We start from the raw sequence: 288358 nt of genomic DNA, 5'->3' as shown, positions 1-288358 counted from the left end.
ATCTACAGAGAAGCAGCTGGGAATCAGCAATGTTGTGGCTGAGTGTCCCTATCATTTAATGTGTACGGCAAATCTGTCATCAAATTGCTGTTTGGAAAAATTAATAGCATTCATGGCCAGGTAAAGAAAATAGTCAACGTTAGCAATTTTGTTAACACATTCAGGAAACAGACTAGCTACTGGCAGGCTAAATAAATGTGTGCCACACATGACCTTCAAAATCATTGATCTTAAAGGTTATAAACAGTACCCAACTGACCCATTGGTCTGTGTCCTCGGATTAAGAGATCCTGCCACGGAAAGTCCCCTTTGTAGTGCATTGCTGCCAATAAGGAAGATGACTTTAAAATATATATACTGAACCAGGTTATATGTGATCATTAATCACCAACTCTCCCCAGGACTACCATCATAAATACTGCATCTGCATAAAATTCCCTGCTGAAATTACCTTGCCATCTTTTCAGCCTTCTATGAAAAAGCAGACACATTTGGAGGAAAGAGGAAATAAAAAGGCACAGAGAAAGGAAACAAAGAAGAGGAAATAGACTGCCTTTAAAATTTTAAATTATTTAAATTAAATTTTTAAAATCATTTTAAATTTTATTCAAAGTTATTTAAAATTGCTTTTAAATGTGTTAGCATTTTGTCTCATAGCACTGTTTGATGGTCATATTAAATATAATACTTTAACTTTCTTATATTTTAGTATTTCTCTGTTACCAAGTATGTCTTCACAGAGCAATTCTGTGGCACTGGAAACCTATACAAAATTAAATACAGGGGTCTGGGAAAGGGCCCTGAAGTTGAAGCTTTATTAATATCATGATAAATTTACTCTGGTCCACCAGCATCATATTTGGGGATGTAAATGATATTTCTTTCCTCCTGTTTATTGTTTTAAAAATGACATCAAGTCATATAGGTGAATACAATTCCAATAATATAGAATTGCAAAAATAAAAATTGGAAGGTCTTCTTCATTGCCCATTACATAACTCTCCAGAGGTTATTCCTTTCAGCATTTAGCATGTGAAATGTACCCATTTTTAAGTAGTGCTTTCAAATAGTTACTTAAAATTTATTTTCATTCTAGTGATATATATATATATATATATATACACATACATATATATATTTCAAATGTTCACATAAGTATATATATGCTGTCAACTCTTGATATCAAAGACTGTAGCTTCAGTTTCTGGGTTCCCAGGGTTCTTCCCTTATTTATCTTCTCCTTTAAGTGTGCACTTGATTTGGGGAAGTTAGGTCTAGTAATATCACTTGACAGTGGTAAAATTAGCAACTCAGGCGTAAGAGCTGGGTTTGAATCCCTGCAGAGAAATTTAATAATTATGTGACTTAATTATTAACAATTAATACTACGTAACTGTTTTGAAATCTCCTTAACTACTTAACAGTCTTTCAGTTCTCCATCTCCAAAATCAGTATAATAATAATAAACAGCGAATGGGGTTGTTGCAAGGATTAAATGAGATGCAACATGCACACAGCTCAGCATAGTCCTGGAACATCACATATGCAATAAATATGAAAAACCATCACATCAACTTCAAAGTCATCATTACCATTACCAGCTTCATTTTCATCACCGCTGAGTAGCTAAAGAAAGGGAGGTTATAAAAAATTAAATATGATTTCCACTACTTATTAGTAATGATAGATAATAAATAGTAATAGTAAAGATAGATGTGTTTTGGTGGAACAGTCTGAAATTACTGTCTACAGTGAAATTTAGGGGGCCCTGTGGAAAACTATCTTCCACATAACCTCCAACTACACCAACTTGTGTGCTGTCCAAAGGTTACGGAACAGAGAGGCTCATAGACCAAATGATCCCATTGCTTATTAAATCAATTGAAAACATACAGGAAGAAAAAGGGGAAGAAATAAGGTATTAATAATTGGGGTAGTATGTAAATGGCATGGAAAGACCACCCTACCTGAATCCCGGTATGAATATTCCCATGTGCTCACTCTGCACCACATCAGCCATCCCTGTGGAGCTGCCCAGAGCTCTGAGCTGGCGGTTCAGGAGATGGGAGATGCCTGGAGCCAACACACACTTGCGCTTTCGAAAAGACACAGGGCAAGTCCATCTGGCCAATAACTGTAACTTGCCAATTAGCCTGATGAGCAACTATAATGTATCTGTATTTCTCAGGCAGAGGACACATGGGGCCAGAATAAGTACCACTCATGGGTGGTTGATTTAAGGCCTCATTAGCATGAATTGTCTCCTTGGTCCCTCCATCCCTTCCTATACATCTGCAGATATATAGGCTCTACTTACTTTAATCTACATCCAACATATCTCCCAAGTGACTTTCTCCTTTACTTCTTTTATCTGACAACTTGTCTTGTCTTGTTTTGAAAATCCTTACATCATAGAGAAAACATTCATTATTCAGGGTTTATACTCGTGGTGACAGAGCAGAGTTGTTGTAACCCTGCTTTCAAACCAGTTCACTTGGATTCAAATTCCAGTCCATTGCTTACCAGCTGTGTACAAGTGGGTAAGTTACTTAATCTTTCTGTGCTTCAGTCTCCTTCTCTGCAAAATGTGGATGATGATGACACTAATAGTACCTGCCTGATAACGCTGTGGTGCTGATTAAATGAGTTATTCAACTAACGTCATCAGAACAGTGTCTGGCACCTAGTAAGGACTCAGTATGTATCAGCTCTTATGACGTTTAGCTCTTTGGACAGTGTGTTCTGGGCTGGAAGCCTGACCTTAGGGGACCGGGGGGAGGAGACGGCAGTGTGTTTACAGAGAGAGAAAATCAGTCCTTCCATTTACAGAGTGCTTGCAACTTACAAAGAACGTTAAATAATCATTTTAAGATTTCAAAACAAATCTGTGAAGCCCGTACAATGACTTCTATTTTACAGATCAAGACCTTGAAGTTCAGGGGATGAAATGGCTTACTCAGAGACACACATGTATTAGGTATCAGGTCATGGCTTGAAACCACATCATCCTACTCTGCTTTCACCATTCTCTGTCTCAATATAGCTGCTGTACCCAAGGAGGTGGAAATAATCTCCCCTGCCTGAAAAAAGAAGGGCCTCCCTTCCCAACACCTCCTTCCTCCATACACAAAGACTAATACATGAAAACTCTTTATACGATCAGAGGAAAGATTTAAACATTGTTTCTCTCCAACTCATAGCATAGCGATTAATTTACATTATTGCAGAAATGCTGTGCAACTGATCATCTAATGCCGTGCAACTGATCATCTCCCATCCTGGGGTAAAATGTTAGTAGTTGAGACAGTTTGGGAGGTTAGAAGGGTAGAGAGGATGGATCCAGAAAGGATGGGCTGATTTTAACATTTGGCCTAGAATTGCTATAAGTGATTTTATATACAACAGAGACATAAATAAATTTGCCTTTTTTCTAGGCATAATCTATGGTACCGCGTGTTGTCATATTTAATACTTTAGTGTAATTCAATCTCTTTATTCAAAAAATAGTTTAATGATGTAAACAAAATATAGGCACAAAGGAGAAAAGATTCATTTATCTCCTTAACCCACTCGCACGAATATAAGCGTAAGTCTGGGGAAACCCTCACGAGTTCACCTGTCTCTCCTCTTGCCCTCTGAGGAGGCATTGTATTGAGTCAATTGTCAGCAAGTGCAATTAGTGGGAAAAATACATTAAGATGAAGAAATGCTGAGCAGGTAAAAGAAAACCAAGTGGAAGAAAGTAAGTGACTGTTGACAGAGGACAGAATTATATTCACACACACAAACACACACACACACACACACACACACACACACACACACACACACACTCTACACACACAGCAAAGCAAAATTAAACCAGCTGCCAAACTGTGCCTCCAACCTCTCATATTTGACCCACTTGGAAAGTATCCCCATGTCAGAAGGATTCTCTTTTCTCTTCTTACAGAATGCATTCTTTCAAATGCCGTGGTGAATTCAAGGATTATTTATTTTCAAATTTCAAATAGTCCAAGATACTCTGACAAAAGTATCAGTTGGTCTCCTGTGCCATCCAGGCCCCAGTCATAATCAACTCTTTGTATGAGGAGGTGAGATGGGATTACTTCTCAGGAATTTGAAGGTCTTTACAATTAAATCAGTTATATAAAAAGAAAAAAAAAAAACACACATTGTAATGTGTAGAAGACTGCCCCGCTCTTTTTAAAGTCACAAAGATACTCCTGAGGGTGCTTTGAGGAACAATCCATCATCCCCAGAGGGCCACAGTTGTGGGAAGGATGAGTCCAGGTGAGGCCAGGACTGGCTGAAGGTGCCCAGGCCCCATTCCTGGGGCTTGTGACAGGACAAGAATGCAGGAACCTTGTCATCAGCTTTTCTCAGTGTCCAGGAACTACCTGTCCTTCAAATACTTTCAGCACTCTTCCCTGTTCCTGAATTCCCGAGCGAACGTTGCCATATCCTCTCTTCTGTCAACACAGGTAAACCTCTAATGCCTCTAATGTAAAATAATTGTGATTTTTTTAGTGGTTTATTTTACAGTATTATATATGGGTCCCAGTTAGGGTTCAATCAGAGAAGCAGAACCAGTAGGAGACAGACATTAAGAGATTTCTTGCAAGGAACTGGCTTATGCAATTGCAGGGTCTAGCGAGGCAAGTCTGAAATCCATAGCGCATGCCGTCAGGATAGGTAGGCTAGAACTCTTAGGCATGAGTAGGAGCTGAAGTTCCACAGAAGAAATTTCTTTTTCTTCAGGGAAGCTGCAGTTCTGCTTTTAAAGCTCTCAACTGATGGAACTGGGCCATCCATAATATCTAGGAGTATCTCTCCCTTACTCAACTGGTTATGGGCTTCAATGGTATCCACCAAGGACCTTCTCAGCAACGCATACATTAGTGAAACATTGCATAACTGGCAACTGTAGCTTAGCGAGGTTGTCACAACAAAAAGACCATCACAAAATGTATGTTCCAGGCACTATCCTAAGGATTTCATACACCACTTCATTTATTAGCCTCACAACAACCTGATGAGGAAACGGAGATACAGAGTAATGGAGTAAATTGTTCAAGATGATGTCACAAATAAATACTGGAACAGCATTCCAGCTCAGGTGGTCTGGTTCCAGAGACCATGCTTCCACCATGACTTTGCTGATTTTCTTTGGATTCAGCCTTTCCAGATGCCTTTAACAATATTTTCTAGAATGTTGAATGTTATTTGGTCAAGGGAAAATTGCTTTTCCTATCAAATGTCTCTTATCACACTCCAGAATACATTCCAATTTCTCTGCTTGCGATGATGTTTCTGAGAATTAGTGCTGTAATTACCCTCATAATTAATAACAAAACATATATTTTAATTTCTCTATCTAGTGCCAAGTACTTTTGTTTAACCCTCATTGAGAACAACTGTATTTATAATCTATTTTATAGGTGGAACAAGAAAGTTTCAGTCAATTCAAAGGTACTCCTAAGCTGACAGACTTAGTGGAAGAGGTAGAAGTGTTACTTCAGGTATTCAAGAAGGAGCTGTTCAATTGACCTACGAACCAGACAAAGTTTCTGATTGCTGCTTCGAAATGGGAGTGAGCAATGGAAACAATAACAGTTTAGAAAGAAAAAGCATAAAAAGTTCCAGATAGTTTCCAAATAGTCTGGAAATTACTGGGGAATTTAATCCTTTTATATAGGAATTTTCTTCCATGAGTAATTGCTGAGAAGAAGAAAAATCCTTCATTTGTGTCAAGACTCTGTGGTGGTTGAAGAAAATGTTGACGGCCACACTTGGCATGTTTTTCCAAGCTGTCAAGGGCGTGAGGAGACAGGCTGTCCTCGCCCGTCCCGCTGACCTTCACAAGCCCGTAAGGTAAAGACCTGAGCAGGCAGGTGTGAGCACTCCTGAATATGTTTACCAACCGGAGAGAACTGCTTTTACGATACTGCCAAGTTGACTTCTGTTAAAAATTCTAGCAACATCCCAGCTGTCCCGACCCTGGGGTGCACACACAACTAAGGAGGCTTGTTTGTGAGATGTCACCCCCCAGCCTGTCGCCTAGAAGACCTGTCACCTCCTCCATCCCCCATTCAGTCCTTACTAAGGAAGATTTCATTCTCCGGATTGCTACTTTAGGAGATTGAAGGATAAAATAAAACTGCCACAGGGAAGGTACAGGTATATTACTTACAAAATTTCTACCAGTAAATCGCCTCTGTTTTGCTTGCTTTTCATTACTTCTTTCAAAATTATTTAAAATTATTAAATATGTGAAATACATATATATAAAGTAAGAGGTATCTATGCACCTGCCACTGAGATTAAACAGATACCAGCATACTTTGTCTTATCTGCCTTAGATTGTTTAAAAGATATCAAACATTATAAAATTAGCTGAAAATTTACACCATACCACTTCCTATTCCTTGTTGCATAGATGTAACTATAATATTATCTTGAAGTTGCTGCATATCCTCCACCCATATTTCTGTGCTCTCACATTACCTACCTTTCAGTCTGTCAATCTATTTATCCATCTATCATCTCCCCACATGATTTTGAGTCTTTTACGTTATACACATTTGGCATCTTCTTATACATATCTTTTTGCAACTAGCTTTTTTTATTCAATGTCATGTTTTTGAGATTTATAGATGATAATAGTTATAGATCTCATTCTATTACTTTTTTTTCTTTAGGCTTTTTTTTTTTTTTTTTTTTTTTTTTTTTACGCGGACCTCTCACTGTTGTGGCCTCTCCCGTTGCGGAGCACAGGCTCCAGACGCACAGGCTCAGCGGCCATGGCTCACGGGCCCAGTGGCTCCGTGGCACGTGGGATCCTCCCGGACCGAGGCACGAACCCGTGTCCCCTACATCGGCAGGTGGACTCTCAACCACTGCGCCACCAGGGAAGCCCTAGGCTTTTTTATTATTATTTGTATGTTTGTGATTACAAACAGCAGTACAATAACCATCATTATATGACTCCCTGTGAGCATGTATTAGTGTGTCAAGAGGGAGAACATCTAGTGGTAGAATGATCGAGTTATTTGGCATGTGTATCTTGAACTATTTTAACATGGACAAATTGCTATCCAAAGCAGAAAACTGAGACCTGGACATGGAAATAGAAAAAGGCAGAGCCAAGTTTCCAACTCTGACTGGTCTGGCTTCAAAGCCCATTCTTTGCCCCCAACATTCTTGGTCCCAGTTTTTTAACCTATACATTGAAGAGTCATAACTTATACTCGGTGTTGCTAACAACCTTCAGAGCTTCAAACCAGCAGATGAGAATGGAAAGGTCTCCAAAAAAGAAACATCTTTCCTTCTCTGCACGATGCAAAACAGTCAGGAAGAGGAAGCTCTTCTCATGCTTCACTCATGTGTCTGCAACTGAACTTTAAGTCTCTCTCCCCTTGTTTGATTCTTGAAAATAGCTTAATACCACTCTCAGTGTAATTTCCCACCATTCTGCATGGAAGCCATAAGGCCTTACAGTAAGCATTAAATCACATGTCACTTGAAGACAAATGGAGACACAAGAAACAAAGGAGAGAGCCTTGTGTGAAAGGGAGAGAGTACATATATCAGAAAGAGCACTGAAGTATGACTTCTTAAATTAAAGGGGACTCATATTTTACATCAGGAAGGTTTAAATTTGAGCAAGATGTACCTTGCATTCTCTCTCATTCTCACCATGCTCAATCAGGCACACCTTAAGTCCCTAAACTAGGAAAGAGCCCGGTACTTGGGCTTCTGGAAGCTTTGCTAGAAGTTGGTCCAAAGGATGCATTAAGCCATACAGGGAATAAAGGATCACAGCTTGTAGAATCTCTGTCCCTGCTATCCTCTCATACCCTAAGATGATGGACACTCCTGTGACTGACATCCTCTAGGTCTGTAGACCCTCCACCTCTGAAATCTGCTGCTCGTTAATTCTGAATTAGGGAGATGCAGAGACATTTGGGCAACAGAGAGTACTTTGGAGGCTGTGTTGTAGGATATTTAGCAAGAAAAGGAGTGAGAATCCAGACAGTATAGATATAGAAAAAGATGTAGTAGGTATATTAGGCTAGTTATAGTGCAACACCTGCTGCTTTAACAGATACTCGATGACTTAACAAAAGAGGAAGTTGATTATTTTCTCACGTTTAGGCCAAAATAAGTATTCCAGAATAGCAGATCACCTTGCATGTGGCTATGTAGAGATCCAGGCACTATCTGCTTTGTGGATCCACCCTCTTTCAGGTCCTTGAGGTTCTTGGAATTCTGCCAGCACATGGGGAAAGAGGAGAGAGGAATGTGTGCAGGTACTCATCACTTCCATTCACATCCTCTTCACTATCGATTAGTCACATGGCAACACCTAACTGCAGCGGATGTTGAGAAATGTTATCTATTATGTACCCCAGAAGAAGACAAAGGGGTTTGGGGATTTATGTCCATAGTCTCTGCCACAGTGATCTCATAAAAGGGAAGAGAACCTATAGTCTGAGATGGTCTTGTTTAGAAGTTAGATCGAATGCTTGCTAGTTACACAAACTGACTCCCGTCAGTCAGAATTCAATGACGCAAGTATAGAAAAGGTGCCACTGTGGCTCACAGATGAATTCTAGCTCTGGGCCAGGTGTTTAATTAAAATGTTACTGCTTTTCATGCCTGGAAAATGCATTCCAGTCTCAGATTCCACAGTGTTAATTCCCAATGTCTTTGCATGCCGGCTCCTCCTCAGTATTCAAGTCTCAGTTTAAATGCAATAAGCTCAAAGAGGCCTTCGCTCACATTGTTTCCTAAAAGTTTTCACTACCACCCAAACTCCAATATGGTACCCTACTTGACTTTCTTCATAAAACTTATCTGGATATGAAATTATTGTATCTGTGACATAGTTATTTTCTTCCTTTCCCACTAGGATACAATCGTCATGAAAATCATGGGCCCTCTCTCTTTTATAAACTATCATTGGCATTTCCTCAATAAATGAATGTTAAATGAATTAACAAAATACATTCTTTTCTCTATAAAACTAGGAAAATTCCATTTAATACGGGTATATAAGAAAGCAGAAAGTTACAAATATCATTATAGTCATTCCCCCTCTTAAAAGTATCAATGGTATAGCACTTTACCAATACTTTAAAAAATGTTTTGGAGAGGGCAGACAGCAGAAGCAAGAAGAACTACAATCCTGCAGAAGCAAGAAGAACTACAATCACATTCACAGAAAGATAGACAAGATGAAAAGGCAGACAGCTATGTACCAGATGAAGGAACAAGATAAAACCACAGAAAAACAATCAAATGAAGTGGAGAAAGGCAACCTCCAGAAAAAGAATTCAGAATAATGATAGTGAAGATGATCCAGGACCTTGGAAAAAGAATGGAGGCAAAGATCGAGAAGATGCAAGAAATGTTTAACAAAGACATAGAAGAATTAAAGAACAAACAAACAGAGGTGAACAATACAATAACTGAAATGAAAACTACACTAGAAGGAATCAATAGCAGAATAACTGACGCAGAAGAACGGATAAGTGACCTGGAAGACAGAATGGTGGAATTCACTGCTGTGGAACAGAATAAAGAAAAAAGAATGAAAAGAAATGAAGACAGCCTAAGAGACCTCTGGGACAACATTAAACCCAACAACATTCGCATTATAGGGGTCCCAGAAGGAGAAGAGAGAGAGAAAGAACCAGATAAAATATCTGAAGAAATTATAGTCAAAAACTTCCCTAACATGGGAAAGGAAATAGCCACCCAAGTCCAGGAAGCGCAGAGAGTCCCAGGCAGGATAAACCCAAGGAGAAACATGCCGAGACACATAGTAATCAAACTGGCAAAAATTAAAGGCAAAGAAAAATTATTGAAAGCAGCAAGGGAAAAATGACAAATAACATACAAGGGAACTCCCATAAGGTTAACAGCTGATTTCTCAGCAGAAACTCTACAAGCCAGAAGGGAGTGGAATGATATACTTAAAGTGATGAAAGAGAAGAACCTACAACCAAGATTACTCTACCTGGCAAGGATCTCATTCAGATTCAATGGAGAAATCAAAAGCTTGACAGACAAGCAAAAGCTAAGACAATTCAGCACCACCAAACCAGCTCTACAACAAATGCTAAAGGAAATTCTCTAACTGGGAAACACAAGAGAAGAAAATGACCTACAAAAACAAACCCAAAACAATTAAGAAAATGGTAATAGGAACATACATATGAATAATTACCTTAAACGTGAATGGATTAAATGCTCCAACAAAAAGACACAGGCTTGCTGAATGGATACAAAAACAAGAACCATCTATATGCTGTCTACAAGAGACCCACTTCAGACCTAGGAACACATACAGACTGAAAGTGAGGGGATGGAAAAACATATTCCATGCAAATGGAAATCAAAAGAAAGCTGGAGTAGCGATACTCATATTAGATAAAACAGACTTTAAAATAATGTTACAAGAGACAAGGAAGGACACTACATAATGATCAGGGGATCAATCCAAGAAGAAGATAAAGCAATTATAAATACATATGCACCCAACATAGGAGCACCTCAATACATAAGGCAACAGCTATAAAACAGCTGCTAACAGCTATAAAAGAGGAAATTGACAGTAACACAATAATAGTGGGGCACTTTAACATCTCACTTACACCAATGGACAGATCATCCAAAATGAAAATAAATAAGGAAAAAGAAGCTTTAAATGACATAACAGACCAGATAGATTTAATTGATATTTATAGGACATTCCATACAAAAACAGCAGATTACACTTTCTTCTCAAGTGCACATGGCACATTCTCCAGGATACATCATTTCTTGGGTCACAAATCAAGCCTCAGTAAATTTAAGGAAATTGAAATCATATCAAGCATCTTTTCTGACCACAATGCTTAAGATTAGAAATCAATAGCAGGGAAAAAAACGTAAAAAACACAAACACATGGAGGCTAAACAATATGTTACTAAATAACTAAGAGATCAGTGAAGAAATCAAAGAGGATATCAAAATATAGCTAGAGACAAATGACAATGAAAACATGACGATCCAAAACCTATTGGATACAGCAAAAGCAGTTCTAAGAGAGACGTTTATAGCTATACAAGCCTACCTCAAGAAACAAGAAAAATGTCAAATAAACAATCTAAACTTACACCTAAAGAAACTACAGAAAAAAGAACAAGCAAAACTCAAAGTTAGTAGAAGGAAAGAAATCATAAAGATCAGAGAAGAAATAAATGAAATAGAAACAAAGAAAACAATAGCAAAGATCAATAAAACTAAAAGCTGGTTCTTTGAGAAGATAAACAAAATTGATAAACCATTAGCCAGACTCATCAAGGAAAAGAGGGACAGGACTAAAATCAATAAAATTAGAAATGAATAGGAGAAGTTACAACAGACACTGAAGAAATAAAAAGCATCCTAAGAGACTACTACAAGAAACTCTATGTCAATAAAATGAACAACCTGGAAGAAATGGAAAAATTCTTAGAAATGCACAACCTTCCAAGACTGAACCAGGAAGAAATAGAAATTATGAACAGACCAACCACAAGTAATGAAATTGAAACTGTGATTAAAAATCTTCCAACAAACAAAAGTCCAGGACCAGATGGCTTCACAAGCGAATTCTATCAAACATTTAGAGAAGAGCTAACACCCATCCTTCTCAAACTCTTCCAAAATATTGTGGAGAAAGGAACACTCCCAAACTCATTCTATGAGGCAGGCCACCATCACCATGATACCAAAACCAGACAAATATACTACAAAAAAAGAAAATTACAGACCAATATCACTGATGAATAGGGATGCAAAAATCCTCAACAAAATACTAGCAAACAGAATCCAACAATACATTCAAAGGATCATACACCATGATCAAGTGGGATTTATCCCAGGAATGCAAGGATTCTTTAATATGTGCAAATCTATGAATGTGATACACTATATTAACAAATTGAAGAATACAAACCATATGATCATCTCAATAGACGCAGAAAAAGCTTTTGAAAAAATTCAACACCAATTTATGATAAAAACTCTCCAGAAAGTGGGCATAGAGGGAACCTACCTCAACATAATAAAGGCCATATACGACAAACCCAGAGCAAACATCATTCTCAACGGTGAAAAAGTGAAAGCATTTCCTCTAAGATCATGAACAAGACAAGGGATGTCCACTCTCACCACTACTATTCAACATAGTTTTGGAAGTCCTAGCCACGGCAATCAGAGAAGAAAAAGAAATAAAAGGAATACAAAAAAAAAAAAAAAAAGGGAAAACAAATACAAATACAAAAAAGGAAAAGAAGAAAAGTAAACCTGTCACAGTTTGCAGATGACATGATACTATACATAGAGAATCCTAAAGATGCTATCAGAAAAATACTAGAGCTAATCAATGAATTTGGTAAAGTAGCAGGATACAAAATTAATGCACAGAAATCTCTGGCATTCCTATACACTAATGATGAAAAATCTGAAAGAGAAATTAAGGAAACACTCCCATTTACCATTTCAACAAAAAGAATAAAATACCTAGGAATAAACCTACCTAAGGAGACAAAAGACCTGTATGCAGAAAACTATAAGACACTGATGAAAGAAATTAAAGATGATATCAACAGATGGAGAGATATACCATGTTCTTGGATTGGAAGAATCAATAATGTGAAAATGACTATACTACCCAAAGCAATCTACAGATTCAATGCAATCCCTAGCAAATTACCAATGGCAGTTTTTACGGAACTAGAACAAAAAATCTTAAAATTTGTATGGAGACACAAAAGATCCCGAATAGCCAAAGCAATCTTGAGGGAAAAAAACAGAGCTGGAGGTATCAGACTCCCTGACTTCAGACTATACTACAAAGCTACAGTAGTCAAGACAATATGGTACTGGCACAAAAACAGAAACAAAGATCAATGGAACAAGATAGAAAGCCCAGAGATAAACCCACGCACCTGTGGTCAACTAATCTATGACAAAGGAGGCAAGGATATACAATGGAGAAAAGACAGCCTCTTCAATAAGTGGTACTGGGAAAACTGGACAGCTACATGTAAAAGAATGAAATTAGAACACTCCCTGACACCATACACAAAAATAAACTCAAAATGGATTAGAGACCTAAATGTAAGAATGGACACTATAAAACTCTTAGAGAAAAACATAGGAAGAACACTCTTTGACATAAATCACAGCAAGATTCTTTTTGACCCACCTCCTAGAGTAATGGAAATAAAAGCAAAAATAAACAAATGGGGCCTAATGAAACTTAAAAGCTTTTGCACAGCAAAGGAAACCACAAACAAGATGAAAAGACAACCCTCAGAATGGGAGAAAATATTTGCAAATGAATCAACGGACAAAGGATTAATCTCCAAAATATATAAACAGCTCATGCAGCTCAATATTAAAAAAAGAAACAACTCAATTCAAAAATGGGCATAAGACCTAAACAGATATTTCTCCAAAGAAGACATACAGATGGCCAAGAAGCACATGAAAAGCTGCTCAACATCACTAATTATCAGAGAAATGCAAATCAAAACTACAAAGAGGTATCACCTCCCACCAGTTAGAATGGGCATCATCAGAAAATCTACAAACAACAAATGCTGGAGGGGTGTGGAGAAGAGAACCCTCTTGCACTGTTGGTGGGAATGTAAATTGATACAGCCACTATGGAGAACAGTATGGAGGTTCCTTAAAAAAGTAAAAATAGAATCACCATATGACCCAGCAATCCCACTACTGGGCTTATACCCAGAGAAAACCATAATTCAAAAAGACACATGCACCCCAATGTTCATTGCAGCACTATTTACAATAGCCAGGTCATGGAAGCAACCTAAATGCCCATTGACAGATGAATGGATAAAGAAGATGTGGTACATATATACAATGGAATATTACTCAGCCATAAGAAGGAAAGAAATTGGGTCATTTGTTGAGACGTGGATGGATCTAGAGACTGTCATACGGAGTGAAGTAAGTCAGAAAGAGAGAAACAAATATCGTATATTAATGCATATATGTGGAACCTAGAAAAATGGTACAGATGAACTGGCTTGCAGGGCAGAAATTGAGACACAGATGTAGAGAACAAACGTATGGATACCAAGTGGGGAAAGTGGCGGGGTGGTGGGTGTGGGGGTGCGATGAATTAGGCGATTGGGATTGACATGTATACACTTATGTGTATAAAATTGATGACTAATAAGAACCTGCAGTATAAAAAAGTAAATAAAATAAAATTTAAAGAGATTTTTTTTCCATTTAATGGTGTCACCATTATCCATTCCATTCTAGAGCAATTCAAAGAGAGTCCCTGAGAGTTGTCTATGTCTCATATGTTGAGTTCAGAAAAGTGACACATGTACAAACAATTGAAGAACATACCCAAAAAGGTTATGCTATGGGTAATATAGGGTAACTGTAGTGAAGTTAAAAAAATATGGAATATGTAAATCAACTATACTTCAGTAAAAAACAAATTTAAAAATATGGAATAAAACACACAGAGTTTGTTCTTTCAGAATTAGGTCCATAACCACCAAGCATGTCAATATCCATTCTATTAGTCCCAAATCTGTAAATAATAATAATATTACAATCTTTATTGTTAAGACTGATGTGACATTTTTACCAAAAAAGAAAAAAAAAATTAAGGGAGAACATTGTACATATGTGGCAATCAACAAACATAATTGGCAATAAAAATTTCAGATCTGAATAATCAAAAGATCATTATATGTTTAACTTAAGAAATAAATAGATTGTATTGATGGATTTGTAGACAGAACTCTAGGATTTGCAAAACAAAAACAGAAGCTCTAGTGTATGTAGTCTAGAACAAGTTTAGCCCATTTCCTTTGAGTGATGTACAATTGAAAGCTATAGAATCTCCTCTTTCTTTATGATATTTAGGCACCTAAAATAATTTATATTTCATCTAATGAACAGAGGGACTGTGTAAATAGATAATTTCTTATATTTGCGTCCAACACCAAGATTGAGTGCCCCCTCTCTCTCTTTCCCTCTTGTTCTCACTCTCAGAATACTTGTAAATTCAATAAATGCCTACCACGGGCTTTATACTATCACTTTATTTACATTTTTTCTGCTGTTACCAGCTTACTCATCATCCCCAATAGTATTGGCAGGTGGAGGATCTAAAGTGTATTTTGGGTGGCAGCTCCTTTACACTGTGGGACAACCATTTCATCAGCTCAGATGACTGAGTTCAAGATGATCAATGGTATGTTGCTAGGGATTCTCATCCACACACTTGAGCCCCACCATTTCCACAGACACCAAATGCAGCACGTTCTCCTGGCTTATCACTGGGTTTCCTCTCCCAGTGGACTGTCCCAGCAGCACAGCTACAGCTGTGCTTTTCAAAGTCAAGCACGGAATTCAGGTTCCACTCTCCTGCCAATTCAATGCCTCATTGATTTTCCTTTATTGTTTCCAAATATATTGTGCAGATAAATGAGTGGTGAATGGGATTTTTAAAGTTTGTATAAGGATTTACTGAAGATAAAAAAAAAAAATAAAAGTTTGGGTATTCATACATTGCTTATCTATCCTCTTTGGAAGCCAGTGGGAAACCATCCAAGAAGAGTTTTATATTCTTGCCAACATTTCCTGTTCTAACTTTGGGGAAAATAGCATTGGTCTTACTTCAATACTTACATGTTTACAATCCTAGTCATAGTCAAAAACTGTTTTAATAAGCAATTCTGAGAAACAAACAGGTAAATCAAACTCAATTTGGAATTTTGAAAAACTTGTGTTCTGGACTATAATTATACATATTCTCCATTTTGTCCAGAATGGTCTATATGACCAAAGTGAACAGAGTGAGATTGAAAGTAATGGTTCAGAAGTTGTAAATCTTGGTTTACAGTGATTTTGTTTTATAAATCTTGGTGATTCCTTTGTTTCCTTGGTTCTCTCATTGGCAAACTTTACATATTATAGCTAACAGGATTCTCAAAAAAAAAAAAAATAGTTTAGTGCTTTGAAAATATAAAAGAACAATAGAAAATTGGTGGTAGTTCATGACTTCCTCTGGGATCATACAGAAAGATCCCAAGGGGTTCACATTATAAACATATAGTATCTGTAAGAGGGCCATAATCTGCATGAGTCAAATTCCTTCATTTGTCCAAGATGGCAGGAGTGCTGCTTCTACAGGAGAAGTCTGAGTGAGGTCCTGGAGTGTGGCTGGAGCAGAGAGGTAGGGGAGCAGATTGTCCAGGAGGCAAGAAAGGTGGACATTGTGGGCTTGACCAGGAAAGCCACATTCCACTGCATCCTGGCTCTCACCACACGCAGTGGTGTGCTTTACTGATTTCTGAAAGCTGTTTGTTTTTCAGAGACATTATGGACTGATTGTTAAAAACAGCTGTCAAAAATTGAATTATGTGAACTTGCAATTAAATAAATTATATATATATGTATATATATATATATATATATTTTGTGTGTGTGTGTGTGTGTGTGTGTGTGTGTGTGTGTGTGGCATGTGGGCCTCTCACTGTTGCGGCCTCTCCCGTTGCAGAGCACAGGCTCCGAACGCGCAGGCTCAGCGGCCATGGCTCACAGGCCCAGCCGCTGCACGGCATGTGGGATCTTCCCGGACCGGGGCACGAACCCGTGTCCCCTGCATCGGCAAGCGGACCCTCAACCACTGCACCACCAGGGAAGCCCTAAATAAATTATATTTTTAAACAGAGGTAATAAATACTCAAAACGCATTTAAAAAAATTCCTAAGTGCCTACATTGACCAAGTAATGACTTAGCATAAAAAAAAAATTAGGTCTATTATATCAAAAAATAGGTCTATATTATCTTTATGGAAACTTCTCAGAGCTTTTTACTCCTTACTCTCCTAGATTCTGCTGACCGTGTAATAATACTCAGGAATGTCTTCCTCAAACCCTGTATTATTATACCATTCACTTGATCACACACCTATAGGGAGTCCTTCAGTATGTATAGTATCAAAGTTTAACACTTAAAGGTTCAATACCAGCAGCATTCCTTTTTGCTTATACCTAATGACATGATTTTATATATAATGGTTGGTTATGATTCCCAAAATTTAGCCACGTGTGATTTTCATAAGATTTTCCCAAAGGTCAACTGGGTATCATTTATTGGTTGATTCCTCCATAAAAAATGTGCTGGCATTTACTAATCACATAAAATCATGTCGAGCTAAGCCTTGGACATATACATCTCTGAATAAATATAAAAATGCTTTATATAGTCTGCGTAAGCTAATATAATAGGTAGCTATAATAGTTCCCATTTATTGAGTCCTTACTCTATAAAAGACATGGAGCTAAACATCTGTAAGCATAACTTCATTTTATTCTTACAATAACCCTAAGAGGCAAGACCATTATTATTCCTGTTTTAAAGATGAGTAAAGTAAGACTGAGAATGGTTAGGTGCCTTGCCCTAAGTTGCAGAACCTATAAGAGAAAGGGTGGGGACTCAAGCTCAGGCTCTCGTTTCCAGACACCATTTCCGCCTGATCTATCACCAACATCCCTCACTATGCAAAGCTGGGGTTTTTTGATTTTTAAAGAAAAATGTTGATTATCCATATACGTTTATTATTTTAAACTGTCATGCATGACTTCAAAGGAAAAACAGTTTATTCCATTGTATACATGTGCCACATCTTCTTTATCCATTCATCTGTCGATGGGCATTTAGGTTGCTTCCAGGTCCTGGCTATTGTAAATAGTGCTTCAGTGAACACTGGGGTGTATGTGTCTTTTTGAATTATGGTTTTCTCAGGGTATATGCCCAGTAGTGGGATTGCTGAGTCATATGGTAATTCTATTTTTAGTTTTTTAAGGACTCCATACTGTTCTCCATAGTGGCTGTATCAATTTACATTCCCACCAACAGTGCAGGAGGGTTCCCTTTTCACCATACTCTTTCCAGCATTTATTGTTTCTAGATTTTTTGATGATGGCCATTCTGACTGATGTGAGGTGATACCTCATTGTAGTTCTGATTTGCATTTCTCTAATAATTAGTGATGTTAAGCATATTACTCAGCCATAAAAAGAAATGAAATTGAGTTATTTGTAGTGAGGTGGATGGACCTAGAGTCTGTCATAAAGAGTGAAGTAAGTCAAAAGAGAAAAACAAATACTGTACACTAATGCATATATATGGAATCTAAAAAAAAGAAAATGGTACTGATGAACTGGTGGCAGGGCAGGATTAAAGATGTAGACATAGAGAATGGACTTGAGGACATGGGGGGGAGAGGTAAGCTGGGGAGAAGTGAGAGTAGCATCGACATATATACACTACCAAATGTAAAATAGATAGCTAGCGGGAAGCAGCAGCATAGCACAGGGAGATCAGGTCGGTGCTTTGTGACCACCTAGAGGGGTGGGATAGGGAGCGTGGGAGGGCGGCTCAAGAGAGAGGGGATATGGGGACATGTGTATGCATATGGCTGATTCACTTTGTTGTACAACAGAAACTAACATAGCATTGTGAAGCAATTATACTCCAATAAAGATGTATTAAAAACAAAGAAGAACAGTTTAAACTGACTATATTCTCACATACCAGTATGTCAGGAGAACTCTGGTTAAAATTTTTAAGGAAACACTTTAACATACTGAAAAAGGTAAGCATATACACATGTAGAAGGGGAATACCAAGCAACAATTCACTCTTATTTTACTCTAGCAAATGTCACAGGAAAATATCAACTTATTCTCAGATAATAAAGTCTGGTGTATCAAAGCACTGGAAAAAATGAAAATTATAAAGAAGTCAAAATTTGCAAAACAAACAAGAAATAACTGCTCAAACAACTAAATTATATAGGAGACCATATAATTTACAGGAGACCTTATAATTTGACCATAATGTCAAAGACCTGTTTATTATGTTTATCTAACAGCAACTTGAAATTATTAGATCCAAAATACATTTCTGAGAAAAAAATACAGCTTCTAAAAGAAGATTTTGAGAACACATGAAGGCGATATTTCCTGCTATGCTATGGTCTGCAAAATACCAAACCCAATGCCAGAAGCAAATAATACACTTTTTTTTAAAGAAGGCAAGAATGTCTTCTCTTTTTTATATAAATTATTTTATTTTATTTATTTTTGGCTGCGTTGGGTCTTCATTGCTGCACGTGGGCTTTCTCTAGGTGTTGCGAGCAGGGGCTACTCTTCGTTGTGGTGCGCGGGCTTCTCATTGCAGTGGCTTCTCTCGTTGTGGAGCACGGGCTCTAGGCATGTGGGCTTCAGTAGTTGTGGCACACAGGCTCAGTAGTTGTGGCTCGCGGGCTCTAGAGCACAGGCTCAGTAGTTGTGGTGCACGGACTTAGCTGCTCCACGGCATGTGGGATCTTCCTGGACCAAGGCTCGAACCCATGTCCCCTGCATTGGCAGGCGGATTCTTAACCACTGTGCCACCAGGGAAGTCCTACACTTTTAAAAATTAAACAACAATGGGTTTTCCAGCAAAACTGAATTCTTCCTAAAGAATCATTTTGAATTATTTTGCTAAAGTTTGAAATTCTATTCTGTTCCTCATAGAATACCTATTTTCAAAAAATGGCTCAATGGTGAGATGGATAAATGATGAGGATGGTATTTTTTATATAATGCAAGGTGTACCCCACACATCAGGCACCTACCACATGGAGAAAAAGCATGCTATGTCATTAATGATCAAGACAGAGTGCTACCAAGAAGGCAGTCATCATTTTATGGGTTCAACTGCAGCGTATCCTCCAGAGTGTCAAAATATTTAAGATTTGTGTCACAGGTAAAAGTAGATGATATCCCAAACTTCAGAAAAAGCACAAGAATGGGGGAACAAAATCAGTTGCTTTTATCGGATTACCCTCTCTGTTGAATTGAAGGGTCACAATATTCTTGTGTCTATACAGAATAAGCTTCCATTTCCTCTGTTTTGTAAATAAATACCCTATTAATTGCAGAGAATCACAAAACATAGAACGAAATATTTCAAACTGGAACCAACAAGAAAGAGAAAAACAAAGCTATGGCAGATTAAACACTTTGAAATCTGGAGTGTGGTGTTTTTCCTTCTCTGTCAGAATACACACATATGTATGTAAAGTCCTGTGATATTTTACTGTTTCTTTCCCTATAATGCATGCCCCATTCCTGTAATTTATGATACACAGCAATTGCTTCATCAGTTGCATTTCCTTTCAAACGGAAGCTAAACTTGTGAAGGAGGGTTCCTATCCTCACTTTAAATATTGTAAGAATAATTAATGCCTAAACAACAGATGCAAAAAATATAAAGGTGTTATGAGTTATGAGTACAGGAGTGTATATGTTTTAGTAATTGGCGATCTTTGGTCACATAAAAGATCTATGTTCTTATAAACAGGAGCTCCACTACAAAGCACCCTAATTCAAGGTTATAAGGAAAACCTATTTAAGAAAAAAAAAAAAAAATGATGACTTACCGATGGTAAATCGTAAAGAAATTCTCCAAGAGAATTCCAAGATTTCCAAGGAAAGAGAATTTCCAAGGAAAAAGTTGTATCTTCCAGTGGAACCAAGGAAACTGGAAAATTGGTTGTAACTATACATACTGAGGACAAGAGAATTTTGTTCCTTACACCAAGAGCCTGCAATCAGAACTCTACTTTTGTTTAAGTAGCAGCAGGGGTACAACCCAGGAAAGGACACCAGCAGCTAGAGTTATCTGAGGAGATGGTCCACGGGCTTCAGAGCAGGATCAAGAGAAAATGAAAGCCCATTCTAGAAAAGGGGTTGTCAAGGACCAGGCAGACGGTCCAAAGGAAGTGCCAAACTAAAGAGGTTGAGCAAAAAAGGCAGAAGCCAGTCTCAAGGCAACACGATGCCAACCAAAGATATCAGAGTAAATCTACCAGGTGCAGAACAGGACAGCTCACCTCGTGGCATTTGCAGGATGCTTTTAACCTCATGCCTGGGTGGGAGGAAGAAGATATTAAGGTCACTGATCTGGCTGGTTCAACATGATGATCACATCATCTGATCTTTTCCTTTGGCTTATATATGGGGAAAAACGGAAAAATAAAAATAAAAGCTGTGTGTGAATGTGTGTGTGCTAACACACAGATACACATTTGCAACCATAGTTAAAGTAACAGCCCAGAGGGACATAACCACAAGCCCTGCCAGGGCAGGGTCTGTGGTGTGTCTTTTGTTTTTTAATCTTTCTATTTCCAGCAACTAACACATTTTATGTATTACAATGAATATTTGTTTAATGACTGAATGAGGAAGAACTTTTGCTTCATCTATGACACTGTGCTTTGAAGTTCTACTTATCAGGAATGAACAGCTGTACTCAAATACTTTGATCCCAAAATAATAAAATTAATAACCATATTTTATCAGAAAGTTGTCACTATCTTTTTAACCTTAAATCTGCTTTTAATCAAAAAATAAATAAAGGGCTTCCCTGGTGGCGCAGTGGTTGAGAGTCCGCCTGCCGATGCGGGGAACACGGGTTCATGCCCCAGTCCAGGAAGATCCCACATGCCGTGGAGCGGCTGGGCCCGTGAGCCATGGCCGCTGAGCCTGCGCGTCCGGAGCCTGTGCTCCGCAACGGGAGAGGCCACAACAGTGAGAGGCCCGCGTACCGCAAAAAAATAAATAAATAAATAAATAAACATCTCTAAGCAAGTTACCCTGTGGGAAGGGGGAGGCAGGGGGATGAGAGGGCCTTCTGGGGTACCACAGATGTTCCACATCCTGATCTGAGAGGGGGTTACATGGGAACATACTTAAGTACAATTCGTCATATTGTACACCTAAGATCTGTGCCCTTGCCTGTGTGTAAGTTATAGCTCCAACAACGACACTGTGTAAGCCAAATAAAATGTGTCTTGAGGCCACATATGGGGAAAAACCTGCTTTTATTAAAAAAAAAAAATGTACTGCAGAAGTAATTTGGCCTAGCTAAAAGAGCACTGCAGAGGTAGATTCCTTAAAAGGCATCTGGGGATGGGAGGCAGAAGAAGGCCTTTGGTCCTGAAGCCTTCCTTGCCTTCTCATCCTATAATAGGCAATTTGCAAAAGAGCCATTAGTACATTTCTTGAATCCTCACCGATGTAACACAAGTTTGTCACATTCTTACAAACTCATCTCCTTGGGGTTTACCCATATCTTTTCTTCACTATCTGAAGGGCAGAATTTCAGAGAGATAATTTTGCTGTGGTTGAACACAAAAGGACCAGGCCTGGCTGTTAGGAAGTCTGGCCCTCTGCAATCATTTATCAGCTTCAGTCCTCGTTGCCTGTTTATTTTTTGTTAGCCTGCTTCCCAAAGCATTGGAGATTCTCAGCATGATCTTGAACCAGGGTCCTGAGGGCTAACACATAACTCCAAGTTTGTGGGAGAGAACTCAGTGCTGTTCCTGTGACCCAACAGGCCTGGGGCCAAAACCCTGTTTATCATCTTCCACTCCCATGCAGAGAAATAGGCAATAACTTATCTAGCATTCAAATGAGTCACATAACACCAGCAGCAAAAAAAGTTATCATTTTTTAGTTTACTTGTGTAGCATTAAGAAAAAAGTTAAATAAACAAATACAGATTATTTTTATAATGAAGGCAATCTTCTTAGACTAATAGCCAGAGAAGAGCTATGATTGTTATATGTCTAAAATTCCCAAATGGCGAAATATAATTAAAGTTAGAACTGTTGAACAAATAAACCTGTTAAACACATAATATTACCAGGCAAAATAGCTATGTGTTTATCACTTTGCCACTGTAATTATGTTCACTGCAACTCTTCATGCATATATTAATATTTTGCTAACATTATAAAGGCTAAAACATAAATTGCAGAGCACTGAATAGCTTCAACCAGAAAGAGCACGGTAAAAAATGTTTGTTATTAAAAAACAAAAATAGGGCTTCCCTGATGGCGCACTGGTTGAGAATCTGCCTGCCAATGCAGGGGACACGGGTTCGAGCTCTGGTCTGGGAAGATCCCACATGCCGCGGAGCAACTAGGCCCGTGAGCCACAACTACTGAGCCTGCACGTCTGGAGCCTGTGCTCCCCAACAAGAGAGGCCGCGACAGTGAGCGGCCCCAGCTCACCACAACTAGAGAAAGCACTCGCACAGAAACGAAGACCCAACACAGCCAAAAATAAATAAAAAAATTTTTTAAAGTCTTTAAAAAACAAAAATAAAAAAGACCTTTGGATTTAATGTTATTATTTACTAACTGATTATTGCTTTACTGAGAAGAGTCTTCTAATGACATGCATATTGGTCTCAAATGAATAATAGGTATGTTCCTCCGCGTGAGCATCTGGTTAGAAAATAACCAGATAAAATTATCTACCACAGGTCTCTTTGAGTATGAAGCACAGAAACTGTTCAGTTTAACCTGAAAAAGGAAATGAACCTAGGTTGCTATTCCCATGTAAATGGAAGACAAATATTTTTAAGTAATTTTAACTAATTTCCAAAGTTTATGGATAAACTGTAATTGGATAAATGTGGGTTAGAGTGGGTGTGTTAGTTATTAGGAGCCAGGAAAGGTCAGGAGGTTAATTCCCTTGGGGTGAAACTCTGTATCCAAAAATAAGCAAGAAGAGACTTTGAAATGATTTCTGAAGGCTTGACAAAATCAGTGCCAAAGACTGCATGGGAAAAGAAAAAATAAAAATTACTTGTAATGAATAGCAAAAGAACGAGGAGGAGAAGGTAGAGGAAGAGGGAGGGGAGAAAAAGGAGAAAGGAAACGAAATACCTATAAGTACAGAACACATAATGAACCTTTATTGCCTGGGTTAATAAAATACTATTGATACCACTGATAAGTAGCAGGGATTGGAAAATTTTAATAAAAATCATAAGCCTTCAACAACAACAGTAGTGACAATAGAAACCTTCCCCCTTGAAAACTTCCTAATGTTAATTGATTTACTTAAATTTAGATGTAACTAATTTCCATAAATTAATGTTTACCATTAGAAATATGGAGAGTCTAGCAACAGATACAGCACTGCCAACAAATCCACCAAAGGAATATGATGGTTCACAATCTTCATTATGATTACTATCTAACCATAATAATAACCAACTTTTGGAGGGACATTTTTCACCACAATGCCTACATTTTATTTTGAAATTCTTTAAGAGAATTAAATATCTTGTAAAGTAAAAATTAATGTGTCTTTGCATATGATCAAGCAAGTCATCATAATTTTTTTTTTCAAATTTCCTTCAGTCCTTCTAAAATAAATGTCATGAAATGACAATTTAAGTCAGTCACGGTACCTATTTTGTCCATGACATGATGACTACAAATGCAATTTTGTCCATGACATGATGACTACAAGTCCAATTTAATGGCCATTGTGCTTGTGGTTTTAGAGTGTGAGGTTCCATTTCCTCACACTTGGATTTTAATCAAATCACGCATTCAAGTCTGGTTACTAAACCCCTACCGATTTTTAGCAACTCCAATTACTCCCATTAAAACTTAAATCATTTAGGACATCCCGCAACCAGTTAATTTATATAGGAGCAGGGTAGGTTGCAAATCTGGATGATCTCAAAATGGAAACTATCAGATCGCAATTGGTCCCCACACATCTGCACACATCCATGACACAGATGTGATCTCTCTTTAAACAACAGCAGCAATGGTTCATCATTTGCTCAAGCCCTGGATAAAGATGGAGATCTTTTGTATGAGCTGAAAGGGTCCTGACTACCATCCTAGCCTCATGCCCTGCCCCCTCCCTCCACCACTCACATCGTGTGGCAGCAATCCCACGCTGGTTTGAATTCCCAAATATTAAACACTACTTTACCCTGAGCATTTGTACATCCCTCTCTTTTAGTGGAGTTATGCTTCCCCACGTCTTCAACTTGCCATCTCCTGCATCTTTTCCTTTAAGCCTCATTTGAAATATCACCTCATCCAGGAAGTCTTCTTGGGTGATGAAAGCCCATGTAAGATGACTTTGTTGGGGTTTTCGAAGGGTATTCTTTGGTTTGCTGTGTCTCTCTTATGGGATTATAAACTATTTCAAGATAGGACCTGTTACTAATCTTCAAAACCCCAGTGCCTGTCATAGTATCTTGACACATGGTTGGAAGCACTAACTCAAGCCAGGTGAATAAACAGATGAGACAACAAAAGCAAAAACAGAGAAGAGGAAAAAGGAAGGGCAAAAGGAAAAGCAATGACTGTTCTGTAAGTGTAAAACCACTCTATACTGGCACACACATGCAGCCCTTTATATTTTTTTCCAAACTCTCTTACACATCTTGCCCATGGGGTACACAGGAGATCTCCTTCAGGACCACACGAGGAAGCCGTGACTCAGAAAGACTCTAAAGAGCTGCCTAAACGCAAGCAGGTTAATTACCGGGTTAGAACTAAGCCCTGTAACACTGAGTCGCAGTCGCCTTTCAGTACCTTGCCCTGTGCTGTGTGCTCCAGAAAAGACACATCACGAGGAAGGGGTAATAGCGAAGAGTCTCCCCAGAACAATTCTGTAGACCCAAAACCTTTCATTGAATAAATATAGAGAGAAAAACATCTCTTTCTGGTTTAAGCACCCTTAAACTCAGAATAAAACTAGACAACCTTGCTGAATTAGTTGGGCGGCAGGGTGTGTGTGTCAGTTTTTAGGGAAGAGGAGGGGGAGATACACAAGCCGTGGTTGCCGTAGCCGGGATTCCACGTGGCGATTTCACATAAGAGTAGTATTGCGTGACAGCTGTACTGAGCTTGTGGAATTCCCTGTGGAGTTCTAGGGTGCAAAGACCGGCCCCCAGAATAGGTTTAAATTTATCAGCAAAGAATGAGTTCAGGCATGGAACAAAAATCCTGGCCAGGTCACTTGGCTGCTGTTAACAGAGAGGTCCTGTAAAACTCAGGCTGTCATTGAAAAGATGTGGTTTGAAGTCTTTCCGAGGCATTGGCAGTTTCTAATGAACCACGTCCACAGAGGTACAGATAGAAAGGCCTGTGAGGTCATCCGGTGCAGAAAGCCTCAAGTATTTTCAGTTACTCTTTAAGCCTAAAACTGAAACTTCCAGCTCCCTTGAACATGGTACTAAAGCTCAGTTACCTGGTGACCACCTTCTTCTTTCTGCAGGAAATACCTGGGAACAGAAAGTCTCTTCTCATTTTAGAAGAATGGATTTCTTCTCTTGTTTATTTGAAAAAAAAAAATCTGTTTTCCACTTATTTTGGAGAAAAGACCCAGGTGGGCTATGGGGCCACCTGATGCTGAGGGAGCTCCATCAACTTGAACGGTACTGCGTGATGTGCACAAACTCCCAGAATCGACCTTGGATGTTAGAATCAACCTTACCTGTGACCAAATCCATGTTTGTTCCCTAAAGACCACAAGAAATTTTTGCTGTAAGATGCTCCCTGAGATTCTGCCTCCAATGAGTAGCTATTATAACATTGGTCATCCTGTCTTAGTTTCCCGGATCCCCAAAATCTCATCCTTCAACCCACATATGACATTTTATAGCCTATGCTATCTATCGGGGCTTTGATGTAAATAAGCCTGAAGTATTTACTGAAAATCATTCTGAGAGGCACTGGAGGGAGCAGGTAAATAAATACAGGCAACTGTGAGAAACAGAGCTCTCATGGTGCCAAGAAAAATTCTGGGAGACCTTATCAGAAAAAAAGGAAACCAGAATTGTTTTGGTGTTGCTGTGTTTAGGCCTATAAATACTTTATCACCTGACTGCAAACCTACCTTGAAATTTGATCAGCATCAATTCCAGCCAAGAATAGTGTCTTAACAGGCTGTTATATCAAATATTAACATTATTTTACTATCTTTAGGGATGCAGAATTATCATTCTTCAGAATATGAATTACAAATAGTTGAACCATGTTATTCCTTAATCTTTTTTCTAAATAAAATTTATTAAATGAAATCCATGTTGTTTTGTTCCTCTACATAGCCACAATGCTCCAATAGTCAAAATAATTCCCCACCGACTCGCTCGTTTCCAAGGTCCTAACATTAAACACTGCAAGTAGAGAGTTACCCTGGCAAAATGCTGTTAGCTATTTGGAGACTATATGCTGGATAAATCTTGCAAATAAGTGAATAAATAATATATGAATGCCCTGGGCCCTTCTTTCACCAGATTTATACAGCACAAACGTGACAGAGAGGACTGACAGGAACTTTAACATATGTAAATACCTAAATTGGATAATTCAGGCACAAAAATATATTGTAGCTTGCTGCTCATTATTTCAATGTATATTTTATGCATTTCCAGTGTATGAGTTAATATATTTCTTGGCTTCTACATTCTCCTCTCTTCTATGATACCCTGTCTTTAAAGTACTGCACAAAATACAAGAAAGCATTAATCTATAAAGCTTAACTCCTGTGTTTGTTTATATCAACCACCCCAAAGCAGAGTTCCTCCTCCTAATGAGGTGTTTTCTAACAGCATGATAGAGTATTTTTAAATCAGCTTTGACAAGCTTATTCTGAGACTGACTTCTCCCAAATGCATGATTGCCTGTATCCACACACACCGCAGACACCACTGTGAGGTCTGGGTGGAATTCTTTACGTTTCTTCTTATTTGATATCAATGACCTGAGCTGTTGAAAATGTTCCTTCAGCTCACGGAGGGGAGTTATTGCTGATTTCCTTGGTTGGTGGGCTCTATTTTCTCACTTAATGTGAAGGGATGAGAGACAAAGCCTTATTGTTTAGCTCTACAATGGTTGCTTTTCCAGCCACTTTGATGCATTCTGTTTGGAGAAAGGATTCTGGAAATCATTTCTTGCTATGTTTATAACTTGCTTTCTATTTCAGGGTTTTGTGTTTTTTTTTTTTTTATTCAGTGCAGCTTTAGAATATATGCCCTCACTCCTCATTTTCCTACGTCAAGTGTAAAAACCTCCATCTTGGTGATTGGACCAATTTCTCCTCCACGCGGGCAATCAACCAGGGGTCACGTTTATGATCACGTGGCAAGCATTTGACCAATAAAAATCATGGAACTTAACCAGTCACTTGGGTCTGAGGAGTTTGTGCAGTTCTCACAAGACCTTTGGGCTCTAATTCACCTGATTCTTTCTGCCTTCTTTTCTATGGCAAGGGATGATTTGTTTTAGTTATTTCAACTTCTCTGGAAATCACAGAGGTAATAGGATTGCCATTACTCCTCCCTCAGAGGGGTCCAGGTGGAGAGTAAGTCACTGAATGTGTTTGGGAGAAAAAGCCTTCAGTAGGATGCTTTCTAGTAAGAGTTAGGTTCTGAAGATTGGTCTAGAGTATATTTTGAAAACTCTTCTTTGGATAGTTTATTTATCAATTTTTATTTTGCTTCTGACTCTCCCCCTGATGATCATTCAGCTTCCTCTTCTGTTCCTCAGTTTCCCCTCTACATCCTGGACTACATCCCTGTCCCACATATCTTTAGAGGAGTCGGGGATTTAGGTAGTCAATGGAAAATATAGAAGAGTTTTTCTATCCAAAAATATTACACACATTTATTTTCTTAGAGTCACTCCTACAACTACCTCTGCAGCAAACAATGTATGGGTTTCTACAGGAACAAGTGAAATCAGGGCTGCTCCATGAAATGAGGAGTTGTATAAGGAAGAAATATTGAAACAAAGAACGTGGAAGGAATCGTGTGGTAAATGTGCCAATGATGAAATGCATAAGCAATTCCACAGGTGAAGAGCAGTGAAGCAGAAATGGTGGTTTTGTGTTTATAACTGTGTTTCATATTTAATAGAATCAAAATAACATAGTGGCTCTATTCCTTGCCTGAGGCTCACAGCTTCAATTCATCAGAGATATAGGTCAGTTGCACGAAAGAAGATGAGAATGAGATGGTGGGGGTAGAGGATGGGAAAGACAGAGGAGATACCAAAGGCCCAAATGAACAGGATCCAAAGTGGGTGGGTCACTGGGGGCAGGTGTTAACAGTAGCTTATTTGAAATACCTCACTTGTGCCCAGTGCCACTCAGGTGGGCTTTTGAGATTCCAATCACCAGTTAGATCAACCTGTTGTTTTCCCCTTTATCCTCATACTTTGCTTCCTGCTTTACTTGTAGCTATTGAGTGTGCATTCTGTGTTGATTAATTATGTTTATGTACAAGGCTGCAAAGGCCTGTCAGAATTCCATTTAAGTTGCTTGTCATCAGCTCGTCAACACCTGGCAGGTTTGTTCTTCTATCCTCCAGTGTGATACAGGCAGATCTGTGATGCAGGAAGGCAGGCTCCATGTCAGTAACCAGGACCCAAGGTAAACCCACGGGTGTCACTGCGGTGTGATTTGCAGGGAGCAGGGTAGGGAAAGGAGAATGTCAATTAAGTGCAATACAACTACGCGGTGTGTAGTATTCCTAGCGTGGTTTACAATTCCCAGGGCTTTTAGACTGTGAATAATTGACACTCCTGTAAGGTGGATCACTGTAATTGTCCCCATTTCACTGAGGAGGAAATTGTCTTGCACTCCAGAAATGCTCATTTACGCTCTGTGTATCTTTGCTACGTACCCAGGTACTTCCCAGGGGTGCTGTGAGGATCAATTACTAATTATCCAGAAGAGCTCTTATGCTCTGATGGGATCCTCTGGAATGTAGGCATCTGTGAAACAGTGAGGACACCTTTTTCATGTTTTCTGTACCAACTGGCATTGGGCCAGGCACCTTTGGTCATCTAATCAACACTGTGAACTAAATGGAGGAAAGAAAGAGATGACCGGAAAGAGAAAGGTGCAAGAGAGAGGATGCTTCATCCAGCCACGGTTCAGGCGTCAAGACTGCCCCAGGAAGAAACGAACCTCACGGAATCCTCCCATTAAAAGGATAAAAAAAAACAGAGAATGTTAGAAAATTTTAGAATTGGAAAGGTCTTTATGTCTATCAGGTACTAAACCAAGGATAATACAGATTTGGTACAACAGCTACATAAACATGAACTAGGAAGACTACAGTGTAATATCTAATGAAGACAATTCAAATGACTCAAAGGAGGCATATGACTAGGAAAAGCTGATGTACTCGGATGCTCTGAGTTAATTAGGGAAGAATTTCAAGAGAAGGGTTTTGACCAAAGTTCCAAAAAGAAGTGATAACGGACCAAAGGACACCTTCTGACTCTGTCGGCTGATAGCATGGCGGTTATGAGCATGTGTTTTAGAGCCAGTATGTGGGACTGGCATAACCATGTGACTCTGGGTAGCGACTTAATTCCTCTGAGTCTCAGTTTTTCTCATTGGTAAAATGGGATGAATAATAGGATGCGCCCAATGAAGATTTGGGAGAGATTAAATGAGGTGATACCTGTCAAAAAGTGAGACGAGTGAATGACATATACTAAATCATCAATACATCCACTGCTTTATTGTTGCTGCGACTTTGCTTTGCTCCTGGCATGAAGTACATGCTTAAAGAGTGTTTACTGAATGAGTGATAAACTAACCTTTTCTGTAGGATTTCCCTGCGTTGGTGTAATAGTGTTGGAGAGTGAACAACAGAAATATGAATTTTAGAGAGGTGCTGGTATCCTATGATGAAAGACAAAAAAAAACATCAAAAGGCCAACAATTCCCACATACTACACAGCACTTTGCTTTTTGTAAGACCGTTATCTTCTGCATTTGTTTCCCAATGGTCGGCTTTCTTTAAAGTATCTTCTGTTCCTCATGCTCCATTGGTTCTGCCACCACTGCAACTTGGCTTCTACCCCTTTTCTCACCACTGTGCTCACCAAGGTCCTCAGTGCTGCCTCCATGGCTTGATTCAACACCTGCTCTTCACCCCTCCCCTTCCTTGACTAGCGGGCTACATTTGACACCTGGTTGGCCCCTTTCAAGAAGTGAATTTGCTCTCTCTCTGTGCCCTTTACGACATGACCTATTCCTGTGTTTTGCTCTGTGTTTCTGATTGCTCCTTCTCAGACCCCTTGTTGTTGACCACTGATATTATTAGTAACAAGGACTCTGCCTGTCCCTTGCTCTCCTAATCCACCCGGCAGAGGAAGCCCTGGACGCTTCAACCTCGTGCCCTGCCAGTCCTCCGCTCCCACTTGTGGTCTGAACTTCTCTGCTTCCCTGACTTGCCCCGAGGTCATTGCCTCTGTGCTTCCCAATGTATCCTACTCTCTGCTGGAATGCCCTCCACCCTCCCACTGGTCTTACTCCTGGCCATCCTTTAGGTGTCAGCTTAGATGTCGACTTCAGGGTGGACTTCTCTGATCTTTACACAATTGGGTCCTCTTGCGTGAACTTCCTCCATCAGAATACTCAGCCTATTTTCTTTTAATTACTCATAAATGCCTATATTCCCTGTGGAGTCCCCACTGGTGGTGTGGTGCTGCTTGTTCCATGCAAAGGTGCAGCACAGAAGAGGTGAACAGGCAGAGAAATCTCTCCTGCACTCTGTGATCCCTGGAGTGGGATAGCTCTGCCCAGAGGCTGTGCCTTTGTCTAATTTGCACAAACAGAACTTTTAGGCCAGCAGAAGCCCAATTCTCTATTAACTGGTAAGTTTAATGAAAGAAAACTGTGTCTGTGTTGTTCACCACTGAATTCTCAGCTGCTATCACAGTGCCTGGTATCTCTCAACTAATAATTGTTACATAAATCAATTCGACCTATTCCTATGTTCTAAAATTGCACTGTACTCTAGGACTCTTGTCCCTCACCTACATTATTACTATCGACCACTAGAAATGTGGCTTCAGAGGTTGAGACTTAACAAGAAAAAATGCAGCCTGTCTTGTTAATAATTTTGTATTGATGACAAAGTGAACTGACATTTTAGATCTATTTGTTAAGTAAAATGTACAATTAAGATGAGTGTCACCTGTTTCTTTACTCTTTCTTTTGTGAGTGGCTACCAGAGAATTTGCATTTGCAGCTCACAACGGCTTTCTGTTGGACACCACAATTCCAGACTTTTTTTCTGAGATGTTTTTCTATATCCAAGCACTCATTGGGCATCTCCAGCTGATGCCCCACAGACACTTTCAACTCAACAAAACTGAATTCATCACATTTTCCAGTAACTGACACCTCCTTGTCACGTGTTAATGGCCACAACTCACCCAGTCACCAAAGCCTGAACACTGGCATATTCCACAAGTCAGTTCTTTCCATAAAATGACTCCCTTCCTCCAGTTTTACCTTTTTCTCATTTACTCTTCACAATTCCATGAAAATGGCAGCTAGACTCTCCAGCGTGAATCCCGTAATGACTCTCCATCAGCATTACGTAAGAGACCCTTTTAGGTAAAGTATCTATAAAACGACCTTTCATTACAGTCAGATCAGTGCCTTCCTCTCCACTTTCTGCTCTGTTTTCTCACCAATCCCCCCTGCTTAATGCTAATAAAAATAGCCACTTACTGAGAATGTTCCAAAAACATAGCCTTACAATATCTAATCGTTCTCATTTTACAGATGAAGAAATGGAGCAAGGCGGTTACATAATTTGCCCCGCGTTTCACCTAAACAAGTGACAGGTCTGGTACTGGAACCTAGACCATCTGATGGTGGAATCCATCCGGCCTCTTAGCCAACGTGCTCGATTTCACTTCCATGGTAATGAAGTCATTTCTATTCTCTGAATGCATCGAGATTTCTCACACTTTTTTTTTTTTTACATCTTTATTGGAGTATCATTGCTTTACAATGGTGTGTTAGTTTCTGCTTTATAACAAAAGTGAATCAGTTATACATATACATATGTTCCCATATCTCTTCCCTCTTGCATCTCCCTCCCTCCCACCCTCCCTATCTCACCCCTCTAGGTGGTCACAAAGCACCGAGCTGTGGCACCTGTGCTATGCGGCTGCTTCCCACTAGCTATCTACCTTACGTTTGGTAGTGTATATATATGTCCATGCCTCTCTCTCGCTTTGTCACAGCTTACCCTTCCCCCTCCCCATATCCTCCAGTCCATTCTCTAGTAGGTCTGTGTCTTTATTCCTGTCTTACCCCTAGGTTCTTCATGACATTTTTTTTTTCTTAAATTCCATATACATGTGTTAGCATACGGTATTTGTCTTTCTCTTTCTGACTTACTTCACTCTGTATGACAGACTTTTGTATGTTTACAAATATTGTTCCGCATTCTGGGGAACTTCTACCACTATTTCATCCCCTTATTCACTGTATCAATTCTTTGACAGCCTATAAAACATGCTCCCAAAGACAGTTGTATGGAAAGTTATCAGACCTTACCAGGAAGGTTCAGTAGGATAATGTGTTTTTCTTTCTCACTTTTCGAGCCTCAAGCACAGTGCTTGTCATATTGTTGGTTCCCAGTGTATGTCTATGGGATTTGGGACTGCAGGGTTGGCGTGGAGAGAACAGCACTTCTGAACAGGACAACCGTGGCTAGGAGGTCCTGAGATTGCTGACTGAGTTGACACTAAATTCTTGAGATGTCCAATTCTAATTTGAGAAACACAGTTCATCCTAGTCAATCTCTTAGTGTGGAGGTTTTCATTTATGGAACATTTTTGACAAAGAGTCACAGAATTCCAGAACCATTTTGGAGCTGAGACAGTTTAATAGCCAAAGCCCTAACTGCACAAAGTAAGCTGAGGCTACAATGATTAACTAACTCATCCACAATGATACTGCCAGTTAATAATAGAGACTGTGCTTGAATCTGAGTCTCCTGCCTTCCAGTGCACAGCTCCCGGCTCCTTCTTATAGACATACATAGAAGATGATTGTACACACACACACACACACACACACACACACACACACCCCCCTTCACTGCTAATGAACTGATTCAATAAATGCAAGTGTTAGAAGGCAGACACAAAAGGCCACCTACTACATGATTCTGTTTTTATGACATGTCCGGAATGGGCATATCCATAAAGACAGAAAGCAGGTTAGTGAATGCCAAGAGCTGGTGAGAGGGGCGTTTGGGGAGGGGAGGGACTGCTAATGTTCTGAAAGTGACAGTTGCACAACATTATGAATATAGTAAGAGCCACTCAGTTGTAACTACTTCAAAGGGTGAATATGCTACATGTGTTACAGTTCAATAAATAAGAATTTTTTTAAAAAAAGAAAAAAAATAAACGTAAATGGTTCCTTACCTACAGCCTGGGTTTATCTGTGGGAATAATTAGGGCTAATAGAAATTCAGTGATTTTTTTAATAGAAGAGCTCCTTACTTGCTTCTAAACTTTACAAAGAGATGCACTATATTTTTTCCTAGAACAGGGAAAATTTACTCAGTCAACACTTTTCAAACCAAACAGTCAATGCAAAGAAATCATGTTTATTCGGTTTTGCTGACTTATTTTTCCCAATTTTCACTACTCCTATAACTATCACCATAATAGAAGCTAACATTTTTGTAATAATTATTCTTCACTATGATTTCTGCAAAATGTTTTACATGCCTTACTGCATTCAATCCATACAACAACCCTATGAGGTAGATCACTTTTACAATGTCTCATTTTACATTTAAGGACACTGAAGGCCAATGAGATTTAATAAATTCCACAGGGTCACAGAACTTTTCAATGGCAGAAACTGCAGTCGTATTTAAAGTAAACCTGACACCAAAGCTTATGCGCTTAACCACTAATCTAATCCATGTGTCTTTAACATTGTACTTATTTTTTACTTAGAAAGATAGAATCACAGAAAAGACCTAGGAATTATATTAGATTCTGGTTGGTCCCTAGAAGTTATTTGATAGAAACACAAAGTAAAATTCTGGAAAATAAGTGAATCAACCTCTCCTGGACTTAAGAGTTCTTAAATTTTTCCATATTTTTCTGTATCACACAATCACGTGCTTCTCATATTCATCAATATTTATTAAGTATAACCGACTCTCATGAATTCTTTCATCCATATATACTGCCATACCATACAAACACATGCATACACATATATGTATATTAGTATCTAGTCTATGTATCTCCAATGATACAGACCCTTGGAATAACAACCAGCCTGTCAAAACATACTAAAAGGACTACGGTTTGGAGAGAATTACAATATCATTACCATTGACATGGGTAGAATAGATGAGTGTCCCTTAACTACTGCCTGTCAGGGCCTACTCCTATCTTAGCACCCAGTTTAAATAGTACTCAGCCAGCTGCCTGTGGATTTAGCCAACATTGCTTGTTAATGCAAAAGTCTGATTGCCCAGATGGTTATTTCTAGGCTCTTCATCAAAAATAGTAACTGAGTGTGGGTCTAAAGCATATCTACCCTGCATATAGGCTGGGATCTTCTTGCTTCATAGATGTCTCCTCTGTGCAGACTGGACATGTAGATAGTGGCTATTTTGATAAGTCCCATCAGAGACAGAAACAGGAAAACAGAAGAAAATGAGTAGCAATCATTCAAATCTGTGAAAATCCCTATAATGCATTATTCCCTGTATCTTTGACTGTGTTCCTTCTTTTGTTGCTGTTATTATTGTACATAGAGTATTCACTCTATCTGTGAACTTCCTTGAGCAAGTGTTTTACTCTCCTTTATATACACCATAGTCGCCAGCACAGTGGCTTTGCCCTTAAAAAGCAGAATGAAGACAGGGTAAATTAAAGGAGCCACAGAACAAACAGACCAAACAAACCTCAAGTGCTTCTAGAAAGTACAATGGGAGAAGTTCTAGTTTTGAGATTTGGTTACCCCTTTGCCTGCCCCCAGGAGAAGAAATACTAGTATATTGTGGAAAATCAGATCCTCAGGACAATGCTTCTGAGCAATTCAACTGTGACAAGAAATAGAACAATCCTCAAAATGTCATCCAAGCAACTTTAATTAACAATTCTGAATCTCTTTTATTAGAATTAAAACTAGAGACTGTGAAGACCTTGGGTACCATCTCTGTCCTGGCATGGCTTGGATTTCTGGGGAGTCACTCTTGATAACACCCCTGGAAAGACAGAATCCCATTGCCTTGTAGGAAAGCCTCTCTTCCTATAAACTACATTAATTCAGGCCTTCATCAGCCCTTCCTGGTTCTGTTTCAATAAACAAACACAGGAATAAACAGTTTTGAGCTTGCTTTGTTTATTCTAGCTCTTCCCTCAACTAGCTACTTTTTCTAATGTTGCCACTACCATAAGCAGAGAATTTTTACAGGGTAAAATTGTTCATTTCCATCTCAGCATTTTTCTTACATTTGGAATGACTTGGCTCAGCTACTCTGACCTTGAAATGCAGCCCTCCATCCCACCAAGAAATCAGCAGGAGCTGTAAGGTGGAGAACACGAAGTTTCCATTTCTTTGCAAATCCATTTTTACATGGTAAAGGCTATGCTCCTTCCAAAGGCAAAGGGACAGCCTATCATCCAAAAGAATGATAGATAAGGATTAGGTTTAATACTGGAAAACATTTAGAAGCTGAAAGAAAGACTGCATTCATGAAAGAAATAAAAGGGACTATTCTTTGGCAAAACATAAAACAGCATCTGTTGAAACAACTCAAGTTCTGCGCTGCTTTTCATGGCATCTTTTGTTGCCCAAGGATGGCAGCTTCTCTCAAGCCTTTGAGGACATGAAATGATGACAGATAAAGGTCCCATGCCAAGAAGCAAGAAAAAAAATTCACATTTTGATGTGCAACTACTTGATTCTCAGCCATCTAGAAATACAGAGAGGAGGCTGTCAATTGCATTTAATGAACTGCTTTGGTAGCACTGGGTGGTTAATTTCCAGATTTCTCCTGCTCTACCACACAGGGGACAGCACATTACCTGAGCTTTCTGGCTTTAAATAGAAGATAAACCCCATATGTGTAATCTATTCCAGGTGTATCTATTTCTTTCGCTCTGTACCCCACTGACATTCTGGTGTGATACATTAGCTTTTTCTGTGTGAAGTATTCATAATAACATAGCCCAGAAAATTCCCATTCAACTCATTTATTTATAGCAACAACTGATTTCTGTCAGCATTTTTAACATATGATTTTTTGGTGTAAGATAGGGAAAACAAAAACACAATCTTGGTCATGCCTTAAACTAAAGAACTAAAAAACTGAGGTCATCTACCACTTGTAAACGATTAGCAAAGCTTTTAATAAACACAACTGACTGTAAGTATCATTGAAAACAGAGTGAACTCTTTATATGGTCATGGTCATTTTCATCTGTATAGAAAAATGTGAACATAAAATACAGAAATGATTTAATATTTCACATGTATTCACAAAACTTCTCGAAATAGCCGACTAAAGAACTAGTAACATTTTATTTTCTTTACATATGAGGTAGCTAATAGATACCAGCCATGCCAAGGGAAAAAAAATTGACTTTGTTTTACAGCAAGCAGATTTTATGGCTTTTTCTTTTGATGTCTGAACCATGAAATATGCCAGAGGTACTCTGTTGCTGTTTACAGTACCTATGTACACTCTTAATGAGTTGCCAATTTTTACTTCCTTTAAATTTTAAAGAACCCTGATAGTAAAACATTTATCTACAAATTAAAAAAATTCCCTTAAACATGCTCTGCGTTTCCAAAGAGGCAAAGCCCAGTGGTTTTCATCATTAAATGCTGGTTCCAAGAATCTCCCTTTTGTCTAACACTGTAGTTCAGCTTGTTCATAATAGATTACAGGTTGAGAGACATGATATTTAATTTAAACCATGATTGTCAAAGGAGAATTTGGCTTCAGTTCTTTTAAAGATGGATGTTAAAAACAAGATAACAGGCCTACAAGGGAGTCACTTATGCTAAGTGCCACATCACCAAACCAAGACTTAACTACATTTTCAGCTCTCCCAGAAACGGTCTCTTAACCAATCAATAAGGAGTCACCTGATCAACATCAGGTAATCTGCCTGATATGCTCCTGCCACCCACCAGAAATCACGAATCTACTTTTATGCCCAGTACAACTTTCTTGTTCCTGCTCCCTTCTGCCTATAAAAGTCTTTCATTTCACACAGCTCCTTGGAGCTTCTTTCTATCTGCTAAGTTGAATGGATCATTGAATAAAGCCAATAAGATTTTTTAAATTTACTTAGTTGAATTTTGGTTTTTGTTTTTAACATGGATAATCTAAAAGAAGGAGTCTAGATTCTTAATCCTGAGACCTTAGTGATGACGGTATTAATTTTAATTTCATTTTGGAATCTCTGGTACAATACGGGAGATGAAAAGATTTACTCAGTAGGTAAATCTTTGTGGAGACTTGTCCTGGTAGAAGGAGGTTACGTTTGTTCACCTGACCCAAAGGCAGCGGTTGAGTAACAAGACGCTGCAGCAGATGCATCGGGTCTCATAGGCTGATAGTTGTCCCCACATCTCACTTCCATGATGCAGTGGAGTGCTGTTACCCAGCTCGAGGTCAGTTACTCTTGAAAACTGTTGAATGTTGTTACTGAGGTAGAAATTAGTGGTAGTTGGAGAGGGTGATGCTGATACAATGACAGTCTGGGATAGGATTTGGAAAAGAAAGCCACAGAATCAACTCAAACCCAAATTTAGCCTCCTAAGTATGTGAGCAGACTGTGGGTGCTTGAAGCAGAACTCAATCCCCACATGCTGTAAGCCCTGGACATCCATGGAAGCCCCTACAGCTGCATCTAGGGTTAAGGAAGGCATTTGCCTTCCTTTCTTGGTGATTTTTCTCCATTTCTAAAGGGGAAAAAGAGAAGCAAAAAGTATCACCTACTTTTTCCCTTCACCGCTAAGCAAGAATATGGTCTTAACTTAAGCAAATCCGTTTTCCCTACTCTAGAAGAAAGAATGAAAGTTCTTTGTTGTTCTACCCAGTAAAGCCTAATTTGACTCTGAATCAGGGACCATTTTTGCTAATTACTCGTCTGAAACACAGATCAATTAAAGTGAAAGTTTTACTAGTTGGTTAAAGGTCTTCTTTCACGCCTGTTTCCTGGAGCTTTATGTAAATGTTCAGGATAATTTTTATCATTAAACTCTTGAAGGATTCTAATAGATAGTCTCTTTAGGCATGGTTGTCCAGAAACTTCCTTTTCTGTATGGGTGGCCTACTGAATATGTTCAATATTTAAAAATTCATTGGCGTTCAATGCTGAGATTTACTTACATCAAGACTGAAAGATCGATAAATTTGGAAGGTCAAGGAAACCAGCTGGGTCCTGCATGAAAACGCATCAGGACCTTGAACAAGCCTCTACAGGGCTCATCAATACAATAAAAACATGGATGACATCTACCTTTTCTTGGCCCATGGAATGGCCATTGAATAGTTCTTCCCAATATGTTCCATTTTATATAAGTACTTGTTCTCTATTTAAGAAAAAATTACTGAAAAATGAATAAAATATAAAAGAAAAGGAAAATCATATAGATATCTCTGTAAATAATAAGAGTCAATCAGAGTGGGAAAAAATATCATCTCTATTTACAAAACAGAAACAGACCCACAGACATAGAAAACAAACTTATGGTTATCAAAGGGGAAAGGGGGGAGGGGAGGGATAAATTAGGAGGTTGAGATTAACATATGCACACTCCTATATATAAAATAGATAACCAACAAGCACCTACTGTATATCACAAGGAACTATACTCAATATTTTGTAATAGCCTATAAGGGAAAAGAATCTGAAAAAGAATACATAAATATCTCTATCTATCTATATACACATATATATATATCTGAATCATTTCTCTGTACACCTGAAACTAACACAACACTGTAAATCAACTATACTTCAATTTAATAAAAAGAACTGCTGGATAATGTTAAAGAAAAAACAAAAAACAGTAAGGCCCTTGGCCTGAACTAAACTGTATTAATATTTATTGAATATTTTGTGCCATGTACTTTACATACTTTACCTCAGTTAGTATTCCTAACAATTCTGTCAGGTAAATATTATTCTAAATTTGAGACATAAGAATCAGGGATTCAGAAAATGTAAGAAACTAACCTTGGCAGTTGCTAAGTGGTAAAGCAAGAATTTGAGCCCAGGTATCTAATTCCAGAACCTATATTCTCTTCCCCCTACAATGCTGGCTTCCATTCAATGAGTGAGCAAATACTTTGCACAACTAATTCAACAAAACTGTGTTTCTCTGATTCTTTCTCTGATTCAAGGTGATTTCTTAATAGGTTTTCACCAGATGTCCATGTTCAGAAAGCCATGGGCAAAGCTAACCTCATATTCAGTACATATAAATATTCAAGGTCAGGGGGCAAGTTTGCCTCCATCTCCACTTCTCCCTCAGGATAAAGTCTCAGATCAGTTTCTTGGACATGAAATACCTGCCTGACCTGGAAAACTTGTTGTTAAAGGAAATGAGTCTATTGAGGACCCAAGTTGCCTCAGTCTTGGCCTTTGAGTGAGGGTCAGAGCAACGCTGTGGTGGATTATTTCATCAAGTTATTCTGTTAAAGTTACATGGAACTTCAGGAAACGTCAAAAAGCCTAGAAACAGAAATGTGTGTCCTAATCCTCTCAAACAATGGCATTAACCAAAGCAAAAACGGCTTTGAAAGAAGAAAGAATCAACTGTTTAGCCTTCTCATGTCCTAACAGTTCATAACACAAAGGGCGTATTCACAGTGGAAAGATACTGTCTTTCTTTCAAAATAGAAGACACCGTATTTTAAGATATTTTATAGAATTCTTTCCTCACAGGACTCTGTAAGCATTACCGGTTCAAGAACAAAATCAAAGTTTCCATTCATGAGACTGATTCACCATGTATTTTAGGAATTCTAATTGAATATTTGTACCATGGGCTCTGGCCTAAAGAAGGAATATACGTCTTCATTTTTCCCGTTTGCTATATGACAGACAGCAGAGGTTCACCTTTCAATCTGTGAAACAATGATTTCTTTACAAATCTGAAATCTGAATATCTCTTCACTGCAACAGTTGCATTTGACCCATAATTTTTCTCCAGTCATTATCTTCCAAAGAATTTTTCCTAGTCCATTATCCTCCGAGTTCTCAGCCATATCCAAAAGCTGCTACAATTTAAACTTTTATCTCCTGCTCTTCATGGACTTACTGTTTCATCATATCTCCCTTACTTTTCCATCGGTGAAATCTAAAATGAGTTCAGAATCATAAGTATGTAAATAACAACCTAATGCTCTGTATCATGGTATAATTTTATTTAGAGAAACTAAAATATTTGAAAGTGAGTTCTTCAAATTTTAACTGACAACAATTGGCTTACTATAAGCAATAGAGAAAATTTTAACTATTAGAACAAATGATACAGAAGAATGGAAATTTTTGGACAGATCCTTTCTGTATTGAAAAATCTGTCACCCTACTAGATAGGAAACGATGCAATTTCAACACCAGATCAATAATTGCTTCAATGTGGTCCTCTGTGGAGACTTTTGGGATTTTGTGACAGTGCTGATTGGAGTGGAATGCAATTCTATTTAGATTTCTTCTTTGATTAGTAAAACTATTTTTAAAATATTATATTATGTACCTAACTGAGAATCATAAAATGATTATTTTGTAAGGAAGTTTCAAGATAATGAAATATATGCATGTGTCTCACTTTGACTGGTCTCATTAGTTCAGGGTCTTTGGATAGAAGCTACTCTGTATGTCAGCTTCAAAGATGATACCCTATCAGAACAGAATGGTCCTGTATATCTAACTCCAAATATTCAGGTAGGCAAAACTTTTTCCAAAAGTATGCTTCACATTGAGATTTATGTATTGTGTTCTAATGTCTGGTAGAGTTCCTTACTATTTTTTGGCTATATCTATAACTTACACGTAAAACAAACTCCACTATTGCCTCTTCATTTTGACCATCCTGACAATTGATGTGGTTTGCTGTGTGATGGATTTGGCTTCAGCAATTGCTACTTATTGACCAAAGAAATGGATCAAGCTTCTGTTGTGTCCCAACTCATTGACAGAGTACAGTTAATGTCTACTTTGGAGCACAATTTTGCCTTAATTATATAATATTGTATTTTAGTAAATGAAAAATGGGCTATTTCTATAAACTCAAACCTAGAACTAATTTCAAAGAAAAAAATTCAGAAGAGAGAAGCTTCAGAATAGTGTCTAAAAATGTGGAATAAATGCACCCTTATCAAAGAAAGAAAGAGAAAGTAAAAGTTTCCTTGATTTCAAATGCATTTATTCACCCTATGTTGTTACGGTTTTCTCTAAGTAAATGTATATATTTGAAGTCATTCTTTAGCATGAGCTATCTTTAGGAACATTCTTTTGAGACTGGGTAACAAACCCTCCTAGAGCTGCCAAAGAAAGATGCCAAGGAAAGAAGAGGACTCCTTGCCTCCAAATGTGGAGGGAGATCCTAGAGTCCCCTTGGCAACTGAGAAACAGAACACTGCTATTGTATGTGGCTCTTTGGCAGCTGGCCACTGCCCTTTTATCCACGCCAAGGCACGTCCAAATACAGAAGAGCCCAGACTTCGTTCCTCTGCTCTATTGGGGTAATAATTAAACATTTCAGTTAGAAACCTCTTCATTCTAGCAGAAAAGTTCAGTTTGAATGATCATGGCAATGACAAGTTTTCTTGGAAAGGGTAGAGCAGGCATACACAAGCACACACACACATTCACGCTTATTTACTGTTTTCTCTTTTTTCCAAAATATTTACCATGCTGGGGACAAAAACTTTCTCTTCCTCGCTCTCAAAATAAATTTTTATTTGTTTTGTGCTTTCTTTCAAAATGCCGGTTTGAAATTTTTCAACTACTCTTTTGAAACAATAAAAGCTAGTTACTCTCTTTAAATCACAACATTTACTGAAAAGGCTCTGTATATGACAGATTTGGACCCTAAAAAGGAAAAGTTACTTCAAAAGCTGAGTGTAAATAGAAGGCAATTGGTAAGCATCCCCTGTAAAATGAAAAGACCCCATGCCTATTTGACCTTGGGAAAACTAAAGGACCTAAAGCCCCATAATAGGAGCAGGTTAGAAACACTCCTCCTATCTGTGCACTTGCATTTCAAACACAGCAAAGCAAACCAGCCAAATGAATATTAACAGGCAACACATTTAAACGTATTATAAGAATTATAAATATCTAATATCTTATTGGCTATTCCCACCTAAACAGTGTTCTCAGTTGTGTAAGAGTAGCATCTTTACTAATTTAATCAACATCTCCATACCTGCAGATTCTTTAAGAAAAGAGTCCAAGTAGGTGAGGTAAACAGAACAAATTATTAGACTGTTAATGTACATTACAAAACAATAGGTGGGAAACTTTATGTGTTTTTCTTAAGCCAAAGATAGATGCCTAGAGATACTTGCATATATATCTAATTCTTTCTTTCCATTTATCTATCTGTCTGCCTGTCGGTCTATCCATCTCAATAAATCTGATGCTCAATTCACCTTGTGTGCATTGTACACCATATTGTAGCTTCCTGGGTGTTGGACTACTTGAAAGTATCATTTGCCTTTATATTTTTAATTTATATTTTATTCATGGATATTTAAAATACATGAATTATATCAATAGCAATGCTAGGAAGGAATTATCTAGTTCTTTTATTTCATGTTACTTTTATTTTTTTTACCGGAGTAAAATTGCTTTACAATGTTGTGTTAATTTCTGCTGTACAATGAAGTGAATCAGCTATATGTATACCTATATACCCTCCTTCTTGGACCTCCCTCCCCCTTTCCCCCTCCATCTAGGTCATCATAGAGCACCAAGCTGAGCTCCCTGTGCTATACAGCAGGTTCCCGCTATCTATTTTACACATGGTAGTGTATTTATGTCAAATCTAATCTCCCAATTCGTCCCACCTCCTCTTCCCCCCCACCCCACATGTAAACATGTCTGTTCTCTAAGTCTACATCTCTATTATCGCCCTACAGATAGGTTCATCTGTACCATTTTTCTAGATTCCACATATATGCGTTAATATACAATATTTGTTTTTCTCTTCCTGGCTTACTTCACTCTGTATGACAGAATCTAGGTCCATCCACATCTCTACAAATGACCCAATTTTGTTCCTTTTTATGGCTGAGTAATATTCCATTGTATATATGTATCACATCTTCTTTACCCATTCATCTATCATTGGACATTTAGGTTGTTTCCGTGTCCTGGCTATTGTAAATAGTGCTGCAATGAATATTGGGGTACATGTGTCCTTTTGAATTATGGGCTTCTCAGGGTATATGCCCAGTAGTGGGACTGCTGGTTCATATGGTAGTTCCATTTTCAGTTTCTTAAGGAACCTCCATACTGTTCTCCATAGGGGCTGTATCAATTTACATTCCCAGCAGCAGTGCAAGAGGGTTCCCTTTTCTCCACACCCTCTCCAGCATTTATTGTTCGTTGATTTTTTGATGATGGCCATTCTGACCAGTGTGAGGTGATACCTCATTGTAGTTTTGATTTGTATTTCTCTAACAATTAGTGATATTGAGCATCTTTTCATGTGCCTCTTGGCCATCTGTATGTCTTCTTTGGTGAAATGTCTAGTTAGGTCTTCCACCCATTTTTTAATTGGGTTGTTTGTTTTTTTTTTTTGATATTGAGCTGCATGAGCTGCTTGTAAATTTTGGAGATTAATCCTCTGTCCATTGCTTCTTTTGCAAATATTTTCTCCCATTCTGAGGGATGTCTTTTTGTCTTGTTTATGGTTTCCTTTGCTGTGCAAAAGCTTCTACGTTTAATTAGGTCTCATTTATTTTTTTTATTTTATTTTCATTACTCTAGGAGGTGGGGCAAAAAAGATCTTGCTGTGGTTTACGTCAATGAGTGTTTTTCCTATGTTTTCCTCTAAGAGTTTTATAGTGTCCAGTCTTACATTTAGGTCTTTAATCCATTTGGTGTTTATTTTTGTGTATGGTGTAGGTAGTGTTCTAATTTCATTGTTTTACATATAGCTGTCCAGTTTTCCCAGCACCACTTATTGAAGAGGCTGTCTTTTCTCCATTGTATATTCTTGCCTCCTTTATCAAAGATAAGGTGACCACATGTGTGTGGGTTTTTCTCTGGGCTTTCTATCCTGTTCCATTGATCTATATTTCTGTTTTTGCACCAATACCATATTGTCTTGATTACTGTAGCTTTGTAGTATAGTTTGAACTTGGGTAACTTGTTTCCTCCAGCTCCATTTTTCTTTCTCAAGATTGCTTTGGCTATTCGGGATCTTTTGTGTTTCCATATGAATTGTAAAATTTTTTGTTCTAATTCTGTGAAGAATGCCATTGGTAATTTGATAGGGATTGCATTGAATCTGTAGATTGCTTTGAGTAGTATAGTCATTTTCACAATATTGATTCTTCCAATCCAAGGACATGGTATATTTCTCCATCTTTTTATGTCATCTTTGATTTCTTTCATCAGCGTCTTATAGTTTTCTAAGTACAAGTCTTTTGCCTCCTTAGGTAGTTTTATTCCTAGGTAGTTTATTCTTTTTTTGTGATGGTAAATGGGCTTGTTTCCTTGACTTCTCTGATTTTTTTGTTTTTAGTGTATAGGAATGCCAGAGACTTCTGTGCATTAATTTTGTATCCTGCAACCTTACCAAATTCATTGATTAGTTCTAGTAGTTTTCTGGTGGCATCTTCAGGATTTTCTAGGTATAGTATCTGTCATCTGCAAGCAGTGACAGTTTTACTTCTTTTCCAATTTGTATTTATTTTATTTCTTTTTCTTCTCTGATTGCCACGGCTAGGACTTCCAAAACTATGTTGAATAAGAGTGGCGAGAGTGGACATCCTTGTCTTTTTCCTGATCTTAGTGGAAATGTTTTCAGTTTTTCACCATTGAGTATGATGTTTGCTGTGGGTTTGTTACATATGGCCTTTACTATGTTGAGGTAGGTTCCCTCTTTGCCCATTTTCTGGAGAGTTTTTACGATAAATGGGTGTTCTTTTATTTTAAATTACAGATAAGCAATACACTGAATTGCTAAAGCTCAAATTCAGATAATATTAGATGAAAAGGGGTTAAAACACACAACATAACAAAAGATTAATTTGGCAGCAGATTTATTCATAGCAACACTTCCCAAAGTTTGGTTAAAGGACCCCTGGGGTTCCAAACTAAGACCCTTTAAAGGGTCCATGAGGTCAGAACTAATTTCATAATAAACTAAGATGATATTTTCCTATTTCATTCTCACTCTCTCGCAAGTGTCCAGTGGAGTTTTCCAGAGAGTAAATGAAGTGTGAGATCATAACGGACTGAATAGAGAAGCAAATCTAAAAATCCAGCTGTCTTCTATTGAACCAGACAATAAAAAAATATTTAAAAATACAAAACAATGCCACTCATCATTTTTTGTGTTGAAAGAGATAATTATTTTTCCTAAGAACATGCATTTATGTCAACATGTAATGGTATTACTATTGTTATTTTTAAATGAGTTAATAAATACTGAAATGTTTCTCTATTTTAACTTCTAATTCAAATATCGACAGATATAACCCATAGTCACAGAAGCTTTTGGGGGTATTCTCAATAATTTTTAAGCACATAAATGGGTCCTAAGACCAAAACATTTGAGTTTACTATTTTAGAGCTTTGGTTTCTCAATTTATTTTTAGAGCCTCAGTTACTAATTTTACCAGAATCAAAATTAGGGTGACAATTGCTTTTATAAAAGTCTCCACAATTACTCTCTGACAAGATTAGATTCATATGTCTTATATCATTTGCTAATCAACAAAATACAGCCAATAGAATAATTGTATATATAACATCTAATATGATTCATTCAACCTCTTCCATTCCTGGCCAGGCACTTACCCTGGACCTTGCTTTGCATTTGATGCTAATATAGTAGGAGGGACATTGCTTGCTGTATATTATGCATCTGATAAATATTTGCTGACTTGATTTAAATTAAGGCTGCTTCATCACTGAAGTTTATTTGACTAAATTGTTAAGGTTATTTCTTGCTTTTTTTTATAATGCCATAATGGTCAGCAAAACTACACTGGCAGGCATTGGTGCAGTGGTTAACAGAGGACTTTCCAAAGCCACCCTGACTGGGCTTAAATCCTGGATCTAATGCTTATTCCCATGTATGAATAAGCCTTTAACCTTCTGTGCCTAAATGTCCTCACCTGAAAATTAGAAATAAAAAGGTTACTTTGTAATAATAATCTTCTGCTATACAGATTAAATAAGTTAATAATTGTAAAAAATTTAGAACTAAATTTAGCTTATAATAAATGCTACATAAGGATGACTCAGTAAAATATCATCTAAGTTCAGCTGCTGCTCAAAGCAAGTACGTGGACACCGATGATTGATTTTCAGAGAAAATTTTGCCCTTAAATAGATTCCGATATACCTGAACCACTTTAATTCCATGTTTGTCCCCATCTCTAAATGTTAAGAGTAGCAAGTTAAACATGAGTAACAACCATGATCACACTTAAAATACTGAGGTGAGAATGGCAGTAAAACACAGATCAGAACATGGAAACAAAAGCTTAGAAGCATGAGAGAGAAAGTCAAACATATTCAGCTAACAAAGCATCATAAAGATAACATTTGAAATTGTCTTCTAACCTACTCACGCAATAGACAGAAAGTTGAGCCAAGCCTTTTAACTGAATTTATTTTATTATATAAATGCTGACATAGTTTTAAAATTATCACTGATATTTTCTTAATAGCATCTTTGCAATTCTAGCCACTCTTTAGAAAGTGTCTTAAAATAATGAATACATAGTTCCATATGATATAGTCTAGCTAGGTGCAAAGGAAGGATTAGAAAATTTCTAGAACTCTCTTTCATCTTTCAGCTTGTGCAATTTCATTTGGGTTGATTTTCCATCTCATATTTTCCAACAAGATAAAATCCCCCTTCTATTTGCCAGATTCTAAGTCCCAAAGATGTGGACATAATGCAGAATGGATGGACCAGACTTATCAACATTGGAGTGTACTCAGCGTTCTCCAGCTTAACTGTCATCATGCCAAATATCCCCGTCTTGGGCTTGTTTACAACCAAAGGCAATGCATAACTTCCAACTTTCTTTATAGTTTTGTTCTTTTCTTTTAAGCATCTCTGAACTCAATTTATTAGATGAAATGAAGCACATTACCAGGAAAGTTTTATTAATTAGCTCTGATTAACTTGTCACTTCATCTATTCATCTTTGACCCAAATGGAATGAGATCAGGAAAATATAAATGAAAAAAATAATAATTTTTTAACAGAAAAGGTGAATTTCTCTTGAAATGGGCTACAGACTAAAATCTTCTAGCATCTTGTGACTACTCATGGGATGGTCCATCCTGTATTAAGTGGCTACACTAGAAGGTAAAAGGCACCCTCATCTCATCACATTAACCATCTCATGCCATACAGCTTAGTGCCAGAGAAACATGTTTAACTTTATAATGATAGCTCATTGTAGGTTATAGACAGTGAGAATATTTTGCTTTTTAGGTATTCTAAATATTTAGCTATTTAGATATTTTTTAAATGGTGACTTTTTAAAAAAACTGTTCTTTAAATCAGTGAAGATTATTTCACAATGTATATTTACATGAAACCACCACACTGTACACCTTAAATATATATATATTTTGGTCAATTATACCTCAATAAAGCGGAAAAGATGAAAAAACAGTGAAGTTTAAAACCTGAAACAGAAATACCAGTATTGATGAAACATGTTAAACACTTAGGAAAAAAAATCAAATTTTGAGATTAAAAAAAAAAGTTTGAAATGAATGGTTAAATCCAACACGTACATTTTCCTTTTCTGTAAAAAGCCCATTTCTGTGATAGCCATCAAATGCCTTTCTTTTTCTTTCATTTATGACCAGAGGTCCTGCCACTCAACACCGAGTGCTGTTCTTTGGGTTTCCATAGCTGTGTGCTGCAATGCTTGGGGGATGCAGCCCAGAGTGGCTTGTGGAGCAGTCAGGGGACATCATGTGGAGGATCTGCTCATCCCCTGGCTCCTGCACTGTTGCCAGCACAGCATCTGTCTCCTCCTTAGCCTTGTCACCACACTGAAATTGCTTTCTGATACAGTTCTATTTGCATGCAAAACTGTCAATTATTTTCCCTCCCACATTCTGTAGGGAATAGGAAGCAGGCTGATGGCGCCATTTGGACACTGTGTGACAGGAAAAGGTCCATTTTACACAGCAACATCATAAAACCAAGAGCTTCACATCTACCTCTCCCCTTTACTCTTGCTCATAAAGCCCAACCGAATTAAACCTGCAAAATCTCTGCAATTCACTCTCCTTTACCAATATTATGTGAAACAGGCTTGACCACCAAAAGTGAATAAAAGTAGAAGAAAGCTATCATTGTTTTTGCAGAAGAAAAAAACCACCTAAGTTACCAGTAATGGGTAAATTTATAAAGAATTTGGCTGTAGAAAAATCAATGAAAAAATAAAGTTTTATTAAATATCTTAAATAAAAAACTGAGGACATAGACATAAACTAATCTGTAAAATTGTAAAACAAAAAAAAAAAGGAGCAATGTTCTCTCATTTCTCTTTAGCACCAGAGTGAAATTCCCTTGTTAAAAAAGTATTTGCACTCTGGGCTTGTGAATCAACTGTGGGGAAGCAAGGATCTTCAGCCAAGCATTTCTGGACAGAGTAAGCTATAGGAAAAGACGTCTTCCCTCAAGCTCAACAATTTCTGTCCTCTATATGGCGGCAAATGTTTCTGAGCGTATTCAAAACGACCCTTTGCTTTACATCAAGAGATGATCACATTGTAACAGCTCAGAAAGAAATGTAGAGCATATTTACAGATGGATGAGCAGAAACTCATTTGCTAAGTTCAAGAAAATGTGACTAAGTGCCTAGTACTTGGAACACTCATAACAGAAAAAGTAGAAATTTCAAGAAGGAAAGGATGTTCCTCAAACTACTTACATCACCATCATCCTCCTTCTGGAAGAGAAAATCAGTAATTTATCACCAAGACAGGTTTCCCAGAGGTTTTCCCAAGGAATAAAAATTTGTCAAACCACTGTAGATACTTAAATTATATTAAATTCTTGATAAAATCATGAATGATACATGAGTAATATGCATTTGTGTTGCAGTAACATTTATAACTTTAATCAAGAAAAAGGATCTGTGACTATTGTCAAGGCAGTCATGGTGATGACTTAAATTCTGAAAATTTTATCTGCGGGAATACATTATACAACCAGATGGACATGGTATGCACAAAGACCATTTATTTTATTAGCTACAAGACAAAATCAGTAAAAAAAAATACTGATTGATAAAACTGAGATTTGTTTTTGACTGACCTTACAATATTCAGTTGAATAAGTAAACAGTAAAAATTTCATAACAATACAAATGCCTTAATTTTATACATTTTTATTGAAGTATAATTGACTTATATCAGTTTCAGGTGTACAACACAGTGAGTCAACATTTTTGTACATCGCAAAATGATCACAGTTGTCTAGTTACTATCTGTCACCATACAAAGTTACTCCAATATTATTAACTATATTCCCTATGCTGCACATTACATCCCCATGACTTAAGAATTTTATATTTTTTATTCAATTATAACAACTTTACTTAAACACAATAAAAAATTATTCTTTTCATTTTGCCAATAAAAAAACTGAAGACCAAAAAGAATAAGTAACTTATTCACAGTAGCAGAAGTAGTAAATGGCATAGTTAAGAATAGCCTTCAGGGTTTTAGGTAATTTTTAGAAGCTCTGCTACATTACACATTTTGATGTTGCTTTTCTAAATTAAATCTAAAAGATATTTTGACCAAATAAAGACCATAAAGAATCTATATGAAAAACTAAAATATCATAGGATATTTAAGGAGCGTGCTCTCTCTCTGTGATTAGATGATAGATGGATAGATAGATAGGGATAGAGATATATATGTGTATAGATACCTATATCTCTCCTAGTGTACAAAATAATGTGCTGCTTCCCATCGGTCATTGGCTTGAATAAGAATAAATAAGAATAAAACTCTACAAGGGAAAAATATGAAAACAAATCGAACTGCCAAATACAAGGAAACTTCATTATCAGAGATTTTCTTGGTTTTCTTAAAAGTTCTGCTGTGTTAATACCCCCCAGGTCAGGTGTGTTTGTCAGGTAATAACCATTTAGATCAAGGGCCCTCAGCCTTACCTGAGGCCTTCAAGTTCATCACTCTGAATAAACTGACAGAAAGCAGCACAGAGAAGATTCTTACATGCTAGAACTGCTCAGTCAATAGAAGCTTCTCAACTAGTAAGCACACAACATATTAGTGACAGACTGTGTCCACGGCTTTAACAAGCCAAGTCCAATCTTCTCACACTGCAAACCTACGTGAACTTTGAAGGTAAACACAGGGTCAGATTTTTTTTTTAAATATCTTTATTGGAGTATAATTGCTTTACAATGCTGTGTTAGTTTCTGCTTTATAACAAAGTGAATCAGTTATACCATCTGGCCCCATATCTCTTCCCTCTAGTATCTCCCTCTCTCCCACACTCCCTAGCCCACCCCTGTAGGTGGTCACAAAGCACCGAGCTGATCTCCCTGTGCTATGCGGCTGCTTCCCACTAGCTATCTATTTTATGTTTGGTAGTGTATATATGTCCATGCCACTCTCTCACTTTGTTCCAGCTTACCCTTCCCCCTCCCCATACCCACAAGTCCATTCTCTAGTAGGTCAGCATCTTTATTCCCGTCTTGCCCCTAGGTTCTTCTGACCATTTTTTTCTTTTTTTTTTTTAAATTCCATATATGTGTTAGCATAAGGTATTTGTTTTTTTTTCTCTTTCTGACTTACTTCACTCTGTATGACACCCTCCAGGTCCATCCACCTCACTACAAATAACTCAATTTTCTTCCTTTTTATGGCTGAGTAATATTCCATTGTATATATGTGCCACATCTTCTTTACCCATTCTTCTGTTGATAGACACTTAGGTTGCTTCCATGTCCTGGCTATTGTAAACAGAGCTGCAATGAACATTTTGGTACATGACTTTTTGAATTATGGTTTTCTCAGCGTATATGCCCAGTAGTGGGATTGCTGGGCCGTATGGTAGTTCTATTTTTAGTTTTTTAAGGAATCTCCATACTGTTCTCCATAGGGACTGTATCAATTTACATTCCCACCAACAGTGCAAGAGGGTTCCCTTTTCTCCACACCCTCTCCAGCATTTATTGTTTGTAGATTTTTTGATGATGGCCATTCTGACCAGTGTGAGATGATATCTCATTGTAGTTTTGATTTGCATTTCTCTACTGATTAATGATGTTGAGCATTCTTTCATGTGTTTGTTGGCAATCTGAGTATCTTCTTTGGAAAAATGTCTATTTAGGTCTTCTGCCCATTTTTGGATTGGGTTGTTTGTTTTTTTGATATTGAGCTGCATGATTTGCTTGTATGTTTTAGAGATTAATCCTTTGTCAGTTTCTTCAATTGCAAATATTTGCTCCCGTTCTGAGGGTTGTCTTTTCATCTTGTTTATGGTTTCCTTTGCTGTGCAAAAGCTTTTAAGTTTCATGAGGTCCCATTTGTTTATTTTTGTTTTTATTTCCATTTCTCTAGGAGATGGGTCAAAAAGGATCTTGCTGTGATTTATGTCATAGAGTGTTCTGCCTACGTTTTCCTCTAAGAGTTTGATGGTGTCTGGCCTTATATTTAGGTCCTTAATCCATTTTGAGTTTATTTTTGTGTATGGTGTTAGGGAGTGTTCTAATTTCATTGTTTTACATATAGCTGTCCAGTTTTCCCAGCACCACTTATTGAAGAGGCTGTCTTTTCTCCATTGTATATTCTTGCCTCCTTTATCAAAGATAAGGTGACCATATGTGCGTGGGTTTATCTCTGGGCTTTCTATCCTGTTCCATTGATCTATATGTCTGTTTTTGTGCCAGTACCATACTGTCTTGATTACTGTAGCTTTGAAGTATAGTGTGAAGTGCAGGAGTCTGATTCCTCCAGCTCCATTTTTCTTTCTCAAGATTGCTTTGGCCATTCGGAGTCTTTTGTGCTTTCATACAAATTGTGAAATTTTTTGTTTTATTTCTGTGAAAAATACCATTCGTAATTTGATCCCTATTGCACTGAATCCATAGATTGCTTTGGGTAGTAGAGTCATTTTCACAATGTTGATTCTTCCAATCCAAGAACATGGTATATCTCTCCATGTATTTGTATCAACTTTAATTTCTTTCATCAGTGTCTTATAATTTTCTGCATACAGGTTTTTTGTCTTCTTAGGTAGGTTTATTCCTAGATATTTTATTCTTTTTGTTGCAATGGTAAATGGGAGTGCTTCCTTAATTTCACTTTCAGATTTTTCATCATTAGTGTATAGCAATGTAATAGATTTCTGTGCATTAATTTTGTATCCTGCTACTTTACCAAATTAATTGATTAGCTCTAGTAGTTTTCTGGTAGCATCTTTAGGATACTCTGTGTATAGTATCATGTCATCTGCAAACAGTGACAGCTTTACTTCTTCTCCTCTGATTTGGATTCCTTTTCTTTCTTTTTCTTCTCTGACTGCTGTGGCTAAAACTTCCAAAACTATGTTGAATAATAGTGGTGAGGGTGGGCAACCTTGTCTTGTTCCTGATCTTAGTGGAAATGGTTTCAGTTTTTCACTGAATTGATGATGATGTTGGCTGTGGGTTTGTCATAAATGGCCTTTATTATGTTGAGGAAAGTTCCCCCTATGCCTATTTTCTGGAGAGTTTTGATCATAAATGGGTGTTGAATTTTGTCAAAAGATTTCTCTGCATCTATTGAGATAATCATATGGTTTTTCCCCTTCAATTTGTTAATATGGTGTATCACGTTGATCGATTTGCATATATTGAAGAATCCTTGCATTTCTGGAATAAACCCCACTTGATAATAGTGTATGATCCGTTTAATGTGCTGTTGGATTCTGTTCGCTAGTATGTTTTTGCACCTATGTTCATCAGTGATACTGGCCTGTAGTTTTCTTTCTTTGGACATCCTTGTCTGGTTTTAGTATCAGGGTGATGGTGGCCTCGTAGAATGAGTTGGGGAGTGTTCCTCCCTCTGCTATATTTTGGAAGAGTTTGAGAAGGATAGGTGTTAGCTCTTCTCTAAATGTTTGATAGAATTCGCCTGTGAAGCCATCTGGTCCTGGGCTTTTGTTTGCTGGAAGATTTTTAATCACAGTTTCAATTTCAGTGCTTGTGATTGGTCTGTTCATATTTTCTATTTCTTCCTGGTTCAGTCTCAGAAGGTTGTGCATTTCTAAGAATTTGTCCATTTCTTCTCAGTTGTCCATTTTATTGGCATATATTTGCTTGTAGTAATCTCTCATGATCCTTTGTATTTCTGCAGTGTCAGTTGTTACTTCTCCTCTTTCATTTCTAATTCTGTTGATTTGACTCTTCTCCCTTTTTTTCCTTATAATTCTGGCTAATGGTTTACCAATTTTGTTTATCTTCTCAAAGAACCAGCTTTTAGTTTTATTGATCTTTGCTATTGTTTCCTTCATTTCTTTTTCATTTACTTCTGATCTGATCTTATGATTTCTTTCCTTCTGCTAACTTTGGAGTTTTTTTGTTCTTCTTTCTCTAATTGCTTTAGGTGTAAGGTTAGATTGTTTATTTGAGATGTTTCTTGTTTCTTAAGGTCAGGGTTAGATTGGAGTACATACACCAATACCACACTTTGACTTGAAAAAACTTTATTGACCAACTACTTAGTCCTGGATATGACTATTCTGAGATCCCAAACAGAGTGACAACATTTATATTTTGTGTTTATTTAGCATGGATATCTAACTTTCTCTTATTTTCTCCAAAAACACTTCTATCTTGGGTAAAAATGAAGGGAGATAAAGTATATTTCTAAAGTAACTTTTAGTTCAATTTGTTTATATCAACTTCATCAACCCAGCTATTCTGTGTGTAACAATCTTCATATCACATTATATTATGCCAAATAAAAATGGCCCAAAATAGCAGCAGCCAATATATGCACAAACCTAGAAAATCTTCATACAAATAGTAACACCTTAATGTACTTAGTAAACTAAAAGGTAGGTAGTAATTCTTTTTGGAATACAGTTCAAACAGAGAACTGTCACTTGAATATTAGCCTGTGGTTTTTTTTCTGTTTTTTTTTTGGTCAGGAGAAATCATCACTTCTCTTCAAGGAGGCAGAAATGCTATAGAAAAGAGACTCTTTGAATAGTGAAATTTAGAAGTCTGAGATGGCACAGGAATAAATTGGAATGTGTGCAATTTAGAGTAAGTTTTGAGAAGAGTATTCTCATTTCCTGCATATCCCTTACACGACGGGTTGCACTGGCTGACCAAGCTTGTCGCTGGCCTAATTCTCTCCCCTTCATACTATGTTTTGTCCCAGTGTTCGGCAGTGCCTGCAGCTGAAACTCTTGACTGATTTCCCACTACTGTTCCCTGGGAGCTTTTCCAGTGAGTGCCCCCATGTCATCCTTCCTGCTTTTAAGGACAAGCAAAATCAACCACTGTAATACTTATGAGAAAAAAAGATGCCCCAAAATGAATCTCCTAAAATAAGAGAAGTGGGGTGAAAAAGATGGAGGTATTATGTATGCTCTGATCTCCTATTTTTATGGATGGAGCAAACCTACCTTGGTTGCTCAACCTACTTTCAAGGTAATTTTTCCCAGAGCACACTGCATTCAGCAAACTGAAATAGTGGAAACCTTTTCCCAATCCACATGGAAAGAAATGACATCATTGACTATATTCTCAATGTTAATTATTTTACATATATTTATACATATATGTATATATATTTCATATATTTACGTTTAATCCCTTGGTGTGTGCTACTGCAAGTCTTCTAAAAAATGCTGGTGTTAGTAAAATTTCCAGAGATCATATAAAAATAAAAATAGCAAAACCTCATAACAACAGCCAACACTTTTTGAGAGCTTTCTCCATACTTCATGCTCTACATGCACTAACTTAAATAGAACCTTAATAATCATTGTAGATACAAAGTTTAAATATCTTTACCCTCATTCTACCTATGAATAAACTGAAGTTTAGTGACTGCAGTAGTTAAAACCATACTAGCTGCTAAAACAGATAAACCATGAAATTGCAGTGGCTTAAACATTAGAAATTTATTTCTCATATACAACAGTCCAATGGGAATGCTGAGTGGATAGTCTTCCTTGCAGTGATTCAAGACTCAGTGTCTTTACTGTTATGGGGTAGGATAGTCATGCTTTAAAATTTGAATGGGTGTCACAAACAGATACAATTTTCAGTATTGGAAGGACACGATTTTCAGCACTTTACCTATAGCATTCTAGCATAGGGATAAATTACATTAGAAAGGAATCTAAATGTACAGGTTGCCAAGTAAAATATTACTCAATTGCTTTATCTTTGTGCTTTATCAGTATTATTTGATGGGGTCATATGTGGCTTAGACTTAAACTTCTTTTCTTTTTTTTTTAAATTAATTTTTATTGGAGTATAGTTGATTTATAGTGTTGTGTTAGTTTCTGCTGCAGAGCAAAGGCAATCAGCTGTACGTATACATATATCCACTCTTTTTTAGATTCCTTTCCCATATAGGTTATTGCAGAGAATTAAGTAGAGTTCCCCGTGGTATACAGTAGGTTCTTATCTATTTTATATATAGTAGTGTGTATCTGTCAATCCCAATCTCCCAGTTTATCCCTCTGCCCACTTTCCCCCTTGGTAACCATAAGTTTTTCTTATTACCAGCTTTTCTAATACAAAATCTCACAAGGGCGGATTCTTATAAAATTTTAATTTTGGAAGTAACTGTCTTCTACCAATAAGCTTTTATTGGTGATGTCTAAGCACACCAGAGAAAAGAAAACCACTTGCCCTCCACTGTCTAACAGCAATGGAGAATTGTAGAAACTCTAAGGATGGAAAATGTACAGAAATGGGAAAGACAATATTAACTTCCTCCCTCAGGTTCTTTAAACAAAACACCCTGACAGAATGTGTTATATATACCACTAAGTAAATTGAGCCTTTCTAAAACTGTAAACAAAATAAAATTGCAACATATCTCTTTAATTCAGAAAATTTAATTTTACATGCATTCATTCAACAATGCAACTGAACTGGTATTGCTGACAAATAGGACTGCCTGACTGAGAGTCTGTACTGAAAATAAACTGAGATGAGTGTTTCACTACTTCCAACCTCTCTTTCTATTAACCACGATGTAATTATAATTTCTAAATCAAATGCACCAATGATCTACACTCATTTTTAATTCATATGGAAAGGTCCAAAGTAAGACCTGTAAATAATTGCTAATATTGTTTTCCTAAAATGTCAAAAATAGAGAGAAATACAACAAAACTATAAGCAGAAAATTAGCCCTTTTCGAATATTAACATTAACACACAGTCATCAACTCTATTCAACTAACACTTATTGAGTACCAATCATGTGCTCTGCCTTGTGACAGAGTCCAAAAAATATGAATAACATGTCATTTTTCTCCTCAAGGTGCTTACAATGTAGTTGGGGAAATACATACACATACTTGAAAAATGAAATATAAGTAACATCCATTAATACAACTCTTTTCATAGTTCATCAAATCTGGGAAAGGTTCATATATTTCTATCATCTTTATGGAGGTTTGAAAGTGAGTAACTGAACTTAATCCACTGAAAAATACACAATAATCAAAATATTAAGAATAAAGGTGAGGTTCTTTATTATGCTGATTTATAGCCATGAGATTAAGGAAGACTCCAAACCTGTGATGGTCTCATCGTTGCATTCTTACAAGACTGAGAAATTCAGCTACCACATTACTATGATTATCCAACTGTCCGTAACTCCCAATTAAACCCCATAATAAATCTGGTTGGAATGCTTGACTTGGACAGGAGAGGCCTTTCTCTGGCTTTAAGTTCTCATCTCTAGCAAACCACTAAGCCCAAATTAATGAGAGATCCAAGGCATGAGAGTAATTGTGTGAGATCAACATGGCTCTTCATCACCCAGAGTGTCAGGTCAAACTCTGTTGCTTTTACAATGTGGATAAGAGAATGAGATATAAAGAGGGTGTGGGCAAGCATGGCAACTTACCACATGGAAGGAAGAAGCAAAAGTGATGGGGCTACATTCATATGCATTGCTCTTAACATAGTTATCCTCCACCAATCCCCTCCCCCAACAACTGTACCCAATTTGCGTTTTGGAATCTGGCCAAAGTAGCAGTTCCTGTGTGTGGTGGGGTAAGCAGAAGAAATGTGATGAGAGTAAGGAACGGTTTGGTGGGGAAGAGAGAACTTCCCTAAAATTCTAATTCTATTCTCTATGTTTTGGAAAATGAGAAAATTTTCAATAATCACTTTTAAAAAAAAAACAAACAATTTGCATCATGATGGAGCATCATTACAAAATGAGTCCAAAAAAGACTGGGAGATGATGAACACTATCAAAATAGCAACTCTACTTTGGGAAGGTGGAAGGGACCGAGGAAGTGAAGAGAGTTAGTGAAGTTGATTTCCCCTCCACTGCATGTAGTATCATGTTACAATATGACATAAGTAACACCTTTGTCCTTTATCTTATAACAAATTTAGAATACAACTTACATGTACTCCAAACAGTTGACAGATACTTCTAATTTGGGAGAAAACTCTAAGGCTATACAAAATCCAATAGAATTGCCAACATATTCTGAAAGATGTCCCATAATAAAGCAAATATTAATATATAAACCTTGCCCAAGTGGAAACTAACACTTTGTTGCTTTCAAAGCCATCCCATCAAATTGTGACATTTCACACAACTTAAAAATAATTTCTCATGAGTTTATTTTACTTTGTTTCTTTCCAGAAATATTACTACATTTCCTTTTTCCTTATGTAGTTCTGCCATTTTTATAGACATGTTGCTTCCTTGGCCCATAACATAGCTAATAAATAAAAAATAATTTCAGGAGAGTAACAGCACCAAGGTGGCACTGTAGGAGACCTGAGCCACTATTTCTCCAATAAAGAACAATTAGACAGCTATCCATGAAGGAAGGAAGCTCTAGAGGAACACAGGAATCCATGTAAGAAGCTTCAGCGACACCATAAATACTCCATTTTGCTTTGAAGAATTCGAAGTAGATATTTGTTGTCCTACCACAAGCCATCTCATACATTTCATTCACCATCTTGTGAATTTGAAGAAGTAATCCCCAGAATTTTCATCACCACATGGTTCATTAAGATAGGATTTTAGATCTGTCCAGACTACATCTCAATATAGTAGAGTCTACCTGTTGACTGAGTGAGAATATTGGAGGAAGGGTCATCACTGTTTCCACATTTGTCTAGTGGAAGAGAACAGGACGTTCTCTGAGCCTGAGAGAGAGGGAGAGGGACCAGTCCGTTGTCCCTGTGACTCACAGTGTGATAGAATGACACCCCTCCAACCTTAGGAATTTATCCCAGAAAGGATATTATGATAAGGCTATTTAAGTTTCTTCAATGCATTATACATTTCCCCTCCACTCAAAGCCTCCAAGGCCCATCATGGCCAGACACTTTCAGAAAATAACTCAGGTGACTGATGGCATGTCTCTGTAACTAAGGGGGTGTGGGGTGTGGCAGTGTGTTGTGCAGCCTCCATGTGGAGCCTGCCTCCATGCCCCAGGGCTTGGCTCACTTGTCAATGTCCTCAGTAGCACATACCTGCCTGTTACCTATTGCTTAATGAAAAACAGATTGCCCAGCCTAGCATCTAATAGTTGTTAATACCCTAATAACATTAACGTATGCAATACTGAGCTGAATTGTAAGGCTGACAAGCGCCTACATGCGTGGAAATGTAATTACAGTGGAAGTTTAATGATAAATCACCACAGTTTCTCTCTGCCTTAATAAACTGTCAGGTACTACCAACTAAAGCAGAAGCAATTAAGGGAAGCAACAGGATCTTGAGCTGAGGGACAGCAGTGTTGGTAGAAATAGAACCTCCACCCGCTCTGCCCTCGAAATAGCTTACATAAACGACTGGTATTTCACAGCCGTGAACTCTAATCAGCAGAAACATCAGCCTCCTCATTCATCCAGCTGGAATATGGCATTTTGATTTCTCCTAGGAAGGTACAGTATTTTCAACTATGATAAAGTACCTTACACATCCGAAGAGCTCATTAAATTCCACCTATTATTTCTGTGTTACCCTTGGTATCTGTTTAAAGAGGTTATTTATAAAACACTAACATTTTATTTAGTGTTATTCAAAGGCAGGAGCTCCCTAATTTCCCAGGTCTTTAAGCTATGATTGTTAGAATGGATAGACAAGGATACAGAGGGTGCAACGAGTCTGGGACAGTGCACGGCATAGGATAGGAACTGAGCTGCCCAGCAGGGCATAGCAAAGGATGTAGAGAGTGTCAGACCTGAGTTCATATCCCTGCTCTGCAACTTAATAGCTGGGCAACATTCGACAGGTTCCTTCAACCTCTTCCATACTCCATTTCCTGATTTGTAAAATGAGGACATTAGTTAATAATATCTACTGCATAAGGTTGTTACGAAGAACAACAATGCATTAAATCTCTGATTCGCTACAATTCCTGCCACCTATAATGCACTCAGCACGTTATTATTAATAATGGTTTATTATTACATTATCAGTGGCCATGTAGATATGTATCTGTGCTCACACTGCACTCTCAACACATTTACTAGACCTTGTTCCTGTAGGCAGACCAAAGGATAAAATCATATAGCATCTAGACAGACAGGATTACTGCAATTATGCTGTTTAACCCTATTATTGGATACATGAGGAAACTCAGCTGAATTCATATAGTTAATCACAAATTGTCCAAAGTTAAGCATCGGGCTCTGAAATAGGCACTCAAGATACAAACATGAAGAGAGCAAAGTCCTATTCACTTGAGGTTCAACATCTTTATAGTGAAACAGGCAGGTAGAGGCCAGTATGAAACACATCAGAGAGGCAAGTTCCTGTCGGCACTCAAACATGGAGAAGGAAGGGCTTATCCCTGGCTGGGGAAGCCTGAGGAGATGTTCTAGACAGGATAATATTTGCTCTGTTGTTGAACAACTGCAAACGATAGAGACTCTAAGAAGAAAATCAGAGAAGAGTACGGGCAAATAAATAAAGTGGTGTGCAAACATCATTAGTCATTAAGGAAATGCAAATTAAAACCCCAACCAGATATCACTACCTAAGTATTGGAATGGATAAAATGAAAAAAAAAAAAAAAAAAAAAACCGACGAAAATTCCAAGAATTGCATAAGACCTGGAGCAGCCAGATTTCTCCCACATCATTGGTGAGAATGTAAAATGCTGCAGCTACTTTCGAAAACAGTTTGTCAATTTCTGATAAAGTTAAACATTCACTTAACAAATGATGCAATCCTACTCCTAGGTATTTGCCCCAATGAAATGAAAATTTATGTTTCTACAAAATCCCCTCCATGAATGTTTATAGCAGGTTTATTCATAATCTCAAAGAAAAAAAAAACCCAAAACTGGAAAACACCCAAATGTCCCTCAATGGGTGAATGGATAAACAAACTGTGGTACATTCTTACCATGGACTACTACTCAGCAATAAAAAAGAAGGAACTAATGATGCACACAATAACATGTATGAATCTCAAATGCATTATGCTAAGTGAAAGAAGCCAGACCCAGGACATTAATAATGTATGATTCCATCCATGTGGCATATTGGACAAGGGAAAACCATAGGGAGAGAAAACAAATCAGTGGTTTCTATGGGATAGGAGGAGGCATTGACATTAAATAGGCATGAAGAAAATTGTAGGACTGATGGAACAGTTCTAAACTTTGATTGTGGTGGTGGTTACTAGGCTATATGTGTTTCCCAAAATCATAAAACTTTACCCTAAAAAGGATGAATGTTACTGTATGTAAATTTTTTTTTTTTTAAAAAAGGCCAAAACAGACTATGTGCAAAGAAACAGAAGTATAATACGGCATAGCAAATTCAGGTTTTGTAAGCATGACTAGAGCACAGGCAGTATCATATAACTATTACTTAGCTAACTACCTGGCTCACAGTAGAAACCCAATTAATAACTATAGCATAAATGAACAGAGGGGAATTACTGTGCCATGAGCCTGGAAGTAGGCGGAAGCCAACTCTCACAAAACCATGGAATAACTGACAAAGTCAGTACGCTTATATTTGGTTTGGTGATCTAATGGAGATCTCTGTCATTTATATTATTTAGTAAGTACTATCTTAAAGAAAGGGACAAAAGGTATGAAGTTGGGGTGCATCAGGGAAGCCACTAAGACTGTCTGCAATGAGAGTGGTTCCCCTTAAATTTGTGTCATGTGCATCTACACAACCCCGGGGGGTTTGCACTGGGAGAATGTTCCTCTATTTCCACTTCTCTAGCTGTTTGAGAGACACCTGCTAAGGAGAAATATGAATAATGACAGAATCAAAGTGCAGAACATGAGGGCTCTATAGTTCCACTGGTTTTATGTAATTAGGCCACCTTAGTCAAATATTTTTTTCAACAATTTTCCATATGTATTTATCCAGCCTATCCCGGGTATATAATACTCCAGAGTACCATATTAGAAGATAAGGTAATACAAAATTATTCTCATGGAGTAACATTTCATCTCAAACATGAGTCATAATAAGAAGTCAACATAGTGACTCAGGACATGTAGAGAAATAAACAGCAACTGTATAACCAGGTGAGCTATGCACTCCGGGGCTGAGGAAAAGCTGGAATTAAGGGAATAGTATAGGAAAGTGAAGAGAGTTGTTCCTTTAGCATATATGGTAGGGTTGTCATAATATTTATCATTTCCGGGGCAACAGGTGTTTTAAGTGGTTTACTAAACGTCATTATTTATTCATCCCGGACTTCCTGTACTGTAAATAAATATTAGTCTCTTGGAAGAATAACTTTAGAAGGTTAAGATCAGGCAGAAAATCTAATGCTAAATGGGAATTTCAACTCCTCACCATTTCAGTACCACGCCACTCCATCGTGAAAAGATGCTTGTTCAACAACTTGAAGTTATATTGCTTTTCAGAAAGGGGAAAACTTGGAGTTGTTTTTTTTATTTTAATAATAATACTTCTCAGTAAAGGGCCAGATGGAATTAGAATAAGGGAAGAGAGCCAGAAACAGGAAATGAGGTGTCAGGGGAACAAAGGACAAGCAGAGAAAAGTTTAGAGAAGTTACTCTGTGCTTCCACCGAGAAATCTACACACTGGGGTTTATCACAACGAAGTCTTTTGAGATTCACCCGTCACTAGACAGTACTAAGCACACTGCCTTTAAAGGAAATCTTTGTTCTAATTCCCCCCGACAGGAAAAAGCTTCTGGGTTCACTCAACCCTAACTTGATCCTTTACAAAGGAAGACTATAGAGAGAACGGCTTTACTCCCAGGGGCTTCCCCAGCTCTTCTTATTTAACTAGCTCTAACCAGACAAGTGCTTAGACTCCTTCCATGCACCTGCTGCTGCCCTCACACAACAAAAAAGCCTGCTTGGATGCTTTTATTTTCTTTCCTTTGGGGTTCCTCAAAGTCTAGGTGCCCCAGAGAGGAATGCTTTGTAACTAGGTGACCTAAGTGATTGATAAAAGGGCTGGAACATTCCAAAAGATAGGGAGGTTATGCTTGTTTTCCTCAACCCCACAGTAGTAGAGAATATCTGACCCAGATTCACATCATCAGAAGATGAGACTTCCAATCCAATATTAAAATACAAGGAAAGGGCAGCATTTCTCACATGAACTTAATTGCTGAGAGCCATGAACATCCATTATATAGGAAGAATGCAGACAAGCCCTTGCTTCAAAGCAGGATTGCATTCACCTTATTTTAGAAAAATGAGCACTTATTTAATTTTAAGGAGTTCCAGTAAAATATATTCACTCTGAAAATTCAAAAATCCCTATCAACTTTTTATAGTACTGTATAATTGAAATTTCCCATATTTATCTCCAATCTTGTGTTTATGCTCGAGACTATAATGTCATATATATTGCAAAACTGCAGAAATGTTCCCAAGGAATATTGTTAGGCTTGGAATTACAATTATCACCTCCCATTCTGATGATTACATCATTCTCATCTCATGTGTATCAGGTAAGATCCTTGGTTGCAAGAAACAGAAACTAATCCTGGGTAATTTAAATAGAAAAACATTTATTTGATATATAATGGGCTCACAGAACCTGCAGATGATGAAAAATCAAACTTAGGAAATAGACCAAAAGTAAGGGAATTTGGTAAAGACAAGAAGCAAGAAACAAAACATTTGCCTTTTAAGCAGAAATGTGTCCAGTTGAGGTGTTGCCTCAGTTACCACAGAACACTGATGGGGCTGGACACTGCACCCTCACTGGACATCGTGAGAGCTATGAATGCATGTTCAATCTTTCTCTCTCTCTCTTTGAACTGTCTGCTCCAGATTAAAATTCTGAGGCTGCAACATCTAACTGGCCAAGCCTAGATCATGTCCTGGTATGTTCAGACTGCTGATTCTTCACTCAAACCCTTTCTACAAGTCACTGTTATTACTGGAACATCTTCCTTTAAAAGGTCTTCTTGACAAATAAGCTGAAACTCCAAAGTGGGAGGAAAAAAATACCTTCTTTATATAGCTACATAACATGTAGTAGCTCAAATATCAATAGAGATACATATGGTAATAAAAGAAAAATGAAAACTGGCTATTAATATGCCTCTACTTTGCTCTTGGCATTGATTTCAGCTGAAGTTTGCTCATGTTTGGTTATCCCACAAATTCCTAGGATGCTCACCAAAACCAACAAAGAGATTCTTCTCCCCTATGTGGTTATGTCTTGATTACAGCGAAAGTCAGTGGCCTAGGAACAGGTGGTTTTCTTCAATCAACTGAGTTCCCGAGAGATGAGAAGGGAGACAATGCTTTCAAGCCCTGTCACTGGCTGGCAGTGGCTCACTCATCCCAAGATCTCTTGTTACTTTCTGGAAAGGAGGGGAAATTTCAGAAATTACAAAGCTTCTATCAACTTTGATTTGGCCCATGGCTCAAAACAGCTGTAAAAGTTGAATCTTGCAGGGGAAAAAAAAATACAAGGTCAGGACTGATTATAATGTGGTTTTACTAGAGTGTACTGTTTTCAGAAGAGAGAAAAACCACTATGTATGAACATGCAGAGTGAAAAACAAGAAAAACATGTTCATTTTTTTTTCAAGCTAAAGAGATTGGGCCCACAATCCCAATTACACATATACCGTTAGAGGCAGAATGAATAACCACATGTTTTGAAATGCTCTAGAATATGTTTTAGCTTGTATCTCTGAAAACATTCACTATTTTCAGGGTTTTTTTTGGCTCTCATGATCTGAATAATGATGGGGGCGTGGTGTCCTAAATGATAAACAGGTTAGTGAAACAAAATTATTATTATTTTTTTAACATTTTTATTGGAGTATAATTGCTTTACAATGTTGTGTTAGTTTCTGCTGTATAACAAAGTGAATCAGCTATACACATACATATATCACCATACTCCCTCTCTCTTGAGTCTCCCTCCCACATTCCCTATCCCACCCCTCTAGGTGGTCACAAAGCACCAAGCTGATCTCCCTGTGCTATGCAACTGCTTCCCACTAGCTAGCTATATGACATTTTTGTAGTGTATATATGGTCATGCCACTCTCCCACTTCGTCCCAGCTTACCCTTCCCCCTCCCCGTGTCCTCAAGTCCATTTTCTACTTCTGCGTCTTTATTAGTGTCCTGCCCCTAGGTTCTTCAGAACCGTTTTTTTTTTTTTTTTTGAGATTCCATTTATATGTGTTACCATATGGTATTTGTTTTTCTCTTTCTGACTTACTTCACCCTGTACGACAGTCTCTAGGCCGATCCACCTCACTACAAATAACTCAATTTCATTTCCTTTTATGGCTGAGTAATATTCCATTGTATATATGCACCACACCTTCTTTATCCATTCATCTGTCGATGGACACTTAGGTTGCTTCCATGTCCTGGCTATTGTAAATAGAGCTGCAAAGAACATTGTGGTACACAACTCTTTTTGAATTATGGTTTTCACAGGGTATAGGCCCAGTAGTGGGATTGCCAGGTCATATGGTAGTTCTAATTTTAGTTTTTTAAGGAACCTCCATACTATTCTCCATAGTGGCTGTATCAATTTACTTTCCAACCAACAGTGCAAGATGGTTGCCTTTTCTCCACACCCTCTCCAGCATTTATTGTTTGTAGATTTTTTGATGATGGCCATTCTGACTGGTGTGAGGTGATACCTCATTGTAGTTTTGATTTGCATTCCTCTAACGATTAGTGATGTTGAGCATCCTTTCATGTGTTTGTTGGCAATCTGTATATCTTCTTTGGAGAAATGTCTATTTAGGCCTTCTGCCCATTTTTGGATTGGGTTGCTTGTCTTTTTGATATTGAGCTGCATGAGCTGCTTGTAAATTTTAGATATTAATCCTTTGTCAGTTGCTTCATTTGCAAATATTTTCTCCCATTCTGAGGGCTGCTATTCGTCTTCTTTACAGTTTCCTTTGCTGTACAGAACCTTTTAAGTTTCATTAGGTCCCATTTGTTTATTTTCGCTTTTATTTCCATTTCTCTAGGAGGTGGGTCAAAAAGGATCTTGCTGTGATTTATACCACAGAGTGTTCTGCCTATGTTGTCCTCTAAGAGTTTTATAGTTTCTGGCCTTACATTTAGGTCTTTAATCCATTTTGAGTTTATTTTTGTGTATGGTGTTAGGGAGTGTTCTAATATCATTGTTTTACATGTAGCTGTCCAGTTTTCCCAGCACCACTTATTGAAGAGGCTGCCTTTTCTGCATTGTATATTCTTGCCTCCTTTGCTAAAGATACGATGACCATATGTGCGTGCATTTCTCTCTGGGCTTTCTATCCTGTTCCATTGATCTATATTTCTGTTTTGGTGCCAGTACCATACTGTCTTGATTACTGTAGCTTTGTAGTATAGTGCAAAGTGCAGGAGCCTGATTCCTCCAGCTCCGTTTTTCTTTTTCAAGACTGCTTTGGCTATTCAGGGTCTTTTGTGTTTCCATACAAATTGGGAAATTTTTTGTTCTAGTTCTGTGAAAAATGCCAGTGGTAGTTTGATAGGCATTGCATTGAATCTGTAGATTGCACTGGGCAGTATACTCATTTTCACAATGTTGATTCTTCCAATCCAAGAACATGGTATATCTCTCCATATATTTGTATCATCCTTAATTTCTTTCATCAGTGTCTTATAGTTTTCTGCATACAGGTCTTTTGTCTCCTTAGGTACGTTTATTCCTAGGTATTTTATTCTTTTTGTTGCAATGGTAAATGGGAGTGTTTTCTTAATTTCACTTTCAGATTTTTCATCATTGGTGTATAGGAATGCAAGATTTCTGTGCATTAATTTTAAATCCTGCTACTTTACCAAATTCATTGATTAGCTCTAGTAGTTTTCTGGTAGCATCTTTAGGATTCTCTATGTATAGTATCATGTCATTTGCAAACAGTGACAGCTTTACTTCTTCTTTTCTGATTTGTATTCCTTTTATTTTTCTTCTCTGATTCCTGTGGCTAAAACTTCCAAAACTATGTTGAATAACAGTGGTGAGAGTGGGCAACCTTGCCTTGTTCCTGATCTTAGTGGAAATGGTTTCACTTTTTCACCACTGAGGACGATGTTGACTGTGGGTTTGTCATATATGGCCTTTATTATGTTGAGGAAAGTTCCCTCTGTGCCTACTTTCTGGAGGCTTTTGATCATAAATAGGTGTTGAATTTTGTCAAAAGCTTTCTCTGCATCTATTGAGATGATGTTATGGTTTTTCTCCCTCAGTTTGTTAAGCTGGTGTATCACATTGATTGATTTGTGTATATTGAAGAATCCTTGCATTCCTGGGATAAACCCCACTTGATAATAGTGTATAATCCTTTTAATGTGCTGTTGGATTCTGTTTGCTAGTGTTTTGTTGAGGATTTCTGCATCTATGTTCATCAGTGATATTGTCCAGTAGTTTTCTTTCTCTGTGACATGTTTGCATGGTTTTGGTATCATGGTGATGGTGGCCTTGTAGAATGAGTTGGAGAATGTTCCTCCCTCTGCTATATTTTGGAAGAGTTTGAGAAGGATAGGTGTTAGCGCTTCACTAAATGTTTGATAGAATTCACCTGTGAAGCCATCTGGTCCTGGGCTTTTGTTTGCTGGAAGATTTTTAATCACAGTTTCCATTTCAGTGCTTGTGATTGGTCTGTTTATATTTTCTATTTCTTCCTGGTTCAATCTCCAAAGGTTGTGCTTTTCTAAGAATTTATTCATTTCTTCCAGGTTGTCTATTTTACTGGCATATAGTTGCTTGTAGTAATCTCTCATGATTCCTTTTATTTCTGCAGTGTCAGTTGTTACTTCTTTTACATTTTTAATTCTATTGATTTGAGTCTTCCCCCTTTTCTTCTTGAGGAGTCTGGCTAATGGTTTATCAATTTTGTTTATCTTCTCAAAGAACCAGCTTTTAGTTTTATTTATCTTTGCTATTTCCTTCCCTTCTTTTTCATTTATTTCTGCTCTGATCTTTATGATTTCTTTCCTTCTGCTACATTTGGGTTTTTATTGTTCTTCTTTCTCTAATTGCTTTAGGTGTAAGGTTAGGTTGTTTATTTGAGATGTTTCTTGTTTCTTGAGGTAGGATTGTATTGTTATGAACTTCCCTCTTAGAACTGCTTTTGCTGCGTCCCATAGGTTTTGGGTCATCATGCTTTCATTGTCATTTGTTTCTCAGAATTTTTAGATTTCCTCTTTGATTTCTTCAGTGATCTCTTGGTTATTTAGTAGTGTATTGTTTAGCTTCCATGTGTTTGTATTTTTAACAGATTTTTTCCTGTAACTGATATCTAGTCGCACAGCGTTGTGGTCAGAGAAGATACTTGATACAATTTCAGTTTTCTTAAATTTACCATGGCTTGATTTGTGACCCAAAATATGATCTATCCTGGAGAATGTTCCATGAGCACTTGAGAAGAAAGTGTATTCTGTTGTTTCTGGATGGAATGTCCTATAAATATCAATTAAGTCCATCTTGTTCAATGTATCATTTAAAGTTTGTGTTTCCTTTTTTATTTTCATTTTGGATGATCTGTCCATTGGTGAAAGAGGGGTGTTAAAGTCCCCTACTATGATTGTGTTACTGTTGATTTCCCCTTTTATGGCTGTTAGCATTTGCCTTTTGTATTGAGGTGTTCCTATGTTGGGTGCACAAATATTTACAATTGTTATATCTTCTTCTTGGATTAATCCCTTGATCATTATGTAGTGTCCTTCTTTGTCTCTTGTAATAGTCTTTATTTTAAAGTCTATTTTTTCTGATATGAGAATTGCTACTCCAGTTTCCTTTTGATTTCCATTGGCATGGAATATCTTTTTCCATCCCCTCACTTTCAGTCTGTATGTGTCCCTAGCTCTCAAGTTGGTCTCTTGTAGACAGCATATATACGGGTCTTATTTTTGTATCCATCAGCCACTCTATGTCTTTTGTTCGGAGCATTTAATCCATTTACATTTAAGGTAGTTATCGATATGTATGTTCCTATTCCCATTTTCTGAATTGTTTTGGGTTTGTTTTTGTAGGTCTTTTCCTTCTCTTGTGTTTCCTGCCTAGAGAAGTTCCTTTAGCATTTGTTGTAAAGCTGGTTTGGTGGTGCTGAATTTTCTTAGCTTTTGCTTGTCTGTTAAGGTTTTAATATCTCCATCAAATCTGAATGAGATCCTTGCTGGGTAGAGTAATCTCGGTTGTAGGTTCTTCTCTTTCATCACTTTAAATATGTCCTGCCACTCCCTTCTGGTTTACAGAGTTTGTGCTGAAAGATCAGCTGTTAACCTTATGGAGATTCCCTTGTATGTTATTTGTTGTTTTTCCCTTGCTGCTTTTAATATCTTTTCTGTGTATTTAATTTTTGATAGTTCGATTAATATGTGTCTTGGTGTGTTTTGCCTTGGATTTATCCTGCATGGGACTCTCTGTTCTTCCTGGACTTGATTAACTATTTCCTTTCCCATATTAGGGAAGTTTTCAACTATACTCTCTTCAAATATTTTCTCAGTCCCTTTCTTTTTCTCTTCCTCTTCTGGGACCCCTATACTTCAACTGTTGGTGCATTTAATGTTGTTCCTGACATCTCCAAGACTGCCCTCAATTCTTTTCATTCTTTTTTCTTTATTCTGCTCTGTGGTTGTTATTTCCACTATTTTATCTTCCAGGTCACTTATCCGTAATTCTGCCTCAGTTATTCTGCTATTGATTACTTCTAGAGAATTTTAAATTTCATTTATTGTGTTGTTCATCATTGTGTGTTCACTCTTTCGTTCTTCTAGGTCCTTGTTAAATGTTTCTTGTATTTTCTCCATTCTGTTTCCAAGATTTTGGATCCTCTTTACTATCATTACTCTGAATTCTTTTTTCAGGTAGACTGTCTATTTTCCTCTTCATTTGTTAGGTCTGGTGGGTTTTTAACCTTGCTCCTTCATCTGCTGTGTGTTTCTCTGTCTTCTCATTTTGCTTAACTTAATGTGTTTGGGGTCTCCTTTTCGCAGTCTGCAGGTTTGTAATTCCCGTTGTTTTTGGTGTCTGGCCCCAGTGGCTAAGGTTGGTTCATTGGGTTGTGTAGGCTTCCTGGTGGAGGGGACTGGTGCCTATGTTCTGGTGAATGAGGCTGGATCTTGTCTTTCTGGTGGGCAGGACCGTGTCTAGTGGTGTGTTTTGGGGTGTCTGTGACCTTATTATGATTTTAGGCCGCCTCTCTGCTAATGGGTGGTGTTGTGTGCCTGTCTTGCTAGTTGTTTGGCATAGGATGTCCAGCACTGTAGCTTGATGGTTGTTGAGTGGAGCTGGGTCTTAGCGTTGTGATGCAGATCTCTGTGAGAGCTTTCACTGTTTGATATCACATGGAGCCAGGAGGTCTCTGTTGGACCAATGTCCTGGACTCGGCTCTCCCACCTCAGAGGCTCAGGGCTCACATCCAGCCGGAGCACCAAGACCCTGTCAGCCACATGGCTGCTAGTGCTGGATGGTGTCCTGCAGAGGGGGAGGTAGCTCTGGTTCACTGCAGGGACAAGGACATTGGGAGCAGAAGTTCTGGGAAGTACTCCTTGGCGTGAGCCCTCCCTGAGTCCACTATTAGCCCCACTGAAGAGCTCCTAGGCCAACAAAATTATTTATTAAAAAATGAGTGACTGACTTCCACTGTATCCCACTGATTCAGAAGCAAAGTTAAAGATTTTTCTTTCTGGATTTGTTTCCTTTTATTTATTCCCTGCTGCAAAGAGATTTTTTCCCCAAATAATTCAAACGTGTCTCTGTCTTCTCTAGAGTTTCAAACTGGATGTGGGTTAGGAGAGAGGAGGTTTAGCCCCAAATAGTTACCAGGTTTTTCATGATTCTGTTATCAATTAGATGGAAGTGTTCACATCACTTTTGACAATACATGCCAGCAGGAAGGTAGTTCTATTTTAATTATTAAGGATCGTACTTCTCAACCCTCAGTGCATATCAGAATCACCTGGAGAGCTTAAACAGAATGGATGTCTGGGCTTTATTCCAGACCAACTAAATCATAATCTCTAGACATGGAAGCCAGTCATTGGTATTTTATTTCTAACTCTCAGTTGAATCTACAGTCATGGGAGACGGAGCTAAAAATTCCTCCCAGGGAGCTGCCACTTCTTTGTGGCTGTGAATCAAAGGCTGTAAGAAAGGATTTCTATCAGGACACAAAGGAAGAATTAGAACTAAACTTGTCCTGCCTTCCTCCTATAGAGAAGTAGACTGTGCCAACTTACTTTGTGAGCCCAAATGGGTTATAATAACAACAACAATAATAGTCACTTTACCAAGGCCCACACCTCTAGCTCTCTTCTCACTATTTAGTCTTTTTGACCTAGAAATAGCCACTTAAACAGGTAGCTTCAGTACCTCAGACTCTCAGAAAGCCTGACTTTCACTACATGGCTTGCTATAAATTGTATCATTCATCAGAGAATACAGGAATCCCAAGACATATGCCCTTGCCAATTTCTGGAAATATTTTTAAAGTACTTTTGAGATTCTAAGGATGAGTTCCCCACTGGTATTCACTTGATGGGCAGAGAAAACTCAGTTAAAAGGAGTGCCGAGCAGTCTGACACTGGGTCCAGCTGGGGCCCCACTCCCACAGCACAGAGCAACAGCTCTCCAACCTGACATTCTGATTCAGTACATCTGAGGTGAAACCTAAAGATCGGCATTTTTTAATAGGAACCTCAGAAGATTTTGCAACAGATGGTCTGCAGACCACCCAGAGAAACATGGCCATAGACTGTTAAATGAAAAGCCTTCAGAGAAACCAGGAATATTTAGGTGGGGTAAGCTAAGCTGTCTTCAAATATTTAAAGGGTTTTCCTGTTTGGAAAAAAATTAAATGGATTATTTTTAAATGCTCTTCTTTATAAGACTCCAAAAGATAGAAAAGTGAAACATGGGTGGAAAATGTAGAAAAATTTATTTGGCCTCAATTTAGAGAAGAATTTCATAGTAATCAAACTGAACTGCCTTAGAAAGTAATATTTCTTTTTTTTTTTTTCTTTTGTGGTACCTGGGCCTTTCACTGCTGTGGCCTCTCCCGTTGCAGAGCACAGGCTCCAGACGCGCAGGCTCAGCGGCCATGGCTCACGGGCCCAGCCGCTCCACAGCATGTGGGATCTTCCTGGACCGGGGCACGAACCCATGTCCCCTGCATCGGCAGGCGGACTCTCAACCACTGCGCCACCAGGGAAGCCCAGAAAGTAATATTTCTTGATTCATCCAAGAATGATTGCCACTTAGCAAAGATACCATTAAGGGGATTCAAGCTTGTGGTGCATAGACGGTTCAGTTTGCCATGTCCCTGAAAACATGGATTCATTCAGAATAACAAAGCTCATCATGGGTCTAAATCTTTACAGTAGTTTGAAAAAAAATATAGCTGGACATGTGTGCACCATATTTAACTAACTCAATTTCCTAAAGCATCTCATTACACCTTCAATATCTTATACCAGGGAGTCATGAAACTAGCTTTTGGGTTAAGAAGCTTTAACCCAAACAGTTAACAGGTCTGCCAAAAAAAAAAAAGAAGTCAATTACCTATTTATGGCTTTAAAGTCAAGCATCTAAGCTAGTCCAATATAGCGATAGCTAGATAGATAGATAGAAAGACAGAGATATAGAGATAGATAGATAGGTGGATAGAGAGAATGAGATGAGAAGGAGATTCATTCATTCCTAGCTAAGAAGGACTAAGCCCTCTCCAATCCATCTGTCTTATTGAATGCAGCTTTAAAACCTGGAAAGAATGTGCATGGAGCAGCTATTTGAGGACTTTGAAAAGAAAATAGCAGCAAGTGGGTTGGATAAGACCAGAATTAAAAGTACCATCAAACAGACAGTGAGTTCACCAATTTTATTACCCTCTAGAGTTCCACGGCCTGAATTCAAGATGGCTGAGAACCGGAAGGGGTCCTTGGCACATACAGAAATCCAGAAGAAGCACTCTAGTTCTGGCTCAAGGATTGTTAAAAGGGCCTCCTAGATGTCTACACGGACAAGCACAATCATTTCATAGCCAGCTGCTTCTCTGCCCTAGTTACTCTAATGGTGCCTGAACTGGCACCAGTGGTCACGTCTTTGTGATAATTAGGTGCGTAAAAGCCGCTACTAAAATTTCAGATTTTCTAACTAATTTGAGAGGTGAATTTAATCCATCGTTTGGCTCTTATCCCTCTACCCTCGCGTTCAAATGCATAAAAGGAATGCACAGAACAATAAAGATTCTGTTCATAAAAAAAGGCAGCGGGGGTGGGGGGTTATGCTCAGAGAGAGCATGGAAATCTGTTTTCCTTCTTTTTTTTTTCCTTTGCTCCATTCTTTAGTGCCTCAGCCCCCAAACGATCCTAGAGCAGTGGTGAAAATGGCAGCAATTTGACCCAGCAGGATCCCTTAACTTTGAAGGAAGAAAATCTTCCCCTCCAAACAAAGAAGCTATGGTGTTGAAATAATGGGAGGAGCCCCAGTTACTTCCCCTACTCCCCCCCTTTTCTTATCCCCCCCACTTCCTACTCTCCTGCCCCCTTGACCAGGATGTGGGTGCAGTCAAGGAAAGTGGGCAGCTGAACAGGATGTATTAAAGCAGGATGTATTTCTGGCCTAAGGACTGAAAAAAGGGAGTCTGAAGGAAGCAGGTAGTACTGGGGAGATAGCAGAGAGAGAAGAACTTAAGAAAGCACCTCCCATCAGCAGTATATGAACTCCTGTCCTCACCTGAGCTGCATGTGTGTGGATCTGAGTCTAAACAGCACACACACTCTGAGAAGCAACGATGGAATAGTCCATTGGCCAAATCCTAGACTGGCTACCTGGAACAGCTGCAGGACAGATTTGAATAGCACTGCAAAGGATTTTAAAACGAAACTGACATTGGGATCACAACCCAAAGAAATCTGGTCAAAATGTGACTTGAACCCAATCAAGTTGATTACCTCTAAAGCAAAAATATGCACATCCTCTGTAGGGTTTCATTTAGACCCAGAGACAGAACATAATTATAAAAATGTCCACAATATAACATGAAATTATTTGGCATAAATAATGCCTGGAAAATCTCAACTTGTATAGGAAAAGAATCTGAGATGATAGAGTTGTTGGAATTATCTGACAGAAACTTGAAAGGAGTTATAAAAATTCTCCAACAAGAAAGAGGACAGAAACATCCTTGAAACAATTGGAAAGATAGAAAATCTTAGCAAAGAAATAGAAGACATAAAAGAAAAACTAAATAGAAATTTTAGAACTGAAAGTATAATAACTGAAATAAAAATCTCATGGGTCAGTCTCAATTATCAGAATGAAAGTAGCAGAAGAAAGAGTCAGTAAACTTGAAGATTCATGAACAGACATTATTTAATATGAATAATGAAGAAAAAAATGAAGAAAACAACAAATGAACAGAGTACCAGGTAACTGTAGCACAATACCAAAAGGTCTAACACTTGTACCATCATAGTGTCAGAAGAGGAAGAGAAAAAAGTGTGGTGCTGGAAAAAAATTAGAAGAATGGCTGAAAATGTCCTAAATTTGGTGAAAGACTACCTACAAAAGATTCTGCCTACATCCTGGGCCAAGCAGCCAGAGGATGAAGACAGAAAAACTAATGGGGATTAGCCCAGCCCTCTTGTAATCGGAGCTGCCGGAAACCTCGTTTAGAGTTAGTTTATCTCCTGTGGGTGTCCGTTGCTGCAGCTCCCACTGCTGCCACGGGATTGGCTAGTGGCTGAAGTGGGGGAGGTAGAATGGCAGGTAAGGGTTTGGGCTTCTCACTCAGAGTTGTAAGTTCTACCTGCGACTCTTTAAACCAGGTCTCCCCTGGAGCTTTCTCTGACTGCACCAGTAGTGCTCACTTCCAGAGTTCTGGCTGTGTTAGGTCCAGGCCAGGGGATACCAGAGGAAGAAACAGGGAAAACTCACGCTGGATCTGTAAGTTTTGAAAGCCTGTTCTTCATTTCCAGTCCTCTTGCTACTATTTATTTTAGACCCCCCAAATAGTTGCTCCCTACATTCTATCCAGGGCTTATAGCTGCTTTCAGTTGGAGATACAAGGATTGCTTACTTAGTGTCACCCAGAACTGGAACCTCATTCTTCTAGAATAATTTTAACCAAGGATAAGAGAAGTATGTGTTCTGGGAAAATTGCTAAATATTACAAAATATTACTTCTTGTACTTTCCACAACATTATTGCAGATGAATGCTAAATAAGTCACTTTTGGTTTTCTGCTTATAGATTATTCAAAGGAATCTAATTTCTGTAATTATATTCCTAGTCACTTTCCCATCACATTGCCAATATGTATTGAAGAAGTGGAAGGATATTTTAATTGTATCCATGAAAGTCATCTTTTAGAAAGTTAAAGTATTTTTCCCTAAATATATAGACTTTACAAACTTAAGTAGTCATGATTTTGAACTGTCCACGCCACTGATTACCATCATTAAAACAGTGGGAAGGTGGCTATATATTGAAAATATATGTTCAGTCTTACTGTAACATGTTATTTCATACATTCTTTATTATATTATTCATTCAGCAGATATTTATTGAGTGTTCATCTAGTTCTGCCTTTGACAGTGTGGGCGTGAATAAACTGGTTAAGGTCCTGTCTTCATCCTACTTAGTGCGGATACTTGAATAAAATATAGGCCTGCTGACAAGCGCAACTGCTCTGTATTGTTGTTCTGAGTATGCAGATGTTTTTTCTTATTGATTCTGCAAGCAGACTTTGCCTCTGGTGATCTTTACAACAGGGTGGAGACTGGACAGATCACATTTCTTTTCAAATGTACTGCACGTGGAAAAGTCTGGGACCATTACAAACGTCATGTTCAACTGAGTGATCTTAAACATAACAATGTGGTTTAGGTATGACTATTCCTGCTCATTGAGCATAGCACTCACTGTGAAATTCTTGCCTTGAAATATTTTGCAAGTTTCCTTAATTTAGGCAAATATGTCAGTTTTACGAAAGAGAAAAAAAAAAAATAGCCACAGGTTGAGTCAGTCTTCTTTTTCCTCGGATTTGTGCTCTCCCAGCTGAAGTTAATAATTACACCTTTTTATTTTTTAAAGCAACTTTTTAATTTTGAGAGTTTAAATGACTTGGTTAGCATAGTTTAGCTTTTCCCAGGTAGTTTACTGAATGTCACAATTAACAACCTCAGACCTGAAAAATGAAGCTAAATTCTTAAAGAAACAAATGAGTTTTGTTTATTCACTTCTGTGTCATTTTGATTCAGTAGCAAGAGAAGGGCACTTGCTACAAATTTATTAGCTCATGAACTTGGGGAATTTTGTTACGTTAGTATTTTGTACTTCAGCTCTGTGATAGAACTTATCATATTTGTATGTTAGACACTAGGCTTCTTTTCATTATTTCCCTTTTTCTTCTCTTTCCTCCTTCATCCTCTCCTCCATTCTTTCCTTCCATCCTTCCCCCCTTCTCATCTTCTACCTTACTACCTCTGGTCAATTATCAACTTCTCAAAATTTCCTCACCTGGTACTGAGAGTATGAACGTGCCATCAAATATATCCAGGTGCGGTTTACAGAAAAAGTGAAGAGACTAAGGCAATTCTATCATCACTGTCACATGGGGTGTGCATGTGTATGTTTTATAAGAGTCCAAGAATGAGAATAACCTTCTACTTGACAGAACACATTCAACTAATTAAAGCTGGCGGAAACGACAAAAATTTCACTGAATTCCACAAATCATATACCTTCTCAGTTTGTTTTGAGGCGTTTTTTCCCCAGCATTGGTTAAATAGCTATCATTTTTAACATTTGCATTCCTCCCACCTCCCCCCCACCCAAGGGAGGAGAGCACTGTTGTAATTATACTACATTCTTCTGAGGTTCTATAATGAGCTATTATTTTGCTAATGGAATATTCAAGTAGTCTGTAGTAATTTATCAAATAGTCCCAAGTCCCATTTTCTCAGTGTGAATCTTTTTGTTCACAGGTAAATTGATGTGTGGGGGGTTATCAAGGCTTTTTTGTAATTCAAATTATCCATTCCACCTTCTCTCTCTCTCTCACACACACACACACACACACACACACACACACACACACACACACACACACACACACACACACACACACACACACACAATACATGCAATCTTAGAAGAGTTTTTAGAAATGTTTAGAATTAAAATTGTACAGACTTTGTGCAAGTAGTAATTTCTGCATTTTAATTTGCTTTATATTTTTGCATTTTGATCCCTAATTTTGAAAAGGCACCTAAACTGAAGGAGGGAGGAAAAATGTAATTCAGCTTTTTTCACACTACAGTCTGTCCTTTTGTCAGCTTGAACTACTAGTAGAGCACTGTTCTAAATTAGAGATCCAGAAACAGGAAACCATCTCAGCCCAAGCTCTTCCATTTTCCTCCACTTTAAAAGACATGAATTTAAACTGGTGTAGTTCTTACTGAAATGGACACCACTTTTAGACACAGCAATCTTAAAGCTATAATGGGCTGTGCATATATTGAATATATAAGAGCCCTTGAGCAGAAAATTATGCAAATAAACCCACATTAGGAGACATGTTTTAAACTATTTAAACAAACAACAAACAAATGCAAATTACTTATACAATTAACTAAGCCACTAACTGTCAGTTTCCAGTTCCTGCCATGATGGTAAAATGGCTTGCTCTGCTGGCTCAGTTTCCTCAAATCAACCTTAAAGTTTATTTTGTAATACTGTCCCTATAGGAAAACTGCTTTGAGAAGCTAACCAAAATAACAGAAGACCCTGAGGAGGCTGAAGGATGTCTGGAATTGCTGCCTGTGAAAGGGTGGGGAGTTGCATCCTCCTTAGGGGATTAGCATCCTCCCCTGGAAGTACTCCAAAGATGACCTTGAGGAGACAAAGTGGAGAAAAGCCTTTTAAAATGTGCACTTGCCTTTCTTTCACATTGTCTTTGGACAGTCATCACCTTCCCATTCACCAGAGATCTTCTACAGCAGCTCAGATCACTAACGTGGTGTCTGTGAGGTAATGCTGGGCAGCACAAAGACCCTGCCTGAGTTATGAATTGTTAAAAGAAGGTGAAGACTGACCAGCTGCCCTTGGGTATCCACTCTTCCCCATCAACATCCATTCACTGATGAATATCAGCCTAGGGAGACTGCCTCCTCCCATTGCTGTGTTACCATTAAAAATGAGACATGATAGGGCTCCCCTGGTGGCTCAGTGGTTGAGAGTCCGCCTGACGATGCACGGGACACGGGTTCGTGCCCCGGTTCGGGAAGATCCCACATGCCGCAGAGCGGCTGGGCCCGTGAGCCATGGCCGCTGAGCCTGCGCGTCCGGAGCCTGTTGCTCCTCAACGGGAGAGGCCACGGCAGTGAGAGGCCCGCGTACCGCAAAAAAAAAAAAAAAAAAAAAAAAGAGACATGATGAAACCCCTGCAGGAGTGATAGTTAACAGCCTGGAATCCACAGAAGTTCTGTGGTGCCTGAGACTCTCTGCCCAAGGATTTAACCCCTCCTCTATTTTTAAAATTCACCAAAATTCACATAGAACCTCACCTTTGGCCATTACCCAAAACACATCTCTGGAAAATCAGGGCCATCTTTTCTATTCAGAGATCCTGGTGAAACAGAGTAGCTGACACACCAGGAAAGCATGAAATCACCAAGATAACTAGACAGCAATGCCTACAGTTACCTAAAATAGAAAGAATGAACTGAACAACAGTGTCATCTTAAGCAAAACTACTGGAACTGATTAAGAATTTAAAATAGTATGATAAATATAGTTACAGGAATATTAGAAGATATTAGCCACATAAAAGAGTAAAAATAAACCACAAAAGAAATTCCAAACAGAAATATGATGTATAAAAATTTAGGAATTTTTCTCAGAATTAAAGAAAGATGAAAGGTCTTGGATTTAGAAGGACCACTTAGTGCCAAGTAGTACTGATAATGAAAAACTTACACCTTAGAGAAAATTCTGAATACTGCTAAATAGAAAGCAAAGGAAGGGACAAATACTCCAAGTGAAAACAATTGTAAAGGATGTAATCAAATTAGAAAACAACAAATCTAGAAGATGATGGAAGAGATGTGATCATTAAAATGATGAAATATTGCAGTAACAGTTAAAGCTGGCAAAGACTGAGGGTGTGGGTGAGTGTGTGTGTGTGTGTGTGTGTGTGTGTGTCAGAAAGAGAGAGAATGGAAAAAAATCTAAATCAAATGAAGAAGTATATATACAGTAACCCAGAACTAAAGTTCAACATGATTTGATCTGATGAAGTAGGAAACCTGAGGAATGAAAGTGAATTAAGATAGTTATTTTGTCAAGGAAAATGTCCTTTTGGGAAAGTTGTTACTTTTGTTGTTAGAAGAAAAAATATAAAATTCTTATATATGAGTGTGTGTGTGTGTGTGTGTGTGTGTGTGTGTGTGTGTGTATACACACATACAAAAGTTTAAGAATTTGTTTCAAGAAGATAAGCATGATTTGGGGTCTTTGGAGAAAGATAACTGCCATAATAATGAAATAAATAAATAAGTGTCATGTATAAATTTTAAACAGCAGAACAAACTAAAATCATTCAAATAGAAAGCACAGATGGAGAAAAACACGTGAAGTTTACACGAAAAATAAGTACCAATATAACAGTAGTTGTATTTATCCAGCATTTATAGTTATCTATAAAATTGAGTTAAACATGCTAGTTAAAAGTGGAGATTCTAATAATACACTTTTTAAAAAAAAAGAGTCAATAATATGTTGTGTAAAAGAAAAAATATTAAAATGTATCAAGCAAATATGAAGCAAAAGAGAAATAACATAGTAATCTTATACTTGACAAACATAATTTAATGCCAAGAAGGATGTTACATACTGGTAAAAGAAACACTAGGACAAGAAGAAATATTTATCATAAGCCACGTCCATTCATTTACATACTGCATATGGCAGCATCCTCACTGCAGTGGCGTAACTGAGCAGGTGTGACACATCAAATGACCTGAAAACCCTAGAGTATTTACTATTTGGTCTTTAACAGAAATTTACCAACTCCTGATATATAAAACTGTTCTAGAAGCAGAGAAAGGAAATGGGGTAAAATAATATTTGAAGAGAACCAGAGTTACGCAAATGATAGAATTATTAGACAAGAACATTAAAAAAGCTATTATGTCTGTATTCTGTATGTTCAAGAAACTAGATGAGAGATTGAACATGTTACATAGAGATACACAACATATATTTTAAAAAAGAACTTGAACTTGTACTGATAAAGACTATAATATCTGAGAAGAAAAATTCACTGGATCGGAATCATGGCCGAATAGATATTGCAGAAGAAAAGATCAGTGAAACTGAAGACATATCAATAGAAACCACCTAATATGAAAGAAAGATACAAAAGATAAAGGCTAAAAAAATTGGACATTAACACTAGTGAGCCTTGGAACAAATATATACATGATTAGAGCTGCTGAAAGACAGGAAATCAGGGATAACAGAATATTTTAAAAAATAACTGGCACAATTTGTCTGAATTTGCTGAAAACCATATATCCCCAGATCCAAGAAACTCAATAAACCTCAAGTGCAGGTGACATAAAGAAGACTTTGCCAAGTCACATTACAATCAAATTGCCTAAAATCAATAATAAAAAAATCTTTCTTTTTACGATTTCAAAAAATTTATTTATTTATTTATTTTTGGCTGCATTGGGTCTTTGCTGCTGTGCCTGGGCTATCTCTAGTTGCGGCAAGTGGGGGCTACTCTTCATTGCGGTGCACAGACTTCTCATTGCAGTGGCTTCTCTTGCTGCAGAGCATGGGCTCTAGGCACATGGGCTTCAGTATTTGTGGCATGGCGGGTTCAGTAGTTGTGGCTCATGGCCTCTAGAGTGCAGGCTCAGTAGTTGTGGTGCACAGACTTAGTTGCTCCATGGCATGTGGGATCACCCCAGACCAGGGCTCAAACCCGCGTCCCCTGCATTGGCAGGCAGATTCTTAACCACTGTGCCACCAGGGAAGTCAAGTAATAAAAAAAATCTTAAAAGCAGCCAGAGTTGGGGTAAAAAGTACATTTCATATAAAAGAACAATGATAATTATCACAGCCCATTTCGCATTGGAAGTAATGCAGACCAAAAGCCCTGAAAAAAAAACTATCAACCTAAAATTATGTATCTATTGACAGTATCTTTCAAAAACAAAGATTAAATAAAGACTTTTCAAACATACAAAACCTGAAAGCAATAAAGAGCACTGGGAATGATAACTATGTAGGTACATATAAAGATCTGTAAGAAAATTATTTAAGTATCTTTAAAAGAGAATCTTCTCTTTAAATCAAAATTAATAACAATGTGTAACAAGGTTTACAACATATGTCAAAGCAAAATGTATGATTACAATAGCTCTAAGGCCAGAAGGGAAGAAATAGAACTACATCATTTTAAGTTTCTTATAATATGCATGAATTTGTATAATATCACTTTAAGGTAGACTGTGATAAGTTAAAGATGTGTACTTTAAACCCTAATGTGAGCAGTAAAATAACATAATAAAGAGTGTTAACTAATGCTCCAACAAAAGAAATAATATAGAATCATAAAAAATACTCAATTTAAAAGAAGGCAGTAAAGAGAAAAAAAATAAAAATTCGACAAATAGAAAACAAGTAGCAGGATAATAGACTGTCAATAATCACATCAAATCTAAATGGTCTAAATCTGAGTCAAAAGGCAGGGATTGTATAATTAGATCAAAAAGCAAGATCTATTACATAAATATAAAGAAAGAAATCCATTATATAAAGAATTATGTTAAAAGCAAAAGGATAGAAAAAGATGTGCTACCTATGAAAATATAAAAATAATTGATTTATGAAATATGAAAATATATTTTTTTCTTACATATGAACAAAGACTTGGCTAGAAATCGAACTCTTTCATTTAGGTTACTGCTCTGTTGTTTATGAACTGTTGACTAGGGATTAGTTTAGAGACCATATGGCTTGCTGATATGGTTTTCTTAGAGTGCAGAGTGGTAACAGAAAATGTGAATTTGCTGATGACTCTAAAAATCTGTACATGTCACATAAAAATATACATATCTGGCTTTTCTCAAAAAGTTATAACAGGTGGCAGCCCTGGAATGGCATTCTCACATAGAAATACAGAACTAGAGTTGAGTGGCAACTTCTGCCTTTGGTCCGAACCTGCAGTCTTCAACTCACCACAGTGCTTATTTGCGCTACTTCATTCTCTTGCATTACCTGCCTGACATCTGAAGGCAACTGGGACTGTAAGCCCTTATGTTGCTTGACTGGTTTTTAGAATTTTGTGTTATTGAAGAAAAGTGTGAAACAATTCTGGCTTTTGTTGCTTGGTTTCTTGTGACCTTTATTTTAATGCTTTGCCTGGATGGAATTAAGGAGATTTCTTTAAAAGTTCAAACTATAGATACATGAAAAAGAAAATAAAACTATATGAACCTGTATTTAACTGTTTTTCTCCACTTGCTTGTCTGGTACATAATTTGTTCTGCATACTAAAGTATTAGTTTAGGAAGTTTGGCTTCTATTAAAATTTATTTATTACTTCCATTTCTTTATTATTTTACCAGTTAAGCATATGTTGAAGATTTTTTCTCTGACTTTCTGTCACCTTTTCTCTCATCGTTTCTGTTTCCTTATTTTTTTCTTCTGTGTTCCAAGACAAACACTCAAGTTTTTATTCATTATTAAAAGCTCAATTTTCTGTAATGCTGATACAGCTCTTTATTATTTCTAAAAGTAATTTTAATCTGCAATTAAAGTTTAGTGTTTGAATATATTAATAATAATTAATATTTACTGAGCACTTAACTATATGCCAAACACCACTTAAACACTTGAATATATTATCTCAATGAATTTTTTCCAGAAATCCTACGAAGAATGTACTATTATTATCTCTTTTAAAGGTGAAAAAAATAAGGCTTTCAGAGATTAATTTTTTCGAGAGCAGAGAGCTGGAAAACATGGAACCAGGACATATAACTAGGCATTTTTTAATCCAAAGCCCGCGCTCTTATTCATGAGCTGCACAGTAAGCTTTATCTCTGGTTTATTTAGCCTGCCCCTCATGCAATTAATTCATTTCTTTTACATTTAATTATGTTTCTTTTAAAATTTTTAATTGTGATAAAACACAAGTAACATAAAATTTACCAACTTACTCATTTTTAAGCAGTTTAGTAGTGTTAAATTCACATTGTTGAATCTCCAAACTTCTTTTCATCTTGCGGAACTGAAACTCTGTACCCATTAAACAACTCCCATCCCCCCTACCCCAGCCCCTGTCAACCACCATCTTGCTTTGTCTCTCCAATTCATTCTTTATCTCAGTCTGTTATTTTAATAATAATTTAACAATTTCCTTGTTGTGTAGGAAGCTTGTTTTCCCCAAAATTTTTAGAACCTAAATACAATAATTTACAAGCTTTTTTAAAATTAGGAGTATTTTCAACATATGTTCTTCTTTTCAGTGCTATAGTTTCTGTGTTTTATATAGTAAAATCACTTCATATGATGCTTACTCGTTTTGAAAAGATATTCTCTTGTCCTTGAAAAGAATGGTACTAATCAATCTGTTGGTATTAATCAATTTTATCTGAGCCCAGTTAGAATCATCCTTTCAGATCTCAAGACACAGGAGGTCTTTATGTTTACAATCCCAATCAACCTTCTGGTTCTGTGTTGTCTTTAGTAAGGATCCGTTGGCCTAAGGAACAGCCCCATGGTCTTATGATCTGATTATTTTATCATAAGGGAAGAGTCTTTTCCTGTACAGCCTAAAGTTGTCTGTATTTCTTGCAGTGCAAAAAAACCCAAATGGTGAAATAAATATTCCAACATCTGGATCTAAAATGTTACCACATCCATGTTGGCCTCGGCACTGTTTCATTCCTGAGGAATACTGAGCTGAGAGATGCACTAAAGAGGGGCCAAAGGGTGGAACAATGTGTCTGAATTCCATACTGAGGAGCTTTCACGAAACAGAAAAGTGGGCATGTGCCTCTACGAGTCTGTGTAAATGGAAATCCCCCACCTTATTAACACACATGGCTTTACCATTCTGCCTCCAGGCTAAGCTTTCCTTAGTTGACTCTCCAACTTTTGCATGACACATTTTTGACCAAAATTTCTAGTTTCCACTGTTGTTGAAACTACATCTCTTTTCCTGTTTTCATGAGCATTGTAATGGAAAGAGTGCAGGGGGTGAATCAGAAACAGCTGATTACCAACAATGTAGCCAGAATATCCTCTTTCATATATAAAGATGAAGCTGGTAATGGCTTTTGCCCTCCTGTGTCAGTGTGACCTAAAACCCAATGTATGCCAACAGTCTTTTATAAACCACACACGGATAAAGTACCTTTTGACTATAACTTCAGCTGGTCTCTGAAGAGCCAATTTCTGTTTACTATTACTATCTTTTCCATTTTCTTTTCCCAGAAGTATTTTGGCAGGGAAAAGTATATATATATATATTGCACAAATCACCTACATTACATTGAGATGCTATTTGCAAGTATTTTTTTTCTCAAAAATATTCATCTTTTTCCACATCTTTAAGACCAAGTGTCATGATGTGATCACTTTAAATTATCAGATAACTTTTCACAGTCAAGGCTGAATGACTTTCAACCTTCCAAATTCTATTTCATGTCCATAATATATGCTAGTTGAATGAACAGTCTTTGTAGAAGTGACAATAGCTAAATTATAAAATCTGTTAAAAATCCATTCTACCATGGTCTAGTTCTTCATTATCTGATTTAGGAAGGGAAGAACAAGTCAGAATAGGAAAGGTCAGAGTGTGAAATTTAGGCAAAAACTGTGGGCTAAAGCTTGAAATTAAAATTTCAACTAGAGCTCAGTTTAAGAAAACAAACCAAAACAATCTGAACCGAGAATGGGATTTTGTGTGTGCATGCATGTGTATGTGTGTGTGCTCACTATGGTACAAGAACATTCTATGAATTAACTCATTGGCCACGACTGCAGTGTTTCTTATGGAAAGAACGGGTAGCTTGTGAGTATGATCTCATCCATCCTCAAGGAGCAGGAAGTTGTTTATGTAAAGAGGCTATTAACAATAATAATTCCGAAGAAAGGAAGTGTTCCCCAATGTTTAGAGTCAGCAGCTTAGATTCTATTTCTGGATGTATCCATTTTTTAGGAGGTTTTAGACAGGTCATAGTTTCTTAGGACTACTGTTTCTATATCTGTTTGGTTGGTATACTAATAGTTTCCATTTTATTACTGCATGGCAATTTTGTGAGTTTAAATAACTTTAGGTAAAGTAACATGCAAAAATGCTTTAAAGTCATTGGAGAACCTCCAGGACAAAGTAGGAAGTATTTACTTCCCTGGAGAAAATGTAATATTTTTTCATAGCAAGTGCTGTGTGGTCTTTCTTTTTTGTCTTTTTAATGGAAAGGCTCAGCATTGCCAAGTATATTCTGTAAGCTTTCTTTCCAGAATTGCCACTTAGCGGCTTCTTAGCAGAGCTATCGGAGTTTCACATGACTTCATTATTAGATATGTTTATAACTAATACATTTTCTTATTTTTTAAAGGGGAAAAAAATCACAATGAATTTAGGAGTCACTAGGAATTTGGGGACCATTTCTGGAGCAACAGTTGTTCTTCGTATTGAAAATGGACTCGTGAGAACAAGTCCACTCCTCATGAGATGCCCTAGGCAGGTGAGTGTGTAGAAGCTGGTGAAACATTATCTGCTTGGGACCAAAGAGGAGGCATAGGTGTTTGAGATTTAGCTTTAGGGAAAATAACTAAGCAATGAGGGGGGTGGGGTGTAAGAATCTAGAAGCCAAGTATGTACATTCATCACTGTCAGTTAATAAGAACTTAAACTTGCAACACACTTTATTGGTTAAAATAGTGCACTGTGCGTGTTGTTTCATGAAAACTGTGAAGTAGAGCGATGCATTGTTTCAGGTTGAAAAGACTAAAATTTAGAGTTATTAATTAATTTATCCAAATTTGCATACCTAAAGAGCTAGTACTTTAAACCCAACATTTTGACTCTTCACCTAGGGATTGATGTTATACCCTTAATTCTCACCTAGGGAGGGAGGGGGGAGCTCCTACACATTTCATGCTCCCTACTTGCCTATCTGCCGACTTTGCTGTGCAATGTTCTACCAGTTGAGAATCACTGACACAGCAAGCCACCAGGATGAGTGGGTTTCCCTTCTATGTGTTAGGACAGAAAATAACTTGCCAACCACAGAATATGGCTTTTTGTGAGTGTTTTTTCTTTTCTTTTTATGTAAATGATGATACTATTCCATGAACATGAAATGCTTATCTTCATTTTCCCAAGCCAGGATTTTTTAATATACTCAGATCCTTGTGACGATGTTTATCCCTGCTCAGAGTTGAAATCTGGCTGCTGTTTTTATGCTCTGATAATAGCTCTAGCCATCCTCCATGGCCTCTATCTAAAACTAACATTCCCCAGGCTTAATTCCCTTCACTGCTGGTGCCCTCGTTTTTCACTAATGTACATTTTAACTGAAAACACATGACACTGGAGAGATTAAAACCTCTCTCAAATATAACCAAAGAAACATTTTCTAACTTGACTTTCCTCTGGACTGTTTTCCAATGAGATTTTCATGTGGTCGCAGTTGCTGAGATTCACAATGCCATCTCTGTTTTGGCATCAACTTGGAGAAAGAAAGAAAACGGGCTTCTTTTCTCAAGAAATCTCAGATCAGTCCTCAGAGAAAGGAATGGGGAACCGTTTCAAGAGAGACATACCTTAATTTTGTTGCAAATCCTTTTCTGCCTTCCAGCCTTCAATATCAATATGTCACACTAAATTATTTCATTAAGTATTTCATCTCCTCTGTAACCTGCTTTTCTTTGAGGACAAACTGTGGATCGGCTGTGTACATGTCTGCAATATTTGGACTCAAAGGACACCTGCTGACTCTTTACCAGAAAGTTATGTGCATTCTTTTCCTCTCCCCTTCATAAATATATATTGCAATTGCCACTGTTATTAAAAAAATTATCCTTTGGTCCTTAGTGATCTACTGTGCCCTACTCTCCCTTCATTCTTAAGCTGACCTTGCTCCTCGAGAAAGACAAGAAGACAACCTTAAGTGACAATGAGACAAATTTCATTTTGTTGGGAACTGCCTTTTCAATTATTTCTCTCTTCGTGATTTCTCCTTGCTGACCTGGTCCAAGCTGTTACTTTGACAGGGGTCCCTCACCTCTAAATTAAAATATGCAAATTGTTATGCTTCCTGCACTAGGACCAGTACAGTCTATGCACTGTAATTGCAAAAGATTGTTCAGTTCCATTTTACACCACAAGAATATAGTTACCTGCTTCTGCCATTTCCTATTATGAGAAAAATAATACCCTGCAGACTGATACATTATAAGCAATACATTTATGCATCAGTATATTTCTATTTTAAAAATGAAAGATTATTACTTTTTGTGACCCACATTCTGCCACAAGGACAATATGTCCAAATATATCCAAATACTTTCAAGGACTTGGTGGATATATTTTAAATGTTTCAATACTGAGAACTAGTCCCCCTTAATTTGAAACATAACTACATTTTTATGTACTTAAAATTTTTAATAGACTTGAAATACACAACAGTTACTATCAATGCATTTTTTTAATATTCTTCCTTTAGTAAATCCTTGGAATTGGGATGCTTCCCTAGTCATCTGATCCATTAGTACTGTTCCAGGCTGATAGACAAATCATTTTCAAGGCCATTCTACATACTGTTTGCCTATATGTGCACATACAGTATTTTCCCATTATTTTAAAAAGTTCTGTTTCTCAGATAATAATATAAAATTAACTTATAAGTACACACTGTGATGACTAATGATATTTAGAAATGCTCAAGGCTTATTTCTGTGATGCTATCATATCTACCATGGTTCTCAGAAATTCCTAAGTGATCATGAATTGACCTGAGCATCATGAATTTTCCAAAGTTGTCTCAGGAGATCTGGGGTGGAAGCCTATTTGGAAACTACCATATGGGAATCATTTATCTGTAGGTGAAATAGCAATAATAAATAAAAGTACTGGAAAATCAATAGGTTATTCGTTGCTTTGGGATATACAGTTGGCTCTTGAACAATGGCTCTTTTACAAACTGAAATAAAAATATGGAAGAAAACTTTCCCTGATATCGCTGAGATCATTGAAGAATATCAGTTCTGTAATTGTAAGTCACTGATTCTGGGCCCTCCTGTCTAACCTTTCTTGCTTATTAGGTGAATATAAAAAAAGAAGAAATTTGTCACTACAAAATATCCTTTTAACTCTATATATCTGAGATTACTAAATAGACTCTTTAAAAGAAAGCAATTATTTTCTCTTCACTTTTTCTTTTCTTTTGATTCACTGTCTTTGAATTTGTCTCTTTAACACCAATCTTAATCCTACATTTCATCATTAGAAACTAATAGGGTTCTGGTGATGTCATCAAGATGGCAAATATAGGTTGTTCCTGACTTCAGTTTCCTTCACAAGAAGACCCACTAACAACTATTCATAGGCAAGACACCATTGCATAAATTCTAGAACACAGGGATGACGCTGAAGCATCCTCCTGGATAACAGGGACCAAGAAGGACTGAATTTGAAGGGTAAAGGAGTGGCTACACTCTGACTGCATCTCCCCTCCCCCAGGTTGGCATAGCATCATACTGAGAGGGAACCCCTGGGCCCACAGTTTCCCCAGTGGGAAAAACAGAAGCCAAGGTGGACCTCCAGCTCCCCCAGCATTGTGTGTCACTCCCTGGGAAGCCCATTAAGAAGGTCTCATATCACAGGATTACAGGGGGATCGTATGGGGCTTGACTTCTCAAGGTCAGGTTGTGATGGAGAAGAGGGGCAGGGCTTATAGCAACCAGCACTCAGATCTTGGCAGACTGAGTTCTTACTCACAGAAGCACCCAAGTAGAAGTCCCAACCAGCAGTTTGCCCACCTGCACAGCCAAGATGGTAGCCCCACCTGGCCAGGGAACTTGGTATGTGGTACTGCCTAATTTGGGATCCCAAATGGCGTGTCTTGTTGGTCTTGGAGCCAGTTCTGACACCCCTCCAGCCTTGGGCAGGGACATTATTCCATAGGCCTGTCTACTGCCAAGTGTAATCCCCAACCCTGTAGGATGAGGAAGCCTTGCTGGAGCACCTGGGAAGCTGTGTAGCCCAGGAGCACTTAAGAAAAGAGCCCAGTCAGCAGTGCTGGCCATCTGTAGAGCCAGAATGGTGGCTCCTCTGGTCAGGTAACTCAGCATGCAGTTCTGCCTGATTTGAGATCTGAAACAATAAGTGGTCTTGCTGTCTGTTCTGCCATGTCACCCAGGCAGGAAAGCGAATTCATAGCCCTGTCCACTGTTCAGTGCAGCCTTCAACCGTGATCAACCAGGAAACCTGGAAAGAGCACCTGAGAAGCATGGCCCTGCAACACCTGAGCAGAAAGTGTAGCCAGTGGCTCTGTCCTTCTGCAGAGTCATGTTGGCAGCCCCATTTGGCCATGAAGTTTGCTATGTAGTTCTGCCTGAGTTGGGACCCGCCCTGCCCATCCCCACAAAAAAACGAGCGTTACCAGCATTGGAGCCTGTTCTGCTTCCCTCCCCCTCCCCCATCAGGGAAATTAATTCATAGCCCCACCCACTGCTGAGGGTATCACTTTGCCCCACCCAATCAGGAAGCCTGGCTGGAACACCTGGGAAGCTGTGTGGCCCAGTAGCATTGAAACAGAGAGCTTGGCCAATGGCTCTGCCCTTCTGTGGGGCCAAACCACCAATCTGGCTAGGGAGCTTTGTGCAGAGTTCTGCCTGATTGGGACCTCAACCAATCAGCCTTGCCAGCCTTGAAGACTGTTCTGCTGCCCTGCCCAGGCAGGGAAGCTAATTCACAGCCCTGCCTACTACTGAGTGACACCCCAGCCCCACCTGACCAGGAAACCTGGCCAGAGCACCTGGACAGAGCCTAGCAGCATTTGAGCAGAGCGCCTGGCCAGCAGCTCTGCTATATATAGCGCCAAGTTAGTAGCCCTGTCTGGCCAGGGAGCTTGGTGTGCAGCCCTGTCTGATTTAGCCCCAAATAATAAGCCTTGCCAGTCTTGGAGCCTGTTCTGTGGCCCAACCCAGACAAGGAAGCTAATTTGTAGCCCTGAATACAGCATTAAAGATCAACCCAACAAGAAAAATTAACCAGAGCATCCAGAAAGCTATGTAGCCCATCCTACAGCCCTGTTTACAGTGGCAGGTGAGCCAAGAGTCCAGCCAGTGACTCTGCTTGTCTGCAGAACAAAGCCAGTTGGCCCATCTGGTCAGGGAACTCAGTGCACATATCTACCTGCTTTGGGTCCCCAAACAACTAGCCATGCCAGCCTTGGGGCCCATTCTGCTGCTCCAACCAGGCACTGAAACTAATTCATAGCACTGCTTACTGCTGAGTTTAGAACCCGGTCCCCCTAATTCACCCCACCCCCTGACTAGGAAGCCTGGTGAGAATCCAGGCAACTGCCGAGCCCATCCCACAGCCATGTTTGGGCAGGGAACCAAGCCAACAGTCCTATTCAAGTGTTCCCAGCAAGCAGCACCACCACTCCTGATTTCAGAGCTTGGGCAGTGGCCTTGCCCCAAAATAGACCCCAGTAGTAAGCCCCACCTTCCAAGGACTCTATCAGCTGACCTGTCCAGAATCCTAAGCTAAGCTGACTGGTGAAGAACTGTCTCTGCCAAAGAAAACCTATAAAGTCTAGAAGAGGAAACCACTTACACAAATATGCAGATAGTGACGTAAGGAATGAAGGAATATAAAAAAAGGTAAACGTGATACCACCAAAGGAAACTAATAAAGTTCCAACAACTGACCCTAGAGAAACAGAAAGTTATGAACTGTCTGGAAAAGAAATCAGAATAATCTTCTTAACTACAAGATTACACAAATAGACAATTAAATGAAATTAAAAAAACAATGCATGAACAAAATGGGAAATTCAACAAAGAAATAGAAACCATCAAAACCACAAAAAACAAAAAAACCCTGGAAATTCTAGAGCTGATGAATACAATCATTGAACTGAAAAATTCTATAGACAGCTTCAACAGCAGACTTGACCAACTGGAAGAGAGAATCAGTGAACTACAAGGTAGGTCAGAGGGGCAAAAATTATTTTTAAAAAATGAAAGAGTGAAGAAAGCATAAGGGACTTATGAGATATCATAAAAGGAAACAATATATGTATTATAGGAATCCCAGAAGAAGAAAAGAGAAGGAACAGAAAATATATTTAAAGCAATAATGGCTGATAACTTCCCAAACCTGGGTAGAGAAATGGACATCCAGATTTATGCGGCCTAAAGGATACCAAATATGTTAAACCCCAAAAGGGCTACACTGAGACACATTATAATTAAATTGTCAAAAGACAAAGAGAATTTTGAAAGTAGTGACAGAAAAGCAACTCATCAAATAACAAGAATACTATACTTGGCAAAGATGTTCTTCAATTGAAAGAGAGATAAAGACTTTCCAGAACAAATAAAAGCTGAGGGAGTTCCTTGGCAATAAACCTGCTTTACAAGAAATGCTAAAGGAAGTTCTTCATGCAGAAATAAAAGTATGCTAATTAACACCAAAAAAGCATACATATAGGTATAAAATTCCCTGATAAAAGTAAATACATAGTCAAAGTCAGATTCTGTAATATTGTAATGGTGGTCTGTAATTCACTTAAAACTCTGATGTAAAGGTTAAAAAAGCAAAAATATTAAAAATAAATCATAACTATAATAATTTGGTTTTGGATATACAATATTAAAAAAATTAAGTTGTAACATTCATAACCTAAAATGTGAGTGGTGCAGAGCTAATAGTGTAAAGTTTAGGAATGCTATCAAAGTTAAATTGTTATCAGCTTAAAATAAGGTGTTATAAATAAAATATATTTTATGTAAGCTTCATTATAACCACAAGGAAATACATGTAGTTACACAAAAGATTATGATGGAAGAGTCAAAGAATATTGCTACAAAATACCATCATATCACAAAGAGGACAACAAGACTGAAAGGAACATTGGAAATATAAAATATTCAGAAAACAATTAACAAAATGGCAATAGTAAGTCTTTACATACCAAAACTTACTCTAAATGTAAATGGATTAAATTCTCTAATCAAAAGTCATAGTTGGCTGAATGGATAGAAAAACAACATTCAATGATCTGCTGCCTACAATGCATACTTAGCTTTAAAGACACACACAGACTGAGAGTAAAGGGATGGAAAATGGTACTTCAAGCAAATGTTAACCAAAAGAAAGCAGGAGTAACTAAATCTATATCAGACAAAATAGATTTTAAGCTAAAAATGGTCAAAAGATACAAAGAGGGTGAGTATATAATGATAAGGTGGTCAGTTCATCAAAAAGATATAAACAATTATAATATTTGTGCCTCCAGCAGTGGAATACCTAAGTATCTAAAGCAAATACTAACAAAACTAAAAGGAGAAATAAACAGCAGTATAATAATGCTTGGGTACTTTAATATCCTTACACTCTTAACATTGGATAAATCATCCAGAAAGAGAATAAGGAAACAGTGGATTTGAACAATACTGTAAACCAAATGGACCCAACAGATAAATAATGAACACTTCATCCAGCAACAGCAGAATACACATACTCCTCAAATGCACATGAAACATTCTCCAGGATAGATCATATGTTAGGCTGCAACACAAGTCTTAGCAAATTTAAGAATATGGACATCATACCAAGTATCTTTTCTACCACAACTGTATGAAACTAGAAATCAATAATAGGAGGAAAACTGGAAAACTCACAAATATATGGAAATTAAGCATCACACTCCTGAACAATGAGTGGATCAAAGCAGAAGATAGCAGGGAAATGAAAAATATTTTGAGACAAATGAAAATGGAAATACAAAATTAGATATTCACATGTAAGGAATGAAACTACACCTCTATCTTATACCACTCACAAAAATTAACTCAGAATGGCTTAAAGCCTTAAATGTAAGACTTGAAACCATAAAACTCCTAGGAGAAAGCATAGGGAAAAAGCTTTTTGACATGGGTCTTGGCATGATTTTTTGGATATGACACCTAAAGCATAAGCAACAATTTTTTTTTTTTTTTTTAAATGAGACTGAGTCACATCAAAAGGCTTCTGCACAGTAAAAGAAAACATCAGCAAATGAAAAGGCAACCTACAGGATGGGAGAAAATATTTGTGCAAACCACACATCTGATAAGGGGCTAATAAACAAAATATATACAGAACTCATATAGCTCAGTAACAAAAAAATAGTAAGAAAAATGGGCAAAATCCTGAACATTTTTCTGAAGAAAAATATTCAAATGGTCAACAGGTACATGAAAATGTTCTCAGCATCACTAATTATAATACCTGTATTATTTAACCAACAGGCAAAGCTGGCATCATTAAGAGACCTCAAATTGTAAGGGTTTTTACAATATTGCAGTTTGTTTCTCTCTGACATGCTGGCTGGAGGTGAGTGGTTTCATATTAGAATATCTCCCACACAGTGAAAAAGAGAAACAGAAAGTATCCATACCTTTAAGGAGGCATCCTGTCTCTTGATTCTGGCCAGAATCCAGTCACGTGGCACTCCAAGCTGTAAGAGAAGACAGAAAACACAGTTCCAATCTGGGTGGCAATGCATTCAGGTGAAACTAAGAAACTTGATTATTAAGTAAAGGAAAAGGAAATTGATAGACAACTAAGCTTCTGCCACTTAGTATTCAAGGATTATTTTTGAATAAGTAAATATCATTTATGCAACATTTGTTTAAAATCCAGAACTGTAATACTGGATGAATTTCCAATCGAATCAGGGAAGTTTTGTCTAAGATTGTATTACAGAGTTTTAATAAATATTTGCATTAAGAATTATTAAGAGGAGAATGTCAATCACAAGTGTTCTTTTTCCCATTAACAACATATATTTTCTTCTTTCTGCAGTCTAATATGTTGCTGTAAAATATTTCTGTAGTTAAGGAGGAAACAAAACAGGCACATGGAAGTTTATTTGAAATTAGCAAGGGAACTCCATATAGATACCTATGCTGAGACATATAGTGAGAAAAAGAAACCAATATTCTTTTACCCATTATTGCCCATGCAGAGTCCCCCTTTTCTCCTTTTATCTTTCCAGGCCAAATGCCTTCTTCTCACTGAGACCACTTGACTGACACATGTGTATTTTCCTGGCAGTTTCACTAGAATGTCAACCCCAGGCCCTATACTGCATCTCTGTCTATATTTCATAACACCTAGCAAGACTGTGGTTGCTTAATGAATTCAGAGCAACAGTACTAATAATTAAATAACATGCACAATCCAATTTAAGAAGAGTAGCAGTAAGTGGTTATTTTTTCCTCCACCAAACGTTGTTTAAATTAGCTATGTGCGTTTCCTAGTTTGTTAGCCAGACTGAACTGAAATTCAGTTCACTGTATCTTCGTCATGACCTACACATTATGCATCACTCTGCCAAGGGCTTTTAAATGTGCTTATTTATATGCGGCCTTTGGGCTTCCCAACACTATTATAAAAGCAAGCTGACCTAGAGATGTTCATGTTTTCTCTAAGGGACTGAAATGTCTGCCTCATATAGGCTCTATTAAGGGCAACGATTTATTTAAGTTCTGAAGGGAAGAGCTAACAAAATTGCATATAAGATATGGATATCAAAATTCACACAAAGAGAATCCTAGAAAATAATAAAGACAGGTAATATAAAAGTTGAGCAAATTTTAACCTAAAAATACCCTATGTTTATGTCTAATGCTACATAAGGTTAAATCAGATGCCGTTTGTGTGTTTTAGCAATATTAGTAGTTTCATTTTCTCTATTCACATGCTGAATCCACCCTTTGAAGTAATTAGCATAATCACTAACATTATAAGATCATTTCCCTCACTCCAAATAAATGACCATCAAATTCGTGCCTACTCTCTATATTCAGAAATGCTTAAATAGTTCATTACTACCCAAATGACTATGGGGAAATGCTGTGCATAAGATGAAAGTAATAATGATTCATACCCCACAACGAAGATGAAACTCTTCCACATAAGAATTAATTCACTGTAAAATATCTGAGATCAGGAAGATAATTGAAAGTACTAAAAATAAAATCGAATGCAATAGGTAATCTAAAGGTCACGAGACGTCACTAAACAATTAGAAGATTTTTTAATTTTGATAGGATTTATAAATATTACTACAGGTTATATTCTGAATATAGATTGCTTCTAAATTGAGTTTCCTGGTATCTAAATGTATATCTAATGAAAATATTTTATACTCTATAATCTTTCGCCTATCATTCATATTACATTGATTAAAAAAACTAAATGTCATGAGACTTACCACAAACAGAAGATTTTTTAATATTGGTAAGGTTAAGTTTTATCAATATAACTATAGCTTCTGTTCTCTGAATCCAGAACTTTTAAATGGTGCTTTATCTATCTAAACGTACATCTAATGAAAATATTTTTATACATTACATGTTTCACATTTCTTATCACACTTAATCTAAAAGGAATCTGAAACACTTAATAGTACCCATTTAATTTTCCAACAATATTATCTCCTGTTGGTAATAGGTTTTATTGATTTTCAAATATGAACCTGTATTATCTGAAACAAATGAGGACAAATAAGGAAGATATTCTTCCTAAATTTAAAGATAGAGCAAATTTGCTATCGATTTACATGGCATCACACAATGTATTAGTGATACTGGTTAATAAGAGAATTTATATTTCTCAATACTGAACTTAGAGCCCAGGTCTAAGCAAAACTGTGAAGAAAAGTGTTTACTTGTAGCCTATTTCCTCTTTTGTATGTATCCCTGTTTTCTCAAATACCTTCTGAGTCCATGACGGTCCCTAGCATTACTGTACCCAGGACTAATGCACATTGGCATGCATCCCTTACACTGTAAGCCTATTATGGTTGGCAACCATATGATAGATCAGTGCCTACCCCAGACAGGTGATGAAATATTTTGAAAATGACCCATGGTTCATGCTCTCTAAGCCACATCCTTCCTTTCATGTGAAGCTCTACTAACAGCACACAATGCCAGAGTTATCATTTCCTCTCTTCAGTATCTGCTCCACTTTAAAATCTTACGTTCCCTGAGAATCTTATAAAAGATCAGGGTCCTGTTCACTTTGGCCAATGTAAATTTCTGAGGTAAATATTTAGCCTACCTTTGATGTCTGTAGTGTTGTCCATTAGGGGCTATTGTTCACCCTAAGTATCAAGTTATGCATTGAACAACTCCAGGTGTTGCCATGCACCTTCAAGTCATTCTAGATGTGTAAGGTTATTGTGGCAGTTTTCTCAGCAGATGGCTTTGAAGGGTTTTGAAAAATGGAGGCTTTTCCCTAATTTGCAGAAACAGTCAACAAATATAATTAATTTCTAATTTCCAAAATGGTCAAAAATATATCAAAAGGTGCTCAACATCATTTGTCACTAAAGACAAGCAGGTTCAAAATATGATAACTACTAAAAATCTACAAAAATAGCTAAAGCTAAAAGAACTGAGAGCAAATTAGACTCACACACTGATGGTAGGAGGACAGCTCGATGCAATTACTTTTGAAAACTGCTTGGTCATATCTAATGAATCTGGACACACAGACATCCAATAAGGCCAGTTGTGGGTATGCCCAACAGAAAGGCACATATATGGACTCAGACATATAAAAAATTTCATATCATACTATCTGTAAAAGCTAAAAACTGGGAGTAAAAACAATATCCATCGATAAAAGAATGGATAAAGAACAACTGTGATAATGGATAATGGAATACTATATAACAAGGTAAAAGGACAAATATTGCTAAATGCAGAAAAGATGGATAAATGTTGAGTGAAGAACAATCATAAAGGTTTAATACCATATTATTCAACTTATATGAAGTTACAGAACAGACAAAATTAATCCATGATTACCTCTGGAGATAAATGACTGAAGGAGGCTCTAGATCTGAGTGGTAGTTACACAGGGGTGCTCATTTTGTAAAAGTTGACTGGCTGCCTACTCTGATCCCTCATAAGGCAGCACTGGAATGCCATAGTAAACAAACAAACAAACAAAACCCATGCAATTCTGTCCACATCAGAAACAGTGATTCATCGCTCAGGGATTAACTCACATTACCCAGGCACATAAGAGTTAGGTGGTTAAAAAAAAAACCTACTGAAAGATATACATTCTTTCCAAAATGTTAGTGGCAAAATAATAATAATAATACAACATCTTTTTAAAATTAAAAACATTTTAATTAAAACAAACAAAAAAAGAGGTGGGAAAACAAACTGTCACTTCATCAGTTTAAATTAGTAAATACAGCTGTTACAATAGGATGGACATATTTACTCCATGAAAACAAACACCCTTGGAAAGCAATATTATGCAAACACAAGAACAATAAATATGGACTAATAAATGTCCTTTTACTGCACAATGCACAGAACCTTGACCATGCTAAGTATGAAGGGCAAATATAATTCAAGAGGCATTTAGTTATATTCAATGACACTGGTTAAAGTTTGCTGCTCAAACACCCAAATACTTCATCAACCTCATCTCCCAGCTCTCATATGGCTGCAGATATAATTCTGACACATAAAGCAGCTCTCATGGAAGAATTTCAAGCCACTTAGGGATAGTGTGACCCTCAGAGAAAGTTATTAGTGGTAATCTAAAGTTTATAGACGTTAAAACTTAATCCAAGTCATGCCTGCTTTGAGGTTAAAGATAAAATCAGAAGAGGAATTAGGATACAGGGCTTCAATCCAGAGATGTAAGCACTCATTCACTCAAGAGCTATTTATTGTGAAATAGCTATTTTGGGCCAATCATAGCCTTATGTGCTAGAGATAAAGTGGTCTTCAGACAAGTCTTTGCCCTCAAAGTGATTACATTCCACAAAGAAGACAGACAAACCATATGTACCTACAGGCAGACCTCGTTTTATCATGCTTCACTTTATTGCACTTCGCAGATACCGCTTTTTTGACAAATTGAATGTTCGTGACAACCCTGCCTCAACAAGTCAATCGGTGCCATTTTTCCAACAGCGTTTGCTCACTTCATGTCTCTGTGTCACATTTTGGTAATTCGCAATATTTCACACTTTTTTGTTATTATTATATTTGCTATGGTGATCTGTGATCAGTGACCTTTGATGTTGCTACTACTGCTGGCTGAAGGCTTAGATGATTGTTAGCATTTTTTAGCAATAAAGTATTTTTTAATTAAGGTATGCACATTTTTTTAGACATAATGCTATTGCACACTTAACAGACTACAGTATAGTAACATAACTTTTATACACACTGGGAAACCAAAATATTCATGTGACTGGCTTTATTGCGATATTCACTTTATTGCGGTGGTCTGGAACTGAACATGCAACATCTCCGAGGTCTGTCTATAGATAAACAAGTAAGAATATTTCCTTTAATGGACATGCTCTGAAGAAAACACAAATCGAGATTAGAGATAAAGGCTGGCTGGGATGAGGCACTGGTTTCAAAAAAGTCTTCAGGGACTGCCTCTCCACGGAGGTCATGTGTGCACACGCAACGGAAAGATCAAATAGAGGGGGTCTAATGAAAGCTGAGAGAAGAGTCATCCAGGAGGGGAGACCCTGAGGGCAAGAACAAGGTTGGCACATTCAAGGGCCAACAAGGGGCTCAGTATGGCTAGAGTACAGTGCAAAGAAACGGTAGTAAATGAGATGGAAAAGGAAGATGGAAACCAGAACATGTTGGGCCTTCAAAACCATGATGAGTGGCTTGGGTTTTATTTTAACGAAAATGAGAACACATTTGTAGGGCTTTAAGCAAAACAAACACAATGCCTACACTTTGAAAAGACTACTCTGGCACATTGTGTGGAAGCCTTCTTCCATATTTAGACAATTTGGAAATGAAATACCTTTTAAGCACTGACAGACTTACTTTCCAATGGACAAAACATTCTCTAAAATGTTTTATAGTAACACCCAGCTCAGTGCCCTCTCCTTTACATTTTTCAGGCTGTTGATTTCTAGGAATTTTATGGTTGACAGTACTACCATCACATTCATAGAAATCTAAGGAAGATCAGAAATAAAGGACAGTCTTATCTCAAGGTTGTCTAAAGAGAAAATTATAAAGTAATAACATATGACTTAGTATTGTCAATATACAATATAAAAAATTCCTTAGGTTGCCAGAATTTGTAACCACGTTTATGCTTTGCCTCCCTCAAAGCTCTGCATACCTCTAGCTGAGGGAGCGAAGGAACTACTTGGGTATGATTTCTAGGTTTGGTGAAGATAACCATCTCTAGTCCTCCCCAAACTCAGAGATGGTTTTCTCTGTTAACCCCGATCCCTGCAAATCAAAAGCACTGACTAGGTTGTCAGCTCACTAATTACAGGTTTCGTATTTGCTCTCAATTCATTTGAAAATATGAAATGTGGCTTATCATCTTCGTGAGACATGAAGTCAAAAGTTGCTTAGTTTCCCCTGTAAAACAAATGTTAGAAGCATGTTAGAACACTATCTCCCAGTTGGCTATCTCTTGAGGTCACCCTCAGGTGAAACACCAGGGACTAGGAAATGGGTCAGGGATGCATCCAATTTCATTAACATCTGAAAGCTTTCAACCGATAGAACAGCCAGTGCTCCTCTCATTGCAAAACAGATCCCTCCCAAGAAAGTTATTAGTCAAAAGGGCAAACTAGAGTCCCAGTGGTGATAATTCTCGTGCCATGAGTACTAGGTTAAGTGAGGGAAATAATAGATGGTCTGTTCATTGGGGAATTGATTTCAGCCCTTCTCAAGAAGCAGATGGAAATTTTAACCCACTCACATCTGATCTCAGTTTGGAGCCATCTTTCTTCTCCTCCAAAGAGCAGAGACTGAATTTTAAGTTAGTTAAATCATTTCCCAGCTATCCTATTGTAACCTGATAAGGTACGGGGTCCCTGGAGAAAGAGAACCAGGAATGGCTTTCTTGACAGAAGAGAAGCCATTTTTGGCCTAAGTCATTCTGTGATCTAAGCCTGGCCACAATGGTTGCCCTTAAACAGGTCTTGGTAATTAATGATCTTAAGGGAACAAAAGAGTGCAGAACATTGCCTGTTATCAGGCAAGAGAAGTAACGATAGCAAAGGTAATGTATCAGTTGTAAAGACTCCCAGTTCTGTTTCAATAGTTAAGATTAGCCTGAAGTGCTCAACCTCCAGATCTACAGGAACCTAAGTGGTGATGATGGTGACCTTTTCTGACCCTTGTAACTTCAATCAACTAAAGCTTGGACTCTATCAACCACTCAAGCCGCTTCATGAATATGCATGTACCTTTAGGTTAAAACTTCCCCAATTTTCCTGTTCGGGGGGGACACTGTTTTGGGAAAGATCTTCAGAGTTCTTATTTGCTGCAAGTAGTAATAAATTCTTCCTTCTGATCTTTGGCGTGTTTGTGTTTTGGTTTGCCAGCCAAGAGGCGAACCCAGTTTTCGGGTAACACTATCGGTGTACACCAAGAACTTGAAAATTGTATGATGAATCCCTGCTCTGACCTTCTGCCCCAATATAGTTGACTACCTACGTTATTTATCTTCCAAGCCCAAATAATCAGGTTATAGCATATAAGCCTATGCTGGGAAGGCTGGGGAACTCTTGGTAAAGGTACAGGATTGAGCCTCTTTTGATTTTATATATGTGTATATACACACGCATACACAACTGTCCTGGGTAATCTTTGCTTCCTTTCCCAGATTCACTCTGGTTTCTCATTGAATTCAGCTGATGGAAGGCTCTGGTAGAACAGAGGGCAGGAGCAGAATTAGGTCAGGGTATATATGTCCCAAGTTCTTCCCGGGCTCAGCTACCGGATGGCAGGGGCTGTATTTCTCCACAGAAGGCCACAGTTCCATCTGGTTGCCCTCTCGGACACCTTCCAGTCTCCCTAGTTCTCTTAACCTTCAAATACCTCCATGAAAAGTCCCTACATTAATTTCTTCTTGTTTGAGCGCACCATCTCTTTCCTGCCTTGCTATACCAGGCTTTACTTACAAAATTCGATTTCAAAAATATTATATGGGGATTAAATTTTCTATGGTATATATTATCAATATTATTTTACTATAGAAGATCAAGGATACAATATAATCAATCTAATATATTTCATTGGAATTAATTGCAAAAAACAGTTTTATATGATTCTGAAAATAGTGAACTGGTGAAAATTTGTTTCAGCAAGCATTAGCCAATAAACTAAGGGTAAACTTTTAAAGTAAACAGAAGATGAGAGCTAACATTTATTTTAAGTCCTCTGTGTACTAGAGAACTTATATATACTGTACCCTTTAATCATTATAACAACTATATGAATTAGAGTTAGTAAAATCAGAGAAACTATTAAAAAGCTCATATCATCCTGAGGTATTTCCCCCTTATTCATGCTGTTGCCATTCAAACGGGTTAATACATACTTTCTATTTTCATTATTTGCTATCCAAAGATACGAGAAGTCAGAATAAAGAGGAATTTATGAAAATTCAGCAAACACTGTAGTCATTGCTGTCTCAAAGTATTCTCTTTGGGAGCTCTATGGTCTGAAAGTTTGTGCCCCCCTAAAATTGATATGTTGAAATCCTAACCCCCAAAGGTGATAGTATGGGTACTTGGAGGCTTTGGGAAATGCTTAAGTCATGAAGGTGGACCCTCATGAATGGAAGTAGGGTCTCCCTTTCTCCAGAGTGACCCCTAGCCTCTTCCACCTGTGAGGATACAAGGAGAAATCTACCACCCCACAAAAGGTCCTCACCGCATCATACTGGCATTCTGATAGTGGACATCCATCTGAGAACCATGAGAAATAAATTCTGTTGTGCACACGCTACCGAGTCTGTGATATTTTGTTATAGCAACCTCTATCTTAGAGGCAACTTTCTCAATCCCAACCAGCTCCACTGAAGTTAGGTATCAGCTTCTCAGCCAAATCCTTCTGAAGTGCCTGAGATAGACCACTTCCATGAGGTTGAGGAGGAGGTTAGCTCCACAGGCTACAGCAGTGGTCTTCTCTCCACAGTCCTTTCTAAGAGCCTCTATCTTGTTAACTTGAAGCCACTGGTTCTTGTGTATCAGTGAAAATATTATTCCTTATAAAAGCAGAATGTAGAGTACATGTAGTACCTCAGTGAAGCCACAGGATTTTTTTTTATTACTGAGATATAGTTGATGTACTATCTTTGGTTTTGCTGCATTCAGAAGTGTTACTTCCTGTTCAGTTTTTTGGAATAGTGTCCCTTGTGATTTGATGACTGTCTTTAGTGTTATGTTTGGATTCCTTTTTCTTTTTTCTTTCTTTCTGTTTTTTTGTGGGTATCTATAATAGTTTTTTTTTTTGATATATATATGTGTGTGTGTATATATATATAATTATTTTAAGCTGATGATCTCTTAAGTTCAAACACATTCTAACCACCCTACATTTTTACCCCCCACCCCAGGTTTAATGTTTTTAACATCATATTTTACATCATTTTGTTCTGTGTATCCCTTAACTACTTATTATAGATAGAGATAATTGTTCTATTTTGTCTTGTAATTTTCCTACCAGCTCTGTAAGTGATGGATCTACTACCTTTACTGTATGTTTGCCTTTACCAGTGAGATTTTTCCTTTCATAATTTTTATATTTCTAGTTGTGGTCTTTTCTTTTTGCTTAGAAATATCCCTTTAACATTTCTTGTAAAGCTGGTTTGGTGGTGCTGAACTCTTTGAGCTTTTGCTTGTCTATAAAACTCTTCTTCTCTCCTTCAAACATGAATGATAAGCTTGCTGGGTATCTGTGCCTAAATAAAGCCCAAGTATTCTTGGTTGTAGGTTTTTTCCTTTCATCACTTTGAATATATGGTGCCACTCCCTGCTGGCCTGCAGTTTTTGCTGAAAAGTTAGCTCATGGTCTTATGAAAGAGAGTTCATTTTTTTTTTTTGCCACTAATTGCTTTTCTCTTACTAATTTTGAGATTCTCCTTTTATCCCTAATTTTTGCCACTTTAATTATAATGTCTTGATGTGGGCCACTTGGGTTCATCTTGTTTGGGATTCTCTGTACTTCCTGGACCTGGATGCCTGTTTCCTTCCCCAGGTTAAGAAAGTAGTCAGCTATTATTTCTTCAAATAAATTCTCTGTCCCTTTTTCTCTCTCTCCTCCTTCTGGGACCCCATAGTGAGAATATTAGTATGCTTGACGTGGTTCCAGAGGTCTCTTCAACTGTCCTCATTTTTTATTTTATTTTTTCCTTTTCTGTGTTCAGCTGGGTGATTTCTACTTCTCTATCTTCCAGATCGCTGATCTGTTCCTCTGTATCATCTATTCCACTGTTGATTCCTTCTAGTGTATTTTTTATTTCAGTTGTTGTGTTCTCCAGCTTTGCTTCATTCTTCTTTATAGTTCTTCTTTATGTCTTCTAGCTTTTTATTGAAATTCACACTGTGTTCATCCATTCTTCTACCGAGTTCAGTGAACATCTTTATAATTATTGCATTGAACTCTTTCTTGGGTAGATTACTTATCTCCACTTCATTTAGTTCTTTTTCTGACATTATGTCTTGTTCCTTCGTTTGGAACACACTCCTCTGTCTCCTCATTTTGCCCACTTCTCTGTGTTTCTTTCTTGTGTGAGGTAGGTTGGTTTCCCAATCTTGGGGAAGTGGCCTTGTGTAGAAGACATCCTATGGGGCCCAGCAACATGCTCCCTCTGTTCATCAGAGCTATATGCTCTAGGGGTGCCCCCTATGTGGCCTGGCAGGGCCAACTACTGAGGGTGCGCTGGTAGGCAGGGCTGGCTCCCTGGACTGATTGGCTGTGAGGCCATGCTTTGTGTAGTGGCCGCAGGCCCACTGGAGGGCAGAATGAGTTTCCTGCACAGTTGAATGTGGCCTGGGGGGCTGCTGCCAGCCTGCTGGAGGACAGGGCTGGGTCCCCACATGGCTGTTTGCATGGTCCATTAATGAAGCCACAGGTTTTGAACACAATTTCCCTTCTGGCATATTAGCCAAAGTACAAACATCCAGCACAAATGCTTTTCTACCTTTTTTCCTAATATTTCCATCAACAAATGGTTAGTCTGGCTGAAGGGTTCTCAGTTGTCCCCTGAAGCATTAGTGAGGGACGGCCGGCCCCACATCCCTCTTCCTTGGCTCTGTGATTGTGGGACACGGAGAACCTCCTGCAGTTCAGTTCCCACAGCTCCTCTCTTCCTGCCACTTCCTCCCTCCTGTGTCTGACTTTCCTCTGGGTCGACTAATTTCAACTCAGCTCGCCAGGTCCCCAGCTGCAAGCAGAGAAGTTCCTTGAGCATGCTGCCTTCCCGCTCTTTCCCTGCTCCCATCTCTACCTCGGCTCCATGACATCATTTATCCATTTGCAGACATCCTCTGCTGCTCCCACAGCTCAGATCACAGGAGTGGGGGGGCGGGGATCCCTGTTACCCATCAGCCTTTCCCTTAGCTTAATTGCAAATGACTGTATCGATTACCAGAGGGCAGAGTGTCCAGTCAGCATCCTCAGAGAAGACTGTCTGAGGGAGTATAGGCTTTTCCACTTTCCTTTAAGGATTCATTTTTCTCTTCTCTTGGGATTTGCTGTTGCAATTAATCTCTTTAAACCTGTGTGTACTCCCCTTCCAACTTCTCTCTTCCTCCTTAACTGTCTCATTTCCTTCCTCCCTTCCTTCCTTTCTTTCTTCTTCCTTTTATTCCTTCCTCCATCCAACCCTTCATTTTGTTCTTCTCTGGGAAAAATGGTAAGCAAATAATGGTAAACACATTTTAAAAGGTGATAATTAAGAGGTGAACCCTATATGTTTAGCTTATAGCGGAAATGTATATTTTTAAAGAAAGAAGGCACTAATAGAAAGGGCCACGTCCATGGCAAAAGGTATACTAAATGAAATGCATAAATGTTCATGCTATATATCTGATAAAAAGTGTTTAATTCTCCACATATAAGGAATGACATTATAGGATGTACACAACTGAGCAGGAGGGTTTAAAAGCTTTTTGCACAAATTCACTATCTAACGTCCTCAAAAATTAGCCTTATCCATACTAAAAAATAAATTTCACACATCCTTGTCCACACGGGTATTTTATTCAAAATTAAGGATAGCAAGTGCATGGCATAGTCTCCACACTCCCCACTCCCCAATGCCCATGTTAGTCTTTACTAACCGTTCACTATTATTTTTCCATTTGGGCTCAGAAGCAGCTTCTGCCTTTCTCAAAACAGTAATCCAGGCAGCTTTCACCAGTTACAAGGAACTGACAGAGGACCCCACTGAAGGAGAAATCTATTTTCTATCCTTGTAAAAGAAGTTTAGGCACGAGATATTAACCATGAGATATTAGTCATCTCCATATATGGCAGTATGGGTTGTTTTTTATACTTTTCTAAATTATCAAAATGTGCTATCATTATACATTACATTATTAATCAGATACAAACTGAGTTTTCATTAAGAAATTGACTATCCTATATAATTTAAAGACAGAGTTACCAACACATAGATTTCATTCTGACAGTACCAAAGTGGAAAGTCAGGTAAGTTACCTGAGCAATTCTTTTTATTTTACCTAGTTCTCTAAGTATTATAAACACCTCAAGATAATCATATTTAATTATGTCATTTTAAAGACATAAAGACCAGGATTGATTTTTCAAACATAGTTTAAGACTTTTTATTATCTGTATGGGGGCAAGAAGGGAAGGGGAATGACAAAACAAGCTGCCTGTGATGATTAGCGGTAATTTGCAAGTCAAGCACAACAGGCTCCAAAGAAAGAATTGTCCTCAAGGGGAAAAACGTTTCATTTCTATTTCAACTGATAAACCTTCAAATTAGCTTCAGTATAACACTTGGAAAAATGTTAACATTCACAGGTAAAAATATTACCCCAGTTTAAAGTGTGTGTTGTGTGTGTGTGTCTGTGTGTGTGTGTGTGTGTGTGTGTGTGTGTGTGTGTACATATGTATGTAAACTTCTGTCTATTTCACCATTACTTACATTTACCTTGACATTTACCTGGACTTTTGTAATGGCATTTATACCTAACAATTTATTCTTAACACATATCCTACAGTGTTATTCTCAAAAGAGGCTCTTAGTAAATATTGGTCAAGGATAAGGAATCTACCAGAGAAGCTAATATGGTTTTGACTTTTAACAAACTTTTTTCATTTCTATATAAAAAAGAAATCAGAAACCATTAGCCTTCCGGATTTAAGCTCTAGTATACATCTTATGAACAATCCTGGGAATGACATCAAAGCTATGGGGAAAATTTGAATAATATTATTATAGTTTGGTGTGAGACATGACTTATTAAAATGACATAGCAACATTTCACGTACCAGATACTCCTACTCAGTAACCCTAAAAATTATAGGATGGAGCCCTGGATAGCCCGCCAAAAGTCACAGAGTTTATGCATTTATTTGACAAAAAAGTATTGAGTGTCTCTTATTGTTAGATCGTGTGTTTCTTAGAAAGTGAACAAGATAGATATGTCCACTGCCTCATAGAGCTCACAGGTTAGTGAAGAATACAGAGAAATAAATGGCCAACTACAATACGGTGTTTTCATATTTACTAAATGATGATTCATGATCATGCTGCATCAATATCACCTGGAGGGCTTTTTAAAAATACACATATTTGCATTGGCGAAAAAAGTGGCCCACACCATCCAGAGTCACATTGCTGCTGTTGTAATAGAAGCCCAGAGAGCCGTGTGGCTGACAGGGTCTTGGTTGTCCGGCCGGGTGACAGGCCTGTGCCTCTGAGGTGGGAGAGCGGAGCTCAGGACATTGATCCACCAGAGATCTCCTGGCTCCATATAATATCAAAGAGCGAAAGCTCTCCTAGAGATCTCCATCTCAATGCTAAGACCCAGCTCCACTCAACGACCAGGAAGCTACAGTGCTGGACACCCTATGCCAAACAACTAGCAAGATAGGCACACAACCACACCCATTAGCAGAGAAGCTACCTAAAATCATATTAAGGTCACAGACATCCCAAAACACACCACTGGATGCAGTCCTGCCCACCAGAAAGACAAGATCCAGCCTCAAATACCAGAACACAAGCACCAGTCCCCTCCACCAGGAAGCCTAAACGACCCACTGAACCAACCTTAGCCACTGGGGACAGACACCAAAAACAACGGGAACTACGAACCTGCAGCCTGTGAAAAGGAGACCCCAAACACAGTAAGTTAAGCTAAATGAGAAGACAAAGAAACACACAGCAGATGAAGGAGCAAGGTAAAAACCCACCAGACCAAACAAATGAAGAGGAAATAGGCAGTCTACCTGAAAGAGAATTCAGAGTAATGATAGTAAAGAGGATCCAAAATCTTGGCAATAGAATGGAGAGAATGCAAGAAACATTTAACAAGGACCTAGAAGAACTAAAGAGCAAACAAACAGTGATGAACAATACAATAAATGAGATTAAAAATTCTCTAGAAGAAATCAATAGCAGAATAACTGAGGCAGAAGAACGGATAAGTGACCTGGAAGATAAAATAGTGGAAATAACTAATGCAGAGCAAAATAAAGAAAAAAGAATGAAAAGAATTGAGGACAGTCCCAGAGACCTCTGGGACAACATTAAACACAACAACATTTGAATTATAGGGGTCCCATAAGAAAAAGAGAAAAAGAAATGGACTGAGAAAATATTTGAAGAGATTATAAGTGAAAACTTCCCTAATATGGGAAAGGAAATAGTCAATCAAGTCCAGGAAGCACAGAGAGTCCCATACAGGATAAATCCAAGGAGAAACAACCCAAGACACATATTAATCAAACTATCAAAAATTAAACACAAAGAAAAAATATTAATTGCAGCAAGGGAAAAAAAAACAAATAACATACAAGGGAATCCCCATAAGGTTAACAGCTGAACTTTCAGGAGAAACTCTGCAAGCCAGAAGGGAGAGGCAGGACATATTTAAAGTGACAAAAGGGAAAAATCTACAACCAAGACTACTCTACCCAGCAAGGATCTCATTCAGATTCGAAGGAGAAACTAAAATCTTTACAGACAAGCAACAGCTAAGAGAATTCAGCACCACCAAACCAGCTTTACAACAAATGCTAAAGGAACTTCTCTAGGCAGGAAACACAAGGGAAAGTAAAGACCTACAATAATAAACCCAAAACAATTCAGAAAATGGTAATAGGAACATACATATCACTAATTACCTTAAATATAAATGGATTAAATGCTCCCACCAAAAGACATAGAGTGGCTGAATGGATACAAAAACAAGATCCATATATGCTGTCTACAAGAGACCCACTTCAGACCTAGGGACACATACAGACTGAAAGTGAGGGGATGGAAAACGATATTCCACGCAAATGGAAATCAAAAGAAAGCTGGAGTAGCAATTCTCATACCAGACAAAATAGACTTTAAAATAAAGACTATTACAAGAGACAAAGAAGGACACTATATAATGATCAAGGGATCAATCCAAGAGGAAGATATAACAATTGTAAATATTTATGCACCCAACATAGGAGTACGTCAGTACATAAGGCAAATGCTAACAGCCATAAAAGGGGAAATCGACAATAACACAATCATAGTAGGGGACTTTAACACCTCACTTTCACCAATGGACAGATCATCCAAAATGAAAATAAAAAAGGAAACACAAGCTTTAAATGATACATTAAAAAAGATGGAGGGCTTCCCTAGTGGCACAGTGGTTGAGAGTCTGCCTGCCGATGCAGGGGACACGGGTTCGTGCCCTGGTCCAGGAAGATCCCACATGCCGCGGAGCGGCTGGGCCCGAGAGCCATGGCCGCTGAGCCTGCGTGTCCGGAGCCTGTGCTCCACAACGGGAGAGGCCACAGCAGTGAGAGGCCCGCGTACCACAAAAAAATAAAAAATAAAAAAAAAATTAAAAAGATGAACTTAATTGATATTTATAGGACATTCCATCCCAAAACAACAGAATACCCTTTCTTCTCAAGTGCTCATGGAACATTCTCCAGGATAGATCATATCTTGGGTCACAAATCAAGCCTTGGTAAATTTTAAAAAATTGAAGTCATATCAAGTATCTTTTCTGACTACAACACTATGAGACTAAGTATCAGTTACATGAAAAATACTGCAAAAAATACGAACACACGGGGGCTAAAGAACACAATATTAAATAACCAAGAGATTACTGAAGAAATCAAAGAGGAAATCAAAAAATACCTAGAGGGCTTCCCAGGTGGCGCAGTGGTTGAGAGTCCACCTGCCGATGCAGGGGACACAGGTTCGTGCCCCAGTCCGGGAAGATCCCACATGCCGCGGAACAACTGGGCCTGTGAGCCATGGCCGCTGAGCCTGCGTGTCCGGAGCCTGTGCTCCACAACGGGAGAGGCCACAACAGTGAGAGGCCCACGCACCGCAAAAATAATAATAATAAAAAACTACCTAGAAACAAATGACAATGAAAAACACGACCACCCAAAACCTACAGGAAACAGCAAAAGCAGTTCAAGGAGGGAAGTTTATAGCAATACAATCCCACCTCCAGAAACACGAAAAATCTCAGCTAAATAACCTAACCTTACACCTAAAGCAATTAGAGAAAGAACAAAAAACCTAAAGTTAGCAGAAGGAAAGAAATCATAAAGATTTCTTTATGAGAAATAAATAAAAAGACCAGAAATAAATGAAAAAGGAATGAAGGAAACAATAGCAAAGATCAATAAAACTAAAAGCTGGTTCTTTGAGAAGATAAACAAAACTGATTAACCATTAGGCAGACTCATCAAGAAAAAAAGAGAGAAGACTCAAATCAGCAGAATTAGAAATGAAAAAGGAGAAGTAACAACGGACACTGCAGAAATACAGAGGATCATGAGAGATTACTACAATCAACTATATGCCAATAAAATGGAAAACCTGGAAGAAATGGACAACTTCTTAGAAAACCAAAACCTTCTGAGACAGAACCAGAAAGAAATAGAAAATATAAACAGAGCAATCACAAGCACTGAAATTGAAACTGTGATTAAAAATCTTCCAACAAACAAAAGCTCAGGACCAGATGGCTTCACAGGTGAATTCTATCAAACATTTAGAGAAGAGTTAACACCTATCCTTCTCAAACTCTTCCAAAATATAGCAGAGGGAGGAACACTCCCAAACTCATTCTACGAGGCCATCATCACCCTGATACCAAAACCAGGCAAAGATGTCACAAAGAAAGAAAACTACAGGCCAATATCTCTGATGAACATAGATGCAAAAATCCTCAACAAAATACTAGCAAACAGAATCCAACAGCACATTAAAAGGATCATACACCATGATCAAGTGGGGTTTATCCCAGGAATGCAAGGATTCTTCAATATATGCAAATCAATCAATGTGATACAACATATTAATAAATTGAAAGGGAAAAACCATAAGATCATCTCAATACATGCAAAGAAAGCTTTCAACAAAATTCAACACCCATTTATGATTAAAACCCTCCACAAAGCAGGCATAGAGGGAACTTACTTCAACATAATAAAGGCCATATATGACAAACGCACAGCCAACAACGCTCTCAATGGTGAACAACTGAAACCATTTCCACTAAGACAAGGTTGCTCACTCTCACCACTATTATTCAACATAGTTTTGTAAGTTTCAGCCATAGCAATCAAAGAAAAAGGAATAAAAGGAATCTAATTTGGAAAAGAAGAAGTAAAACTGTCACTGTTTACAGATGACATGATACAATATATAGTGAATCCTAAAGATGCTACCAGAAAACTACTAGAGCTAATCAATGAATTTGGTAAAGTAGCAGGATACAAAATTAATGCACAGAAATCTACTGAGTTCCTATACACTGTTGATGAAAAATCTGAAAGAGAAATTAAGGAAACACTCCCATTTACCACTGCAACAAAATGAATAAAATACCTAGGAATAAACGTACCTAAGGAGACAAAAGACCTGTATGTAGAAAACTATAAGACACTGATGAAAGAAATTAAAGATGATACAAACAGGTGGAGAGATATATCATGCTCTTGGATTGGAAGAATCAACATTGTGAAAGTGACTATACTACCCAAAGCAATCTACAGATTCAATGCCATGCCTATCAAACTACCACTGGCATTTTTCACAGAACTAGAACAAAAAATTTCCCAATTTGTATGGAAACACAAAAGACCCCAAATAGCCAAAACAATCTTGAGAAAGAAAAACGGAGCTGGAGGAATCAGGCTCTTGGACTTCAGACTATACTACAAGGTTAGAGTAATCAAGAGAGTATGGTACTATGCCAATCACTGAGATGCAAAAAAAAAAGAGGAGGTCGGGATCTTTGACTTCTTCACAAACTCTCATATTTGATAATGGTTTGTTGTTTTTCCAAGTACAATGTAAGTTACTTGAGGAGAAAGACCACAGTTCCTACCATAAATGCTTTACTCTTCCTACCCCTGTTTTTTCCAGTGGTCTCTGCTATGGCAGTCTGACAACAAGGAGTGCTTTTCGAATGAATGAGTAAATGAGAGAACATGTCCTCAAGTGTAAGAAGAGGCAGCTACTGTCATGCCTTGCTTTTCTACTGCTTGATTTTACTGTGTTCTCCTAGAGTATTAATGTCTCTCATGGGGTACTTGGTCTTTACAACACTAAAATATCAATAAAAACAAGTTGTAGCTCTTCCTTACACTTTTAAGAAAGAAACATATAAAATAAAGGAAAATATCTTAAAACAGGCTTTTCAGAGAGCAAATTTGTCCCTGTAGATGCTATTCAGCACCTGGAGTTATTTGACTCCAGGAGGGATGGATGTGGGATGGATGTAAGTACCTAGGTATGCCAGATATCATTTGGATGTGATTTAGACCTTACAGAAACACAGAAAGGAGATAATTTTATTATTATTATTATCGTTATTATTCTTCTTCCCATTTTATAGATGTGGAAACTGAGGCTCTCAAAGAGAAAATGACTTGTATAAGGTCATTTAACAACAAGATGTATAGTCAGGAGTCAAACCAGGCCAGTCGGTGCTCATGGTTTTTGCTTTTTCACACCTGAGGGTTCCACGGGCAGATACCAGTAAGACTTGTCTCTGAGAGGTCAGTGGAGACCTAGGAAAGATCTATCCACAAGTTTACTGGCACTCAGAGGTCACTTCTCCCCAGGTTTCACAGATGAGCAGCGCAAGGATTCTCCAGGAAGACCTGCCAAGCACAGACACGTCTAGTTCAGGGCAGTCAAGGATCTGGAACCCCCTTTCTTATTTGGGCCACACACATCTGGAGGTAAGAAAGCTGAATCCAGTGAACGTGGTATGTGAGAATTTTTTCCCCACTCAAATTAAACCCAGAATGTTGAGATGGCCAGCCCAAAGCCTTAAAGTCTGTGGCCCAGGATCATAGCTCTGAAAGCTACAGTTGTTTGCCTAACTCCCCCGCTCCCAAGTGCCTGTTTTTGTTCATGAGCCTCTTGGCCCATAGGAGATGCTGAGGTAGGAGAAAGAGTCATAGCAAATCATTCCCTATGAAATTCACTTCTTCCACTGTACAGACTGGAAAAGAGATTTTCAAGCAAATCATACCAACAACTCCATTCTTACTCATTCCCTTCCTCTCCTGGAAGTGTGCTCCTAGCTGTCCTTATCCTTTAAACTCTGTTTCACACCTCAAACCCAACTTCTTCTCCACACATACTCACCATCTGCTTACTTCTGAGACATCACATAAACAAGGAAATAGTTCAAGCAGCTAGGTTTAATTTTGGCAACAGGAAAATTTGGCATTGAAGGAACCTTCTAGGACAGGGGTTCTTAACCTTTTTTGTGCCATGAAACCCTTTCACAGCCTGGTGATTCCTGTCGACCCCTTCTCCAAATAATGTTTTTAAATGTGTAAGATAAAATACATAGGATTCAAAAGAAAGCCAATTATATTGAAAAAACTTTCAAAATATTAAGAAAACAGGTTTTTGATATAGTTCCTTATACAACTCTTCACTGATACATTAAATAAAATGATCTAGCAGTTGATCTAATAACTACCATAATTTTTAAGTGGTGATGATCCTAAATGATATTTAGAGCTATCTGCAACCAACATAAAGTGATACAAGAAATAGCTGTGATTCCTATTAGTAACCAAATGATGGATGCGCTAAAATGTAGTCCGTCTACATTCAAAAATGAAGGGAAATAAATTCTGTTAGTGGTTAGTGAAACTAAAAACATAGTGTTTCCTCCTCCAGGTTATGGGCCCCTTAAATTTAGGTTAAGAATCCCTGCTTTAGAGTCAGAATACTGGAAATATCACAAATGAAGTGGAACTCAAATATCTCTGACTTTTCCGGTCTTCAAAAGTGATACTTCCACTGATGACCTGCTGCAAAGTGGCCTAAGACAGTTCGGTCAAGAACAACTTTTTGGTGGAGAAAGTTAATCATGGAATAGTTTGAGGTGAGCGCAAGTTAGCTATAGAACCTTATTTACAAGGTAATAAAGAAAGTTTTAGATCAAATTCTGCTGTTTTAAATATGAATATATTAAACAAACATTTACGTGCCATCAAATCTCTACTCTGTAAGCTTGAAATCTCACCTTTCTGCCTTTGTAGATGCCCTGCCCACCACCTTGCATGAAGCTTCCACTCCAGGTACGTTATAACATTCCAGAGGTGTAAAACTGGGACATTTACAGTCAGCATCAGGCAGTCAAGGAGCAGGCACAAAGCCATTAACGGATCAAGCGTCAGGGGCCATCCCTGAGAACGCAGACTTTGGGCCTCCCTGAATTCCCACATTCCGTGCGTGCAAGTACGCGCAACGTCACTGAACTATTTTAGCCAAGCCACGTCTCCAGAACAGTTTTCATTTTATCTAACCAGAGTACAGTTCTACTAGCGATCATGCCAAAAAACAAGTCACGAATTCCACTGAGCAAACCCTTGTCTGACCTTCCTTATGCTGATTAGAAAATCCTCAGGTGTTGATTGAGCTATATAGATAGTTAAAGGGCTTTTAGTAGCCACCCTTGCGATTAGCCGATTTCAAATCATGTTAAGCTCTATCCTTGGTGTGTGGATTCTAGATTAAAGAAACTGAATGGCCCTAGAGTTGAAGCTTAAACTAACTAGCACACACATGATATTGTACAGTGTGTGCCAAAGTGTTTTAAAGTAAATCATTACAGACACTGTAACAGTCCCCCATTCAGCTTGAAAATAGCAAGTGCGATATTTTAATAAGTTCCCTCACCAAGTATCTCTGGATGCCTGACAGGATGCTCGCATGCCCCCAGATCTGCCACGCTGTCACTTGGTACCTCAGCTGACTATCACTGAACCTTTCTGCATCTTCTCTTTTCTCTCCTCACCATCCCCTCTTCTTTCCAACTAAAGACCTAGGATTGAAAGGAGATCCTTCTTTAACAAGCTCTTTAGTTTCTATTAATTATCTCACATTGTCTTGTTTAGCAAGATCTCGGATATATTAAAAGGTGATCTATTTATTTATTAGTTTAGTCGTGTACTTTCAGTTTCTTACAAGGAAGGAAGATAAGAGGTCACATTAATTCCCATTATTATTGCAAAAGTCTAAACATCTTTTTTCTGTACAAGGTAGAGGCAAATGCGTTCATTCTAAAGGAACTAGAAAATATACGCTCGTGGCACTTGCAAGTTATTACAGTCTAATTGTAGTTAATTTTATTTTATTCTCTGGGACAAACTAATCTCTCGATAACATTTACAGTGATTGATTCAAATCCACTCCTTGCTAAAATCAAGGTCTTTAGATAATTGATGTGCTAATAGACCCGCAATTATTTGAGGCTGTGCTTCCTCACGGAGAGCAAGCCAAGGAATGGATAAAGTCCAAATAAAGTACCTATTTTGCAACAGGAGCTGTGATAATTGCCAGGAGACAGCGTGCTTATCAGTTGTGAGAAGTTTTCATCCTTCATTAATATGGAGTTCAGTTGGACATCAGAGAAAGTGGCCCCCATGGGAATATGCTTTGAATCTCATGTTATCTCATTTTCCATACTCTTGGCTTGACCCACTTTTTATCTACATTCACAGAGAGATCTGGCTTTTCACATATGAGCTTTTTAAACAATCAGCTAGCCATGAACCAGAGTCCCCAAAGTTCCATGCAGTGTCAGCTGCTATAAATTTGGACAAGTGTGTGCACCAATAAAGTATCAGTTTAAATGGCCCAAACTAAATATTTTAGAAGTAGACAAAATAAATATTCCAAAGTGCTAACCTGTGAGTTTTCCATTCTGTGGCTTGTGCCTGCATGGGCTTACTGCGTTGGGCTCTCAATCAAGGCTATAGTCTGGATTGTCTTCAGACATCTCAGAGAGCCACCCTGTCCTGCTCTAGACTAACTCCTGATTTCTTGTACTTCAGGCTGAGCCCTCTACTGAGTTGAAACATACCCACAGAGAGACTGGGAGCAATGCTTTAAAAACTCATTTAGTGAGACAAGAACTGTGTCCTTCTAACTTAGCCAGACTCAATCCAGGAAGCCAAAATGATAGAACTGTTACTTGACGCCAGTCAATATTATTTTGTCCTGGGTTTGGGAGAGAATGTTTAAGTGGGGCCCAATTCTTTATGGCCTCAGCTCTCTTTATCTTTTTCCTCATAAAGAATATTCTTTCCTGGAAGTTTCTAACTGAAGTTCATTAAAGATGATTCTTTACAATTATGAGGGATGACTGGTTGATTTTTTCTTTTAGTTTTGTTGGGTTTTTTTTTTGCGGTACGTGGGCCTCTCACTGCTGTGGCCTCTCCCGTTGCAGAGCACAGGCTCCGGACGCACAGGCTCAGCGGCCATGGCTCACGGGCCCAGCCGCTCCGCGGCATATGGGATCTTCCTGGACCGGGGCATGGACCCGTGTCCCCTGCATCGGCAGGCAGACTCTCAACCACTGCGCCACCAGGGAAGCCCTGACTGGTTGATTTTTTGACTCCATCCTCGTTATGGCTCAAAACAAATACCCAAGGTGGGCAATTATTGTGGACAAATAACAAGAAAAATCAGCTGTTCAATTATTAGTAGAGTACGCTTTTCAGATACTACAATAATGGCTAACATGTTGTGAGTGTACTAAGTGCCAGTCTCTGTGCTAAGTGTTTCATCTGCAGCATGTCACTTAGTCCTTACAACAAAGAGGTATTATTTCTATTATATTACATCCCAACAAGTACCATTCTTCTCCCCATTTTACAGATGAGTACACTGAGGAAGGGAAAAGTTAACTTGACTAGGGTTCCACACGTAATAAGTAGCAGATCCCAGATGAAAACCAGAACGGTAATCAACTGTTTGATGAGAACGTTCTCAGGTATGACCTGTGCTCTTCTGAATGAAACTTAGCGAGGGAGAACTGGCCATCAATCATCTTAACTAAGTTCACCTTTTGTTGTTGCTGTTTAAGTACAATTTTGTCCCAGGAAATTCAAAGTGAGGGGTTGTGATTACATTTTCCTCATCTACATGCCTCCAACACTCTTGTTGAAGATGCTAATCTTGTACAAAGCTATCTTTGGAGTTGATGGCGCTGCCACATCTCACTCCTATGGGAAATGGAGAGATGACGTGCATAAAACAGAATAAAATGTATTAGGGCCAAGTTAAACTGCTAATAAGAATAATCACAGTAATAGATCCAAAAATTATTTAAAATCTAGTATTAATTACATAAGTCCATTTCAGAAGTCCTACTGATGTGATGAGAAATTCACAAATTCTATACAAATTGAAAACAGAAATTATATGGCTTATTAAAATACTTACTCTGTCTCTATGTTATCATATATGTAAATTTATGCACATATACATAAATTATACATTTACATGTATAAACTTTAATTTATCAGGACTACTCAATTTCATCTCCTAGTTAATAATTTAGTACTCATTAACCTTCAATATCCCCATCAAGATATATTCTCCTATCAATGATGATAAAACATACAAGCATTACAGATGTATTTTCTAAACAAAATTTGCTTCCCATTTTAGAAACTTGATGTCACCAAGGCATTATCATCAAATTTAACTCCTGTATTTCACTTTAAGATAAAAATAGAGAAGAAAGCTTTCAAATCTGTAAGTCCAAGAAGAACTATAATTAGAATCCCTGGCTCTTGCTTAGGATGAATTCTACATCTTATTTCAGCTTGACAGTAGGCAGATTTCTCATTCAATTTGAAGTTGAAACCAGAATGAAAAGTGCTTTGGAAAAAAAAAATAACCTCTGCTTTCTGTCCTCATAATTCCCTTCTCCCCATGAAATGAACCTATGTGGAATATTTGAAATAGCATCTCAAATACACCCAGCTCTTATCTATTTGTAATTGAAGACATTGGAGGGGTGAGTTCTGAGGGGTCCATGGTGGATCAGACTGGAAGGCTGCAACCTGAGAGGATCCGGGGAAACCTTGCAGACTCACTGGGGCAGTGGTCAGGCTGGAGGGTTCAAGGACTCTTAAAGAAGTTCATTTATTTTGCCACTCATAACTGCAGGGCTTTCCCACCAACACTTTTTTTTTTTTTTTTTAATCTCTATCTTTTGGGCCAAATTTTGTTTTGTTTTGTTTTTTTAATTTAATTTTTTTATACAGTAAGTTCTTATTAGTCATCAATTTTATACACATCAGTGTATACATGTCAATCCCAATCGCCCAGTTCATCACACCACCATCTCCACCCCGCCGCCGCTTTCCCCCCTTGGTGTCCATCCATACGTTTGTTCTCTACATCTGTGTCTCAATTTCTGCCCTGCAAACCGGTTCATCTGTACCATTTTTCTAGGGTCCACCTACATGCGTTAATATACAATATTTGTTTTTCTCTTTCTGACTTACTTCACTCTGTATGGTTTTGCTTGGGTTTTGAAACTCAAGACAGGCTCCTGTGGACTCTCAGCTTTCTTTTTACTTAAGGACAGAAGATCTTCCAGTCCATCTATCTCTGTGACTGAGCTGTCAAAAATGCCTGGTCTGAAAATGGATAGGCCTGTAGCTGGGAACTTACTGGCCAGGAAACCTATAGTGGCAGGGCTCAAAACCCTCTCTGAAGATACAATATGGAAAGAAGTGAGCGGGGTTGACTCAGAATTTCAGGCTAGAGATCGAAATATTACCCACAAAGAAGGAGACCAGCTTCCTAACTGGTCTTACTGTCTCCACTGGAGTGATCTTTCTCAAGTGTTGGTTATGCTACTCCCTTGCTTAAGACATTTCAATAACCAGGGCTTGGGGAAGCACACAAATGGAACCCTACATACATATAGCTAAATATACAGAAACTACTCAATTTAACAAACTGATAAATAGAATATGTCCTGTGAAGAATATGCCTTTGTATTGATAAAATATCAACATAACATGTAAAGCTACGGTTTTTTAATACGAAGTCAGGAAAATAGTAAAAACAACCGAATTGCATCACCATTGTGCATATTTGAGCATTCCGTTTAGAATCTGGTGGGTTTAGAACGGGTAATAAAAGCACACCAAAATATAGATTTTATGTATAATATTCATTTTAGCAAAATTGCTAATGATGTTATTTTAATCAATATTTTTATATAATTTATGTTCTAGTGATCTAAAGGATTAAAAAATATTCCAAGTATACAAAAGTTTAATATAGTTTCACTCATTAAAGATGTAAGTTATAAGTACAAATGAAAAATGAGTACTTTTTCATATTTTCAAAAAGTCTTTTCTTCTAAAATATTCAGTTATCTATAAAATTAAAAGACAAATTCTAGGGCTTCCCTGGTGGCGCAGTGGTTGAGAGTCCGCCTGCCAATGCAGGGGACACGGGTTCGTGCCCCGGTCTGGGAAGATCCCACATGCTGCGGAGCGGCTGGGCCCGTGAGCCATGGCCGCTGAGCCTGCGTGTCCGGAGCCTGTGCTCCGCGACGGGAGAGGCCACAACAGTGAGAGGCCCGCGTACCGCAAAAAAAAAAAAAAAAAAAAGACAAATTCTAATAAAAGACTATCAAAAGAGTAAAATGCTCTAACATAAAGCTGAAATTTTTATGTAATTTTAAAGAATTTAATATTTTCATATAAATAAAGCCTTTCAAATTTTAGCATTCAATGTAAAATTATCACGCTTATGTGTTTTCATGTATATATTTTTGTGTATATATTGTGTGTGAGTGTGTATAGAGAAAGAGAAAAAGGGGGAGAGAGAGAGAGAATTTTTTTCTAGTAATATAATATTTAATACTGTACAATATTCCTTAGCCTTCATTGTGCAAATTTTGGGAATACAAACCTTAATTCCCAAATTAGGAATTCATTCTAGTTTGTTCTTTGTCTACAAACTAGAACATTAAAGATAAGCAAGGAAATGGATGCTCTTTTGGTCCGATTTGAAAACTATCCTTTGTTAGGCAAGAATCTATTGCATACATATTATCTGAGAAGTTTTAAGTCAATTAGCAGAAATGAATAAAAGAAAATTGCTTCCATTTTTTCTCCTCTCGAGTGGACACAGGGCCAGCTGTGGAGGGGTGCTTCCCTGGGCCCTGAACATTCAACACAAGAGCTGCTGCTTTGGATTATGTGTTGAACTGGGCCAGCAATGACTGCTAAATCTGGAGCACAGAGGTGGTCTTGCATGCTTTAATGATTTTATTTTGTGTGTGTGATTGTTAAAGAAAAGCCTCCTAAAGCATGGGTTCCGGAGCAAGGGCCCCTCTAGCCCGAGCCTACGAGCAGTTATGTCAATAACTACTCTGGATTTTACACCAGAATTCATGTATTTTAAACACAGTAGAGAAAACAGGACTCTTTATGGGCAAACTCCTGTTTTCTTTTTTCCACTAGATGCTTTCCTCATTCTTCCATGTTCTCCTCCCCAGCCAAAGGAAAGGAACTTTATTCCCCATTCTTCTTATTTATAATGTTGGGTGCTTTGAAAAACTCTAGTCCTTTTGCTTTCAAACCCTTTCACTTCACCCCTTCCTGATCGACTGGTCATTAAAGACTCAAATCAAACATCAGATATCACCATTTCTGGGAAGGCTCCTTCTCACACCTATCTGGGTGAGGGTCCCTTCTAGGCACTCCTGCAGCACCCTGGGTCTCCCTCCATCATAAAACTGGCCACACCGTATTATAATCTTCTAATAAGAAGACCCCTCCTAATTACTTTCATGTTAAGGGCAAGAACTGCATTTAATTTGATTTTATAATCCCTCCACGTCATCAATTGATACATCATGGATGCTTAATAAACATCTGATAAAAAATAAGCTATTAAATAAATTAAGACACTTAACAGTTGAATTGTCACCAGTGTACAGATGATATCAACTCTATTTATATTCATACATTTGTTCGTTGCCAGACAGCAAAACATGGTCAAATCAAAGCCAATCCCTGGGATGTCCGTCCAGAACACGCCCTTCATGGGGTCATCAACAAATGCACTCCCCTCGACGTACATAAACTTCTCTTCAAATAGAAGCTGAGTTAGATGGCATCAAGTCTCACACATATTCAGCTTACTCCTTATAAGCCTCAATTTCTTCCCTTTGTCACCACATGTGGGAAAAGACAGCTGATGCCAGTATTCCATGCAGAGTTTTCAAAAAGGTCAACTAGCATTCAGATTTATGCTGGTAAAATTCATTCCTTCTCTTTCAAAAATTTAATGAGAAAGGACAGCTTTGTGAAATGGAGGAGCAAGAACAATATTGCTTAAATAAATTGGAATTTGCACTTTGATTACCCTGCAGTTTCTGCCATACTTTACTGGAAATGCTCCCTGCGGTGCAGGCTTTCTCTGGAGTGACATCATCATATGAAGCCATCCTCACTATAATTATTTCCATCCATTATTTGTAGAGCACATAGCAAGAACATTCGGTAAGGAATACCTGATGCATATAGAACAATTTAAAACTTTAGAGTCACCAGAAAGCCCCCATTAAAAGGCAAATGATACATCTTTATGCATGCCTCAGACCCCAAAGGAGATATTTCACATTCGCACTAGAAAAGAAGACTCTCTTTCAAACAATAAGACTCTGATAAGAGCAAATATCCTATGCCATGAAATAACAAACAACATGCGTAGTTTCAGTTGCTTTTCTTGGAGTAACACTTTAAGCAACTGTGACATCGAAGGAGCTGGCGTATTTTAGTTCACATTGTCAAATTTAAATCCTTCTGGAATTTAAGCAACGTCAGTGCTAATACCAAGTATTGGGATTTTAAATTTCTGTTCTTGGAAATCTTGGTTTCCCTATTGGGGAAATTGATTGCTGTCTTTTCAATGTGTGAGTTGTTGTTTGTTTTTTCAATTTTAATAAAAGTGAAAACACCAATATGAGTATTAATTTTCTCAAAACTCAAATAGCTCTCTGAAACATGGTTTTTTTTGACAATTTAAATGAAATAAATGTGAAAGCTGTAGCTGTCTTCCCTCACAATTCGCAACTCCCCGATTTCTCGGGGGCTCACTGTAGTGGGGACAGGGTCAGGGTTGGGCTGGGGTGGAATGCACTCCCACTGCTGTGAGTTACAGGCTGTGGATAGGTTCCTTGTCTCCTGGAGAAGAAAAGCTTCTACCATTTACTCACTGGGGCTTTGGTTTTGTTTTAAATGTAGAAAAACATGCATTTAACTCTGCGATTAATGATCCAAAGGCCCAAATTCACTCATTCATCTCTTCATTCATTCAACATAACAACTGAGGAAAAGAAAAAGGCATTGAACATGAAGTTAAATTGAAAAATTTACTCAACAGGATGAAAACGTGATTCTTCCTTTTCCCTCTAACCACTATTTTCAGACCTGCTCCGTAAAATCCCCCTTCTGTGTCCTTTAATGTCATCTGGATCAGATTCTATCATTTTTAACTATTATCGGTTGCTTAAAAGTTCAAGCTAATCTAACTCAGTTTAAAATTTCAGTCTCTAGCCGCTGTAATGCTTTTGCTTCCCCAAGTCCAGTGTGGCCCTCAGCCCTGCTGGCCACCACCTGCCGCTGCCTCTCCTATCTCTCCTCTCTCTTCTGAGGTCTCCTACCTCTGCCTTGTCCCACCAGGAGGATGGGTGGAACAAAAACGGGAAAAAGGCCCTATATGGTGCCGCTATGTGTCATCTTTAGGCTCTTACCCAAGCCCTGTGTCGCAGGTCATGAAAACTTGCTATGGCAGGGGGAGAATGCTGGTCCTTCCAGAGGCCCTGCAGAGGCACCACTCCCCATGAGCCATGTGACTTAGCGTAACCTCCCTCGCCTGCCTCCTTGGCTCTGGCCCGCCACAATACACCCTCAGCATCTTAACACTGGGGTCTTCTCATAAGGCAGACTGACCACCTGCCTTCATAGTTCTCCACGATATCCCCAAAGTCCCAGGGACAGATTCTCTCAAGCATGAGCTTTATTGACATCTATTTTGGCTGCTTGAAGATTGTCCTCTTACATATTCTTGGCTTCACAATTTTACTCTGAACTATGATGTATTTAATAAAAACTCAGATGTGAAATGAGGTCAGTATTATATATTTATCTAAGCAATAGATGATCACCCATGTTTACGGGTCAGTATCACAGACCCATCTAAACCAGTGGTCAAACACCCACCCTGATTTATGCTGAAGTGCAGAACCCACCATCACAGCCTCATTTGTCTGGATGTGAGCCACTCTTGGGGCTGAGCTTACAGGGTATCTACTGTGCTTTCATTTACACATGGCACAAAAGACATTAGTCAAGTTGACTGTCTATGATAATGCTGTCAAGGGCTGTCAAATACACATATTTTCACTATTCTCACATTTCCCGTTTCCTTGACAGAAATTTGTGATGGTAAGTGGCAGCAATTGGTTCCAATTCTCAAACTTAGGAACTAGGTTCTGACCTAATTTGTAGCAGAATGAAATATCTCTGTTAAAATGTTTTACATTTTCCATTGTTTCTTAGGGGCACATGCTAAACCCTGTAAGGAAAGCAAAGTCACATTGCCCTGACAGTGGATGGTTTTCTTCTCACTAGCTTTAAGCTCATAAGAATCTCATCACTTTTTAAAGTTCATAATCAGAAACTAGAAACGCTGACTCTCACGGAAAACTCTATTTCTGGGATTTGGTTAATGAGTTATCCCAGTCACTAAATAAAGTTCTATGTGCCAGAAAAGAAACAGTTACATTAAACAAGTCTGCCAAATATTTTAAGTACAGAGGGGACATTAGGAGATTTAGGTTAAAGATGGGTGTTTTCTACCATCACAACAATGAGCCCTTAACTCCCTGTTCGAATAGGAAGGGTTTTAAATAAATCACCTATAGCCTTCATAAATCGCACGCTTCTTTCACACATGTTTAAAGAAACTTAACGCCTCTTCAACTGTACATTGTAAATAATATTGACCAGGAGGCAAGTAACAGACTGTGGATAAGTGCTTTAGAATTTGGTTTAAATGTTTGCACTTCCTTCATTTTTCAAAGAACAGTAAATTAACACTCATAATCCATCCTTAGATCTCACTGAATAGCCCTCTTCCTTATTAATGCAAAAATATTCAAATGTTGAGCTGTTTAAAAATTTTCCGTGAAGCTATAAATGCTAATCTACAGCTTTCAGAAATTCTTTCTTATAAATTTCCAATGTAAATTTATAACTTGCTACCATGAGGGGAAAAAGCACAACTTTTTACTATTATCACCTTAGAAAGGGAGGTGGAAGTATTTTATCATCAAGAAAGCTGGGGCTCTGAAAAAAATATTTTTTTTGAAACTATGTAAATGCTTGCTGCTATACGTGCGTAGAAAAATTTGTTCTTCTTGAGGGACATGGCATAATTTTACATAAAAATACTTCTGTGGTTGATTTCCCCCAAATTTCTCAATAAGTGTCTCTGGTGGGTTTACCTGAAAATGCTAACAGAATTCCTGGATAAGGCATGAGGCACAGCACAGTGAGCTCTGAGTGGCTCACCAGGGTTCACCAGTGAGAACAGGACCTGCCCTGGCATCACAGTCACATCCAGACTATACAAAATCTGATCATTTTGCTTGGCTCCAAAGAATTTCCCCAAATTCCCTCTCCCACTTTTCTCTTATGACAATTCTACTTTCATTCTCTATATCTTTAGCTTCAATTTCTGTTTATGATTTATAGTAACTGTTCATCATCCCAATAAGGATTCAAAAGGTTAATGACACAAGAAAAAAAACCAAAGGGCCTGAGAGTAAAGCTTAATTAGGAAATTTATTAATTTTCATTTCTGTGCATATTCACATTAAAATGCAATTTGGTTCCATTCCACCCAAATTTAAATTCTAGATAAATTATGCCAGCATATTTAGATCAAGAAAGCTGAGTAAAGTTTTATTTTTAATAGAAGAGCTCATAAGATATATAGACGTTACCCAAATGAAAATGTAAACAATTCATAAATGTTTCAATGATTCTAACTTGTCTACCTCAACCTTAAGCTCTGGAATTTATGTAATGAAGTTACTAATTGAGATGATCACAAATTACCTTATCATTTTATTCAATGTGAGACATCCATTAATTTGCTATGCCGCCCAGTGTTTCCTGGTTATACTGCTAAAATGATTTTTTTCCCTGAAATAGCATCACTGTCTATTTTCAGAAAGTCAGTATTCAAAGCAGAGACCAATTGCTAATGACTATTAATACCTTCTTTAGTGACAATAAAATAACTCCTGAAATGAGACCTTAGGTACAGTGAAACTATTTTATGTATCTAGGTGCCCCTTACACAGTAACTAAGCAAAAACAGAAAAGAAGCCATAGAATTTTGCCTCTCTGAGAAGTGTTCCTTGGGTGTGCAAGATTCGGCAATCTTCTACCGTTCAATTTCTTTAGAAAAAATAATAACTCTTCAAAATACCGTAAGCAACATCCTTTCATTCAATCATTTATTAATTCATTAGGCATTTATTCTGTGCCTACCGAACCCAAGCGCACATATTAAATGTTAGAAAGTTATTTCAATGTATAGCTATGTCAACGTAGCTGAAATCTCAGAGATGGTGACCAACAGCGAGGAAGACCAGGAGGTTCAGCTAATATTTGATGCATTTTATCAGGCTTCAGGAACACAACAGGGAACCAGGGTCTTTGGTGACTGACTGCATGTATAGTGAGCAGGGCAGCAAGGTTAAAAAGGCAGCCAGACAGCTACAATGAATTCAGCAAACTACATCTCACTAACACATTTGGTTTAAAAAAAAAAATGTATGAATTCTGAGCTACCTTGAATCACTAGCAGGCTCCTTCTAATTACTAACAATGAGGAGTCTGCCCTCTCAGCTGCAGCTGGATGCCCCAGGCATCTTTAGAGCAAAACCAACAAATGATTGGAATACTATGATTTAAACTCAAAACCAAAGCACAGTTGGAGATTTTTTTACAAGGCTGCTTGAAAGTCTCGTGTCTACGGTTTGCGAGATCATAGAAGACGCAGAAGGACAACACAAGGTCAAATCTACATCTCATATACAAAGAACAAACTGGTTTTCTAATCCGTTTGCCATAGCTCACAATCTAGGGGATGGTACAGGATGAATAGCAGGGTCCTGTGCACAAAGAACACACCAGTGACCTCAAGTGCCCTGCTATGAATAATGGCCATTATTAGAGGGAGGTGGTGGCAGCAGGAGGAATACACCACTGTCTGTCCTCCTGAGCCAGAGAGGCAAAATGCAGAAAGAGCAGCCCTGCAGATACACACTATGCTAATTATTTTTGCGATATAATTCTTGAGGGCATCTCTTCATTTGAGCAGCTAAGACAGCCCTTCAAGTGTAGCATGAGGCACCTTGCCATTAACCATCTGTGGCTTGAGGTTTGTTTGTTTGTTTTTCAAATTTGATAAATACGTGGTATCCATCCTGGTCCCACAAGATCAGGAAAAAAAAAAAAAAAAGATTAAATATGCAGCTTCTATGAAGGAAGTTTCTCTTCGACTCTCCGTGATAACACACATGGCAATGCTGTCAACGTGAAGGTTTGGGGGCCATTTGTTGTCCACCATTTTTAACATGTTCGTTATTATTTATATTTGGCTTTGAGGTAATCTCCTTAACCAGTTCCTAGGGTGAATACAATCAAAGGGCCAGAGGATCGTTCTCTTGCCCGGTGTAATATTTGTTTCTGGGAACCAACATAGGTGATGTTTTCTGAGGGAGGCGAGGAGGGCTGAGGGGGAGAAAGTGGGCTGTGTTTTGGTTTTGGGTTTTTTTGTTGTTCCACGCTTAGCACTTGGGATGTAAAATAAAATCTTCCTCATTCTCTCTCCCTCTTTTTAACCCCCAGAGTGAGAAATATTACAGAGGACCTGCACTAAGTGACATCTGCTTGGCATTCAAACACACACACATCAATGTGATTAAAACATAGTTAGAGTGTCCATTTCTCATGACAGTCATAAGAAGTATGAGAAGGGGGATACTCAGCTGTCTTATGAATTGACGTGGCCTAGCAGCCCTTTTCTGCCTCACCAAGGAAGCTTACTGTGGACTGTTTCCAAGGCTCTGACATTCAGACCCAAAGCAATGCCTGCTAACAGGTGAGCAGTTGTTACAAATGCCAATCAAGTGGAAAGAGCAAAACTATTGGTTTTCTCTCTAGTGTGAAAGGAGGCTTTTAACTTTTCCTAAATCTATCTCTGCACACTCTGCACCATCACCCAACCCAGGCTTATACTGTTCATCTAAAAGATTGGCATTTCAAGTATGTTTTACAAAAACCCAGGATACTACAAGCCTCTCCTTGGGAGACTGAACAGAAAATAGGACCCTGGAAACATATTTGATTTATATCTATTATATCCATTCCTAACTCTGTTCCGCCATGAAACAACAATTCAGATTCTGGGCCAGAAAAAAAAAATGGCTTTCAAAACCTAAGATGACTTAACACTAACAATTCAACCTATCCTTATGCAATCTAAGTAAAAATCTGACCTTGAGAGTTACAATAAAAATTTATCTCTAGGGTATTCCCCACCTGCACACATACTTCCCTCCCTATGCATACTCCAGTGTGAATTACTCAAGGATATTAGCTAGTAAAGACCGGGATAGGGATCTGTTCTGACAAACATACGCACCCTGCAAACCTTAATCTATAGGCATGCAGTCATCATGTGCCTCATGAATACTCCATCAGGTTACATTGGCATCCAGCCTCCACTGTGACTGGCATTGCACATGAAACTTATCTCACATGTGCACAGAACTCTCAGGATACTGAGGTGTGTTGCTAACATCTACCTACTTTTGACCCCATTCATTTAAATTAATTGATAAAAATGGATGATTATTTATTTATTTTTGCGGTACGGGGGCCTCTCACTGTTGTGGCCTCTCCCGTTGCGGAGCACAGGCTCTGGATACGCAGGCTCAGCGGCCATGGCTCACGGGCCCAGCCACCCCCTGGCATGTGGGATCTTCCCGGACCGGGGCACGAACCCGTGTCCCCTGCATCGGCAGGCGGACTCTCAACCACTGTGCCACCAGGGAAGCCCCTGGATGATTCTTTGTGAAGTGCTCTCCTAGGTATCGCAGAAGATACGGAACATTTCACGGCCCCCGTGGTTGAGTATTTTGTATTTGGGGAGAAAAAAAAACACATAAAATGTTAAATGGCATAAAGATAAAATCTTGGTCTATACCACAGTGCAAAAGATGCCACATGGATATGTACGATAAATACACAAAACGTGCTCTTGGGCAACAATTCTCATTTCAAATATTATAGGATTTGTTTCTTCTCTGCCGTGAGGTGTACCACTAGTAACTTACTATAAATAATGAGTATTTGAGTTTGTGGATTATTTATATTTTCATAATTATATCAATTCAAAGTCATCTACATAAGGATGCCACTCTACACACTTACATTCTGATGTGACAAATGGAAGGGCAGGGAAAGTGAAAGCCCCAGGTGCACATCTAAACCTGGCCACCACCCTCACTGCCCTACTTATATTACATAATTTCCCTTGTGCAGCCCTTCTTACCTTGCTTTGTTTTTCCAGTGGTATTTATCTTTCTAACATAAAATATAGTTTCCTTATTTGTTAAGTATAGTCTTAATTGCCTTTCTCTACCTGATAAAATGGAAGCACCAAGAAGCCAGGTACTCTGTTTATACTGTTTGGTGATATATCTCCAGCCCTAACACATAGTACGCACTCAATAAATGGGTGCTATTTTGTTTTTGTTGTTACTGAACACATATAGGATTGTTTACTGCATGAACATCTCTGGGATCTCTTTCTGTGCATTAGAAAGACTGAGCAACCTTAGTAAGTACAAGCACCGGTGCTGTGAATTCACAGTAGGACAGAAATATTTAGTTTTGATAAAACAGTTTAATTTGAAATGAGCCACAGACTTCCTAAGAGCCTTACAATATACCAAGTTTAACTTTAACATAATTGAGAATATACGTTCCTCATGCAATCATCCTCTGTTCACACTCCAGTATTATTGCATTTTGAAGTTACTGTTTTATTCCTTGTCTATTTGTCCATTTTTCCCATAGAACATAAGCTTCCTGAGGGTAGAGAGCTTATCTGTCTTACTGACAGCTCTGTCCCCAGTGCTCTCCACAGGGCCTGGGGCGATGCAGCCACACCCACTTATTTGTAGCAAGAATGCTTTCCCCTTCAGCACCCACCTCTAACAAACCCAAAACTGTGAAAGCCAAGCTGTTACTCTGTTTCTGAGAATTCTGCAGATTGTAATTTTTAAAAGAAAAAAAACAGTGGTTCTCACACCATGGAACAGTGACTCTTGTCTTTTTTCTATTTTTGATTTTAAAGGATATTTGAGGTGTAGTCATCAAAGTATTCACTGACTAAAATTAGTGCTTTTATCTCAACCTCCAAGGGGAAAAACAAGGATGAAAAGAAAAGAATAGAAGTTGATGGTAGGCACAGGCTGAAATACAAATGCCACCGAGGAGAACACATGAAGAAACTGCACCAAGGGCAGAAGGAATGATTGACAAATTCTGAGCACCAGGAGAATCATGAGTGGAAGGGAAAAAGCAGGTCTTGTTGACAAGTGATGAGCAGTGAGAAAGTAGCTGAGCTGAACATATTTTTTAACGAAGTGTTAAGTAGATCACCCAGAGAGGTGGGTAATGACTGTGATGAAGAGTTGGCCAGGGTGTGAAAAAAAAAAAAAAAAAAGCAAAATTAAGTGACACTTGGTAAATCACAGGAGGACATGAAACCTGAGAGAGCTTCTGGATAGAATGGTCCGTCCCTCGTGACACTCCGATGCCTTTCAGTAATCCAACTGAGCAGCTCATTAAAATTATGCGTGAACAGATAACTCTGGCAAAAAGGTGAGGGAGCCAAGACACAATTAGAGCGATACAATGGCTATATCCACAGATGCAAAAAAACAGGACTGTGAGGTACTGGAGGAGATGCAATGAAGAAATACCCACTGGAAAACAGTAAGTGGATCCCAGGGAAATAACAGAAGCAATAAAACTGGCCACAGGCTGGATGAGTTATGCTAAAAGAGAGAAATATTTAAAATGGGTCATGTTTGCACAAAATAATTCAGCTAACAGTGAGGGAATTTAAAGAACCAAGTTGAAGGGCCATATGAGTAAATGGGAGGATAAGATTTCAGTTTCTCTCTGTCTATGGACAGGGTAAACACAGGATTATCACAACCAGGAAGCTGCTTGGGCATCAGACAGAGGCCGCCAGTGTTTTCCTAAATAAAAGTGATGCATTAGGCTCTACTTATTTCAAATGGTATGGTGAGTTCTCTGGACTACATGGAAAGAAAGTGAATTTACATGTATAGAATGCTGATTTTGTGCTGGGTCCTGTTTGACATTTTAACATATATGAGCTATTTGGCTTCACACAACAAACCTGTCACACGAAAGTCATGATCACAACTTGTAGTTGAGGGAAACTGAGATCACACAGTTCTTAAATAGTGGAGCCAGAAATTACATCTAAGTTGGGGTAGCTCCAAAGCCGGGTGGCACCCAGCTGCCTCCTGCATTAAAGGAAGTTTATAATGAAGCATCAAATTACTAAAAAAAATATATAACTTAAGGATCTGGAGATTGTGTTTAATATGCTTCCTCACACTCAGATTCAGATGTCCACCTTAGATAGTTTGATTCATCCTCCTTGGGCTTCAGTATTGCTAAGGTTTGTTATTTTATGAGACCAACACCTACCTATAAATAAAAACAAAACAATCTTATTTAAAAATGGTACACACCCATTAAAAAAAAAAATCCTTAGACTACCCTCCCTGTGTTTTGTTACAAACATGACATGACATTATTATATGACAAAATTCCCCAAATTTTCCTCTGAGGGCTGGGATGAGGGTGAGGAGGGACAGAAGGGTTTAGTCATTCATTCATGTATCTCTTTATGAAAACCATTTATTGGGTGCCTAATATAAACTAGGCACCTTGCTAGGTTCTTAGAATAAACAAAATGATCATAGTTTCTGTCTATATAGAAGGTACACCCTGTTGGTTGATACAAACGAGTAAAGGAATTTTTACTTGTTTACTGAGCATAAAACAGTGGAGTAAATGGAAATGAAGTAGGGAAGCCAGGATCTGACTGGGACACACTGGAGTGATACTTAATTCTGAAGCAGTAATTTAGGGGAAGCTCATCAGGGAAGAAGGGAGTAGAGCTGTCAGTTTCTGGGCAGAAAGAAGAGCTTGTCCCAAAGTGATAAAAACAAGAGAGAAAACAGCACTCACCGAATGACCCATAGTTCTCAGGCACTGACCACACACCAGGACAGGAAGTAGGTGGAGTTTGTTGTTACTCACTGGTCCCCATGCCAAAGGGTTGGGCGTGCTATGACTAGGACTGCCCCTGAGCAACATATGCCCCAAGCTGCCTCTGGCCATCTGGAGCCTTTTGCCATGATTTTTTCTGTGTATCCTCTGGCATTCTTAAGACCATTTCAGTGAAGCTGAAGTTTACGTGTAAAATCAGACCACAAAGAGAAAATCGTCTGATGTCAGAGTTACTCTAGAAAACCACTTGGGAGGTCTCTATTTTAGAGATCTCAAAGTCTAATATGATCAATATTTCCACCAAGAGTGGGAAAGATAAGTGTTTATATATAAGCCAGAGAGTTGGCTTGTGAGAGTGGTGAATAGATCCCGTTCCTTTAAATACATTAAATTCTTAGAGATGTTGACACTGGGTGAGGTGTCTACACCATAAGAGGCTGAAGGAAGGGAAGATCCAAGTTCTCCTTGGCATACTCACATTTTATTGTTGTAAATTTTGGGCTGAATGGTTAATATATGGCTCCTGTCTGAAGAAGGCTGCAACCAGAATCTTCTCTTGCCTACCTGGGGGCTGAGGTATTATGCAAACGATGCCCTGATTTATGTGGTTTAACAAGTGACTCAAATATTGAGAAAACCTAGATAAAATAAATAGCGTCGCTTTGGCATCAGAGAGCAAAGATTTCTCTGGATCTCTGAGAATTGTCAATGCTCTTCAAGTCACCTAATTAATTTAGGAAGCTACTTATATGGATACAAAATCAACCCAACCTGCATGTGTCATTAGTCTATGGGCCAGTATACACTGCCTCCTTGTTTTCAGAGTGAGAATGTGTTCAACCTCACCTATGACTTTTACTCCATCACCATGATTATAAGGAGTATTTGATAACAGGCTTTGAAGCACTTCAAAAATCTCTATTATGCACTTATTAACATGTTTTGGGAATGGAGATAAAATATTAATGAAACATATTTTCTTTCTCCTCTAGTCTAGTGAAAGGGCAAAAAGTAAACAAGAAGGTAGAATATGATCAGTGTGAGTATAAAGTGCTCCAGGAACACACAGGGGTGGCTCTTACCTTTAGTTGGCCAGGTTCAAAGAGAGAGGCAGCTCCGTCTAAACACAAGGAGCAGCACGTGTGCTTAGCATGTGTAGCAGAAGCTTTTCTTTGACAAGAGTGTTGACAATGAAGTGAAGATGCTCTATGTGCCCTGAATATCTACCACATTTTCAGGAAACATAAAATGGACATACAAACCACAAGGAAGAATCTGCACCTGCACCGTGGATGAGAATTTGCAGAGGGGTGAGAGCTGAAAAAAGGAAACAAAATTTACAACCCTCAGTGGCATCTTAATCCCTTGCCAGAGTGACATTATCTGTGATGTTTGTGTGAAATATCAAATACTTGGAAAGTTACAGAAACCAGAATGCTAAATGTGTCTGCAGATCACTGACAACATGATGAACACACATTTACGTGGAACGCTTAAACATGATCTTCAGAACATTCATGAACATATCTGAATACCCCCAACACAGCATTAGCAAAAGGCCAGGCGGCGCTCTTTGTTCGGTAAAGTAACTAATTCTTCATCAGTCATTTTGTCACTGAGACACATATTGTTCAGAAGAAAACAAAAAACAGCACTGGAATCAAGGAGAATTTTAAAATTAAAGAAAATTTAAGGAAACAGCATCTTTTTCAGTCTGTACAAAACATTTCTTGGCCACCAAAGCATACATATAGGGTCTACTTCCCAGGAGAAGAGGGCTGAGAATACAGATTTTCCATGTTTCCCTTTCTTTACTGGGTCTTATTTGTGTTTACTAACTCTGTGAATCATTCTTTAGATGTACTAGTATTTAGATCACCATTTAACTACAATATTATAGTCACCAAGAAGGCAAGTGTGTGCTGCTCCCTAATAAACACTAAATTTTCCTATCTTCAACATTTGAAACAAAAAAAAGGAAGAAAGAAATAATACAAAGAGAAAGACTCAAATGGTAGTGATTTCATTTTCTACCTTTCGGGTTATTGAATCATTTCGGAAGATGTGCCTCCATGAAAACCTCATCAAAATCACATGCCTGTGTCTGTGGCAAATATACGGCCCACATTCAAACTTCTTACAGTCACAAACTCCTTGAAAAATACTGAATGTGCTATTGTCCTCATCACTTCCCGAAGTCAGTTAATGACAACTGTCAGATGCCCCAAATGATTTTTCTTACACGCCACAAGCAATGTTTGCTAATATAGTCTTTGCCACACAAATTTCTAAACGTTCACTTCAAAATAGTAGAGGGCAAGTACTCCCATTTTACTCAATAGGAAGTTTTATACAATAGCAAACGATAAAATGTAATAAAACAAAACACCTCTGATTAGAATGAGAAAGACCTGCCTTTGAATTTTGGTTCACTTACTAGTTGTCTGACCTTGGGAAAATACTTAACAACTCTGAACTGCAGCTCCCTCAGCTTTGAAACAGAGATAATAGTAGGTACCTAATTGAGTAGTTGTATTAATAAAGACATTATGTGTAGAGTATAGTATACAGCCTGACTCACTTTTAGAGACTCAATATAAACTACTCCCATGATTACTTGTTATTGATACTAAAATAATTTTTTTTTTTTAACTTCTGATTTCATGGTTAGTGCTTTCTAAATGTGCAATTCAGGGGAAAAAGCTTAGGCTTGGACCAGCAAAGTCTGTCTTTGAATCTTGACTGTTCTGTGAAGTGTAAGAAAAATCACTTAACCTCTCTGAACCAGAGCTGCTTCCAATGGGAAATTTGAATACTAATATCTACCTTGCCAGATTACAATGATTGAATGAGGCCATTCTTCTCAGCACATGGTAAACGTTCATTGAATAGTAACTCTTAGTATTAACATTATTGTAACAGCAGTAGTTGAAAAGCAAGGATTCATCTGATGTGTCTGTGTTGGAATAAAATAATACCATTTTATACAGGGATAGAAAAATAGGATTGTCTTCCGTTGCTAACCCTGCTGGTTAGCGATGGCCTGACATGTTCTGTGAGAAGGACTCCAGTATTTAGTAAGTCTCTGCATGCATGCACTGTTGACAAATACAGAAACTGGAACCCAGCATGTGATTATCATTAAGTAGATCTAAATATCCCCAGATATTTGCACAAAGCATTGAAAAGATACAAAATATTCTGCAGCTACTACCTTATTTTAAGAACTGGAAATAAAAAGCAACTGCCTTTTTTCTCCTGTAAAAGGTGTTGGAGAAGAGTAGTGAGAAGATCTGGGAAAGCAGCAACAACAAAAGGACCAAATCTGTTGTTTGGCAAAGCATGTACAGTATTAGAAACTCAGTTACTGTCCCAGGTGTCACCATTCAAACATCTTAAGTTGACTTATTTCTGTTCATTCTAATCAGTGGCAGTGATTATCACAGACAGAGTGAAGGGTACAGACCTTAAGATAACAAAGGTTTATCGAGGGTGATTCTAAAAGACACCTGTACATTACAAATAATTGCTTTTAACATAGGATGTATAGAAAACAAGAGGATCGTTACATTTAAGGGCCAATTCTTCAGAAACCAAAGGAATAGACCCGAGATTTGTTTAAAGTAATCAACGTGTTTTATTTCCTTAGAACTGAAAGAATTCAGATCTAAACTTCCAAAGCTACAGTCAACAATTTTTTATCAGAGCCCAAGGGAGAAGGGCAGGGGTGAAAGAGACCAAAGATGAAGGAAGGCATAGAGAGACCACTAGGAGGAGGTGGGGAGGGGCCCCGTGTTTCCCTCTGTCTTCTGAGCCAGTTACATATCAGATCTGGTGACAGTACTGAGGGGACCACGTTGGGGGATATGAATGGGAAGTGACACTGCAAAGGAACACTGACCGAACCTTAACTACAAAACAAGTCATCAAACCCCAAGTAGAAAGGGAACCTCCTAGTTCATCTCAGAAATGGGGTAGCAACGGCAGAGCTAGGAACAGGATGGAGGCATGCCCATTTCTTTTATGCCTGGGTGATGTATATGACTGTAGGGTGGCCTTGAACTGTGGGAAGAGGAAGAGGGGTGGCCAGGGGTCTTCTCAGAACATCCTGTGTGGCTCTAAAGATCTAAATGGGGACAGATGCTCCTCAACCTTCCAATCCAAAAAGCTAGTCAAAGCTAAATTTATGATTGCACAAACAACTTGGAAGTGCCCAAATTATGTGATGGAAAACTACAACTCCCATAATTCCCTGGGTCGGCAAAAGGGAGACCCCTCCCGCATAAGCTGTCCCACTTTCTCAGCAACTAGGCCTCCGATACAATAGGCCTGGGAGGAGTGGACAGGAGTTCAAGGAGACGCCACCCCCGCCCCACCACAGTTTGAGGGGTGTCCCTGGCAGGCCCCTGGAAGTACCCCCTGCTCCTCCTTCACCCCTTCCGACACTCCCAGCCCTGATTCCAAAGTGGAGCTCCATAATGCCCGAGGGGAGGGGCGGAGGGATGTCATGAGGGGGAAACGGCTGGTCCAGGCCCCAACGGAAGCGCTGGCAAACAGTTGCAGGCAGGGAGGGGGCACAGTGGTCTCATCTCATCCCAGGGAGCAGAGGCCCCGACTCAGATCCCAGTGGTGTAAGGGCACAGAAGTGAGGGCCTGGTGGCCTGCCGCATCCAGCTCAGTCCCCAAGGGCCGGGGGTGGAAAGGGAGAGTGGGTGGAGAGCGGGGTGCCAGTTTGCAGGCCGTGGCCAGTTCCCCCAGTAACAGCCAGGCCGCAGCAGGAACGGGGCGGGGGCTCTTCTGTAAACTTTGGTGACTACTGGCTCTCACGGCCTCCGACGCCCGGGGCCTCGGCCTCTCTCTCAGCAGCCTCTTCCTCCCGCCCCTGCTCCCCCGGCGGCGGCCCGTTCTCTGGCTCCACGAGGAGCGGCTTCGCATCCCCCGCCGCGGTGGCCGCCTCCACCATCTCCTCCCCTTCTTCCGAATCAGCCTCCTTGGGACGCTTGGGGATGTCCTTCGGCGGGTCCCTGGCGCTCCTCTTCAGTGGCCCCTTTTCGTTCTCCTCCTCGGCCGGCGGGTCGACGCCCGGCTCCCCCGGCTCGGCGCCGCCGCCGCCGTTGGTGTGGCTCTCCGGGTCCCCACAGCCCTCGGTGGCCTCCGGCTCGGGCTCAGGCCCCTCGCCGCAGCTCTTCCCCTGGGCGAACTGGTAACCAGGAGCCTGGACGGCGGGGTTGTTCTCGATCTCCCACAGCCCCTCGCTGAAGCCCCTCCTCTTGCTCGGTTTGCCGAACTTCTCCTTGGACTCCTCGTACGGAAAGAGGTGCTTGGGTCCCAGGAAGGCCGTATCGTGGGTCCCGAAGAAAAACACTCGGTAGCGGTTGGCCTCGGCCGTTTGCTCGATCCTGGCCGGCCAGTGGGCGTAGCCCTTTAACTTGGCGAACACCAAGTCCCCGCTCTTGTACTTGCGCCGGCAGAACCGCGACATGGCTGCGGACCTGGCCTCGGCAGCAGCTGGAAAGGGCGACCCACGACGGCGCGCCGGGGCAGCGGCTACTGGGCTCGGGCTGCGCAAGCCCCCCTCCCCCACCCCAGGGAGCTCTCGCGCGCACCGCCGGGCGCCACACCTAGGAGCCCTGAGAAGGTTCTAGTGCGAAGTGCATTATCTCGGAGACCCAAAGCCCGCTGGGCCCCACCGTCGACGCCGGGGTCTCTAGAACGACAGAGCCAAGAGCTTGGGTATCCCGGGTGGCGGTTGTGCTGACGGGGATCCTCTGCGGATCAATCGCTAGGGCACCCGGCTGTGAAGGTGGCATCGTTTACTGTGTCAGCCAGAGTGGCCTAGCAAGGGAGAGATGGGGCAGGGTGGCAAGAAAACGCAGTGACACGATTAGCACACATTTCGATGAAACTAGTAACAGGCTAGCGCAGATTTGCAGTATCCGTGGGGACCCCGATCTGCTCATTACAGAAAACTCCACTCTTGCCTCAGGAGTTGCCTGAGTCAGTGGTTACACCCGTTTTCTGATTTCCTTGAGAGCTAACACTGGTGCCTGCAAGGGGATTCAAGAATAGAGTGGAGGCAAAGGAATAGAGTCAGCAACGCTGGCAGGATGTCTAGAGTGCACATCTCTCGGAAACTGGTGTCCTAAACTTTTGGGGGGGGGGGGTCACAAAATGTATAGAGCAGCCTCATGACCATGGCAAACCAGCCATGTCAAAATTTCCTCCTTTACATGGGATGCTGGGCATGGCCCTTACCCTTTCATTGATTCTTGCATATTTTAAGAGAGAAGACTCTTATCTCTTGGTGGTTATAACACGGAAATGCTATAAAATGCTCTCAGTATCCTCATCGAGAGGGGAAAATTGGGCTTAAGAATTAGGTAGAGCTCTGCTCATATCAAATATCTTGTTACTATCTAGAACTTCCTGGGGGCTACAGACTAAAATAGAATCATTTCAGCTGAGAGACTATTTTAAGAATAGACTTGTTCTCCTTAAGTGATAATTATGGGAGTTTCCCTGTAACTGCAGTCGTTACACATTTGTCTGCATCTTTTTTGAGTCCTGCTAGCTAGCTGTGAGCTTGCACTCTGAAACCTAGCCAAATTTGTCGTACTAGTACTCTTGGCTATTATGACAAAGACCTTTCAATATCAATTGTGTATTTAATTGCATAGATGTTTTTTCCTAGTGTAACCAGCAGTGACCAGTGGAGAATTAGAACCACTAACCCATTTCAGTATAACTCAAATTTGTTTCTGCTTTGCTGGGTTGCATCAGCCATTTTACCTCTGGGTGGCGGAGACCTGTTCTGGGCAAAAGAAGTTCTCTTCTCCCAACAAGGCAAAACAAGTACGATAGACTTTGATAATTCTAAACAACTTCTTTTAGCTCTTCTGTCAAGCCATTTTCTTAGAACGCTTATCTGCCCCACGAATAGCTACAACTTTACCAATTAAGTAACATCGACACATGCCCAGAAAGGGTACTTAGTTGTGCCGTTGTGGTCAGAAGGCCTCGACTACAGCTGCTGTAGTTGAGAGTGATCTTCGGCAAAAGGATCACATGGGTATAAGCCAAACATCAAAGATTGTTGGGTAGTTGAATCACTGCAGGTGAACAGGTAGGGATCTGAGGCGGAAACAAAAAGTCAGGAAGTAGAGGCAAGAGGATCTAGTAAAGAACGATCCAGATCTGCAAAGGGTAACAGATATTCTATTAGGCAAAGGAGTGTCATTTTTGTACCTCCACCCATTACCCACTAATACTCTGTGTGTGGTGTTAAGGGCTGGCACAAAAGATGCTGCTTTTTGAGGACTTTAAAATATAATTTAAGAGCGAAAGCATCAGGAACTTCATTACAGAGAAATGCAAGCTAGTCTTCAAGTGCTAAATCATGTGTTCTTACATAAATATTGAAGTAATTCTAGGAAAAACCAATGGGAGTGTGGTTACTAGGGCAAGGCTTTTGGGAGGAGTAGCGGCAGATGTACTAGAAGGAATTCTAGTACCCTTCACTTGTTTACCAGCCTTGTAAAGCTGGGAATAGATAATATTTCTGAGCCTCTGTTACATGATGTTAAGATGTTTAAAGTAATATTTATAATTTCCCTCAGGATTGTTATATATATTAATGAGATTATGGGCATGAAAGTCCAGACAATGGGTATAAAGTTCTATGATGTACTAACAAGTATGACGTAGAATTTCATTATGGATGGGATCAGGCTATTATTATTATTAGGCTGAATGAAGGAAAAATATGTCAAAAGGAGTAAAGTCATGAATAAGGACACTGAAGAATGAAGACAAGTTATCCGCCAGCCAAATTCTTTACTACACATGGAATTCCATATTACATATGGAATTACATATCCAGCACAACTTCTGTATGAAACAACATAAAAGTTCTTGTTCTTTGGAAATAATATTTTTAAAACAGCATTCTTTGACTAGATTTATCACCTAATGGTAGCTAATTCCAAAAAGGGGAGAGGGACTTCCCTGGTGGTGCAGTGGGTAAGGCTCCACACTCCCAATGCAGGGGGCCCGGGTTCGATCCCTGGTCAGGGAACTAGATCCCACACGCCACAACTAAGAAGCCCCCATGCCGCAACTAAGAAGCCCGCATGCCACAACTAAGACCCAGCACAGCCAAAATAAAATAAAATAAATAAATATTAAAAAGAAAAACACTAAAAGGGGAGAATAAGAGGAAGGTTGAGCAAAAAGTTTAATGCATTTAGAGTTGGATACCACTTTGACAGATATTCCCGTCCTCTGACACTTGTATGCTCCATGATGCAATTAAATAGTAGGATCTTTGCTTCTTTTACCCTTGAAACCAACTTGTTCTTAAAGTTATTGTCTCTCTTTTGCTCAAAGTGACAAGAGTAGGTAAGTAGTGTTCATGGTAACTTGGTTAGGTTTAGATTTGGCTAGTATATAAACAAAGTTCTCAGGAGCAACTATTATTATTAATTTTCAGAAACTAGATCTCCTTGAGCTCAGATATTTCGAATAAAATCCAAAGTATCAAGACCGTCTGTTTGTAAAAAGGACCTAATTTCAGCAGCAGCAGCAAACCTATCAAAACACCTTAGATTCCAGAACAGATAACACATCACAGTTTCCTTTTCTGGAAAACTAATGATAGGATTTAAAAGCTGCTTGGCAACAATTATGAAACATGGGCAATAAAACAATGTAATTGTACAGCAGAAAGACTAGATATCCAATGGATGTTTTCTTGTTTAATTAGTTCTAAATTCAATTACTTTGGTATAAACTATGATTTAAAATAAATGTAATTGTTTTCTATGTGCTTTTGTTTCATTAAAAAATATTAGCCGCCTCTGTTTATACAACAGAAGTGTTTATACATGGTTGGTATTTGGGGTCAAGGCTTTTCTTTCTAAAATGTTCTAGCAGACATAATTACACAGAAAGTAAATCCCCTATCCCACCACGGGTAGAAAATCCCCCCACCCTCCTTTCTTTAAAAGTCACAAGAGGTGAGCTACCTCTATATTTTGTCACCTCTACATTTTATCAGCGTACACATAGCCTAACCTTTAAAGCCTCAGGGATTTCTAAAATCCAAGGGATCTGCTGGGGGTGGGGATAAACTTGGTATCAGTGGGGATGTCCGGCAGCTAAAGGATAATTTAAAGGAAGTTTCCAAGGAGCTGTATCATTATCAATTTGACTAGTGTGTCAAATCTGTATCTAACTTGATGATGGGATTGGGGGTGGGGGGAGAGATGAGAGTGCAGATTTTCCCAGTGCTGTATGTGTGCTGGTGATTTGGGCCCCCTTGGCTAATCATAAATGTTACGGGGTAGGGTGTAGGAGTGGGCAAATGGAGAGATTTCAGAATTGTTTGCAAACTTGCTGTTTTAGCAGCCATGGAAAGAAAACTGCCACTCTGAAATGAATAAAGGTGGCTGCTTAAGAATAATATTTCATTATACTGATTTGGGAGCACTTCAAACTTTTGAAAACTACTCTTTGGAAAAAAATTTAAATAAAATGTGCTACATAATAATAATATTTTTGTAATTTGAATCTTGCATGATACTTAGTCAAACTCTGCCACTTGAAAATATATGAGGTTTTTTAAAATCTACATAATTAGCAACGTTTGAACAAGTTATCAATGCTGGTGAGTATTCAATAATTGGGGATTGGGCACAAATAACATGGTCTATTTACATAACAATTATATAATTAAATGGCCATCTTCTGTGTGTTTAGAGTTTTTAAAGTATAATTTAATAACTTGGAAATTCTTACAATATGAAGTTGAGTGAAAGGCAGGACAAAATACGTAACATAGGTAATTTACTACCCTACGTGAAACCCAGTGCCTTAAATCTAAAATGTGGATCCCAATGTAGTACCCACTTGAGAGAAACGCTGCTTAAAATAAACAGAACAATGTGTCAAGTATGTTGCCTGGTACCTGTTAAGTGTTCAATTACTATTAGCCATTACTATTAAAATAGCCAGTACTGGCTCTATTTTATTTATTTTATTAAAGTGCAGGTTTTGTTTTTGTTTTGTTTGGCTTTTTTTTTTTTTTTTTTTTTTGCAGTATGTGATACGTATCTTTTCTTCTAACTATCGTTTTTTCCTCACTCAGATTGTTTCCGGTTCTAAATTTAGCTTGACACCTTGCCAATGTTTCTTTAATTTTATTATAATCATATTTTTTTTCTTATTTTTTGGAGGGGGTGTGTTCTTCATGCACTAAAAATACATTTTTAAAGATCCAAGATCAACAACGTCATCTCTATAAGCAAATATGGAACTTGGCATTGCAATTTCAGTTTTATACTTCTTGCCATTATAATAAGCTATCATATAAATGGTTAAAACGACCAAAGTTTTCAGAAAATCATGAAGTTTTTGATGATATAACTTCAGTCTTCACCTCAATTGTCTTACTCTTCCTTCCAATAGTTTCCTAGCTTTCGATATAATTACCAAAATATTAATCTTTGGGAATAAATAATTTATACAATTTCCATTTAAGGAAATCATCAACAGTGTGCATGATAATGAAAAGGAGGAAATTTTTTTAAGCCAAGATGACTAATTTTGAATAATGATAATGGTATGTGGAGGTAGATAATCATTTTGACTTATCAAGTTTTTCCTATCTCACTATTACAAAATGACTAATTTTTCATTTAATTTTAGTTTAGCAATATCTGTATTGAGTTGGTAGCTATCCTTTAACCAGAGGATTACTGGAGGTGGATAACTTTCTATTTTAAACACTGCAAAAGAAATATTTGGCCTTCCAAACAGAATAGGTTTTTCTGTACTAGGGAACATGTATGTTATTGGTTGGAATAAATAAATAAGTACTCTCAGGAGTTAGTTTAGTGGTTTTTCATATATTCAGAAACTCATAAAGCACGAAGTAGAGGTCAAGTAAAAGAAAAGCAGAACAGTAGAAATTCGACATAACTTTCCTAAACGAGCATTTGCGCTCAAACTTCAACAAGCAACGCCTCTCTTTTTCAGAGTTTACTTTAACAACGGAGTTGATGATAAAAACACTTTTAAATGCCTCAGTAAAATGTCCTGTATAACATAAATGATGACTCTTTGCACAAATATTATCATCACTTTTCTCTTTGGTCGCTCGTTCTTCATGGTGAAAATAAATTTCTTCTTAGACAAAATACAGTATTTTGGATACTTGTAAAAATGAAATACTTAAATAAAACAGGATACAGTTTTGTCATCTTTGCTCTTCAGAATCAGATATAACAGGGCTTCCGGGAAGATGGCGGAAGAGTAAGACGCGGAGATCACATTCCTCCCCACAGATACACCAGAAATATATCTACACGTGGAACAACTCTTACAGAACACCTACTGAACGCTGGCAGAAGACCTCAGACCTCCCAAAAGGCAAGAAACCCGCCACGTACCTGGTGCGCGAGGAGAGGGGATTCAGAGCGCTGCCTAAAGGAGCTCCAGAGACGGGCGCGAGCCGCGGCTAAAAGCACGGACCCCAGAGACGGGCGGGAGACGCTAAGGCTGCTGCTGCCGCCACCAAGAAGCCTGTGTGCGAGCACAGGTCACTATCCACACCACCCTTCCGGGGAGCCTGTGCAGCCCGCCACTGCCAGGGTCCCGGGGGTACAACTTCCTCGGGAGAACACACGGCACGCCTCAGGCTGCTGCAACGTCACGCCGGCCTCTGCCACGCAGGCCCGCCTCGCACTCCGTGCCCCTCCCCCCCCACCCCCCGCCCCGGCCTGAGTGAGCCAGAGGCCCCTGAATCAGCGGCTCCTTTAACCCCATCCTGTGTGAGCGAAGAACAGACGCCCTCAGGCGACCTACACGCAGACGCGGGGCCAAACCCAAAGCTGAGCCTCTGGGAGCTGTGAGAACAAAGAAGTGAAAGGGAAATCTCTCCCAGCAGCCTCAGAAGTAGCGGATTAAATCTCCACAATCAACTTGATGTACCCTGCATCTGTGGAATACATGAACAGAAAACGAATCATCCCAAAGTGAGGAGGTGGACTTTCAGAGCAAGATTTATGATTTTTTTCCCCTTTTCCTTTTTTTGTGAGGGTGTATGTGCATGCTTCTGTCTGAGATTTTGTCTGTATAGCTTTGCTTCCACCATTTGTCCTAGGGCTCTATCCGTCCGTTTTTTTTCTTTTGTTTTTTTTTCTCTTAATAATTATATTCTTATTTTAATAACTTTATTATATTTTATCTTACTTTATTTTATTTTACTTTATCGTCTTTCTTTCTTTTATCCTTCCTTCCCTCCTTCCTTCCTCCCTCCCTTCTTTCTTTCTCTCTCTCTCCCTTCCTTCCTTCCTTCCTTTCTTTCTTTCTTCTACTAATTCTTTCTTTCTACTTTTTCTCCCTTTTATTCTGAGTCGAGTGGATGAAAGGCTCTTGGTGGTGCATCCAGGAGTCAGTGCTGTGCCTCTGAGGTGGGAGAGCCAACTTCAGGACACTGGTCCACAAGAGACCTCCCAGCTCCACATAATATCAAATAGCGAAAATCTCCCAGAGATCTCCATCACAACACCAGCACCCAGCTTCACTCAACGACCAGCAAGCTACAGTGCTGGACATCCTATGCCAAACAACTAGCAAGACAGGAACACAACACCACCCATTAGCAGAGAGGCTGCCCCAAATCATAATAAGTCTACAGACACCCCAAAACACACCACCAGACATGGACCCGCCCACCAGAAAGACAAGATCCAGCCTCATCCACCAGAACACAGGCACTAGTCCCCTCCACCAGGAAGCCTACACAACCCACTGAATCAACCTTAGCCACTGGGGACAGACACTAGAAACAATGGGAACTACGAACCTGCAGCCTGCAAAAAGGAGACCCCAAACACAGTAAGATAAGCAAAATGAGAAGACAGAAAAACACACAGCAGATGAAGGAGTAAGATAAAAACCCACCAGACCTAACAAATGAAGAGGAAATAGGCAGTCTACCCGAAAGAGAATTCAGAATAATGATAGTAAAGATGATCCAAAATCTTGGAAATAGAATAGACAAAATGCAAGAAACATTTAACAAGGACCTAGAAGAACTAAAGATGAAACAAACAACGATGAACAACACAATAAATGAAATGAAAAATACTCTAGAAGGGATCAATAGCAGAATAACTGAGGCAGAAGAACGGATAAGTGACCTGGAAGATAAAATAGTGGAAATAACTACTGCAGAGCAGAATAAAGAAAAAAGAATGAAAAGAACTGAGGACAGTCTCAGAGACCTCTGGGACAACATTAAACGCACCAACATTCGAATGATAGGGGTTCCAGAAGAAGAAGCGAAAAAGAAAGGGACTGAGAAAATATTTGAACAGAGTATAGTTGAAAACTTCCCTAATATGGGAAAGGAAATAGTTAATCAAGTCCAGGAAGCACAGAGAGTCCCATACAGGATAAATCCAAGGAGAAATATGCCAAGACACATATTAATCAAACTGTCAAAAATTAAATACAAAGAAAACATATTAAAAGCAGCAAGGGAGAAACAACAAATAACACACAAGGAAATCCCCATAAGGTTAACAGCTGATCTTTCAGCAGAAACTCTCTAAGCCAGAAGGGAGAGGCAGTACATATTTAAAGTGATGAAGGCGAAAAACCTGCAACCAAGATTGCTCTACCCAGCAAGGATCTCATTCAGATTTGATGGAGAAATTAAAACCTTTACAGACAAGCAAAAGCTGAGAGAGTTCAGCACCACCAAACCAGCTCTACTAAAACTGCTACAGGAACTTCTCTAGGCAAGAAACACAAGAGAAGGAAAATACCTACAATAACGAACCCAAAACAATTAAGAAAATGGGAATAGGAACATACATATAGATAATTACCTTAAATGTAAATAAACTAAATGCTCCCACCAAAAGACACAGATTGGCTGAATGGATACAAAAACAAGACCCATATATTTTCTGTCTACAAGAGACCCACTTCAGACCTAGAGACACATACAGACTGAAAGTAAAGGGATGGAAAAAGATATTTCATGCAAATGGAAACCAAAAGAAAGCTGGAGTAGCAATTCTCATATCAGACAAAATAGACTTTAAAATAAAGACTATTAGAACAGACAAAGAAGGACACTACATAATGATCAAGGGATCGATCCAAGAAGAAGATACAACAATTGTAAATATTTATGCACCCAACATAGGAGCTCCTCAATACATAAGGCAAATACTAACAGCCATAAAAGGGGAAATCGACAGTAACACATTCATAGTAGGGGTCTTTAACACCCCACTTTCACCAATGGACAGATCATCCAAAATGAAAATAAATAAGGAAACACAAGCTTTAAATGATACATTGAACAAGATGGACTTAATTGATATTTATACGACATTCCATCCAAAAACAACACAATACACATTTTTCTCTAGTGCTCATGGAACATTCTCCAGGTTAGATCATATCTTGGGTCACAAATCAAGCCTTGGTAAATTTAAGAAAATTTAAATTGTATCAAGTATTTTTTCCGACCACAATGCTATGAGACTAGATATCAATTACAGGAAAAGATCTGTAAAAAATACAAACACATGGAGGCAAAACAATACACTTCTTAATAACGAAGTGATCACTGAGGAAGTCAAAGAGGAAATCAAAAAATACCTACAAACAAATGACAATGGAGACACAATGACCCAAAATCTATGGGATGCAGCAAAAGCAGTTCTAAGAGGGAAGTTTATAGCAATACAATCCTACTTTAAGAAACAGGAAACATCTCGAATAAACAACCTAATCTTGCACCTAAAACAATTAGAGAAAGAAGAACAAAAAACCCCCAAAGTTAGCAGAAGGAAAGAAATCATAAAAATCAGATCAGAAATAAAAGAAAAAGAAATGAAGGAAACGATAGCAAAGATCAATAAAACTAAAAGCTGGTTCTTTGAGAAGATAAACAAAATTGATTAACCATTAGGCAGACTCATCAAGAAAAAAAGGGAGAAGACTCAAATCAATAGAATTAGAAATGAAGAAGGAGAAGTAACAACTGACACTGCAGAATTAAAAAGGATCATGAGAGATTACTACTATGCCAATAAAATGGACAACCTGGAAGAAATGGACAAATTCTTAGAAATGCACAACCTGCCAAGACTGAATCAGGAAGAAATAGAAAAAATGAACAGACCAATCACAAGCACTGAAATTGAAACTGTGATTAAAAATCTTCCAACAAACAAAAGCCCAGGACTAGATGGCTTCACAGGCACATTCTATCAAACATTTAGAGAAGAGTTAATACCTATCCTTCTCAAACTCTTCCAAAATATAGCAGAAGGAGGAACACTCCCAAACTCATTCTACGAGGCCACCATCACCCTGATACCAAAACCAGACAAGGATGTCAAAAAGAAAGAAAACTACAGGCCAATATCACTGATGAACATAGATGCAAAAATCCTCAACAAAATACTAGCAAGCAGAATCCAACAGCACATTAAACCGATCATACACAATGATCAAGTAGGGTTTATTCCAGGAATGCAAGGCTTCTTCAATATATGCAAATCAATCAATGTGATACACCATATTAACAAATTGAAGGAGAAAAACCCTTTGATCATCTCAATAGATGCAGAGAAAGCTTTTGACAAAATTCAACACCCATTTACGATAAAAACCCTGCAGAAAGTAGGCATAGAGGGAACTTTCCTCAACATAATAAAGTCCATATATGACAAACCCACAGCCAACATCGTCCTCAATGGTGAAAAACTGAAAGCATTTCCACTAAGATCAGAAACAAGACGAGGTTGCCCACTCTCACCACTCTTATTCAACATAGTTTTGGAAGTTTTAGCCACAGCAATCACAGAAGAAAAGGAAATAAAAGGAATCCAAATTGGAAAAAGAAGAAGTAAAGCTGTCACTGTTTGCAGGTGACATGATACTATACATAGAGAATCCTAAAGATGCTACAAGAAAACTACTAGAGCTAATCAATGAATTTGGTAAAGTAGCAGGATACAAAATTAATGCACAGAAATCTCTGGCATTCCTATACACTAATGATGAAAAATCTGAAAGTGAAATCAAGAAAACACTCCCATTTACCATTGCAACAAAAAGAATAAAATATCTAGGAATAAACCTACCTAAGGAGACAAAAGACCTGTATGCAGAAAATTATAAGACACTGATGAAAGAAATTAAAGATGATACAAATAGACGGAGAGATATATCATGTTCTTGGATTGGAAGAATCAACATTGTGAAAATGACTGTACTACCCAAAGCAATCTACAGATTCAATGCAATCCCTATCAAACTACCACTGGCATTTTTCACAGAACTAGAACAAAAAATTTCACAACTTGTATGGAAACACAAAAGACCCTGAATAGCCAAAGCAACACTGAGAACGAAAAACGGAGCTGGAGGAATCAGGCTCCCTGACTTCAGACTATACTACAAAGCTACAGTAATCAAGACAGTATGGTACTGGCACAAAAACAGATAGATCAATGGAACAGGATAGAAAGCCCAGAGATAATCCCACACACATATGGTTACCTTATCTTTGATAAAGGAGGCAGGAATGTACAGTGGAGAAAGGACAGCCTCTTCCATAAGTGGTGCTGGGAAAACTGGACCGGTACATGTATAAGTATGAGATTAGATCACTCCCTAAAACCATACACAAAAATATACTCAAAATGGATTAAAGACCTAAATGTAAGGCCAGAAACTATCAAACTCTTAGAGGAAAACGTAGGAGGACACTCTATGACATAAATCACAGCAAGATCCTTTTTGACCCAACTCCTAGAGAAATGGAAATAAAAACAAAAATAAACAAATGGGACCTCATGAAACTTAAAATCTTTTGCACAGCAAAGGAAACCATAAACAAGACCAAAAGACAACCCTCAGAATGGGAGAAAATATTTGCAAATGAAGCAACTGACAAAGGATTAATCTCCAAAATTTATAAGCAACTCATGCAGCTTAATAACAAAAAAACAAACAACTCAATCCAGAAATGGGCAGAAGACCTAAATAGACATTTCTCCAAAGAAGATATACAGACTGCCAACAAACACATGAAAGAATGCTCAACATCACTAATCATTAGAGAAATGCAAATCAAAATTACAATGAGATATCATCTCACATCAGTCAGAATGGCCATCATCAAAAAATCTAGAAACAATAAATGCTAGAGAGGGTGTGGAGAAAAGGGAACCCTCTTGCACTGTTGGTGGGAATGTAAATTGATACAGCCACTCTGGAGAACAGTATGGAGGTTCCTTAAAAAACTACAAGTAGAACTACCGTATGACCCAGCAATCCCACTACTGGGCATATACCCTGAGAAAAACATAATTCAAAAAGAGTCATGTACCAAAATGTTCATTGCAGCTCTATTTACAATAGCCCGGAGATGGAAACAACCTAAATGTCCATCATCGGATGAATGGATAAAGAAGATGTGGCACATATATACAATGGAATATTACTCAGCCATAAAAAGAAACGAAATTGAGCTATTTGTAATGAGGTGGATAGACCTACAGTCTGTCATACAGAGTCAAGTAAGTCAGAAAGAGAGAGACAAATACCTTATGCTAACACATATATATGGAATTTAAGGGAAAAAAATGTCATGAAGAACCTAGGGGTAAGACGGGAATAAAGACACAAATCTACTAGAGAATGGACTTGAGGATATCGGGAGGGGGAAGGGTAAGCCTGGAGAAAGAGAGAGAGAGGCATGGACATATATACACTACCAAACGTAAAATAGATAGCTAGTGGGAAGCAGCCGCATAGCACAGGGAGATCAGCTCCGTGCTTTCTGATCACCTGGAGGGGTGGGACAGGGAGGGTGGGAGGGACGGAGATGCAAGAGGGAAGAGATATGGGAACATATGTATATATATAACTGATTCATTTTGTTGTAAAGCAGAAAGTAACACACCATTGTAAAGCAATTATACTCCAATAAAGATGTTTTAAAAAATCAGATATAACAAAAGCCAATACTCTGTTTCTGCTTGTCAAGGTACAACCATAACAGGAATATATTCATAATAAATAAAATTACAATAGAACTAATTTTTAACTACCATTTATTGAGCACATATATGCCACACCCTGTTGTAAGCACTTTATTTTCTCAATTCCTAAAACACTTTGCTCTACTGCCTTTCTCCTTTTTTTTTGCCTGCCCATCTATTCATCGTGAGCACAGTCATTGAGGAAATGCAACCTATAGGCAACCAGAGAAGTTGGTTTGGAGAAAATGAAGAGAGAAGAGTGAAGCAGATGCTAAGAGAGCAGACATATCATGAACAGTAAGTTACTAGAAGGATCATAAAAGTGAGATGGAGAAAACTGTCAGTTCAGAGAGCAGTTTCAATCCGTGAGGTTTTTCCTGTTACAATTTGAGTTCAGTTTACATGCATCCTTACATTAAAAACATTACATGAAAAATAGTGTATCAAATATGTATATCTTTGATGATAGCATTTGGGGAGGGAGAAATGAAGCGTGCAGATTTAATCTTAAGGGTGTCTGAGTGAGCCTCTGTTCCTCACAATGAAATATATCTAAGTAGAACAGTAATTATACCGCTGATCTATGATTGGCAGATATTTATAAAGGTAAAATGATGTTAACCACACATCAAGCAATAATGGTACAGACATGATATCACTCCAATATAAATATTATAGATAAAGTATCTACCTTTTAAAATGTCCAGCCTTTCTTTTTATCCTCAGATATTTATAACTGTAAACTCTAACCATGTAAGAGAATCTTTTAAGTTTTCAAAGGGCATATATTCTGAGCTTTTTATCAGCTACCATCTTGTTTCATGATGGCTGACCAAGCTGTTTTCTCTTTGAGTAAAAGCAAAATCAGTAAAGTTTTCATTGAACAGATAAATACAAAATGCTTAACTGTTAAATTGAACAATGTAATGCTAATTGATTAATTAATGATGCTTCAGTCTATTATAATTTTGAAGTAATTAATTGGGTTCTTTTGTCTTCACTAATTTTAGCTGCTTCACACTTTAAATTAACTGGAAAAAAATGAAAGAATGAAAGTATATAGCTTTATCATATTGGGAAAGACTAATCTGGCTTCGCTCAGTTTTCTCAGTTTTTTCTTCTATTTACTTTATAGGACTCCTATGAATTGACAGGGAGTTTGTAGGCTACATATGTAGAAAACAGCAAAAACTGAAATCTAGAATATAATGTATCTTTTAGGACACTAGTTCAGGTAATCCATATCTGAGTGCTTACCATGTGGCTACTAGAAAGCTAGTGCTGTGGGTAAGACATGATGAGTGTAGAATATTTTAACCATATTAGGTGGTCTGTGTTATATCAATCCTTTGATATATTTTGAAACATTATTTGTGAACTGTTTTTATAATTTACACACTTTTAAATTATCAATATACATGAACAGTCTTGTTTTGTTCAATAGTTCTACATACTTGCTAATAGTTTGTCTACTTTATTTAAGATAAAAATATGTAACGATTTTCCATGGATTATTTCTAGATTAGTCAATTTCCTTCAAATTAGGTTTGTTCTGCTTTGTGCATTTGAAGGCTCTATTATTGTTAAGTACCTGCATATTCTTTATTTTTATATTGTTTTGCGTCTATTAGAATCTTCATTTTATCAGAGTGAAATAACTGCCCTATTGAAGGCTTTTGCTTTAAATTCTACTTTGGTATTGATGCTGCAGGAGTTTTTTTAAATTAGCATTTCAAAATAGTTAATAGCTCTTTAATTTTTCTATGCTATTTTGTTTAATTATACCCTTGAAACCAGTATACAGTCTCTCCGTATAGGCAGGGCATTGGTTCCAAGACACTCTCCACCTGCCTCCTCTGATACCCCAAATCCACGGATGCTCAAGTCTGTTGTATAAAATGGCACAGTACAGTAGCCCCCGCCCCCACCCCACCCCACATTCCAGGTTCCACATCTGTGGACTCAACCAGCTGTGGATCAAATCTGCGGATGCTGAGCCCTACCCCCCACCCCACGTGGAGGGCCAACCCAACTGTATAGGTAGATTGCTTTCAATCTAATATTTTATCAAGAGACTGTAACCTTCTTAATATGTGGTGATGAATTCTATGTCTACCATGTCATTTTGTGACTTATTAGGCCTTCAGAGTGTTCTTTTTTTTTTCTCTCTGCTGTTTTACCTTCCAGTGGATCGATAAAGGTAGTATCATAATCATTATCATCATTATTATTATTGTTTTCCCCTTTGCTGGTTCCCCTTTGCTGGTTGGTAACTCTTCCTTCAGTAATTATTATTTAACATGCAGAACTACAAATTTTTCTAACCGAATCTAAAGACTTGAGCATGTTTTTAGTAGCCCTAACACTCAACTTTGTAATTGTCTAAAATTTTATATTTTTAAAAGTTCATAATAGCTATTTTTTACAATTAGTTTATTATAATTATTCAGATATTTTATCATTAATTTCTTACACACTCTTCCCTTACTTTCATTAAAGGAAATATGTCACTTAGTAATTGTCTTAGTGAGGGTATGGAGTAACAGATCAATTCTCTTAGCTTTATACAGCTAAAATGTATTTATTACAACCTCATTATTAAACAGTATATTAGCTGGGTATATAATTTATATTTAAAATTGCATTCCTTTAAGATTATGAAGCCATTATTCTGTGTTCTTCTAGCATTTATTATTGCTGCTGAGAAGTCTGCCATCAGTGTGATGGTCATTCCTTATCAAGTATCATGTCTTTCTCTTCGTTATCCTTGATATACTTCGGTTTCATTAAGACGTGTGTGAGTATGCACTTATTTTCATCTATTATGACTGATACTTGGTGGAGACTTTGAACTCATCTCTGTCCCCAGTTCAGAAAATTCTTACATTTTTAAATATAGCCTCAGACATTTCTTCAGTTCTCTTCTGGAACACATATAATTACATTAAATTATCTCAATCTATAGCCCATACCTCTTATTCATGTTTTATGTCTCTATCTACTGTGCTACATTCTGTCAAACTTCCCAAAACTGTATTTCCATTTATTTATTCTTTGTGTCTCATTTAAAGGTTATCCCAATTATGATCATTTCAAAAACAATAGTTTTCATTCTAAGGATTTCTAATTTTTTTATATTTACCCTACATTATTTCATTTATATCTGTTTTGGCTTCATAATTTCTCATTCTTTTCGTGGTTATTCATTTCTCTGTCCCTTTAGAGATTCTAAACATATTTATTTTAAAACCACTATTGATGTTTTTCTCTTTTTTTCATTTAATCTGTCATGAGTTCATTCCCTGCTGCCAAGTGGTGGCTTGGCTCAAGGTTGCCTGGGTGCGAGGCTGTCTGCTTCTTTGTGCCTGTATAAGAGGCAACATTATAAACATTGTATCCCCCCAAATTAGTAAGTCAGGGCTTTTTTCAGCTGCCTTTTCAGTGTCAGGAAGCTCCACAGTGGTCCCGCTCTAGTTCACCACTGCACACGAGGGACCGTATTTCCTTCTACCCCACAGACTCCACCTCTTCTTGCTTCCAGCCTCAGATCCTAACAGACCTGCAATGTTAGTTTCTCTCAACATTTTGCATTTCCTTCCATTTCTGGTCTATCAGTACCTTTAGTACGTCCAAGTTATTTAACTGTATCTTTTATATTTTATCTGCTATTTGCCATACGTTGGATCAAAAAGGGAAGGTCTCAAAGCATGAATTTATAACATCTTAATTAGGTATCAGGAAGTTATAAAATGTCATGCATACCCTCCCCCTTAGCAGTTTGCAAGTCAATTGAGGAGAAAAGATTCTAACCTGAAACATTCTAGCAAGAAACATTTAGAGAATACAAAAGAGATTCTAATAAAAATAAAACTTGTACCCCTTTATACAAAAATAATCAGGGTAGGCTTTTTGAACACGGCAGGAGGAGTTGAGATTTTTCTTAAGGAATGAGTAAGATTTGAATGGACACGAAATATATGAATTTTAACTCTTTACAGGTTCACTTTATTATGTGCCCTGAAGATGTGGTTTATGTACCTTCCATTAATGGCTTTGAGGGCTACAAAGACAGTGTGTTAAATTTTATACCTCTGGGTACACAATCAAGTGGGAATATTGAGAGAGAATTTTAGGAGGGGTCCTAGCAGTTTCACATAAGAACTTGTCCCAGCAGTCATTCAATTTTGGAGAAGCTGATGCAAGAGGTGGAAATGTGTGTACATATCTATGTCCTCTAAGAAATATTAAGAGTATCACTACAGTGTTATTGCATTTAGAGGAACATTCTTCCAGGAAAGCATTAGCAACAACTAATTGGATCAGTATTCATTCATTTCCCAGAGAAATCCAGTATCTAAAGCTAAGTGTATCCTACTTCCCTCTGCCTGAGTTTTCAGCTTTAAGCTACTTCATAAACTATTCATATCCTCAGAAATCCTAAAAATAATTGCATCACATAATGCCCTAATATACCTCTGATGCCTGCTCGTCAGGGCCTGACCTAGGGGTTCATCACACATGCCAAGAGGCATAAATGAGTAGTAACCAGAGGCAGGACATTTTGAAAATAGGCTCACAGTTTATTTAATGCCTCTGTTTAAGTCTCTCTTATTCACACTGCCCCGATGTCCATCCAGCCATTTTACAGAAATAATGGATATAATTGGCCCTGTGCCTTGTTAATTCTGATGGTTAGCCTGACTCAGACTAATAACATTTCAAGCGAAGGAAAATATGTAGCTCTTGTGCATAGACAAGAGCAACTGTAAGCTTTAGCCACAGGCTTTGGCAAGGTCTGCAAATGGATGACTAAATAGGTTCAAGGTAGGTGATGGAAATCAGGAGACAGGAAGATTAACCCACAAGACTGGTCTGTTTTAAGTCAGCTTGACTTCCATTTATTGCAACCCTGACATTGGAATAAACCTATTAAATATACTTTCAAAATGCAACCAAGTGGTAAAACATGATACCTCACTTTAAAACTTTTTAAATTGAAAGCACCTGGTGAGGTTCTCTATCAATTTATGTTAATGCCACATACAAGCAAGCAGGACCTAATTACCAATTAAGCAATAAAGCTGTTTATAAGAGCAAGTGTTCTCTGGGTCAAGTCCATGAAATATTTATATATGTGTATGTATAATATGCATGTACATGTATGTATAAAAACAAATGTAAATATATATACCTATATACACATATATAGTTCTTAAACTTTGTTATAATTGTCAACATGTGTTATTGAATACTGGTAGATATCTTCTACATAGTGATTTGATCTTCCTAAACGATGAGGGGATTCCATAATTATATAAAGTTCAGGGTCACTGTAAGTCCAAAACAAAGATTTTTTAAAATGCATGAAAAATAATTCTGTTTCTTGAATGGTCATTGACGGAGTCTTCCCATTCCAGATGTGGCTGTTTAAGATCACAAACATTGTTAAGAGACAGAATTCTGACCGAACTCACCCCAATCCACCCCAGTCCAAACCTTTCTCTAGAGAGCTAGCGTAAAAGCTGAAGGTCAGGAAGCAGAAGGCTAACTTTATGTCCCTGTACTTGATACTATTATTGTCACAACTAAGGCAACTGCAAGCCTGCTATTCGCTGCTTACTACACACTGTTGATGCAGCAGCACTGAAAAGAATGATCTGATAATTTTTATGATTTACTTCCATTCAGGGAATTTTACCCTTGGAACCTGGACTCCGTGGTAGGAGGTAGTTTGATTTCAGTTCAGGTCAGTTTCACAAAAATTTAATGAGCATCTACAGGTACAGGGAATACGATGATGAACTCAACTAAATCCCTGTCTTCAGTGAGCTTACAGCTAAAAAATATCCTTATCTAACCTTTATCTGCCCTTGTCACAGATCACCCCTGGATTTAAGCATCAGTGGGTACTAGTTCCAAATTGGTTGCTCAGTTTTAGTTGTCTGTGTGTGTGTGTGTGTGCGCGTCTGTGTGTGTACGAGAGAGAGAGAGAGAGAGAGAGAGAGAGAGGTGTGGAGAGTTGAGTTAATCTTGCTCTTTAGTCAATAGGAAGGGCAGTATTATGCTCTCCTCTTCATCCACACTTGCTTCCAACTCCCTTCTCCTTCTCTCATAAACACGCACAGTCCAATGTAAAATGTGCAGTATTATTTTCCCTCTGTGTTTTGATTTACATGAATGTAGTGTGTCCTCAATCTCATTTCATCCCATTTCCAGTAAATACTATCTTCTGTGTCTTCAATTGATTCACGTTATTTGATACATGTACAGTTTGTGATTCCGACTGATATATATTACTATGCACCACTAACTATACCCACAGTGTTTCACTTATTAATTTCCCTAGTGACAAACACCTGGACTGCCTCCAAATCTCCACTCACACACTCACACACACACACACCCACGTGTGCACTCTAATCAAAGTCCTCATTCCTGTTTTCCTGCTATGTGAGAATTTCTTTTTCTTTGGGATACAGAAACTGCTCAAGGTATTATAAGTAGAGAGCAATTTGATACAGGAATAAAGTGTTTAAAAATCAGTGGAAGGACTAGAAGAATTTGGACAAGTGAAAGCCCTCTTAGATTTCTGGGAATCTAGGGGTCTGAGAAACTGCAGCTCCTCCAGCACTGAAGTGGGTGATTCCCAGTAAGACATCTAGAGGCCACTGTGAAATCCCAGCCTGCCAAACCCAAGCACTTGCTGACCACTAATATTAGGCATCTCCTCAGCCTTCCAGATCACGTGCAGGTGTCACTCATCATTGACTCTTGGCCAGCAAGTGGGCCCTACAGGGAAGAGCATGTAAGAAAGAGCACATCTTTGTTCCACTTTCTGGGTTGATTACCCCTAAATTTATTTTTTCTGTACTTTTTAATTTATGAGAGTTCTCTCCAATTCTGACTCTTCTTTTATATAGTGTTTGGTTCTTTTTTTTTTTAATGGATGTGATATATTCTCTTTTTTCTCTGAGATATTAATCATAGTTCTTTGGATTTTTTTCTCCTCTCTGCATTGTGTTGACTGCAAGCATATTTCTTTTTCTGTTTATTTTGGTCTCCATCTTTTATGTTGAGGTCTTTCTCTCCTGTGTCTGGTGGTGATGTCTTTCCATCTTTGTTTCAGAATGATGGTTGGAAAGTCTCTGAGTGGGAGTGAGGCTTGTTCTGTGGCAGTCTTCACTGCTGCGTGATCCTGATGACTGTGACACTTTATTGGCGGAAGCCCCAATGGCGTTATCTGTTGGCCTCTTCTCTTGAACAGGTCAGTTTTCCAAAAAGGAAATCTCCCACTTGGAAAGGAGAGGTGGTGGGGCTTGGAAGTGGATATAATTAGACTGGGCCAACTGGGCTTAGTGGAGACACTAAGCCCATGAAAGGAGCTGAAGGTCAGTTCGTAGATATTTATTAAGTCTTCTTTCAGAAAGATGACTCATATCCTTACTCCTGCCTTTGCTTACTCCTGATGTCCCCAAGCCCAGAGTCTACCTGGGTCAGCTTGTCCACACGATAAATGTCCAGTCCTCCGCTGGAGTAGAAGAAGTCTGGGCAGATGATCTGGAGGACCAAATGCTTTTGTATTTAAACCTTTCATCTTTCTGCATGGTTATAGCCCCATATGATTCCCACGTTCAACAGAAGGAGCTGCCTCTGATTCCTGGGCAAGTCCAGAATTCTACCAAGATTCAACCTGTTCCTTTTGGTTTCCCTCCTCCACCATGGCCCTCCCCTTCTACAGGCTTAGCTGGATTCTCTATTCTGTAAATAAGCTACTACATGTCTATTCTTTCCTAAGTTTTCAAAACACTTTCTTTTCTGATGTTGTCTTCCCTTCAGCTCTCTTTTTCCTTGGGAATCCGTGCTTCCTTTATTTTTGTCATGTCATTTCTGTGTTGCTTCAGGAAAAGACAGAGATAAATGTTAAGTTCAACTTCTACCATGCTGGTAGGTAATTAGTAAAAATGCTAAATGGGAGCCTTCTGGATGGAAATGCTCTCATAGTTTGAAACAATAAACTTGAACTAAAAATGTATGGGTCAGATCAAGGGACAGTCTACAAAATAACTGGCCTGTTATCATCAAAAGTGGTCATGAAGGTCAAGGAAAGACTGAGGAAATGTTCCAGACTAAAGGTAACTAAAGAGGGATGAAAAAGCAAGGTATGATCCTGGGTTGGATTCTTTTGCAAGGACATTGTTGGGACAATTGTCAAAACTTGAATGGGATCTGTAGGTTAGATTGTAGTGAAGTATCATCGTCAATGTCCCGGTTCTGATGGTTGTGTTGTACTTCTTGCAAGAGAATACTGTGGTTTGTAGGAAACACACACCGTAAAGTATTTATATAGGTGACAGGGCATATTGCTGGCAACATACTCTTAAATAGCTCAGGACAAAAAAAGTTCTGTGTGCTAGTCTTGTAATTTTTCTGTAAGTTTAAAATTAGTTCAAAATTAAAAGAAAGGGAAAAAATCTTGTTTTAATCCCTGATCCAATGGGGGGTAAAAAGAAACATAAAACAAAACTGCAGAAGTTAAAAAAAAAAAAAAAGTACGGGTACCACTCTCTGTCTAGGTATCTATCCATCCATCCATATTCAGTTTTTAAGTAAGTTCAGTAGTTATGTTTTTTTGATGATTTCCCCCTTCCATATAATAGAGTGTTAATGCAATTTTCAATCTCTGTGAGTAAAATATATTGAAATCTTCTCCAACATCTGAGAACAATCATCTTCAAATGTGTACATTGTGAAGAAAGAAGTGCTGGAGTGAGTTTCTTAGTCATCCAGGTTATGCTCACTTAAATATCTTAAACGTGGTTACAAACCGGATCAGAAGTCTATTTGGGATTGAAAGTCTGACTTTGTCACACATGGAAGTGCTAAAATCTCACATATACTGTGGGTTAATTTCAAGTTTATATCCAAAGAATTCTTATTTCATCCAAATATTGTTCACACTTCCAAATGTCAATTTCACATACTTCTCTTCTGAATTTGCCACTGAATGCATTATTTTGATTAGTGTTGTCAGGAAGTACCTAAACATTTTTCCTTCTTGACTGGTAGCTAATATTCTTCAACAGATTCTTTATTAGTCCCAGGCTGCTTTGGTATGTGCAGTAAAGTGTGAAGAAATATGGGTTCTAGATCTTGCTGTCCTTCCTATTCTCTAAATTACTCTTGGCCTCAACTTTTCTCATCTGTACAAGAAGGGTCAGGGCTAAATCACTGATACTAGTAGGGGACGGATATAACAAAATCACTGGTAAGACAATACAGGCATGTCTGTCAACAGTGGCTGTGACATGGATTCAAGAGTCAAATCCAGCTGTTCACTTATTTAGTTTTGTGACTTGCTATTTAATTTTTCTGAGCATATTATGTCCTCATGTAAATTAGGGCAAAATTAGGGTAATAATAAAAATAATAATAAAAATTCTCACTCATATGCCTTTATGTGAGTGTGTGAAAATTAAATGTAATAAACTCTGTAAGGCATTTAGCTCATGCTTCAAATGCAGTGAGCACCCAGTAAACATTAGCAAGAACTATAAAATGCCAACATTACTGTTGCATCAAAACGGTGCATAGGGCTGTGGAGAGAAAACTAATCATATAATTCATTCATATATTTGACATTTACTGAGCACCTCCTAAGTGCCAGATGTTGTTCTAAGCACTCATGTTATAAAATGTCTCCACCCACACAGTTTACTTACATTTTAGTGGGAAGCACAATAAAAATATGATATGACAAGACATCATGGAATATTGCTAACACAGAGTGAAAAAGGCCACAAAGGAAAATGAGGCAGGATAAAGGAATGCAGAACGATTTGGGATGGTAAATGCTCTTTTCTATAGGGTAGCAGGGAAGGTTTCTCTGAGGAGGAAGCATTTGAGTGGAGCAGACTATACAGATATCCAAGGAAAGAGCTTTCCAAGCAGTGGGATCAGGATACGCCAAGATCCTGCATGTGAGCAAACTCGCTGTGTTAGAAGGAGAGCAAGAAGGCCACGTGACCACAGATAGGGAGGGGGGTAACCGTAGGAGATAAAAGCAGAGGTGTAGACAGAGGCCAGAAAGGTAAGACCTCGTAGAACATGGTAGAGACTTGGGACTTTAAGTGTGATTAGAAACCATCAGAGTACCATGAACAGGGAATTAACATGACTTAAGTTTCAAGCACACCTGGGTTTAAATCCTCTGTGGGAAAGTTGTGAACCCCTCTGGCTTGTTTCTTCACTTGTTCTTGGAAGGTTTACAAGAAACAATGCATGTGAAAGCAACAGACACAGTGTTTGGCACAAAGGACATACTCAAGATCCTTAAACATTAGAAATTCTTCTTCTTCACCTGAAAGTCTGGGGTGAGAAGAGACACAAGACCGCTTTCAACTCATGCTTTCCCACTGGTTAATCCCAGCTGCTGACACTACCTTCATCACAGCCACTCTTTTGGATGGAAGCATTTTTTCCCTTAAAAGATGCCTATAATAACACGTGTTACGTAAGAGGAATTAGTTACACTGGGCTTTACTAACAGGAGTCCTAGTTACTAGTTGGTGATACTTTGAGCAAATGGGGAACAAGGTTTGTATCACAATTGATAAGGGGGTAAAGGGAGGTGTGTCTCAAAGGGACACTACAGAGAGAGCCCCCTTCATGGCCTGTGGAGAACAGTGCGATAGCTGGTCCTGGGGTTGAAAGAGGAAGTTAGATAACAGCACCCTGTGAGGGGGTGGGCGACAGGGTTGATGAATGAGATGTTATCTTTAGACAGCCCTCCACTCAGGGCAGGGATTTGTTTTCTTTTTCCACACTTGAGGAGTACATGTCACATGGAGCCACACAGAGAGTAACAGATACACTCATATACTGGAGGCCAAGATGTCAGAGCCAAGCTCTTCTCAGGTTCAAGGTTTAACACCCGAGGCTTTCCTGGACTAAGTGTTTCATTTTGGAAAGAGCATTTTCCATTTGATCTTTGCCTCTTTTTGCTCCTTCTTAGTTTCATCTTTTATTATGATATTTGTATTGGGCCATTGCCTCCCTGTGAGTCAGTAAGTGGATATTCAGCGCTGTGGATTTTTCTACCTAAAGCAATCAGTTGTGAAAATCTAAGGGTAGGAGAGGGGGTCCCAAAAGTACATGCTTTCTTGTCAATGATTCAAAGAAGGCCTACCTGCCTTGGACATGACTTAACTTGAATATTATACAATATTTTGTGTTGGGAAAAAAACTGCAACACAATTATACCTGGAATGCTAGTGAAGACTGTAGCAAATTCTAATTATAAAAATGTTCTCTAGGTCTGCTCCATATAGAAATTTATGTTATATATATATATATATTTGGCTCTGTTGGGTCTTCGTTGCTGCATGCGGCTTTCTCTACTTTCGGCTAGCGGGGGCTACTCTTCGTTGTGGTGTGCAGGCTTCTCATTGTGGTGGCTTCTCTTGTTGCAGAGCAAGGGCTCTAGGGGCACAGGCTTCAGTAGTTGTGGCTTGTGGGCTCTAGAGCAGGCTCAGTAGTTGTGGTGCACGAGCTTCGTTACTCCACGGCATGTGGGATCTTCCAGGACCAGGGCTCGAACCTGTGTCCCCTACATTGGCAGGCGGATTCTTAACCACTGCACCACCAGAGAAACCCGGAAATTTATGTTATATTTTCATGACGTGATTCAGTACCTTGATAGCAGATATGGTACCATGTTTTGAAGTTTCCACATAGACTGAAACTCGACATTGAGTCTCCAGGTCTCCAAAGCTGAAAATGGAGGAAAAATCAGTCCAGATTCAGTCTCATCTCTTGTCTTCATCTAATTAAAGGGATAGAGATGTTTCCACTCTGGCCTCAGGAGAGACTCACAACTTTTGCCTTGGGATTCCAAATCATAGCTGTAAACAAATCTATGCTCCTCTGGTAGGTGCGATAACTATTACACAGTAAAAGATTCATGTCCTGAACCTCTCGGATGAGAGTTCTAAATGAAAATAAATGTATAGATGATATTTTCTTATGAATCACATCGGCTTATTTCCCAAATCTTTTCTCTTTATCGTTTCATATGGAATTCAATGTTAGCTATCTACTGTTACACATTTTCTTGCAGCTGTCCTAATTAAATTATTCAGGATGCAGTTTCTTGCCCTCTTACCTACGTTCCACATGCTTCTAATCCTTTTTATGTAATAGGTGGGGAATACATTATAAATAAATGAGAAAGCCGTTTCCATCAAGTAAAATCTCCCTTTACCTTTCTTGCCTCTTACTCTTAACTGAATTTTATTACCACCCATTCTTTTTTTCTCTGTTCTGTTTTGAAGCTAACCATTCTTACTCTTAATCACACATTTTTACTGCCTTCTCAGTGAACTTGTGCCATCAATTATTCACTCTTTCTTTTCTGTAACTTTTCAATCTTTATCAGATCTTCCCCTCTAAGCACTGATTAAAGATCTTTCATATTAAAAATGTTATTTTCTCAAAAGAATGTTATTTTCTCAATCCTCCCTCCCCATTGAGCTCCCCCTCTCCATCTTTTTCCATCATCTTCACACTACTTGGAGAAGCCACTTCACCATTTAACTCTCACTCCTCTGCTCATCTCTTTACACCTTTTCCCTCTACCACCTTACAAACTATTCTTTCAAATCTACCTTCTAATGTCTATGTCCAATGACCTCTCCTGGTCCCTGACTGTACAGTCCATCTCCTCCACACTCCTTCTCAAAAGTCACACCAACCTTGTTTTTGGGTTCTTTTTTTTTTTGGCCACAGTCCTTTAAAAACTCAAGTATCCATTGATGTGTATTACATTATCAGATGATATGCTGCTTCTAGGGAATCAAAAATAACTAAAATAGAGTCTCAAACTGGATGGAGTTCACAGTCTAGGAGGGTAAACAAACCCATACACAAACAGAATACACGAATCCTTTTCATACTACCTTTTCTGGTAAAAAGGCAGACTAGATTTCCAGAAACTTTATCCTAACAAAAAACACTTCAATTGATCCAAAACTATTTTGTGTAAACTTCTCTTCAAACGCCCTGCTTAACTGGCAGAAAAGCAATGGACATCTTCAAGGCCAGCAAAAATGTGAAAATGTGAAGCAAGGGAGGTGAGCAAACTCTGAAAGTAGTGCTTTCCTTGAGAGCTGCCAGGTCCTGAACGGTACTGGCGACAGAAACATAATTAGGAGAAAGAATATGGTACCAATCACAGTAGATGGCTGAGCAGAGAAAGCCCTCTCCTGTCATCTCTCTACCACAAGCTTCCCTCCAACACTACATAAAACTTAGAATTCTGAAGGACAACTTTCTCAGAAATAACACAGTGAGGAAAAAAAAAAAAGAACATTAAAAAAAAGTCATAAATGACTAACATATCAGCAGTAAAAGTCAGAAGGCAATGAAACAGTATCTTAAAGGGGCTATAGGAGGATATAACTTACAACCTAGAATTATATACCCAGTTATCTTTCAAATCTTATGGCAAAGTAAGGACATTTAGAGGTTTTTTTGTTTGTTTGTTTGTTTGTTTTTTTGCGGTACACGGGCCTCTCACTCTTGTGGCCTCTCCCATTGCGGAGCACAGGCTCCGGATGCGCAGGCTCAGCGGCCATGGCTCACGGGCCCAGCCGCTCCGCGGCATGTGGGATCTTCCTGGACCAGGGCACGAACCCGTGTCCCCTGCATCGGCAGGCGGACTCTTAACCACTGCGCCACCAGGGAAGCCCCAAGACTGTACATTTTCTTTTTAACTCAGGTTTAGCTGCATCCTAATCATCTGATGTCTTATTTTCATTATCACATAGTCAAAAAAAATTTTTTAACTTCCCTTTGATTTCTTGTTTGACCAGTATATTATTTAGAAGTGTATAGCTTAATTTGCTAAAAGTTGAGTACTTTTTGGTTATATTTTGTTAACTGATTTTTAGCTTAATTAGGGCCTTCAAGACTGTAATTTTGGTCTCTGTTCCTGCAAGACTGCCAAAATCTCTACTTATTAATCTGCCTCTTAGTAGAGGTCCTCTGTCCAAAATGTTGGATCCTAAGTCTTTTGCCCTATATCCAGAATCAGCAATGTTCTGAAGTTAAAAGTGGATTCTCTCTTCTCTGTATGGTTTCCTAATCTCAGAAATTACTTGCCCAAAAGTCTTGGTTGCCACAATAGTTTCCTAGTTCCTTTAAATAGACTACTTTTTTAGAAAATTTCCTCAGCTTTACTGGTTGTTCTCAGTGAAAGCCTAAGTCTGGCTGAAATTATAGCCCAAAGTCAAAACCTTCCAATTTAATTTTCTATTTGTAACTTGGTATTCTTAAAAATCACCAAAATTATGCATTTTGCCACCTGAAAACATACAAGTCCCTCTGTTTCAATTACTCCTTTGTTGTTAATATCAGTCTGCTTTATAATGTTATCCAACTAGAGTGTAAGTTATTGAAGGCAGGGACCAGTATTTGACTACACTTTCCTGTAGAAATCTTAGTTGGTATCTTTAAGGAAGAAGATTTAAAAGAAGTGGAAAGCACTGGAAGAGGGATAAGATAGAATAAAACCGAATCAAAATAGGAAAATACGGTCTATTTTTCAGAAAAAGACTTTTTAAAAACTCTTATGGAGGAAACAGTAAAACAGCATTCCCCAATCTGTAGAGCCCTACATAATTTCATATCTTGCCATTGCATGTATCTTCTCCACCTTTTGCCTGATTAATTAAAAACAGTTGGAACATTCCTGATTATTTTTTTCTCTGGATTTCATTTGTCAACAATGCTTCTTTCTTCTATCACTGTATGTAACAGAAAAATACTGAATTGCCTTTCTTACCAAAAGGAAATTTTTACTGGAATATTCTCATTGAGAAGCAGAGATTGATATATTTTTATCAGCACTACCCCAACTAGTTACATTATGTTACTTTGTATACTGTTCTCCTCCACAGTGATGTTATAAAAAGCCATAGTGCATGCTGGGTAATGCAGACTTCAAGCATTCACACTCCGTTAATTAATTCATCACCTAAAAGCTAAGTATTGATTTTTTAATGGTTTTACAAATCTATTTAAGCTTCTGTGATGTGATTAAGAGGGTGTGTGTTTACTGTAAATTATGTAACAAGTACAATGGCATTACTCTCAGAAATACCAAACAATTTAGCTTGTGAGAGAAGAGGGAAAAAGATTTTTAAAATATTTTCCCAAATACTGATGATTTATTCAATAGCTATTATAAGCCATATTAAAATATGACTTTTTAATTAAAACAAAAACAACCCTGTTATTTCAAACCATGGTACTATGTTTCTTGATTTGTGATGAGAATGAAATCATATACCAGTAACTTCTTTTTTCCCTAAATCCTATTGAAAATTGTAGTGGAATAAATATTCTTTAATTGCTAGAGTTGGTCAGAAATTTTTCACTTTAGTTCTTCTTTGGAATATTATGGAACATGTGGAATTATTTTGTATGTTTTCATTTTCATTCCTAGAAAAGTTTTAGCTCACAAGCCATTTAGAAATATTCTTGCATGTATTTATTTATAGTATTCCTTTATCTTTTATAATAATGGAAACAAAACCATGCAATCTCTTCTTTAACTCTTAAAATAAAAAGATTTAACTCATCAATTTACTAAGTCTAGAAATTGTGTCATTTATAAGATAAATTGATTTTTAATAGCAATATGGAAAAATAAAATACTTTGGAAACGATGGGAACTGCATTCAGAACACATGATTTTATAAGTACATTTGGAAAAGATAAGAGTCATTTATGTATCTGCACAAACTTAAGTGTGTCATCTGATGATATACAGCATAAACTGTCATATAGAGTATGACAGTGACATGTATGCTTTGGCTTATCCTCTTAAAGAAATTTTACTGCAAAGTCTATAAAGATTCTGGAGATATTTTACCAAAAACTCTACCATGTTTTCCTATAGTACAGTGCGATACAATTTGAAAACTAATTCACCTTGAAACATTTCAGACATTGCTAATATACATGGCAGAGAACGTTTATTTCTAAAATTAAAATGATGGGCAAGAACTGTGTGTGAGTGTGGGTGGTGTGTGTGTGTAGAAAAAAAAGAGTTTCAAGTAAAGAGGTTTTTTGCTTACTGTCAAAGCAGAAAAATATTCCGGTGCTCCTTTCCCAGCTAATCTTGACCTTTCAACTACCTTGGAAAAGAACTGGTCATTAGATAATTATGTGGTTGACCATTTTCTTTTACTTTATACTCTAGAGGAAGAGGCTGCAGTATTTTTACTAAGAACAGTTGCTGCTATTATTCAGTTTTTAGATGACATTCAACTGGTAATGGGAGATGGGAGCTATTTGAAGCTACTCATCATGCAGAGATAAAAAGGCTGCAGAATCTCCTGCTAGGCCTTTTGATAGCATTAATTAGCAGCAGAGTTAAGGTTGGTATATATCTGTGACTTTCTTAACTCGAAGTTAGTTTTTTATTCTCAGTGTCAAAAGAAGAAGAAGAAATAAAAAACAACCAACGTCAGAATGCCTCATATTTTATGAATAAGAAAATGAGACTTTTTTGCAATTAAAACTAAATATGTGCACGTGCAGTCAGTTTTGACTTAGGGAAGGATATGCCCTTTTTCGAGGTTTGGTTCCTTCCTAGCTCTTTCCAAATAATCACTATTTGGCATTTCTTAAAAAGTGTGCGTAATTAGGATTTTAAACAGGCTTTTATAGGTTATGAAGAAGTCCTCTCATTTGTGGTTAACTTCAAATAAGTTTTCGGACTCTCAAAATGAAATTAAGCATTACTTATTTACATATTTCTGCACAGAGCCCATCCTTTCTGCATCTGTGTGCTTCACATAAATACAAACCCACAGTTTTAAAGTATGCCACCAACAGAGTGTCATCAGAGATCTCTACTATCTAAGTTGCCGTTTCTGAAAATGTACTCCATACAATGTAAGTTTCTCAATGGTAAATGGTGAAAGGACATGGATAGCTATATTGAATATTATCCACAAAGAAAATGCCAGGAAATAGAATTCATGGAGAAAGAGAAGATAATAAAATGTGATTTCCTGTATCAGAATGAGCAAAAGACTAGTCAACAGGAATTCCAGAAGAAATCCCTGGTGTCCATCATTTACAAGCTGATCCTTAGATGACTTATCATGTAAACTTCTGGAACCCTGATCACACCTCTGTATGTGATTCATTTAGTAAATTTATTTTCCATGAAATCCTTTTGCATATGCTATCTCTTTCCTATTCTGACCCTCCTCTGAAATACCCACTTTAATCAGAATTGGTACTAGATCAGAATAAGAACTAATGACCATTCTTAATCATTGGAAAGCATTTGTTTACTCAAGGGTGTGTTGTGTGGTTTTATCTGTCATCAAAACCTCTGGCACCTAAGCTTTCCCAAAATTTTGGCAAATGACTGCATAACTAGAAAGGGGCTGATAGACTCTTGCCCTTTGGAGCATTTCAGTTAGCCTCTGGGCATGACCCTCGGGCTAGAGCAAGTGACCCAACCAAAGGGAAATGAGAATGAGGGGCCTGGTCCAAAACTAAAAAGTTACCTAAAGAGGACGGATCACGTGACATAAGGCAAACTGGATTAGATAACTGTAGACTTGGTTCTTTCCTGCTCTAGAGTCTTGGTTACTTATCTAAGCTTCTGGGAACCCGGAAAGAATAGGAAGTAAATAGAGCTATATAGAGTCTGAAAGTCAGCTAGACAGCTGCCACAGCTGGGCCTGAAGACTTTTTTTGCAGAGGACCCTAGGGTCTGGGGTGGAGGCAGTCAGGAGCCATCTATCTAAAGACTCCTTAACTACAGCTTGACAAAAATAAAACATTCATTGTTCATATTTTAATCGGTCTATCGTAATATTAAATAATAAAAAAGCACCTTATTTTAAAATTAGTAACTGTTACTATTTGTTCTATATTCAATTTGATAATGGATGGCTTAAACCAAATCAGTTTCTCTTGCTTCTCTATTTCCCTTAAATTAGAAAACTAATTCACAACTGAAGGCCTTTGACAAAGGCTGCAAGTGTTGATGTATCTGTCAGATAGTTCTAGCTACTTGGATTAAACCCAGAAGTTCTTGTTCTCCCCTACTGAAGACCACTCAGCAGTGTGTCTGAGACTAAACGTTGACTACATCACATTCAGAGGCTAGTGGTTGGACAGTTTTAACTCGGGTGATAATAGTAACTGATTTTTAATCAGTCTCTCAATGCACTCAGTGCTGGGAAACATTTATGTTCTGTTGAGGAAATTGGATGATATTCTGAAATATGTCCAGTAATACATGATCGACTGTTTCTTCCAGTGAGTGTAGTAAAAAGTCAGTTTCTTGGCAATGAAGTCATTTAGATGACAGTACAGTTCTTAGAAATCCTGATAGTCTTGCACTTAGAACCATGATCATTTGATTCTAAAGTATTAGGTCATGTTACTCAGAATCTTGAATATTTCTTTGACATTATCAGTCACCTAAAGAAGTGGGGTTTTTTTTGTTTGTTTTTTGTTTTTGCGGTACGCGGGCCTCTCACTGTCGTGGCCTCTCCCATTGCGGAGCAACAGGCTCCGGACGCGCAGGCTCAGCGGCCATGGCTCACGGGCGCAGCAGCTCCGCGGCACGTGGGATCCTCCCGGACCGGGGCACAAACCCGTGTCCCCTGCATCGGCAGGCGTACTCTCAACCACTGTGCCACCAGGGAAGCCCAAGAAGTTATTTTTTTAAATAAATCTTCTCTTGCCTCGTATCAGATACTTACGTGTGTACCTTTCACTGATAGCGTACTGTAGCATAGATGTGCACATCATGCTTAAAAAGCATACCTTTAGAGGCAAAATTTGATTGTATTTTCTTATTATTTATTTATTTATTTATTTATGGCTGCATTGGGTCTTCGTTGCTGCACACGGGCTTTCTCTAGTTGCAGTGAGCTGGGGCTACTCTTCGTTGCAGTGCGCAGGCTTCTCATTGCGGTGGCTTCTCTTGTTGTGGAGCATGGGCTCTAGGTGCATGGGCTTCAGGAGTTGTGGCATGTGGGCTCAGTAGTTGCAGCTCGCAGGTTCTTTCTAGAATGCAGGCTCAGTAGTTGTGGCGCACGGGCTTAGTTGCTCCACAGCATGTGGGACCTTCCCTGACCAGGGCTCGAACCCGTGTCCCCTGCATTGGCAGGCAGATTCTTAACCACTGTGCCACCAAAGAAGTCCAAAATTTGATTGTATTTTTAATTTTAATTCTTTTCTTCACCACTGAATCAAAATTCAAAGACATATTACCGACTTCCAATTGTTTTCTCTAATTAATGTGGTGAGTGGATTGTCATCTTTGTGCAGTTTCTGTTCATGTGACAATGCCTTTCCTTGTTGATCAGATAGCTGAAACTATGTCAATTAGGAACCAAATGCTATTTCCAGTTTATATTGTTTTTTAAAATAATCATTATTTAAATGAAAAGCCAATTGTTTCTATCCAACTGCAATATAAAAATATCTGCTAGCACATAGATAGTAACTAAACCTCCACTTTGTATGCCACTGATACAATATCCAAGTGTGCCTTCAGATTAGAGAATATTGCCAATTGATCATTCTGCTCTCTCTCTGGAAAAATTTTTATGAAGCGTGCAGGTTTTACAACTTCTTAGCGATACCATGACTTGCATCTAGTTTTGTACTTTTGCATGACAGCTTTTCATGCTGAAAGCATTATTTTGCCCTATTCTGGAAATACTCTTTGGAATATAAGAAAGGTTACTATACTTCGAAAATGATAGGAAATCTTTAATGAATTTATGTCACTCATTGACAAAGCTTCATAATAAACAATACTCTGAAGAGTTAGGAAAAATGGATTGAGTCTCCAATAAAAATCTTATTTTCAAATATTTGTTATTGATTCCTTTTATACTTTAGTGGATAACTTATTAGACATTAGTTTATTTTATGACATTGTGATAAAATTCAATACAATAGTAATAATAAATTTAGCAAATAAAAAGAACAGCACTGAATTTATAACATTTAGTTAGGACAAACTCTACCCTAATAGTATGTTAGTCAAGATAAAATGACCAGGTCATTCCTTACAGTTATGTTAAACCTTAAAAATGTAACATCAGAGAATATCTGTGAAAACCATAATGAATTTACATTTCATATCTGTGAAAGGTATAGAAAATATTCGGATGTGTTTTCCAGGAAAGCTATCAAACTGCCGGCAGAGGACTTAGTATCCAAACGTGTATTTACTATCCAGCAGCACGTTGCCAACAACATTTAGAAAGATTTCTAGAAAGGATGGAATCTGTTTTACTCATCAATATGTCCTTAGTGTTGAACACAATGTCTGACACACAGTAAGTGCTTAATAAATATCATTTAAATGATAAGTTAATAAGTAAATATGAGATTGCATGACACTGAGAACCCAATAACATGGTGTCTAAAATGAGGGCTTCCAACAGCTTGCCTGTCACATGAGTGGTTGCTTTGGATTGAGTGAGCTTGATGGGTTTTATAGAGTTTGCTTTTGTGTTGCTGGACCTGGACTTTGTTTCTGGGATTGTATGGTCTTGGAAACATCTAAATGAGCATATGTATATGAATGAGTGCCTGTGCATTTTGGAAGACTGATTGAAGGGGAACTCTTTGAGAAATTTTAAAAACTAAGAACTATTGGTGAAATAGTATCAGTGAATATTGTTAAATTAAATCATATTGGAATCATAAAGTAGAACAACATTTTTGAGGGATGTGTGGAAAATAATGCACATGTACTAGAGAGGAAAACATGAACTAAAGAGTTAACATTTATTTGCCCCTTTTTTTTTATCAGATACACCAATATTCAATGAGGGAGTAGGGACATTAGCCACAAAAAACTCCTATTTGAAAAAGAAAAAATGGAAGACATTCAGCAGTTGCTGGTTTGCAATATTACTATGGTGCAGGCATTATGAGTTTCCTGAACTGGCACTGGGGAAGCTTTCAATAAACTCTGTTTTCCATGTATCTGTATAGTTCTGGGTTCTGACTTCAGCAGCGAAGGGGTCTGTGCTCACTGTCCTCCATGGCTGCATGAGCATTAGGACATACACCCCTTCTGAGGATGGTACAGTTTTTGGAACCTGTTCCTGTTTATAGAAGGGTGAGAACTCAACTGTATTTTAACTTTGAACAAAAAAATGTTTAGTGCCAGATTTTGGTGTTTTAGGCAATACATATCCCACAAAAACCAGTTAGTTCCATGTACCAATATGCACACATAGAGTTTTTTCCTAGATGGAATTCTCAAATCTGCTCTGTTTTATTGCATCCTTCAACCCCACTACATCTCTTTCTCTTCTTAGTGGTAGCTATTTTGAAGCTACAGCCTTATAGGACCATAACCTCAATCTGACATTTATTGCAAGACTGGGATTCAAGGAGCTCTTGTCCCTCAAAAATGTTTTTTTCCTCTTATTTCCTGCATCTTGGAGCAATAGGATTTTCTCATTCTTCAAAGTCTCAGAGTTCTAGGCTTTCTCCATTCCCTTTTATTTCTGCTTACAAAATGGTGAGTTTTAAAAAACTTCTGGGTAACTAAGCCTGTGTATGTAAGATAAAAAAATGTGATATTGACAGTTTGTAAATTTATGCTATCCCCCTCCCTCCTGGGGCTTTAGTGTCATTTTGAGAGGATGCTGGAATTGAGAATATCAACAATACTTTACAGGCAGAGATGATCCATGCAGTGATCAGATTTCTCATTTAATCTCTCATTAGCTAAGAAATGTCAGATAGTCTGCTGAGAAAAAAAATATGGTATTCTACACCCTGTGTGTGTTTATAAATATCTACCGATACTTTAAGATAAGCGTTGAGAATAATTCACTAAATGATAGCTGTAATGAAGTGTGAAATAAATGATCGTCTTTGTTGGTAATAAAGATTATTGTGCTGGGCAAAAAACATATTTATCATTGTAGCCTTGGCAGTACAGACCTGCTATAACAAGGGAACTAAAAAAACAAACAAGCTACAAGCCAAACATATGAAATTAATTTGCTGTTTAAATCTATGTGGTAGATATGACTAAGACACCTGTCACTGGGGTCAGAAGGTAACTTTGAGGACATTTGGAATCCCAGACAATAGCTGAGGGACCCAATCTAGCAACACCAACTTTCAGCTGCTTCCTAGTATCTGAGGGAGAAATTTTAAGTGAAGAGATTTTCTTAGGACTGTATCTCAAATGTGACCACCTTGATGATTTGGCCAGACTCATATCCAGCTCGTCAAAGTGTTGCAGTGTTTTAGGTCATGATCAAAATTCAATTATTTTTAGGTAAAAAAGTCACCATACCATCTTCAGAAAATTTCTTGTAGCCATTTCCCATGGCACCAATACATCCCTTACCAACACTCCTTCTCATCGCAAAAACATTCTTATTCCAAAGCATAAAGTTTTTGTATCACAAAAGAAACATTCTGACATTTGTATCACAAAAGAAACATTCTGACATTTGTATCACAAAAGAAACATTCTGACATTTTGCAAAGGGAGGAGAGGATTGTCATCATTAATAACAATTTTGAAATTGTTTATTATTTCTGAGCATCTCTCCTCACATTAATTTTAAGTACATGTTAAATTTATAAGTAATAGTTGTATAATTAATAAGATGGTACACAATTCAAAGCAAGTAGAATATGTGTGTTGCCCATGTTTATTTTAACTGAAATTGACCTCAAACTGTGCTCTATAATGTATTTTTGACCACTTTCTACATGTTGACTCTTACTTAAAATTAATTTAACTTATTACTATAAATCTCAGTTAAGTTGCATATTAGTTAAGTTGCATATTTTTTTTCATTTTAAGAATAATGAGATAGGAAGATGTATGTGCACCATAATTCCTTTTAGGGAGAGCACTGCCTTTGTTTAGGAAAATTATTTAAACCCTACATGCCTTGCGTAGCCTGGGAGTACTTCCTTCTTTCCTCACTGGAGCCTAGGAGCTGTCTCACACTAAGATGTCAGAACATGTACTTAACTCTTCTACATAATAGAAGGAGAAAAATGGGCAGCTCCTGAGGGAAAATCCAGAAGAGAAAAGTAGGCAGCCAGGAAGTTGGGTATATGACATATTATGAAATAATGCATTTGCTTTAGTACTAAGTAAAAAAACACAGTGGCATCAAAAGCCACTTAAAAATATTTTAAGACATAGAATCAGTTGAGCAGAAGAAAGTAGTTTACATGTGTTGACAGTGGTTACTTTAAATGGTGGGATTAGATGACTGTTCTTTTCCCTTTTTAATTTTTGTGCATTTTCCATGTTTTTCATAACAGGCTTATATTATTTTTAAATATTTTGCTATAAAATGTTAACTATTAACAAGCTGGATAAAGTGTATGTTGTGTCTATGTATGTATGTTGGTATGTGTATGTCAGGTCTGTGAGTTTCTGTGTTTGTGTGTGTGTGTGTGTGTATGTGTGTGTTTGTGCCTTTCTTAAATTTGCCAAACGCTACCTATGTGACATTGAAAAAAGTTATTTAACTTTTCCGTATCTCAGTTTTCTCTTCTCTAAAAAATGGGGATAATACTATTTCTTTACAATACTATAATAATACTACTTCTTTTTAATATTATTTCTTTCACAGAGATACATGAAGACTAAATGAGTTAATGTTTGAAAAGACAGAAAATGCTCAATAAATATTAGCTTTCATTATTGCCATTATTCTCGTTATAGTATGGGTAGTTTATAGATTGGTATGTATGTACATAGAAAGACAGACTCTAAGTAAACTGAGTAAAACACTAACATCTGTTAACACTCAGTGATGGAATTATAGGAAACTATTTTCTGACTTTATATAACTTTTTTTATTTCCACAATAAACACCTATTATTTCCACAATTAGAAAAAAATATTTTGAAATGTGAGTTCCTTTTCTTTGAAAAATTTAGTTCCTTTTTTCTTTTGAAGAGAATATAGTATTTTGTTTTCCTGAAATGGTATAACATATCTAAGAGACCCATTTTAAGAGCTAAGATGCTGAAGTGCAGAGGAAACGCCATGCATGGAGATTTCTTCTTTGCTTTCTACAGCTGCATCCTTAGGAGACGGATTTACCTTCTGGGTGAACTGTTTTAACTTCTTGATTTATTAAGTCTGTAAGAACAACACACTCTTCTTGTGATACTTACTTGCAAAGCAGAAGGAGGCTTGTGTTCAATATAACAACCATATTAAGTTGACCATGTTCAGTTTGTTTTGTTTTTTTTTTTTTTGCGGTACACGGGCCTCTCACTCTTGTGGCCTCTCCCGTTGCGGAGCACAGGCTCTGGACGCGCAGGCTCAGCGGCCATGGCTCACGGGCCCAGCCGCTCCGCGGCATGTGGGATCTTCCCGGACCGGGGCACGAACCCGCGTCCCCTGCATCAGCAGGCAGACTCTCAACCACTGCGCCACCAGGGAAGCCCCATGTTCAGTTTTGTGTCCAGATTGCAGGGATACTTTCAGTCATTACAGACTATGGAGACTGGGGAAGCTGATACTAGAGCGCTGGTACTGGCTTGACGCTGAAAGAATTATTGTCTGTGGAATCATATCAGACAGAGTCAGAGAAGGGAGATGCTTGCTGGGTCCATCCAAGAAAGAAGACTGGATCGAAAATGGAGTTCCTCACTGGATGGGGACTTCTGACCATCAAGCTGTTGCTTGCACACACGAAGGCCTGTTGGGAGATTCACTAAACTACAAGGTAGTCCTTTCTGCCTCCCTGTCAGCACCAAAAGGGCCGCGGGGCTATTGAAAAGCTCATGAGATCTGGGGAATGTTTCCACAGGCTCCAGATGAACTTTGATCAGATTCAGTGGTAACTTTTTTTTTTTTTTTTTTTGCGGTACGCGGGCCTCTCACTGTTGTGGCCTCTCCTGCTGCGGAGCACAGGCTCCGGACGCGCAGGCTCAGCAGCCATGGCTCACGGGCCCAGCTGCTCCACGGCATGTGGGATCTTCCCAGACCGGGGCACGAAGCCGTGTCCCCTGCATCGGCAGGCGGACTCTCAACCACTGCGCCACCAGGGAAACCCAGATTCAGTGGTAACTTTAAGCCATGGAATTCTGAGAGAAGAGCATAGACATAGCATTTCCCTTGTTCAGAGAGAATCTCCACGAATCTTAAAATATACATGTATTTTGATACATGGCTACTCATATGGGGTTATTGTGTTTCACTAATAGATGTCTGAGAATGACTGCCCTGAGAGACTCAATAACAGCAATAACAATAACAGCAAAAATAATAATGCATGTGTTAGCTCACTGGGAAACCTGCAACAGCATCCATCTTGAGCTACCTCCAGAATCGAATTCTGCCCTCAGCAGTTACAGGTCTCTAGAGAATGACTTAGAAGATTTAGTAATAATTTGCATCAAAATAGTTCTTCTCTTCCCCCAAAGGATTTTTATCTGTAAAAGTAATGGAGATGATAAGGAAACGGCCTCAGCCTTAACACTGTCCTGCTTTGAAACAGCTGCATTCAGGCACGTTAATGGGGAGCCCAACCTAAGGCTACCAGCTCGAGAGACTGAAGGGTTTCCAGGAAGATAACTCTATGGGAACAGAAAACCCAGCAGACAAATACGATCCAGTAAGAAGCCTATTAGCAGTGGGGAGAGCTCTTCCTATGGATACGTGTTACTAAGCTATTGGTCCCTGCCCAGACTCTACTTCATGGAGTAGTCGGAGCCTCAGAAATGTTGGAAGAGGAGGGGCTGTCATTTTTGTAAGGGTTATTTTTTAAATTACCATTATGGAAATATGTAACACTAGGCTGAGGAAAGGGATTCTCCAAACCACTGCTTAGAGTACAATCCGCCTTTACACTTGGACAACTCCAGAGAACTGAGCAATCCTTTGTCAATAAGCAGCGTCACTGTGTCTTAGAAGCAGAGAGCTTTTAACAGTGCAGGAGAACTGAGTAAGAAAGGAGGAAAATGGAGAGCGAAATGGTATAGGAATTGACTAGACCTGTTTCATGGTACATCTAAGACATCTCCTGGGTGGTATTTTAGGATACTGTAAGTTCCTGAAAATGCTGTGCATGTATTGGTAGATGTGGGTAGAGTGCAAAATTTGCCAACTATGGGTTATAAAAGATTCAAGTTCTACCAGGTGTCTCACCAAACTTAGCTTGTTGCCAGAGTTTTCAGAGATTGACACGTTCCCATTTTATCTACTGCAGAAAAAAATTCTTTCTAGACTCTATTTGATTTAAAAATGAGAGGAACATTTCTCCAAAGAAGATATACAGATTGCCAACAAACACATGAAAGGATGCTCAACATCACTAATCATTAGAGAAATGCAAATCAAAACTACAATGAGGTATCACCTCACACCAGTCAGAATGGCCATCATCAAAACATCTCCAAACAATAATTGCTGGAGAGGGTGTGGAGAAAAGGGAACGCTCTTGCACTGTTGGTGGGAATGTAAATTGATACAGCCACTATGGATAACGGTATGGAGGTTCCTTAAAAAACTAAAAATAGAACTACCATATGATCCAGCAATCCCACTACTGGGCATATACCCTGAGAAAACCGTAATTCAAAGAGTCATGTACCACAATGTTCATTGCAGCTCTATTTGCAATAGCCAGGACATGGAAACAACCTAAGTGTCCATCGACAGATGAATGGATAAAGAAGATGTGGCACATATATGTGATGGAATATTACTCAGCCATAAAAAGAAATGAAATTGAGTTATTTGTAGTGAGGTGGATGAACCTAGACTCTGTCATACAGAGTGAAGTAAGTCAGAAAGAAAAACAAATACCGTATGCTAACACATATATATGGAATCTAAAAAAAGAGAAAAAAAGTGGTTCTGAAGAACCTACGGGCAGGACAGGAATAAAGATGCAGACATAGAGAATGGACTTGAGGACATGGGGAGGGGGAAGGGTAAGCTGGGATGAAGTGAGAGAGTGGCATGGACATATATACACTACCAAATGTAAAATAGATAGCTAGTGGGAAGAAGCCACATAGCACAGGGAGATCAGCTCGGTGCTTTGTGACCACCTAGAGGGGTGGGATAGGGAGTGTGTGAGGGAGATGGAAGAGGAAAGAGATATGGGGATATATGTATATGTATAGCTGATTCACTATGTTATAAAGCAGAAACTAACACACTATTGTAAAGCAATCATATTCCAATAAAGATGTTAAAAAATTTTTTTTAAATGAGAGGAAATTCCACCATTATTATTTACTCTGAAGATTATAACAAAATGTAGACATTATCTGAAACAAATTGCCTCCATGGAAAACTAAACCAAGTTACTATCAATAACAGTTATATCAAGGAAGGCAGTATAAAAGGTCCTAGCTATTTTCCTTGATACAAAAGATAGAAAAAATATTTTTTTAAAATAGGCCCAAATCATCCAAACTTTTATTCAATCAAGATGGCAAACTAACCCATTAACTTTTATTCAATCAAGATGGCAAACTAACCCATTAATTGACTTCCCTGGTGGCACAGTGGTTAAGAATCCACCTGCCAATGCAGGGGACACAGGTTCCAGCCCTGCTCCGGGAAGATCCCACATGCCGCGGAGCAACTAAGCCCGTGTGCCACAACTACTGAGCGTGCGCTCTAGAGCCGGTGAGCCACAACTACTGAGCCCACGTGCTGCAACTACCGAAGCCCAGGTGCCTAGAGCCTGTGCTTCGCAACAAGAGAAGCCACTGCAATGAGAAGCCTGCGCACCTCAGTGAAGAGAAGCCCCAGTTTGCTGTAACTAGAGAAAGCCTGCACACAGCAACGAAGACCCAACGCAGCCAAAGATTACAAAAAAGAAAATTTAAAAATTAAAAAAAAAGGAAATTAAGGTACATCTTGAACTTTCTACTAAACTGGGTCAAAGTCATTCAGCTTCCTCAGAAGTTATCACAAATAGACAGAGATAAAAGCAAAAACACTTAGTTCAAACAGAGACTTGATGCCTATCTGTCAAAGTCCTGCTGCCTAATTCTCCATGGCTGTTAGGCTCAACAGATTATTTTTTCCAATAATAATTAGATTGCCAGACACATTAACCTACCCCCATCTTATGTTCTTTTAAGTGCAGTTCTACTCACCTATAACAGTTCTCTAAAAGCTACTCATTTTTAAGCTATTCAATCATTTACACTTAAAACTGATCAAAATCGACAGAGATCCAACACGGCACAATGGGTGATGGTATCTCCAGCTACTAATGCTTCATGTGAGTGGCCGGTTGGCAGTGCACTGGTGTCAAGATAGAAAAGTGGAATCAGAACATTTTTGAAGACCTAGGAAATCTGTCAGACTAAACTGCAATTATAGATCCCATTTTGCATGGCACTATTAAGAATAGTTTAATAAGCAGATTTTTTTTCTCTCTGGTGGGAGATTTTTTCCAGACCCTGTTTTTTGTTGTTATGAAGTCTTATGTTTCATTTTCCCATATTTTCAGCTCCCATCTTAACTCATACAGTGTCTCATATGTACAGTTCATTCTACAGTTTCTGTAGTGTGATAATATATTTTCTAAAAAAAATAGAGAGGTCATTCCTTCAAGGTGATGCAAACTTCATCTGAAAATACTGCTAACTCAACATCACTGAAAATACCAACTTTTAAAATCCTTTTGATTCATTATTTGAAATTAAGTTCCAATTGTCTAAGGAACCCTATCCATCCTTAATTCAATGGCCTGAATCCTCAATGCTGGTCTGTAATTCTTTTAGACATCAGAAACGGTTTACATAGAAGTTTATTGAAAAAAAATGGCAAACCATTGTGATTTAGTGACATGAATACTTCCTCTTTTGATTTTTCTTCAACAGAAAACATCATACCAAAGATGCATTTTGGATGGTATAGAAGAAAAGAAGAACATAACTGATCTTATAAGATGATCATTTGTTGACCTTTATGACTTTGGGAAAGCCGACTAGGCTTCACGGGAAAGTAAGAATAATTAAGAGACAAACCATTTTATTACATTACATTACTGTTACCAGCTTTCTGTTCTCATTAAGTTTGATTCTCTCTTTAATGAGGACAAGGGGCTGGAAGTATGGATTGCCCTTCAGGAGAAATAGTTATTCTATGAACAGACATAGCAGTGGAACCCAGCCTCTGTTCTGAGGATGAAAGGGGTGCTCTGGGTATTTCCTAAGGAGCATAGCTGTGTTTGGACATCAAGGGTTAAATAAAAGGAAGATGTTGGGGCATAAGTAGTATTCTCCAGGTCTCTGTTTATATCTGTACGTGTTTTTCTAACATTTGAAATTCACAACATAGAAAATCATTCCTACATTTGTGAGTTTAGCATTAATAGCAATAGGCTATCTTTTAAACGTCTCAGCTAAGTCACTCTGGGATTATGAACATTATCTTAATAATTCTGAACTTCTACTTTCAGAAACATGTATAGTTGGGATGACCAACTGTCATCAACTCCAGTGTTGAACTTGAGCAAAACACTTCAAAATATGCCTCAGTCCTTATTTTCCTAGCTTTACCTACCAAAGTCAACTGGCCTGGACTAGATTGGGCCCAAGTTAATTCCTAGCCCTATCTTTACAATTACCCCTTATATAAAATAATTGATGTAAAACTCACAGCACTCCTACCTCCAGAATAGTTTAGTTCCATTATCAGAATATAATAACTGAGTAGTCTCTGAGTACACGCTGACATGCAATTTGGGGTTGAGATATCCTTCCCTTTTTTTAAATGTCATACACTAAAGTCAAACCTAAAATATGGTCCACTTCCCCATCCTAATTTCATTTCATCTTTACGTGTACACGTGAATTTTAGTGTACAGCTGAATAGTTGAGTTGTGCGCATGTGCCAGAAAAAAGGACTCAATTCTCTTGTTTCATTTACTATGTAAAATTAATGGCATATTGTAATACTGAACTCTAGAGCAACACACTGCAAACTTTTGCCAGTGTGCATTCAAACGTTATTTCCCAGTTTAGTCCTTTGCTGGACAAATTTCCTGTGCCTGCCTAATTTGAACACATTTAGTCGTTTGTCATCAGACTCCAAATTTAACTGAGCTAACATATTTTATTTAATCTCCCCCAAAGGAAATATATTGAACTCTACTAAAATAGCGGGGCTTTTTTGGGCAAAGAGGTTTCACAGTAAATCACACACACACAGCTAACACTTTAATATCCTGCATATATGTAAGGAAAACAACTGCCAAAGTAGTTTAAAGTATAGTGAAACATCACCTTCCTCCCACGCATGAGTACTTGCATTTCTATTTTCTTGTTATGTATTTTAGAGGAAAGGTAAAAATATCCCCTTTATTTTACAACATCGCTTTTAATATTTATGAAAATATTATGTAAATATAGTTTGTTCTTTCCATAGATGTTGGGAATAGAGGTTTCTTATCTCAGGAAGAGGCACATATTCAAGCAAGTATTTAGTAGGAATGCAAGAAGAGCCTTAAAAACTTATGACTTGACATAAGGAGGAAAAGAAAGCAGTGAATACTGGCCCAAAGGGGGGAAATACAACCAAATGTATTTATTCTACTGAATAATTTCAGTAGAGTTTTTAAATGACAAAGTTGGGACTAAGGTTTTCAATAGTTGTTTAACAGTCCCTAGTGTTTTTATTTAAAAAGCTCATTAAGTTCTGAATAGTGGAGCAGCCTGGTTTCAGGCAAGGAAGACCTATAAACACATATTCCAGGGATATAAATTATGAAAATAGAAGATGGACTATGTAAATAGAAGATGACTATGTTAGAATAAACTGTAATAAGAAAAAGACGTTTGCCCCAGAACCAGATTGAAGGGGAAAAAGTCTGTACCACTAATTTTCATTCTTCAGCACAGAGCATATTTTTGGTTAGAATGGAAGTTTAGTTCTAAAATGAAATGAATTTTGCATTTTTCAAGATATCCTATATTAAAACATTAATTCTCATGTGACTCGACTCATGCAATGTTTCTATATATTCCTCCTCATTGATTATTATCAACTCTTAGTTACTTTCTCTAAACTTTAGACATCAAATTTTCATAAACATTCAAGCAAAATTGTCAGCCAAGTAAAAAATAGTTGAGATCATTATTAATATTTCAAGCAAGAGGTTGCTATATTTGAATTTTATGATGTGACCTCTTTTCCACAATCATGTATTATTTAGGTGGTATAATGTCAAGTTTTCATCATACATCTTTTGACAGATTCTCTTCTTTCAGACAATCTTAATAAGGTATCCAATAATCACAAGGTGTTCATTTTATTAGGCCCAGTGGAGAATATAAGATATGACTCCATCCTCAAGAAGCTTACATGAGAATATCAAAAACAGAAAATATACACCATAAAATAAACTCACATAACACTTCATAAGGCTGCTTTCAGTGGAAGATGTACTGTGTTGATCTTTGTAATGAAAAGAGTATTGGCTTTAAGACCCAATGACCACAGTGAGTCTTGACTCTAATACTTAGTAGGAGCTTTGGGCATGTTATTTGACTTGACTTCTCCTTGTCTGCAAAACTAGAATACTAACATCTAAATTACAGTTATAGTTAGCATTGGAGATAATGTATATAATATGCCTGACACGTGGTAGTTGTTAGACAATTCTCCGTGACCATCTCATGTTTCAAGCCGTCTGAGAAATGGCATTTACAGCCAGTGTTTGTATAAGGAGACAATCCAGGAAAGTAAAGCTGGAGACAGCCCCTCCCTGGAGACATCCTATGGTAATAAAGGTAAAGACCTTCCCTTCCCTTCCTTCCTCTTCCCTTCCCTTCCCTGGAGAAAATTTTTTTTACATTCCAGGGTAATAAAATCCTGGATGAAGATGCCTTCACCCTCTTTCCCTCTGGACATTTGCTAACAATTCAGTGCAATGATAAGGTTTCTCTCTTTTTCTAGAGGACAGAATGGGCATGTCCCTAGCAGCCCTATACAAGAAGAGAGTTTCCTAATTTTGCACTTCCTTCCTTTCCTTTGATGTGCAAGCAACATGTGCCCCTTACCCCATCACCCTGTGGGAACTGGAGACTTAAGGAATCCACACCAAGGTATTGCTCTTGCTGCTGCTTTTTTGTGAGGAACAAATGGCCTTTGTCTCTGACCCAGATCCATACAGTTGGTGGAGGTATGTATGTATGTATGGATGGATAGATAGATAGATAGACATAATAAACTGTCAGGTTAAATTTTTAGCTTGCAAGTACTGTAAACTTTCAGACCATTTACTACGTAACAGTAGTTACTTAAAATTTAGTCATTATTATTATTAAACTGCTATATTTATAATTTAAGAGGTCTTATTATTATTAAAGAAAGTATCAAATATGAGGTAATATTTGAGCTGAATCCTTAAGGATGAATGAAACCCTTTACAAATGTTGTGAGAAAGCATTACAGATGTAAGGAATAATATGGACAAGGCTGTGTGCAGGAGCTGAATCATTGCTGGGCTCATCATAGCAACCACCAATTATTAATTTTGATAAAGTACAGGTGGCACAGGAAGACTAGACAGGCACAAACCAGAGAAAGAACTTGATTTGAGAGCACACATTGCCTTACCAGGTAAGTAGCTTGAAAAACATCAGATAGCAATGGGAAAAAAAAATTACTTTTAGCAAACAGCAGGACATTCAAAATCAATACTTTGAAAAGATAACTCCATTAGTGCTATGTATTAGGGAGAAATGAACAAGGAGAGACTGGAAGAGAGAGCTTTCCAGTCATCCAACTGAGAAGTGATGTGGCCTAAAACCAGACATGACCGTGGAAACAGGACTGGGAGAGGCCAGAGTAGTGTCATGTTTGGGCTCTTGGTCTTAGGTCAGTATTTTTCTGGTCTTTGTTTCAAAGAGTCTGATCTATTCATTATCTTTCAGAGCACATGCAGTAGACTTAGGGCTCTGTTATGTAACATTTTCTTATGGTTTGGGAATAAACTAAGTTCGCAACTCTTAGATTAGCAGAAGTGAACCAAGCTTTACAGAGCATATGAGAAGTACGTTTGGATGCATGCGACCAAAATCCTAATATGACAATGTACCCAAACTTTTCACCTCCCACAATCTCTACATTGATGTACGGCTCTCTCCTAATGGTCCAAGATGGCTGTCTGACGTCCAGCCTTCTTACGCCAAGCAGTAAGATGAAAGAGGGGCAAAAGAAGCATACTTTAGAGAGAGTTCATGAAGGGAATCTTCACTTACATCTTTTGAAAAAAGCACAATCACAGGCCTACATGAAACTCCAAGGGAAAAAGGGATATGTAATATTTTAGCTGGCAGCAATGTGCCCAGATAAAAATCGGTTTTGTTATTCAATGCACGGAAAAGAGGGGCATCTCCTAGGCAACTATACACAGCAGTGCTATGGAAACCCAGTTTCCCACAGTACTCCTGAGCTACTTCAGATTAAAGCTCAGGGTTTGCCCCAATAAAGACTTGACCTGCTCAAACTAGATTTCCATAACGTGCCACTCAAGTGTCACATGGTCTCTTGACTCAGAATTCGCCTTCATTGATCAGTGTTGTCTAGAGAGCTCTAAGCCACATTTCAGCCAGTGGCATACTTCTCCACCAAATAAAATATAAAGAGAAAGCCTGGAGATTGTTGCTATCTTCATTTAATAATTTAACAAGGTTTGTTTGTTGGTTTGTTTTTCAGAATTTTCTTTGCAAATGAGACATCTCACAAGATGAGACAGAAGTTGACGAATGTCAGAGTTATCAAGAATATTCCAAAGATATTAACAATGACAAAGGATCAGGGGATGAGGAAAGTTTTTAGAAGTATGTGGAAGTTGAGCTAGGCCCTGAAGAATGGCAGAATTTAGAATACGTAGAGATGGGAGGGAGAGAGGGAGAGTATTTAAGGTGAGGAGAAAAAACCCAGGGTGGTGTGAAAGCACAGGGCAAGAATATGATAAGTAACTCCTGGAGCTGGGGCTGCAGGAAGGGAATTGGGAAAGGCAGGTTACATAGTTCAGGATGAGATCACAGATGGCTATTAATTCTGAGCTCCGGAGTCTGTAATTTATTCTAAGCATTAGATGACCATTTCCTATGGAAGGCACTCCATTGCTCCCTGTTCAGAGTTAAGGTGGGCACACAGGAAGAGAAACAGGGGAAAGAGTTAAGTACGGAGATGGGCAAAACAGTGGTGAGGTGAAATATTCTGCTGACATCCTGCCTCCGGACTGCTCTTAGGGTGGGAGAAAGCACATCACCTCCCTGGAATGGGCAGACCTTTCTGTAGGACAGAACCCCACGCAGAGAGGGGAGAGGGCACCCACAGGCTACTTTCTCTGTGCCTTAAGCAGACCGTCCTTTCAGTTCCCAAACAACCAATTTCCCATAACTCATATAACTGAAAGAACTGAAGCTCAACAAATGTTTTGGCTGTTAAGATAGCTATAGGGCCACGGACATTGTGAAACCCTCAATAAAATGTTTATTGGGCACATAATGAAATCTAACTATGTTTAAAGCAAAACAAAACTGGGTACTCAAGACCACTATGAGCCTTTCATGTAAATTTAGACATTGACCTAGCTCTATAAAATCTATTAACTGTTCTTGGACATGGCTAAAGTATGATTAAAGGTGCTATTTTCATATAAATAGCTATAAAGATAGTTTCAGATGTGTAAGAATAGAAGAAAAGTAGATGAGAATCGAGTCTACCTTGATATAAGATTGTATTTTTAAAATTCACCTAACCTAAACAGAATGCTACAGTGTAGTTAAATGCTTGATTAAGCCAAACCACACCATTGGAAGAGTTTATTTTGATTTGGTTGTGTTTAATTTGACTTTGCGTTCCCAGGAATAAAATATCACAAAGTCAACCGTGAAGACAATTTAAAATCATGTATGGCCATTTTTCCTGTTTTACTTTTCTGTCTCTCTCATAAAATCTTTTGGTGACAGCAAAACCTAGAGACACAAGTAAAACTGTCTCAACCCGAATCCATTCCTGTTCCTCTGACGTCTAAAGGTCCTTAGAAAGTGCAGAGCAGTTTCGTTTGGTCCTAGGACTTCAAGAATGCAATCAATGAGTATCAGTAACTTCAGATTTTCTGTCATAATCTATCCGCACACTCAGTTTAGAGGCATCTGTTCATGTTTTTAAGTATCCTGCTCGAAAGCCTCGGTGTATGAAAGTAACATCAAGTTGTAAGGTCAGCAGACTCCAGATTCTAAAGACCCTGCTTCTCATATTCAAAAATTTGTTTTGTTTAAACCCAACTCTCCAATCTCAGTTATGCTTTTTCTAATACAAGAACTGCCATTAGTTTTTTTTTTAATGTTTATCTATTTATTTATTTTCTTATTAGTCATCAATTTTATACACATCAGTGTATACATGTCAATCCCAATCTCCCAATTCATCACACCACCACCCGCACCCGCCACTGCTTTCCCCCCTTGGTGTCTATACATTTGTTCTCTACTTCTGTGTCTCACTTTCTGCTCTGCAAACCGGATCATCTGTACCATTTTCTAGGTTCCACATATATGTGTTAATATACGATATTTGTTTTTCTCTTTCTGGCTTACTTCACTCCGTATGACAGTCTCTAGATGCATCCACATCTCTACAAATGACCCAATTTCGTTCCTTTTTATGGCTGAGTAATATTCCATTGTATATATGTACCACATCTTCTTTATCCATTCATCTGTCAGTGGGCATTTAGGTTGCTTCCATGACCTGGCTATTGTAAATAGTGCTGCAATGAACACTGGGGTGCATGTGTCTTTTGGAATTATGGTTTTCTCTGGGTATATGCCCAGTAGTGGGACTGCTGGGTCATATGGTAGTTCTATTTTTAGTTTTTTAAGGAATCTCCATACTGTTCTCCATAGTGGCTGTATCAATTTACATTGCCACCAACAGTGCAAGAGGGTTCCCTTTTCTCAACACCCTCTCCAGCATTCGCTGTTTGTACATTTTCTGATGATGCCCATTCTAACTGGTGTGAGGTAATACCTCATTGCAGTTTTGATTTGCATTTCTCTAATAATCAGTGATGCTGAGCAGCTTTTCATGTGCTTCTTGACCATCTGTATGTGTTCTTTGGAGAAACGTCTATTGAGGTCTTCTGCCCATTTTTTGATTGGGCTGTTTGTTTTTTTAATATTGAGCTGCATGAGCTGTTTATATATTTTGGAGATTAATCCTTTTTCCGATGATTCATTTGCAAATATTTTCTCCCATTCTGAGGGTTGTCTTTTCGTCTTGTCTATGGTTTCCCTTGCTGTGCAAAAGCTTTTAAGTTTCATTAGGCCCCATTTGTTTATTTTTGTTTTTATTTCCATTACTCTAGGAGGTGGATCAAAAAAGAATCTTGCTGTGATTTATGTCAAAGAGTGTTCTTCCTATGTTTTCCTCTAAGGGTTTTATAGTGCCCGGTCTTACATTTAGGTCTCTAATCCATTTTGAGTTTATTTTTGTGTATGGTGTTAGGGAGTGTTCTAATTTAATTCTTTTGCATATAGCTGTCCAGTTTTTCCAGCACCACTTATTGAAGAGACTGTCTTTTCTCCATTGTATATCCTTGCCTCCTTTGTCATAGATTAGTTGACCATAGGTGCATGGGTTTATCTCTGGGCTTTCTATCCTGTTCCATTGATCTATATTTCTGTTTTGGTGCCAGTACTATATTGTCTTCATTACTGTAGCTTTGTAGTACAGTCTGAAGTCAGACTATACTACATCCTCCATCTCCGTTTTTTTCCCTCAAGACTGCTTCGGCTATTCGGGGTCTTTTGCGTCTCCATACAAATTTTAAGATTTTTTGTTCTAGTTCTGTAAAAAATGCCATTGGTAGTTTGATAGGGATGGCATTGAATCTGTAGATTGCTTTGGGTAGTATAGTCATTTTCACAATGTTGATTCTTCCAATCCAAGAACACGGTATATCTCTCCATCTGTTTGTATCATCTTTAATTTCTTTCATCAGTGTCTTATAGTTTTCTGCATACAGGTCTTTTGTCTCCCTAGGTTGGTTTATTCCTAGGTATTTTATTCTTTTTGTTGCAATGGTAAATGGGAGTGCTAATTTAATTTCTCTTTCATATTTTTCATCATTAGTGTATAGGAATGCAAGAGATTTCTGTGCAATATTTTTGTATCCTGCAACTTTACCAAATTCATTCATTAACTTTAGTAGTTTTCTGGTGGCATCTTTAGGATTCTCTATGTAAAGTATCATGTCATCTGCAAACAGTGACAGTTTGACTTCTTCTTTTCCAATCTGTATTACTTTTAATTCTTTGTCTTCTCTGATTGCCATGGCTAGGATTTCCAAAACTATGTTGAATAATAGTGGTGAGAGTGGACATCCTTGTCTTGTTCCTGATCTTAGAGGAAATGCTTTCATTTTTTCACCATTGAGAATGATGTTTGCTGTGGGTTTGTCATATATGGTCTTTATTATGTTGAAGTAGGTTCCCTCTATGCCCACTTTCTGGAGAGATTTTATCATAAATGGGTATTGAATTTTGTCAAAAGCTTTTTCTGCATCTATTGAGATGATCATATGGTTTTTCTCCTACAATTTGTTAATGTGGTGTATCACATTCATTGATTTGTGTATATTGAAGAATCCTTGCATCTCTGGGATAAATCCCACTTGATCATGGTGTATGATCCTTTTAATGTGTTGTTGGATTCTGTTTGCTGGTATTTTGTTGAAGATATTTGCATCTACATTCATCAGTGATATTGGTCTGTAATTTTCTTTTTCTGTATTATCTTTGTCTGTTTTTGGTATCAGGGTGATGGTGGCCTCACAGAATGAGTTTGGGAATTTTCATTCCCCTGCAATTTTTTGGAAGAGTTTGAGAAGGATGGGTGTTAGCTCTTCTCTAAATGTTTGATAGAATTCACCTGTGAAGCCATCTGGTCCTGAACTTTTGTTTGTTGGAAGATTTTTAATCACAGTTTCAATTTCATTACTTGTGACTGGTCTGTTCATATTTTCTATTTCTTCCTGGTTCAGTCTTGGAAGGTTATACCTTTCCAAGAATTTGTCCATTTCTTCCAGGTTGTCCATTTTATTGGCATAGAGTTGCCTGTAGTAGTCTCTTAGGATGCTTTGTATTTCTGTGGTGTCTGTTGTAACTTCTCCTTTTTCAAATCTAATTTTATTGATTTGAGTCCTGTCCCTCTTTTCCTTGATGAGTCTGGCTAATGGTTTATCAATTTTGTTTATCTTCTCAAAGAACCAGCTTTTAGTTGTATTGATCTTTGCTATTGTTTTCTTTGTTTCTATTTCATTTATTTCTGCTCTGATCTTTATGAGTTCTTTCCTTCTGCTAACTTTGGGTTTTGTTTGTTCTTCTTTCTGTAGTTCCTTTAGATGTAAGGTTAGATTGTTCATTTGAGATTTTTCTTGTTTTTTGAGGTAGGCTTGTATAGCTATAAACTTCTCTCTTAGAACTGCTTTTGCTGCATCCCCATGGTTTTGGATCGTTGTGTTTTCATTGTCATTTGTCTCTAGGTATTTTTTGATTTCCTCTTTGATTTCTTTAGTGATCTCTTGATTATTTAGTAACGTATTGTTTAGCCTCCATGTTTTTGTGTTTTGTACGTTTTTTTCCCTGTAATTGATTTCTAATCTCATAGCGTTGTGGTCAGAAAAGATGCTTGATATGATTTCAATTTTCTTAAATTTACTGAGGCTTGATTTGTTACCCAAGATGTGATGTATCCTGGGGAATGTTCCATGCGCACTTGAGAAGAAAGTGTAATCTGCTGTTTTTGGATGGAATGTCCTATATTTATCAATTAAATCTATCTGGTCTTTTGTGTCATTTAAAGTTTGTGTTTCCTTATTAATCTTCTGTTTGGATGATCTGTCCATTGGTGTAAGTGAGGTGTTAAATTCCCCCACTATTACTGTGTTACTGTTGATTTCCTCTTTTAGAGCTGTTAGCAGTTGCCTTATGTATTGAGGTGCTCCTATGTTGGGTGCATATATATTTATAATTGTTATATCTTCTTCTTGGATTTATCCCTTGATCATTACGTAGTGTCCTTCCTTGTCTCTTGTAACATTCTTTATTTTAAAGTCTATTTTATCTGATATGAGTATTGCTACTCCAGCTTTCTTTTGATTTCCATTTGCATGGAGTATCTTTTTCCATCCCCTCACTTTCAGTCTATATGTGTCCCTAGGTCTGAAGTGGGTCTCTTGTAGACAGCATATAGATGGTAATTCACATTCACATTTAAGGTAGTTACCAATATGTATGTTCCTATTACCATTTTCTTAATTTTGGGGGGTTTGTTTTTGTAGGTCCTTTTCTTCTCTTGTGTTTCCCACAGAAGAGTTCCTTTAGCATTTGTTGTAGAGCTGGTTTGGTCGTGCTGAATTCTCTTAGCTTTTGCTTGTCTGTAAAGCTTTTGATTTCTCCATCGAATCTGAATGTGATCCTTGCTTGGTAGAGTAATCTTGGTTGTAGGTTCTTCCCTTTCATCACTTTAAGTATATCATGCCACTCCCTTCTGGTTTGTAGAGTTTCTGCTGAGAAATCAGCTGTTAACCTTATGGGAGTTCCCTGTATGTTATTTGTCATTTTTCCCTTGCTGCTTTCAATAATTTTTCTTTGTCTTTAATTTTTGCCAATTTGACTACTATGTGTCTCAGTGTGATTCTCCTTGGGTTTATCCTGCCCCGGACTCTCTGCACTTCCTGGACTTGGGTGGCTACTTCCTTTCCCATGTTAGGGAAGTTTTCAACTATCATGTCTTCAAATATTTTCTTGGGTCCTTTCTCTTTCTCTTCTCCTTCTGGAACCCCTATAATGCGAATGTTGATGCGTTTAATGTTGTCCCAGAGGTCTCTTAGGCTGTCTTCACTTCTTTTCATTCTTTTTTCTTTATTCTGTTCCACAGCAGTGAATTCTACTATTCTGTCTTTTAGGTCACTTATCCGTTCTTCTGCCTCAGTTATTCTGCTATTGATTCCTTCTAGTGTATTTTTCATTTCAGTTATTGTATTGTTCATCTCTGTTTGCTTGTTCTTTAATTCTTCTAGATCTTTGTTAAACATTTCTTGCATCTTCTCGATCTTTGCCTCCATTCTTTTTCCGAGGTCCTGGATCATCTTCACTATCATTATTCTGAATTCTTTTTCTGGAAGATTGCCTATCTCCATTTCATTTTGTTGTTTTTCTGGGATTATATCTTGTTTCTTCATCTGGTACATAGCCCTCTGCCTTTTCATCCTGTCTATCTTTCTGTGAATGTGGTTTTTGTTCCACAGGCTGCAGGATTGTAGTTCTTCTTGCTTCTGCTGTCTGCAGTCTAGAAGTTTCTGCTAGTGTTGTAGGGTCTCCTGCAGAGGTGGGGGGTGGCTGCGTCTCACCGTGAGGACAAGGACACTGGCCGCAGAAGATATGGGAAGGACTCCTTGGCGAGAGCCCTCTCAGAGTCCGCCATTAGCCCCACCCAAGAACTGCCATTAGTTTTTAACTCTTGACTTTGGGTTTTGTTCGTTTATTCTCAATGGTCCAATCACTCTGGCAGTTGAAGATCAGCCCTCCTCAACAACTGACCCTATTCACATATGGGTATTTATGTAATATACATAAATATATACCAGATGTAAAAATAGTATGTAAATATAAATAAGTATATAAATGTACACAATATATACATATAGACATTTTTATACTTCCCCTTGTGAGAAGTATGGTCCATATCCTTTGCTCCTTCTTTCTTTCTTTCCTTCTTTCCTCCCTCTCCCTCCCTCCCTCCCTCCCTTCCTTCCTTCCCTCCCTCTATCCTTTATGGATTTCTAATGTCTTTTAATAGCCCTTTCTTCATTCTAAATATTAGTCATTTGTTATATATGGTATAAATATTTTTGTCTACAAATTAGCTTTTAACTTTATTTATAGAGTTTCTATTTAGCACTTCATTATTTCTTAAATACTTTTTTTCCTTTATGGCTTTTGCATTTTTTACCTTGATAAAGAATATACTCAAACAAGGATCAAGTTTATGAGCACATTCTCCTACATTTGATTCTGTGATTTTTATACTTTTATTTTTTTACATTTAGAATTTTGTGATTGTCACTTAGGATTCTAAGTTTTGAAAAACAGGACAATGAATTATCACCATGCTGTAGAATATTTCATGTTTTTTCTCACTTTAATATTCTAAATTAGCAAATTAAATAGACTCGCTACTCAATACTAATGATCTTCTTGACTATTTCTATGCCAAAAGGACAGAATTCTAAGTCCATTCTTTAAAATGTTTTGTGATCACGTAGAACAAACCTCTCCATGCTGCCCGCAGCACTGCCATTGCTTTCCCCACTGCTCTTTTTCAAAATTGCCTTGGATGTTCTTGTGCATTTTCTCATCCAAATGAATTTTAGTATCTAAGCTATAAGGTCACCCAAATAAAGATTCAGGGATATTATGTGGGGCTTCTTTTATTAAAAGATTGATGGGGGAGAGAATTGGTCTAACAGATCTACTACATACAATCCACATAATCCAAACAAATCTCCTGCCTATTTTCCAAGTAGACTTTATAAATACTGTGCCCCTAACCCCAATGCAACTGCAGAGCCCCTTGGCTTCTATAGGTTAATGATGACAAGTGATCAAACCAGCAGAGACCACAAAATCGCTTATATTTTTATAGTCCTTTGTGGTCTTATTTTGCTATTTGATCAAAGTTCTTTTGTATGTATTACTGCACCTTGATCCAGCAACAGGAAGGGTTTGTGAAAATTCCCATGCCGCCATTACGGAAATTGTTGTCAACAACATTTGATGGAATTACCAGACACAAGCCTAAGTTTTATGTTTTCTGGTCATTTTTCCCACTCCACAAACCTGTTAGATCACCCTCTTAAGACACCATCAGAATAATTCATTTTCTTTTTATTGAAAAGCTGGGCCAGTCATTGTGTAGAGATAATATGCATACTCCAAAAAATACTATCTTTAAAGGCAACATAGTATTTGAACTGAAAGGACTTTTAGAAAGTATTGAGTAGTATTACTTTGATTTATAGTTGAAAAAATTGAGGCTAAGAAAGTAAAGCCTTTTTCAAGATTGCCTAGCTAGTGGATGGTTACATTGTATCTATTTTTAAGCACATGTCCTGGCTTTGATCTGTGCACATCTCTTCCTGCTGAAAGATACCACACTACAAAAAATAAAATTAAAAAAATTCTGATCTCCATGTTCAGAAACTTTTCAGAACCAGAGTGACCTCAAAGTACCAAGTGATACTCCTATACTAGTGTTGCCAAAGTTTGCATTATCCACTTGAGAGGTCCTTTCAGATCTCTATTAACAATAGCACATTCTCCATTGTCACCAGGACTCATAATGTTTTGCTAGATTCAATCTGTAATCATATTAAGTGGCTGTTTAGTTCCATTGCTTAATTTTAACTTGAAGGGACACAAAGTAGAACCTGTTTTCTACCTACTTATAAAAAACAAAAGCTAAAAACTTAGAAACCAGACATATTATTTTTTTACTCTTTGCATTTGCTCTGGTCATAAAGTATGTGTTCTGAGATGAGACAATTCGCCACAGATTATGTTCACACTTTTTTTTAGCTCTTGTTTAAATATCCTGGCAAGTATTTTTCTGTGCATTAATGAGGTGGTGCTTAAGTCATCATCCCATGTAAACATTTTGTATTTTCTAGCACTTTCATCACTAAAAAGGTCAAATTTTGTCTAGTAACTGCTTCTCAAATTACCCAATTTTGTAGCTCTTTTAAATACTTTTATAGACTCAAACCCAAAAAAGTGTCAGAAAGACTTCAAGGCATTTATCTTGCACATAATTTTCTTTTAATTTCTAATTGAAGCTGTTTTTACAAAGCAAAATTAATAGCATTCAACTAATAGAAGGTTGTTCCATTTATTGTTGAGTAGGGTGGTTGTTCTTCAGTCTTAACTGTTAAGATGTATTTAACAAAAGGTTTTGATATAGTGTCAACATTCACTTTTGCCACAGTCCAATTAACTCTCTTGCCCAGTGTCCCCAAATCTTGAATTTTCTTTCATTCAGACCCATTCAACAACCTCAATCATGGATGAATCTAATCTGGGTGGTTGCAAATGGCTAAAAATGCCACAAAATTAACCCATATTGGTTCACTGTAAATTCATGATTTTCAACCCCAAGTGGTCCTAATTCTGACAATACTTCTGTTTCCATACTCATTTCTCTTACTCTGTTCTTGGCCGTTTTAAACCTTTAACACTCCCACGGATCTTCACATTTTTTGCCACCTCCTCGCTCATAGTAGGTGATCCTGTCAGTTTCTCATCTAGGAAAAATCAACTCCCCCTGCTTCTCAACATCAATCCTTTATTCTGTGTCATACTGTTCAGTGGAAGATGATTTCCTGTCCTCTATGAGACCAAATCCTTCACCTGTGCACTGAGTCCCATCAACTTGAAATTGAAGTACATGAGTCTATATTATCATGTATACTTCTGTGTATGTCATCCTCTATCACTAGCTCCCTGTGGGCAGTGGCATTGTCTGTCATGTTCTCATTAGCCTAGAAGAGTATATGTCACCAAAAAAGGTGCTTAATAATGTTGAAGGTGTGAAATACTCAATAACTATCTTTAGAACTTGCATCACTGAATTCAGTGAATAGTTACCCTAGGCTCAGCATCAGTACATATTCCCAGTATCTTTAAGTTGCATGAGAGGCTCATAATATCTCACCTCCAACTTGTGTGGATTGTTTTGTTCACACAACTTTGCCCTTCTTGCCCTTTCTACTTTTTGTATTTTTTACACTCAGTTTCTTGGCTTTAACTCTCCCTGGTAGCCTTGCCTTGAAATTCTAACTTGATCCATATATATTATCTACTGTGGACTTAACATGTAATGAATTCTATAGTTTTCCAGGACTTTGGCCCACTTTGGTATCTGCTTGTCAGGCAGGCACTGACTCAGGCTCTTCATCTCACTAAATGGAATTTCTCTACCCGCCACCACACACACACACACACACCCTTGAAAAATTACAAGAGTAAAACGTGTAATGCAGGAAATAACAAGAGTGGCAGCAACATGACAAGTAAGAAAAGTCTGGAGAAACTGAAGGCTGTTCTGCATTACAACCAGAAAAGGAGGGCAATTGGTGGCCACTCTGAGATGACAAATATAAAAAGATGGCATCAGTTCTGTTCTTCCCTTACCCTTGGACCATTGCCTTAGGACTTCATTGAAAGCCCAGGCCAAGGTGTCCTTGGGAATAATATATAGACAATTCTAGGGTAAGGAGATGAAAAAAAGGAAATACAGGTGAACGTTGACTGACACTCTCTTCTCTGTCCCTCTCTAAACCCCTGGGTTAGGGGAATACAAGACTCCTCCCTAATATGTTCTTCCCTGGGGGTTTTATGGTGAAACTGAGGTAAGAACTGTTTGATGGGATAAAATGAAATGGGAGTTATTAGCTGTGTTTTTCCATCCTGGGGATTTGCACCCGAGACTCATCCTTCCCCTTATCTTGAACTCCCAGCTGCCGTAGACCCGGGTCTAACCTCAGGTCCTTTCTCAATTCACCAAGTAGGTTAGATGATACCCCAGCCAAATACATGTTTAAGAAATTCCCAAAATTTCTTTAGGTTGAATATGAACTGCTGATTAATACAGGGCACAGAAAGTTATTCTAGGGTAGCCCAATTCTGTCCCAATGCCTTGTCTTGCCAGAGCACACAAAGGGAGGTGCAGGGTATGGGACTTAACAGTCAGATTGTGGGTCCTCAGGAATTCTACACAGTTCCCATGGGAGATGGCTTATTTTCACCCTAGGGATGTGGAGCAAATATGAAGAAAAACATATGAGCAAAGAATATGAGCAACCCAAGCAAGGACAAGAATTATGAGCTCAAATCTTAACCAAGCCCAAACTACCAAAAAAGAGGAACTTTTTCTCCCAACTCATATGACTCTTTTGAAAACACAATAGGCTAAAATAATCATTTTACCATTCTGATTCAAGACCCCTAATTTTAGTATAAGAACACTGAGTCAAAGAGATGGAACAGAAATGTGATTAAGGAGATGGGGTTAAAAATTGGAAATGTCTGATTAGATTTAGAAAGTCAAATATGTTTGCTTGTGATACTGTGAATTTCTTTCTTGGGAGATTTGGTAGAGGTAGGTACAAAGAGCTAAAAATATTGCACTTTAAAGATTTATTTTTATTGTGAAAACAACACGTGTAAGGAAAAGTGTACAAAATAGAAGTGTACAGGTAAGTACCACCCAGGTCAAAAAACAGAATATTACCAGCCCCCCAGACACTCTCTTAATGTTCCTTTTAATCCAACCTCCTTCCTCTTCCTTAAAGATAACTACTATCTCAACTTTTATACTAAACATTTTATTGCTTTACTACTTAAATATCCCTCCTTGTACAATGCAGTTAAGGCATTTTATAATTAAAATCATAGAGTATTTATTCATTTATGTCTGGTTTCTTTGGTTCAACCTTATGTTGATGAAAATCCATTGATTGTGTTGTTTATAACTGCGGTTCAGCCATTTTCATTAATTCATAATTTATCCATGTCCTATTGACGATATTAGCATTATTTTTACCTTGTGATTGTTTTGAATAATGCTTCTACGAACTTTGTTATTCCTATCTTCTGGCACATATATGCATGCATTTCTCTAGGACATATACCTAGAATTGGAATTGTTGGATTATATGAATATGCCTATACATACCTTCAAAGTGGTTTCATCATTTTAAAATTCCACCAGAAATTTATAAGAGTTGATGTAAAAGTATTGGCCGGCTTTCTAATATTAGCCATTCTCCTGTCTGTGTAGTGGTTTTGCATCATGATGCTACCTTGACTTTCCCTGATGGTTATAGGCCATCGGGATAGCTTCTTTTGGGAAGTGCCTATTCAAAATATCTGCTCATATTTCTATAGAATTACCCAGTTTTTTCTTACTAATTTGTAGTTTAAAATGATTTTTTATCAAGATCACATACACAATAAGTGGCAAAATACATCTGAAATTCTGATCTGAGTCAAATATTCTTAATTGCTATTCCCTCCCCCCACCCAATAGCTACAGAATAGCTTACGGAAAAATCCAAATAACTGAATTTATTAATAAATATATTAAATAATTCTGTGTTTTAAAATATTCTAAGTTTTCAAGTAAAACATGTTAGGAGATATACATATATACATATTCATACATATATATTAAGGTAATGAAGCAAATTTTCGTTCATGGATTGTGGAACTAATCTCACTTATTAAAGACAACAAATGAGCAGTTATTGAATGTCCACAGCATACCAAGTATGGCTAGTTGTATAAATGTGTATTATATATGACCGTACTAAGTATGTGTAAGTTTGTACTTATAAGGAATGGTAGATAGAAATATAGTCAGTTGAACCCTTTTGATCTCACTTAAGAATAGCTTTAGTTAAATAAAGTCAAAACAGATAACTCAGATTCATTGGTGTGAGTGAATTTTGCATTCATTCAACTGTACTTACTTATGGACATGATGTTAACACAAAGCTATTGCTTCTGAACAACTGATTAAACTGAAAAGTAGCTGTATGTGAGCAGAAGAATGATCTGAAAACATAGTATAAAGATCATGAGATTTTATTTAAATGAGCTCAAATATCTGTTCTCTTGTTTTCTCTCTCCCATCATACTTTTCCTTTTTCTCTCACTATTTTTCTTCCTCCTGTCCTCATTCACTCTCTTCTCTTCCATTTATATTATATGGGGCTTACAAAGGTGGAAGTATTTCAATGTATTAGTGGTAAGGGGATTGCAAGAGAGCAGCTGAAAGGAGAAAGGAATAGAGAAAGAAGCAGAGATTTTCATCGGATGTTGGCTTGCAGGTCCATTGCCCTCTTCCAGCTACACATTCCGTGGAGATGATGACTGCCTCTCAGGACATCAGACATGGGGAATGAGGCCCCACGCTCCTGCTAATAAAGAAGCCAGTGCTGTCAAGCTGCAGGTGCGAGCCCTCAATTAGGACATATCATTCATCTCTGTCAACACTAATGAAATTCAGAAGCCTAAAGTGACAGGTACAGCAACTTGTTTGGGAGTTTAAAAATTAATACCTTCAAATTTCATTTTCCCATTCCTTCCAGCCTCAGCATCTTCCACTGGGAAGGTGAGCAGAAAGCCTCATCCCGCCAGCATGCACAAGCCCAGGAGTCGGAGCCAAAATCGAAGTGGCATTGCAGAATTATTGTGAAAAGCAAGGAAAGGGAGGGGGACAGCAGATAAAACTCGGGTGCCCTTTTGAACTCTGACAAAACAAATGAACCCTCAGTCATGCTATTTCAGACCAGAACTGACAACTTCAGGAGGCACAAGTTTGACTGCAAGTGCAGCCTGTCTGTAGGAATCCACCAAGAAGAGGAACAAAAGAAAGCTGAGATGTCGCAACAGCCCATTTGCCGCATGCTTCTAGACAAAGCAAATGGAGTATTAAGGAGCCCAGTTTCTGAAAACCATCATGAAGTATCTGCAAGATTTTATGCAGTGGGGCTGCATATTTATTTATTCTTTTTACAAGTGAAACAAACCATTACATATAAATTGCATTCCAACTAAGAGGAACTGAAGACCTCTCTAGGAATGCAATAGTACATGGGCTGACTTTTTTACATATAAATACAGAGGAGATTTTAAAATGATTCTTTTTCCTTTTAAGATTTGAAAACATACTTTTTCAACTCCCTGTATATATATGTTCTCTGAGTTAATCTGAAAGTTTCCTATAAACGATGTGAAAATTTGCCATGAATCAGAACCAAAACATTTGACAGCAAATCCCCTGCTGAAATCTGAGAACCCACACTGAGCAGATTTCTGTAGTATAACTGAAAGATTGCCAAGAATTTTTTTTTAAGAGCCATGATGTCTCAGAGGAAATATACAAACAGTTTCTTGATTCCTTTAACCTGTGCAGCCGAATTCCCCCTGACGTTAGGGCCAGCATACCAGCTATGGTGTTTTCCTTCTCCTTACAGGTCCCTGGCTTCCATCTTCGCTCTCTGATCCCTGGTTTGTAGCATCTATGCCCTTATTTGAACTCAACTGAATTTAGAAACTGCTTCCTCTCCTCAGTGAGCAGTAGCTCAGGTCAAGCACAGGGTAGTTGGTCCCATGTTCTTTGAAAGCTGTTTCTCTAGTTTTCTTTCATCATATACAACTTTCTGCCTTTAGCCCTTCCCAGTGAGGTGCCTATTATAAATTCATAAACCTCAGCCCATCCTCACACTTCACTGAACATCATCTAAGATGGGACTTGCAAACATTGTGAGGCCATCTCAGAGCACACACATTTGCCGTCCAAATCACAAAATCCAGCTCATTAATAAAAATGCTTGTGGGCTTTTATTGTAGGGGAGTCTTCAATGACACACGGTTAAAATCTTACAGTGTTTCCTTTTAGTTTCTATTTAAAAAATCATTTTTACAGGAGGCAGTACAGGTAAAGTAACCATATAATTTATCATCAAAACCAGGACACTTTTGAGAGTGAAAGGGGGTGCTATTCATCATTAATCCAGGACAAGGGGCATAAAACGGAACTGTCCCAGGCAAACCTGAATGTATGTCATCTTAAGTGAGGTTGGTTGGCCCACAAAATGGCTCTTATCAGTAAAAAAAAAAAATCACGTAGCTGGCTGGTAGAAAGTCAGTTAGCTTACCTCAGTGGTATTTAATTGACACCTTTTGACCTACCAATTTAAGAAGAGTGGTATTTGTTTTCCAATAGCTAAGAATCACACTTGATATTTTTTTTGGGGGGGGGGAATGTAGATAAGAGAGTGAAAATTGAGCCTTAGAGAGGAAATCTGCAGAGGAAGGAGACATAATTGGATGAGCAAGTTCCAATCAGAAAAATCAGTTAAAAGATTCTTATTAATCACCCAGTATGGGATAAAGCACTCTCCCAGGAACTGAAGGGTATAAAAAATACCAGGTATTACTTCTTGCATTATAGTCTACTTAGAGAGACAATATACAAGAGAATGCACTAGAGATGCTGAGTAAAAGAGGAGGATAATTTGGGCTGAGATAGTCAGGAAAAACTTTAAGAAGGAAGTGAGGGTAAAATTGGTTAAGCTGATCCTTAGTTGAAGTATTTCAGTAGGCAGAGAGGATGTGGAAGGGGCTCCAGGGAAAGAAATAGCAAGAACAAAGCATTGAGTGGGTGAGGTATAAGTCATGCCCGGTTCATACAAAACACCCAAGCCAGGGCAGAGTGTACTAAGGAGTGGGGAGACACAGCTAAAATGGTCATAGAAGGTACTGAATACCAGGATAGGAGTAGGTATATGGTCCTGTGAGAAGCCATTGGAAATGATATGATATGTGTTAGGAAACCAGTCTGACAAGAGTATTCCCGATGAATTACTGCCTGGGAAAAAGACTGAAGTTAAGCAGTTATCTCAATACTACATAAATAAGGAAAGACTTGAATCCAGATGATAATAATAGAGGTAGAATATATTTTTTAAATGTTCTAGAAGCACAATGAAGAGAAAATCTAGATCATTCTTGTTGCCTGATTAGATAAGTTGATCCAAAGAGTGTCAGAATCAGACTGAAGCACAGCTTCTAAGTCTCCTGAACTCAGGAATGTCATTATGCTTAGAGAAGAAGACAAGGAGTTTGCTTCCAGATATGTTAACTTTTCAGGGGCATGGAAACACCCAGGTGGGAAAATACGAAACTAGACAGGTGTCCTGCAGGTAAAGTCAGAGTTAAATTTGTACCTTTGGAAGTGATTACGTTGAAAGTGATGATCAAAACTGGAAAAAGTGTGTGAGATTTCTGTGATTAAGTAGATATTAAACAAGAAAAAAAGGGTCATAGAATCTGTGTTTGGAAGGAGAGGCAGGGTGGAAAGAGGAAATAAAACTTTGAAAGAGGCAAAAAGGGAGAAATCTGAATGGTTAGGTGAAGAACTAGAATTTTGTGGTTTTATAAAATTTAGATGAAGGTAATCTAGTATGATTACCTCTCTTCTTCTTAAACAAGGCTAAGAGAAAACAAAGACTATTAAAAGGCTAAGAGAAAACAAAGGCTACAAAGACCATTGGATTTTTTGGTTGGAGTATTGTTGATCACCAAGAATTAAGCTTAGTTGGAGTGGCAGAATTTACAAGTGACCAGATACGAAGAAAATAAAAGCAGCAGATGTACTAAGCTCCCTGAAACATTCTATGATGTAAAGAAAGCAAAACATAGTATAGATGGCAGCTACTGGGGGCATCAATGTATCTCAAAACATAGACTTCTAAAGACACTGGAGATACTAGAAAAAGGGAACATTTTTTGAATAATTCATAAACAGAAGGAAGGTGACATGATTGAAAGAAGAAGCCAATTAGAATTTCCTGAAATGGAGAGAGGACATCATGCCTTCAGCATCTAGAAAGGATGGGAGTAGATACAGATATAGAGATATTTAAATGAGAAGGAAAGTACAGTATACATGGGACTTAACATCAAAGAAGGTTATAACTAGGTGTGTCTCTGCTTCCCTTTTTATAAGGGTTACAAAGTTCTCTATTTCATATTTTTGCGATAAATCTTTAAATCTTTCTTCCATACTTCCCTATCTATCACGTTTATTTACTTACTTATTTGATTGGTTCTCCATCTTCTTTTGGTGTTCCCACTTAACTAGTGATACATAATTTTAAAATACATGGATATACTTTTTATTTGTAGTATCGCATATATTTTGTGTTTTCTGTTCATGGTTCATAATTTTTCCCCTCATGGCTTTCAATTAAAAATAAAATTTTTAAACATCTCTGTTCTAGCCCATGTACAAGTTAGATAAGTCATAAAGTTATTACATGTAAAAGTATGAGATTAGATCACTCCCTAACACCATACACAAAAATAAGCTCAAAATGGATTAAAGACCTAAATGTAAGGTCAGAAACTATCAAACTCTTAGAGGAAAACATAGGAAGAATACTCTTTGACATAAATCACAGCAAGATCCTTTTTGACCCACCTCCTAGAGAAATGGAAACAAAAACAAAAATAAACAAATGGGACCTAATGAAACTTCAAAGCTTTTGCACAGCAAAGGAAACCGTAAACAAGACCAAAAGACAACCCTCAGAATGGGAGAAAATATTTGCAAATGAAGCAACTGACAAAGGATTAATCTCCAAAATTTACAGCAGCTCATGCAGCTCAATAACAAAAAACAAACAACCCAATCCAAAAATGGGCCGAAGACCTAAATAGACATTTCTCCAAAGAAGATATACAGACTGCCAACAAACACATGAAAGAATGCTCAACATCATTAATCATTAGAGAAATGCAAATCAAAACTACAATGAGATATCATCTCACACCAGTCAGAATGGCCATCATCAAAAAATCTAGAAACAATAAATGCTGGAGAGGGTGTGGAGAAAAGGGAACACTCTTACACTGTTGGTGGGAATGTGAATTGGTTCAGCCACTATGGAGAACAGTATGGAGGTTCCTTAAAAAACTACAAATAGAACTACCATATGACCCAGCAATCCCACTACTGGGCATATACCCTGAGAAAACCAAAATTCAAAAAGAGTCATGTACCAAAATGTTCACTGCAGCTCTATTTACAATAGCCCGGAGATGGAAACAACCTAACTGCCCATCATTGGATGAATGGATAAAGAAGATGTGGCACATATATACAATGGAACATTACTCAGCCATAAAAAGAAACGAAATTGAGCTATTTGTAATGAGGTGGATAGACCCAGAGTCTGTCATACAGAATGAAGTAAGTCAGAAAGAAAAAGACAAATACCGTATGCTAACACATATATATGGAATTTAAGAAAAAAAAATGTCATGAAGAACCTAGGGGTAAGACAGGAATAAAGACACAGACCTACTGGAGAACGGACTTGAGGATATGGGGAGGGGGAAGGGTGAGCTGTGACAGGGCGAGAGAGAGTCATGGACATATATACACTAACAAACGTAAGGTAGCTAGCTAGTGGGAAGCAGCCGCATGGCACAGGGATATCGGCTTGGTGCTTTGTGACTGCCTGGAGGGATGGGATAGGGAGGGTGGGAGGGAGGGAGATGCAAGAGGGAAGAGATATGGGAACATATGTATATGTATAACTGATTCACTTTGTTATAAAGCAGAAACTAACACACCATTGTAAAGCAATTATACCCCAATAAAGATGTTAAAAAAAAAAAGGATTTTAAATATCAAGATCTTTAATTTTTCCATTTTTTATTTAAAAGGTGACTAATGATTTAAAGTATTCATAATTTTATACTATTGCAAATTACTTAAAAAACATAGAAAATAACATAAAGATTGGACTTCAGATAAAGCTCTATTTTATTAATAGTGAAGTGAGTTACAATTTAGTTAAATTTACATTGGATTCAAGGAAAAGTGCATGTGCCAATTATAAAGGGACCTGAGGCTGATTTGTGCACCGAGTACAATTTGAAAACGGTGAAACATTAAATAAATACTTAGATTTAAATTTTTAGATGCATGATATTTATTTTTAATTCTTTAAAAGTCTTGGCTGTGGTCAAAATAGGAATCTTACAACTGCCAGGTTGATTTGTAGGTTGTGGGCTGTTGACATGACTCCAAATGTGCGAATAAAAGCTAAAAAAACAATGAGTTAACTATCTAGACATTTATGAACACCTAGATGTTTAGAACTATGTAGAAAACATATATGATTTCAATTTTTATTCAAATATTGGGTTCCTGCAGCCCCTGGAACTATCTTTTAATCTTCAGCACTTCAAAACTACTATCAATTATTAAGTAATTTTCATTCTATTTTTCACATAGTAGCATCATACACCCTAAGTTTCACTCCCCATGACCACCAGTCTAAACATTTGCTGGGTAGTAATTTTATGTGCCAGAAACTGCAAAGGTGTTTGCAGTTACATATATTATCACCAGTCCTTACAACCACCCTGCAAAGTAGGATGTGTTAACCTCATTCTACACATGAGGCAAATGAGGCTCAGAAAGTTTTAATAAGTTATTGATGAAGCTCCAAGTCAGCACAGGTGTGTGATTCAAGGTCTATAGTCTTTCTACTGCTGTAGTAAGCTACCTTTCTCCCATCACACCAGGTGTAAATCCCTTTTTACCTGGAATTGGATGAAATCAATAGCTCTCTATATGGATCTCCCTGCTTCAGATCTCACCATTGGTCAACCCACTATCAGTTTTATTCCTTTGGTTACATCCCTTATAACAACTTCTGATTAGCCCTCTCCCACAAGAGCCTCACAAGATAGCTTATTCAGTAAAGTAAGGATAGAAAGATTAAAAAAATTCTATTGTGAAATTTATAGCATTAGATTGCATGATACCTACTCACTGAAATTTGTCAAGACATTATTTGTGATTTGTTATGGCACCAATATTTACAAATGTTCCATGTGTACTTTAAAAGTATAGCCAAGACATGGAAGCAACCTAAGTGTCCATCAACAGATGAATGGATAAAGAAGATGTGGTATATATACACAATGGAATATTATTACTCAGCCATACAAAAGAATGAAATAATGCCATTTGCAGCAACATGGATGGACCAGAGATTATCATACTAAGTGAAGTAAGTCAGACAGAGAAAGACAAATATCATATGATATCACTTATATGTGGAATCTAAAAAACTGATAGAAATGAACTTATTTACAAAAACAGAAATAGATTCCTAGACATATAACACAAACTTATGGTTACCAAAGGGGAAAAGGTGGGGCAGGGGATAAATTAGAAGTTTGGGATTAAAATATACACACTACTATATGTAAAACAGATAACCAACAAGGACCTACTATATATAGCACAGGGAACTATACTCAATACTTTGTAATAACCTATAATAAAAGAGAATGCTAAAAAAAAAAGAACATATATATATATATATATAACTGAATCACTTTGCTGTACACCTGAAGCTAATAAAACGTTGTAAATCAACTATATTTCAATAAAAATTTTTTAAAAACAAAAAAGTATTTTATATTCTTCAATGGGAGTGGGTGTTGTATCACATATCTATTGAATTGAGCCTGTAAGATCAAGTCCTCCAATTCTGTTGTCCCGTTCTTTTATATCCTTATTCTATTTTCACTTCTCTTCTTGCTGGGTTCTCGGTTTTATTGATGTCGCTATTATTTTTTAAATTATCTCTGCCCATCTTCATCTCTTTGTCTTCATTCCAGAAGCTGGTTTTAGAATGGTGGGTTGAAGTATCTGCTTTATAGTGAAACTGAGGACATTTCAGGACCCACTACTGAGTCACCTGTTGACCTATTTTAGTTCCTGGTCACCTAGACCAGCTCCATCATCTACAGCGGTTTGGCAGCAGTGTATTTCAACCTTTTACATAACTTCAAGGAGGGGATAAGGTGCTCTTTGAGGACCAGAGCCCCTGTTAGGTCCTGGTTTCCACCTATGAGCTGAGCTGTAGAACCCCTTCTTCTGAGACTTTCAGGCTCACTGTGAACAGAATTCCCAGACCTACTGCCTACTTCGGGACACAGACTCCAGGAGACTCTTCCCTTCACTCCTCACTCTTTACATTTCTATTTCACTTCTGGTCCATGGAGTTACTATCACATCTTCTAAGCCTTGACTCTATTTAATTATCTCCTTTCACATTTTATCTATCCTTGATACCAGTTTGGAGAAAAAACAACTGTGTGAAAATGCATATGATCTTGACCAAAAGTTGGAACATCACATTTACAACATGATTCGATTTTTGATATATATCACAATATGCACTATGATTTACCTGCATGAGGGTGTCAATAATTGGCCAAGCCTCCTTTCATGGTGAACTGAGAGGAAGCTGTATTCTTAGGGAAGGAGAAGGAAACCCACCTTTAAGCCCAGGGAGAAGATGTGACCAGCAGAAATCCAGCCAGATTTCCCCTGGACACCCCTCTGTGGCTTCCTGGACAGAAAGCCCCTCCTCAGATGGGTAGAGTTATGCTGGATTCATGTTGAAAGCAGCTGCTTCTCTTCCCAGAGCAGAGTAAAGTAAGGACTGAGGCTAAGTCTCAGAGAGCTCCCAGGACTACAGAGTCTAAGGCTTTCTCCAGCTCGACGATTTTACGGGCCTGTCGTTAAGGAACAAAATCCAGGTGGTGAGCATGGTGTCTCCATTCCTCACAGGACTAGATACAATAGTGCAGAGAAAAGAATGTGCTCTTGAAGATGTTAAAACTGAAAACACTGTCAGAAATAAGAACAGTGTGTTAAGATCACACTCAACTTTATGAAAACGCGAACTGCTGCCAGGGCAAGAATGGGTCAAACTGTGTCCAAGTTGGTCAAAATGAACACATCAAATAAACAAACTGAAATATAGATGGTGTCCTTACAAATTTTGTCTGCATTTCAATCCCACAATGCCACAACTTTCAAATTAACCTACATTTTCCAAAGGGAAATGAAGGTCAATAATCTTGGAAATGCTAAGATATGTTTTCTAAAAGCATACCTTCAATTTGATTAAGCACAAATTTGAAAAAGAACTCTGTAATTATACAACACATATTTCCCCAGTATTTGATGAACATAATGAATAGATAAAACCTTAAGTAAGAAAAGTAAAAGATATTCTGCACAATTAACTTTTTAATGTGGATTCGAAAAAATGGTCTCATAAATGGGATTTTGGAAAGAAACAATAAGGAATGATGTCTGTAAGGAAAAAAGCCAAAGGAAATAAAGCTGTAGTGAAAATTTTATGTGTGTGTGTATCACTTTCTATTTTATGGCATGATAAAAATACTGATAGGAAAAAAGTTTACCCATTCCTATCATGTATAATACATGTTAGGGAAGAACTGTATACGTTCGACCATCCTTAGATAAACTGGTCACAGAGCTTCCAAATATTTTAAACAGATTTCATTTTAATAATATACATATTAACTTCTAATACATTTTAGCTAATTCGGTATAGAGGACACGTAGTAGATTTTCATCTTGAAGTTCATGTTAGACACTCAATTTCTGTTTTACTAAAAGAAGCTTCCAACTACCCTTTTCTCTGGAGACTAATTCATTTAATTAAAAAAAAAGAGTGGATGTAAGTAAATGCATAATTGAATCACTTTGCTGCACACCCGAAACTAACACAACATTGTAAATCAACTATACTCCAATAAAAATTTAAAAATATATATCTTAAATGTTACTATCAAAACAAACAAACAAAATACCATTGTCTGCCTTACAATATCTCTTGTATGAAGTTAGTTTTCCTGACCTGGGTGTTTCCTTCATTTCAGTCTTTCAGTGAGTTTTCTTTTCCTTTTTTTAAAAAAACTTTTCTCCTTGGGGACGTATGGCTCAAGGCTTGGCAGAGCCAAACAACACAAAATCCTCTTCTGAAATGCACACAGCGTCGTACGAGTATAGTATTGCTAATCTCAGATAAATTCCCAGTTCTATTCATCTGAAGAGAATTGCCATAATTTTTTATTGAGAGAATGAATGATTTCCAGTAAGTAAACCAAGACACAGCCTGTCTCACTGCCAAGTTTATCACTTCCTTCTTCTAGTAAAATTCCCTCAAGCACTCTTTCTGCTTAATTCTCTGAAGTTCTTCTATCTAGACAAAAGGTCCTTAATTCTATGATAGGACTGCAGGTTTCCCTAAACAAGACCTGCAAGACTAGATACTGAATGTTTCGTGTCCAAATGATATTCAATCTGCAATAAGCATAAGCGAGTGCTGGCTGGTGGGTGACTTTTTCAATAACCTTCACCCCCACTTCTAAATGCAGAAGCATCAAGGTTGACTGAGAAGCAGCCCAAGGCCAAACCTTCAAAAGCCTGGACACCTCCAAGATGATGATATCTGATGCCTTATTTCCAAAAGAGCATGTGGTAGGCAGAGTAACTGCCCCCAGAGACGTCCACATTCTACTGTCTGAAACCTATGAATATATGAGAATACATGGCAAAGAGGAATTAAGGTTTTAGTGTAATGAAAGTTGCTAATCAGCTGACCTTGAGATGGGAAATTATCCTGGATAAAGCAGATGAGCCCAGTTAATCACAAACTCCTTAAATATGAACAAGGGAAGCTGAACATGGAAAGAGGCCACAAGCCAAGGAAAGTGGGCAGCTTCCAGAAGCTGGAAAAGGCAAATAAATGGATTCTCCTTTAGAGCCTCCAGAAAGGCTTTATGAAACCCTGATTTTAGCCCATGAAGACCCATTTCGGGTTTCTGGATGACAGAACTGTAAGATAATAAATTTGTGTTGCTTTAGGCCACTAACTGTGTGGTAATTTGTTACAGCAGCTGTGGGTAACCAATACAGGACATTTTAAAATAAATCCATCTCCAAATGGAAATCTGCTGCTGTGTAAATGTTAAACATGCCTTAATAATCTTACTTGGAGGAATATGTCAACTGCTATTTTCATTAAAATGTTTTCAAAGACTTTCAAAAAGACACTCGTCAGGTAGAAGAACCAGAAGACATCTCGGCTTAAAAGACCCCCTGTGGCAAAGACAGTATCTGGCACATAACAGTTTCTCAGTGGGTGAGTTCTGAATGAAAGAAGGAACACGTGAACAGATACACTCCTGTTGTTTAACTCAGTTTTTCTAGATATATTATATAATGCATTAACAGGTGTTATTTATTCAACAAGAGATACTTAGTGAGAAAATACTTAGTGTTAGGCTTTGTGCTGGTGATGAAAAACAACATGCTATCTTCAGAAAGGAAGATCTTCCTGTGATTGGAATATTCTCTGGAAAAGGAGGTCAAAATTGAGCTGGCCATTAAAGCGTAAGTAAATTATAAGTAAATACAGAGGAATGGGAGAGGTGTCATGGCAGAAAAACACCTTAAGCAAGTGCTCAAACTTGAGTACGTGTGACATTTCTTCAGCTGGTAATGGGAGGAGGAGGTCAGGAATAATGGTCTCAAGTGCAATGTCATTTAGAAATTTAGGGTAACAAAAAGACTATCCTGAGGGCTGGGGCAGTGAATACTCACCATCTGTACCCCCAGTGTCTGCACTAAGTAGGCGCTCAATAAATATAGGTAAATAGTAAATTAATAAACCGAAAGAATGAGAAGTAGTTCTAAGACATTTTAGAGAAGGTCTTAAATATCAAGTGAAGGAACTAGGAATGTTACATGGGTAAAAACAGGATATTAATGAAGGTTTTTAAGTAAGAAAATGACATCATAAAATCAGAGTTTTAGAAAGATTAACCTGGTAATGATGTGCACACTTTGTGGGGACAGAGAGGAATGGTCTAGAGCTTCATTACTTTGTGTCTACACTATCATCAATGCCTCCATCTTCTTTCTGAGTCCAAAGTATAGAAAAGAAAGATGTTACAACAGATCGATCAAAAATGTGCCCACCTTCCACTGGCTACAATCCCATATTAGGGGAAGCTCCAGATCTCTCCGTGTTCCTGCCAAAATCTCACTCTTCCTCCTCTCCAATGCCCACAATTTCACCACTATTGTCTGCCTTGGGACCATCAGGACTTTAATTCCTATTTATGTCACTCACACAAACAGCCCAGGACTCCCAGGTCATTCCTCATCCCCCAACCCTCACTGCTATATGGCTTTTACATACCTTTTCTGATGGCATCTCCCACTCCTTCCTGATTCTTGAAATCCTTCCACTGAAACATGGGGCACTTCATCAGCAACATCCCCTATTATCTTAGCCACTTCTTGGAATGTCATCTTTTTACTCTACTCAAAACCTAATTTTCAGAACCAAGCATTACCTCACACATGGCCTCAAGAGGTGGCTACTTCTTCTACTGTGGCTCTTACTTCACTGGTCCTGATGTCCCTTTTGCTATATATTACCACATGGATATCATTTTCCTTCCTTCCTATAAAACCCCAGCTTTGAATCTCACAAGACATCTACTTTTTGCAAACACAACACCCCTCCTCATTTCCTTTAAATATTTATTGTTGGTCAGTTGCCATTCCCTACAAGACTACCCTTGTCAACATTCTTGGTGATTTCAATATCCATGCAGACAATCCTTCCAATTCCTTAGCCTCTTCTTTGACTTTGTTTCCCCAAAAAATCTTGTTCTGTATACTACATCAGCCACTCATTCCCATAATTACAGTCTTATCGTTAACAATTCATTTAAACTCTAAACAACCCATAATGTTGATTTTTGCATTCTGCTTCTGACCACCGTCTCACACCTTTTAATATCCCAACTCCACATTCTTTGATATCACCAAGACCTTCAATACATTAGTCCCTGAAAGTCTTTATGTCTTTCCCCATGTGTTACATTTATATCGCGAACAACTCAGTCCAGAAACAACAGACCTATCTTTGACCTTTCTTACACATTTCCTAAGTGAAAGAAATCAACCAGAGAACTGGAGAAACTCTTTTCAGGTAGGATGAAATTATTTTACAAAGGAAGTGGAAAACGTTGTCCAGTTACCCTTTGAGGACCAAAGCTGCCAGAGTGTCTGGTGCTGGCAGTTCACAGTCGAGTCTCTCCCTGACAATGGCCCTCAGGCAAAGAACTGTATCATCCAAGATGATACACCCTCGCCAGGGGCAGCCCATGACCAATGACTGGTTGATGCAGGGTACAAAGGCAAGACCTACTGCCTCAATTTAGGACAGCTCTGAAGGGAGATCCCAGTTCCAGAGCTTCCTAAAGGCTCCACTGAGAGCTCTGTTATGTCTGTATCAGAGCTCAACTCCTCTATCTGCCCAGTACTGCTTCTTTCACTCCCCAACAATTGGTGTTTTTAAGAACACTCCCCTAGGGAATTCCCTGGAGCTCCAGTGGTCAGGACTCTACACTTCCACTGCAGGGGGCATGGGTTCATCCCTGGTCAGGGAACTAAGATCCCGCAAGCCACGTGGCGTGGTCAAAAAAAAAAAAGTTAAGAACACTCCCCTAAAAACCCTTTGCCGATCTTGTCTTTGTTTGCCAAGGAACTTGACCTAAGAGATGCATGTATGCGTGTGTATGTGTGGATATATATAAATATATACATATGTAAAACTGTTCAAGACAAGCACAGATAAGGATGAAAAGGTAAATGATTTAATATTTATGAAATCAGGTTTGAGTGCTGGCAATGACATTAGGATGAATCTCTCTTTATGAAATTATTTTTATCAATTCACCCTAAGCATAAAAAAATAAGATTTTACCAAAGCTATTAACAATTCTAAAGTTGGTAACAATTTTACATCTCAGGTATACTTCTAGAATTAAATTAGATCCTAAACATGACAAAAATGGACTTCTATTTCATCTGAAAACAGCATTTTTCAACTGTCCAGGTCTTTTTCTCTTAAGATGAGTCCTGTAAATTTAGTCCAAGAATATACCAACTGCCTCCAGTGTGAAATTTTTCATTCATTGGACTTTTACTAAGGACTCTGTCTTTGTCAGAAAGATACTTTTAAAGTGCAAAACAATATCTAGACTTTTAACTTGGCCCAGAAATTTAATAAATGTATAGGAAAGGTCTACAATTTGTCTCTAATACAGATTTAATTTTATTTTCAACTCAGTTGGGGCTTTCTATCACAGGGTGTTCAGCTGGATTTAGGATTCTCAAGTTACTTCTTTTCAGGTTATTGTCCAATGCCCCGACCTTTCTATTTAGTGTCAAGTGTTCTCCAGTGAATTCTCTTGACTTAGATTTAGTGCTTTCTTCAGGGCATTTGTGAGAAGTTCATTCCTTCATACTTAGAGTTTAAAAGATTTCAAAACAAGGTGTTTTCTTTCTTCCTTTTCTTTCTTTCTTTCTTTCTTTCTGTTAGTGTAAATTCAACAGCTCTTTCTAAACCTTAAATTTTGTGAAAACGTTTATTTAGGCTAAAAGTAGTATTTAGCTGAAGAGCTAATGAGAATCAAAATGTATTTGTCGTCTAACTCCTTCTTTGGAGGGAAAGTAGTATGAGAGTGAGCTCCTTTAGGAAATTAACAGAATAAGCAAGTTAAAAAGGCCCTTCAAGGTCATCTGTTTTGGAGATTTTCTTCTTTGGTTTCAGAGTTGAAACCAAATCACTAAAATGGGGACTCATTCGATCCATATTGGTATTTACCCAATCATCAAAGGATCACTGCCTAATCCATAATGAGATAAAAGGGAACTCCATGCCTTGTTACACAGACAGATCAAATTTTTGTCCTTATCTGGCCTCTTAGAACAGAAAGTAACACAAGAGTTCCACAGTTAGTGTTGCTTAGACTGAGTTGAAGGGAAAGAGTTCTGTGACCAAAGAAAGGAAAAGCTAGGCCAAAATTTTACATACAGGAAGACTCATATTTTTGAATTCATGGTAATTAGCCTAGAGTTCAGCAGGTGTAGTAACAAAAATCTTGACCAGGAAACCATAAATAAGGTGAATGTGGTAAGTTTTAAGCTCAGAGAATTAAAACTGTGGATTCCTAAAGGAATTGGCTAGGCAAAACTCAAGCAAGGACTTACTATTTTAATTATTCAAAACCAGACAACCAAGTTATTTGCTGCCAAAAAAACAAAAGTCAAGTATTCAGTGATGATGTGGGCTTAATTCTGTCTCTGATTAAATGGTGTCATTTAGATGTAATCTTTGAGTTTAGTCTTCTACATAGCAAGTATACAGCAAGCTTTGGGTTTGCCAAAGCTGTGTGTTCTTAATTCAGTGAGGGCATTTAGACATTTAAAATAAAAATGAATGGGAATAAAATATCAAGCAAGAAATTTGAGGTGATTTAGAGCTGCAGAGTTTCCTGAAAGATGCCAGGTGCTATTAAAAAAGTAACTCATGCTGTCACACAAATTCCACATTAGTTGTAACCAAACACCATTTATGTAGCCATCTAATACATCATTAATGCTATAGGGAATTCTCAGGGTGACGAGGAAGACATGTCGGTGGCTCGGTAATAATTTTAACATGCAAAAAATAAAAACACCTTTATTATTATTTCAGTGTAAACTATGTAAATAATTCATTTAAAGGAGATTTTTCATCATATTCGGTAATAATTTTTTTCAATTGGGCACTGAGAATAATGAATCAATCAACAAAACAGTTTGCTATTGCTAATCTCTGACAGAATGACATATTGGGCTGTATTTAAAGCACAGCATACCATTTATAAAACAGGATTTATGTATAATTTGTTATGTTCTGACAAAACAAATGCCAGTAGAATACATAAGAAAATAATTCCTGCCACCCTTTGGGATCAGTTTTCTCAAGGAAAAAAACTATTCATGTTGGCATGAATGCAGCCGTCTTACTGTAATTATGTCTTTCAAATGTCACTGAATCAGAGACATGACCAACTGCCTTGACCTACAATCTAGTTAAACAGCATGGCCATCACCAAACGCTGGTTTTAAAAATTCCTTCATTTTGCTAGTCTAGTGCATCTTTATTCTTTTTATACTGACTAAAAGCTGTGCTGTCCGTAGCTGTGCTAAAATAAAAACAAACACGAAAGTACTTAAAAAATGAAAATATCGATCCATCATTTGTGAGGTAGGGGTCATCGGATTTCTCATGGCAAGAGGGAGAACCTAAGCAGTGAAAAGGAGAAAAGATCTGGCAGAAAACCCACCCTGTAGTCTGAAATAGAGGGCTGTCTCTTTTGTCTAAATCAAAGACAAAATGGCAAGGTCTAAGTCAGGAGTAATATCCAAAATATTAACAGACACAGCACAACAGATATGACCACCAACCAAGAAGAATGAACACCAGTTAGAGCCGAAGTAGTGTCCCATACGTCTCCTGAGGTGCCAGGGTCCCACCCTTCAGTTGCTGAATAATATGCATGTTTGGGAGTCCCGAGAGAGGGGCCATAATAGCTGAGGGAAATGAGGAACACTTGGGGGCGAGAGGAGGTCCCGGCATCTATAGCTCGTTACTAACTGCTGGGAAGTATCTCACTACTTTAGCAACTGATATGCCCACACTGGTTTGTACTCTCCGAATATTAATCCTAACACAAATCTTGATTTCACTAATAGTCAGACCAGGATTTCCAGATCAGAAAGTTATCAGGTTTTAAGGAGCTGGAAGAATGTATTGGTAACACATCTCTGGAGAGTGGTGTGTGAGTAACATGTTAGTAACAAGTTATCATAATTGGTCTGAACACAGGACACCAGGAGCTTACCCCTGCGCTGAAATTTATTAGCACAATTCCTGTCCCTGGTCAAGATCTCCAGGGCAGGAGGAGCCCTAACAGGGAAGCAGGGAACACTGAGTTAGAGAACATTACAGGACGCTGGGTGGTTTGCATTGGGACGCCCAAATTCCAGATGGCAGAGCATGACTAATGTGAAGTCCCATTAGACAACTGGTCTAGAATGAATTAGATATGCTTTGTCCAGAGGTTCAGGAATCCAGGGTCAGGTTGAGGCCTCAGATGTGGAGGTCAGTGTACCCAGCTACGAAAGGTTAATGAAGGTAGGGGCTGAGATATGGTTTGACCAATTTTCCTCAGGCTGTAGAAGTTATCAGCAAACTTTTGTAAAAGCACATATGTCTGCTTCATCCCAGAAGATTTACAATATTCATTCCATACCAGAAATTATCCAAAAGAATAGATAAAACAGCATATACACTAAAGGATTACTCTGAGACTGCTATAAAATTTCAACACTGACACATATAAAATACCGTGTAATTGTTATATAATATATATAATTGTTATATATATATGTATGTATATATAGGTATGTCTAGATGTCTAATAGATTATGAGTGTATGTGTATATATTTTTCAGAATGCTCATTTTTACCATACAGACGTTCTAAATATGTAGTTGGTTGAGGTAAATTTTTTAAAAATGCCTTTGATGATAATATACTTGATGAAATATGCACCTATTGGCAATGAGGTAGTCCAGAGTTGAGTAATTCCTAGGCTCCACGCCTTTGCATCATACTGCCTACATATATTAAACATGGCAAAACTGTCAGTATCACTAATTCTGGAGATAATGTATGCAGTGTTGTATGTCATTCAACTGACAAACAATTGGCAGGTACTTTTATAATAGCAAGATGGATTCTTGTACGGGAAGTGTTGATTGCTTATGTCAGTTCCTTTGAAATTTAACAGCAGTTGTAATTAGAGCTGTAGATCTCTTCTAACTATAATTAGATTACTATTTATACCCACTGTCATTTTTTTAAACAGACTGAGATGCTACTATGGAGTGAGAAAGGTGAGGGGGTTTTTTTTGGGGGGCGGGAGATGGTCGGAAGGGGGTGGTGTCAGGTGGGCAATATGGTTTCTTTAAAACAATAAATCACTGTTAAGAATTGTCTGCATGCAGCTTTGTGAGTTTAAATACTGGGTCCCAAGGAAAATATTTCAGAGAGATGGCTCTATGAATCTTCAGTCTCTACAAAGGAAGTGTATTCCCCAAAGAAGCAGATCTAGTCTTTACATGGGTTTCCCTCAGATGGACCATATAATCGACAGTTATAACTATCTACGTGCATGAGAACAAGATGAAACTAGAGAATGTCTGTGTCATAGAAAACTGAGTTCTGCATTTTACATCTCACTAAATCTCAATTCCCTCTGAAAGCATCCTTTTGCTGACTTGCTAATCCAGTAAGGCTATAGAATAACGCAGGGAAATATACTGCTCATTTAGGATGCTGTGATGTTGCTAAAGGCAGTGGATGGGTTCTCAACTCTTTACCCTCCTCTTCTCAACCTCTTACAAGTGCTAAATAAAGCCAGATTTGTTTCACATTAACGGGTATTTCTATAACTAACCCTAGACTGTATAATAACCAGTGACAATATTCTGAATCTGGGCAAGAAGTAAAATATGTGCAATCTGACGCTTGGGATGTACTAGGTTCCCAACCCTCCCCTCCAGAAAGCTTTAAAAACCTGGAGTACACTTTATCCTCTTAAATTAAAGAAGACGATCCATTAATGTGGCCAACTAGAATCGTGTGATGCCCGCATCACGATTTGCTCATTAAGTTATGGTAAAGCAGAGCGATGCATAAAATAAGACAGTAACCTCATGAGCATGGAAAGAGATGCTCCTTCTGGCACCTGATACTGCAGGACCTTAAGTAAAATATTTTACTATGCTGGCATTCTTTTTTTTTTTCCTAATTTTTTAAAACAATTATTTATTTATTTATTTATTTTTGGCTGTGTTGGGTCTTCGTTGCTGTGCGTGGGCTTTCTCTAGTTGCAACGAGCTGGGGTTACTCTTTGTTGCAGTGCATGGGTTTCTCATTGCGGTGGCTTCTCTTGCTGCAGAGCACGGGCTCTAGGCACGTGGGCTTCAGTAGTTGTGGCACGCGGGCTCACTAGTTGTGGTGTGCGGGCTTAGTTGCTCCACGGCATGTGGGATCTTCCCTGACCAGGGCTTGAACCCGTGTCCCCTGCATTGGCAGGCGGATTCTTAACCACTGAACCACCAGGGAAGTCCCTACACTGGCATTCTTTACATTCATTTCCGCTTTGCCATCTTGAAAATGAAAACATTTTACTAGATGATCTTTACAGCATATTCTTGCTCTAAAACCTATTATCTCTGAAGTCTGCGAACCCTTGTTTCTAGATTTACTATGTGGTAAAAGTCTTTGAGCTATTTTCAGCAAAGTAGCTAGCTGTGATAGGATTACTCCACAGCTCAGTTAGAGCAGAGGTGCCAAGCACTGACATTAAAAAAAAGTAAACCATGAAAGTACTAGAAGAAAACATACACTGTTTCTAAAAATACAATCTTGGAAAAGGGAAAACCTTTCTAAGTGTGACATACAACTCAAAAGATATAAAAGAATAGCTACCAAAGGGTATAATATAAAAAAAGCTGCATCCTAAGAGTGGACTGTGGAAAGCGCAGGCTTAGTGTTGGTTTGATTCTGGGTAGAGATGTCACACATGGATCGTTAAAGTGTTTGGATTTGCTGTTCTTAGAATCTCAGAACCACTCACCAAGACAGCCATTAGCTCTGAGATGTGTTCAATGAAATTAATTATCAACAAAGAATCAAAGTTAGTGGATGATATACATGTTTTAATACAAATTAGAGCAATGATGAGAGTATCTGTATATTTTTATTATCATGTACTTGCACTCATATACATAACTTTTCTTGAGTAGGAAAAATGTGGGAGAGTTTCAGCTAGGACATTGGGAATTTCACATCAGAAAGTGTTACCTAAGTACATATCATTCAACTTGTGTATCATGATGAAAAAAAAATAACTTGAGTGCTGCTGCTTCAACACATTGTCCTGCATGAATTCATTTAACATGAGAGAGGTTTTACATATAACAAGATTTGTTCAGAACTATTCTATGAGATGGAAGCTTACCAGGTCTGCTTACTTTGGGTTTATTTGGTATTCACTCAATTCAGAATATATGCATACAAATAAACACCTCAGTTTGCGTGAGGCATATGTTCCTAGAAATGGTGTCACTAACTGACCTGGCTCTACGTGGTGTCATGATAGCATATTCCCTAAAAGAATGCACTTTGTCCGGCCATAGGTGCTCCCAGTTATAGTCCGTATAATGCTGGGCAAATCTTTCCAGGCTGCAGTGATATGAAATGAAGGGCTTTGTAATGTCAGCGAACTTGTATTAGTCCCTTATTGCCTACTGATTGTCCTCTCTGCATAATGGGCCATTTCTTAAAGGCATTTCAAGTTATTAGGAGACTTGCATGTTAACAGCTACAATGCTAATCTCTTTGTTGTAAGTCTAGCACTATTACTTTTATCCAGTTAATGGATCAAAACTGCCAGAACACAAATCTTTGGCAGAGGAGAGACCACAACAGGAAAAACATTTTTTTACAAAGTATAGTTAACTCAGAAAATCCCGGGAAGTACTGATTGGCTGAGAATATACAAACAAAACTTAGGGATTGTTGGAGGCGGGGTCAGAAATAGCTATAATGTATGTAATAGATACATATCTATACATAAATATTGATATGTATTTTTACATGTATATGTATGCTATATATAAAATTTATATTTTACATATAAATATACGTGTACATTTTTTGGAAACAAACATCATTTTAATAAAACCACCTGGTGTGTGGCAGTGTTAAAAAGATACTTATTTTCAATAACACCCAAAGAACTCTCTAACTGTAACAAATGGATTAATTGAGTATGGGATTTTGGAATGAGCTATATGCAAACAGTAAACAGTTAATATAAGTATAAAATACTTAACAGTACTCCACAAATAATAAACAGCAGGTGGATGACTTTAATTCTTTCTCTCCTAGGTTAAGGAAAATATTACTTAAGAAGATGTGTCTTAAAGAAAAGTTCAAACAGGATTATGCATATTGACCACTTAGATGTCCTGGTTTTCATTAAAACATCTGAAGAGTCCAGGTAGAGAGTACAGGTAGGAATACTTTTATCTAAGAAACTTTTTGACAGCAGTCATATTTACTGAGAATACCTAGTACACATTACCACTATCTACACTTTGATTGACATTTACACGAGGCTATCTAATGGGCATCTTAATAGGCCACATAGCAACTTAGTAAAACCAAAACAAATGACCCCTATGACCACACCCATTTCTGCCAGGATGTGACACTACCATATTCCAGGTTGCTAAAGCAAGACAAGGAGTCGCCTCTGGTTTTATTGTTTCCCCACCATGCAATCCGTCAGCAAGTCCTGTGGATTCTGTCTTCAAAATATAATATGAATCTGCTCATTTTTCTCTAACCGAGCTGCTAGCACCATAAGCCAAATCACCATCATCTCTTTCTGAACTGCTACTCCAGGTGCCTCCTAAACTGGTCTTGCTTTTTCTGTCATTGCCTTTCTGTGATCCATTCTCCATAGAGTAGCCCAGTGATCTTTGAAGCATAAATTGAATTATGTCACTCCCCTGCCTAAAATCCACAAATAGTTTCCCGTCACAGTTAAAACCAAATCTAAACTCCTTCTCACAGCCCAAAGGGGACTGCACTGACTGATTCCTGCCTACCTCCTTGATCTCATGGTAAATATTTCCCTTCCCTTTTTCTTAGTAACACTTTCCTCTCATTCCTTTGGAGTAACAGCGGTAAAATCTGAATTTTGCTATCACAAAAGTTCTCATCCCTTCAGAAAAGGCAAAATTCATCCACCTGTCTATAATTTTCCAATATCATAAAAGTCTTAAGAGGAGAAATTACTTGTAAACTAAAGAGCGACGTAGATATCTTTTTTTCTCTGAGTCAAGTACTTTAAAGCACTTGTTTTTCCTTAGAGAATGCTCCTGGACAACACTATGTTTTATGTGTTCCTTGAGTTTTTATCACTCTAAGTAGAGCAGTAATGTCTCTGTTGCCTTATCAAGCCTTCTTTTCAAAATGCCTATGTCTTGTTCTCTATTTTTTTTCCTTGTCCAGCTTTATTAGATATAAGTGACAGATAACATCATATAAGTTTAAGGTATATGATGTGATGATTTGATACTATATGTTGTGGAATGATTACTACAATAAGGTTAGTTAACACCTCGATCGCCTCACAAAGTTACCTTTTTTTTTTTTCTGTCTTTTGGTGACAACAATTCAGATCTACTCTCTTAGCAAGTTTCAAGTATACAACACAGTATTGTTAACTATAGTCATCATAGTGGACTATTTCTTATGTCATCATACTAGACTACTTTTAAATGTGTTTGTTAAAAGCAAAGGAAATATTACTTCTAAATGGCCAAGGCTCGCCACTATACTCTTTAATTACTGCCACTCAACACATCAAGTTTTAGTAATTCTGTAGTAACCTAATTGTTTTAACAACACTAGAAAGTTCATTTCTTAGGAGTTGATTTCTTTTAGGAAATAAGTCTTAGGAAAGTAATTGTTTAATAAGAGAAAGCAGGTATGTTGCTACTTGGAATCTACTATATACCTTTTATGTTTCCAAGTTTTGGAAAATTAAAAAAGCAAAAACTCAAGTGGTTTGACCAAATACATCTTCTTGGTTCTAAGGAGAGAAAAGAAAAAAAACCTTAGAAATGAAATACACGTAGATTAAGAACCTTGCTGGATACCCAATAGCTCTTAGCAAACATTACTGTGATGAGTTACGTGTAAATGAATCACAAACACATGTACTGAATTTCCCTCACAGAGCACATAAGTTGAAAATGGAAGGAGCATGCCTTTTGGAAAAATACATTATGGTTTCTACCGCAACCCAAACATTTACATAATAGCCTGAGCTGTTTCACAATCTGAAAGTACATCTGGATTCATCCAACTCTATGAAGTTTTTTTTTCCCCCCAATAAATAAGTGCTTCAGAATCACTTAGAGTAGTTCAACATGCAAAATCTCTCATTTTCTCATCAGAAGAAATTTTCAGGCTCTCGTGTATACAGAAGAACTTTGCTATTTCTAATATATAAACTACTAAACATTTAAAAACTATGTGATCAAGAAGACCTGTTCACTTGTTCTAAAAAAAGGTAATATACACACACATATGCAAGCCTCTACCAGAGACAGATATCAACCTTTAAAGGAGATGAATAGACATGTACTATTCTAAAACATGGGGCAGTAAAAAAATCATACAGAGGAAAATCAAGGGTAATTTGACAAACTACCAGATTTCAGAATTTGGACAATTTTGTTTGAATTTGAAGTAAGTGTAAATGTTGACTGTGTATACCAAGCTTAGAAAAAAAGGAAAGTTTTAGTGGGCTTAGATCATGAAATGCAAAAGGTTGCCAGAAAGAATTAATTTGCCACAAATGAATTTGCCATAGTTCTTTTGGAAACCAAACTGATGTCTTCCTCTCTCACAATGCTAATGCTTCCTGGAGTCCCTAGATAAAGGCTTGGTTACTTTATAAGCCCCAGCCAGTAGCTCATCTTCTTCTATTGACATTCTTTGTGGGGTAGACTCGGTGAGCCTTTAACACTCTGAGCTTCCAGATTCCTTTGGGATGACCTCAAGAATGGAAGATAATTTCATCTGCTCTCACTCATTCAAATATTAGGAATCCATTTTCATACAGTATGTGCTTTTGTTTTTCCTCTTCTTTTTTTTCCAAAACATTTTTGGCCATTTTTGTGTTCTTCACAAGAGATGTTTCATCTTGAAATATGGGAACCATAGAAGATACAATCATTATTTACAGGCCTATGGATCTCCCAATCTACTGAATTGCCAGGAAGACAGGAAACCATGTTTTTACCGTTTATCCATTGCCCATTCTACTGTGCTCATGGTAGGACAATAATAAAAGGCTTTTGAAAGTAACCTCAAATCAGCAAGCCATGGTAAGAGAATTAAATATCTTTTTTGTGAACAGAATCATGCAGGGAAGAGGCAGATGCACCACTTTCTCTTTCCCATACTTCTTTCTTCCCTTCAGTCCTCTCTTTGCCTTCTAACATCAAAGATAGAAATTGGCCTTCCTGTACTGTGCCTTCTTGTGAATCCCTAAACTTTACAGATAAATCCATTCATGTATCCGTGAGAGCTTAAGGTGTGGACTGCCGCTCTAATTTTACTCTCATTTGTTAGGCAAGGAGTTTGAAGTATCTATTTTAATGAATTCCTTGTCTTATGTCCACAGAGAAACTTGGAAGTTAATCCTACTTAAAGTGCTATCTAGTAGGGTTTTATTCAAAAGACCTACATATTTGTCAAATTAAAGACTATACTTCAGATCATTTTTACTACTTAGATGTTAGCCCACAAACCAGAAGCAAGTCTAATTTCTGTACGGAAGAAAGCAGATTTAATTTCATAATGAAAACCTATTTTCCCAGCAATTCTAATGCTGCTAAACTTCAAACTGTTAAGTGGAATGGTGTCTAAACTTTGTAAATCTGCTTTCATTAAAAAAAATTTTTATAGCTAAATTTGAGAAATGATAAAGTGTGTGTTGGGGGGAGGATCAACAATTTGTAAAGTTAGGTTATACCCTACACCCTTGGCAATTTCATGCTGAAAAGTTAGCAACTGCCAATGGAAATTGATTCTATTGTATATAAACCAACACAGAGCTTCCACACACAAATGTTTATCAGTTGATTGTGGATATATTTCTGTGTCTGCCTAACTTGGCTAACATACACCCTGAACTTACTCTCTCAGTGCATACGCGCAGAGAATTATGGTAACAAATAATGGATGCCATCTTTCCAACAGTTTTATTATTAGACAATGTAAAGGTTAACCCTTAATTCTAACCAGTCTTATTTCTGTAATTATAATAGCATGTTTTAGGTGGAAATTTAACTTGAGATGTCAATAGGTTAATTAGTTAATTAGGAGATTTTCCATGGGAACACCTCAAAAAAAAAAAAAAGACAAATACTGGTTAAAATCAAAGAAATGATGATTGTTTTGGGGCCACAATTCTAATAAATTTGTTGCCATAAACACTCATCTTTGTTTTTCACTTTGTTAATTAACTATTAGAATTCAAACAAGCAGGCCAAATAGTTACACCTATAGGTATTAGTTTAAAGCATAATATAACATAGAGAAATGCAAATTAAAGTATACTTCAAAGGAAAAAATACTGAAATAGGGTTAATGACCATAATGTTCCATATAGAGACAAATATAAGTAGCTCACCATTCAAGTGTACAGAGTTCCTCCTCAGCCTGGTTCTTGAAAAGTTTATACACGTGCACACACACACAAATATGGAACTACACATTAAAAATTAAAACTACACTTAGAAATTTGGAATTAAATTCTCCCCAGATTGTTATGCCTGGGTCTGACTTCCTGATTAAGCAAATCCTTAGAGTTGGGTACCCAGCTGCCCTGCTCCAGACAAACTAGACTCCAAGTCAGAAAGTCTCTTCCAGGAGTTTTCAATCTAGAATATAATCAGCCCTGCTGATTTCTCCTGGGATATACTAATTTGATCCAGGCATCTAAGACCTAAGCAAAGTAAGGTATAAGGCCTGGAAAGACAACAGATCTCTCCCACAATACATATGCCTTGATTGTTCTAAGTATAACATATTTTTGTGATTATCTAAGGCAGTACATTTCTTTCCTCTAGTTATATTGCACACCAACTACTTTGCAACTTCTTTCAGACATTTTAAGAAATGGACATCAAGAGACCTTTGTTTTGTGTTAGTAAATTAAAAAAAAATCAGAACTTCTATTGTCCATTAGGGGGCTATAATTGGAAATGTCACCACATGTTAACACCCAAGCTACTTATGAACCTATCTGTTCAGTTAAAGCATCAGCTGTCTATTGGCTATGAAGATGCAGTGCAAAGAATCATGTCCATTTCTGTGTTTCTAACATTCACGGGCATGGGAGAAATAAAACTTTCCAATTAAATCCATTGTTCTTTGTTACCCAGTTATTCTGGCAGTGAGGAACATAAAGGAACTTGTCAAGTTACTGAGACGTAACTCTGAGGCTCTGCTGGATCTAGATTCTTTTAATAATTCTCAAAATAACATGCATATTATTTCCTTGAAAAGATTTCTGACACTGGATTTTAGTTTCTATATGGCTTCTAGAGGATGCTAACATACGTTGAAGCAAGTGTAATTCAGTAGACTATTACATCAGAAAGACCTTGGCATCAACTTAAAACCATTGGGTAGCTTTGAAGTATCAGTCATAGCTATTAGCTTAAGAAACCTTCATCATTAAACAACTTCTTTATTCAAAATACAAAATCATTTTAGCTAAAGCAATACAGATTTCCAGTAAAGGCCAAAATGGCACCATGGAACTAAGAACCTAGGAAAAATGTCCATGAATATTGTTGAAACATTTTTAATATACATCTCTTCCTCAGGAGCCTAACTTAATAAATAAGGGGACAATAGTTTGGCTCTTAACTCTGCCAAAGTCTATCATGACACATTATTTTCATACCACACATGACAGTTCACAGGTGTATTAAAGACTCTGGTCCCCAAAGGACAGCAGGCTGATAGTGTCATGAAAAAGAACTCAACCCACTGACCTTCTGCTATAAAACAATTCAGCACGGGTCACAGAAAAGGAATAGAATTTTCATGCAGACTTTATGGAATGAACTTATCCTGAACCCATGGAAATTTCTGAATTTCATTTCAAGAATCACAGCATAATAGCACCACTTTAAGAATTTTCATTAACCATTCAGTCTGTATCCTCCTTTTAAAGCAGTTATTGGTGTATTATTTATGATGACCAGCTGGCATCAAAAAATGCCCTCCACGGGAGCTGGTTGACCTTGATTTAAAAAGCTAAAACCAAAACTCTAGGGAGAAAGCCCCCAGAGCTCAGTTCAGCAATACAATTGCTTTGACTTTAAGTTCAGAGATTGTGGCCAAAGCAAAGACACAGTTATGTTAGCACCTTTTAAATAAAGCATCCCTATTTGACTCCGGACCTGGAACTTTACTCCCGGGATGGTTCAAAAAACCTCGCTTACCATTATTTTCAACCTAACAGATTACATTCTAAAACTCAAAATTAAAACACAACAAGCCAAACCTTCTAGTCTTCCCCACTAAGGAGATAAGAGAACAAGACTACGTGGTACAGTAGAAAAAGGAAGAAAGCATAAAGTAATTAACATTTTTTAACATCTAATATTTGTAGAAATTCTGACAGGTACATATTCAATACAAATGTTATTATATGAAACTCTCTAAAATAATTTCTTATAGATATCATAACCGTGTCCTAGAAATTAGAGTGAAGTCAGAAAGAGAAAAACAAATATTGTATATTAACGCATATATGTGGAATCTAGAAAAATGGTATAGATGATCTTATTTGCAAAGCAGGAATAGAGACACAGACGTAGAGAACAAACGTATGGACACCAAGGTGGGAAGGGGCAGGTGGGATGAACTGGGAGATTGGGATTGACATATATATACTAATGATACTATGTATAAAATAACTAACTAATGAGAACCTACTGTATAGCTCAGGGAACTCTACTCAGTGCTCTGTGGTGACCTCAATGGGAAGGAAATGCAAAACAAAGGGATATGTGTATACGTATAGCTGATTCACTTCGCTGTACAGTAGAAATTAACACAACATTGTAAAGCAATTATACTCCAATAAAAATTAATTTAAAAAAATAAAATAAAATCCACCCCTACCAAAAAACAGAAATGAGAAAACTGAGGCTCAAAAAGATTACGTGACATGGATAATTTCACAGAGTCAGCTTGTGGCTTAAGTACTGGCTTGAAATTAAAAACTGGAGTATCTACTCCTAGATCTTCAACCAAGGAGCTGTGTCTTTGGAAAGCGAAGTCATCCCTCTGGGCCTATTTCCTCACCTTTAAAATAAGGAGGTTTGGCAAACAGACTCTAGGGTGGCCCCATGATCAAGCTCTCATGTGATCCTCTGCCCTAGAGTTTGGGCATGATCTGAGACTTACTTCTAACCAACAGAACACAGCAAAGGTGACAAGATGGACATGATACCATACAAAGGATTACAACAAGCCATCTTTGAGGAAACTCTGTCTTGATGGTTTTGAAGAAGCAAGCTGAGATGTGAGCTGACCCACGGAAAAGGCCATACAACGAGGAGCTGAGAGCAGCCTCTGGCCAACAGCTAGCAAAAAAGCGAAGACCCCAGGTAGCCTTCAAAGAACTGAATGCTGCCAACAACCATGTGAGTTTGGAACTGGATTCTTCCCCAGGGGCCTCCAGGTGAGAACCCAGTGTCAGCTGACCCCTTGATGACAGCTTTACGGAAGACCCAGTCGAGCCACGTGAAAATCCTAATTCAATTGGCTTTAAAAATAAGGAAAAGTATTATCTCCCGTAACAAAAATGTGCAGATATTGGGCAGATTTCAGGGTTGGTCGGTTAGGAAGCTCAACATCAAAGCCTCTATATCTGTCCCAACTGTCTACCCTCAGTTCAATTCCCACAGTGTTTACAAAATGGCTACAGAAGTTCCAGGTTTCATATCCAGATACAGGAATACCTAGAGGCAAAAGATGGGCCACCTGTTTCTTATGCTCCTTTTGAGAGTCAACCTTTCCCCCAAACGACTCCCTGAAGAAACCTCTCACATCTTACTGATCAGAACCATGTTACATGTTCACCTTTAAATGGATTGTTGCTAAGCGAATTGAGCCAGACAGCTGTGATTTGTTTCTACCAATCAGGATTTACCCATAGAGCTGGGAAGAAAGGGTCACATTTCACTGAGTCATAGTGGGGAGGGATGAACACCCCAACATCACTGGGTTTCGCCAGCCAGAAGGAAGAGCTAAAAAAAGATTTAGGGTCGGCAACAGGGGGAATGCTGCAATAACACAAGCCCCTTTGGCTTTGACATTTTATTACCCTATGAATGAGCCATATGGAAAACTATTTTTCAACTGGTATTTTTCAAATACCTCTCTGGTAGGCATTGTAGTCTGCACTCAGTATACACTGGTGAATGAGACAAAAACAATCCCTTTTTTCAGAGTATAGAGTTTAATGGGGAAATATAAATAAATCAGCAATTTTAATGCCAAGAGGGGGTAAGTAGTGACTGCTAGGAGAGCACTCAGGTGTGGGAAGATTTCCTAAAGAAGGATAAGTACATGTCTAGAGGCTTCTCACTGATGACCTTGGTGATGCTGGGATGCTTATTTGCTTCATATATTCCAGGAAATGAGATGCAAACATGGGCTACCAAGAATGTCTGACATGACAGACACTCGGAAAATGCACTGTCCAATACACAACCCAATAGCATGTGTGGCTATTTAAAGTTAAGTGTAAACTCATTAAAACTTATATTTAAAAAGCAAAATTTTAGTTCTTTAGTTGCACTATCCATATTTCAAAGGCTCAGTAGCCTACACGGCTAGTGGCTACCATGTGGCAGCACCGACACAGAACGTTTCCATCACCACAGGAAGCTGCATTGGACAGCGCTGCCCTAGACCTTTGAGAAAAAGCACAAAAAAGCCTCAACAAAATGTATATGCATAGCATCTCACACACACTTCTACTCTAGCATTTACAACACTATGCTGTAATTGCCAATATTTTTTAAGTCTCCCCCAGAGAACTGTCAAACCTAATGATGGTTTCTATTATGGATTTTTGTCCTCCTCATATCTGAGGCCCCAAGACTGTTTTTTCTTCCAGTTTAAAAAAAAAAGAAAGAAAGAAAGAAAGAAAAAAAAAAAGAGCCAGCCAGCCAGCCCTTTTGTTCTTTAACTGGCCGTCCATGGGCACTTAAAGAACAAAAGGGAAAGGTTTCTGTGACAATGTGACAGAAATCCCAAGGAACAGTAGGGAAGAAACAATTCTGAGTCCTCTGGCAGATTTCTCTTATAGATGCCTTTCTGGCAACTTCACAGATGAGTTATATGTAGGGGCCAGTTTGATGGTCAGTAGAGGTGAGACCCTAGCTGAGACAGCTGAGACCCTACTTGGTGAAGAAAGGTCATCTGTCTGCTGCTCTGCTCTTCACTCCAGAACTCGAAAGGAAAAATCTAACTACACATACCCTGACGATGCTGACAAACGTCATAGGTGGGAGGAGGGGTGTGGGGAGGGGGTGTAATGGTTGCTTCTTCTCTAAATTAGGCCATGTAAGTTAAGACATAGAGTAAAAGGGAGACAACCAACTTGAGGGGTCAAAGGGAATTAATTGTTTGGTTGCTTGGTAATATCTCCATTTACTTTAATGAAGGTTTTCTATGAGATACCGAGAGTTTGGTTACTTCTTTAGCATTTGGGAAATTTAGAGCGAGATTATCAAGTTCTCTCAACATCCCTTTTAGTGACCCAGAGCAGGATATGATAGAATTAAATAGTTTCATAAACGTGTCTTCACAGCTCCTTAGCTCAAAAGAATGTTGCCAGTTCAAACGAGGATGCAAATGAGGAAGATTAAAAAGTGGCCTCGCCTTTTGATCAGAGAAGCTGGCATCTTAACAGCCCGAGGCAGATAACAGGTGCTAAATGAAAATTATAAAAATATATGCAGGAGATGGGCAAAGGATGAGAAAGCAGATTGAAGGCAGGCAGAGAGAATAAAATGGACTGTGAGACACTCTGTTTGCCACAATCTCAAGGGTTCACATTAATATCTAAGGCATAGAAATATCAAAACAAAAAACAGAAATGGAAATAATAAATAATAGAAATAAGAAAAAAAATAAATCGAAGCTCTATTTAGTTTTTTGCATTTATTTACTTTTAATTAATTTTTTAATTGGAATATAGTTGATTTACAATGTTGTGTTAGTTTCTGCTGTACAGCAAACTGATTCAGCCATACATATACACACATCCACTCTCTTCTACACTCTATTCCCATATAAGTCATCACAGAGCACCGAACAGAGTTCCCTGTGCTATACAGTAGGTTCTTATTTATTTTTATTAATTTTGTTTTACTTGTTGGTGACCAGAATTAAAACCAGGTGGAGAAAATAGCCAGTAAATTCTGGGTCATGCTGGCATATTTCACACTCAGTGGCTCATGTGGCCCATATAATCTGAAAAACAACTCCGGCTGCAGGACGCTGGAAAGGTGATCTCAGAGGTCATGAATTCCCTTGCTGGTAAAGAGCGCTGCCCTCAGCGGCTTTACACCTCTCTTTGCATTTTCTCCTCTTTCAGTGAACTCAGCTAACCCTCGTCCTGTCGTGGAATGTATATCTTTACTAGAATGATAAAAAAGTTTAACAATAAATTGAAATAATAACACTGATAGAAGTGAAGGCTGCCATGGCACATATTCAAAAGCTACAATCATCTGAAACTAGGACAGCCCAAGGGTGTGTTTGTTTTGGCTCTCGGTCCAGCTGCAGGCTGCCTGAGGTCACCAACTACATTTCTGTCAACAGTAAGAAACTATTATAACAAAACCCACGTTGATCAGGAAGTGTGACCACAGTGAGGGACGCTGAGGAAGTGCTGTATTTATAATGCATTCTGAAAATGTGCCCTGGGCCCATCAGTGTCAATAGGAAAATCCCCACTCCAGCCCTGCATTCACCTGCACACCCCAGAGCAGGCAGAGAGGGGGGCAGACCTGCCTGTGGAACACTTCTTGCGGGTACATTAACATCCTCGAAGCTATTTCAGAGTTTGGGTGTGGTCAGCACCCCCTTTTTGCCACCGTCTTAGTTTTCTCTCTCTCTTACGTCTTAAGTCTTTGATTGCTGGCTTACATTTCCCCTTTTCAGTTCTTTTTTTTTTAATATAAATTTATTTATTTATTTACTTCTGGCTGCGTTGGGTCTTCGTTGCTGCGTGCCGGCTTTCTATAGTTGCGGCGAGCGGGGGCTACTCTTCATTGTGGTGCGTGGGCCTCTCACTGTGGTGGCTTCTCTTGTTGTGGAGCACGGGCTCTAGGCGCGTGCGATTCAGTAGTTGTGGCTTGTGGGCTCTAGGCACGCGGGCTCAGTAGTTGTGGCACACGGGCTTAGTTGCTCCATGGCATGTGGGATCTTCCCGGACTAGGGCTCAACCCGTGTCCCCTGCATTGGCAGGCGGATTCTTAACCACTGCGCCACCAGGGAAGCCCAAAGTTACTTCCCCTAGTTTTAGGGTTTTTTTTCTTTTCTTTTTTGTTTGTTTGTTTTTTGGCGGCACAGCGCAGCATATGGGATCTTAGTTCCCCAACCAGGGATCGAACCCATGACCCCTGCAGTGGAAGCACGGAGTCTTAACCACTGGACTGCCAGAGAAGTCCCCCCTTTGCAGTTCTTACATTGGACAGACCACTGGATTTGGGTTGGATGTGTGATGAACCCCATGTGTTAATATACTGATAAAGCTAACGTACAAATCAAACTAAAGGAAGAAAGTCTATTTGAACTCTGGCTACCTTTCTCCTGCTTCCAGAACATTCCTTGGAAGCAGAGCTTCCAGGCCTGGGGCCATCATGAACATGTGACCCTCAACCACTCCACACATCCCTTCCACTGTTGCCCACACCATGCTGCCCTGATGCAGTCCGTGGACAGGACTAAAAGGATGGGGTGGTCCTTGCCCTCAATATCACCTGGACACAAAGTGTCACATCTGCACAGGGTCAGCCTGACTTGTAAGCTGAGCAGGCTCATTTGACAACTTATACCAGCATCATTTCAAGGGCTTTACATGTGTTCCTATTTTCATCCTTCAACAACCCTATGTTGTTGGTTATTTCCTCTATTTTACAGATGTGGAAACTGAGGCTCAAAGACTATGTGACTTGCCCAAGTTTACACAGCCAATATCTGACAGAGGCAGGATCTTGGTCTTTGGATTACATCCTAGCAGTGTAGACACTCATGCTCGTTCAAGCAGAGCTCTTCACTCTTTACTGTGTAGATGGATCACTGAAGGATCTTGCTAAGATGCAGACTCTGGCTCAGAAGGTCTGGATGGGGGAGGTGCCCAGAATGTTCATTGCTTGCGTTCTCCTAGGCGGCCCTGGCACCACATTTTGGATACCAAAGTTTTAAAGAAACTTTACAAATTAGGCCTAAAACTGAGTAACCTGTGAGTGAGAAATGCTCACTAATTATCTTGGAAACTTTTGTACAAGGATCTGGATGGAGGGACCACTCTTAACTCTCTGGGAAATTTTGTCTCTCCCAGGGGTCTTCTCTCCGGGGGCCACAGAGGGACGATGCTGTCTTCTGGTCATCTTGATGTCAAAACTCAGTCTGAAGATAAGGACTGGGGCAGGTACCTAACAGGAGAGGTCTTCTGTCGTGTTTCTCCAATATGAATCCTACCACTCAGAGAAGGATCCAAAGGAGAACGTACAAATCATTGAAATAATGTGAACTGTTGTAACGTGAAGGTCAATAGACAGTTCCCTACAAGAAGAAGCACAACCATCGCACTGGTTTGTCTGCAAAGAAGCAACAGAACCTTAGCCACATTCACATCTCTAACTCTAAAATACGACATATAAAAGCAAGAGTTCTTAGGTCAGATTCCCCCGGATTGGATCTCGTGTTCACCATTAATTAACTGGTCAACTTTGGAGAAATTGATAAACTTCTGATTCATCAGTGTCCTCATCTAAAAATGGAGACAATAATGGTATTTGCCCCAAGAGTTGTTATTTGAATCAATAAGGCGACATAGTTAAAGCATCTAACAGATCGTACTAATACCAGTCCAGCTCTTTCAGCAGATGCCAAATACGCCAAAGCATCTAATGTCCAAACGGAAAAAAGTCTGTTACAGTCACTCGATTTTATCTGGAAATTTAACATACGCTATTGTGATTATTATGAGGCTTGTTGCCCTTGCAATGAATTAATTCCTCACCTTGGTCTAACAACTTTAGGATCTGAATGGCCATCTCATACAAGGAAACTCTAACTTGATGTTGAATTCTGCTTTCACTATTTCTAAGAACACGGAGATTCACAATGGACTAGCATTTCTCTTCTATTTCAAGCAAGATGGAAACAAAGCAACATCTCTCATGTACAAACAGGACCAATTTCATGACTGCAGTAAAAGCCAACAGCATCAATTAGCCACTAAGACTATATGTACGAAAACCTTGCCTAAAATCGTTTAGGTAGTATAAACACTCTTAGCTCATGTCTACCTTTTCTTGTTCTCCCATCATGATCCAATCCTCACTTTCCATATTTAGCATATAGCTATAGCTCCTTTTAAGAATACTGTTAAGAGCAGTTTTGTGATGTGGTGAGTAAATGTTTAAAACCAAGGAAAGCCTTGAAAATGTGAGCATTTATTTTCTTCCTTGAAATCTAAAATACCAAATAGATGCAAAAACATATCAGTTTACACAACATCTCCCCCCAAGGAAAACACTAAGAAAAATGTATGTAGTTTCTACAGAAAAATGTTTGCTATAAGGGAAATCTTTAAGCTCAAAAAAAAAAAAAAAAGATAAAAGCAATTTACTGTTATGCTGCCCAACATCACTACAGGAGATTACTACAGTGATGAAAGATGTTGTCATAATGCATGCAGCCAAGTAAGCTGAATTCAAGTATTGTTGGGAGTTTTCCATTCCTTTTCCTTATACACGGTCCTGTCAGTCTTGAAGCCTCAAGGGACTTACAAAATGTAATTACCAAGGTTTATGATAAGAAATGAACCAAACCAATTGGCAGAGACCAATTTTAAAATGCCAGCCAGCCTTCAAAGTCTTTCCCTGAAACATGTCTTCTGCACATCAATCTTAGTTTACTATGAAGAAAATGTTGCCATTTCTAGGTTCTAACTTCAGTTGGAATTTTCTATCAGGCTTAATGTTGACATGGAGATTAATTTATTGCAGGGAGTTGACAGGTGTAACTATTCCAGTCCACTGAAGATCTTAAACAGGCACCTCTAACATGAGTTTTGCTGAATTTATCTTGGACCTGGGCTGAGCTGTCCCAAACCTGAATTGAGCATGGGACTGGGCCAGTGGGCAAGAGTAGGGGGCAATGGTTTCTCCATCTCTATTGGATCTATGGCTTTGCCACCAAAGCTGCCAACTGGCGCAGATCTGATGGCTTCAGTAGCAAGTACAGTGCTTGTATGATGGACGGTTGGCAGCTAACATGAAGTGCTGGGGCATTTCATTGCAAGTAGGTCAATAAACTCTGCTCACAACCAACATTAGTTTAATTTGAATGACTGCATCAGTTATTAAAGAGTTCCAGGTTATAAAAATTTAATATCTCAGAAGGTTTAGCTTTATATATTCATAATTTTTTATCTTCTAGTTCTGAAAGCAAAGAGGAAATAGAAAAGTCAGATGATTCCACTGGGGTGAAGCACAGCAAATACTCTTCTTTTTGCTCAGCACTCATTAGAGCGTCATGGGTTCTCAGTTTCAAGCTCAATTTAACTGAGCCTTTTGAGCTCTAAGTTTCATTTACTCCAGGCCAAACAAAACTTCCTCATGGCAAAAAAAAAAAAAGAAAAGAAAAGAAAAAGAAAAAAAATCTCAGTGAAGGAAGAACATTTACACAAAGATTTCTGGATATTAATAAGTCTCCAGGGGCTTCCTTGGTGGCGCAGTGGTTGAGAGTCCACCTGCCGATGCAGGGGACGCGGGTTCGTGCCCCGATCCGGGAAGATCCCACATGCGGTGGAGCGGCTGGGCCCGTGAGCCATGGCCGCTGAGCCTGCGCGTCCGAAGCCTGTGCTCCGCAACGGGAGAGGCCACAACAGTGAGAGGTCCGCGTACCGCAAAAAAAAAAAAAAAAAAAAAAAAAAAAAAAAAAAAAAAAAAAAAAAAAAAAAAATAAGTCTCCAATAAAACAATGCCTTCATGCAACATGCGAACATAAAACATATGGAACTGATTAGAACTGAGAATGGATTTCTAAAGCTCTTTGGCCTAAATATCTTCTATTGAGCCTATAATCGGACTGCCTCCACATTTTAACCAACTTTTCTCCGTTCTCATTTTCCTCTCATGCTCTTCGTATTACTAATCTCTGAACATCTGCCAGCCCCTAAACAATGCCAATTTATCAATCCCTTATACACTGTCTGGGAGCGGGACCACTTACCAATTTGAACTCTCTCAAAATAAAAATGACTAAGGTGTCCCAAGGAAGAGGAGTGAATAGAATGAGAGGATAATCAAGGCAGAATGACTCACCAAGGTTTAGTTCAGGAGATTAAGATCCAGACGCAAGTGACTGAAGGCAAAGAAGCAAACACGAAGGCCAAGTTCTTTGCTACATGTTGACAAAAAGCTCCCACTGACCTTCCCGAAGGGCTCCGAAGAGGGCCCGAGGTATAATGTGTGTGCTGGTATGGTTGGTATGCACACACCACCCTTTCCTAAGCACATGGTCAAACACATTCAAGTGTTTGTGACATGGTCCTCTCTAGTTGTTGACCTGAATTTTAGGCGGAAAAAGGAATCTATAAGCATTTTGAGAACAAAGAGCAAATCTTCATTGTTAAGAGGCTTTCTTTTTAATGGTAAGAAAAGCATCCTAAGATTCTGGATGAGCAGCTTGTATTTCTTCCCAAGTCTCCCCTCCCTCACCCATGTTCCCTGCCACCTATGTCCCCTACTCTGTTCAACGAAAACAATGATACAGCTGGGGAAAAAGCAGAGAATTTTCTTAAGTTCAAATGGTATGCATCACGTGTCTGGATCAAAAGGTCCCAGAGATGGGCAACCGTCCGTATCTTGCCAGGTTTAATTGGCTAATAGGGACCCGATTGTTTCCAGGTATCAATGTGCTACACAAAATGCACAATACTCCCTTCAGGTATTGGACGAAAAGCCCACAGGGGTAAGATGTAACCTGGAAGCTTAAAATGAGTTTCAATAAAGAGAGAAATCAACTTTACTGAGAAGGACAAACAGACAAGTATGAATAAGAAAAAGACTGGATGGCAAATCCACAGACATAATTAAATTCAGAAACATCAAATGAAGAAAGACACAAACTGGTATGAAAAAATAGAAGAAAAGTGATTTTTTGAAGCCTGATGGAAACTCTAAAAGAAGATCCTGGCTTTTCAGAGGGTTTTTATTTATTAACTTTGTTACTTCAGCTTGGGCAAAACATATGGAAAGGGTTTAACTACCAAGCCTGCAAATAAAGATGTGTTGTCCCAATCCTGTGAAATGCCAAGTGTACAGACAATATAGATATCTGCATTTTTTTTTCATTTATGTTAACAAATTACTCTTCCATTCTTGACCTATTAAACACAGACATAATCCCTTTCATTTTCTTCAGCTGTCAGAACCATTTGATAATAAGATATATCTACTTTATAATGTTTTCAGGAGAAAATATTCAGCAAAGCTTAAAGATTACAAGGTGATTATGTAAACCAAGAAGAACTTATCAGGGAGAAGAGGCAACAATGATAAAAGTTTCACAACTATACACTTCCTGAATTTATAATCTACTGGAACCCCTATAAAAAGACGTTAAAATATCTCCAATCTCAAGGTTAAAGACAAAATTGGCAATTAACCTTGAGATGGCAGATTTATTGTCTGGTTCTCTTGCAATTAGTCTTCCAGACCACTTGAATTCTATTTTAGCCCGTTCTAGAACAGTCACAACCTCCCTTGGCTGCTACCAGTAGGATGACTTATAAGTCAGTGATTCTCAAGGTGTGGTCACAGGACCAGCCTCATTAGCCTGACCTGGGAACTTATTACAAATGCAAATTTTCAGATACATCCCTCCTCTTTCTGAATCAGAGACTTGAGAGCTGTAGCCCAGCCATCTGTGTTTACCAAACCTTTTGAGCAGTTGTTATGCACACTCAAGTTTAAGAACCATTGATTCAAACAGGGAATATGGAAACTTCACAAGCTAGGGAATATGAACAAAGCAAAATGGGAAATAAAAAGACATGGATTAATAAAGATGGAAAGAAAAAAATGAAAAAAATAAAGAGCACTATGAAAGGGAGAAAACAGAAAGAGATTTATATTTTATGAAAAGAACACCAAATCCCTTGTTTTCACTTCCATGACCTCAGTACCTTAGGTTATTTAGCCGGTTTGGAAGAAATGACTAATTTTTTCTTGGAGGGCAAATAATACATTTTTCTCTCAGTTAACACAATCTGAATAACATTGATTCCAAATTGCTATGATCAGAGATGTTATTTTCAAATCAATTGCTGTGAATAAGAACACTTCTGTTATTTGATTGTATCTATGGACCTAATTGTTTAAAATAATACACATTTCCTGTGTTCTTAGAAAAAATATATATCAAGGAATCTTCAGTCTGGTAAGGTGAAATAAGAATAACCTGGAGAGATCTGGGCTTTCCCTACCACTACAGAGCCTTAAAAGTGTTAGAAAGCTTTCCTCCAGGCTTACTATTTATTTATTTGAGAACAATATGCATAGTAAGAGCAGAGGTAGGTCATTACAAATTTTACCTGAAAAATCTAGCACTCAAAAGCCATCCTGCCATATACGTCACTGCCACCAGACCAACCGGGTCTCACTGTAAACAGTGGCAGCTACCGTTCACTCACAGACCCAGGATCCCCAGATAATCCATTATGCCCCATCACCACTGGATTCAGTTCCCGATTCATGTATTGCTCAGCAATCCCTTTATTACTCATTCAGCAGATTATTCAAAGAGCACTTCTCTGCTTTATTTAATTACTCTCTGGATTGTTAAGCACACACAGATGAACAAGATATGGTGGCCAAGGCTCAACATGTCTAGTCTTGTGATAAAGCTCATGTTCATACCAATTGTCCATTTCCCTACCTTCATCTCCTAGAGAGGAAATCATTTTGTGGTGCAGTTCTGATCCCTTGCTTTGGGGTGTAGCCTGGCACAAATCGAAAAGCTACATGGGCTGAAACACGGAGAGACAGTAGCCAGAGGGTACAGTATTTAGAAGGCCTTCAGGTTTCTGTCTGATTGTCTTTACCTCTGAAAAGCCTTCCCTTACCCCATAAATCTGGTATCAACAGTCTTTCTACATGGTCCCACAGGAACAGTTCTGGACACAGTATTCCATTAGTCCAATTAATTAGCCAATCAACTAAACTGTAAGATCTTTCAGTACCAAGTTGTGTTTACCATGTTGTAGTTAAAAGTGGCCCCAATTACGAGATCCTAGCTCATATAATTAGTTAAGTGAATAAGTGGATGAGTATATAAATACATAGTGAGCTGCAATGCGGTTCAGAGGACTTTAAAATTAGGCTCATTGAGGCCATTTAACTTGAGAGTAAACTGCTAAGCTGTTTTCCTAAATGTCTGTATCATTTGACATTATCATCAGCATCGTATATTTCCAGTTGCTCCATGTCAACACCAGCACTTAGTATTTTTGGTCTTTTTAATTTTAGTAGTTCTAGAATGTATGTAGAGGTATCACACTGTAGTTTTAATTTGCATTTCACTATTAACTAGTGATGCTGAACATCTTGTATTTATCAACCATTCATATATCTTCACTGGTGGAGTACTTATTTAATTCTTTTGCTTGTTTTTTTCTTGTCAGTTGTTGGACTTTTAGTGACTGAGTTGTAAGTGTTCTTTACCTACTCCGTATTCAAATCCTTTATCAGATATATGTTTTGTAAATATTTTCTCCAATTCTGTGTCTGGCCTTTTCATTTTATTAGCGGTGGTCTTTGGAGAGCAAAACTTAATTTGATGAAGTCCAACATATCATTTTTGCTTTTACGTACATGCTCTGTGTGTGAGATCTAAGAAATCTTGTCCAACCCAAGATCACAAAGATTTCCTTCTAGAACTTTTATAGTTTTAACTCCTACACTTAAGTCTATTATTCTTCTCTGTGATCTAAGAAATCTTCGTCTAACTAAAGGTCATAACATTTTTCTGCTGTTTTCTTTCTATAGTCTGTAGTTTGGGCATGTATGTTTAGGTCTATGATCCAAACTGAGTTAATTTTTATAGACAGTGTGAGGTAAGATTTGTTTCCCCTATGGATGACTTTGTTCCAGTGCCATCTGATGGAAAGATTCTTCTCCAGTCTATTGAATTAACTTGGCAACTGAGCATGTATGTGTTGATCCACCTCTGGAATCTGTTTTAGACCATTAATTTACACATCAATCATTATACTGTCTTTATTTTTGTGAATTCATGGTAATTCTTGAGATCAAGTAGTTCAAGGCCTTCAGTTCTGTTCTTTTGTTTGTTTTTCATTATATTGGCTATTCTAGGTCTGTTGCATTTAAATTGTTATTGTGTATTTAAATTTTTGGTAACTTCACTATGAAGCCAGTTGCAACTAGATTTTCTTTGTAAGAAGAATTTTAACTACACATTCAATGACATAAAGCTATTCATGTTCTTTCTTTGTGGGTAAGCTTGTATCTATTTTTGTCTTTGTCTTTCAAGGAATGTCTATTTCATCACACTTGTCACAATTGGCATAAACTTGTTTATACTATTTCCTCATGTTTTTATCATTTGTAGGGTCTATTTGTAGGTTCTAACCATCATTTCTGATATTGGTAATTTGTGGGTTTTCCTTTTCTAGATTAATCTTGTTACACATTTAGCAATTTAATTATCTCTGTAAAGAACTAGTTTTTAGTTACTTTAACTTTTTATTTGTCCATAGTCTATTTAACTGATTCCTGTACTTAACTTTACTATTTTCTTCCTACTTCTTACTTTGAGCTTAATTTGATATTTTTCCTCTTAAATAGAAGCTTAAATCATTGGTTTTAGACCATTTTCATTCCTTGTTTGAGCATTTAATGCTATAAATTTCATCCTAAGCACTACTTTAGCTGTATGTTACAAATTCTGACATGTGTTTTTGTTTTCATGCAGTTAAATGGCTAAAATTTTTTCATCGACATGGGGTTTGTAAAGAGTATTATTAATTTCCATATTTTGGCACATTTTAAAGATACCTTTTTGATTTTTGTTTCTAATCTAATTTTGTTATGATTAGAGAATATAGATTGTATTATTTTAATATTTGGCATTTTTTAAATGATCAGAATATGATCTATTTGGAGAATGTTCCATGTGTGCTTTAAAAGTATGTGTGTTCTGCTATTGTTTGGCGGCATGATCTATAAATGTCAATGTTCAGTCTGACTGTTCAATTGTTTATGTCCTTTACTAAATTTTGTCTATTATCAATACTTCTATCAATTACTGCAAGAAGACATCTGCAACTTTAGATTTTAATTTGTTTCTATCTTCTTTCAGTTCTGTCAGCTATTTGTCATGTATGTTGAAACTGCATAGACATTTAGGATTGCTATACCTTCTTGATGAGTTTCCTTCATCCTTAGAAATGACTCTTACTGTAATTTTTCTTGTTCTGAAATCTATTTTTGTCTGACATTAATACAGCCACTTCAGGTTATTTTTGATTATTGTTTGGATGGTCTTCTTTGCCCATCCTTTTACTTTGAATACATCTATATTTGTATTTAATGTAGGTTTCTTGTAGACTACATATAGTAGGGACTTGCTCTTTTTATTTTTCTGAATTGGACTATCTCTACCAATTAATTGTCATTTTAAACCATTTACATGTAATAGAATTATCAATATGATTGAATGTAAATCTACCACATTGCTACTTGTTTTCAATTTGTCCCATATGTTTGTTGATTCTTTTTTCTGTGTTCTTTTGGATTGAGCTTATTTTATTATTATTCCATTTTACTTCTTCTATTGACTTATTAAATTGATCACTTTGCTTTAGTATTTACAATGTACTTCTTTACCTTATTATAATCTTTCTTAAAATATTACATCACTAACACACAGTTTAAGAACCTTATGACAACATACTCCATTTCATCCTGCCATTCTTCAAGTTATAGACTGCATAATACATTATCGTTTTTGCTCTAGACTATATTTTTAAAAGAAATTTACAAATGAGGAAAATATATTTCATCCTTACACACATATTTACCATTCCTGATTTTCTTCATTTATTTGTGCAGATCTGAATTTCTATTTAGTGTCATTTTTCTTCCACATAAAGAACTTCCTTCAGCATTTCTTGTAATGAAGGTCTGAAAAAGTCATTATTTAAAGATATATACACTGACTATAGATTATTAATTTGATATTTTAAATATTTTTCTCTTTCATCCCATAAAAATGTCACTTTATTTTTGTTGGGTTTCATAGTTTCTGATCTGATAGAAGTCTGAAGTAATTCTTAAGGGTTTTTTTTTTTTTTTTGGTTCTCCCTTTAAATAATGTAGCATTCCTGGCTGGTTTTAATATTTATATTTGTCACTAGTTTTCTGCAATTTTACTGTGATGTACATTTGTCTGTGTCTTTAAAATATTTACTCTGCTTTGGGTTTACTGAGTTTCTAAAATATGGGGCTTTATCATTTTCATCAAATTGGGAAAAATTTTATCATTTTTTTCAAGTGTTGTTTGACTCACCATCTTGGCCTCCAATTAGACGCATATTATACCACTGGATATTGTCCAGTGGGTCACTGGACAACATTCAGTGACTACTTTTTAATCCACCATGCTTTACTTTTGAATTTTTCCTATTGCTGTGCCTTCAATTTCACTGGTATTTTTATTCCCAGTGTGGAATCTGCTATAATTCCCATTTAGTGTATTTTTCATTTCAGATACTGTACCTTTTATCTCTACAAGTTATATTTGCATTATTTTTCATACTTTCCATTCCTCTCTTCATCATGTTCATGGTTTCCTTATATCTTGTGTGTAAGAGGCATATTTTTTTTTCTGTCAATTTCTTCATCCTATAATTCCTGGATGTTTTTATTGAATTATTCCCTTATGGTTTTGTGTTATGTTTTCTGCTTTTTTCAAATTTCTAGTGATTTCTTGAAGGCTGTCCATCTAGATTCTTCTGTTTTTGAGCAATTAATTTTGTTGTATTTCTTTAAAGAGCACTGGAACTTTTCCAGCAGTTAATTGAGAGCTAGTTTGATCCACTTGTTATATGGTTTTAAACCTTTTGGCATATGCTTAGAGTGGTTTTATTTTAGCTCTAATTTTGCTCCATTTCTAAATTATACCTTTTCTAGGGTATCTACTGAATGCCCCGGGTGTCTTCACTCTGGATTGAGTTAAAAGGAATACAAAAAATTTCCAGTCCTGTGTGAGCTCTGGGATTTTTTGTCTTATAGCCCCAAGTAATAGTTATTTCTTTGGAAGTTGTTTTTATTGGGCCTTGTGTAGTTTCACCCCATGCAAACCATATTCAACAGGTCTCAAGGGGTCTCTTATGCACATTTCAGGACCTCTTTCTCTGTGTAGCTGCCTCCTCCCAGTACTATGCTTCAAAAACTCTAGATACCTTGATCTTCTGAAACCTAGTATTGGTCTCCTCAACTCTGCAAGATTGCTAGATTCTGTTTGGATTCCTCCTCCCTGTGCTGTAGTCCAGGAATTTTGTCCAGGCAAAAAGTGCTCACCTCATTTACTTTCAGAAATGTTATACATATAAATATTGGTATCTGCCATCAAAGAGAATTTATCTTTTTAATCACAATAGATAATATGCATAAAGTTCAGTAGTAGCAAAGGTGGGTTTTTTGTGTGGGTGCTTTTCTTGGAGCGGGGAGTGACGGCATAGGGATTCTGTGAGAATTCTGCTATAACATCAGAAACCTTCAGATGATTTTCTGAAATTTCGTTTCTCAGCTTTCTGATAAACTAGGTTCACAAATAAGGTTTACCTTGCTTCAGTCACTGGATTCAGGAATGCAAATAAAACGTTAATAAGGCACTTTTCCTGAAGTAACTAGAGCAAAGAGTATTAACCTTCTTTCACCGATAGGGAAACTGTGGTACAGAGCATTACAAAACTTGTCAAAAGTCACACAGCCAATAAATTGTTGGAGTTAGGAACAATTCCAGTCATTAATTCTTATCTAAGGGTTTAAAATACTTACACAAGTGAAAAAGAATTCAGAATGTGTTATTTTGCTGGAAGGCTTCTTTTTCATTAAAAAAAAAAAATCAGGATTTTTGTATCTTCTTGATGCCAATGATTCTGTGTCTAACATTCAGCCTTCAGAATATGACACTTATATAGAATTTTGAATTACTAAAATATCCATTATCTTAATCATTAAAGTTAAAAAAAATGTTACCCAAATCTTTTCAGGTCTCACAAGATTGTGAAAAAATGAAGTGTGGACCTTAATATCCAGATTTCAAGTATTCCAAGAGTCTCTAGAAGCACCTCACATGTCATTATCAGAGTCAGGATCATCTCTGAGTATAGGACAGGAAACAGACACCACCCTGTCCTCCAGTTCCCAGTCTTGCCTATCACTTGGAGTGGGATAATAGCACCACCCTGTCTCCAAACTTCCTTTCATCTCACACACACACACACACACACACACACACACACACACACACACACACACTCCTTATTACTATCAGCTCAGAAAAAAGTCCTTTTAGGAGAGAGAGATCTTTGCATTCACTTAAATTGACCACTCTGCTACAAATACTTTAAATCAATGGCTTCAAGCCTATCACTTTCACCTAGTACGATCCCTTTAGTGACAGAGTTTCACTATGGAATTGATTCTCAAGTAGGCAAGCATGTTTTCTGAAACCCAGCAACCAATTGAAACCTCCTTCCCAGAGATTGTGATACACCATTTTTTCTACTTCACTCTCCAACCCCACCACTGAGAATTGCTGCTCTAAATGAACGCCATGGCTAAGGACTAAACACAAAATACTGTCGATTGCAGGGAAAAGCAATTAAAAGCTTCCATTCATTCATTATAATTCCACATGTTCTTCTACTATTTAGACTATAAATATAAAGTATAAAATGATTCCAGTACAGTGTTGAACTGAAAAGGAATGGTTTAATTCAACCTTTGGCTTCAACGTTCAAATCAAGAACAAAACCCAAGTTCTGACACACGGAAGTCTTTTGGTTTCATGTGGCTCAAGCTCAGGAGGGAAACACACTTGGATTTATAGCATAGCCCTTCGACAGGATTACCCAGCAAAATGCCAATGAGAGCCTGAATCCAGCGTAAACTAAAAGATTCAGGATTATTAAAATGTCACTCCCAACTAGTCAGGTCTTAATGACTCTGGAGAGATTAGACTGGGTTAATACATTTTTAAATAGTCAAATTATGGATTATTTTACAATGAAATAACAGATTATATGACTTACTAAATGATTAAAAGTTTGTTTGAAAAGACAATAACTACCTGTCTTGTGAGTGATGATTTGCCGAGAAATCTCTGACTACCTGTAATTATTAATAATTTTTAAAAATCAGTATTACATTTTAATCATTATAAGGTTTCTTAATATCATCTGTGATTATAAATATGTTTACATTTCACTGTGTTTGGATTTCATACGTCACATATTTTTAGGCAGATCCAATTGATGTTTTCAAATGCTGATGCCTGTAATCAACTTAAAGTCTTAGAACAGCACTTGATTATCCTTCAGAATTAAACTATACACTAATCTTTAATTTTCCAATCTGCAAACAGATAGATACATTTTATGAATTACTAGATTTCTGTCTTTGTTGCAATGTATGTTTATGAAAAATATATTAAGGTGTTCTTAAATAAATGCCCTTTCTATCTAAACCCTTTAAATATAATTTTACTGGAATTCCAATAATAGATCAGATACTCTCTAGCGGCCCATTATGACATTTGATTCTACCATTTATGTTATTTATGCAAAGAAAAGCAGTGTTTAGCATTCACAATGGTGCTTCCGTTAAGCAAACCAGAAATGGGCATATTCCATGTGAACTTTATTACTGTAAAAGAGCAATGCTTCCATATATTATGCATAACAATCTTAGTATATTTAAAAGGAAAACTGCAGAAGTGGTCACCATTAAGGAAAGTATCTTCTCCTAGGCTTCAGGTCATTTAAAAAAAATCCCCCAGTTTTCTTAACTATTTGAATCCTAGAATAACCGAGTGTACCTCCCTAGTGCCCAAAGACTGGTGCTTCAAGCTAGATGTTATAGAAGAATGTGCAGCATGTCAAGTGATTCAGAGTGTAAAGAGACTTAGGAAGAGCAAATACACAGAATCCAGAGGCAACACAATAGACTGACCTTCTTATCAACCTCTTTCCCTCCCCTTTCCTTAACCATGTAAAATCGAGAATAGTAAAAGCATCAGAAGGAATCATAAATGAAAAATGACCCTCAGTAATTGTGGTTTCTCAGCACCTGATTACCCTGCTATCCCCCTGTATGCATCAAAGAGCAAAGGATAAGGGAGATAGGGTAGAGGAGAAGAAAGAAAATGAGAGATTATTTACTGGCTGTTTGAGATCTGGTTACCAGCCTGAAAAACAAGAACAGATGTATTTGCATGATTATAAAATAAAATGCCTTCCAATAACTTAATCTTCGGGAATATTATAGTACATACATTTGTTTTTAATTCCCCAGGGATAGGCAACAGACTGTGGGCTCCTTTGTTTACCCATGGGTATAAGGACAGAAGATTCTTACATACATCTCTGAACGCATGCTAGTGAATAACACGTGTGAGAACCAAGAGGATTACGGTATTATCCTGCATTGTTTTCTGCACTACATCCACTTCAATCTTCAGGAAAATAAAAACAGAAACGGACCCAGGAGATTATAAACAGGCTGTTGCCACTGAAGTCTGCTCTTCGAATGTCGATGTAGCCCAGGATGCAAGTTTGTTTCTTTAGGTTTTATCAAAAACCCTTTATGAATATGAAAAGAATTAGTGGAGGTGAAATCACCCAAAAGGCAATTACTGTCTTCTCTCCCAGAGGAGTAGATTTCAGCCAAGCACACATAAAAACCTAAAGTTTCTGTCATAGCTGAAGAGTTCAAAGCCAAGAGGCAGAGTACATGGGCTTTGGAGATGTTTGTGGTTAGTGGTAGGTAATAAAGGATATAAAGGCAGCAGCTCAGACTAAATATGAGTTTGGGGGAAAGGGAAGAACAGAGTGCACTGCTGCCCATGTTGTGTTTCCCCAGGATGAACACACACTTCTTTTTCCATTTGGCATGAAAAGAACCTGGACCTGCCCCAGCTGGATCATTCAAAGAGCCCTCAAAGTGTTGTGTCTACAGGGCCCACTTTTGCTCTGAACTGGATGACCCTGGGCCAGCTGTCAAAAGGCTGAGCCTCATCGGGTAGCACGAGGCCATCAGGGTCAGATAGAAAAGAAAGCTGACTGGCTCATAGGGTTACAATCACGTCAGGCAAGGTCGGCTCACTTTTTCCATTCCAAGCCCAGGGTTGGCCTGTAATGGTGATCTGGTAATATTAATAACAACACAGACAACCAACACCTTTCAGGGAATGGTTTCAAAAGGCTTTCCAAGGCAAGGCTGCTTATTAATTCCCCAAATGACAGATAAGAAAACTCAAGCAGAAAGAAGGAACATGATTAGACCCAGAGCACACATGTGAGTCGGCGCACAGCTGAAAGAAAGACCTCAGGCCTACCTTCCAGGATCATGTTCTGTCCTCCAGAATTGTCTGACTCCCCTGAGCCTACTGTCCTCACAGACTGACTGCTCTGCTCTCAGGAGCTGCCCAGACGGGGCAAACTCTCTGCACTTGATGTGCTGTTTTCAAGCCTTCCTATCCCATTAACTCACCTCCCGATTTAAACAGGTACAGAGGTTGCTTACACTGTTTCTGTTTTTGTTTTGCTTTTAACATGCATTAGAAACCTGCTGCATATACAAAATAAGGACCAAAACAAAATGCAGAGTTAAGAAAATGGACAGAAATGTTTACCTCTCCCAGCACAAGAAGGTGTTCTAATGTATCCACATAGATACACTCACCCCAAAGGTACAACCGCTCATGTTCCCTTGAGTAATTCAAACAATAATTATTCACTTGCTTGAGATTTATCACTTAAAGTAGGATCGATTTTTCAAACTTTTCTATAAAGCTTGTCAGATACCATGACTCTTCTGCTTTTCTGTCTATGGTGGTTTTGAAATCACAAAAATATCTGGGAGTTCTTTTTAAGTGATCAACATACATTGACTAAGCACTTAACTAATATTATTATTATTTATTTTTTTTTTTTGCAGTATGCGGGCCTCTCACTGCTGTGGCCTCTCCCGTTGCGGAGCACAGGCTCCGGATGCGCACACTCAGCGGCCATGGCTCACAGGCCCAGCATGTGGGATCTTCCCGGACCGGGGCACGAACCCGTGTCTCCTGCATCGGCAGGCAGACTCTCAACCACTGCGCCACCAGGGAAGCCTTTAACTAATATTATTAAAGAGGTAGTATAACCTCGTGGTGGGGAGCAGGAAAGTGTGATTAGAGCAGCAAAGCTCCACTCCTTCTGAACTATGTGACTTTGGTGGGGTCCTTAACTCCTCTACCCAGTTTTCTCATCTGTAAAATGGGAACAAGAAGGGTCACCTGCTTCTGATGGCTGTTGAGAGGATGAATGAGCTCACATATGCAGAGGGCTTAGGACAGTACCCAGCATGTAGTCAGCAACTGTATGCATGTTCTTCCACCACAGAGCTTTCACTTTATAGTGAAAAAGAACAGTTCTATGCAATGATTCCTGCCTGGGGAACACTACCAAAATGAATAAGTGGAAAACTAAGTATGTATGTGGCATAGCATTTGGTTGAAAGACAATATGTAGTGAAGGTAGTTAAGGAGAATAGTAGTTGCAGTAATCAAGAAAGACTTCCTGGAGGAAAGGACTGAGGTTTTCATCCAAATAGGAAAAATGCTCCCTTTAGTTTCTTTGTCATTCATAGTCTCTCTTACATCATATACCCATTAGAGTAGTGTTACTCTAGGGAAAGACTGTATTCAGAAATAATTATACATTTATAACAATAAAAAAAATAAAAGCAATTAAGAAACAATCCAAAGGTGGTCAACTGATGAAAAAATGGTTCCTAGATCTCAGGAAGCTCCTGGTATTCTAGGATAAGGATGACAGTAACTATTAAAGAAACAGAATCTCTGCCTTCTTATAACTGCACCTTAAAATAACCTTGGTGTTCTGCTTTATTAACCAAGGCCCTATTCTGCCTACTGGACCCTTGTCTAAGGTCTCCTTTTTGATTCATCAAGTATGTTTCTTTTTTCCCCCTACAACCTTCTAAGCACTGGGTGCTGGAGTGCTCAAATTCGGGAAAAAATAAGACACATCCCTTATCCTCAAAGTGCTCCTAAATCAGTATATTTTAATTAATACTTTAATTTCTCTGCTCACAAGTTCTCATATAATCACTTTTTTAAATTGAAAAATCAAAAAAAGTGTGAAGGAGATTAACAAAACAATCATAAATCCATCACATAGAGATTATCACTCTGGTATACTTCCTTCTTGTATTTTTCATATTACAAATAGAAATGCACATGCATATAATTATGACTATATTGCATGTACAGTTTTAAAACTGGCCTTTATCATCTACATCTAAAGCATTTTTTAAGCCCTTAACATTTTCTTTAAATGTATCATTTTTAATGTAGTATAATATCCCATTATATGGATAGTCTATGATATAATCATTTCAACATTAAAGATGAAATTAATTCTTTGACTAACGGAAGTCATTGTAAATAGCTGTATATCCACAGAGATGGTGTGCTGGATAAAAGGAATTAATCTTCTGAAAAACATGCTACCTTTATATAGTCAATTTCCACGAGCTGTGTTAAAATAAAGCAATCCTCAAAGCAGGCCAGGACCTCTCACGTGTCCCATGGCCTCCTTCTACTATATTCTCATTCTGCAACCTTTTCCCCCCAAGATTGGGGAGCTTTACTGGTTAGACAGTTTTCCCATCTTCTGGACTTTTGGCAGGGGGAAGGCCACATACATGTGAGTAGCTGGGAAGAAAACAATCCAAATTAAACTTGTTAAACTTGTTAGACAAGTTTAATTAAACAATCCAAATTTCCTCTTGTATCAGTTTTCTACTGCCACAATAATGCAGCGTGATAAACCCAAATTCGGTGGCTTAAAACAATAAGCCTCTGTTTTGCTCGTACGTCTCCAGGTCAGTGACTCTGGTGGGCTCAGCTGGGCTTAGCTGGACAGTTCTGGCCTGGGCTCACCCAGCTGTTGCTGATGAGGATGGCATCAGCCAGGACAACTGGGATGATCTGGCTTCCCTCACCTGTCTCACCTTCCAGGAGCCTCCCCCGGGCACGTTCTCACAGAAATTGCAGAAGAGCAAAGGCAAGCAGAAACACACAAAGGCTTTTTCCAACCTCTGCTTGTGCTATCTTTGCTGACACCTCATTAGCCAAAGCAAGTTCCAAGTTCCGCTCAGATCCAAGCGACAGGGCAGTAGAAGCCACCCTGTTAGTGAGAAAAGCTGCAAAGTCATATGACCAAAGGGACCATGACAGAGAAGGGTGAAGAATTAGAATCATTAATATAACCGATCTACCACAACCTTATATTTTTAAAGGACAGCAACAATAATAAAACAAGATAATTCAGGTTTTCAAGAGGTAACTAGGTTTAATACTCTAAAGTACTACAGAAAAGAAAAAGATGACCATAAATGAACAGAGCAAAACAGATACTGAAAAATTGAGGGGATTGTCTTCAAAACTTTTCTTCAATATCCTATGGCAGGATGGCATACCTCTTGATTTCTTATCCCCTTTTCCTAATGGCTAATGGTAGAGGCTTATGTTTAGACAAACTGATACAAATAAAGTAGTAAAGAAGACCAAAAAAAAAAAAAAAGGGACAAAGAGGTAAAACAGAATTTTTGGTAAATAATTATTTTTAATTAAATAATTTTTAAAAATAGTCATTTTAGCTTAATTATCATCCTTAAAATAAGCCATAGAGGTACGTTTTATCTGGATACAAAATGAAAACTTTCCCAAGGTCACTCAGTCGGGTGGAATAGAAACTGAGATTTAAACGTAGGACTAACTTCCAGGGTATGTAATATACAGCATGGTGACTAGAGTTATCAATACTGTACTGCATATTTGAAAGTCATTAAGAGAGTAATCTTAAAAGTTCTCACCACAAGAAAAAATTTTGTAACTATGTGTGATGATGGATAAATAAACTTATTGTGGTGATCATTTTACAGTATATTGTATATATATCAAATTATGTTGTACACTTAAAACTAAAACAATTTATATGTCAATTATATCTCAGCTTTTTAAAAACTGTAGGACTAACAAACACAAATGTTGCTTCCATGTTATATCAGAAACAACTCTTGAAATTGAATAAATTCTGCTCCTTATGCCTAAAATACTTTTCCCTCTCTCACCACCTAGTTAATTCTTCCCCTTCCTTGAATCTCTTCATTTCAAAATTCACATAGTTGGAGACACCGTCTTGATCTTCCTGACCAGTTGGAACCCTTCTCATACACTTCTTTTTGAGCCATGTACTTCTTCCAACAGAGGCCACGGTTTTATATTTGTTCATGAAATAATTAAATTGCATATCTCTCCACTAGACTGTCAGATCCACGGGGGTAAACACTTTTTTTCTACTTTGGCTCAGTTCTACCTGTGACCCAGCATAGTTGCTGTCATATGATAGCTCTCAATATATAAACAATGAACGAAGGAATAAGTAAAAAGTAATCAATGGGAGAGCATGCTTATTGGAAAGATGAGGTAGTCTTATAGATAAGAGAGCACATACATGGGTGATGAGTCCTAAAAAGTTCTTCATAGTGAAGATTTAGGTAATACCTTTCCAAAAGAAGGAACTACATCTAAAATACATGTTTTAATATTCCTATGTTGAGTGTTCAATACACAAACGTTTCTGCACACAGAAACAACAGCATTTCATGTTTTTCTTAGTAAGAACCAGAGAAAGTCAATGTCAGAGACTTATCAAACAAATGCAGCTCCTCCCATAGGATAAGCCTCTTTCTTTCCATCATTTTCAGTAAGAGAGGAAGATGGAAGGGAGGATATATATTTCAGATGTGATTCAGAGCTGGCTGATGCAAAACCGAAGCCTTTACTGAGACACTCTGCAAGTGTGTAATATTACCTGGAGACAATTCAGAATTGTGTGCCTTGTCTTATCACTTACTTGCTGGTGTTACAGTACCTTCTGTATAGGACAGGACTCACCTACTGCTACCTTGCTTGCCAAGGAATATAATTTTTTCTGGTTGCAAACCAAAAGCATAAAAGGGTGTCTTTTACCAATCCTGAGAGAATGCACCTAAGATTGGGGTTTTCCAGAGATTCATAATGGAATTGGAAACTGCTTCAGGAAGGAAACTTTAGTGTCTGCCTGTCAATGGCTGCACATGGAATGATGTATGTTCTATAGCATCAGAGGTCCAGATGAGTATCTTATGTACGGGGACATGCACATCTCACGCACTGGCTGTACTTCCTTTAGAATTCTCAGAATACCAGAGTTTATGACACTAGATTAAACACTGCAATTCTGAAGACTAAACATGCAAATGGAAAGGGAAGGCCCTTTCCTGGTAGACTCAGAAACTCCATGATATAATTTTAAGACCAGACTTCAGAAATGCAGTCAACACAGAAGCAAAAGTGAGTTGAGGCATGAGGGTAGCTATATCATTTACTTCAGTTCATCCTGGCTGCAACGTTGCTGCCCTAAATAACTAACTTACTGAATCACTGCTTTTTCATTAGGATAAGTTCACATATATCTATGTATAATTCACAAAGGAAAAAAGGGTTAATGTGGACTTTTTTTCTTTCATATGTACTTGGAATTATCCAGTAAGTGTGTAATTATGAAGGAGGCACAGTGTTTACTATCTGGTAAATACTGAAGTAATAATTCAATGTGAGCTTAGAAAATGAGTGACAGGAAGAGGTAGAGAAAAAGTAAATGAGAAAAGGGAGGGAAGGAGGAAGGGAAGGAGAAGGGAGGGAAGAAGAGAAAAAGAAATATCTGTCTGTATTATGCTTGTGTACTTCCCTCAATGAACACTGTCATCACAGCAAAAAAAAATCTTACTTTCTACTGGCAGACTCCACTGGAATATATCCTTTTCCCAAAATATCATATTTCACTTAAAATTTTGATTAAAATGTTATAATATTTTGATAAAATGTTTCCTCTGCCCTCTCCTACTTTAATTCCTTCAACTACTCTGAATCACACAGATTCGTGATAGGTCCTAAAGTTAGAAATTACCAATATTTATTTTATTAGGTCAAGAAACTGAGATTAAAGAAGGTGCACATATCAATAAACAACTGTACTAACAGACTAACATGGTACAACAAATAAGATATCATCATGGCACAAGAGAAGAAATGGAGAAAGGGGAGAAAACGGAGATGATGCTTGATCTAGGTCCTAAAGAATCAGTAGCGACTCACCAGAAAGATGGCAGAGGGGGGAAGCAAAGTCTTAAATGCTGAGGGAATAAATGCAAAAGCATGCAACTTGAAGTAGCAAGGTGCACCCAGGGACCTATGACGGAGGCAGAGTTTGTACACAGAAGATAATAGAAGGTGACATGGGCGAGTAGACAAAGACCAAATCACAGAAGACCTTGAATGACATACATAGATGATATTGATTTATTTCACAGCCAGTAGATTTGAAACATGGAAGTAAAGTAATATTGTTTTCATTAAAAAACAAAAACAAACTTAACTACCAACAATGTGGAAGACAGACTTGGAGAAACCATAGAGAGGAAGACCTATGAGGGAATCCTTAAAATAGTCCACAAGAGAGCTGATGAAGACCTGAAAAAGGGCAGTAGTGCTGGGATTGGAGAAGGATTGACAGACTGAGAGATGTTAAGTTAGGAGAACCTGTAATATCCAGTAACCAGATGGGTATGAGAGATTAGGTATTGGCAGAAAGGGAGAAGTTTGTAATTATGTCCAGATTTTTGGTATATACATAAGAGCAAGTCTAGGGAAAAAGATACTTTTGGTTTTAAATATGTTGGATTTTCTTGTGGGATATCCTGTTAGTAATTAATAGCAGGGAGCCAAAAAGCAAAAAGAAAAGAAGAGTAGAGAGCTAAAGAAAGAAGCCTGGAACGAGGTACTGCTTTGCAGTCATCAGTATCCTGGTAGCGCTGGATGCAGTGAGCATCGGAAAGGTTGCCATGGGAGTGCGTGGAATTGAAAAGAGAGACTGGCTAAGTGTAAACCCAAGGAAATACCAACATCTAATGGGTAAATAAAGGAAGAGGAGATTATGAAAGGGGGAAAAAGGGGAAACAGGAGAGAATGGTTTCAGAGAAGACAGTGCAGGAAAGATTTTTATGGATAAGGTAGTACTCACTAATGAATCCACAGAATTTAGGTTAGCTTTATGTAGTATGGACATCATATGCTATTTGAGGTATTATTTACAAACTGAATTTAGAGACTAACTTAGAATCTAAGTTTTTGGCCATTATAGTCCCTTTTGGTTAAATTGAATTAAACACTCTGAGAACCAGGACAGTTTCTTATCGATGTTTTTATACCAAGCAGCACCTGTCACAGAACATACCTAGAAAATAAGCACATAATGCTTGACTGTGAATATTGCTGAAGAAAGGAATTAACAGATTCTCAGGTTTTAGTGAACTTGCATCGTCACTCTGACAATGAATATGTTTTTCAGTTATATAAAACTTTAGTATGTAAATGACTCTGAGAGAAAGAGACAGAGAGAGAGAGAGGCAGAGAGAGGAGAGTCTCCAGGTTTGAAGACACTCATTCATTCATTCTGTGTGAATCACATTCTATCACAGTTAGCAGGAAAATGTACTTCTGATAGGTCTCGGCAAGCTGAATTTGCTTAACTTCCTCTCTTCCAATAACTTGCTTCAACTGATCTATATTTTTGCCATTTCAAGTCTACCGTCATCTTTTATCAGTTTTAGCTGCATTTTCAGCCTCCAGTTTGCTACTTTGGCAGAGTGAAAGAGATTCTAAGCTTGGCATTGACATTTTTTATTCACTCGAAATAATAAAAAGGGTAAATTTCTCTTACCATTCATGCCATGTGAAAATAAAAAACCAATTGCATCGGTCACCAATCTTGCTCAGTTAGGCTGACATGAGTTTCAGTGTTAGCAGATGGGATTGAGATATTGTTTGCTCAAGTGTATACCCCTTAACCTGTGGCAAGTTAAGACACTGATATTATGAAGGACTTGGGCCCCATTACTATCACAGAAAAGTTAAGTCACAGGGTGGTCAGTTCTAGGCCTCTCTGCTGCTCCAAAAAGAAAACACAGGACTAATTACAAAACACATTATCTCCCTCCCCCTTTCTCAATAAAGCCCATCACATACAAAGTTTAGAAATACACCCCCCACGAGAGTTATTGTGGGGATCAAGGGAGATGAAGCACGTTAATGGGCTTATAAATTACAACACACTATAAGATGTCATTCATGGCTTGCTTGCCCAAATCCATCATAACTCCAAATGCAGCTCAATGTGGAACAATAGCATGGGGCTAGTTCCCAAGAGTTAAACCTACAAGTGGAGTGAGGCAAGCTAAGGGGACAAACAGAGAAGCAGACACTCAGAGGACCGAAGGGATATGATCGCCAACACTGGAAACATAGGTGAGCAGTTGGTAATAAGAAGTCAAGTAGTTTCTGACAGGCATGGCCCTGTGGAGACTCAGGGACATCCTAGTCAGAGTAAGAATTTAATGCCCCTTGAAAGTAGCATCTTTAAGTCTTTATTAAACATCTATTTAGAGGACTGGAAGAAACTAATTTTCTATTATAAAATATTCCATCTTCAAAATAAGGAAATCATTACACGCACTTAATGTAAAATAACATTTTATTAGGTATTGCCCTAGAACTATGATTTTGTGCAATAGACAGATATTTGAAAGGCCCATAAAATGACTCAGAACAAATAATAGAGAAATCACTTATTCATGGCAAATCATGGCAAGCATTGTTTGGTTTTAGAATTTCACTTGATTCCAGGTGCCAGTTAAGTGGCTCGTCTCAAGGCAGGTAGAGTTACCACTTGCAACTCTTACTTGTGCACTGAAACATTATTTGACATAGTCAGACCTAGACAGATGAAGAACTTACAAAATTTTTCATTAGAGGCAGTTCTAATTACATTTCAAATGTTATATAAAAGTCACATGTGAAAATTTCATTTTACTGGTATCATATTTCTGATTAATTCAGTGAAGCTTAGCTCTGCTTAGAGATCATTGCCCTGTCCCATGGCCTGCACAGTCATCAAATGGGCAAAGATGGAAAATCAAGATGTCAGAGAAACAAGCTCCAGAAATCCACGTGAGTGGCCTTGAGTGTTGAAGAAAATTGTTCCCAGATGTGGTCAACACACTCTAATTGACTCTCACCAATGAGTCATGCCCTTGAATAACCCTCTCCCCCTGAATCCTGGCAGAACCTGTGCCTTGCTTCTAACCAGCAGAATTTGGCCAAAGTGACAGGATATCATTCCCATGATTACATCACATTATATAAGACTGTCTAAACAGACTGGCACAACAGACCCCCACTAACTGGCTTTGAAGTCAGATGTCATGTTGAGAGAGGGCATACCAGGAGGGTCACACAGCAAAGAACTGAAGATGACCTCTCAGAGCTTAGAGCTGCCCCTAGCCAAGATGGCCAGAAAGAAAACTGATCTCAGCCCTGCAACTGCAAGGAAATAAGTTCTGCCAACACCCTCATATGGCTTAGGAGTGGATCTTTCCCCAGTTGAGCCTCTGATGAGAACACTGGCCAATACCTAGGCTGCAGCCTGGTAAGACTCTGAAACAGGCACAGCCTAGACTTCTGACCTACCAAAAGTCTGAGCTAAAATATGTGTATTGTTCTAAGGTGCTAAATTTGCAGTAATTGGTTACACAGCATAGAGAACTAATGCATCAGGCAGCAAGGTTCAACTACTTGACAGCACTTCATTCACTGGTACTAGTATAGAGCATTCCAGAGCAAGGAAGGTCTAAGGTCTAGACAAAAGGAACTGATTCACTGTCAGGATGTTGAAACACTAGTTTAGGCAAAGGTATGTGTGTCGGAGGGGAGGGTGGTAGTTGTGCCTGTGGGGTGAGGCACATGATGAGAACCCGATACAAGACGAGAACCTACAAGCAACCAGAGTGGAGGTGTTAGAGGCTGGAGAGGACTTAGTCTGCAAACTGGGTATCTAGTTATGGGGGGATTACCACAGTCAATTCTGGGAATTAGGCAGGGTATTTCCATACTTTTCTCAGGTAGAAAGAGGAGAATCTCCAGTTCCAAATAACACTGAGTGGCTGAAACCTTTCCAGCAGCTATACATTCCTGTTTAAAGCATTACTGTTGATATGATGATACTCATTAACTATGACAGCATGTAATAAAATAATATTTGGATTAGGCTCCTTAATGAAAGCTCCGATTAGCCATCAATGTGGGACCATCAAACAATATTTGGGATCAGACCCACAAAGAATGAGAGATAGCAAACACAAACTTTGACTATTTCACAAATTTAAGAGTGGCTTTCCTTTCCCTAAAACAAGCACAGTCTTTGGAGTTAGAATTGGATTAAAGCCCTAGCTCCTGCCTTTACTAACTTTCTGATCTAGGCAAACCATTGCACTTCTCTAAGCATCAGTCCATTAAAATAAGGATAGTAATAACTCCTCCTCCCAACTGTCATAGAGCCAAAGAGGTGACAAAAATCAGAAAATGAAATGATTAAAACAGTCTCCACCATATTACAAAGCATTAGCTGAAGTGTTACAAAATTTCAATAGCACAGCGAGTTTAAAACTTTGTTTTGGAGTCAGCCTATGTGAATCTGAATTTTAGCTCAGTGGTGTATTATCTCTATGACCTTTTGCTAGTTACTTAACCCTCTGGGTATCCATTTAGCCATTTAAAGGCATGAAAATAATACTTACTTCAGTATATTAGGCAGATATTAAATGAGACAATGTGTTGGGTTGGCCAAAAAGTTTGTTCGGGTTTTTCTGTAACATCTTATGGAGAAACCCGAATGAACTATTTGGCCAACCTAATATGTAAAGTGCTCTAATTTTTCCTTAAATCGTAGGTTGCTGCATTGCCTGATTAAGATTGCTCAGCTTTGGAGCTAGCCAGCATTTTGCAGTTGGGTATGACAACTCCCCATGTGCCCTTTCATCTTCATTTCCATTGCTCTTGATACTTATTTTCTAGTTATAATAATTAATGGGCTATAGTATCATTATTTATACAATTCTGTTAATACAACTAGAATTTCTAGGGTGAAGCTCTTCAATAAGTGTTTGTTGCATTGAACTGACCCCAAATTTGCAAACTGAGGGAGAATTTGTGGGGTGCAGACAATGGGCTTCCTCTCTGTAATGCTGCTTGGCCTCAATAATAACCTCATAACCAAATGTGTGTGCAGATATGCTTTTCAGTGGATAAGATAATACCTTTTAGGCTAATAGACGTGGTTGATTTACTGCAGAATGTTAGATTTGGTATCAGCCTAAACCACATCATCACCAAATATAGTGGGCACCACTGCATGCTGGGAATTATGCTACAGGCTTTCCCAGTTCCATTTAAATCCCTCTATATCCCTATATGCAAAGCACATTAGAAGGACAAGATATTTATACTCTAAGTTCAATGCCTATGCCATAAAAGTGATGTATGGAAGATCAATGTAACTCTAATTTAGCAATATAGGATGGGAATGGAAAACTTTTCACGAATGTAAATGTGAATTTAATAGGCCAAGATGGTTACCCCAGAAAATGATACTTAAACTGCTTTAGGAATTTCTGGAAGACTTGTAGAAAACAACCTGATATTTGCCCAGCTGAAATATAGGTTAATTGCTAAAAGGTTACTTAAAAGTGATACTTTTATCTCCTGGCCTTTACTGAATAGTGTAACTAAAATGTCCTACATGTCCTGAATTATCTTTTTACTTTAATGGGTCTACCTGGAAGGATACTCTACATTTTTCTTTAGCAAAACTTTCTTGTATCTCATAATGAGCCATATATAAGCATTATCAGGTAGACAGTTTTCCATGGGATGTTGTTTTAGAAGTCCAGAAATGCCCAGTCAGTAACAGCCCACTGTCCAGTTTAATAATTGTGACCACTTTGATCATTATTTACTATAGACTAAGTACTATTCTAAGCCCTTTAAAGATACCAACTCATTTAATCTTCACATAATCATCGTATGGAGTATCTATGATCATTAATATCATCTTCATTTTACATTTGAGGAAATTGGGGCACAGAGATATTAAGTAACTTGTCCAAGGTCACACAGCTAATTAGCAGCAAAGCCAGTATCAAACCAAGTTGCATGGCTCCAGATTCATGCTCTTAACCATCAGGCTACACTTTGCCCTCAACACAGAAATATCACCAGACTGAGAGTTAAAGGAACTAATTTTGAGTCTCGACTTCAGCTATATGAAAATTTCTAAACTTACTTAAGGAATACTAATACCCACGTCATCAGGTGGGGAAGATTTATAGATATATACCTTCCATGGTGGCTCGCTCATAATAGGTGTTCAATGAATATTACTTGTATCTAAATCTGATTCCTTCAGATTTTTCATTAGGACTCCAATTAACCTACAAAGAGATTATTGGGATCTGTAATGCTTTTAGAAATAACGCTGTGAATACCTGAGTATAATTCGGTTTAACTGATTAACGCTAGCCAAGAACAAAGTATTGAGAAGAACTGAAAACAAAGACAAGCCTATTTGGGTGGACCTTGTGTACGAAGTCAATTTGAGGGCACCTCTGAACAGGGCAGGCCTAGGCTGGTAACTATGGATTTGTTTGGGCAGCCAGAGGTCACCATCAGCTAAAAGGCAGATGACAAGAAACAAGAGGTGCCGAAGAGAGCGTGGAAAAGCCGGAACCATTCTACCTAGGGCAGGAGCTTCTTTAATCTGCAGTTTACACCATGGCCCGATGCCACACTGTAGTTGGAAGCATTCAGCAAGTGTCATGCCAGCGGTGGGGTTGCCATAAAGGATTTCTTGTTTCCTCCTAAAGATGTGAATGATGATGCTATACTTGAACTATTTGGGTACTTTCCCCAGTTTTCCATAGTGGCCTATAAAGGAAATGCCAGAGAGTGGACACTCAAGAGTCGGTACTGCCATCTGAGCTCTGTGTGAAGGAGAAAGTGCTGCATCATCCCTCTTGGCACTGGGCATGGGCAAAGCTACTGTGATGGACAGAGAACTCCTCAGGCACACAGAGCCCAGGTTCGGCCCGCTGTCCTTCGTGGCGGATGTGTTAGGCATTTCACACTGCAATGAACAGAGGTGCAATCAGGCACCTCAGGTCACAGACTTTTCCTGTGAGACTCCAATGGAAGGGACAGTCCTCAGCCATCACACACAGAAGTTCATAGAAAGCCAGTACATGTTCATCACCATCCACATCAGAAAAGCAGAAGTTTTTCCAGACATCCCCTAGTCCTTTCCTCCAGAGCCAGAGCCATGTCACATGACCCCCAATCTTCACTACAAGGAAGACTTGGAGAGTATTTAGCTCTTCTTATAACCATAGTGGAAGTAAGTTAGACACAGAGTTGGAAATGGACAGTGTGTAAGTAACCCACATGGTCTGCACAGATGGGTACCATGGTCATTCCTATGACATCACTAAGGAAACTAGGACTTGGACAAGTGAAGCAACTTGTACAAGAGCTTACAGATTATCAGTGGTGAGGCCAGGATTTGAAATCGAGAACCCTCCGTCCAAGGTCAATGTACTTGGCACTATCCTTTGCAGCATCTCTAAACAGCTCTTCCAGTAATTCTCTCTCCGAGCACCCTGTAACTTTCCTGAATGGCCCTAATCATCACTTACAATGATGTATTTCGAGTAATCATTTGTCTTATGTCTACCTGTCCAATTACATAGTAATCTCTGTGACAGCTGAAACTTTTTTGCTGTTTTTTTAATACCCCCTGCATATGCAGCAATGTGTGTTTTCTCACATATATCCAGTCAATTAATACTAATTGAATGAATGAATGAATTCAAGTAATATGCAATTTGATGTTAACCCTGTTCTAATCAAGGGCTTGAGGAGTTCTGAGCAGAAGAACATCAATGCACTGAATAGAGGGCAGGGAGGGCTCCAAGATCATTGTTAGGCTGGGCCTGGAGGGATGGCTTTTGCTTTGAACAACTGGATTGGAGACGAGAAGTCCAAAGGCAGAAGAGACAAGTGTGTTTGTAAAACAGAAAACTGACAAACTTGATAAAATTAGAGGATGTATGTTTGGAAATAGGTACAAATTAGGGTATCATACAATTTAGGGAAAACCTCGAAAAAGGGCAAAAATTTCAATATTAATAAGGAGGTCGAGATTTTTGTGAAGGTAAGCAAAATCCCAGCAATGATTGCTCTGGTAGTTTTACGTACATTTGATTAGAGCCTTAAGGAGCTGTTTCAGCAGCTGAAGCATCAGGGAACAGTGGAGAAGGCCAGACTAGACCACAGCATTGGGAATGGAGAGTAAAGATGGAAAAGCAATTATGGCAAGGCAGCCACTAGTAGAACCTGGGTCTTTGAGGAATGACGTAGAGAGATGTAGAGAAAGAGATATAAAGAAACTCCAAGTTTTTGAGTTGGTTAACTGGGAGCCCTGGGTTAGAAATTCAAGGAAGGAGCTGCTTAAGGAATAAAGATTATAAAGCTAAGTTTGCAGTTTGAGGAAACTGAAAGATATCCAAGTAAAACTAGTCATAAGGAGTTGGAAGTAGATCACTGAAAACTGTTATAAATTCATTCAATCCTTTATTAAAAAGACTTGGAAATAAACACATAGAACACATGAAGAAAGAAACAGACTCATAGTCCTGAGCCATGGGAGTAAGCCACACGATCCTTCAACTTCTGCCTTCCCCCACCTCAGTGACCAGCTATGTCAGCCTGAGTCTCTGAATGACCATGAAACAGAACTTTGCTGCATCAGGCAAAATCAACACATACAGAACATGCAGTGTGAACAAAAATTAAACCTTTCTTGTGTTAAGCCACTGAGGGTTCAGATTTAATGTTTAACTGTAACACACACTAGCCTATCCTAACATAAGTAGAAATCCATAGCCTAGACTAGGGTAGCAGATCTCAATGAAAGGTGAAATTTGAGATGCAAAGAACACAGAGGAGTGAAAAGCAATGTGTAAATTTTGTGAATGGGGAGGATGGAGTTGCCATTCTGGTAAAGTTAGACTGACATTCCTATGAACAATGGGTGAACAATGAGCCCAAAACTTTGACTAACCTTTGGTACTTCTTTCTTTTTTTCTTTTTGTGCGCACCACTGGGCATGCAGGATCTTCCCCGATCAGGATCGAAACCATGCCCCCGGTGTTGGGAGCGTGGAGTCTTAACTACTGGACTGCCAGGGAAGTCCACCTTTGGTACTTCTTATCAACATAGATAAGACGCTTTTTGAGGAAGGAATTTGAAGGAAAAATGAATTGTTGATTACTCATGTTAAATGTTGTAAACAAAAACGTGAAGTACTACACATATTGAATGTGGCTGTGAATGTAAAATGCAAATACTCACAAATAATTTAAAGCCAATTTAATATTGATAAATAAAAATCAGCTTCCTTTGGCAGCTGATGCAATCCTCAGGATTTTCCCCTGCAATTAGTCTTTCTCTGTTCTATTCTTAATACGTACTGTTAGCATCATGTCTTACCAGGGATCAGTAAATATATGTTGAATAAATGAATGAGTAAAATGCATATACAGAAGAATGAACAGTAGATGGAAATGACTGAAAAATAGTTGTAAAAAACGATTCAAGGATTTATGTAGTTATTTCATTTATCCGGGGAGCAAAGATCTAGAATATCTGTTTTCTAGTTTAAGTTTAGCAAGAAAAGTGTGTAAAGGCAAAGAAAATAACTGAAGTTATTAAGGTAATATTAAGGATCTTAACGTAATTTTACAATTTATCCTAATCCTCTAGCAAATGAGTTTTTGACCCATCTAATTGTGATAAGAAAAAATTCAATTTAATTTAACTCAACAGAACTACAGGGAAAAGGGTGAGATCAATTAAGGTTAATGAGTCTATAGATATTTATATTCTTATTATATTGAACAACTTTTACTATTTAGCATATATTTTTCTAAGAGTAAAATTAAAAAATTTAGAAAAATTATGTCTGTGGTCACAAAACGTCTGAATAAAGTAGGAGGAGAGAAATCATTCATCTAAATATCAGGAAGAATTTGCTGACAGTGGGAGATGTCAGACTGAGAAAAGGCGTAAACTGTAGCTATACTATTAGACTGGACAAAGAATTAAAACATCTGTCACTGAAAATCATCCTTCACCTCCAGAGATGTAGACTAGCCAACATAAAGGACGACAGTGATACACACTGCTTGGATACTAAGTAAGACCAGTCAAGGCAAAGACACATACTTCCAATTAAATCACTCATGTGATACTTAGACCCAAGATTGACATGAATAGCAAAATCACCATAAATCTAAAGACAAAACACATATTCTTCTGTTTGTGTCTACTTTTTGCTTCCTATCCACACTTCCTACCTGTATATAAAAATCAGATTTACAACAAGGAAGAAAAGCACCGAGTATATTCATTTGTTAGGATGGAGTGTGATCTGTGAATTACAAAATAAAACAAGTAATGGGATCCTCTGGTAATTTTTGTGGAAGACATAAAATCAGCTATCCGTTAAGATGAGCTGCCCCTCCTCTTATTTACCTATTTCATCAATTCTACAAATATTTATTGTTACTATATTCTAGGCATTATGCTAGGAACTAGATGGTCTCTACTCTCTTAGAGCATAGAGTCTAGTAGTTGATGGGGTAGGCATGAAATAACCTATTGCTAAATTATAATCTTCTATTCACTTGCCCATCTTCCTCATTTTTTAAAAAGATTTATTTATCTATTTACTTATTTATTTGGCTGTGTTGGTCCTTCATTGCCGCAAGCAGGCTTTCTCTAGTTGCAGCGAGCGGGGGCTACTCTTCTTTGCAGTGTGCGGGCTTCTCATTGAGGTGGCTTCTCTTGTTGCGGAGCGTGGGCTCTAGGTATGCAGGCTTCAGTAGTTGGGGCAGGCAGGCTCAGTAGTTGTGGCTCGCGGGCTCTAGAGCACAGGCTCAGTAGTTGTGGCACATGGGCTTAGTTGCTCCACAGCATGTGGGATATTCCCGGACCAGGGATTGAACGTGTGTCCCCTGCATTGGAAGGTGGATTCTTAATCACTGAGCCACCAGGGAAGTCCCCATCTTCCTCACTGAAGTGAGACATTTTTAGGTAAGAACAATACCTTATTTATCTTGACAATCCCAGAAACTAGCAGAGTGCATGACATAGTAGAAATACGGGCAGGCAAAAACTGTGGGATAACTAAATGATTGAAGGGAAGAATGAAGGAAGGAAGCTTAATGAAAAGGGAAGGATATGGTTGAGAAAGTTAAGTGATTGGGGTTAAAAAGCATGTTCTCAAGTTAACAGAATGCCACCATTTCATCAGTTAAAATTAGACTTCCAGATATCAAAGCTTCAGAAAAATGATCTGTTTCCATCAAAAGTTAACAAATAGAGTTTTAGAAAAACACCTCTTTCCACCAGAGACCAAACATATATCTACACTTTAAGCTTAGTTTCGGGAAACCAGTATTTCATTCCTAGCTCCACTCTGAAATTATCTCACATGGAGGAATCATGTAACATTTGCATGCCGAATTTTTTCCACTTATAAACAGTAATAATTTCTTCCTAGGTATGGGTATGCAAGATTAATTGAAACAGGCTATTTCAATTTTAGGGCTAAAATACTAATTTCTACACGCACCCAACAGATATATTCATTTTCCAATGAGGAACATGATGTAGATATTAATGTTGGGTAGACTCAGGAGAGAGTCAGACAGAGTGACTCTTGTAAAGGAACAGAATCTAACTTCTTTTCCATCGGCCTGGAAATATGAATCTTCTATGACCCTGTGTCTCAAGACCTAAGGAAGGTAGAGACTCCTCAGTCATTTCCTAGACTGTCTTCTACCCCAGAAAAAGTAGGACCTTGGCCAAGCCACCTAAAGCTGTCACAAGGAGGTTGTTTCAAATCCACTGAAATATAATTATACACTTACCCGTACAATTTCCTCAACTTTGACCTAAAACATTGATTTGGTATTTCTAAAATTACTCTTTGATCCGTATTTACGACATTCCTAATGACATCTTCTTATCCATTCAATGTGCCACGCTAATTTTAGAACGACATCCTCATCTTGTACAAGAATCCAAAAGCTACTGCTAACCCCAGAGGAATGAACAGCCTTTAGGAAATCAATAGAGGAAGCCGTAAAAGGTCATTTGGTCTAGCTCAGTGCACTAAGCAGGTAAATAATTAATCCATCCAAGACAAAATATTTTTGGCAGGATCTAATTGATACCCACTATGCTGACATATGGATGAAAATGATAATCGCCAACATTTATGGAGTGCTGACTATGAGCTAGGTCCAAGCACTCTTCACATTACCTCATTTAATCTGCAAGTCTTGTACAATAGGTGCAACTTTTAATCTCTATTTGATTGATGAAGAAAATACAGTACCAATAAATCAATGGGGACTCTGGCTAATTTAATCAGAAATTGGGTGACTGAAAGCATTTGTGGTGAGGGTGAAAAAAAGTCAGGCTTGAGGAAGAATGGAGGCGAGCAGAACCCAGCCCAGATGCAGCTACAGAAAGGATGCTGACTCTAGCCTCTGCTCTACAACCAGATTCCCAACTCCAAACAAGGTCAGAAAAAAATCTCTACCTGACCCTGCACCTCGTGTCATTTCCTCAAACTTCAGAGTCCTGGGGAGGAGCTGGGCTTAGGTCAAGCATCTCTATATTAGGTGGCAGGAGCCAGGAAAAGGCTGTATCTGTTCAACCCATTCATCTCCACTTCTGGCTTCCTTAGTGGGAAATACAATCTTCCTTTCTTGAAGTAATCTTCAGATTTCCCCCCAAATGGGAAACCAGTTTGGATCGTGAAAATGTCACCTACGCCACTCTCACTAGTTTACAGGTGGGAATATTATTGCACTGTGCTTTTTAGTCCTATAAACAAATTTCTAACCTACTCACGTTGCAACCCTTTTATTATACTGATTCGGATCCACAGAGCAAAATGCGACTTGCCCTAAAAGACTCTGGAAGTGTGGCTAACGAGAGAAATAAAGCTTCAGCCACTTGTTTATAACCTGCGCCTTTCTTTCAAATGAAATAGTTGAGATTAATAACTTTTCTCTCATTCTCCTTGGATCTTTTCTACTCCCCAGCCAAATGGTAATTTCTCAGGAATGAATTCCAATATTGTTTGCACCTGCTCATTTCCATATTGGTAAATTATTTCTAACCTTAATGAATGATCCTCCATCCAATCAATTATTCATTTTTTAAATATTTTATGTTCCCCACTCTATAGATTTATTATTAACTTATAAATGTTAACATGGGAAGATGCTACCAACCACCTTCATCAATAATGGATTGTTTTATTTTTTTTAATGATTTTTTTTGTACTATTGATTGTAAATGGGTTTGACCTGAAGGGCCTTAAGCTTTTTCCATTAAAAATGAAACTAAGCAAAGGCTCAATGTGGAATAACACTTTTAAAATATATTCAAGCTTGACTGTACCCTGATGATCTTAATGAATTGAGGTTGATGTTATCAGCCTCATCTACAGTGGAAAATGGTCCAAAAGATGAATTTGCAGATAGTATATGAAAAGTTCTTCTAAAATCGAGAGTCAGTAATTAGGAATAATGATGTAAAACGAAAAATACTAAGTCCTACAATCATCTTCACAAGCTTACTGTGTGACTCTGCTAAAATGAATCCACACTGCAAGTCAAGTCAAAAAAGAAACAGTATCGTAAGAAAAAGACAGAAAACTGCATAATAAGTCATTATGTGTTAACTGTGTTGAAATGTAAGAGCATCATAAAAGTAAAACATGTTGACAAGTAAAACAAGGGAAAGAATAAAATACTTGGTAGTTATGAAGGGAAAACAAGTCAGTCCCATTTATGTTTAGATATTTCACTGTGAAGAAAAGTTAACCTCAATCAGCCAGAAAAGCTAGTCATCCACCTACAGTGTAGGACTTTGATCTTTTTTACACCTTTATCACCACGTATCTTTTTTAAATGAGGAAAACAGGTAGTAAGTTTAAATATAGCAAGTAGATGTTCCTTTCATTTATTCATTAAGACATCAAATGTTTATGGAGCAAATGTTTATGTGAAAGCGCTGGGATAACCCATGAGAGAGGTGTCGATACGGTTGTCTCTGCTTTCGCAGTGCTTATAGTCGATTAGCAGAAATATAATATGAAATAATAATATAATAAAGGTATAACAGCAATATTAAAGATACAGGTAAATGCTAGGGAAGTTTAGAAACAAAAAAAAATGAATTCTGAGCAAGGTTTTCATTTCGACTTTTAAATTAAAATCAAATTCTATATTGCAGTGTGAAATGATATTTGCTCTTCTATGGAGACAATTTGGATCCGGGTTATGCATTAACTTGCAGCTATAAAGCGTCAGAAATGATCAATCTAGGGAGATGGAAAATCACATAAATTCTAAAGGCCTTAAAAACAATTCTCAAGGGTGAAATCTTGTCCTACAACCCCTGTATTATGACTTCACACTACCACTTTATGGCATGTAAATCTTAGGAACTATAAGAGAAGGTTATAAATTGCTTGATCCCATAAGATAGCCGGGTGTCCTTGGGTAGAGCTTTCTATGTCTCAGTTTCTCAACCGTAACACAAATGGGTTAACCTCAGAATCTCTACAATCCTTTCAAGGTCTAGTATCGTGAGATTCTAAGACTTTTTACATGGGCCATTTTTCATACGACCAATTTTCATTCTATGAATAAATGTTGTTAGGTTACCAGTTCCACATAAAGGGATCATATAGAAGTAACTGGATCCCCATGGATCCCCATGGAAAACCAATGCCCTGTGTGTGTCCCACACCTCATAAATAGTCTACTACGAGCATTTGCGGATCCTATGCAAAGTAAGGAAAGACTTGAAATCTTATTTACCCAGAAACAATATTTTTTTCTTATTAGAGAGATACAGATTATACTCTTTTGCAGGCTGTTGACACAAACTAGAGAACGCAATCTTATAAACACACCACTTTTTGATGAGAATGGTACTTGTATACAAGGAGTGGATGGGTATCAAGACAGCAGAATGGCCAGATAAATTTTTAAAAAATGAACTCTAATATGAAATTTAAGGTTCTTTTTATTTACATGATATATTCCAGTCTTCATCTCCACCAAACCTTCAACCTATCTGCCAAGTCTGTGTAAGTATTTTTGTTCTTTTTGTTGTTGGTTGGATATTGGTGTGGAAATCACAGAAAGGGCTAAACATCATACTGAGTTGATGATGTAGAAAACCACAGCACAGCAATATATGGAGTGGCCAGGTGTTTGCAAGAACTGTTTTAATAACACTCACTATTTTCAACTTTCTATTTTATGTTATGTAGACTTTCTTCTCTTACACTGTAAGTTAGTAGAAGGAGGGATCCATGTCTGATTTATTTCATATCTGTCACTATGTCTCTAGCATTGCTATTTCTCAGCCAGTAGTTACCCGATAAATATTTCCTGAATGATTCACTAGACATAGATATATCTAAGCAAAGGAGAAGCAATGAATCCCCCTGGTGACAACCCAATCTAAATACACAATTTTCATGAATCGGACCCTTGAGCTCTTAATTCTTTTGGTTGCCCGTGAGATATTTTGATGCATTTAAATCAGTCTTCTGTTTATGTTTTGTTGTATGTTTATCAGACTTGTCTATCAGACACAGAAGCTTTAAGGCTTGGAGAGTTTCTCCTATTTAACTCAAAGTTGGAGATTGACACGTAAATAGAAGGACTTGGGATGCTGATGTAACACTGGTGATCTCCATACTAATGATGCCTCTTGTCTGAGTAAGTAATACAATTAATGGCAACTAATAGTTCATTCCTCTCCTGTTTCTTCTATACCCCTTCTGATGATACAGAAAGCATTCCTTTCACTTGAAGGAAGCAGGTATGAAAACAATTTTACCTTTAATTTTATAGGTCAATGAAATTTTTAAAAAACTATATTAAATATAAGGCAAAGGCACTGCTGATGTTTTGGCATGTTGGCAGAGAATTCTGAATCCGATTTTGAAATTCTTTGTGTTCTGTGTTGATCATAATTTACGTTGATAGGGGGACACAACAGCACATGTTCCACCCTATTTGGGTTATGGATCAGCAAGAATATCACTGAAAATATCATCATCATTTCTCAGGGGACAGACAACAAACATTGTATTTTCACTCTATGATTTCCCTAGATCATGGAAAAGTTATCCTACGTTCTCTGAATTAGTTTATCTGCTGTCCCCAGGAACTACCCCTAGGATTTTCCCTGAACATGAAGATCATAAACTTTTCTCTTTTTCCCAAGTGTGGGACAAGAGACTAATGTGGGAGATGGGGATTTGTCTGAGAATTTAATCTGGGGACGGTTAAGCAAAATCATGATTATGAAACTCCTGCGATCCCATTTTGGTTAAGGGTACAGATCTAGGTAGAGAGCTCTTTTCTTTAGGAAAATATCTAAAGCATGATGTTTCCCTTATACCTAAAAAAGAGGTGAGGGGTTAAATTGTTTTGCAAAATAAAATAGGTATCTTCCAATTTTAAGATGGCGATGTATCAGCATCTCTCCTTCCTTCTCTCCCATTTTTGATTAAGTTAACATTAAGACCTTGAGAGTTGGGCAGGGGAGAAAATGACACAAAGAGAATGTGCCCAGAACTGAGCTCCTAAAAAAGAGTGTGTGAGGCACAGATTTCTTCAGCTAAATGGATGTGATGAAGGACCAAAACAAAATTCTCTCACTCAGAGCAAAAGACTAAGGTAAAAGGGCTGGATACAGAGGAACCTCATAACCCATTTGACCTCAAAGTGGCCAGGAATGCAAGGACAAACCATTATTACATATTTTAAAAATGGTAATAGGACATCCTGTATCCAGAGCAGCATGTAAGGAGCTTGAAAGTCATCACTCCATCCTAACAACAGGTGAAAACTGAACAAACTGAATAATCAACAACTCTTCTTAGATCTGTAAGTGAGGTCACAGGGCAAACCACTGCCCCCCAAATGGGAGAGACTAACAGATGAATCCAGAGAATCAGAGCAACATCTGTGAGAATCAGTGTGGGGTAGGGAAACCTGAACTGTAATTGATGAGTTTCTGGAAAAAAACACCAACCTAGAATTCTGTACCCTGTGAATGAATGCTTTAAGAGTGAAGAAGAAATAAAAACTTTCTCAAACAAAAATTGAAAATTTTGTTACCAGTAGACCTGCCTTGCAGGAAGTTTAAAAGAAAATTCTTTAGAAAGAAGGAAAATGAGATAAGTCAGAAACCTAGATCTGCATAAAGAAAGGAAGAGTATTAGAGAAGGAGTGAATAAATAAACAATTGTTTCTAGAGACAATAAGTGGGTAACAAAAAACTGCTGTATATCTAGACTCCTATGTCATTAATGAATCAAAGGCTAAAAATGAGGCCTAATGGCAATCATTGTTATTTAAAAATATTACTATGTTTAATTTTATAGGCTGATCAGTCAAACATGGAAAACATATTCTGGTATTCTTTTTATGTGATTTGTTCTCCATACAATTTAGACTCATTTTAGTTATTAACTTTTGTATGTTGTATACTTAAAAAGATGTGTAATAATCAAAGAGAACAAGTGCAGCATATTTTTTGTCTCTTCAAAAAGCAATAAAGGAATAAGGAAAATAAACGGCAAAGAACACCTCTGAAAACATGTTTCTACAGATTAAACTTCATGACCTAAGCCATTTCCAAGAACTTAAATGAAATTAAAGAAAATACCATGTCTATAAAATAAGAGATCACAAGAGAGATAGGGATTGAAGAAAGAAATGATGAGACATCAGATTAGGAAATGAAAAATGATTTGGCAGAACTTAAGAGAGAAAATGCAAATAATAAAACTGTCACAAAATGAAGTCTGCATTGGAAGTAGCAAAATGGAGAAGAGGGACGTACAAGAAAAGCTTAACAGAAGTGAACAAATGATCCAAGAATTTCTAAAGAAAATGGTATGTATGTAATACAAAGGTGATTCAACTTAGGCATAATTGGCATCTCCAAAAGGTGAGAAAAAATGAATAAAACAGAAATTTTTATTATTTTTAATTAAAAAAAATTTCAGAAACTGAAGACGGTTGAATCTGCAATTTTAAGAAGCACTCGACATTTCAGGCAAAAAAACGTTACTATATAATTAACAACCAGACCCAAGAGAAAAACTATTGAACTACTAGACTTTACATATAAATAAACAATCCTGAAAATCAAATCAGGGAAACCAAGACACTTTAAATGGGAAAATAAGGAATCTAAAAAAGTGGTACAAAGGAACTTATTTACAAGACAGAAATAAAATCACAGATGTAGCAAACAAACTTATGGTTACCAAGGAGGAAAGGAGGGTGGGGAGCGGGATAAATTAGGAATTTGGGATTGACATATATACACTACTATATATAAAATAGGTAACTCCTGGGGACCTATTGTATAGCACAGGGAACTCTACTCAATACTCTGTAATGACCTATATGGGAAAAGAATCTAAAAAAAAGTTGATATATGTATATGTATAACTGATTCACTTTGCTGTACAGAAGAAACTAACACAACATTGTAAATCAACTATACTCCAATAAAAATTAATTATAAAAAAGAAAATAATCAGACAGTTCTCAGAATGTCATAGAGTAGGTAAGCTGTACACATGAAGCCCCAGGGAAAGAAAGTGTGGTCCTAAATTAATATACCCAGGCAAAATATCATTCAAGTCTAAGACGGACATTTTCAGCATACACGAACGCAGTCATAGTTTTCATAAGCCTTTCTTTCTTTTTTATTATTTATTTTTGGCTGTGTTGGGTCTTTGTTGCTGTGCATGGGCTTTCTTTAGTTGTGGTGAGCGGGGGCTACTCTTTGTTGTAGTGCGCGGGCTTCTCATTGTGTTGGCTTCTTTTGTTGGGGAGTACGTGCTCTAGGCAAGCAGGCTCAGTAGTTGTGGCTCGAGGGCTCTAGAGCATAGGCTCAGTAGCTGTGGTGCACGGGCTTAGTTGCTCCGCGGCATGTGGGATCTTCCCGGACCAGGGCTCAAACTCGTGTCCCCTGCATTGGCAGGTGGATTCTTAAGCTCTGCGCCACCAGGGAAGTCCCCATAAGCCTTTCTTAAAGAATCAACTAGATTTGTCCTCCTGATGAGAAGGTGACCTAGACATGGGATTAGGTAGCCTCCTCCACCACAATACAATGCTGGAGATATCACAGAAATGAGAGGGAGACTGAAGATGTGAGAAAATATCATAGAAACCTTGATAACCCTCTGGGGAAACAGAAGGAGCCTGAGTTCTGGCACATATGCTGAGGGCAGGGATAGAAACCCAGAGTGCGAAGGCTAGGACTCACATTTGGAAGAAAGCAAGAAGAGTTTCCAGTCATTCTTTGTTATTCCTTCCACCTTACATCACTTTATCACACTGTTGAGCGTTCCACTGGCTCAGTGGGATTAAAAAAATACACATATACACACCCAACATAAAATAAAATCCACAGTCATATCAAGCTAGCACCAGCCTGGAATGACCAGGTAACTTGAGAGCAGTGTTCTGGCCAGTGAGGGAGTGGATAAGAACAAGTGTAGGCCCACTGTAGACCCTGAGCATTTCCTCTCTTTGCTGAAATACCTCGAGGACTAGGTGATTACAATTCATAGAGCCAGCATTTGGGAAAGAACAGTGACTGAACTGAAGGTATAAGGAAATTTCCTAGGGTAAGTTGATATAGCAAAGGAGGGAAATGAGAGTGGTCCATCCTGATGGATCATAATACCAAAGAATCTTCTCCCTGAAACATGTTCCCCTTCTGAAATATTCCGGGAGGGATGTAATCTAGTATTTTGCCAGTATTTTTTTCCCAAGAATGCACTTCTAGACCCCAGGGAAATGATCTCATGAGGGAAAACGAGACATTTAAACATAAATGCTATTTTAAAAATTCAATAAATTTAAAAAACTATAACAGACAAAGCAGAATACACTAGACAAGAAGAATTTTAAATAAGTGTAATAAAATGTCTTTGAAGAGATAAGGGAAGATATTGGAGATAAGATACAGAAATAGGTCATCATCTGGGAAAAAACAAATGGAGATACAGGGTATGAAAAATGAAACAGATCAACAAAATTAAAAGGCAACCTACTGAACGGGAGATGGTATTTGCAAACTGTCTATTTGCTAAGGGGTTAGTATCCAAAACACATAAAGAACTCATATAGCTCAGTAACAACAACAATAAAAAAATCCAATTAAAAACGGACAGAGGACTTTAAACTTATACAGGGTTACATGTCAAATTTATTCAATTAAAAAAACACACTGTTCTCAGAAGTAGATAAAATACAATGTTTACTTCAACAATAGCCTTAGAGAGTGATTACAGAAAAAAAATTAAGCAAGCCCAACACTGAATTTAAGACAAATTCCAATTGAGGAAGAAAGAAAAATAAAACAACTCTAGAGAAATACAATAATTCCATGGTTAAATAATAAAATAGCTTGTAATCATTTCAACCTAGGGTTAGCAAACTATGGACCCATGGGCCAAATCTAACCCTCAGCCTATGTTTGTTAACAAACTTTTGTAGAAACACAGCAACACCTACTCATTCAACATACCGTTTATGGCCAATTCAGTAGCAGCACTGAGTAGATGTGACATAGACCCGTTGGCCTGTAAACCTAAGATATTTACCATTTGGCCCTTTGCAGAACAGCTTTGCTGACCCCTGGATTTGGATGATGCAGAGGGAGGAGGAAAGGTAGCACTACCTAGAAAAACTCATATGCTGTAATATTACGTGAAAAATTCTGTGAATACACTATAATAGTAAACAGGAAGAAAGACTGAGTGGAAACAGCAGTTGTATTTGGATGGCAGCAATATGGCGGCTCCCTCTTTCTTTCTCCTATATTTTTTAACTTGGGGGACATGTGGTTGTAATACATTTGTATTACTTTTATTTTTATCTTATGACATTAACTTTCTTCATTGTGAGAATATGGCAACCACAACACTGTGAAAAAGCAATATGAAAACGAAAACAATGTGAATTAAAATTCAATTTCAAGATATGGATGAATCTATGTAAAGCATGACAAGCTTACCAGCAAGAAACTGGTCATTTAAATTCCACAAAAGGAAAGGAAAATTACCATAACCTGTGAGAGACTATTTATGGTCACGAACAGAAAAATAAGGCTTCCTTACATTTGCATAAAATGTTCTAGTTTTCAGACATTATCTCATTTAATCATAGACTAAGAAGATAGATAAATTTCTATATCCTTTTGAAGATGGAGAAAGGAGAGTGAGAGATGAAGCACGTTTGTCCGGGTCAAGGAGATTTCAAGTGTGTGAAATGGGAACAGAAAATAGAATTTTCATTAACACCACTATTGCATCCACCTTTAGTAATAAATAAAGCCTTCTGGATTCTCTTAAAGTGACTAGAACTTTAAACGCTTGATTTTTTTTTTTTTAATTACAATTTAGTCTTCCTTACTGGTTTGTTGAAATGATAGTAAATAAAATAAGCTTGTGTTCCCCTTTGTGATATCATTATCTTCAATTAAGCTTAGTAATTATGAATTCAGCTTAACGTGACATTTGTTGCTGAATGCCTTTGAAATAATCATTTTAAAATAAAAATATTATCAATCATTCCCTAAAAAATTAAATAAAGTCCATGTGGGCCATGAACAAGAGAAACTCAAATGAAAATAATCATTATTGTTACATGGTTTCATGTTAAGATAATGTTTTATTTAATTACTTGCAATTTTATAATAGTGCTGAAATATGATATAAAATGTCATTTTTCAGCATGACAAAACTGCCTAGATCTAAGTCATCAACTCCTCATGCCTCCTGGAAGATCTGTTTGGGGGCATATGTCTGCCTTCAGGGCTGCCTTAATTCTCAAGTTTTTTTTTTTTTTTTTTTTTTTTTTTTTTTTTTTTTTTTTTAACATCTTTATTGGAGTATAATTGCTTTACAATGGTATGTTAGTTTCAGCTTCACAACAAAATGAATCAGTTATATATATACATATATTCCCATATCTCTTCCCGCTTGCGTCTCCCTCCCTCCCACCCTCCCTATCCCACCCCTCCAGGCGGTCACAAAGCACCGAGCTGATCTCCCTGTGCTATGCGGCTGCTTCCCACTAGCTATCTACCTTACGTTTGGTAGTGTATATATGTCCATGCCTCTTTATCGCTTTGTCACCGTTTACACTTCCCCCTCCCCATAGCCTCAAGTCCATTCTCTAGTAAGTCTGTGTCTTTATTCCTGTTTCACCCCTAGGTTTTTCATGACTTTTTTTTTTTTTTTTTTTAAATTCCATATATATGTGTTAGCATACGGTATTTGTCTCTCTCTTTCTGACTTACTTCACTCTGTATGACAGACTCTAGGTCTATCCACCTCATTACAAATAGCTCAATTTCGTCTCTTTTTATGGCTGAGTAATATTCCATTGTATATATGTGCCACATCTTCTTTATCCATTCATCCGATGATGGACACTTAGGTTGTTTCCATCTCTGGGCTATTGTAAATAGAGCTGCAATGAACATTTTGGTACATGACTCTTTTTGAATTATGGTTTTCTCAGGGTATATGCCCAGTAGTGGGATTGCTGGGTCATATGGTAGTTCTATTTGTAGCTTTTTAAGGAACCTCCATACTGTTCTCCACAGTGGCTGTATCAATTTACATTCCCACCAACAGTGTAAGAGGGTTCCCTTTTCTCCACACCCTCTCCAGCATTTATTGTTTCTAGATTTTTTGATGATGGCCATTCTGACTGGTGTGAGATGATATCTCATTGTAGTTTTGATTTGCATTTCTCTCATGATTAGTGATGTTGAGCATTCTTTCATGTGTTTGTTGGCACTCTGTATATCTTCTTTGGAGAAATGTCTATTTAGGTCTTCTGCCCATTTTTGGATTGGGTTGTTTGTTTTTTTGTTATTAAGCTGCATGAGCTGCTTATAAATTTTGGAGATCAATCCTTTGTCAGTTGCTTCATTTGCAAATATTTTCTCCCATTCTGAGGGTTGTCTTTTGGTCTTCTTCATGGTTTCCTTTGCTGCGCAAAAGCTTTTAAGTTTCATTAGGTCCCATTTGTTTACTCTTGTTTTTATTTCCATTACTCTAGGAGGTGGGTCAGAAAGAATCTTGCTGTGATTTATGTCATAGAGTGTTCTGCCTATGTTTTCCTCTAAGAATTTGATAGTTTCTGGCCTTACATTTAGGTCTTTAATCCATTTTGAGCTTATTTTTGTGTATGGTGTTAGGGAGTGATCTAACTTCATACTTTTACATGTAGCTGTCCAGTTTTCCCAGCACCACTTATTGAATAGGCTGTCCTTTCTCCACGGTACATTTCTGCCTCCTTTGTCAAAGATAAGTTGACCATATGTGCGTGGGTTTATCTCTGGGCTTTCTATCCTGTTCCATTGATCTATCTTTCTGTTTTTGTGCCAGTACCATACCGTTTTGATAACTGTAGCTTTGTAGTATAGTCTGAAGTCTGGGAGCCTGATTCCTCCAGTTCCTTCTTTCGTTCTCAAGATTGCTTTGGCTATTCGGGGTCTTTTGTGTTTCCATACAAATTGCAAAATTTTTTGTTCTAGTTCTGTGAAAAATGCCAGTGGTAGTTTGATAGGGATTGCATTGAATCTATAGATTGCTTTCGGTAGTAGAGTCATTTTCACAATGTTGATTCTTCCAATCCAAGAACATGGTATATGTCTCCATCTATTTGTATCATCTTTAATTTCTTTCATCAGTGTCTTATAATTTTCTGCATACAGATCTTTTGTCTCCTTAGGTAGGTTTATTCCTAGATATTTTATTCTTTTTGTTGCAATGGTAAATGGGAGTGTTTTCTTGATTTCACTTTCAGCTTTTTCGTCATTAGTATATAGGAATGCCAGAGATTTCTGTGCATTAATTTTGTATCCTGCCACTTTACCAAATTCATTGATTAGCTCTAGTAGTTTTCTGGTAGCATCTTTAGGGTTCTCTATGTATAGGATCATGTCATCTGCAAACAGTGACAGCTTTACTTCTTCTTTTCCGATTTGGATTCCTTTTATTTCCTTTTCTTCTCTGATTGCTGTGGCTAAAACTTCCAAAACTATGTTGAATAAGAGTGGTGAGAGTGGGCAACCTTGCCTTGTTCCTGATCTTAGTGGAAATGCTTTCAGTTTTTCACCATTGAGGATGATGTTTGCTGTGGGCTTGTCATATATGGCCTTTATTATGTTGAGGAAAGTTCCCTCTATGCCTACTTTCTGCAGGGTTTTTATCATAAATGGGTGTTGAATTTTGTCAAAAGCTTTCTCTGCATCTATTGAGATGATCATATGGTTTTTCTCCTTCAGTTTGTTAATATGGTTTATCACATTGATAGATTTGCGTATATTGAAGAATCCTTGCATTCCTGGAATAAACCCCACTTGATCATGGTGTATGATCCTTTTAATGTGCTGTTGGATTCTGTTTGCTAGTATTTTGTTGAGGATTTTTGCATCTATGTTCATCAGTGATATTGGCCTGTAGTTTTCTTTCTTTGTGACATCCTTGTCTGGTTTTGGTATCAAGGTGATGGTGGCCTCGTAGAAGGAGTTTGGGAGTGTTCCTCCCTCTGCTATATTTTGGAAGAGTTTGAGAAGGATAGGTGTTAGCTCTTCTCTAAATGTTTGATAGAATTCGCCTGTGAAGCCATCTGGTCCTGGGCTTTTCTTTGTTGGAAGATTTTTAATCACAGTTTCAATTTCAGTGCTTGTGATTGGTCTGTTCATATTTTCTATTTCTTCCTGATTCAGTCTTGGCAGGTTGTGCATTTCTAAGAATTTGTCCATTTCTTCCAGATTGTCCATTTTATTGGCATAGAGTTGCTTGTAGTAATCTCTCATGATCTCTTTTATTTCTGCAGTGTCAGTTGTTACCTCTCCTTTTTCATTTCTAATTCTATTGATTTGAGTCTTCTCCCTTTTTTTCTTAATGAGTCTGGCTAGTGGTTTATCTATTTTGTTTATCTTCTCAAAGAACCAGCTTTTAGTTTTATTGATCTTTGCTATTGTTTCCTTCATTTCTTTTTCATTTATTTCTGATCTGATTTTTATGATTTCTTTCCTTCTGCTAGCTTTGGGGTTTTTTTGTTCTTCTTTCTCTAATTGCTTGAGGTGCAAGGTTAGGTTGTTTATTCGAGATGTTTCCTGCTTCTTAAGGTGGGCTTGTATTGCTATAAACTTCCCCCTTAGAACTGCTTTTGCTGCATCCCACAGGTTTTGGGTCGTTGTGTCTCCATTGTCATTTGTTTCTAGGTATTTTTTGATTTCCTCTTTGATTTCTTCAGTGATCACTTCATTATTAAGTAGTGTATTGTTTAGCCTCCATGTGTTTGTATTTTTTACAGATCTTTTCCTGTAATTGATATCTAGTCTCATGGCGTTGTGGTCAGAAAAGATACTTGATACAATTTCAATTTTCTTAAACTTACCAAGGCTTGATTTGTGACCCAAGATATGATCTATCCTGGAGAATGTTCCATGAGCACTTGAGAAAAATGTGTATTCTGTTGTTTTTGGATGGAATGTCCTATAAATATCAATTAACTCCATCTCGTTTAATGTATCATTTAAAGCTTGTGTTTCCTTATTTATTTTCATTTTGGATGATCTGTCCATTGGTGAAAGTGGGGTGTTAAAGTCCCCTACTATGAATGTGTTACTGTCGATTTCCCCTTTTATGGTTGTCAGTATTTGCCTTATGTATTGAGGTGCACCTATGTTGGGTGCATAAATATTTACAATTGTTATATCTTCTTCTTGGATCGATCCCTTGATCATTATGTAGTGTCCTTCTTTGTCTCTTCTAATAGTCTTTGTTTTAAAGTCTATTTTGTCTGATATGAGAATTGCTACTCCAGCTTTCTTTTGGTTTCCATTTGCATGAAATACCTTTTTCCATCCCCTTACTTTCAGTCTGTATGTGTCTCTAGGTCTGAAGTGGGTCTCTTGTAGACAGCAAATATATGGGTCTTGTTTTTGTATCCATTCAGCCAATCTGTGTCTTTTAGTGGGAGCATTTAGTCCATTTACATTTAAGGTAATTATTGATATGTGTGTTCCTATTCCCATTTTCTTAATTGTTTTGGGTTCGTTATTGTAGGTCCTTTCCTTCTTTTGTGTTTCTTGCCTAGAGAAGTTCCTTTAGCAGTTGTTGTAGAGCTGGTTTGGTGGTGCTGAACTCTCTCAGCTTTTGCTTGTCTGTAAAGGTTTTAATTTCTCCATCAAATCTGAATGAGATCCTTGCTGGGTAGAGTAATCTTGGTTGCAGGTTTTTCTCCTTCAACACTTTCAATATGTCCTGCCACTCCCTTCTGGCTTGCAGAGTTTCTGCTGAAAGGTCAGCTGTTAACCTTATGGGGATTCCCTTGTGTGTTATTTGTTGTTTTTCCCTTGCTGCTTTTAATATGTTTTCTTTGTATTTAATTTTTGACAATTTGATTAATATGTGTCTTGGCGTATTTCTCCTTGGATTTATCCTGTATGGGACTCTCTGTGCTTCCTGGACTTGATTAACGATTTCTTTTCCCATATTAGGGAAGTTTTCAACTATAATCTCTTCAAATATTTTCTCAGTCCCTTTCTTTTTCTCTTCTTCTTCTGGAACCCCTATAATTCGAATGTTGGTGCGTTTAATGTTGTCCCAGAGGTCTCTGAGGCTGTCCTCAGTTCTTTTCATTCTTTTTTCTTTATTCTGCTCTGCAGTAGTTATTTCCACTATTTTATCTTCCAGGTCACTTATCCGTTCTTCTGCCTCAGTTATTCTGCTATTGATCCCATCTAGAGTACTTTTAATTTCATTTATTGTGTTGTTCATCGTTGCTTGCTTCATCTTTAGTTCTTCTAGGTCCTTGTTAACTGATTCTTGCAATTTGTCCATTCTATTGTCCATTCTATCTCCAAGATTTCGGATCAACCTTACTATCATTATTCTGAATTCTTTTTCAGGTAGACTGCCTATTTCCTCTTCATTTGTTAGGTCTGGTGGGTTTTTATCTTGCTCCTTCATCTGCTCTGTGTTTTTCTGTCTTCTCATTTTGCTTATCTTACTGTGTTTGGGGTCTCCTTTTTTGCAGGCTGAAGGTTCGTAGTTCCTGTTGTTTTTTGTGTCTGTCCCCAGTGGCTAAGGTTGGTTCAGTGGGTTGTGTAGGCTTCCTGGTGGAGGGTACTAGTGCCTGTGTTCTGGTGGATGAGGCTGGATCTTGTCTTTCTGGTGGGCAGGTCCACGTCTGGTGGTGTGTTTTGGGGTGTCTGTAGACTTACTATGATTTTGGGCAGCCTCTCTGCTAATGGGCGGGGTTGTGTTCCTGTCTTGCTAGTTGTTTGGCATAGGATGTCCAGCACTGTAGCTTGCTGGTCGTTGAGTGAAGCTGGGTGCTGGCGTTGAGATGGAGATCTCTCGGAGATTTTTGTTTGATATTATGTGCAGCTGGGAGGCCTCTTGTGGACCAGTGTCCTGAAGTTGGCTCTCCCACCTCAGAGGCACAGCACTGAGTCCTGGCTGCAGCACCAAGAGCCTTTCATCCACAGGGCTCCTTAATTTGGGATGATTCGTTGTCTATTCAGGTATTCCACAGATGCAGGGTATATCAAGTTGATTGTGGAGCTTTAATCCGCTGCTTCTGAGGCTGCTGGGAGAGATTTCCCTTTCTCTTCTTTGTTCTGACAGTTCCCAGGGGCTCAGCTTTGGATTTGGCCCCGCCTGTGCGTGTAGGTCGCCGGAGGGCGTCTGTTATTTGCTCAGACAGGACGAGGTTAAAGGAGCCGCTGCTTCGGAGGCTCTGGCTCACCCAGGCCGGGGGGTAGGGAGGGTCACGGAGTGCGGGGCGGGCCTGCCGCGGCAGAGGCCGGCGTGATGCTGCAGCCTCAGGCGCGCCGTGCGCTCTCTCGGGGATCCGTCCCTGGATCCCGGGACCCTGGCAGTGGCGGGCTGCACCGGCTCCCCGGAAGGGCGTGTGGCTAGTGACCTGTGCTCGCACACAGGCCTCCTGGCGGCGGCAGCAGCGGCCTTAGCGTCCCATGTCCGTCTCTGGGCTCCGCACTCTTAGCCGCGGCTCGCGCCCGTCCCTGGAGCTCTCTCAAGCAGCGTTCTTAATCCCCTCTCCTCGTGCACCAGGAAACAAAGAGGGACGTAAAAGTCTCTTGCCTCTTCGGCAGGTCCAGACCCCTCCCCGGACTCTCTCCCGGCCAGCCGCGGCGCACCAACGCCCTGCAGGCTGTGTTCACGCCGCCAACCTCAGTCCTCTCCCGGCGCTCCGACAAAAGCCGGAGCCTCAGCTCCCAGTCCCGGCCGCCCCGGCGGGCGAGCAGACAAGCCTCTCGGCTGGTGAGTGCCGGTCGGCCCGATCCTCTGCGCTGGAATCTGTCCGCTCTGCCCTCCGCACCCCTGCTGCCGCGCTCTCCCCCGTGGCTCCCAAGCTCCCCCACTCCGCCTCCCGAAGTCTCCACCCGCGAAGGGGCTTCCTAGCGTGTGGACACTCTTCCTCCTTCACAGCTCTCTCCCGCTGGTGCAGGACCCGTCCCTATCCTTTTGTCTCTGTTTAGTTTTTTCTTTTGCCCTAACCAGGTACGTGGGGGGGTTCCTTGCCTTTTGGGAGGTCTGAGGTCTTCTGCCAGCGTTCAGTAGGTGTTTTGTAGGAGTTGCTCCACGCGTAGATGTATCTCTGGTGTATCTGTGGAGAGGAAGGTGATCTCCGCGTCTCACTCTTCCGCCATCTTCCCGGAAGTCCAATTCTCAAGTTTTAAAGAGTAATATGAAACTCTACTGGATCGTCTCATATGATGAAGAATCCTTTTATTCTACTCCTTAAGTCTGATAACACAACATAGTAGTATAATGGACAAGGCTATCAATATCAGTAACAAAGTTTAATTATTTTGAAGGAAATATTTGTTTCAAGAAAAAAAGTTAAACTCCATTTCATTGTAAATAATAGTTTTATCTATTTTTTCCCATTACTTGTCTTTGAAAGCCAGTAATGCATCACGTTCCAGGACACCTTCATAGGCCCTTGTGCTAAATAGGTTCTAATGACCAAGGAAAGCAAAGGCAAACAGACCCACTGAGGCTCTGGGCGTGTAGCTCTCAACTTCACCTTCACTAGAGACATTTCTTTGAAATCTCATGTTTAATCTCTAAAATACATGATGTTTGTTTTCTAGTGCTTACTATTTATTTCTGTCAATAAAAATTTCAAATTATTTAAGATGAATTTAACTGCTGTTCAAAGAAGATGCTGCTTTGGTATCCAGCAACCTCAAGTATCCAGTGATGTGCTCACATTTAAACCCAAGTTTAAGTTAAGTCTGTATTGGGAAACAAGTGTAACATGATTGAATCTCTGCATTTCAGCCTGAAATGCAAAAATATTAATGGTCTGGCTTCTGTGGCCTGCTCTGTCTCAACTTCCTTGACTGTAAAAGCAACAAGCCCCCAAAGGCTTCCAGTGCCTCACATACCACAGGCTCTCCCATCCTCCACGCCTTCATCCTTGTGGTGCCTGAAACACTCTCCCCACCTACCTGCTCCTAGGCCATAAGATCAGATTCCAGTGCATCCTCTGATTTCCCCTGAAGTCTTAACTACCTTCTCTATGAAACATCCCCTGATCATGCAGACAGACTCTGCTATTCCATTTTTTATTGTATTACTACACCTTCCTCCACCATAACAAGTATATTCAACTGCAATCATTTGTTTGAATTTCTGTATCTCACAGTCCCCTGTATGACCCTTGGGGGTAGTCCACTTCGCATTTATTTTATTCCCTCAACACAGTGCCTGGTATAAAGTAGGATCTCAAAAGGTGTAGGGGATGGATGAATGAAGTAAACGAGTTAATTTAAGCATTGCTTCTTTGGAACTTTACACACTTCAAGTCGATCGGCGAGAACGTTGTTTATTCCTGGAATTCATTAACCACATCAGGAAGAATTCAAGCTAAGAAAATGAGCATAAACACACTGACAGAAGGTGCTTCATTTTTTCAGCCTTTCTTGGGATAAGAACTACTAATCCATTCTACTAGGGGAGCAAAAAGATAAGAGTTCATATAATACTTGCCTTGCCTTCCACTTTGAATTAAGTCACCCTCCAAACACAACTCAGAAGCAGCTAAAGGGGCCCGTAGCGTGATCTGGCAGCCTGCGGTATTAAATAATGTCTAGACTCCATGTGATTTTCTGTACTATATATCATAACTCAACATTTAAAAAGAGCTGGATAAATCCACAGTAATCCAGATGAGCATACTGTAACTTCCTCAAAAACTGTGACCCCCAAATAAAAATGAAGTCATTGCTACCTTACCCAGAATTTTGCTAGGAGCTAACATTATGTAAATTAGCTTTTCTTTAATAGAGCTGTAACACTATAAAAACAAGGTTCAGTTGGCCATCGTTCCTGACTCAAATCTCATTCTTTGACAGCTGTAATGTATAATTCTGGAGATACTTATTTTCAATTGTTTCTGTACAGATTAGCTGCACGTTCCAGAAAGACTGAACTTTCGATCTAACTGACAACATGTAAATCCTGCATTTTATAGATGAGAAAACTGATGAAGTGGTGATAAAATCCAGGTCACCCAGGCAGGTGCTTAAAATCAGCACCAGGTTTGGACTTGTGTCTCCTACAACACTCATCATTTTTTTGTAACATAATATGCCATCCTCCTCTTTTTGATTTATCCTCCCTATTAAAATTTTGATATTAAATATCTTAAACAATAATTAAACTTTTATAATTGTGATTTTTATAATAAAATTATTACATTTGTTAAAGAATAAGCCGATTGCCTTCTCATATGCAATGTTTTAAAAAGTGAAATTGACTTTTCTAGCAGATTTTCTAGAGGTTTTAACACTAAAAACATCTAAAGGACCCTTAGGAACCTTCTTACCTCAGCATGACTTTCAGTGGGTGATAAAGGGACCATGTAGAGAGGGCAATTGGTTTGGTCGTCATTAGGACAAAATATAATAATTACTGGCACCCAGAAACAAAGTATAGTAAATACTCATTCAAAAGGGCTGACAATTCTGATTCATCAAATATTCACTAGTTTATACAATACTGTTATTCAGCGTTAACTGTCTTCCAAATTAGATCAATATAACCCCACTAGAGCAAAGTTTCTCACCTGGAGTGATACTGTTTCCTAGGGGTCATCAGAAAATATGTGGAAAGGAATGGGTTTCTAGTTGTCAGAATACTGGAGAGAGCTTATTGCATGCAGTGGATTAAACATTCTACAGTAACTAGACATTCTGCCAAAGAAGTCTCTTCCCACCCACACGCCAACAGGACTTTCCCTGAGAAACACTGAGCCAGAAAAAAAGCACATCTGATTCTCTTGTTTTCGCATTTAAAGACATCATAATTTTAAGCTACTGAATTAAGTAGTCAGTTAATATTGAGGAAATTTACTAATTTCTCACAAATCTTTCGTTATAGATTTATACTCCTAAACTCATTGCAGGCATACCTCATTTTATGGTGTTCACTTCATTGTGATTTACAGATTTTTTTTTCTTTTCACAAATTGAAGGTTTGTGGCAGCCCTGCATCCAGCAATTCTATTGGCACCATTTTTCCAACAGCATTTGCTCACTTTGTGTCTCTGTGTCACATTTTGGTAATTCTTGCAACATTTCCAACTTTTTTATTATTATAATATTTGTCATGGTCATCTGTGATCAGCGATCTTTGATGTTACTCTTGTAATTGTTTTGGGACACCACAAACTGTGCCCATATAAGATGGTTTACGTAATTAATACATGTATGTGTGTTCTGACTGATCTATCAACCAACAAATCCCTGTCTCTCTCCCTCTCCTCGGGCCACCCTGTTCCCTGAGACATAACAAAATTGAAATTAGACCAATTAATAACCCTACAATGGCTTCTACGTGTCCAAGTGAAAGGAAGGCTCACTTTAAATCAAAAGCTAGAAATGATTAAGCTTAGTGAGGAAGGCATGTTGAAAGCAGAGACAGGCTGAAAGCTAGGTCTCTCGAGTCAAATAGTTAGCCAAGTTGTGAAAGCAAAGGAAAAGTTCTTGAAGGAAATAAATAGTGCTACTCCAGTGAGCACATGGATGATAAGAAAATGAAACAGCCTTATTGCTGATATGGAGAAAGTTTTAGGGGTTTAGATAGAAGATCAAATCAGCCACAGCATTCTGTTTTAAAACAAAGCCTAGGGCATCCCTGGTGGCGCAGTGGTTGAGAGTCCGCCTGCCGATGCAGGGGACATGGATTCGTGCCCCAGTCCGGGAGGATCCCACATGCCGCGGAGCGGCTGGGCCCATGAGCCATGGCCGCTGAGCCTGCGCGTCCGGAGCCTGTGCTCCGCAACGGGAGAGGCCACAACAGTGAGAGGCCCGCGTACCGCAAAAAACAAACAAACAAAAAGCCTAACTCTCTTCAATTCTATGGAGGCTGAGAGAAGTTAAAGAAGCTGCAGAAGAAAAGTCTGAAGTTAGAAGTTGGTTCATGAGCTTTAAGAAAAGAAACCATCTCCATACGTAAAAGCGCAAGGTGAAGCACAAGTGCTGATGCAGAAGCTGCAGCAAGATATCCTGAAGATCTAGTAAGATAATTAGTGAAGGTGGCTACGCTAAACAATGGATTTTGGATGTAGATGAAATAGTCTTCTATTGGAAGAAGATGCCATCTAGAACTTTCATAGAGAGAAGTCAATGCCTGGCTTCACAGCTTCAAAGGACAGGCTGACTCTCTTCTTAGGGGCTAATGCAGCTGGTGACTTGAAGTTTGAAGCCAGTGCTCATTCACCATCCTGAAAATCCTAGGGCCCTTAAGAATGATGCTAAATCTACTCTGCCTGTGCTCTATAAATGGGACAACAAAGCCTGGATGACAGCACATATGTTTACAACATGGTTTACTGAATATTTTAAGCCAAATGTTGAGACCTAATGCTCAGGAAAAAAAAAAAAAATCCTTTCAAAATATTACTGCTCATTGACAATGCACCTGGTCACCCACGAGCTCTAATGGAGATATACAATGAGATTAATGTTGTTTTTATGCCTGCTAACACAACATCCATTCTGCAGCCCATAGATCAAGGAGTAATTTCAACTTTCAAGTTTTATTATTTAAGAAATACAGTTTGTAAGGTTATTGCTGCCATAGATAGTGAGTCCTCTGATGAGTCTGAGATTCACCATTCTAGGTGCCATTAAGAACGCTCGTGATTCATAGGAAGAGTTTAAAATGTCAACATTAACAGGAGTTTGGAAAAAGTTGATTCTAACTCTCATGGATGACTTTGCGGGGTTCAAGAGTTCAGTGGAGGAAGTAAGTGCAGATGTGGTGAGAACAGCAAGAGAACTAGAATTAGAAATACAGCCTGAAGATATGACTGAATCTCGATAAAACTTTAATGGATAAGGAGTTGCTTCTTACGGATGAGCAAAGAAAGTGGTTTCTTAGATGCAATCTACTCCTGGTGCAGATGATGTGAAGACTGTTGAAATGACAAGAAAGGATTTAGAATATTACATAAACTTAGTTGATAAAGCAGAGGCAGGGTTGGAGAGGATTGAGTCTGATATTGAAAGAAGCTGTACTGTGGGTAAAATGCTATCAAACAGCATTGCATGCTTATAGAGAAACTGTTCATGAAAGGAAGAGTCAATTGATGAGACAAACTTCACTGTCCTCTTATTTTAAGAAACTCCCACAGCCACCCACCTTCAGCAACCACCACCCTGACCAGTCAGCAGCCATAAATATGGAGGCAAGACCCTCCACCAGCAAAAAGATTACAACTTGCTGAAGGTTCAGATGACAGTTAACATTTTTTAGCAATAAAGTGTTTTTTTTGTTTGTTTGTTTTTTTGGCGGTATGCGGGCCTCTCACTGTTGTGGCCTCTCCCATTGCAGAGCACAGGCTCCAGACGCGCAGGCTCAGTGGCCATGGCTCACGGGCCCAGCTGCTCCGTGGCATGTGGGATCTTCCCGGACTGGGGCACGAACCCGTGTCCCCGGCATTGGCAGGTGGACTCTCAACCACTGCACCACCAGGGAAGCCAGCAATAAAGTGTTTTTTTTAAATTTAGGTTTGTACATTGTTTTTTTAGACATAATGCTATCGCACACTTAATAGACAATATTATAGTATAAACATGCCTTTTATATGCACTGGGAAACCAGAAATTAGTATGATTCACTTCATTGTTATATTTGCTTAATTGAAGTAATCTAAAACCAAATCTGCAGTATCTTCAAGGTATGTCTGTACTAAGTAATTTTCCTTATTGCATTTATTACCATTGTTGTGTTTCTCTTAAGGGATAAGGTAATGAGAGAAAAATTAGAACGGCTAATTAATGAAAGCTTTGTTTAAAAAAAATCTTTCTTTTGTCAGCTATTGTTAACCAAAAAAAAAAAATTTAAAAAATGCTACCTCAGAGTTATGCTAAACTTTGCTTTACCAAGGATTATATAGAAACACTTGAGCAAATGTGATACAAGAATCAGATGCTGATGGTACAATTTGAGTGAAGAAGCAATAAGAATCTAAGGAGAAATAAGCCAGTGAAAAGCCTGCTATTGATGACAAATGACAGGACAGCAGTGGTTTCAGACAAGGGTCACTGCATGTGTCTACTGCTTTTTGCATGACACTTTGGTAAAAGTGAAGTCAGGTCTCAGACAAGCGTCTGAGGCGACAGCCCAGTGGAGTAAGCCAAAATCATAGATAGGTCATTATCATCACATCCGTCACTGGCCAACGGTATGCTAAGGAAGGATCATTGAATCGTAAGGGCCCCATCCTTGGAATACAGGAAGAAGGGAGAATAACTGATTGGAGTAATGCCTTCTTTCTCCATTGCAACCCAATACCTTGACCTCTCCATGAAGAACCTAGATGTCAAAAAGGCTTAAATTGATGGATTTGTGCGTCTGAGTTAGGAAGATCTAGGATAATCTGGGTTTTTTGCCTGGTCAGTTAGTAATTTCCCTGAGATTAGTACCAGTGCTAGAATTTTTTAAATGGAAACAATATATCTTTAGGTGACCAAATGCCTTAAATCTTGACATTGCCTAAAAACTGACAAACAAAACAAACAGACAAATAAAAAGCAAAACAAGACCCAGACTCACAGAGAACAGATTGGTGACTGCCAAAGGGGAGAGAGGTTGGGGGGAGGGGATGTAACGGATGAAGGGGACCAAGAAATACAAACTTCCAGTTATAAAATAAATAAGTCATGGGGATATAAAGTACAGCATGGGGAATGTAGTCAATAATATTGTATTAACTTTGTATGGTGACAGATGATAACTAGACTTATTGTGTAATCATTTCGCAAGGTATTCAAATGTCGAATCATTATGTTGTACACCTGAAACTAATATAATATTGTATGTCAATTATACTCAATAATTTTTTAATAATAAATAAGTAAAAATAAAAATGAAAACAGATGGCCACGCATCCTCAAATGCCAACATTTATACTTGAGACTTAGAATCTGGAATGAGTCGATCAGGTAGAATGCAAAAATCTTTTCTAGATTTCATGTGCTTTGTCCACAGTCCTCCTTAAGTGATCTTTCATTTAAACTCATTATCCTTAAAATCATATACCCTCCAAGTTACCCTTTTCATTTCTATTACTGACTCAGGGGTTGTATGGAAAACCTGTACTCCTGACTAAAAGCTGTAAAGCCATTAAAATAAATTTTAATTTCAAGAAATGTCAAACTTATACTGTATATAAAAGAGATAAACAACAAGGATTTACTGTATAGCACAGGGAACTATATTCAATACCTTGAACTATATTCAATACTATTGAACTATATTCAATAACCTATAATGGAAAAGAATCTGAAAATATATATGTGTGTGTGTGTAACTGACTCATTTTGCTGTACATCTGAAACTAACGCAACACTGTAAATCAACTATACTTCAATAAAAAAAGAAATGTCAAACTTGGATATCAGTACTATTTTAGGGACTTTTTTTGCATATTTGCTCTTTTCTGAAAAAAAACTGACTTTCCTATCTGTACGTAATAACGATATGAAAAAGGAACTGCATGTGAAGAATTTCTGGCCATTGAGATATCTGGTACCAGCAGTGCTGTGATTTTCCATCCATGTGCAAAGGTTTTTCCTGACCTATTTTTATGTGAAATGTGCTTGGAGCATAAAGTTTCTATAAATCCATTATATTCCCTAACTACACTGTTCTTTCATCTTCATTCAACTTATGCCTCCATTAGAAGAGAGAAAGAAGAGGTTCTCCTTCATGTTTTGAAAACGTATATGCTTGTCACTTTTTTTAATACACTATTTTTTAGAGCAGTTTTAGGTTCACAGCAAAACTGAATGGAAGGTGTATTTCCCATAACCACACATACACAGCCTCCCCCAATATCAACATCCCGCCCCCGACAGAGGGGTACATTTGTTATAAGTGATAAACCTACACTGACACATCATTATCACCCGAAGTCCATAGCTTACATGATGGTTCTCTCTTGGTGTCGTACACACTGTGGGTTTTGACACGTATCCACCATTATATTATCTTACAGATTCGTTTCACTGCCCTAAAAATCCTCTGTGCTTGTCACTTTTGATGCTGAATTTTGCTTAAAAACATTATCTGCTACTAGTAAAGATATTATAAAGTAATAATTTTTAGTGAGGCAGACATGTTAATCCAATATATAGGTTTAAGGACCCTGTTAAATGGCATACTGTTTTGTTTATCAAATATTATTATACATATGCTAATAGACTCCGCATTCAAATGGCCTTTAAATTCAAATCATATATTGAGATAGCAAACCAACAGGGACAGAAGTACTGTTTGTATGTATGACAGTTATTGCTAAGAAATATTTGCCCATTTGGGGATGGCAGTGTAGCCTGAGAGTGCCTTCTGGTTGCCAAAAATAAAGCCATTTTCATTATTTCCACTCTAGCAACACAGGTCCAGATGTTATAAACTCTTCTCTCAGAGTGTTTCCCAGGACTCGAGTCCCAAGGTATGTTCCCTTTAAATAGGACTCTGTGGTCAAATTTGAGAAATGGTACCTACTGTAGTTTTCTTAGGGTGAGTTACAAATATATCTGCCATTTAAAAATTCTGTGAAGTCCCACACCAAATAAGTTGTTTAATTTCACTTAACCCAGCATTCTGCACACTTATTTAACCATGGAACACTTTAGGGATTTTAAAAAAGCATCACATAGACTGGCTGCATCAAAATTCCTGGGGGAGTTTTTTGGAAATGCAGGTTCTAGTTAAATAAAATAGAATAAGATCATTCATGACATTAATATAAAAATGTAATGCATGTGTAATTTATTGTTTTATAGTTTACTTTCCCCTGTATTATATTTTAGTTAGGTGTGATGTTGTAAAATAGTGAATTTGAAAGACCATGTTCAATGCTTAATGGAGTTCTTCAGAAGTCTCACCAATTATTAATAGTTGCAATAAATTCATGGTAGTACACATTGCAAAATTATGAGCAAAAACTCAAAAGCAATAACCTCAAATTCTACTTACTCTAGAATATACTAATACGTATACAGAGAGGTTATGATCACCTAAAATGCATATCCTGCAAGAAAAAAATCTATTGTGCCAAATACATATATAAAACAATCACAGGATTTAAAGGATTACAGATTCTAATAATATATTTTTAAAATAAAAGTGATGACAAAAGATAATTGCTTTACAAGCAAACTACTTATTTTCATCATCTCTGTAATGGGAATAATGCTACATGCCTTGAATGGTTAATAAGAGAATTAAATGACATGACACATAAAGCACCTAGTCCCATACTTCATATTTAATAATGTATCCAAATTAATAAACTTTATTAAAATTTTCTGTCAAACAAATCATTACAAAATTTGGTTTTACACATACTGTTAAGCATATGTATATAAGAATATTTAATAGTCTAAGGAACAGGCAATGCTCACAGTGAAATATGAATGATCAATATATTCCCAACATTTAAACTATGCCTTCTGTTCCAAAATGTAACTATTCACATAAAGGCTTTGATTATAGCTTTTAGTCCACAAAAGAGATTTTCTGTGGGTTATCATAATTAGGGTTTGTATCCTAATTTTCTGGTATGGTAGTAAAGCCTACCAATTCTAACAAAAAAGCTCAAATACAAATTTATGATTGTCTACAATATTTATAACCAACGCATGCATCTGTAGTTATGCAAAGAATTTAAAAGTACACAATAGGTTTCTTCTCTCGTGCACCCTCTCCTTCCCAATTCATGGATATATTTCAACCACTAATAATAAATTCAGAGTCTGGCCAAGACCATCCAGCTTCCATCATAGGACAATAGCTACATATACACGTCCAATTTCTCAACATTATACATACCTGTGGGAAACAACTAATACAGCTATAAAGACTATAGTAAAACTCTTCAGAATAGTATTAAATCAAGAGAATGGCTTTTACATATATTGGTTACCAATTACTGGACATAATTTTATTGATTTTTAATAATACATGTATTAAAGGAATGTAGGAATTACAGGAAGGTCAATAAAAATCATCAATAATGGTAGTACGGATCAATATCCTAGTAAAATTTTTGTTGTAGGTATGTGTGTGTACACACA

The 288358-nt window shown here is 38.0% G+C and overlaps 1 protein-coding gene across 1 annotated transcript; it reads right to left on the bottom strand.

Moving 5' to 3' along the window:
- Positions 1-135316: 135316 nt before the first annotated feature.
- HDGFL1 (HDGF like 1) lies at positions 135317-137259 on the bottom strand. Its single transcript, XM_033863673.2, has one exon. The coding sequence runs from the start codon at positions 137165-137167 to the stop codon at positions 136499-136501; it is 669 nt and encodes a 222-aa protein (XP_033719564.1). The 5' UTR covers positions 137168-137259; the 3' UTR covers positions 135317-136498.
- Between the last annotated feature and the right edge of the window lie 151099 nt (positions 137260-288358).

Source organism: Tursiops truncatus, chromosome 10 (genome assembly GCF_011762595.2).
Source record: "Tursiops truncatus isolate mTurTru1 chromosome 10, mTurTru1.mat.Y, whole genome shotgun sequence".
Classification (NCBI taxonomy): Eukaryota; Metazoa; Chordata; class Mammalia; order Artiodactyla; family Delphinidae; genus Tursiops; species Tursiops truncatus.
Note: the sequence above shows the minus strand (reverse complement) of the source record. Positions and strands in the feature narration are given on the sequence as shown.

Excerpts from the sequence above, each read along its gene's own strand:
- HDGFL1 (XM_033863673.2), bottom strand. The coding sequence starts at position 137,167 with ATGTCGCGGTTCTGCCGGCGCAAGTACAAGAGCGGGGACTTGGTGTTC.